Source organism: Vairimorpha necatrix, chromosome 3 (assembly GCF_036630325.1).
Source record: "Vairimorpha necatrix chromosome 3, complete sequence".
In the NCBI taxonomy this organism is placed as follows: domain Eukaryota; kingdom Fungi; phylum Microsporidia; family Nosematidae; genus Vairimorpha; species Vairimorpha necatrix.
The window spans coordinates 1,040,596-1,250,027 of NC_088818.1; the positions used below are offsets into that span (position 1 = coordinate 1,040,596).

Genomic DNA, 209,432 nt, shown 5'->3' on the forward strand with positions numbered 1-209,432 from the left:
CACAAGAAAATTTAGAACACTTTCTGCTGGAGTGCGTCTGTTTAACTGACATTAGATCATCTTTTGAAAATAAACTGCCTCTACTGACTTGTTCAAAAACAAATATCCGAGATAAAACCAAGCAACTCCTTGGTAATAAAATCGGACTAAAAAATAACCCAGATAAGATAAAAGAACTTTGTTGCACTATAGAGTTCTTAGATAGAATGGTTGTCTCTAGAAGAATTATGATTAATAACAAACTGAAGGAGATAACGAAACAAAATAATTAATATAGCTTAATTAAAAAAAATGAAGATCTAGAATTAGAAGAAAGAAGTGTTATATTATTAACAAAAAGACTTATATTTATTTATATTTGACCTGGGAGAGGTCGGGCATGATACTGATGCTGTATTGTTCCGCTGAACTGAGTCGTGTTCTTAAATGGTGTATTGAGCCAGGCGTTTTCGTTTTTCATCAGACCCATGAAAGTGGGTCTCTAGTCATATTATGACTAAGGATGTATCCTATGGGAACAAACTTTTCTCCTACAAGCGAGGCCGTTAAGGTATGCTGGCGTGTAAACGCAATTATTGATGATTTTCTGGTTGGTGGAGTTTTTGGTGGCTTGGTGGCTTTTCTTCGTTTTGCTGATTCTGTCTTTTTACAATAAACATTTTTATTTTATTTTAAGCTCAGTAGAGCAAAAAGTGACCACTTTGGTGGTCCAAACAACAATTTAGATACAGAAATGTATTTAAAACAACAAACTAAGCATGTATATGCTAATAAAAGTTTCATAAGTGTTACTTTCAAAAATGATGGAGAAATGAAATATGAAGGGTAAAGCGCAACAAACCAGGAGCAAGCTCAGTAGAGCAAAAAGTGACCACTTTGGTGGTCCAAACAACAATTTAGATACAGAACTGTATTTAAAACAACAAACTAAGCATGTATATGCTAATAAAAGTTTCCCAAGTGTTACTTTCAAAAATGATGGAGAAATGAAATATTTTCTCAAGAAAATCAAAATTCTCTCAGAAAGAATTAATAAAAACGATATTTTTGACACGTCAAAAAAAAGAAAATAACAAAGATCTTCTTGATATTAAAAGATACATATCTAGCACTACTGAATTAGTATTGATTCAGCAGACATATTTGGAGCTCTTCCATGATAAGCTAGAAAAACAAAATATCAAATTAAAAAATTTGAAAAAAAATAATCTGATGGATGACAGTAATCAAATTACAGAATCAACAAAAAATAAAATTGAGATGATGATAGAGAATCACTCAAAAGAATGTGTAGAACAAAAGGATAATAACTCCGATGTTCCAAATGATACCAGTAGCGAAACCCTTCAGTTAGCTACTGGAAACAATGATATTTCTAAATTAGAAATCATCAATGAAGATGTTTTAATTAATGTCAAAAATCTCCCATCTGCTGTCATAAATCTCGACACTGCTGTCAAAGTAGAGGAACAAGATAAATTGTCAGAAGATGGCAAAAGAAAATGTATAGATGTTTCAAAGGCATCTACAGATATTATAATTAATAAAAATATTAAACCAAAAGATGGTAAGCTAGATATAGCTTCCATTAACAAAAAAGCAGTAGTTAGACATCTGTCAACTATCTCTGCTATTATAGCTGGTAAAAGAAAAGCTCCTAAGAATGGAGTCAAGCTTTTCCATATAAACGAAGACGGATGGACATCTGTCAAACACACATTCAAGCCTAAAGTCCAGATAGACTTGAAGAAAAACAGAAGTGGTAAAACCACAGATAAAACCAACTTTAATAGATTTAAATCACTTAAAGTAGAAACTGGTGGCAATGTAAAAGTGCCTAAAAAGATTAATCATGAAGCTGTAAAGAGAAAAGATATCATTCCTAAAAGAGATCATGAAAAAAGAAGATTACTAAATCAGAAAATAAATTTTACAAAAAAAACGAAGGACAGAAAAAATGAGAAATGTCAACAAAAAAGAAGGCCAGTTTTACCAAAGAAAAACTGGGCCAAAGAGCTAACTGAAGAAGCTCTTATGAAAATTATAAAGGATGGTAGAATTATTTCCAAATGTAAGTTTAGGCTAGCTCTTGCTTCTGGACTCGGATTGAAAGGGAAACCTCAATCTAGAGACGCTTGGGCAGCCTTAGCTGATGTGGAAAATAAAGATATACCACTTATAAAACAATTTAAAGACTCGGAAGTAGTACTTCTGATGATTAGAGAACACGTGTGCCAAAAGGTACTAAGCAAAATTAAAGAAAAGTTCGTAGGTTCTAATATCTGTGAGGAAGTTAATTTCTTCATCGACTTTTTGTCTTTAACAAAAACAACTGTTCTAGGAGAACTACAAAGACTCTCTCGAACGCATAAAAACTTTGTACCACTTGTTAAAGCATGTAGGTACATAACTAAAGAATTAAATAAAGAAAAGCAAAACCATGGATATTTCATTTATTTAGAAAATATGATGGGTGAGCCTGCCCGAGAATCTAAGGACTTTAACAATGAATAAAGTATCTTTGTTAAAGTCCTGTTATTATAGGAAATTATTTTCCTATAACAAGAGTGATATTTTCAAATCTCTAAATAAAAAACGCATAATCCAATTGGATTTACTCAGATTAAAAATACTTTCCAAACGACAACGAGATTGAATAGTCTCAAGTATTTTTTCATTAGAAAGAATATGTGGTGGAAGAAAGTACAAGAACAATATTGTATTGTCAAGATACAAAGAATTCCTTATGGAGTGAAAGATCTCCTCAAAGACTTATGTAAGAAGAACTCTCTTTTGGAGAATTCCATTATTACAGCAAGAAAGTATAGACGAAGAGACACGTCTTTTACAAAAATAATAGTTGAAAAACTATACGCAAATTTATTGATTAAGACAGTTAAAGCTAAAGGCTTTAAAGTTTTAAATGATAATAGAAAATTTGACCTGGGAGAGGTCGGGCATGATACTGATGCTGTATTGTTCCGCTGAACTGAGTCGTGTTCTTAAATGGTGTATTGAGCCAGGCGTTTTTGTTTTTCATCAGACCCATGAAAGTGGGTCTCTAGTCATATTATGACTAAGGATGTATCCTATGGGAACAAACTTTACTCCTACAAGCGAGGCTGTTAAGGTATGCTGGCTGTAAGCGCACTTATTGATGATTTTTTCTTTATTAGTGGAGTTTTTGGTGGCTTGGAGGCTTTTCTTCGTTTTGCTGATTCTGTCTTTTTTACAATAAACAATTTTATTTTAATTTTATTTTTTTTTTAAATATTTTATCCTTAGAAGGGTACGATAATGAGGACAAGAGAAACAACAAATAATCTAAATCCAATAAACAATAATATTTTAGACACGTTTCTCAGTGGTGGATACCACAAGTTAAATTTAACGAAGATGTATCCTAAGCTAAACAAAGGGATAAAGACTGAAAAAGACAAAGAAATGATCAGCTTTAAAATTAAAGTCAAAGGCCTAAAAGAGCCAATTATTAAGCAATTAGAAATAGTAAAAAGTATGGAAAAAACCAACATGTTAGAGTGGTTTAGAAAATTTGACGAGCTTAGCAGTAAACTAGAATGGAACGAGGAAGAGAGCCTTTTAGTATTGCAGAATGTAGTTCAAGTCAAGGAGTGCGAAGGAAGAAACGGGGACCAAACTTACGCGAAACTTAGAGACGGGATACTGAATAAAGCGTACCCACATCATCTATTCTCAAATGTAAGCATTAGATTACTGGAAATTAAACAATACAAGTATGATTTGATAGAAGAAATGTTCGTGGAGATTCATGCCAAACTAGAAGTGGCTTCGTATTTAGAAAAGTACACCAAGAATGAATATGAAAGAAGATTTAACGAAGTTTGCTTAAATGCACTATCAGAGTCCACAAAAGATTATGTCATGAAATCAGGAGTTAAAAATGTTAAGGAAATCATTAACTTACTAATAAATCTCGAGAAAGAACTAGTAGTTAGAATAAAGAATGATTTGGATCTAGCCAGGTGTAATCAAAACGAACCCAGAGAACCCATGCAGAGAAAAGAAATGAACCGATGGTGTAGTGTGCATAAATCTAAAACGCATAACACCAGAGATTGCTTCAGTAAGAACACTAGGAGTCAAAATAATACCCCTAGTGCCGATACAGAAGAATCTAAATTAAACAAAGATATTAAGTTTTCGCATTGTAAGGTAATTTTAAAAGAAAAATCGGAGTATTTAATAGTACAACTCCCCATTTCTATCAATGACCAGATGGTAATCGCTATATTAGATACAGGATGCACTAAAAGCCTAATAAGTGCAAAAAGGTGAATCAATTAGGAATTATTACAAGAAAAGATAGAGAAATATGCTTCATATTCGGAAACGGCCATCAAAAGAAGTCGGCAGATATAATAGAAGAGAAAATTAAAGTGAACATGTTAGATCTTGAACACCCAACAAGACTACATGTAATAAAAGAACTATCAGCAGATATAATTTTAGGAGTGGAATTTTTATGCGAGAATCAAATACTTCTCAATTTTGCTACACAAACAATATATTGTAATCAAAAGATTATCAACATGGTAAATGGACTACCTCAACCGTACGAGGAGAATAGAGATTTACTACTTCAGAAATGCTTTTGGATAAACAAAGAGACTGTCAGTTCCGGAAACACTTCCAGATTAATGAAATACATGGAAAATAATGATTTATATAAAGAAATGAAGATTAATAAAATTTCATTCGAAATCAACAACAAAGAGGATTTGAGAATAACTAATAAAAAATACTCAATCCCGCACAAGTATCTGGATGCAACGAAACGAGAGATACAGAGACTCTTGAATGAGAAAATAATCCAATACAGTGAATGTAAGTACAGCAGCCCAGCTTTTGTCATTGCCAGGAAGAACCACGAAATAAGATTAGTGGTAGATTATAGGGAACTTAACAGACATATAGTTGATGAAATAGACCTATTGCCGAAAATAGAAGATATGATCAATGAGGTCAAAGGGGCGAAGTATTTTTCTAAAATCGATCTAAAAAACGGGTTTAACCAAGTACCTATATAAGAGAACTCAATGAATGTGACAAGCTTTAGAATTCTAGGGAACGCATACAGATATACAAGAATCCCATTCGGCATTGAATCGGGTCCAAAATTATTCCAAAGGACTAAAATAAAATACTGGCTGAAATACCCCAAGTAGTAGTATATATAGATGACATCTTAATATACACATCAACCAAGGAGGAACATAATAAGATCCTAAACCAAGTACTAGATAGGCTGTCTAGTTACGAAATAAAAATTAACTTTGAAAAGAGTATATTTGGCGTTAAAGAAGTCGAAATGTTGGGACTTATAATAAATGTTAACCATTTATTTATTAAGGGTTCTAAACCCTACATCCCCCCTCCAGACGGGTAGTCTCTCCATCTTCTAAACAACTCTTCCTTATCTCTTTCAAATCATAATGCCTCTTTTTAACAATTTTACCATCCAGTAGTCTCACAATATATGAATCATTTTCACTTATAGCTACGATCCTTCCGCGACCCGTGAATCTTCCCTTGTCTGTTTTCGCACGTGTACCTAAATTTTCTCTCCTAGCGATTCTTACCTCTTGGCCTACTGTAAATGTCTCTCTGTGTCTTCTCTTGAACCGACCAGCATATTTTCCATTTTCATCATTTTCAATTATAACTTCAGCAGTTTGATCTCTCCACGCTTCCATCGGCGTACATTTTATTGCTGTATGTAGTGTATTATTATATCCTTTGATTGCTCTTTCTATCTTTTCAGAAATATTCCCATCATTTTGCTTTATCAATGTCTCTCTTATAGTTCTGATGCATCTCTCGATTCTACCATTACTCCTATGAGCTTCTAAGCCCACTTTCCTATGTTTAATATCATTAATACTACACCATTCTTTAAATCTATTACTTACAAACTCTTTTCCGTTGTCTGTCACATATTCCTCTGGAAATCCATCTTCCCTTATCCACTTTTTTAATACCTCTATAACTTCACTACTCTCTTTACATCTCAAATTCGAACCCCACAACCTTCTAGTAAAGTAATCAATACCCAGTAACACATACCTATTCTCTCCACCTATGTCCATTAAATCCAACGCCACTTTCTCCAATTTCTTTCTAGTTACTACGAAATCACATCCTCCTGGGTTTTTCCTATTGTTAATCCCACATATTTCACAATTCTTAATTACCTTATTAATATGATCTTTCATACCAGGCCAATACCATCTTTGTTTAATGTTATAATAAGTGCCTTTGACACCTCTATGGTTTAACTCCTCATGTACTCTTGTTATTTCATGTTCTCTACTATCTAGGCTCAATATCTCTTTCACCTCACCTGTGGAAAATTCCCAATACTGTTTACCGTCCTTTTCTTTAATATGTTTCTGCTTTTTTCCCAAAATTTGTTTTTCGATCACTTCTTTTCTCTTGTTGTCCTTTTCTTTTTGTTCATCCGAAACTTCTACCTGATCATACTGCCTACTTAACGCATCTGCATCTGTCATCAACTCCCTTTTCACATACTCTATTGTAAAGTCAAACTCTTGAATCTGTTCTACCCATCTGTTTATTCTGTTATTATTGAAGTATGGCTTATTTCTGATCTCTGCTAATGCTTTATGATCCGTCATCAAATGAAATTTCCTTCCTCTCAAATCACTTTCAAACTTCTTTATTCCAAAAAACACCGCCAACATCTCCTTCTCACTTATCGTATATCTTCGCTCGGTAGGAGTCAACATTTTCGATGCCCATTGTATCGGAATCCACTCACCCTCTTTATTTTCTTGTAATAGAATTGCTCCGATCCCCGTATCACACGCATCAGTTCTTACTCTAAATAGCTTTTTTCCGTCCGGAATCTTCAACTTTTTCATATCTCTCAAGCCTTGCTTCATATCCTCAAAGGCTCTTTCCATATCCTCCGTCCAATTCCACTTAACATCTTTCTTTAAAGCCTCAGTAAGCCTTACTGTTCTATACGCATAGTTGGGAATAAAGTCTCTAAACCAACCAGTTAGTCCTAAAAATCTTCTTAACTCTCTAACATTCTCAGGTTTTCTATATTCCAATGTCTCCTGCTTTTTAATCTCATTCGGTCCCATGACCTCCCCATTAATTGTTACTCCCAGCAACATCACCTCATCTTTTTTGTATTGTATCTTTGTTTGGTTTATTCTCAACCAACACTCTTTAAACTTTTTAATTACCCTCTCTAGTAACTCGTCATGCACTCTTACGTCTTTTCCATGAATAACTATATCATCCATATATACTTCCACGCCTTTACCTCTGAATTCATCTAAAACTCTGTTCATTACTCTCTGCATTATATGAAGCGAATTCTTAAACCCCATAACCATACTATTCCATTCGTATACTCGACCATTCACTTCAAATGCTGTTTTGTGCTTATGGTGCTTCTCAATCTCAATATGATAAAACCCTTCTTTTAAGTCGATAACCGTAAATACTTTTGACCCCTGTGTGGCTCTCATAATATCCTTAATTAACGGTAGTGAGTACGGGTCCTTGTCAACCAAATCGTTTAACGCCATCAAATTGCTTACCAATCTTACGTCCCCATTTGGGTTTTCAAGTGCTCTTATTGGACTCCTCCACTCACTTTTGGAACGTCTTATAACCCCTCTATTTTCCAACTTATTCAAGTACTCCTCAAATTTCACCCTAAGGTAGTATGGCACATTCTGCCCTCTTTTCACAACCTTTTCACCTTGCTTAGTATTTATTGGACACTTCTCTCCTGTGAGATATTTTATCTTTTCTTCTGATTCTTTAAAAACTTCCGGATACTTTTCAATTAAATTTTCTAACTTATTTTCTGTTTTACATCTTTTCTCTTCATTGTTGATAATTGGTTCTTTCTGTAAAACTTGTTCCTTTTTAATTTTATATTTTTCCCTACCAGCTACACTTTCATAACATTCTCTAGCGTAATGCCCTTCTTTCTTACATATAAAACATTTTGTAGTTTCTCTGATTTCTCTTCTTTTCCTATACATCCTAAGATTTTCTTTTCTTTCTTCCCTAAACTCTTTCAACACTTTATCCATAATCTCTTTAATCATTTCTTGTCTTTCTTCTGACTCTCTCTCAAATTCTGCTCCTTTTTGTAAGCCTTTATAAATTTCCTCCCAACTGCTCCTTCCGTCACAAAAATTTTCAAAAATATAATCCTGCAAGTTCGCAGATGCCAAATCCATAACATCTTTCCACTCAACTTTCAATATTAACTTTAGTCTCTTATCTATCCTAATTGCCTCTTTCTCTAATGTTCTAGCCTCTTGACTACGGGACTCTCTTGTTTCCCTGTTCATCCTTGTGTTCGCCATGTTAACCATTTATTTATTAAGGGTTCTAAACCCTACAATAAATGAAAAAGAAATCCGGCCTAACATAACCAGTATTGATAAAATAATGACAAAATTGGACATTTCAAAACGTAGAGAGCTACAGAAAATCTTAGGTGTCTTAAACTGGTACAGAGAATTTGCGCCAAATTTTAGTGCCAAAGTTATGGCTTTAACCGATAAACTGAAAGGAGGCGACCAAAAAGTAGAACTAACTGACAAAGAAAAGGGAATTATAAAGAATTTGGTCAGCGAAATTAAGTAAAATGGGAGATCGGTAGCCCCGAATTACGCAGAAGAATTCTGCTTACAGACTGATGCTTCCGAGAAAGCCATGGGAGCTGTATTATTTCAACAGCGCGGATGCATTGGATATTATAGCAAAAAATTTACCGTTACGGAAGGAAATTACACAATTGTCGAAAAAGAAATGTTCGCAATTTTACAAAGTTTAACATTTTTTAAAGGGATTATCATGGGCTATCCGGTAAAAGTTATGTGCGATAATAGAAATTGTCTATTTGATACCCAGAATAATAACAACAGAATGATAAGATGGAAGATGATGCTTAATGAATATAATTTTACACTAAAAGGCATAGAGGGGAAGAAAAATGTAATCGCAGACCAGCTGTCACGAATAGCAGAGGAAGTACTACAAGTAAAAATAAATAACGGAGATAAAGCGAGTAAAGCTTTTAAAAGGGAAGTAACGGTTTCGGAAACAATGAAGAGCAGTAAGATACGCATACGCCCGAATGAGAGCGAAAGATTTATTAAAAATATGCACTTAAAAAGCAAGCATGCAGGAATGTTTGTTTTATACCATGATCTGAAAGATTATTATATTATGTATAAAATGAAGGAGTATCAAAAGGGTAGTTACCAGCTGTCAGAACTGCAAAGTCAACAAAAAATTCAGCTACCACAGATTTGAAGAGAAAGCAGAAATCACAGCTAATACACCTTTTGAAAAAATATGTTCAGATATATACGGCCCATCAAAAATAAACAAAAAGAAATGGTATATACTGACGATCGTCGATGTTTACACCAGATACACCAAAGTGTATAAATTAAGAGAAATTTCAGATAAGAGAGTTGTAGAGTGTTTTGAAAAATGGTGCAAGGAGTTCCAATATCCAGAAAAGGTAATTACAGATAACGGAACTCAGTATACGAGTAACCGAGTTTAGAACTTTATGAATAAACATAACATAAAAATTATACATGTACCCAAATACCTCCCTCAAAGCAATGGGATCAGTGAGAGAACGAATAGTACCATATCAGAAATAATTAGATTATATAAAACGGAACCTCTGGAAAATATAATAGAAAATATCGAGGTGAGACTGAATAAAAACTTTAGAAGATCGATAGGCTGTGCACCGGAAGAATTAGTCACAGGAAAAAATAATTTGATCCCAATGGTAGAATTCGGGTTAAGAAATTAGTAAGAATAAGGAAAAAGAATCCGTCTAAGAAAAGGATCAAAGAAGTGAAAATCGGAGATAAGGTGTATGTCAAGAACTTTCAAGCTAAGAAATGGGAAAAGGTATTTACAGGGCCACACATAGTAGAATCAGTGGGAAAAAATAACCGATGGATCAAGGTAAAAGGAATCTATGAATGGATTCACATTGCAGACACCAAAATATAAAGTGAAAGGAGAGGCAGATTATGATATCCCAAATATCATAAAATTATATTTTATAAATATTTCCCTCCAAATTTCTCAGTTTTCCCTCCTAAAAGTATTTAAATATTTTATTTTTAGAAGGGTACGATAATGAGGACAAGAGAAACAACAAATAATCTAAATCCAATAAACAATAATATTTTAGACACGTTTCTCAGTGGTGGATACCACAGGTGTATTGAGCCAGGCGTTTTCGTTTTTCATCAGACCCATGAAAGTGGATCTCTAGTTATATTATGACTAAGGATGTATCCTATGGGAATAAACTTTTCGGCGCTACTTCATTTTCTTGCCCCCCCCCCTAAAAAAAACATCAATAAAAAGATACAAAATCGTGTTATTTTTCAAATCTAAACATTTTTTCGAGGGGGCAAGAAAATGAAGTTAAGGTATTTTTTGTCGATTTGAGAATTTTTAAATGCCTCCTGCAGATTCCTCATTAAGGGGTTAAAAAATTTTAATTTTTTAAACCCTTAATGAGGAATCTGCAGGAGGCTATCGCGAGCTAAATATCTGCGAAGATGCGTGCTTTAGGAACAAAGAAGCAGCAATTGATTTTTTTAGATAATGGTCTTCTAAAAAGATCGATTGCTTGCAGACATTGTTCGACATCAGAACGAACTGTTCTTATGAACATTAGTGGATGTTCCGGCTACATTGACGGTAAAGCTTATCGTTGTGTTAATAAAAAGTATGGTTCGAAGAGCTTACTTAAAAATGGTACGATGTTTAAAGGGATAAGCTTTCCATTTCACAAAATTCTTAGAGCATTCTATTGCTGGGTATTTAATTATACTACTTACCAAGCAATAGATCTTTGCAAGATATGTGAAAATTCATATCTTAAAATCAAGGATACAGTGATGGAAATCATTGCTTCTAAAAGCGATGATAGCTACCAAATTGGAGGAACTTCTGTTCGTGTACAATTTGATGAAACCGCCATATGCAACGGGTTAATTGTATCTAATCCTTCTTCAACTTTGGATTTCATGCCTGGAATTCAATGGATTATAGGCGGCGTAGTAGAAGGTAATTGTGGAGAATTTGTTGTTGATTTGCTACCTAATCGACAATCTAGTACTATTGAAGACTTTTTTAGACGCAGACTAAAACGTGGGTCTATTACAATTACTGATTGTTACTGTTCATAACCATCAGCCTCTACAAATTTTGGGAGTGAACATTACATAGTAAATCATTCGCTTGGATTTATAATGCAGAAGGAGACCACACAAATAATATAGAAAATTTGTGGTCCCATTTGAAGAATGAATATAGATCGAGAAGTCGTGTTAAAAGGCATAGGATAAATTTATTTCTAAAAGAATTTGCTTGGAAAAAAAGAAAAATCAATCATTCTAAAAATGATCATAGGTGTGCTTATATAAAAATTCTAGAACTTAGTAGGTTGGAATAAATAAAATTTCTTTTTATTGATGTTTTTTTAAGGGGGGGGGGCAAGAAAATGAAGTAGCGCCAAATTATTGAACCCAAACAAAAAAACAAAAGCAGAGGTTGTAAGTTCCGTCGAGGCATGAGACGTAAAAAAAATGCAATTTCGGTTAGAATGGAGATGTTTGGTTGTCTAACAGAAGAGAAGATGATGGCTTACATCAGTTGAGGGACCCGGATACCGGATAGGTGAAGACGTGGAGGTGCAACGAAGAGCTATTGAGAAAAAGTATTAACTGTAATAAGATCTAACATAGGATATGTGCAGATCGAATGTGGTGGTAATCCCACTATTCGCACTTAAAGTTATAGTGGATAGATAGCTAAATTATTAGTGTTCAAAAATCCAGAGAGATTTATAAACAAAAGAAATCATAAAGAAACTATGTTGTCGATGAAAAATGAGATGGCAAATAAAATCCGGATTCATTGTTGGAGAGACATGCGTAAAGGAAACCCACATGCCCATAGACTTTGAGTATTTAAACAGGGAAAGAAGTACCGTAAAGACCAATACAAGAAGAATTAGTAAGACGCGAAAGAATATAGCGCAGCAAATGGTCGATAAACTTAAAAATGCACTTTTATTTCGAGAGCCAAGTAGTATGTGTAGGAAGTAGTAAAGATAATTTTATCACCCAGTACTAAATTTGGCGCGGGGATGTTGAGAATATATATTTAATAATTTTACTCTTAACTTACTGTTGGATGGCTATAAATAGCAATATTATTATTAAATACCCCTTATGTCTACTATTCTCAACATGGCACCCGATACGGAAAACTCGTATAGAAGGATGGAAGCACCCAACTTCAGTTTAAAAAGTGCAGTTGTAGATTGCATGAAGTTTGAGATATATTTTAAAGACAAAAATATAATTGTAGATGAGGAAAAAATAAACACCGTCTTATTATTTTCAGACGATGAAGCCGCTTATTTCTTGTACACAAACAAAGAAAAATTTACAAAAATTACATGGCGAACATTTAAGGGAAGAATTTAAAATACATGGAAAGTAAGCTTTAGAGAAAATTTTAAAATCAAAACAAAAATATAATGAAGCAACAGCAACTTGGATAAAAAGAGTTCTTCCCCTGGCAAGTGCAGCCAAATTGCCTCAAGAATATAGTAAAATGCTCATTAAGAATACATGTGTTAACTTAGATTCAATGTTGATTATCCAAGAATGTTTGATGGAACGTAATATTTACAAAGAGAAAGAAATGATACTAAAAGATAAAGATGAAGTGGAATATATTAAGAAAACTGTAAAAAAAGATAAGAGCTAATAGAGAGACAGTAATGAGAAGAAAAAGGGTTTCAGAGCCAAGACATAAAGAACTTATTAAACAAACTGACAAAACTGAAATGAAAAAATTTAATCAATTAGTAAAAGAGCCTATAGATTATAACAAAAGTGATAATGTAACTGAGATAAAACTAAACAGTGTAAATATCTCCGCTTTTATGGATGAGGGATCAGATGTGAACATTATCAATGAAAAGAAAGTAGAAGAAAGAGGACTTATTGCATTACCCTGTGAACATACAACAATAAAAAACGTATTTGGGGTAGTAACAGAACTGACTAAAAAGGTAGAGGTAACATTAAAAATCAATGATATTATACTTACTCAGGAATGTTATGTAGGAGCTTTTAAGAATTCCAATGAAGACATAGTTATCGGCAGGCCAACGTTAAATAAAGTAAAAAACTTAAAAAAAACTTTTGAGCTTGTATGAAAATTTCCAAGGGTTTTTGATGGAAAGACAAGTAAAGGATACACGGATATAATGTGTGAGATAAACACGCCGATAGGTAAGAAAGTGAATATAAAATACAGAAATATACCACAGGCCCCAATGAAAGGAGCACAAGAAACAATCAACAAATTATTAGAACAAGGATATATAAAATGTTCGACATCAGCTTGGTGTAATCCCATAAGACCAGTATTGAAACCAGATGGCACTGTTAGAATTACAAAAAATATGCAATTTCTGAATAACCTAGTTGAAGATAACAACTATACAACACCTGTAATGCAAAACATAGTAGATGCCACGCGAGGCAAAAGATTTTTTACAGTTATAGATCTGACAGATGCCTACTATTAAATATACCTGAAACCTGAACATAAATATAAAACCGCATTGTATTTTAAAAATAAACTACACCAATACACACGGATGCCACAAGGCTTTAAGAATTCACCTGGCATGTTTCAAATGATAATGGATAGACTACTAGAAAACCACCTTGAAACTGCTCGTTGCGTCTATTTAGACGACATAATAATTTTTGGAACAACAGAAGAAGAACATGACAATAACCTAGCTAATGTTTTGACAATACTTGAAAAAAACAACTTCGAGGTTAACCCAACTAAATTATAATTTAAACAAGAAACTATTAAATTATTAGGAATGATGATCGATGGAAAGAAACAATATCCAATAGAACAAAATCAAAAAAGGTATTAGATTTTAAAGTACCAACCACAGTTAATGAGGTACAACGATTTCTAGGATTAGCCAATTATTACAGAAGGTTTATCTCAAACCTATCTACAATTTTTGCTCCGCCTTATGAATTACTTAAAAAGAAGAATGAGTTTATATGGAAGAAGGAGCAACAAAAAGCATTTGATATTATTAAAGAAAGAATCAACAGTAAGATTGCTAGACATAAACCTGAACACGACAAACTCTTTATACTATCCACCGACGCATCAAATACAGGAATCGGTGCATGCCTAGAACAAGAGCACAATAACGAAATTGCAGTAGTAGATTGGGCATCAAAGAAGCTGACAGATGCTGAGAAAAAATATGGAATTACAGAAAAGGAATTTCTAGCGATGGCTTGGTGTATTACACACTTTGATTATTATCTACGAGGAAGAAAGTTTAAAGTAATAACAGATCATTCTGCAATTTTATTATGAAAGACAAACACATTTTTGGAAACCTACGACTAGAACGAATGAGAGAAAAATTACAGGATTATGATTTCGAAATTGAATATCGAAAAGGCAAAGAACTAATAGACGCCGATGCAATTAGCAGGATTTATGAGGATCCAAAAGGAGTTGAAGAACTTAGAATTAAAAATTAAAACGTATTAATCGCTTCTGATGGGAAGTGGTACTATAAAGTAAATGAAAATGAAATTAGATATTTCCCCGAAGTTCTTGAAAGAAAAGATATTTTATATAAAGCACACGAAGTACACACCGCGCATGGTGGAATAAGTGCCATGACTTACGAATTGAAAAAGAACTATTATTGGCCAAAAATGACAGAATCAATAACAAATTATATAAAAAACTGTGAATCATGTGTCCGAAACGATCAAAAAAGCTTAGGAGGTGAAGAATTTGTAGAAACACAGAGACCGTTAGAAATATTTGGAATAGACCTAATGTTTATTGACCAGAAGACGACACTTATGACTTGTATAGATTACTTTACACGTAGATGTATGATGAAACCCTTTCAATCAAAGAAAGCTAGCGTTTGTAGAAATGCAATAACAGAAATGTTTCAAGAGATTGGAGTTCCAGAGATAATTATTACACAATGGAAAAGAATTTACAGCTACAACTATTAAAGAAATCATGTCTAATATGTTAATAAACCACCATAAAATTTCTATAGACATGCATCAGTCTAATGGTAGGATAGAAAGATTACATAGGAAAATTTGGCAAGCAAAAAAAAAAATAGAATGTAATCAAAAGGAAACATTAGAAGAAATTTTATATGATGTAGAAAATAAAATTAATAATACATTTAATAGAGCAATAGGTTGTACCCCGAACGAAGCATGGGATGATCCTGATAATAAAACATTGAAAGAATTGAATAAAAAAGATTCAAAATACGGAAAATAATTTAAAAAACTTCCAAGTGAAAAATTTGATATTGGAGAACAAGTGTTTATTCAACAAAATCCAATGCAGGCACAGGACAAGCTCAACGATAAATACATTGAAGAGGGAATGATACATACTGTGTTAGAAAATGACTCTTACTTAGTAAAAGTAAACGATGAACTGATCAAAAAGAGCCACTCTCATCTCAAATCAGTACCAACTATATGATTGCTTGTTATAAAAGCCAAGTTATAAAAAATACTAGCAGACCGTAAATGTATTTTTAAGCAGGAAGTTGGATGGCTATAAATAGCAATATTATTTTTAAATACCCCTTATGTCTACTATTCTCAACACTTACAATTATCTTTAACAAATATAATCCAAAAAAGAATAAAAAATTTGTTTTTGTGACGGCCCAAGAAGTGGGGGGAAAAGTAGCCATAGATATAATCGGCTCAGTAGAAAATCGTTTTTTTTTTCTTGCAAGTAAGAGGTAGGGAGAAACCTTACATAGGGACCAGAGGGATTTGGGTGTGATCCTCATCCAACTGGTACTGTGAGATTCTTACTCACTAAAACTCCCTCCAGACAACTTTCCGGTGCAGCAAGCTCCGCCGTATCCATTGAACTTTGGCTCCAGGAGACACTTATCATTTATACCTCAAATCGCGTCCAGAGTGACCTCACAGCGGATATACTTTACAGGCATTGTTATCTATAACCCGAGGAGAGACATCATCGTACTGACTCAAAGGTCCCTACAATCATCCGTATTGCACACACGGCTCCTTACACGACCACATCCCCAGCCCGGCGTTTTATTGGGCTGCGTTGACCACCAGTCTCCCACTAGTTTCGGCCACCGTGTCACAGAATCATGTAGGATAGGGTCCACGAGACCTTCTATTGCCCTACTTCGTTTAGTCTCTTAGTTAGCTCTAGGATCCCACTCTAGAGTGCACCAGCCATGGGCTCTAACTAGGCCGTACCCATTAAATACTTTTATGTGTCATTAAGTCACCAAAGGGCGATACTGCTTTTTGGCCTTGAGGTGCGTTTCTACACTAGATGCTAATCCCCTTGTTGCTGGACAAACACAAGTTTCATTGAATCAACTTGAATATTATCGTGGACATTTTCATCATTTGAGTTGTTCAAACTGCATCATAGAAAGTAGAAACAATTTTGGTGCCCCTGGGAATCGAACCCAGCCATTGCTCAATGGAAGCATTGCATTCTACCACTGTGCTAAGGGCACCTAGTAGAAAATCGTATATAATATCTGAAATCGATTACTTTACAAGAAAAGGATTTGCCAAGATAATAGGTAGTAGGCAAAATCGTAATGTGCTCAATTTTGAGAAAAAACTACATAAAGATTTAAAAATCCAGATGCTAATTATAAATTTGTCTGAGAAAATCTGAGCAACAAAATCCAAGACTTTGCCAGAGAACAGAAATTTGACTGCATTATACCTCCTTGTTTCATCATTAATCAAATGGAAGGTTAAAAGATTTAACAGAACAATGCAAGACTTGATATATAAAAATAAAAACGACAGCCTTCTTACAAATAAAGCAACTTAAGCTGTAAGGGTATATAATGAGTCATATCACACTGGGATAGAGATGGCCTAAGAAGAAGCGGCGAAATAAGAAAAAGATCGAAAATTAAGAGAAATACAATTCAAAAAAAGAATCAAATTAATGAAGAAAACTATGATATACCAAATATCATAAGATATATTTCTAAATTCTTTCCCTCCAGATTCGCCCAGTTTTCCCTCTAACATTTCTTTAAGTATTTTACCCGGAGGGGGGTACGGAGGAATAGAAAGAAGAGATAAAATTAATAATAAAAATATTTTACATACTTTCCTCAGTGGCGGATACCACAAAAACCCAACAAAAGGGGGAGGGAATACAAAAAAAATGGTGATATTGTTTTAATTAAAATGGGAGTAGGCTTAAATAGAGACAAGCCCAGATTTAAAGCTAGAGGAATAATTGTATATAATGCAGGTGAAAATCAATACAACATTAAGGCGAGAAAACGGGTTATCAAAAGACACGCCTCACAACTTAAGTACATTATAGACGAGCTTTCCTCTTGACCAGTGGGATGTTGTTATTATTTAAAAATTTATATTTTTTTTTTCTTTGATTTTATGAACAGTGATCTTGAAAACAAAAATTTTAATATAGAGATATGTTGACAATATTAACAATTATGAGGGGTTACTGATGTTATATAAAAATAATATTAAAATTCGTCTTTCAAATTTAATAAATTTTCTTTTAAATATCAATAAACATATACATATAAAGGCTAAAGGTGCTTTAGATCCCCCTCTGAGGGTGTCCACTTTATTTTTTCGAACCCCAAAAACGAAGTGCAAAATAAAGGAGGAGCAGGTTTGGGGCCCAAATTACTAAGCACTTATGACATTAAAAACAAGAAATAAGCATACATTTATGCCCAAATTATATTTTAATATTAGTTTTTACAATCATATAAATTAACAAGCATTTTTTACCGTTCTGATTTTTTAGAATTGGGGACCAAAACGCCCCCTCTTAGGGTGTGCACTTTATTTTATTGAACTCAAAAAAACAAAGTTGAAGCAATCATTAGCACTCAAATTACTTGCATCTTTAAACATAAAAAATACCAAAAAAATAAATATTCGAAGACGAAATTTAATTTAAAAAAAGAATATAACCATAAAATTATATAATTCTAAATAATTTCTCATATTTAAAATTAATTTTTTGATTAAACAATTTTTATAGATCTTTGAACATTTATTTAGTTTTTCTTATATAAATGTTATTTATATTTTAAATTTTTGGTTAATTATTAAGGTAGTTTTGGAAGAAAATCTCTTTTTATAATAAACCAAAAATTGAAAAAATAAGAAGGGCAAAAAAGAAACAATACCTTAAAAGATTATTATAATTATAACTAAAATTATTTTCCGTTGTGTAAGCATATATTTATTTGTTATATTTAATGTCATAAGTGCTTAGTAATTTTTGTCCCCTTCCTGCTCCTCCTTTAATTTGCACTTCGTTTTTGAGGTTTAAAAATAAAGTGAAACAACTTTGGGCGGGGTCTTTCGGATCCCAGCTCCCATATAAATTGTACTGTAAACTTGAAATTGATTTACTCGGGTAAATGTTGCAGTGTTAATCACATATCATCAACTATAATGAAAAATTTATATAAAAATAACTTTATGGATGTTTAATCTGTACTTAATGCTTGTTTAGAATAAACATCAGAGACTAGTAGATTTGATATTATACCCTTTACGTTAAAAGTTATCGACACCTGCATTATTCTGTGTATTATTTCACTAATATCTCCTATGTATTTTTAGATTGTATGTGTATAGGATTCAAATTAGCTAATATGCTACTTTTAATCAGTTTTTTTTAATGTTGATTCAAATAACGCCAACCCATGACTTTTAATATGGAAGTATATTGTTTCTGAGCCAAAGGTTTGGATAAATTCATTTAATGCAATTTCATATTTTCAAACTAAAGTGTTTTGGTTTTTTAAGTTATCAGTTGATGTAATGTCGTAGTTATTGATTAAAAATATTTGATACCATATATATTAAAAACAAAATCTGAACAATATTGAATGGAAAAAAAAATTTAGCCAAATTTTGCACTCAACTGAATAGATGTTTTAAACATTTTGCACTTAAAGATTTCTTTTTTTTATTACAAAAAACGCGAATCTGTATGTCGAACATATAGATAAAAATAGTTTGCATATAATTGTTCAATGAAAAAAACATCACACGACATACTTTAAAACAATACCGACTTTTTGCACCAAAACATATTGATTATTCACAATGGAAGATTTATTGTTTTGAAAAATATAATTATTGTATAAGAACATAAAAATACGTTATATAAAATTTATTTCCGTATAAAAAAATATATCTTATAAAAAATGTAAAATATTAAAAACCTATACAATTAGAGAAAATCCTGTGTAAAGATTTATTTATAACGCGATTATTACTAGAATAAATCCAATAACAGTAATATACACTAATGATTTGCTTGAATTATTACTTACCGAATCTTCATCCACTTCTTTATCGTAGTTCTCTACTTTATTTTTCCTTTTTTTCGTTTGCGGTCTATAAGCTGCATTGTTTTGTTGAGAGGCTGGATTGTACTCATAAAAAGTAGGTCTAATGTAGGGTTGTATTCTGTGGTGCGAGCTGCCTCCCCGGCCGACCGGCTTGTTTGAATAGTTGGTATTCTTAAAATCTTTATCGGTTTTTATATTCCCCATGCCAACCTTAAGGGCTAGAAGTTCATTCTTTAATGTTTTATGTTTAATTAGTGTCAAACATTATAATTTATTGGGGGGATGGCCATTCTCTTGTACAGTTTCTTATATTGTGACAATATAACAAATATAGACATTTTATTATTCGTCTTTTTTTGTTGACAATGACGCAAGTGTTTACGTCCATACTCGGCCGTGATTTGAGATATGACAGACGTGGGTTTAAGCTAAGAGACCTATTGAACTGTATAAGGGCCAGAAGGATGTCGTATGGCACGTTCATTCAGAAAACTTAAGATTTTACATTATAAACAGCGTCGATTGTTTTAAAGACATTAGCTATTTCGTTCTATTCTTGTTTATAATAATTAGATTTTACTGGTTTTAAATGATAATCGTTCGGGTTGGAGCACATAAATGCATGTTTTTGTTACCTTCGATCTTGATAATAAGAGCGCCAATTTTAAGTAATTTTCCGACATTCTCATGTTATTCAATCTTCTTAGACATACTCCATTATTATCATTTGGCCCTTTTGATTTTATTTCTATTCCTTCACTGCCTCAGGTCTTTATAGAATAGGCCACTTTGTCTTTTGGATCGCCTAAATTTAACTTATATGTCCTTTCTCTCTTTAAGACTAACATTTTTGAATACTGCAAGTTGCAATTTAATTTTTATTAGCCCCCATAAAAATTTTATTTATATTTTACAAGTTTATAACATTACTAAAAAAGACTTTGAATTGACATTCTTAAACAATTAAATAACGAATTCTCTAAAACAAACATACTAGTATTATAAAATTTTTATGATGACTTTGATCACTTTTTATTATAAGCGATAATTTGAATGTCCAAAGTCGATTTTATATGTCATGCATATTCTTATAAAAATCAAATTTTCTTGACTATCAAAGTTATATTTATTGTATTTAGTCCTAACAACAAAGATGAATATGTAAATCTAATTAAAATTTGTAGAAAATATATATGTTGTAGAATGTTAAAAAATTGATTATTTATTTTCATGATTAGCAAGGTCGGGCCTAAATAATTAGAATCAAAAAAACATAGGACAGAGTATCGAAAAAACTTTTATTCAAGTATTAATTGCCTCATAATTTGTAAATAGCTATTCAATCATCTATACCATTTGTATTTGCTATTAAAATGCAGAATAAATTATAATAACAAAAACTCGTGTGATGACATAAATGCACGTTTTTGTGGAACACGGTGGAGCAAATTTATCTAAATATAAATAGAACTCTCCGATTTGCATCTACAGACCTTTACATGGTCAAATACTCAATGTGTGTTCAGAGAGTACACAGCCACAAAATCAGGTTCATAATATTTTTTAATCAATATATTATATAGCGATTTTCAAATAAATCAAAAAAATTAAATTATTCAACGACTAAATTTTACGACATCAGGTAATGAATATATTACTTCTATCTATTGGTTGCAAACCAATAATCAATGGGATCACTAACAGAGGATGCTATTTATACTTAAAGGAACAAAAAAAAGTATATTGTCAAATATGATCGGATTGCTTTTATAAAAAACATGCTAATACCTAAATTTGATTCTTACATTTGTTTCTATCAATTACTAAATTTCTAAATTGTCGGAAACGAATTCTTTAGCGTTAAATTATATACACATAAAATTAATGAATCCCCTGTGTAAAAATACTGTAATAAAAGAAATTCGCACATGTAATAATGTGAAAGAATTCTATTATTATAACTAATAAGCAGCTTATTTGGATTTACAGTACTGTGAAATACACACTAAGAAGAAACTTTTTTAGTGATGTTTAATGTTGTCGTAATAATGAATATAATCCAATTTAAATATACGAATAAACTTTCAAAAGACTCATTAACAACAAAATTAACGGAAGTTAAAATGTACAAAAATCTGTAAATAGCAAAAATGGCGAGTAATATAAACATATGGAAAATAAAAATCATTGAAGATTCACATTTTAAATAAAATTACTTTATAAAGAAATAAACTTCTATATAAGAAATTAATAAAAAATTTTATGAAGTATTAATAAATTTTATTAAAAAAAAGTATGTTTTTTTGTTTTTAAATAAAAAATTTAACTTTTGATCTCTTAAAGATGCTGTAGATAATTATCCAACAAGTGTGGTCTAATATTGGAGTTTGATCATATAAAAAGACACAAGATATTAAGATTTGTAACTCTTAATATGTTAAAATATAGTTCCCAGAAGTTAAAAATACACATGGCCCCAAGTACCAAAAATTTTATTCTAATTGATCGGAAATAAAAATCAAGACGAAAGATCTACATATTTTAAAATATCCACGAACTTCCGATATTTTTATTTTGACAAGAAGAAAAGATAAAGATCAGTAGTTGAATATGAAATAATAACTATGATCGAATTACTATAGTTGAGAATGTTAAGTTAAAGAAATATTTAGTCTTACTTTAGAAATTTAATACCATCTAATAATAGTTTTATAGAGATGACATGTGATGGAGAAATTTCAATTTTTACTAATGTACAGGATAAAGATAAAAATCAAAACTTTCGAAGCGTACATACAATATTTTATGCCGAAGAAGGCTCTGGTTCTAACTATTTGGATCAAAGACTAGAAATACGATCATTAAAGATACATAAGAAGAATAAGTGGAATAGTGGGCAGAATTGTATGTGCACTAGCTACAAGATAACTGCTACAGAAATGGCATGCGAAGAGAATAGTAAGTAGTATAATATTAGATTCAAATAGCATTTATTACTTTGTTATTTGAAATCTGCAATTCGAAATTTTAAAGCGCTTTTAAATATAAGTACAATTTACATCTATCATCTGTTAAAAAAATATTCAATAAAATATAATATTTTATGGTATCTTTGCAAAAATAAAAAATTTTTACATTCCAAAAAATTAACAAAATTGGAACATTGTATGTATAAAATTCATTTAATGTAAAAACGCCATAATTTTTTTTTCAATTTTACTACACAGCATCAAAAAAAGAAACTATTGTTGTATATAATACTTTATATGGACTGCAAAAAAAGAAAAATAATTTAGAAAGGCCACTTTATGTGAGCATCATGCACATACAGATTATATAGCGCATATTTAACATTACAATCCTTTTCGAGATTCATATATTTCGATTATTATTTTTTGCTTGTTGCAAATCATTACATAATAAAAAAGAATAAGCTTTATTAAGTGTTTTCTAATTTTAAATATGTAAGAAAATATCTATGACCAAAAATATAATTGTTTTGGGCCAACAGTGAGCTTAGAGAGACTCACAAGTTACAATTATTAAAAGAAACAAGCATCTAACTTATATGAATAAAAGAATTAATAAAAATATAAATGATTACATTGTAATTAATTTTAGCATAAACAAGCCATGCAGGTAGCCCAATTTATTTTCTCTAATATTAGAGACTTTTAAAATTCAACCCATCTTTATTTTTTTTAATTTACAAAAAAGTTTGCAAGATATTTTTGAAAAGATCACTATATACCCAAATTATTTAAAACAGAACCAAGCCACAGAAACGTACTGTAAAAAAAAACATGAATTTTTTGCTATTACAAATATAAAATAAAAATCTCTTCGTTTATATTTCAAAACTAAAATACGAAAGTAATATTATGTGTTACAAAATGATAATATAATTGCTGTGATTAGTTTGTGAAATATTTACATGAAAATTAATAAATATTTTAACGATCAAAAAAAAATATTATGAAACAGAAAAAACTAGAATATTTTTGGATAGTCAAACCAAATTAATTTAAATAAGCTACCATAATTTTTTTGATTTCTATAACATGTTGCTAATTACATAATTTTCAAAATGCTTTAGCGAAGAATAACATTTAAAAAATGATTTATCAATTTTTAGCATAATTACTTTGAGTACAGATAAACTTTTTTATATAATTTGTTAGTTTACAATTTTATTTATCTCAAAGCACAGTAGAAAATATCATTTTTTATTTTTCTAGCTTTAAATGCCGATTTAGATGCAATTTAATTAAGTTGTCGAGCAATAGTGAATTTTAAAAGAATTCCCGCCGTGTACAGAACCCAATGTTATATGAATAGGAATTTACAGAAAGATTTGAATACTTTATGTTTATTTTCAATTTCTTAGATTGGAGATAAAAAAACATATATGAAGGGTTGCCCGTCTTTAAGTCTTACAGTGTCTAAAAACAAACTAAAACGAAAGGACTACTTAGCAAATAAAGCGAAAAAAAATTGCGATATAGTCATGTAGCTTTTTTTCATCATAAAGCTCTTGGACAAGATGGTCTAGCGAGAGCTTCTAGATTTAAGTCTAGACCTAAAATGATTTAGAAAAAACAAAGATCTGAATAAGAATTTAATGAAAAATCAAATACATAGTGTCATGAATATATTAGGCAATTGACAAAAAAAGATAGGATAAAAAAGCATATATTAGAAATTTGATGTCAAGAAAAGTGTAATTGTAATAAGGGATAAAATTGTAGAAATTCACCTAATATGAGCCGATTGAACCCCATTACATAATTTGACTATTTTATTGCGCGAAAGACAATCATTAAAACAAGTTGATAATGAGTGTTAATCATAAAGATTATAAAATAAAATAACGAACAGTAATTTCCAATATTCTAGTAAATAAAAAAAAAATTGTTCAATAAAGAACTATTTTGAAGAAAAGAAACTGTTTCTAACGAAAAATTATAAAAATTTGAATATAAACTAGAGAATTAGACATGATACTAAGCTGTGTTTTCCCTATTGACTTTGTGTATCCCATTATGTTCTTAAAAAAAAGATTATGACACTTATTGAACAATTCATGGATAAAGTTTTGGAATCAGTTATATTATATCTTCTTAGGATTTTTTCTACCAGGCAAAGTAAAAATCATATTGACCGAATGCTCTTTGTTGGTAAGAATTTTTTGTCTATCTGAATAATTTTTTATATTGTCTTCTAAATTTTTTTATTTTATAAAAATATAATTTTATTCAATGATATTCCAAATTTCCAAATAATTTATCTTAAATTTTTTATCGTTTTTAACAAAAACATTCTGTTCACCTTCTCTGATTGTTTTTTTAATAAAAATACTATAAACGCCCTCACTACATCCAAAAGCTAAAAATTCTTCATTACAGATTATTTTGACTTCATTAAGTTTTAATGAAATTACTTCATGTTCATTAAATAATTTAACTTTTCGTGCACCATATGGGTTTAATGCCAATTCTAAATGTTCTTCAAAATATATTCCTATTACTGTATTATTTGTTTTAATTAATAAAATAAATGGCTTCTTTTTACCTAAAAAAGATGAGATTAAAGATTTATATGAAAATCCATGTTCATAGGTTGAAAACATCAGATTCCAATTGCGGCTATATTTATATCTTAGATCTATAAGTTCTCTAATTTTATTAATTATTTTTTTATTTAAAAAAGAGTTTTTGTATGGAATTGTATTTAATACAAGATTTATAGGAATTTTGTCTAATTCAGGAAGGTCCATAAATTAACCACATTTTATTTTTTATAATTTTTTGTGCACCAATAGAATTACATAATAAAACATTACATTTATCTAAAAATAATGTAAATAATTTTGACACTTTCTCTAAAAATTTGTTTCAATAAAGTTTTTGTTTACAAGATGTTAGAATGATTTTAGATGTAATTTTTTTTATTACTTTTTGTATAAATGTTACTCATATTTAAGATGTTACTATATTTAAATTTTATAAAAAATTTTAAAGTAAAATAGTGCTTTATAGCCCTCAAATTGCTTTTCTCACGATCTACAAATTTATTTTAAAAAACATAATAAATTTTTAATAACCTTTTTTAGTTGTAATAAACCAGGACTTTCCCAAGCTTAGAGTTGGTGGTGGTATTTACATATTTTAATTGTAAAAAGATTATAATGTTTTATAAATACCCATTCCAAATTCCAACTCAAAAACTTGATAAATTTTATAAACTACTTAAATTTAACATTTATAAAATTTTCATATTCTAATGTAATAAGAAAACTAATAAACAATTTCAGGTTTACTTTCAGCAAAAGATATTATTTAATTGCAAAATATGCTTTTATATCATAGATAGATAAAACTTTTATTTGTTTTCAAGTTGTTTCAAAAAATTTCAATGTATAATTTTTCAGATTACCGTTAGCTAATAAGAAGCTCCTAGATTTTATAGAATCTATAAATGAAATTACTGTGCAATATTGCCTCCGAAATGTCATTTTTATTTTTAATATTGTATGTAGCTTGTTCGGGCGTCTGCTCTAAACTTTTTCTTGCACTTCTTTTTTTAAATTGCAATTATCTATATATTTTTTAAGATAAGAAAGAAAATAAATTGTACAATACGCTTAGTGCAACACATACAAATTTTCTGTGCAAGATTCTTGTATTTTTTCAATTGCGTAAGAGGCCAATTTTTTTTCTTGGGCCTATTCTGCAGATCAAAAAAGAACTAAGAATAGTTTTTTTAATAAACTTGAATATTGTCCAGTAATTAAGTCTATTTTATGTTTATAGTACAACCACAAAGCTAAACGCCTTATTTTGTTTAAACTTAAACTATTGCATTGTTTTATGTCTGAATTATAAGGTTTAGCAATTATATAGACTTTATTGAACTTTTAGAGATATAATTAGACTAGATGATTTTATTTCTTAAGTTTTTTTTGATTTACAACGTAAATATTTAAATTTTTTTTTATATATCTGTTGAAGATATATATCAATAAATTTAACTCTTAACTTACAATTATCTTAAACATGGTATTGTATAAAATTATTGAACCCAAACAAAAAAAAAGAAGAGGTTGTAAGTTTCGTCGAGGCATTTGACGTACAAAAAATGCAGTATAGGTTAGAATGGGGATGGTTGGTTGTCTAACAGAAAAAAAGGCGATGGCTTGGACTAGTCGCCGGACCCGGACAGGTGAAGATGTGGAGGTGCAAAGAAGAGCTATTAAGAAACAGTATTGACTGTAATAAGATCTAGCATAAGAGACGTGCAGATGTATGGAGTGGTACATTATACCATTAACATTTAAGCTATCGTAGCTAGTAGCCGAATCCCTAGTGTTCAAAAAATTTAAAAGAAACTTTGTGTCGTTGAAAAATGAGATAGGCGGATAAAATCCGGTTTCATTGTTGGGGAGACATGTGCAAAGATAGTCCACATGCCCATAGACTATTAGTGTTTTAACAGGGAAAGAAGTGCCGTAAAGACTAATACAAGAAGGGATAGTAAGACGCGAAAGAGTAAAGCGCAGCCCATGGTCAATTAACTAAAAAAAATGCATTTTTATTTTGAAAGCCATGTAGTAGGCGTAGGAAGTGTAAGTAATTGCATCACTCAGTTCTAAATTTATCGCGGGGATGCTGAAGATATATATATATATATATCAATAAATGTATCCTTTAACTTACAATTATCTTTAACAATATCTATATCAAATGTTTCTTATAATCAAAATAACTTAACTATCTACACAGAGCGGCTACTTTGTCGTGGTGTAGATTTTTTTACCAATAAAAATATTATAAAAACGGGTATTTCTGTAAAAAAATTTGAATGCTGAATAAATTTTTCTTGAATGATAGCTTGAATAACGATTTTCAAACTATGTTTCTAAAATCAATATAAGTGTTTGAGAGGCTTTTATGCTTGTTGGTGCACATCAGATATAATTTTTAATAAAGCGTCACTTACAATAGCAATAAAATTTTTATGTAGTGTTTTGTTTTTAATGCCAAAAAATAGAGCATGCAGAGAAAGAATGAAAACCACAAAGATGTATGTTTTTATAGAGAAATTTTATAAATTTAGTGAAGTTTGTAGAAAAAAGTAAATGCAATTTTTTTATGTCGATATAACAACTGAAAATTAAATATGCTTCAGTATTGAGCTAAATTTAGAAAGCTTTAATTCCTGAGGAAGAATTATACTCACCACAAAGACAGCTTTATATTTTTTTTGTGCAAATCCTTTTTGCCATCGTTTTATATAACATATTTATAAATATTACTTACAATGCACAAATTACTAAAATATAATCAACGTAAAGATCTATAAAAATTATCAAGTAGTGCCACAAATAAGTTATATAGTATTTTATTCATCATACTAGTGATAATATTCTTGAAGATGTATAACTACAAATGCCTTAAAATTAAAAAAATAGAAGTAAGAATGCAAAGATTTTAAAATTAACATTTGTATAGTCTTTTTATTAAATCAATAACGTCTTTTACAAATTAAAATTGGCAAAAGTTTTATTTTATAAGTCAACTCATAAATAAATTAGTTTAATTTCTGGCAGTAAGATGTTTAAATTTTAATTTTGCATATGTTTATTCTATAAATTGTAAATTTATAAAATTGGCAAAAAAAAAATTTTCCACAATGATTCTCAATGGGAGAAAAATTTTTTTTACAAATTTATAGTTATATTAAAATTTGCAGTTAGAAAGAAAATCTATAAACCATAATTAAATTTTTTTTGAAAAAAGTGAAAATAGTTCATTGGCATAGAATAAAATATAAAAGATATCTAATTAATAAATATATTATAAATTGTAGGTTTTTGTTTTCTTGATGAATATAAATTATAGCTTTTACAATGAATTAATTAACCTAGTTTATAGACAGATAAGAAAATTAATCTTTCTTTAACGAGTAAAGTAAGGGAGAATTATATGGAAAAAAAAAATTAAAAACTAAGCAACTAGATTCAAAGGAAGTTACTATTAAATCGTTTACATTTGTATGAGTGCATTGTAAAATGCTTTCTAAAAATTGGAATAAAATAATTGGCTCTAATTGCAACAATCAATGGAACTACTAGAATAAAAAATTTAATAAACTATTGTTTTTGAAGTAGTTGCGTTAATAAAAACGTACAAAAAGATGCATTATCTTCAACTTATAATTTATTTATTTATATGAGAGATATCTTTAATTGTTTATAGCCCTAAACAATACCAATAACCCTTTATGTACAAAAAATGTATAAACAAGATTCTTTCTTTAACTCTTTTAACTACTAATGAAATTCAAGAAATTTGTGAAAAGGCGATAGAAGTTCTTATTAAAGAATCAAATTTGCCAAATGTACAAAGTCCAGTTCTTGTTTGTGGTGACATACATGGTCAAATTTACGATCTAGTAGAAGTATTTAAAATGGAAGGAGATCCGAGTAAACAAAAGTTCATTTTCCTTGGTAATTACGTAGACAGAGGAGAAAACTCAACTGAATGCATTTTTCTTCTATTAATTTATAAAATTTTATATCCAGAAAATATTTATCTTATTAGAGGAAATCACGAACAGAAAACTGTCTCAAAAAGTTATGGGTTGTATGACGAAATATTAAAAAAGTACGATGTTTATATTTGGAGACTTCTCTGTGAAGTATTTAGTTTTTTTAATGTTGGTTGTATTGTTGATGGTAGAATATTCTGCGTCCACGGAGGAATTAGTCCTAAGACGATGTCAGTTAATAAATTAAAACGAATTGACAGGTTTGTGCTTGACACTTCAGATATTTACGAAGATATTCTTTGCAGTGATCCACACGACGAAGAAGGCTTTAAAAGTAACAAACAAGGTATAGGCAGTTTATATGGGGCAGATGTAGCAAATAGTTTTTTAGAATGTAATGATTTGACGAATATTATAAGAAGTCATCAATTTGCTTTTGAAGGTTATAAATTTCATTTTCCCAATAGAAATGCAGTGACTGTCTGGGGAGCTCCAGATTTTTTAGGGAAATTTGGAAATCCGGGGAGTTTTATGAGAGTCAAAGAAGATTTGGTCATTTCAACTCGAAGATTGTGCATTTACAATTACGCAACTCGGAGTGTAGCAAGCCTTGAAGCGCTTTATGATGAGAAATATTAAAGATTTTACAAAAAAATCCACTTTTTCTAAATTTATAAAAAAAATTAAAATTTTTTTTATAGTTCGTTTACTTTACAAATTTTATTTCTTTGCTTTTTTATTTTTCCCAAGGCTTTTTCTTTCATTCGTCTCCATGTAAGCCATTCCGTCAATACCAGTAGAGCCTTTTAATAACCCAGAATACACACCTACATCTTCTTTGTCTTCTTCGTTCTCTTCACTCTCTAATTCTTTATCTGATGATAAAAGAACTGATACTAATAATTCTTTTTGTTGCGATCTCGTCTTGTAGACTCTTTTTTCATTTTTTTGTATGTCGTTTATTTCAGTCAAGATATTGAAGGAATAGCCTTGGTCTACTAGAAATTGCTGCCTTTTTGAGGAATAGAACATTTCATCTGTGTCTTTGCTAACCAAAGAATAGAAAAACACTTTAAAATCCGGATCATTTCTCCTTTTTGCACGGAGAATACGCCCAAGTCTTTGCGCTTCTTGTCTTCTTGATCCAAAATGAGAAGATATTTGGATAAGACAAGTGGCTTCTGGTAAATCAATTGACGTATCTCCGACTTTACTAAGGAATATTGTGTTTATTAAAGGATTTGTTTGAAATTGTTTTAGAATTCTCATTCTTTCTGTTTGTCCAGTAGGCCCGTAAATGTACGGCTTACCAAGTTTCAGGGCGTATGATTTCAAAGCTGCGACGCTGTCAGAAAAGACGATAATTTTGTCGCCTTTGGCTTCGTGCATATTAATTAAATATTCACAGACTTGGAATTTAGTAGGATTCATAATCGACAAAAGTCTTTTCTTTCGACTATTTTGTATAAGATATTCTCTATAAAAATCTCCTGTCATTCCACACCAAACTTCGAAACATTCTACTTTTGCTATATGGCCTCTTGCGCTTAAATCTTGCCAATCCGCCTCGTAGAGTTTTGGGCCGATGAGGAAATTTAAGTCTTCGATTTTGTCGTCTTCCCTGACCAAAGTGGCAGTTAGGCCCAATTTACAATGATGAGTCACGAGTGATATAACTTTTCTAAACATCATAGCAGGGACTACATGTACTTCGTCCAGGAGAAGAAGGCCCCATTCAGTATTTTGAATATTGTCCATGATCTTTTGCGCCTCTGCTGATCTTTTCCCGTTATATGCCAACATGGTGTAAGTAGTAATTAATATTCCACTTTTTTTTGTAAACCATTCCTTGTGGTCTGACGTGAATCTACAAATACTCTCGCCGTTTATATTAGTAAAAAACATATTCTGCTGCTTCCACTGTTCTACAGAGACAGCAGATGTACACAAAATTAGACATGATTTTTTTATAGTAGTCAGCGCAGTTATTCCTACGAGTGTTTTACCAGAGCCACAGGGCAAAACAATAATTCCTGATCTAGCTCTTCCATTACAAAACATTTTATTTAGACATGTTTCCTGGTAAGATCTAATAATAGTAGAAGGCTTCAAATCTATTTCTAAATTTTCTAAAGTGTCATCATTTCTAAAATCGTATTCTTCAATTAATGGATAGTCAATTTCTATACATCTCTTTTTTATTAATTCTACGTTTGTAACTTCCACATTATCTTCACTAATAGTCAAATTATTTCTAATAACTTGGTCATTTAAAAGTTTATTCAAGATTTCTTTATTAGAAGCTTCTATAAAATATTTACTAAATCGTATTAATAGTTTAATTTTCCCGTAACTTAACGTACATTCAATAATAAAATTTTTTACAGATCTGGGCATAAAATTTTTTGAAAAATGTGATAAAGTTGTCAAAATATCGTCAGTAGATAAACCGACACTTACAGCGGCATATAAAGAATATGAAGTTAATTGATATTCATGAATATATTTCGGCCTGCTTACTGGCTCCGCGATCGCGATTAAAAAATGACTAGCCTGAGTTGAATTGTTTTTAAAAGTTTCTAAGATTATCAATGCATCATAATTTATCCAAAGAGTGTGGTCTTGGTGATTTTCCTTTAAAATCAATTCTTCTGTAGGGAATTGATGCTTCTGAGCTTTTTTTGGCAGCAAGACATTATTCATTTTGGGTATAAAAAAAAAGAGATTAAATTTACCCAAACAAAATAAGCAATTTATTTAAATTTATGGTTTCTTAATAGGCAGTTTACAAAGATATTATGACTTTGTCCTGTTCTGAAAACACATCTTATAAATTTATGCCAAGTTTATGCGGAAAATTTTACTCTCCCCCGAAAAAAACACAAAAAGAAAAAATCTTCATTATTTTATGATACATCAACAGGCAATAAAGTGTCATTTTATTCTGTTTTGTCTATAAAGAAAGTACTTATCTTTATCTTGTTTATAAATAACTCATAGGACTAAATAATATTTTCTTTTTGAGTATCTTTGAAGCCCCTAAATCAAATTATTTCTTTTTGATTTTTTTGTTTTTTTTTTATCCCCAAAATGATAGACGGAATTTCAATTTATTCAGGAAGAGCAATCCCAAAAGGATCATCCACTGTAAGAATTACCAATGATGGTAAACAACAACTCACTGCCAATAAAAAAGAGAGATCTCTCATTTCTAGAAAAATCAATCCTAAATTAGTAAAATGGACAATACCAAGTAGAGTAGTGAGAAAGAAACACGAATTATTTACTTCATCACAGAAGAATATTCCCAGACCAGCTAGAATTGAAAGAGGATTTAGGAATATTAGTGCGGATTTACTTAAATAAATTTTAATTTTATTATAAAAAACAAATGTCTTGTAAATTCAAAGACAAACAAACACTAATTTAGTTTATAAATTTTTAATAGAATTTCTTGTGTCACATCTTATTTCATTTTATTCTTACTAAAGAAAAAATTCACATTTTTCTGCTTATTTTATATTTAATTAGACTTTTAATTGTCTTTTTTTATTGCTTAACATGATCTTTCTAAATGTGAAAGTTTTGCGGAAGCTTTTTTATAGTTAAAAATTTTTAACTCTTTATATTCCCATTTACCATATGAAAAATATAAAAACATCTTGCTACAAAATGAAAAAGAGTATAATTATACTTACGAAAATGATAATATATCATACTCATAATACTTTATTATATTCCTTCTAAAAATTTCTTTGTCTATATATAAGCTTCTTTTGAATGGTATAAGAATTTGAGATGCACTTATACAGGATGCCTTAATTTTTGAATTACAGTCTATACATTTTAATACATTTCCCCTGTGATATTATAGATCCTTAAATTAAATAGTTACAATTAGTTTAATGAAAATTCCATCCATATCGTGTGTTTTTGACAATGTTTTTTTAATAATTTTATTACATTAACAGATTTATACTATCGATTTACTAAGTTACAATATTAGAACTAACATATATACAAGTTAAAATTTCTTATTCTTTAATGATATAACAATTGGATTGATATTACATTTGTCCGTTGTGCTGTTTTTAGCCTTTTCTTTGAATATAAATCTTAATCTAAAGTTATAAATGATACATTTTAACATATTTATTACCAATATAAATCAAATAGCAACATAATTTTGATTAAAAAATTTTACTTTTTTCATTTTTTAAATAAAACGTTCTGAAATTTCGCAGAGACTTAAAAGCCTAGTTTTCCTGACAAATTTTTAAAAGAAACAATTAATTTGTATGTGCAGTCCCCATCTACATTGGCTCTTAAATTTTATTGTATGAGATACCTATAATATTAAGTTTTAAATGATATATTTTATATTTTTATTAGACTAATATGTGCATTTGCTTTGTTTTTATACATGAATCACAAGTAAAATTTGATCAGTAAAAAAAATAATTTAAGTAAAATTTTTATATTGTAAGTTAATTGCATTGTAAAAAACATATTAAAACAACATTAAGTTAATGATATACACAGTAAATAAATAAACAGTCTTTTTTAAATTATTGGACTTTATCACTATACCAATATATTTTAGATTCTAAGTAGCTAACGCCCAAAATAAAATACCCAGATGGCATACGCCTCGTAAGATACATTTATTTTTAGAAATAGATGTTTATCTATTTATATTAAGCGCAAATTTATAAGAATCATTGAAAGCCAGCTCATAAAACGTGAAATTATAATTTTTAATTACATGTCAACAAATTAATAATGCAAAAATGTAATGGGATGGCACAATAACAAATAAGACGGCAAATAAAAATGTAAAATTTTTATTGAATAAATTTAATTACTAGCAAGGTTAGCAATACTGTGAACAGGAAATCTAGCGCCATTTTTAAATTTTCTCAATACCGCACTGTATACAGGTTGTACTTTCATGGTACTAGTATTTAAAGCTACAATATAGTCTCTTTCTGTATTATTTCGTACATCCATATAAGTATTCATTGTATTCTTCGATTCATTTTCTGATTTATTGAAATTACTCAACTTAACAAATTTTTTATTAAGTAACGTTTTAGTATTGTCAGATAAGGCATTTATAGTACCGCCCATTATTATTACCTTATTTTTAATAGCTTCAGTATTATTTATATCATACAAAATTGATGAAAGCTCAAGAGAGTCAACCAAAGATTTAGTGCTGTAAAGATTTATATTAATAACTATAAATTCAATATCTTTCTTAATCATTTTAAACAACGCCCACGAAGCAAAAGCATTTTTAACTAACGTATCATTTGTTTTAAAAACTCCGGAATTGAGAACTCGTAATTCTTCAGTGTCGTATAAAATCGGGTCGAATGTCGTGTTTCCATTGGTAGGACTAATAACTTTAGATGTTTCACCTTCAACAATGCCATAATGAGGCAGTATCCTACTCCTCAAATCTTTAAGTTGGTCTTCATCAACTTCCTGAAGGCACAATATTGGCACATGTGTGTTATCAATTAGCTTTATTAAATCATTAGTTTGTTCATTAGAATTAAAATGCGTTTTCTTTTCCATATTGTAAGTTATAATAGATATATCTCCAAAAGATTTAACATCCACAGTCTTGCTATGATCTTTTAAGAATCCTGAGATCTCTTTTTGTCCACTAAGTAGATTTGGATCATATTTCGAGATTATAAACGAGAAAGCATTGCCTATTAATAGTACTAATATCATTGTGAAACAATAATGCAAAAATTTATATATAAAATGTGAAACGTAATGTAACAAACCAAAACAAGTTTCATAACTGACTAATATAATTACAAACTCATTTATTAAGTAATATGGATAATATAGAAAAAATATATTTTTTATTAAACGAATTATATGATAGAAGTATAGATAATAAAAATGATGCAAGTAATTTTTCCAATAGCAAAAACGAAAAGTCTCAGGATGAAGTGTTCGTCGACGAAAAAATAAATGAAATGAACAAGAATATTAACAAAGAGGTCGAAGCTAGTGATGATGAGATGAGTATTAACGAAAGTATTAATAATTTATTAATTAACGAGAAGGTTGAACCTGAAAAGAAAGAGAGGTATTGGAATAAAAAATATCTTCCGTATTCATATTACATTTCTAAAATAAGTTCTAATCCTAGACTCTATTTATATAAAGCAGCCAAGGCAGAGTCATTAGAAATTTATAAAATATCACCAAAAAAACTTAGTACATTAATAACACAATTAGATATATTTCTATTGCAAAATATCAAACCAGCAGATCTTTTGACTTCTGAAATCACATACCTAAAAAACAAGAACACTGGATTAATCAATTACATTTATGAACTACTTAAAGATAAAAAATTTCACTCATATTTTCTTAAAGTATTAAAATATTTACTAAAGAAAGAGAATTACAATTCAGCTGATTGTATAAAGAAAGCTTTTTTACGGCATAAACTTGAAAAGAAAATTTTAGACAAATTAGTTTTTTATAATATTAAAAATTATGAAAAAAATGTACATACAGACAGTAAAAAAGAGATACCGCTTTTTGATGTATTAATAAAAGATTTAGAAGATGCGAAAAATAATAAAAACCACGATGAAGCTTCTATTCGTTTTTGTAATATAGTAGAAATGTTATTGGTACTTCAAAATAAGAAGATTAAAATCAATAAGAAGAGAGAACATTTTTTACTGTATAAAATTTTTATCAATATGGATAATAAAGAAGTCAAACAAACAAAAGTTTGCGATGATTACTTGTTTATATTTTTGTAATATCAAATAAAAATATTAAAGGTTGATTTTTTATTTTTTTTGTCATAATTTTTTTAAAAAAAACTAGAATCCAAAAAATAGATCTTTCCTCTAGTTTCTTAAGAAGAATAAAAGTTATTAGTTTTTCATTAGTCTAAAAAACTTAAAAAATTGCAAAATCAAAGATCTTTTTACATTACATTTTAAAATGAAAGACATAATATATCTAATAAGTAAAACAAAGCCACAATTATATTTTGATACATTAAAAAACAGGGTCTTTTCTTTTGATTATATTCTATAATATAACATCTCATTTTTATATAAATTAAATTCAGTATTATGTAAAATATTAAAATTTTTATTTAACATGCATTTTTTTCAGAATCCTTTTGAAATTTAAATTAGGGGCAATCCCATTAAATACTTTGTTTGGGTAGAATAGTTTTTTTTCCATTAGTTCATATTACAACCTTTTTTTTCGTAATACCTTTTAAATAGTCTAAGTTGTCATAATATTTAAAAACTGAACAAAAAAATTAAGAAGTAATAAAAGACACATTAATTCAAAACCTTTGTATTAAGTTCTATAAAATGTTCGAATAATCGGTTATAATAATCATTAGGCAAATATTATAAAATTATGTTTTATTACTTGTCTAATTTTACATATAACAACAGTAAATACAGTAAGACATTCATAGTTTGTTTTTAATGTGTCAATTTTGAAATGTTTGTTATAAAAATTATAATGTCGAAAAAAACATTTTAAAAATAAATTAGAGATAAACTACACGTATAAGAAGCAATAAAAGCATAAAATATGGCTTTAAAGCTTAACATTGCCACAGTAATAAAAAATTGTAGAAGCAAATTCCATAAGTGACCCCGTTTTACGTATGTAAACATCTAAAGTCAAGATAAATATAATTAAAAAAATTACACAGGAGCGTTACAAATTCTATTCAATTTATTTAAACACAAACCAAATCTAAATAATATTTTTCACCCCAATGCCAGTTTTAATTTTTTTAAATGATACCAAACATTTGCTTCCTCAATTAACTTCTTCTCTTTCCTCTTTTGATATAGAAATTCATAAAGATAATTTCCTTTCTACTAGAAGTTTATTGTCTAACATGTCTTCCACTAAGCTTTACATTCTTCTCAATTGTGATCTGAAACCCCACAGATATGAAATTTATTGTCTTGCTAAAAAGCAGGAGTCTGCCTATTGTATTTTGTCCACTGAGCCGCTTAGCGGAGCCAAACATGACAATCCTCATATTCTCATAAATAGTGAAATTTTAAATGAGCCGTTATTAAATGAAATAATGACATGTCTCAATAGAAAGTTGGTACCGACCACGGCACACAAAAAGAAAATTGTCAATGACAATAATTATCTCTCTTCTGTCAAAGTTCTTATTAATAAAGTTAATGACGAATGTACTGGGACATTAAAAACAGTAAAGAAAGACTGCGAGCACAAATTATTGAAAATGTTAAATATCAATCCAATTGATATTAAAGAAATAGAGGAATTATATAAAAAGATGCTTGAAGAAGCGTCTTGTTAAATTAAAATAAATATTTTAAAATACGACTGTTTTATAAATTTTAAAAATATAGCCTCTATTTTTAAGGGGACTTCCCCTTTCCCCATTATTTAAAGTTATCAAATGTTAATTAAAATTAATTGTAAAAAGGGACAGGCTCTCCTTAAAAAATGAACAGTAGCAAAAAACAACAAAATCTCGTTATTAATAAAATTAACTTAATTTAAAAATGATATCTGACAATATATCTAAATTAACCAAATCAAAAAATAATAAAATTTAATTCATTAAAAATGTTATGCATTTAAATATTGAAAAAGTCAAGTGAATTAAAATCTTTGGCTTAATTTAATCAAATTTAAAATTTTTATTTTATCACCCTTTAAAATGATATACATTTTACGGAATAATGTTTTACAGCTGATGAATGTCAACAGACTCGGTCTATTAATTTTATACATGATTTATTATTTGCTAAAAACTGGTAAAAGGCATTTTCTACAATACCATAAAAGTAAAGAAAATTATATTAAAAAAATGAAATGTTTACATCAACAATACAAGACAAATTTTATTACAAGTTTTGGGGTTTTACAATCTTATTTACAACTTTATAGGATAGTTCAGCCTATAAAAAGGAAAAGTTATCGGCTTAAAGTTCCGTATGATGGAGAAATTGTACTTGATGTGTGCGAAAACACGAATGATTTAAAAAAGAATGTTTTACTAATTCATGGGTTTAATGGGTCAAGTAATTCTAAATATATCATTGGCCTATCTCATCATTTTGAAAATGAAGGCTATAAAATATTCTGTTTCAATGCCAGAGGTACTAAGGAAATTTTAAACAATTCGATATTTTTTCATATTGGCTGGACTTTGGATTTGACCGTGGCTATAGAATTTATTTTACATAATTTTAGTGGTTCCTTGGAAATCTACGGATTTAGTATGGGAGCCAATTGGGTCACGAAATATTTAGGCAAAGAAAACCTAAATCCACGAATTATCAAAGGCGGAGCAATTTGTCTTCCTTTCGATTTTTACGAAATCGAAAAATGGATGAAAAATGAAAAATGGGTATATAAAAAAAGACTTTTTAACAGGCTCTTGGCCTACAATTTTTGTAAATATATCAGGCGCAACAAAGAGACATTTAAAAATGCAGCGAATTTAGATTTAATTTTTAAGTGTAAATCATTAAGAGAAATTGATAAATTATTAACAAAAAAAATTTTCAATATAAAAAATTTATCAAAATATTATAAAAAAGAGTCAGCAGTGAAACATTTAAAAAATATTAAAGTACCATTTTTAATATTAAATTCTAGTGATGATCCTATAATTCCAGAGTTTATTATTAATAAAAAAGAATGTCAAAAAAATAAAAATATTTTATTGATTATAAATCCATGGGGAGGACATTTAGGATTTCTTAAGAATAATTTGAGACAATCACTGGCTGATGAAATAATTTTAGAATTTAGTAAATATTTTAATTAATGTACTAAAAAAATAATAAAAGCAATAATTACGTATGTTTTAAGTAAGTAAAATAAAATTTATTACATTATTCTATTGTAGCTTTTACAAGAGTATATAGCAGGGCATATACATCGCGCGATGACTTAAGGCAACACTTAGGCGATATTGCAATGGCATCAAATTGTATCGCATGGCTTAAATATAATTGATTAACAAAGTATAATGATACAAAACACACATGATAAAATGATATTTATATTATTACATTTGTTCAAATTTCACATTTAAATATAAAAAACAGTTAGCACGCAAAACAGTATTTTAAATATGGTAATTGATTGTAACTTTATATGATTGTAAAATGTGGTTTATGGTATTTTGGCGCATATCTTTCTACATTGAATTATTTGTAGCTCTATTGACAACAATAAAAAAATCTATACGATTGTAAATTTTTTATATCTTTTTAATATATTTAACTCGCGAAAAATTAAAAATTTTAAGGATTCCAATAAAACGCAGGGAAATTACGAGAAACACATGCGAAATAACTCAATAACTACATAAAAAAGTAACAAAAGAATTTAATTACAATACCTTTGATTTAACCTAACATTCTGCTATGTATTCAATATAATGAAGCATAAGAATAAAGATTATAACCGTGTTATATAGAAAATAATATATATTTTGCAATCAAAATCATTTATAAGGCTTTTATCGATGCCTTAACAAATATCTTAGATCATTTGTCGACTCAAAATGCAGCATATTAGTACAAGTGATAAAATATTGAGATAAAGACTTACTCGTATATATAGTAATGTAAGACATATGTATGGCACACGCCAAGAGAATATGAACCTGTAGTATTGGCTACGTAACAACCTTGTAATGTAAAGACAGCTGCCGAAGGCGAATATAAACAAAAATAAGAGCAAAAGTAAAGCGCTTTATAACTTAAATGAATAAAAATATAGCAAAAATCAATACCTCGTAAACTTTACAACTCGCATGCAGCAAATACAATATGAATTTAGTTATGCGGCCTGATCTGGGAGGCTGTATGATATAATCTAAAAATTTTCTATAATTCATAAAAGACAAAATTGTAACATATAAATTCTAAAACAGTAACATTTATTAAATTTCGACTTGCACTATTGTTAATTTTCCAAATATAAAATAAATTTAAAATTTTTTACACTTACGTGCATGGGGGCAATAAAAAAGTCTATTGGTAGCAAAACTGTGAAAATCTATGAATGAATTCAAAGCAGCGATTGTCTGTGGTATCAAGAATATTGCGTGTCAAAACTTAAAAATAATTTCAAATGTAGGGTATTTATTTTAACTTATAATTTATTTGTTATGTATTTAGAAAAGAAGTCCCTGTTTATCACTGTCTTCTTCTTAAGCAACTCCTTAATTTCTGAAATATCAAAATCTATTTTACTGAATAAATCATAGTCAAATATCTTGTGATTAATGGCATATTTAAAAATATCTGCTACTTCGAAATTATTAATATTTGTACAGACAATGTAGTATGACAAATTTGTTAGTTTACAAACAAAATCTATATCTTTAATATTTACTGATAATTTATCAACAAGATAATAAAATTTATCTTTTCTATCAGTAGGAATTTTATCAAAAATCTTGTCTATTTCTACTAGCCATAAATACTCGTCTTTTATATTTAAATTATCAACATATTCTTTCTGAACTTTCCACTTGGCTAAATTGTACAGTTCATTTAAAATATTAGTTATAGTCATGAGGGTAAGAAAATTATTTATTTTTTTATTTTTTCTTGTATTTTGTTACGTAGATCAGTGTTTTCTATTTCTAAGATTTCTAGTCTTTTTTCATAATAAATTATTGATTTCTCTAGTGACTGAATATCGTCTTGTAGATTTTTAATAGATTCGTGTAAATCAACATCTTCAATATTTGCAGACTTGTCTCTGTTAATTTTATAAGACATGTTACAGGGGGGAAATATCATAACTGAGAAATGTATTAAACAAATGAAGATTATTAGCCTATTTTATTGATGACCAAAATATATACAAAAGTTTGTTTGTTCCTAAAAATATAATTAAATTTGTAAAATATTAGCATAAATAAATGAGGACAAAAATAGAAAAATAATTTTCGAAAAAAAGAAAACATATAAAGAGGTCTTTGTATTTTTCATACAACTGATACTTTGAGATTCTTACTCACTAAAACTCCCTCCAATAATCCTAGCAATGTTATTCTGTCTTAGAGACTATTAGAACATGCTAATCACGTCTAGCAAGATTCACAGCAGATACAAATATCTGGCAAGATTTGAATATTCCGAGGAAATGTATCATCGTACTAACATAAAGGTCCCCACAATCATCTGTATCGCACATGTGGCTCCTTATACCGCCAATTTAACAGTCCGGCATTTTTATTGGACTGCATTGATCACCAGTCTCCCATTGGTTTCGGCCAGCAGGTAAGAATCTTGTAGGATAGGGTCCACTGGACCTTCTATTGCTTTACTTCGTCTAGTCTCATAGTTAGCTCTAGGAAACCACATTAAAGTGCACCAGCTATGGGTTCCAACTTGGCCGTACCCATTAGATACTTTTGTGTATAATTAAGTTACCAGTGGAGTATTACTGTTTTTCGGCACTGAAGTGCGTTTCCATATAAGATGTATTGAATCAACATAATATTATCATGGGCATTTTCATCATCTTGTTTGTTTTAACTGCATCATGGAAAGTACATACAATATCGGTGCAACTAGATTCGAACACAGCCATTGCTCAATGAAAGCATCGCCTTTGACCACTGGACTGGGGCACCTTATTTTGGGTTTAGATTACATTTGTCAGTCATTTTAATATCATTTATCGCATCATGCAAATCGAGCTTATATTTGTCTTTACCAAGTTGACTTATAACTAACCAAAAACAACTCTGTTTTTAAACGCTAAATTTCGCGATCTACCAAACATTAATACGGAAGCATCTCTTAAATGAAATAAGAGAACACCTCTGAGTAATTCAAATATATATATATATAGAAAATTATCGATGTTTATATGTATCAAAACAAGGTTGGTTTGTGATGTGGAGGTGCGTGTGAGATATAGATGATAGTGAAGACCTTTATGCTAGTACGACGATGTCTCTTCTTGAGTTACTAGTCAAATATCCTCTGTATGGTCACCCTGGACACGATTTGAGATATGGACGAAAAACATCTTCAGGTGCAAAAATTCGATTTGATTCTGTAGAGCTTATTTGCCGGCAAGTCATATGGGGAGTTATAGAGAGAAAAAATCGTACAGTTTTAGTGGATAAGGATCAATCACAGCTCCACCTGGTTCCCATGCAATGTTTCTCCCTTGTTGTTACTTGTAAAGAAAAAATCGAATAAAAATAAATTTGCAACTTGTCCATTGCACAAAAATCAATTTTTGTTTGCCAGTTAGTTTTTAAGATTGCGAATAAACTGATAAAAAGACATAAATGGTTATGTGTTGTTTTTAATTTGAATCAAAGGCTATTATTTAGAACATGATGTTGACATAAAAGAAAATATTGTAATTGTATACATTTATTGTATATTAGTTATGGAATATATTTTAAGGTACCTTCACATTTTTCTATAATTCCTTTTTCTATTAGAATTTTCACGCTACTGCTAAAATTGTCATTCGAGAAGATAAATTTGTCTGTGTGCATTTCTTTTATTGTTTTTAAAGTGTCAGACTCAGACATATTTTTATATTTTTTCATTGTATTAGATATTTTACAGAGGTAATACATTTCTTTATCAATCTCATGTTCTTTATTTAGATCTTCTTTAATAAAATAATCCACTACATTTGTAGTCTCTGATTTGCAATTTAAAATAAATTTATCATTTTCAGCGATTAATAATTTGGAAGTTATTAAAGATTTTACTGTAATTTCTAAAAGAGATTGAGTCATGCCTGTCTCATTTTTAATTATTAATTTTGTTATAAATTTATAGTTATTAAATAAATTAATAATTATGTATTGTAGAAAATTAAGTCTAAACTCTTTATCTCCTAATTCTATAACAACTACGCTGTATTCCCAAGCCCAATTTACTCTACTTTTTTCTACATTCTTCATTTTATCTGTAAAAATAGCAGGAATTTTAATATTAATATTTTCAATATCCAAGGCCCAGGCAGATTCTGTTAATAAAATTATACCTGATTTTGTACTAGTAAAATCTTTCATTTCACTAAACATGATTTCTCCTTTAAGTTTTAAATCTCGATCTTCACATGTCAATAATGTAAAAATCTCTAATTCTTTGTAATAATTCACCTCATACAAAAGAACTCGACGACTTACTTCGCGAAGATATTTTTTAAAAAAATCTATTTTATCATCTACCAAATCGTAAAGATAAACGAACACTCTAAGAAGCGCACTGTCTTTATACGAAACATTTGGTGCCTTTGATAAATCAGGTAGACTTACATTTCGTTTATGTGTGTAAACTTGATTTTTCATTGGAGGTTCTTCTTTAGATTTTAATTTCTCTGGATTATCAAATGGTATTATTTCTTCATAATTAACTTCTAAAATTTCTTCATTATTAGAACTTGACGATGACTCATTGTCTCCCCAATAATCAATGCCTTCTTCTTCATTAAAATTACAAATTTCACTTCTAGCGTAAAAATCAATAAATCCTTTTCTTAAAGTTACGTATTTTTTTTCTAATACACAATCTCCAGAAATAATTAAATTACTAAACTTGATAAGTCTAGTACTTAATGAAGGATTAAGAGAATTATAAACTTCTTTTAACTTTTTCTTAAGAATTAAATTGTACATCTTAGAATTATGAAATCCTACCTTGACTACATGATTGAACAATGTATAAAAAATGTACAAAGTCTCAATATTTTTATCAAGTAAATGATTAAAACTTAATATTTGATTAGTTAAAAATTTTAGTAATACACTTTCTAAAATATCAGAAGAAAATTTTACAATTGATAAATGTTTCGTGATAATTTTCATTTGTTTTAAAGCAGGCGTAGTGTAAGTGTATAAATTCTGAATATTACTAGAAAATAAAGCATAAAAATCATTTAAGGGGAAATGAGTCATTTCGTTCTTTGTAAAATTAGAAATTGTTTTACAATTTGATTGTAAATTTGTTTCTTTTTTAAAATCATTAATTCTATTACTCTTAACTTGGGGAGCATTCCCATTTCTAGTACCTGGAATAAAATCATCTGAACTAAAAGATTTTTTATTATCAGTCATGCTATTTCTAATTGTATTTAATATTTCTACTGGTAAATTATGTTCAATTAATATTTTATAAATCTCGTTTTTTATCCATTTCTTTTTTTGTACAATTAAAATATCTTCAATTATTAAATCTAACTTGTTCCAAGATTCTTCTAAAAAAATATTTTTTCTTCTAACTCTTTCATTTTTTATAAAAATATTTACACTTTCTAAATATTCAAAGATATCATCTTTTTTAGATTTTTTAACAAAATCTGTGCATTTATCAATTATATTAGAAAAAGCATATTTTTCATATCTTTCTGAATAATATAAAAGTGGCATTTTCGGATCTACAATTATATTTTTTAAACTTTCTATACATATTTTTATTTCTTCTGGATTATCATGAAAAATTATATGTTCTCCTAAATTAATTTTTTTATATTTGAAACATTTTTGTAAAATACATCTCTCCCAAAGTAAAAAGGCAAAGTTGTATATAGATTTTGTTGTTATATATTGATTTAAATAATCAGCAAGTTCATTTATACTTTTAACAAAGGCTAAATATTTTTTATAAAATATTGTATATTCACTAATCCATCTATCTGACTCAAAAATTTTATGCTTATTGGCTTTTAAAATTTCATAGAGAAAATCTCCTATTTTCCAATACAAATCTTCTACAAATTTGTGAGAAGTTGATGTACAAATAATGTATACATTGTTGTAGATAATTAATGCACTACATTTCTTGTTATTGTATAACAAGTCCAATTCATAATGTATTAAACTCCACATTTTCTCAAATTGTATTTCTGTCAAATAAATTTTTCCAATGTTCATATTTTTTGTTTATGCAATATTTTGAATTAAAAGTTTATAAATCAATTATTTTTATTTTGTTTATAAAAACAAACAAATTCATAAAAATTAATTATTTTTAAAAAAATAACAACGCTACGGTTAAAAATTTTATTACTAATTCTGATACCATCATTTTATATTTGACATCGACTCCTATTTTAAACCCCTTTTAATGATTGAGTAGTCTTGATCTTCGTGCCCATCATGAAAAGAAAGTTTAATATTCCTCTTAAAGAAAAAGAAGATAAAATTATATTTCAAATTGTAGTTGATAAACATATTTATGAAATGGCAAAACAGAATAATAATGAATTTAATGTCACAATTACAGTTCAAACAGACGACCCCAAGTTAAATTTCGATATATTAAAACGGAATTAAAAATTATTTACTTTTTACACAACAGTCTTATAAATATAAAATTATTTAACATTTATTTATTTTTTGTGCTCGTTTGTACCTTTTAAATTAAAAAATATTTTTCGATTAATTTATTAATTATGTAAATTTTAATTATATTTCTACATAATTTCATTATTCTTTCCCAGTCATGTATCTTATTATGATTATTACAAGAAACTAATTTTTTTTATAATTCGTGTTAATCATCTCTGAATATGAGTTAGATCAAACATGTAAATAAATGGGGAAAAAAACTACCGGACTAAAATTAGTGATATATGTCTGTTTAATTACTTACGAATGCACAGAATTACGAAATTAACAACAGTGATAAATTTCTTCAAGGCGCCATATTCTACAACAAAATCTCAAAACAACAACAATTTACAATACTTGACGAGATAATTATGAATTTTTACCAAAAATACACGAATCCACAGAGACACGATATTTTAATTTATACTCGTAGGGATTTTATATATTACAGAACGAAAAAAATTATAGATCACTCTTGCACATAGCCACATAACTTAGCCAGATTTATAGAGTAATTTCAATTTTTAAAAATTTTCCCCAAAAATTGAATTTTAAAATGAGAAAAAAATTAAAAACAATAATTCCTAATCGTCATAGCTTTGGTGTAATAAAAATCCATTAAAGCTTGATATTTAAGCCTAATATAATTTTACATATGCATATGCCTATCCCAATAAGACTATTAACTATAATTTTCTACATCTGTCAAAAACACATACTTTTAAGCAAAACATGTACCTTCTACTGCATTCGTATGCAATCCTGGTTCGGGATCTATTATGTTTGTTATAGTTTATCGTATATTAACAATAATCATGTTTTTGAAGATTTCAAAAACTTTCAAACAATTATGAGTATAGTACCATTATTTAGGAGGTTTCGTGTTTAGAATTATGTCTAGGCCTTGTCATATCATCTACTTGATAATAAATATCCTTTATATATTCGCTTATAAACATGACAAAAAATTCTGCTCTTCTGCTGCAAGACCTTTATTTTTTATGCTCACCTATTTTAAATACAACAATGCCAACGATGTCGTTACTACTACTTATAATATTATCGATACTAAAATTTTTTATAAATGTTTGATTTTAGATTCTTAAATTTTATAAATTATTAAATGGATTTTATGCATGCTTAGCACTCAATTGGATTATAGCCCCTGCATTTCATTGCGTGCAATCATGCAATTTTTTTTTGAAAAGTAAAGGTCCCCGTTTATACATCACACAAATTTAATTTTTTCCGTCAATGGGTTGTAAATCTATATTACGTGTCATATAAGCAGTTTATTAAATTCTCACAGGAGATTATAAAAGTGTCCTTCATATTTAATTAAATTCTTATCATAAATTTTATACTTATAAATGGTTTTGAAATCGAATAACCACAATAACTAGGATAGATTTATATTTAAACCTCTTAAGAATTTTTATCCGATGTTACTTTAATTTTGTTTATGATTAGTGCTATGTCAACTAAAAATATTTTTATAACGTAAAGATTTGCCCCGGCCATAAATGACAGTCGTTCTCGGGAAAATTTCTTAAAAATAAATAATTTAACTAGCGATGGCGTGTTTATTATTTGAGTTATAGCAGACAATCCAAAATTTGGTTCAATTAAACTAAAGTTTATTTTTTTGTGTGTGTTATTATTTAATAAATTTTTTTACGTCAAAATCATAAATTTAATTTTAATATGAATAATTTAATAAATAAAGCAAAATATCTTTTATAAAATGGAGGATTTATTAATGTTCACCTGCCACCTTTAAGTCCCGATTTATTTTTTTTAAAATATCTACAAGATTCGTATTTCTTTCAATTTTATAACAATTCCAATAATACTCTTTAGCTTTTTCAATATTGCAATCGCTATCATCAAAAAAATAAACATTCTGGTTATCTTTAAGATTTAAAAGTTCGATTATAAATTCGTAAGCGTAATTAAATGGTTTACCTTTTGTACCCATTTCAGTATCATCGATACAGATGATACCATCAAAACAGTCTTCTATTCCTAAACATTGTAAAATTGATTGAGATCTTAATTTTGTGTTATTGGTAAAACAATACTTTTTATATTTAATGTTCGATAGAGCTTCTCTTAAAATAAAGTCTTTATTGATAAAATTTTTATATTCGAAATGTCCTCGCATATCTTCAGCTTCTTTGGCCGTTTTGTTAAACATTTGTAAAATTCCAGCACCTGTCATCGGACTACTTTTCAAAACCTCCCAGAAGCCCTTTTCAGTGATTCTCGGGCTATTAAGTTTATTAAAAACATTTTTCCACGAGTTAAATTCGGCTTTATGTAATTCGGAGCTCATCTTGTACAAAGTATCATCAATATCAAATAAAAATACTGGTTCGTTTTTATCTGCTCTTAAAGATTCTTTGTATTTTGCTAAACTGTCATGATGAATTGTAATATATTTTTGAATTTTACATGGTATGGTCATTTTCTTGGGGGTACAAACTTAATTAATGTCGCGCGCCCAACGAGCGACCGCGCCCAGTGCGCGACCGGATTTTTTCCTAATTTTTTAAACTAACAGAATTTTTAACATTGGAAATTTGTAATTATACAAGCTATGTATTTCTGTATGTTAACTGTTTGGATTATTCAACTACCTTTTTTATGACCCCTAAATAAATTTTCAACACGTTGGGATTCGAACCTACGACCTTCAAAGTTACGGATGACCATAACAACCCCTGTGCCAAGCTTGTTCAGGAAATAATTTTGCAATTAATTATAGTAAAGATTCATCATTTTAAAAAATTTTTTTTTTTACTTTTATGAAAGAAGTAAAAGACCAAGTTGAGTATGATCGGCTTGTCCAAATACTCAAAGGGGACGAGGTTGGCCTAGAATGTGACAAACATTTAAAATATAGGCTAAAGAAGAAATCCCAAAGTTTTATTCTTGTGGATAACATTCTTTTCTTGAAGGATGTGGGGGGCTGGCACAAAAGAGTATTTGTAAGTACTATGGTCCAAGCTATGAAAATAGAGGTCCAAGGACTTCATCGGCAGCATCATTATGGCGCGAACCGTCTCTATTATAAGTGTAAGGAACAATACTTCAGTATACCTAGGTGTATTGTAAGGGAGGTTTGCAGTGAATGCAATATATGCATGACAGCACAACCTCTTAAAACAAAAGAAAAGTTCAAGCACATCTTCGGTAAAAGACCCTTTGAAAGATTTATTATTGATCTTGTTGATATGAGGACTTATAGTGATGAAAATGATGGTTTTAGTTGGACCCAACAACAATAGATGTATTTTCTAAATATGCTTTTATCTCTGCTTTGAAAACTAAAACCGCCGCTGAAGTCGTATCACGGTTAGAATACAAATTTCAAACGTTAGGCTTTCCTGCTATACTTCAATGCGACAACGGCAAAGAGTTTAAAAATGAAACATTAGTTGAATTTTGCAAACAAAATGAAATAATGCTTATTCATGGCAGACCTCGTCATCCCCAGAGTCAAGGACAAGTCGAGAGGTTTAATCAAACCCTTACTCGCTACCTGCAAAAACATCTTTGCGAAAAAGGTTTTAACAATAAGAACTGGCTAGCGGTCATTAATAAAGTTGTTTATGACTATAATGCCGCAGTACATTCTGCTACAAAGAAGTCTCCCTATAAGTTATGGTACGGAAGCCTTGGATACAATACATGTCTAAGGGAGAATGATGATGATTGCACTGATGAGAATGAAACAACTGTAAACACGATTACAGGAAGTGATGCAGTGAGTAATGAAAAATATTTGGCTCGAATGGACAGAAAATGTGTTCATAATTCCATCAACGATTTTTCTATTGGAGATTTAGTGGTTGTAAAAAAAGATTTCGACACTAATACGAAAACAAAAAAACTAAAATTGAGTTCTTTTTATAGTGAACCACGGGAAGTAATAGAAATTTTATCGAATAGCCGATTAAGGTTAAAATACGAAGGGAAGGAGGAAATTATATCAATGAATCTGGTTAAAAAATTAAATAAATGAGCCTTGAGATAAATTTTACTATTTGTTTTACTATAAATTTTAGTTGTTTACGATCTTTTTATATAATTTATACATTGAAAACTACATTTAATGTTTTATTCATGAAAATTGTATGTTTTTGAATTAAGAAAGTTATCTGTTTAAAAAGATATCACTAAGCCCGTTTTTTTTAATATAATTTATTTTATAATATATATATATATATATATATGATGTGCGTTATTTTAAAGAATAAAGTGTAAAAATGCAAATACCAACGTACTAGAAATATAATATTCAAATGACCTTCGTAGACTATTTATTGAACGGGCGTCTAAATGTAATCTTTACACAGCTATGGGTACCTAATTAACTAAAATGAATTTTTGTGAACTCAAATTTAGGTATTTTTTCTAAAACTTTATATTTGAGCACAGCATCATAATTTTATTTTTTTAATTTATTTTTCCAAGATAATCAATACTTGAGTTAAGAGTTTTTAATGTAATAAAAAAATTACTCTAGTTTCTATATAAATGTCCCTTTTAATTTATTTTTATTGTTTATAAAAATTCTTATAAATTGAAGTTTAATTAAATTCTAAGAATCTTCTAAGCTGATCTATAAAAATCAAACCATAAAAATAGAGCTAATTAAGCATTATGAAAAGAAATAATGGAATACAATGTACCCTTAAATTTGTAATTTTTTTTATGTATATGCATATAAATAAATAGCTTAATGAGTTATCCGTTAGAGCTCTTTGTTATAATCTTAATGCGCTTATAAAATTAAAAAAATCTTAACCCAATTTGACAAAAATCTACCTTTAATTAAAAAAATCTTGTATTTTGTTTATGTTCATGATGTAAGTGGGCGTTAGTAAAGTGTTACTACAAAAATAAGAACTTTTTGTATATAACCTTGTTAATAATACACTTTTAATCTTCAAATCTATAGTTAGATTGAACATACAATATGTTTATGTAAAATTTCTTCACGAATTCTTCCGGTCGCGCGCCGGGCGCGCGACAATTAATACCCAAAAATTAATTTATTTCGATTATTAATATAGATATATCATGGGTTTATCAAAAATTTTGTTAAAGTAAATTTTACTATTTAAACAAGTTTTTCGTCTATTAATAGATTTCATCTGCGTATATTCGATAATTCTCTGATGATGGTACATATACCATATAACATCAAATTGTATTTGTCATAAATCATCTGGCCCCGTCATAATTAAAAATAAACACAACAAAATTCTTGTAAAAAATTTTACTGAAAAAAATTATAATGAATCATTACAAATAATTCTGAACCACATATAACATAATGAGTTTTTCTAATAAAGTTAGCGATTTGAAATTAAGTTCTGATAAACACAAGTATTACAACTCTTTAATATACATTTTTAGTGTTAAACAACAATTTTTAATATGCGCATGAAAGACAAAAAAATGGAATCATGATGTTATAAAACTTCATTAATTATTTTCACAGCTTATTCTGATACTTTTTAAGCATAAAAATGTATGTTTAATACAAAAATACATATTTTTTTAGTTGAAACATGTTTAAGGTAATTTTTTTCTCAATTTAGTCCATTTTTATATTTAATTATTTGTTACCATATTTAAAAATAGTATTATTTTTGAGTTATAAATTTTATTGTTAGGTAGGGGCATCAACCTATAAGTACAAAGTAGTCTTATTTTTTGTTGTATAAAGTTTAATTGTATATCATTTTAATGTACTTTTTACATGTGTAATATCATATCACTTGAATTCAAATGTTTATATTTAACTGTAAATAAACATAAAGCCCATTCACAAAAATTTTATTCAATTTTCTTCGTATGTTTAAATTTTTTTTTGCATTCATATTTTTTACGGAAAATGTTTGTTCAAGCGATCAATATTAAAATTCTTCGGATCTTTATTTGAAAGACATGTAAGATTAAGGCTTTTATATCTAACTTCGATAAATTCAATTGTAAATTTTTGATAGATCTGACTTTAAATTTAAATTTTTGAACTTTGACATAAAATTGCATATAAATTTGTTCTAATATATTTGTTTTTTCACGAAAGTTTAGATTTTATTGTTTTACTGCCTTAAAAAATGATTTTTTTAACTTCATAACAAAAAAATTAAACTTCACAAATAAAACGATTAAAATGCAGAAATACTGCTCAATTAGTTTTTGTTACAAGAATATGTTATTTTTTTTAACATATGACACATATAATTTTTATTCTAATTGTTATTTATTTATTTTTTTCTTTCAAGGGTTCGCTAAAAAATAAAACTAAACAAAAAACTACACAATGTTATATTGATTTCCCGTTCTCAAATTATTTTATAAATTTTATTGTGTATTAAAGTTCTTGAGAAACAATTTGTGCTTCTATAAAAATTAAGACTTTAATTTCTTTTAGAGTTTCTATTCAATAAGAGATGACTTAACAACATTTTGATGGATATTTGTAGATTTTAAAACTTTTCACTTAATTTTATTTGATCAACATGATATTAAATATTTTTTATATATGAGCTTACACACTTAGTTTTATACATTAATCTGTTTTTTTGCCTTGGATAGAAATTGATATAGAATATTATAAAAGAAACACATGGTTTCTTGGAGACTGTATAAAATTTAACCTATGCAATTTCCTCAAGAAATTTCCCTGGAAAAAATAAAAAATTATTATTCTTTATTGAAATTGGGATGTTACAATAAATCAGATGAAATTTTATTCAGTGTTCTTTGATTTTATAAATTGAACGAGGTTTATAAAAAATGCAAAATTTTTATTATTTTTTAAAAAAATATAGCAAAAATAAAAAAACAGTACAAATGATTAGCAAACACTTTCACATCCGTAAAATGAAAATCATCTTATAGTAGAAACCCCTTAGATAATAAACTAAATGTTCATTTAAACTTGTATTTCTTATTGACGATGTTTTTTTTGAGACAAAACCAAAAATATACATTTTCCCTTAAAAATTAGTAAAATGATTATGGCAAGTAAAGCCCTTTAAAGATAAAAATTAACAATTTGCTGCTTTTTTCTAGTATACTCTCTTATATGGGACTTTCTTGTTAAATTATCAAAATTTGAGTTTATTTATTTGACATATGAATGAAACAATAAACATTTTTTTTTACTAATGAAATTGTAAAATATTAATATTTTACAGACTCATAAAAAGCTAATGATTAAATCGGCAATTTATTTCTTTAAATTAAGTTTTTTTGCATATTTAAAAAATTATACATGTCATCTCAAATTTTTTACAAAAAAAAATTCTACTTGCCCCAAAATGACAACTCAAAACATAAAAAAAATACAGAAAGAAAACTTTATGAACAAAGAATTTTCTAAAAAAACTAGCAATGAGAATATGACTACAAAACATACAATTGTAGAGTATTCACAGCCCAATTACTCTGATAATGGGTTTGCGATTCCACCAAAAAAACTTATTGAATCCCTTTGTTGTTGTAAAAAATGCGGATGTGGTCCAGACGTTGATTTAATCAGAATATTTCTATTATCAGCGTATTCAAATAATTATTTGATGTTTGAGAATTATAAGAAATCACAACTAGAGCTTAAAAGAAATTTAAAATTAGAAGAGAATAAATTAAAAAAAGAAAACGAAAAGACTAACGAGATAGTAGAAGATTTAAAAAACATACAAATCGAGGAGACGAAAGAAATAATAGAAGAAGTGAATCTAATAATAAAGGAGGCGAAAGAGAGGGGAAATACAATTAAAAATGAAAAAAAAGAAGTAAAAATCGAAAATGAAATAACCTATGAAATAGAAATGAAAGTAGAAGATAAAATAGAAATAAAAATGGAAAATAAGGTTGAAGAAACGATAGAAGAAAAGAAAAATGAAGAAACAGAAATAAAAGAAATCGAAAATGCATTTGAAGAGACGAAACCAGTCTATTTAGAGGATTTTGGAACTGAAAAAGAGGAATTAGATGAAATTTTAGAGAAAGAAACATTGAAAGGAGAAATTGCTGTTGAAAAATTAGTAAAAGGAGAAAGTGCAGATGAAAAGCTAGTAAAAGGAGAAATTGCAGATGAAAAAATCTTGAAAGAACAAGTTGTAGATGAAAAAATCTTGAAAGAACAAATTGTAGAGGAAAAAATAATGAAAGAAGAAATTGTAGATGAAAAAATGGTAAAAGGGGAAATTATAGATGAAAAAACAATGAAAGAAGAAATTGTAGAGCAAGAATTGGCGCAAGAAGTATTTGTAGAGCAAGAATCAGAAGACGACGAAACGATTCCGTCTAGGCAAATCATAAGGAAAAGTGCTTATAATAGCCTCGTCAGTCAAAATCTAATAAACATGATTCCATTGATAAATAAAAATCAAAGGAATAGAAAAAATTTAAAACAAAATGTTGATTTCATATATGACGAGAGTAAAAAGAGGAGGAAAAGTTCTTTCAGATATTATGACGCGTCTTTTAATAATAGCTCTTCTATGTATCCATCGACCAATGAATTCGAACTCAACAGTAGTGCAAGAAAAAATTCAAAATTTCACAAATGCAATTTTTGTGAAACAGAATTTTTTAGTAAGGTTAAACACAATCAACACGTAAAAACACAACATCCCGATGAGCTTCCTTCGATTATTAAGCCTTTTTGTTGTCCCTTTGAAAATTGTCAAAATAGCTATAAAAATAAAAATGGGATTGAATACCATTTGATTCATAAGCATTCTATTGTAGGTAAAAATCTACAAAAGATGGTTGCTAAGATCACCAACGAAGAGTAATTAAATTTGTTATACATGTATCTTAAATTAGTCTATTCTAATTTTTAATATAAAATACTTAGTTTTTTTTTCTACAAGTAAGAAGCTTTCATGTGTTCTAATTTTTAATTTTGTTGACATTATCACTGTACCATTTCTGAGTATATCTCAATAATAAAAATTTTAAATACTATAAACTTGGGGTTGTTTCTGATTTTGTTTACATATAAACAAATTATGTATTCATATTGGGTTGCATTTTGAGTTACTGTCAAAAATTTATCAATTTTTATCACAACTATGAAATCCAAAAATTATTTACTGAATGGAAATAATTAAAATCTTAAATAAGTTTTGATATAAAAATTATTACTGTAGTGGTATCATCAAATGAAGTGATCAAAAAATCACGTATTAAAAATTATCAAAATATATTGTGAGTCAGAAATGGCGTTGGAATAGAAATTGTCGCGAAATATTTGATGGTTTGTTTAACAAAAGGTCCTAAAGCTGCGGGGAGATGTTGTAAAAATACTAGAGCTGTTTTGGTGCGAACCCCTCTAGAGCCGCAGATCCCTGTACATTATATTTCGAATTTTACTAAAATTATATCAGAAATCTTCCCTTAAAGACGTGAATCAATTGGTATATTTTTTTTTCAGAAGAAAAAACGAGATCACTTATGCAATCAATGGGCACAATTTTAAATGAACTCATGGCCTAATTCAAAATACCTACAAAGATAAATGCTGTGAAACCTTTGCATAAAAAAGACGTTGCTAGTTGGTTCATGTCCTTATAATTTACAGCTTTGGATATCAAACAATATAAGTTTTTTTTGAAAGCTGATTTATAATGGCTATACAAATCTAGATTGACTGTAGTGGCAAAGAAGATTTAAATGTAATGTGTCTCAATATTTGGTGACTACAAGTCGTAATTCATTTAATATGAACTGATCAAAGTCAAATATTTTTTTTTACATTTTGAATTTTATAAAACTTTGCAAATTGTGTAAAACTCATATTAAACTTTTTTTAAATTAAAGCAACTAAGAAAAATCATACTACTGATACTTATCTCATTAATTAAATTTTATATTTATTTTAAGACAAAATGTTGATTTATGTTTTTTTAAAAATAAATAAACCGTTTTTATGTGTCGAAACTTATTTAAACACATGTTTGTCTTAGATATTCTTTACACGGTTTATTTTTCAGTATCTGGGGGATTTCTAAAAAAAATAAATACAAGTCGATTTTTATAAGAAACATATTAAATTTTATCTATCGAATAAATTTGATTATAAAATTAAATCCTATCCCATACTTTTTCCTTAAATATATTATTGTAAAAAAATATATTTGGAAGACTACATAAAAATATTGGAAAGGTTTTTTTACAATATTAAACCTAAACATTTTTCATATACCTTATAGAGAGTTGGCTGTCTGGTCTATATATCTTTCCTTGTTGTTTATATCGTTTTTTAGATTTTCTGCATGGCTTATGTCTAAACAGAACCAATTGACATTGACTATTTGTAGTTTTAATGACTATTCCTTCGTGCTTTTTGAACCCTTTAACGATTTCAATTTTTTTTAAATGTTTTTTCCTTAGGTTATATTTTAATTAAAATTATATATAAAGCATGAAAAGCAATTAAACGTACAGTTGATATATTTTTGTTAATTATAATAAAAATAATTAAATTTTAGCTTTCTCCTTCATGATTTTGTATGATTAAAATTTTTTATAAAAATAAAATTTTAATTGCAATATAATGCTAAAATCATCATTAAAAATTCTAAAGAACATTATTTACAGTTCGTTTTACTTTTTTTTATTAAAAAAATATTAATAAAAATGAAACTACCAATTAAAACATATAAAAGTGACAAAAAAAAAATTATTTTTAATGTTGATCAAATAAAGGAAAAGAATGTGAAAGATTAACTGTCTGAGAGCCAAAAAAACGTATAATTTATTTTTTTTTGCTATCAATACGTCTCTTAAAATAAAAAATAAACATAGAATGAAAAAAACATTTAGTTTTTTTGAGAAAATTAAGTTAGTTACAATAGTCAATGCAAGTATGCATTATGCGGATCCTATCGCTGTTTATACAAGTTCAGCTACTATTTTATAAAATTTTGACAAAGAAGTTTTTTGCTTATATTTACATTTCTTATTGTATTTGCTTATAAACTTTATTTTTTTTGTAAAAAATTGTAAGCGTAATATTTTTAATATTGAAAAAAAAACACACTTTTTTTATTTTTATTTTGATAATTTTTTCCCCTATGAAAACCAACTCAAAAGAAATCAATGTCATTCAACAAATACACAACCACGTTCATAACTTAAAAATCGATTTACCGTCAATTACTGTTGTAGGTCCACAATCATCTGGTAAATCTTCAGTTTTAGAATCTCTCATAAACAAAGATATTTTACCAAGAGGAACTAATTTAGTAACGAGATGTCCACTAATAATTCATTTGAAAAAATGTCCTGATGAGGAATATGTCGAAATAAAAAATGAAAAAATTATTTTGAAAAACTCTAATAAAAATATTAGAAAAAAAATATTAAAATTAATGGATGAGATTTGTGGAACTGATAAAGAAATAACAAGTGATCCTATTATAATTAATATGTGGTTAAAAGATACTTTAGAATTTACTATTATTGACCTCCCTGGAATCACAAAAGTCGCTATTGGTAAACAATCAGCAGATATAGAAATTAAAATTCTTGATATGGTTCGGGAATACATTACTCCTAAAAATACAATTTTATTGGCAATTGTTAATTCAAATGTGGACATTTCTAATAGCGAAGCATTAAAAATATGCAAAGAAGTTGATCCAGAACTTAAAAGGACTATTGGTGTCCTTACAAAAATAGATCTAATGGACAAAGGTACTAATTGTATTGATATTTTAGAAAATAAAGTATTGCCTTTGCGTTTAGGATATGTTGGAGTAATTAACAGGTCTCAGGAAGACATAGCAAATGGTATAAATTTTTTATCTTGGAAAAAAAAGGAAAAAGATTTTTTTGATAAAAGCGCGTATGCCAATTTAAAGAACATTGGATCACAATTTTTACTAGATGAAATATTTTCGCTGTACCAAACAAAAGTGAAAGAAATTTTCCCAAATTTAATAGAAGAATTAAAAATTAAACTTAGATCAATACAAGGCGAATCTTTTATAGATACATATATACTTAGATATAAATATCATACAGTTCTTAGTAAACTAATTACTAATAATGATATTAATAATGATCTTTTTGCTTATAATGATTCTAATATAATATTAGATTTAAAAAATTTTAAAAATTTTAAATTGACTTATGATTTTTCATTAGTAAAAACTATGGTGTCTAAAGATCTCAGTATTTTTATTAATGATAATTTATTAATATCAATTATTAAACATAATATGAATATAGCAAAAAAAAGAATTTTAGAATTACAAAATCAATATAAAAAAATTTTAAACCATAAAATCCAGCAAATTGTCAGTAATAAATTCCCTGATGTCTGTAAAGCTTTTAATGATAGTATTATGAAAGAAATAGACAGTTGGGATGTAGAAAAGAAGATATTAGAATACATTGATGTGATGAGTAATGTGATAGGCGACACAGATATAATTTTTAAAAATGCTATTACTACTAATTTTCTTGGCACACATCTTTGTATTCCTGGAGGAAGTAAAGAAGATATTTTAAAAAATTTTAGTACAATTTATCTCGATAAACAAATTTGTAACATCATTGAATATGTTATAAAACTTAATTTTTTTAATATTTCTGAGTTGATTGAAAAAAGAGCTATGATTTGTATTAGTAAAGCGAATATTGAAGAATGTAAAGATCTTATAAATTATATGAGGAATATTGCAAATCGTACTAAAGATTCTAATGATATTTTAAAAGCTTTAAATGTCTTGAAAGAATACGAAAAAAATAATTTTAAATAAAAATGCTTACTTTTTCATTGTTAAATGCCTCTCTAAATATAATGTTGAGTATTTAAGCGTTTTTTGTTTAAAAAATACTATGATTTTTTTTTAAATAGCTAATTACTGATATGTAAAAGAGTAAGTATTTTTAACCTTATAATTCGTTTGCAATTTTTTAAAAATTTTACCGAGTAAAATTAAATTTCGTTTTACATCTTTTACATACAGGTATAAATTTACAATAAACTCCCAAACACACTGGACACGTAAGCCCCACTAATACATCTTGATTATGACACACACATTTTATATTAAATGACATTACACTCTGACTTTGTTTATTTCCCAACAAATTTATCAATCCTTTAAGCGTATTAGTAATATACAATCCTTTTGTTATTATACTACATTGTCTTAATATAGGATTATTAGTAGTACTAAGACAATCAATTCGTATATCGTATCTTTTTGCTGTAAAAGCGCAATTTAATAATTTAAAATAGTCTTGTTCATGTATTTTATTTTCAGTACATATTAGAATTCTAGATTTGACTTTGCTTTTACATAAGACATAACCAATATTAATTACTATGTTGTCAGAATAATCTACTTCAGTTATTTTATTTTCTATATTTGAAAGATTAAAAATGTTTTTGAATGTTGAAATGTTTTTTGTGTCTTTTTTTATATCTGAGACGATAAATAAATCCATGGGGTTATAAAAAAAAACCAAAAAATCTATTTTTTTAAAAAATAGGAAACAGAGTTAGATTTATTCCTATTAATTTATCTATAGTTTTTACAATTAACTCTCTACATAATAATTACCATTTTAATATTGTATTAAATGATTTTCTTTAATGTACACGCAGCAATGAATAGAATTTTAAGTAATATCCAACTATTTAAGACATTATATTTCAATATATGCTAGAAAGAGGCTTATATTATGTTGAAGGAGTTAACGAGCATAAGGGGTTTATTTAATAATTATTATAAGGACACCAACATATTATTTTTACATATTTTAAAATTAGAATTTTATTCTAAAAATTTTAGCATTTCAAATTTATTGAAAAAAACTAATTGGAAAAAAGATACAAATTTGATAAGAGTTATAATAGTACAATTACATGTGTAAAAATGTCACTGATGCATCGATATCATTCTTCGGCTGATAACTAAAAATTAAAGGCCTTAAATGTGTCAGCACCGCATTCAAATCTTATTTAGAATTGACATAAAATGTGACAGTAGACTTCTATTGTAAATGACCTTTTACAAGTAAAAAGATCCTCCACACACCAAGCTAACTATTTAGAAATGTGATCACAATCCAGGTTATTGAAGATGCAACATCAAACTTTTTAAAATGAACTTGCCAGAAATTGCAACCTTAGTATCCATCAGACCTCTGCCCAGAAAAATAAATGATCCACAGCAGATATGTCGACTAATAATAGTTTTAACACGAAATGTTTTTACTATCTTGTGTATTTCACACACAGCTCCTTACATCACCACCCGGCACTTTATTACTCTGCGTTGACCACCAGTTTCGGCCAAAGTGTCTAAGAATCCATTCATAGGGCAAACAGGCCTTCTTGCTCTACGCAATCTCTTAAATTAACATGATGAAAGAGCAAAGTGCACACTCATAAGGCCTTTCGATATGTGCATAGGCCTTTTTATACATTAAGATGCTCTGGCTATACTATTTTCTGCCTTGGGGTCGTTATTTTACTAGACATAAATCCCCGTGGCTGGACACACACAAGTTTCATTGAATCAAATTAAAAATAACATAGACAGATTATACCATTCATAGAGTGCGATACCTTTTTAGTGTTTATCAAAATTAAGCCTGCCTTTTATGTGTCAGTACAATGCTTTCGATTTCTAAGCTACGTGCCTTATACATTTTTTAGACTTTATAATGCCATAAAAGCTTAGGCCTATACAATAATTATAGTAAACATGTAAGTAATGCTTAAGAATATCCTAAGGGAATAAAGGAATTTCTCCTATTATTTTTTTTTCGACCACATATAAATCAACTATAGCTTACTGCATTTATTGTCAAATTTTACAGTTAAGTTTAAACAAGTTAGATCTTTTTAATGTACTGCATCATTGCCTTAAGATTAAAAAAAATATAAATCTTTTCAATAGTAACAAAAGTGTTTGCATTGATACTTAATTAGATTTGTAACAAGAACTAAGTTAGTTGCAATCGAATGTATTTCAAAAAGACACTTAACTACACAACCCTAGTTGTTTTAATATGCTAAAATGCTCCATCTATAAGTTTATATTTGTAATATGCTTTTAAACCCCATACAAGTTTAAAGTTAATCCAAGGTATTTTATAGATATTAAATCCGTAAAAATATTATTACATCTTTTTTCCATATTTTAAAATATGGAAAAAAGATGCAATTTTTTAATAAATAATTTTCTCGCCCCATTTTCTTATGTCTTGTAAACATTCCTTAAGAATTGGCCTTTTGTGCTGCGACTGCGGCGAGGAGATCTCTGATGACACTAAATTGTACAATGTCTTACACAACAACCCAGACATCAAATTGTCAGAAGAAGAAGCATTCATTAGAAACAAAAAGACTATAGAAGATCTTCATCAATCTAAGAAATTAATCTTAGTACTAGACTTAGACCAGACAATATTGCACACTACCATTACTAAGGAATATATGGAAGGATACTATAATTTTATTATTAATGACATTTCTTATTGTGTAAAACTTCGTCCTTATTTAAATTACATGTTAGAATGTTTGTATAAAAAATATGAAATCCACGTCTACACGATGGGCAGCAAAGTTTATGCGAAAAAAATCGTGAAAATTATTGACCCCTCTAAAAAATATATAGGAAATAGAATTTTGAGTAGAGATGAAAATGGACTGGGATTTAAGAAAGATCTAAATAGACTGTTTAGTATACATAGTAATGTAGTTATATTGGATGATAGAGATGATATATGGGATTATAGTAGTAATTTGATACTAGTCAAGCCTTTTTTCTATTGGGATATTGGAGATATAAACAGTAACTGACTAAAAAACAGTTAAGAAAGAAAAAACAAATTAATAAGTCATTTCTTATTATATAATCTATACATACAAATTTTCAAGTAATCTTAAAACATGATAAAAAATCAATAAAATTTTGATACCCCAAAATGAATATAAAAAAATCAAAACAAAATAATGAAGATGAAGAACTTCTTCATCTTACAAAAATACTCTCACAAATCCATAAGGAATATTTCAGTATTCCAGAAAATAACATCATCGACATACTAAAAAACAAAAAGAAAATTTTTACTGGTCTAAATTTCTACATTTACAATTCTAAACTAAAAAAAAAAATAGAAGATTTTGATGGGGTAGTAGTCGAGACACTGGCAGAAGCTAATTATGTCATTATATCTAAAAATTTAGAACTAGATTTAACAAGTCTTAAAGCTGACCATTGTGTCGTAGTAGACGAGAATTATATCTTCGACTCTGTGTACAAATTAAGGAAAGTAAATGTAGAAAAATATGTTTTATACGATTTTAGTGGAGACGATCAACTCATCAATGAAATATTTGATGATTTATAAAAAAAAATAAATAAAAAAATTTTACCCTGTTTTTATTTTTTGGTTAATATGGAAATTACAAATATTAAACATCCGAAATTGAAATTAAAAGGATATCGTATTAAATATCATTTTAAAAGTAAACCGAAATTTAGAATTCTTAATGCATTGGAACAATGCGTAGAGAAATATAATGAAGATTATATATATCTGGTTTTTAGATGTAAAAATGAAGAAAATGTAGGAATAAGAATAAGAAAATGCATCATTTTGGAAGAATTTAGTGTAGAAAAATATGAGGAACAAATATACCAACTAGACTTATTTTATATGTGATATTACAAGAAAATATTATGATATTTTAAGAGGGCAATATAAGAATAAAAGAATTTTTTTTTTAGTGTATTATTTTATTATATTACTTTTAAGAAAGGGGCACAATTTGCATTGGTCGTGTTTTTAGACTAAACATATTTTTTAAGAAAAAAGGCCTAGTTTTTGCACGCTCACGGCGCGTATATTCGTTTCTAGGACTATTAAGATTTTATAAAAAAATGGCATAGTTTTTGTATGCTCATGGCGCTACTTATAATATACCTAATATTACACGGTAAAATATACTTATATTTGCTATTATTTCATCTAAGGTGTAGAAATGTAGGAGATTTTTTTACATCTAATCTTGTCGCTTTTAACTATTATTATGATCAATATTTCCTAACAACGTCATTTCTCTATTTATCTTTAACCCAATTTATGTGGAGATATTCCTGATGAATGTTTATATTGAAGGACCTAAGAGAAAAATCCTTTTTGTTCTTCTTTAACATCAGAGCTCAAGTATGTCTTACAAAATTCAATATTAATATTGGAAAATTATAAAATTATCGAACAATGGTAAATATTCGTAAAATTTCAACTAATTTGCCTTAATCGAGATACCTTTTAGGTTTATTCACCAAACGACTGTTGAACTCTACATGATTATGAGTTCTCAATAATATCATTTTAGTAACCTTTATTACGAAGTTGGGCAATTTTAAAGTCACAATTTAAAAAAAAGTTTTTCTTCGGCGAATATTCTTTAATGTGTTAAATCAAAATTACTTCGTAATTTTGATTCAGTGCATGTTTTTACATCATAAAAACTTCATCTAATAGCAATTAAGAGATCTTTATTATTTTTCCGGTTGTAGTGTATTACTTCCAGTCTAATATGATGATCTCTATCAAACATACAGGAAGTTTTTGCTGTTTTTATTTTATAATATAATTTCAGCAATATTTATGATTGCCAAACTTCCTAACATGTTTTAAATGTATCTTAAGACAGGCAAATGCTAGATTATTGGCAGAATCTAGCCGTTACAACGTTTTCTTTTATTTTATTAGTAATCTTGATGAAAATATCGTGGTTGACAAAATTAGTAAATAAACACTGGTTATATTGAAATTAGTTGTATTTTTGCAGATAATTTTTTTTACAAGCTTGGTAGTACTTGATGGAAATGTCATATACATATTAAACTAAGCATTCGAATGATTCTTCCTACATTTTTAATGATTAAATTGAAGAGCTTAAGTTATTCGCGCTGACTTGTAGATTCTTAACTACATTGTATTGGATGTGGAGGATTCACCCTACCTTTTTTATAAAAATTTGTACTGCTTTGAAAAAAGGCAAATATTTTCAGTGCTTCGCCTATGCAGAAATATATCTTGATTTTTTAATTTTTTGCACCTATGGCGATAAAATATAATATCGCTAGTAGGTCTAATACAAATTTAAGATTTGGAATGGTTATATTAAACTCCTTATCATTGTGTATAACATGGGCTTAAAAGAAATTGAACGAGTAAGCTTGCATATTATCGGCAGAGGAGGCGTATTTGATTTAAAGTCTCAAGGCTCGTTTAATTATTCGGTCTTGCTAGATAATGTTTTTAAAACTTTTTTTAAACTTATGACCCGACAAAACATCATCTAAATAGTAGAGAGCATGGGGTTAGATCATTATTGACAAGCTTGAATTTTTTAAGTTTTTTTTTCTTGCAAGTAAGAGGTAGGGAGAAACCTTACATAGGGACCAGAGGGATTGGGGCGTAATCCTCATCTAACTGATACTGTAAGATTCTTACTCACTAAAACTCCCTCCATATAACTTGCCGGGTAGCAAGCGCGCCGGGGCCATTAGACTTTGGCTCCAGAGAACGCTTTCAATTTATACCTCAAATCGGGTCCAGAGTGATCTCACAGCGGATATACTTAACGGGCATGGTTATCTATAACCCGAGGAGAGACATCATAGTACTGACTCAAAGGTCCCTACAATCATCTGTATTGCACACACGGCTCCTTACACGATCACATCTTCAGCCCGGCATTATTATTAGGCTGCGTTGACCACCAGTCACGCACTAGTTTCGGCCACCGCGTTACAGAATCTTGTATGATGGGGTCCACGAGACCTTCTCTTGCCCTACTTCGTCTAGTCTCTTAGTATGCTCTAGGATACCACACTTTTGTGCACTATCTATGGGCTCCAACTATGCTGTACTCAATAGATACTTTTATGTATCATTAAGTCACCAAAGGGCGATACTATTTTTGGGGGCTTTGAGGTGCATTTCTACACTAGATGCTAATCCCCTTGTGGCTGGACACCAACAAGTTTCATTGAATCAACTTAATGATTATCGTGTACATTTACATCTTCTGAGTTGTTCCAACGGCATCATAGAAAGTAGGAAAATTTTTGGTGCTCCTGAGAATCGAATTCAGTCTTTGCTCAATATGCAACGCCTTCAACCACTGAGCTTAGGGCACCTTCAAATTTTTTAAGTGGCATGTTTGAATTTCTTTAGTGTCATATCTCTTTGAATTTTATGAGCTCTAATATGGAGAGAAATGAAAGAATAACAGTGCTAGTCATTATAACTTAGCGAGAGATCAAAACGATCTTTTGTTGAAATATCGAATAAAGTTTTTTTTACATTCGATATCGTAGTATTAATTATTAAAAACACATAATCAACCTACGGAGAATACTGCGCAGTGAAAAATAATATTTTTGCCGAGATAGACCTTTTATTTAACAACATATTTGCTTGTCATTTGACTTTTAAAAACGTCTCCGATGAATAAAATTCACGGGTTACTGCAATCATGGCTATATCTGTGTTAACCAAAAAATCATAAAAAACTTGGCATTACAAGAAAAATGCTCTCGTTAATTCTAGTAAATCGTGATATCCTTGATAAAATTAATAAAAGGAGTATCTTAATACGAAATTAATAGGCACTCTAAAACCTACTTTTTTTTAAAAAAAGAAGGGAATAATGCTCAAATGGTACCAAGTTATGTATATTCGTAATCCCTTAGCAAAGCACATAAGAAATCGTTAACAAATAGTGGTCAAACTGTTTGGTGCATGTGTATAATTAAATTAAAAGATTGACTGCATTTGAGTTAAAACTTGGCGCCTAGAACTCAGAAAATTGTATAAATTTATTGATATTAATTTATCTATATTTTAGAATAATATAAAAACATGTCATAATTTTGTGCCAATTTTATACGATCGCGTTATAATTTAAAATTATATGAGTTAGGCAGTATAATAAATTTCTGCCATCTTATTATTCACACTATTGACCTTTTATATAATTTTTTTTGTGCTAAGACGAGATTATATATTTAATCTCTACAGTTTGGGAATTAAAACAAGTCTTAAATGTTTTATGTTTAGATTATAGGCATAATTTCACAAATTTTACAGTTATTTGATGGCTGGCTAGAAAAAAACAATAGATGACTTTTTGTAAGTAACTTTCAGATTTTAGAGAAGTTAGATATCATATATTATAGAAATTCAAACATGGCGCTATCTACTCAAATCTCGTAAAACAAAAGAGGGAAACATTTTTAAAACTACACTATTTTTTTTTACAAAAAAACAAAGAAGCTATAGGTATGGTACAAAGAGCACTTACAAGTATTTCAAAGATTCACGCAATGACAATTTTAGCAGAAAAAAAATTTTGCCAACAAATCGATTTTAAAGGGGACAGTCCATTTTTATATCATATTTAGGCTAAAGTCAGCTTTAACAGAAAAATTTCGATATAGGGTTTTTTTTGCCCCTTTTTTTAAAAAATGGAGGAGAGAATTCAAACAAGAGAAGAACTAGAAAATATATATTATGAATTGAAAATAGAAAAAGCGAAACGCAAATGTGGATCTTGTGGATCAGAGATGAAAATAAAGGACAAAAAAAGCATGAATTCGAGATGTAAATGGACTAAATGCAAATTTAATGTTTCTGTATGGAAAGATACTTTCTTTCAGCATTCTAGACTAGACCATATTACAGTATTGCAGATACTTAATATGTGGATTCTTGGATATTCTCGTAAGTCTATCTGTCAAATCCTAGGTTGTTCTCGGCAATCAATATCTAATATACTAAAAAAGTTAAAAGAAATTGATATTTATCAGACATATCTGGCTAGTATCGGAATTATAGGTGGTAATAATACTATTGTAGAGATTGATGAATCTAAGATTGGTAAAAATAAATATAATAGAGGCCAACCAGTAAAAGGTTTCTGGTGTTTTGGTATAGTCGAACGTACCATACAACGTCGAATTATATTTATATATATTGAGAAAAGAGACCAAATAACGTTAACTAATCTTTTGTTAAAGTATGTAGACAGAAATAGTACAATTTATAGCGATATGTGGAGAGCCTACTAAAAATTGTGCTTAATATTTAACCAACATCTGGTAATAAATTTTTCTCTACACTTCAGAGACCCAATAACCGGAGTTCATACAAATACCATAGAAGGTAATTGGCGCTCTTTAAAAAATTCTATTCCAAATAGAAACAGATCTGTTCGTAGTGCGAAACTTTATTTATCCAGGTATATGCTACAAAGGAACTCTTCTACCATGGGTTTTCACGCATTATTAAATTATTTATTTTATTTGTTATTTTTGTTTCTTCCTCAACATTTTTTCTCCTCCATTTTTTAAAAAAAGGGGCAAAAAACCCCTATATCGAAATTTTTCTGTTAAAGCTGACTTTAGCCCATATTTGTAAAAATATTCTATGGATCTTTATACTTAGATTATTCTTAATCGATGTCTGGTGTCTGTTCATTTGATCAAATGAAACGAGTTTTATAAAGTATAGCTTTATAATAATCTTAGAAATACAATTTATTGATCTTTTTTCGTGTTCATGAACATATCCCTTGTTTTCTATTTTAGTCTAGAATATCGGCCCAGGATTTAGTCTTCATGCAAATTTTTCTTTTGATACTCATTAAAATTTTAAAAATAAATTTTCTGTAAATTTATTCCTGGTGATGAACTAATGTTTTCTAATATTGTTTGCTCATACATTAAATATTTATTAATAGGACATTAACACATTTTACTGGAATATAAATTCGTAAAAGTAAAATATATTTTTTTTAAAAAAACAAATGTAAAAACCTACAGGTTTTTTTTTCAATAATTTTGTAATTGATTCAATATAGTTTATTTTCTAAATATAAATAAAATCTAAACTTTATCTTGTCATTCAGAATTAAATTTTGACATATTTCAAATTCAATCAAAAATCATTGATGCGTCATGGACGTCGTGATATTAAAAAATTATATCCCTTAAAATGACTACAATCAGTGAGATTCTCAAGTATATTACAATCCATCCTGATAGTCTAGCAACTTACAAAGATTCTTTGGCTGTAAAGAAAAACGAGCCCGTGTTTATTTTCGATATTGATGATACATTGTACAAGATGAGTTCGGATATGCAAAAAGCTGAATATAAATCGTGGATGACTGTGTTTGATCATCTAAATAACCCGAAAATTACAGATAAAACTTTCCATGAGATTTTAAACAGTAGTCCGATGCAAGGAGGCGGATTTTATAAACTTTTTGAAAAAACAGTCAAAGAAGCTGAGACACTGCGAGGAAACTTTAAATATGAAGTTTATCTCTCTAAAGATGCTTCTTTAAGAGAAGTTTTACTTGATCTGAAATATAAAAAGTATTGTTTTACTAATGGCTCGAAATCAAGATCCCAATCTATTTTACGATGTTTAGGCTTAGAAGACTGTTTTGACGGGGTCGTATGTATTGACGATACTGAAATGGGCACAAGAGGCAAACCTTTTGCCTTTTCGTACGAATTTATAATTGAGCTTTTAAAGATTGAAGATAACCCGAATATATACTTTTTTGATGATAGTAAATTTAATATCGAAAAAGCTAAAGAATATAATTGGAGGTGTTATAAAATTGAAAAAGATACGAATCTAGTGGAGATTATTAAAAAAATTAATGAAGACTTGAAGGTAGCAGGAGAACGTTAATAAACTTTTAATCTTTTATACAGAATTTAATTGGTATTTATATATTAGCTAACACTATTTAAAAAAAATTTCACAATTATACTGCATTTTAAATAACTGTTACGTGTTAATTTAGATAAAAAAAACTCATTTTTTAACAGATTCTTGCTTAAATGACTTTTTTTTACAGACAAGAAATTTCTTTGCCTTTTAAAAAAACTCCGAAGTTTACATGGCAATAATCATAAAAAAAACAAATTTCATATTCTTAAAGCAATATTATATTACAAATTAATTTAAGGGTTTCCACAGTGAACATTTAAATTGTCTTGACATAGAGGCAACGAATTTAATTTTATCAAATGAAATGAAATCGCCAGAATATGCTTAAATTAATCTGGGTTTAATTGGTGAAAAAGAGTCTATACGAGTAATTGTATAATTATAAGCTCAGATAAATTAGTTTTACGAATTTTATACCTATTTATTTACATGTTTGATCTAACTCATATTCAGAGATGATTAACACGAATTATAAAAAAAAATTAGTTTCTTGTAATAATCATAACAAGATACATGACTGGGAAAGAATAATGAAATTATATAGAAATATAATTCAAATTGGGCATTTAACATATTTATTTGTGCAACTATGAAATAATAAATTAATCGAAAAATATTTTTTAATTTAAAAGGTACAAACGAACACAAAAAATAAATAAATGTTAAACAATTTTATTTTTATAAAACTGTTGTGTAAAAAGTAAATAATTTTTAATTCCGTTTTAATATATCGAAATTTAACTTGGGGTCGTCTGTTTGAACTGTAATTGTGACATTAAATTCATTATTATTTTGTTTTGCCATTTCATAAATATGTTTATCAACTACAATTTGAAATATAATTTTATCTTCTTTTTCTTTAAGAGGAATATTAAACTTTCTTTTCATGATGGGCACGAAGATCAAGACTACTCAATCATTAAAAGGGGTTTAAAATAGGAGTCGATGTCAAATATAAAATGATGGTATCAAAATTAGTAATAAAATTTTTAACCGTAGCGTTGTTATTTTTTTAAAAATAATTAATTTTTATGAATTTGTTTGTTTTTATAAACAAAATAAAAATAAATGATTTATAAACTTTTAATTCAAAATATTGCATAAACAAAAAATATGAACATTGGAAAAATTTATTTGACAGAAATACAATTTGAGAAAATGTGGAGTTTAATACATTATGAATTGGACTTGTTATACAATAACAAGAAATGTAGTGCATTAATTATCTACAACAATGTATACATTATTTGTACATCAACTTCTCACAAATTTGTAGAAGATTTGTATTGGAAAATAGGAGATTTTCTTTATGAAATTTTGAAAGCCAATAAGCATAAAATTTTTGAGTCTGATAGATGGATTAGTGAATATACAATATTTTATAAAAAATATTTAGCCTTTGTTAAAAGTATAAATGAACTTGCTGATTATTTAAATCAATATATAACAACAAAATCTATATACAACTTTGCCTTTTTACTTTGGGAGAGATGTATTTTACAAAAATGTTTCAAATATAAAAAAATTAATTTAGGAGAACATATAATTTTTCATGATAATCCAGAAGAAATAAAAATATGTATAGAAAGTTTAAAAAATATAATTGTAGATCCGAAAATGCCACTTTTATATTATTCAGAAAGATATGAAAAATATGCTTTTTCTAATATAATTGATAAATGCACAGATTTTGTTAATAAATTTAAAAAAGATGATATCTTTGAATATTTAGAAAGTGTAAATATTTTTATAAAAAATGAAAGAGTTAGAAGAAAAAATATTTTTTTAAAAGAATCTTGGAATAAGTTAGATTTAATAATTGAAGATATTTTAATTGTACAAAAAAAGAAATGGATAAAAAACGAGATTTATAAAATATTAATTGAACATAATTTACCAGTAGAAATATTAAATACAATTAGAAATAGCATGACTGATAATAAAAAATCTTTTAGTTTAGATGATTTTATTCCAGGTACTAGAAATGGGAATGCTCCCCAAGTTAAGAGTAATAGAATTAATGATTTTAAAAAAGAAACAAATTTACAATCAAATTGTAAAACAATTTCTAATTTTACAAAGAACGAAATGACTCATTTCCCCTTAAATGATTTTTATGCTTTATTTTCTAGTAATATTCAGAATTTATACACTTACACTACGCCTGCTTTAAATCAAATGAAAATTATCACGAAACATTTATCAATTGTAAAATTTTCTTCTGATATTTTAGAAAGTGTATTACTAAAGTTTTTAACTAATCAAATATTAAGTTTTAATCATTTACTTGATAAAAATATTGAGACTTTGTATATTTTTTATACATTGTTCGAACATGTAGTCAAGGTAGGATTTCATAATTCTAAAATGTATTATTTAATTCTTAAGAAAAAGTTAAAAGAAGTTTATAATTCTCTTAATCCTTCATTAAGTACTAGACTTATCAAGTTTAGCAATTTAATTATTTCTGGAGATTGTGTATTAGAAAAAAAATACGTAACTTTAAGAAAAGGATTTATTGATTTTTACGCTAGAAGTGAAATTTGTAATTTTAATGAAGAAGAAGGCATTGATTATTGGGGAGACAATGAGTCATCGTCAAGTTCTAATAATGAAGAAATTTTAGAAGTTAATTATGAAGAAATTATACCATTTGATAATCCAGAGAAATTAAAATCTAAAGAAGAACCTCCAATGAAAAATCAAGTTTACACGCATAAGCGAAATGTAAGTCTACCTGATTTATCAAAGGCACCAAATGTTTCGTATAAAGACAGTGCGCTTCTTAGAGTGTTCGTTTATCTTTACGATTTGGTAGATGATAAAATAGATTTTTTTAAAAAATATCTTCGCGAAGTAAGTCGTCGAGTTCTTTTGTATGAGGTGAATTATTATAAAGAATTAGAGATTTTTACATTATTGACATGTGAAGATCGAGATTTAAAACTTAAAGGAGAAATCATGTTTAGTGAAATGAAAGATTTTACTAGTACAAAATCAGGTATAATTTTATTAACAGAATCTGCCTGGGCCTTGGATATTGAAAATATAAATATAAAAATTCCTGATATTTTTACAGATAAAATGAAGAATGTAGAAAAAAGTAGAGTAAATTGGGCTTGGGAATACAGCGTAGTTGTTATAGAATTAGGAGATAAAGAATTTCGGCTTAATTTTCTACAATACATAATTATTAATTTATTTAATAACTATAAATTTATAACAAAATTAATAATTAAAAATGAGACAGGCATGACTCAATCTCTTTTAGAAATTACAGTAAAATCTTTAATAACTTCCAAATTATTAATCTCTGAAAATGATAAATTTATTTTAAATTGCAAGGCAGAGACTACAAATGTAGTGGATTATTTTATTAAAGAAGATCTAAATAAAGAACATGAGATTGATAAAGAAATGTATTACCTCTGTAAAATATCTAATACAATGAAAAAATATAAAAATATGTCTGAGTCTGACACTTTAAAAACAATAAAAGAAATGCACACAGACAAATTTATCTTCTCGAATGACGATTTTAGCAATAGCGTGAAAATTCTAATAGAAAAAGGAATTATAGAAAAATGTGAAGGGTCCTTAAAATACATTCCATAACTAAGATACAATAAATGTATACAATTAAAATATTTTGCTTTAATGTCAACGTCATGTTCTAAATAATAGTCTTTGATTCAAATTAAAAACAACACATAACCATTTATGTCGTTTTATCAGTTTATTCGCAATCTTAAAAACTAACTGGCAAACAAAAATTAATTTTTTTGTGCAATGGACAAGTTGCAAATTTATTTTTATTCGATTTTTTTTTGCAAGTAACAACAAGGGAGAAACATTACATGGGAACCAGATGGAGCTGTGATTGATCCTTATCCACTAAAACTGTACGATTTTTTCTCGCTATACTCCCTCTTATAACTTGCCGGCAAATAAGCTCTACAGAATCAAATCGAATTTTTGCACCTGAAGATGTTTTTCGTCCATATCTCAAATCGTGTCCAGGGTGACCATACAGAGGATATTTGACTAGTAACTCAAGAAGAGACATCGTCGTACTAGCATAAAGGTCTTCACTATCATCTATATCTCACACGCACCTCCACATCACAAACCAACCTTGTTTTGATACATATAAACATCGATAATTTTCTATATATATATATATTTGAATTACTCAGAGGTGTTCTCTTATTTCATTTAAGAGATGCTTCCGTATTAATGTTTGGTAGATCGCGAAATTTAGCGTTTAAAAACAGAGTTGTTTTTGGTTAGTTATAAGTCAACTTGGTAAAGACAAATATAAGCTCGATTTGCATGATGCGATAAATGATATTAAAATGACTGACAAATGTAATCTAAACCCAAAATAAGGTGCCCCAGTTCAGTGGTCAAAGGCGATGCTTTCATTGAGCAATGGTAGGGTTCGAATCTAGTTGCACCGATATTGTATGTACTTTCCATGATGCAGTTAAAACAAACAAGATGATGAAAATGCCCATGATAATATTATGTTGATTCAATACATCTTATATGGAAACGCACTTCAGTGCCGAAAAACAGTAATACTCCACTGGTAACTTAATTATACACAAAAGTATCTAATGGGTACGGCCAAGTTGGAACCCATAGCTGGTGCACTTTAATGTCGTTTCCTAGAGCTAACTATGAGACTAGACGAAGTAAAGCAATAGAAGGTCTCGTGGACCCTATCCTACAAGATTCTTACCTGCTGGCCGAAACCGGTGGGAGACTGGTGGTTAATGCAGTCCAATAAAAATGCCGGACTCTTGAATTGGCGGTATAAGGAGCCACATGTGCGATACAGATGATTGTGGGGACCTTTATGTTAGTACGTTGATACATTTCCTCGGGCTATTCAAATCTTGCCCGATATTTGCATCTGCTGTGAATCTTGCTAGACGTGATCAGCATGTTCTAATAGTCTCTAAGACAGAATAACATTACTAGGATTATTGGAGGGAGTTTTAGTGAGTAAGAATCTCAAAGTATCAGTTGTATGAAAAATACAAAGACCTCTTTATATGTTTTCTTTTTTTTCAAAAATTATTTTTCTATTTTTGTTCCTCATTTATTTATGCTAATATTTTACAAATTTTATTATATTTTTAGGAACAAACAAACTTTTGTATATATTTTGGTCATTGATAAAATAAACTAATAATCTCCATTTGTTTAATACATTTCTCAGTTATGATATATCCCCCCTGTAAAATGTCTTTTAAAATTAACAGAGACAAGTCTGCAAATATTGAAGATGTTGATTTACACGAATCTATTAAAAATCTACAAGACGATATTCAGTCACTAGAGAAATCAATAATTTATTATGAAAAAAGACTAGAAATCTTAGAAATAGAAAACACTGATCTACGTGACAAAATACAAGAAAAAATCAAAAAATAAATAATTTTCTTACCCTCATGACTATAACTAATATTTTAAATGAACTGTACAATTTAGCCAAGTGGAAAGTTCAGAAAGAATTTGTTGATAATTTAAATATAAAAGACGAACATTTATGGCTAGTAGAAATAGACAAGATTTTTGATAAAATTCCTACTGATAGAAAAGATAAATTTTATTATCTTGTTGATAAATTATCGGTAAAAATTAAAGATATAGATTTTGTTTGTAAACTAACAAATTTGTCATACTACATTGTCTGTACAAATATTAATAATTTCGAAGTAGCAGATATTTTTAAATATGCCATTAATCACAAGATATTTGACTATGATTTATTCAGTAAAATAGATTTTGATATTTTAGAAATTAAGGAGTTGCTTAAGAAGAAGACAGTGATAAACAGGGACTTCTTTTCTAAATACATAACAAATAAATATACACATTTATATATTCTTCTTTTATTTATGTGCTCTTTTCTTTTATTTTTTTTTTGCCCCCTATGCTTGTCATTAATAAAAAATATAAAGTCGACGCCATAGACAAAGATGGCAAATTATACCAGAATGTCTCAAGAGCTTATCTTAAATCTTCTAATAATGATGAATGTGTTATTGATTATCATTCCATACTCATGAAATTGAATAATGAAGATGTGCTCAATATTCAGATTTATGATGACTACGAGCAAGAAGTCAAATGCGATTATCAAATGAACGGGGTAGTTTACAAAATAGAAGATTTTAAAGATAAAATAAAAATTCATGCTAGTTTTGGAGGTCTCTTGATGATTCAGACAGTAGATAAAGATGAGATACAAGGAATAAGTGACAGAAGTAAAATATCATGTTTATTAACTAAAATATAACAAAATAAAAGATTTATATATATTTATAAAAGATATATATATATTTATTAGATTTATATATATTTATTAGATTTATATATATTTATTAGATTTATATAATATTTATAAGTCTTATAATATTAATAAGTCTTGTTTATTTCGCCCTTGTTTTTTTTATGCCATTAAAAAGAGTCAATTTTACAAAAGAAGATGCGACAAATTTGTATTTAGAAAATTACAGATATAAAATATTTAATGAGTTGAAGATACAAGAAATACAGAAAAGAATAAAGAACAAGTTATTAAATCAAAATGATAAAGAAGAAAATATAGATTTGATATTTTATAAAAATAATATTTCTGGATTTAATTTGAGCGAGATGAGTGGATTTTTAAGCAATGAAGATTTAAATCAAGAAAGTCAAAATGAAGATTTAAATCAAGAACATCAAAATGAAGAACGTCAAATTGATCATTCTATTGATAATAATAATATAAATTTAAATAATGACGTAAGTAAAAATATTAAGAAAGATGTCTTAAAGAATAAATACATAGATCTATCTGCAGAATGCAGTGAAGATGAATCAGAAGATTCATCTGAAGAAAACAGTGTAAACAGATCTTTCATAGACGAAGAAGATCAAATCCAAGAAGAAAATGACTTGTACTACGAGGAGAAACAAGAAACAGACTTGAAAATATTAAAAAACTTAAAATCAAAATTCATAAAAAGGAAATCTCAGAATTTCAAAGAGACAAATATTGAGAAAGAAGAATCTGAAGAATATGAACAAGAATTCAGTGAAATGGATTTTGAAGTAGAGAAAATTAAATTTAAGAAAATGGATTATGAAATAGTAAAAGAAGAAAATGAAGAGATAGAAGATTTTAATATAGAATTTACTAATTTGCAATGAACTAAATATTGTACAACAAATAAATTTATACAGTATTGATACTATTACAAGTATAAGATATTATAATAAACAAATCTAGTACTATATTAAACAAATATAATATTATATTTGACAAATCTAATATTATATTAAACAAATCTAGTACTATTTTTTAAATATAATAGTATATTAAACATATTTTTTATTTCTTAAGACTCTTTATATTGGTATATTTATCTTCAAGTCTTTTTATTAATTCTTCTTGTCTATTATCTTCTCGATTTAAAAGTTCTTCAAGTGATAAATCCAAATTGATCCCCATTTTCTTAGCAATTTCTTCTGCTTTTTTACTCTCATTTCGTCTTTTTTTGATTTTTTTTTCAAATTTTTTATATTTTTTAATATTATTTTTTTTTATTTCATTTTTTAATATCTCCCGGATTTTCTCTTCTTCAGAATCTTCTACAAGTATAAGACTGTCTAAAATTTTTTGCATGTCTCCTTTATATTTATTATAAGCTTCAATAATGTCTCTGAGTTCTTCCTCTGATCCTTTATAATTTTTTATAAATTCATTTACATTTACATAAGATTGAGGATTATTTTGGATTGAAGCGTAGGCTTCTATTACTTGGTCGTAGAGAAGACGATTTCCTTTGGGGCGGTCTGGGTGGTATTTGTATCTTAGTTTTTTGAAAGAAGAAATTATTTCTTGGGGAGTGGATTTACGAGTAACATTGAGAATCTTGTAAGGATCATTTTTGGGCATATGGGGTTGAGAAAAATTCAAAATGATAAGAAAAAGAAAAGATTTCTCGTATAAAAAGAGATATTATTCAATAAATATTTTGAGATAAGATGTAAACAAATATACTAAGATAACTAAGATCAATTAACATGTAATAAAACACACACTTAATAAACAAAATTAAAAAACTTTATAAACAAAAAAAACTTTTTACTCATTGTCTTGAAATATATCAACATCATCATAATATTGTAAATTATTATCAACCCAATATAACAAATCATTGATACTATCCTCATCACTATAATCAATCATCTTAAAATCAACCTGAGCCAAATCTAATATCTTCTTATACATTTTATTACCTTCAGAAAGATTTTCTAAATTTTCTAAAAAATTTTCAATTTTTTCTTTACCTACTAAATCAACTTTAGAAAAAACAAAAAACATAAAATAATCAAACCTAGACATCGAAATAAACCCACACAACAAATTCCCCATAAATTTATTCACATCATAAACACATTGTCCTTCTAAAAAATACAAAATTGATATTTTAAAAAATTTCGAAAAATAATTAATAATATTATTCATACTACTAGTATGCATAAATAGTTCTATTTGTCCAGGAAAATCAAATATTAAATATTCATTACTATATTCTTCAATTTCTATTTCATCAATATTTTTATATAACTCGTCGAATGCTACCATTAAACTTCCATTTGGACCGAAATCGCATTCTTCCATGATTTCTGTAGTTGTAATGTATTTCCTAATGTCTATTAAATAATCAGTTTTGGTGTTAGTTTGTGCTGGGTCGAAATTTATAAGATTAAATTGTCTGTGGATAATTTTGCCATGTTCTACTAATTTAGAACAGAATGTTGATTTTCCTGTACCAGCTGGACCAAAAATAAATAAAGCGTAGCCCATTTTTAAAAAAGCCCTTTAAAAAAAAAAATTTTAATATGAAAAAAATACAATTAGAACGGTTGGAAAAAAATATTGACAGGATTAAAAATAAAAAGAAAAATGTAATAAATGGGAAAATATTGAATAGGAATGTGGAGAAAGAATGGAGAATTATTAAGAAGACGAGTAGAAGAAAAAAGAAATGTGCAAATTGGGAAGATGTAGAAGTAAAAAGAGCAATAAATAAGCCATTGGTAGTTAAAATAAAGAAATGAACTAAAAAATAAAAAATAAATCTACTTTATATATCTTTGCTTTATAAATTTAACATTTAAAATAGATTTTAAATGCTAGAGTACATTGTGTCAAAGCATATTTACAAATATACTTATTATTTTAGAAAATAACGCTACTGTATTAAAAAAAGAAACTTTTTATTTATAACCTCCTTATTTTTCATATTTTCAAAAAATCGACTCGAAAATATTTCAAAATGCCTTCATTGTATTTTATGGCAAATTTTGACTTGATTTCACTAGTCAAATGCATATAGAAAAGTACTGATTTAACAATAAAAAATTCTCTCTTTTAAAACCAGTAATCAAACTCATATAAAACAAACTTAGTAAATCCATTTAAAACAGAAGATCTATAGCTAGTTTAATACACAAAAATAATGTATTAAATCTTTTCTTTATAAATTTTTTATATTAAAATAATAATATTACATAATCAATCAATTTATTATTCATATATAAAATCTTTCCATACATCGACTTTTTCATTTACCATTCTCGGCTTAAATTTCAATGAACTAAAAATAAGTCCCAAAAAAATTATTAATAAAATATAAATTATAAAAATACTTAAAGCTAGAAACGGAGCATTTTCACTTTATCCCCCCCCTTAGAAATATAAATTAAGAATTTTTAAAAAATATCCCTTTTTTTCGAAATTCGAAGCGGAAAAAATGTGAAGGAGCAAAAGTCAAAAAAATAAAGTTGTAATAAAATAGCATATTTACCAAAAATAAAACAATTATTTTTTCGTTTTTTTTTTTTCAATTTTTTAAAAATTTCCTTCTTCCAATTATTGATCAAGATTTATCTTTATTGTACATTGCAATGTATAACAACGAAAATCTCTATATAAACAATATTTATAAGGTTCATTTGCTGTTATAAATGAATTTTTTTCGTGAATTAAAGAATTTTCCAAACATGTAATATTTTACTTTTGGAGCTAAAATATAACATATATTAATAAATTGACATTCTATACGATTCAATAATTCTTAAAAGAGCATAAATATAACATTATTTTTACTTTGTTTGTCTAGAAAAACCAATAAAAACCTAAAAAACAAGACTAATAAATATACTACCAAACTAAGAATAACCTAACCTAGATTCTGTTTTAAACAACATAAACTAAGTATAAACATGTTTATCTTTAGCAAAAATTAAATGTAATGACAAAAGAAAGCAATAGGTTAAAACATATTTTTACAAATTTAGACTTCTATTTAACTCATAGTTTATTAGAAAACATTATTAAATTGGTTTAAATAATATATTTTTCATAAACTATGATCAAATTAGATATTTCTAAGACCATTTTTTTACTTATGTAAATTTTTCTCTGTTCCTTTCCGCTCTGGACGCTTCGACTTTTAAAAAACAGGGCTAAAAATAAAAAATTCTGTATTTATATTGGTAAGGGGGGGGATAAAGTGAAAATTAGCCCTAGAAACTTATTAATTCTATTCATTCCCATTTCTTCTAATACTTGATATCCATACCTAAAACACGACTCTTTATCTCACACAAATTTAAGATTACTTAATGAAACTTGTAGACTAAATTCTAATGCGTAATACAAAGGCGAAAACCACGTAATCCATCTCGAGAAGCTTGGTATTGTACTGACATTTACGAAAATACCACTAAAAGCTGAAAATATAAGTAGACCCACTGATCCGTACATATGAGCTTCTTTATGTGAATGCGTCACTATACCTATTAACAACGAATAAGCTACAGTAAAATGTACCAAACAGAAATGATTTATAAGAAATAATACAAATCTGTACAAATTGTCATTGACTTGCGCTATCCAATAAACTGGGACTACATACAAAACAGTAGACAAATAAAGCAAAACGAAATCGAAAATATATTCAGAAATGTACATTTCTGTACTTGTGTACATTCCCGCGACTATCTCCCGTTTCGCTATTAATTTCGACTGCGAAAATGACGACAAAGCAATGCTCATGGATCTATCAATAGAATTCAATACAAAAAATCCACATAGTCCTACTCTTGTTTGTATATCTTTCTGATAATACCCTATAAATGGATAAACAATACAAGTTATAATTAAAAATGTCGCCTTTTGTATAATTACCATCCTGTAAGTTTCTTTAGACCTTTTAAAAATTTTTAAATGTCTTTTTAATATCAAACTTATTTTTTTTAAATTATTTTTTCTATCAGAATATTTTATACTTTGATACATTGTAGTATCAATATCTTGACTATGATTTCTATACCATCTTTCTTTTAGTTCTCTAATTTTCTGTCTTTTATTTATTTCGATTATTTCTGATGTGTAATCTACTGTCAACAAATCTGATAAAAAATCTTCAATTTTTTCATTTTTTTTTTGAAAAAATTTTTCAAATTCTTCATATCTCCCATCAAAAATGAAACTAGAGTTTGCCAATACAAATATTTTATCACATTTCTTTAATATCTCGATATCCGGACTATTAATTGACACCAAGACAGTTTTATGATGGTCAGTCAATTTTTTCAAAATTTTCATTATTCTTTTAGTATGCCATTTATCGATCATTACAAATGGTTCGTCTAATAAAATAATATCAGGATCTTCTGCTAATATAGCGCCAATACTCACAAGTTTTTTTTCGCCTTGTGATAAATTAAATAACATGTTATTTTTTATATTTTCTAAATCTAGTATATTAATTATTTCTTGAGTTTTATTTAGTAAAAATGTAGTGTTTTTATCAAGATGATAAGATTTTACAGAGAAATAAAATGTTTCCCAGATAGTTTGTTTTTGAAAAAAATAAAATGTTTCGTCTACTAGAGATATGACACTACCTATTTTTAGGTAGGAATTGTTAATATTATTGAAGTTTATTAATATTTCGCCAGTAATTTGTAGAGTATTGTTTTGTCTACCTGCTAATATGTTGAATAATAAAGATTTCCCCGCTCCTGTACCACCAAGGAGTATTGAGATTTGTGAGTGGTTTATTTTACCATTACAAGTGTCTAGTACGATTCCTTGATTTGTAGAGACTTTTAGGTTTCTCCAGCTTAAATTTACCTTTGGGTTCATTAATAGGGTGAATTTATAAGCTCAATTGATCAATTTAAATTAATGTTTTAGATAACATGTAAATTAATATTAAACAAGACTCAAAATTTAATTTTATATCTTTCTACGCAAGTAGAAAATAAATTAAAAATTAAATTAAAAACGGTATTACAAATATGCTGTAAATATTTACAATTTATAATTAAAAAAAAAGTATATATAGACATAGACATTTAAAATTATAAAATATATTTAAAATTTATAGTGTAAAAATATATTTACATTACTACAATATATTTACAATTTTAAATTATAATATATCTTTACAACATACACATTTTAAATTATAATATATCTTTACAACATTTATTTACATATATTTACTTATACTATAGTTTTCTTTACATTGTTTTAATTTATTTTTTTTATTTTATAAATTTTACTCTACTTTCCGTCTCTTTTAATTTCCTGTATTTTGTATTTTCTTATAAAGTTCTTCTACTTTCTTCGCTATTTGTTTCATTTCTTCGATCATTTTGTTTTCTTTACATATTTCCACTGTATCTAAATATATATTATAAGCTATGCTTAATATCTCATCAGATTGTTCTTCTTCTATTCCAAACTTGATATTTGTCTCCATTACTCTCAATATATGTAATACTTCCATTCTAAAGAATTCTACTCTTAATTTATGGTATTCGGGATTGAGTCTTATTCCCTTAAAAAACATAGCCCGTGACGAGTCCACGTCGTCTATCTCGTACAATTTCACCGCGCAATAAATCCACAATTCCGCGTCTCCCGTATTTTTCAGACAATATGACGCGTAAACATCTTTCAGATCTGCGTGCATCTCTTTTTTTATGGCGTATTCAGTGAACTTGACAATTATTTTTTTATCAGTAAATCTGAATAATGCTTCTTTATAAAGTTTTATTATTTTCTCTGTTATTTTCTTGTCATAATAACTTATATTAAGATTCTTCTTTTTGATTCTCTTGTCTCTGATTGTTTCAAGAAGAGTCTCGCTTTCTATGTAGCGTAAAATGTCAAGTAATTTTTTATCAAATCTTTGTAGTCTAAATTCGTGCTTTTTTCTGGTGTGGATTATTTTTTGACATTCTACAGTAGAAAAGACGCCTCTGTTTTTGTATTCTTCTAGTTCGGGGATCATACGCTCTAGATTTAATTGGACTCTTTCCGTCATGGGCATAAAAAAGAAAGAAAATATAAAAAGAAAAAAAAATGAGAAAATAAAAATTAAGTTAAGAGAAGAAATAAGATTATTTTTAAATTTTAATTAGCACTGTAAATTAAAAAAAGCAATAAAATATTTCTAGTCATGATGACTGAGAAGACACGCATAAATAAAAATAAGCACTTTCTTAAGCTTAATCTTATAGAAGAAATTGACACTTAAATTATAAAGAAAACTTAAAGATAATCTTAAGCCTGAGGAAGGGCACAAGAGAGAAATCTCTTAATACTGTAAGAAGATTACAGTAGGCAGAATTTTATTAAATGAGATTTATTCAAATATGTCGGGCATAATGGACTTTAACCAATTTGTCAAATTTGATTCTGCATAAAGAAATGTAAGAGAGCTTGATCAATGAATTTATTCAATCATAAAACTTCTTTATAGAATTTAATGATCAATCATATGCTTCTTTATATTATATATTTGATTTCTTAATATATAATCTATTATACTTTGAGCTAGATGATTCATTTTTTCTAGTAAATAATTCTACTGCAAATTTATCTAAATCTTTTTTTCTTATTTTTTCTTGCCCATGAACAGAGACACAAATCTGATAAAAAATAAAATAAATAAAATCTCTTTCGGCTTGTTGTCAAGTCAAGAAATTGAAAAATTATCAGTCCATTCTCTAACCTCTAAAGATTTATACGACGTAATAACAAAATCGCCTATGTCTGACGGGCCTCTGGACAGAAGACTGGGTGTCAGTAACAAAAAAGACAAATGTCTAACATGTAACGAAAATATCGTAAATTGTCTAGGTCACTTCGGAAACATTAAACTTATTCTTCCTGTTTACCATATTGGTCTAATAAAACAAACTCTTTTTATTTTATCTTGTGTCTGTAAAAATTGCGGAAAAATTTTATTATCAGAAAAAAAGAAAAATTTTTATAAAAATTTATTACGGGAAATAAAAAATAAAAATGATCAGATTTTATTATTACGGAAAATTAATGTTGAATGTAAAAAAACAACACTGTGTTTAGAATGTCAAACAGTGAACGGTACTATAAAAAAAGGAACAGGATTTAAAATATTACATGAGATAGAAAAAAATAACGGAAGGAAAGATAAAAAAAATTTTAGTAAGAAAATCGAAGATATAAACCCGCTTGTTGCTTTAAATATTTTTTCTATGATAAAACCAGAAGATTATGAATATCTCGGCCTTGAAGACAACCCAGAGAAATTTATAATTCAAAATGTCATTGTGCCGCCCGCTTGTATTAGGCCGAGCGTGGGGATGGCGGAACGGGACAGCACAAATGAAGACGATTTGACTATAAAAATATCAGAAATTATACATACGAATTTTGTACTAAAAGAAAGTATTGAAAAAGGAAATCCTGTGAATATCATCAATGATGACTGGGATTTGCTTCAATTACAATGTGCTCTAATGATCAATTCTGATCTACCACAAGTTAATGTCCAGTCCCAACCTATTAAAGGGTTGGTCCAAAGATTGAAAGGGAAAAGTGGGCGGTTTAGATGCAATTTAAGTGGAAAAAGAGTGGATTTTAGTGGTAGAACAGTCATTTCTCCAAATCCAAATCTCACTATCGACCAAGTTGATGTCCCAGAATACATGGCGAAAATTTTGACTATACCAGAAAAAGTAACCAAATTCAATAAAGAAAAATTACAAAAATTAATAAAAAATGGTCCATTAATTTATCCTGGTGCCAATTATATAATTAATAACAAATGTAAAAAATTTTTACTTTACGGTGGTAAAGAAGATGAATTATTAGAAGGCGACATTGTAGAAAGACATCTCACCAATAATGACGTAGTGCTTTTTAATAGACAACCTTCTTTACATAGAATGAGCATCATGGCGCATTATGTCAACATTCATAAAAATAAAACTTTGAGGTTTAACGAGTGCGTCTGCTCGCCGTATAACGCGGATTTTGACGGGGACGAAATGAACATCCATGTGCCGCAAACATTAGAAGCTATCGCTGAGTGTATTGAATTAATGGGTGTTAAAGAAAATATTGTGACGGCTAGACATGGAGAACCATTGATAGCTGCTACACAAGATTTTATTACAGCTTTGTATTTGATAACTTCGAAAGACACTTTTTTTGATCGTAAAAAATTTGGCCAACTTCTTGCTCATTTTTGTAGGTCAAGAATTGAAATTTCGCCTGTTATTGTCAAGCCTGTGGAATTGTTCACTGGTAAACAACTCGTAGAAGCTATGATTCATGATTCTTTAGAAGATAAAAGATTAATTAAAGAAATTACACTAAATGCTAAGAATAGATCTTTTAGTAAGTGGGACCACACTGATTCCTTCTTTGTAGTACGAGAAGGCAAGTATTTATTCGGTCGTATTGATAAAAACATCATAGGAGGCGAATCTAAAAAAAATAGCATTTTATATTTATTAATGACCATAGAAAAACATTCATCGGCACAGATGATGTACAACATAACGAGAGTGGCCTCTCGTTATCTAGGCGAAGTGGGGTTTAGCATCGGCCTCGTCGATGTTTTACCGGGAAAAAATTTACAAATTAAAAAAACTGAAGTAGTAGACGAAGGCTATAAAAAATGTAAAGAAATTATTAAAAATATAAGCGAAATAAATAAAGAAGAATCAGAAATGGAGATTTCTAGTACATTAAATCAAATTAGAGAAGAATGCGGGTCGATTTGTATTAAAGAACTAAGTACCTACAATTCGCCGATTATAATGCAAGCTTGTGGAAGTAAAGGCAGTAAAATCAATGTGTCACAAATGATAGCTTGTGTAGGTCAGCAAATTATAAGTGGGAAACGAATTCCCAATGGAATGTTGGACAGAACTCTGCCACATTTTGATAAATTTAGTATGACGCCAGAATCCAAAGGATTCGTGGAAAACTCTTTTTACACGGGGATGAAACCAGCCGAATTCTTTTTCCACGCTGTAAGCGGGCGGGAAGGTTTGGTCGACACGGCCGTCAAGACGGCAGAGACTGGGTACACACAGAGGAGACTTATGAAAGCTCTGGAAGATTTAAATGTTAAATATGATTACAGTGTAAGATCTTCTTTTAATGAGATTATACAGTACAAATATGGCGAAGATGGTATTGATCCACTAGTAATGGAATGTGATGATTTTATAGATTTAGAAAAGGTTTTTATTTCCGTAGAGACGAAATTGACGGCCTTTTCGCCGAATCTTCTAAATGATAAATCAATAGACAATGAATATAATGATAAATTAACAGAACAAGATTCTTATAAGAAAATCTTAATTTGCAATAAAAACAAGACCCTGGAATTTGATCATAAAAATAATTTAACAGAAGATAAAATTGTCAAAATTATTTATGAAAAATTTGACTCGATGAAAAAAGACCCTTTTATTAGAAATTATTGTCTAAATATTTTAAATGATGATTTTTATAAAAAAATCTCGGATTTTTTATTATCAAAAATTAATTCTGTAATTTTCAATGGTTACAAATTTATAAAAATTTTGTCTACTTGTCAGTTTTTTAATTTATTTTTTAATAAATTAAAAAATAAAATTAAGAATAGTGTAATAGAACCAGGTACAGCAGTAGGCGCCATAGCAGGACAAAGTATCGGTGAACCGGGGACACAAATGACTCTTAAAACTTTTCATTTCGCTGGTGTTGCCAGTATGAATATTACACTAGGAGTACCTCGTCTTATAGAAATTATTAATGCTGTGTCTAATATTAATACGCCAATTATAAATGTATCATTAAGTAAGAATGACTTATTGAATGCGCAATTAGTTAAAGGCAGACTTCTCAAAGTTTTAGTACGAGATATTTGTAGTAAAGTAACAGAGTCTGTTAGTAAAAACGATATATTTGTGGATTTTGAATTTGATATTAATTTAATTAATAAATTAAGGTTACAAGTAGATACTAAATCAATAAAACAGAGTTTAAATATTAATGAGCAAATATCAATAATAGACGATAATAAATTAAGAATAATATTTAAAAATGGTATAAACCAGGCCTTGTATAATATTCAGAAGATTAAGAAGAAGATCATGAATACGAAAATAAATGGATTGTCATCAGTGAATAAAGTTTTATTGCACAATGACAAGGGAATATACAAGTGTATTGTCGAAGGCCATGGTTTACAGACCATTTTAGGGACCAAAGGGGTAGATTACAAGAACACCACCAGTAATGCCATTTTAGAAATACAAGAAGTTTTGGGAATCGAGGCGGCTAGAGCTCATATTATTAGTGAAATAGAGTATGTGGTAGGGAAACATGGAATAAAAATCGACCCGAGGCATGTCATGCTCTTGGCCGACACAATGACTTACAAAGGGGAAGTGCTAGGAATTACTAGATTTGGTATATCGAAAATGTCTTGTAGCACTTTGATGCTGGCCTCATTTGAGCAGACCAGTGATCATCTGTTCGACGCTGCCATACGAAATAAATCTGAAGATGTGCGAGGAGTAAGCGAGTCGATTATACTTGGGAAACCTATAGGATTAGGCACAGGAGGAGTAGAATTATATTGGGATGGAGAAAATAAACTACCATAAAGTTATATTAAAAAAAATTTACATTAATTGTTAAAAAATTTTATCAATTTTAATAGATGAATATGCCTTGTAATATTTAACAAATCTAAGTTTTAAAAACCTGGATTCTAAAACAAAATTATAGCTCATTTTAGAATATAAACATGTCAAATCTCTTCTATTTCTAGGTTCAATCCAGATTGTAGGAATTTGTAAATTGAATATAGAAACGTTTACTTTTTCATCTAAGGATTTTTTATATGGTTGTATAAAAAATGTAACACATAATTTGATTTAATTTTATACACAATTATATTTTTTATAACTCTGCCAAAATTGACATGTGACGTCATTGTTTATATTCGGAATAAAAACAAATCTAAAAAAATTCATACTATATAAGGACTAAAACATAAAAAATCATTAGTGAACTTTTTTTCAAGCACAAATCACATTAAAATATCATTTTCCCTCCAATTAATTTATATTGATTTTTCGGGTAAAGGGGTATGAACTCATTTTTAATATTTTTTATATCAAAAATTAAAATGACTCTGTCTTCTGAACCAGACTATACTATCGCAGAATATTCTAGAGAAGATCTAGAAAGTGTATTTAACCAATATAAAAATACTCTAAGTCATAACATTTCTAATATGTCAAATTTGCCCAATATTAAAAATACACTCGTGGAAGATATTCATTTGAATGATCAAATAATATCAAGAGAGCATTCAGTGGCAGTCTTAGACGTGGGCGGAAGTTATTTTAAAATAGCTATGGTAAAAATTAAAAAAAATGAAGAAAAATTTGATCTGGAAATTTCTTCAGTAATGAGTTTCCCTTTCCCGCCTATGAAAAAAGGTATAGTCATGGGTTGGTACAATTGGGTAGCAGAACAATACCTCAATTACATGTCAAAAGAAGAAATTGTGCCTGATTTCGCGAGCTTGATTTTTTCTTATCCTATCGAATACAAAGATGATAAAATCGCCAGACCGAGCATATTATCAAAACACTGGTGTTTTGAAAATAAAGAAATATTAAAATCAGATCTACAAACAAGTCTGAATAATGCGATAACTAATAAAATAACGAAAAATCAAAATTTTAAAAATATTTTCGATAAAAAAGAAAAATTTTTAGTCTTGAGCGTTTTAAATGACTCGGTCGCAACATTTTTATCTTCAAAAGTCATCGTAGAAGGCGAAGCAGTGGGAGTTATTTTGGGAACAGGGACTAATGGCGCATTTACAATTAAAAACAATAATAAAAAATATGTTTATAATACAGAATGGGGAGCTTTTAAACCAGAGAATATTAAATTGATAGTGGAAGAAGAAGAATTCATAAAAGGTATTAAGACTAATTATAACTACCTTGATGTCTTGATAGGGAATGGGTATAAATGTGGAATACTTAATAAAATTATAAGTACTAGAAAACTGGATTTATTTTGTGTACAAGGAAATAGTATAGCAAATATAATGTCAAGAGATGATGAAGATGTTTATAAAAAAATAGTAAAAGGTCTAATTAATAGATCTAGGCAACTTATAATCGCATTAGTATGTGCGGTAGCGGCTAATATTGAATCTGATCAGATAACAATACTTTTAAATGGATCGGGATACAGTGAGACTAGCGAAAGAGAGACATTTATTGAAATGTTAAATCAATATGCTAAAGAAATCTTTAATATTGACGCTGATATTAAAGTAGTGTATAAAGAAGGACTGACATTTTATGGAGCAGCTTATTATTCATTGGTGAAATATTCAAATATGAAAAATTTATTAAATGAATTGTAAAAAAATTATTATAAATTTTAAAAAATCTAGTTTTTTTATTTTACTTCTATGTAATAATGACCAAAATTCATTTTCATAATTAGAGAAAAACTGTACATAATTATAATGTATATAAGCTCTTTGTGGCGCTTTAAACTCTATTTGTTTTCTATTTAAGTTAGATAAATTAATTATATAACAATCTAGGATAGCATACAATATAACGAAAAAAAAACTGGATCACTTTTTTACAAAATTGAACCATATCCAACATTATTTATTAAGATTCGCATATATTTAGCTCCATTAATTCAAAAATTAATAAGTTTATATTTTTAGGGATTAATATATATCGAAAAATACTTAATTGCGGTTGACTTGAGATATATTATTATAACACACATATTTTTCGTATTTTTCTTTAGATTTTGAGCAGTCTCTAGAATTTTAATTAAAAAACACCCTTTATGAAATTTATTTATGCATATTATATAAGCTTCGTTTGTCATGGTTTTAGTTCAAATTATGTAGTATAAGTCAATAATGGGTGTCGATTGTAAAAAGTTTGCAGACTAGATTTTGATTAACTTATAGTCGCAATATACACTGTGTAAAATGTGCTTTGTTGACTATAAACATTTGGCCTATAAAGCTAGGATACAACTGATAAATACATTAGATAGTACAGTCTTATTGTAATGTCTTATAAAGCTCTCCAAATAAAAATTACAAATGCAGTCAAACACCCAAACGCACGTCATTCTATAATTTCTAGCCTTGTTCATAACTCGAGACACAACTAATAATATAAGCGTCATTGAACTTAACATATAACTTTACTAAAAAATTTTTGTTGAATAAGTAATTTAATCTAATATATTTCATTCTTGTATTGGTGCTTTCTTGATAGAACTTAGCTTTTTCACAACATCTATAAGCATTGAATCATATCGCCAGCAGTTTCATTTTTTATTTTCTTTAGAAAATATTAACTAAAAATGAATAACTTCTCGCCTTATAATTTATTGTCTTTGCTACAATTTAATATTGATTTTTTTTTTCGTGAGCGACAAGGTATATTGATTTAAGGTAGATTAGAGCACTTATTTATGAGAATTACAATCAATAAACAACTGTCTTTATTATATAAAAATCTCAAAGTACTTATCTTGTATAAAACTAAAATGAATTTGTTTGATTTCACTATAATTTCAAGATCTAGACATTTATAATACCAGGCATGTATCATGAATTGTATCGTGCCAATCCAAACAAAAGGATAAATTTTATCGCACAATATCTGTATATTTTTGCTAAGTGCAATTAGTTTTAAAAGTTTGGTAATTAAAGTTTTCTATTTCAGAATTGCAATGAGGTTTCTCAATCTTATTGTTAAAAAAGACACATAAGCATTACAGATAGAAATAATATATAATATAAATATAAAAAAAAGTATAAGAATTTGTGCAAAGATAATATTTAAAGTTAAAAAAATTAAAAAAAAATGCGCAAAGTTCTGCCATCCCACTATCGACTATATCCTCTCCATTTGTATATGCATACGCGATATTCAACTAAGACGAGCCAAATTTTGTACTTACAATATGATTATCTTATATGTCTATCTGTTAAAATACATAGTTAGCATATTTATGTACACAATATCTTTTTTTATTAATAAAATTCAATATACTTTAGATCAAAAAGCTTATAAATATTAAAAATTGCACAGAAAGCTAACTGTTTCGCGTTATAGATAATTAACCCCTGTAAATTAAGTTTTTAAACTTTAATAAGACACGATACATTTTGATAAAAAAGATTTTTTATCAAACGAATTCGTTATGAATAAAAACGTAACGAAAAGTTTTAGCACGCTCAATTATAATTTTTTTTTGTTTATGTTATTTCAATATCAAAAATAGATAATAAATAATAATTATTTAAAAAACATTAAGCAACCGAAACAAATCTATATTAAACAAAAAATACTTAAAAATGCTCCTTGAGAATTTAATCATGTCAAGCCACAGGTTATATTAAGCTTTTGTCAAAACATTGAAAAAGTTATTTACAAAGAGATTGTCTAGAACAGCGAGTTGAAACACGATCGATTTTGACCATTGAAATCATAACCTAAACGCGTCGCCTACAAGATCAAACGAAATATTAATTTTTAAATCAATATTTAGCATATTTATACAATAAAATATTGCATAAAGCCAAGAAAAAAAAAACAAAGGAAACTGTATTTTTACATTAATTCTTGTTCATATCTATATGCTCTTTGTTGAAATCAAATGTAGAAAGTTGAAAATATCTAAGAATATTGTTTAAGAAATTGCTATTCTACTAAATCGCGATTAGACCTTCTTTCTATGGAAATCGTAAGTTTTAACAACCTATAAACGCATAAGTCGGAGGTTACATAGTTTTTCAACCCACGTAAGTCGCAAGTTGCGATTTCAACATAGTAAATTAGTATTTTAGAATAACATTAAACATAAATCTTCAAATGAATTTAGCTCGTAAAACTTATTGTAAGCGTATTCAAAAAGCCTATAAGTAAAATTTTTATTTTCGGTGCAAGGAACAATATAATCGCTGTAAATAGAACTTCATTCTAAGAATACGAAAATATTTTTAGTTTCTACAGACGACTATACGAAGTGTATATTTTTTAACTACTAAGAAGTATGATTTATATTTTACAAAAAAATAGGTAGCAAATTTTTCAATATGAAAAATTAACATTTCACACAGCATTCAAACATAATTTTATTCTGTTGTCACACGAAAAGCTCTAGAATCTGAAAAGTAAAACTAGTAATCTTGAAAAATAAACACAGTTACGGTACAAGAATTTTTAGCGCGTTCAAACATTTCAATTCAATGTAGCAATTAATTAAATAATACACTTAAATAAAAATGATTGACGCAATTCATTAAGATTTTTTTATTTGATGTGATGTAACGAAATGAAACATTGAATTAAGACATAAGTGAAAATATTCTCGCCTTTTTCATTAGAAAAGATCATCAGATTTGGCATATTTTTTTGTTTATTGTTTTGATATGGAAAATTTTTAACCCATTTTAAATATCAACCATTTTTTTGAAATAGTTTATTAGTTCAAGGAATTATCGCGCGTACAATAACATTAAAGATAAGAAAATGAAAACTACAGAAACTAAAGATATACATTATTTGATCTAATTAAAAAATACACTTTTGGTACATATAATAAATTATAAACACCATGAGAGAAAAGGAATGATTAAAATTAGGCCATCGATGTGGGATCGAAATGGATATAAGCGCCTTAAATTTTTTTATTGATTGCAAAGATTAATCAATTAATGGCATAGTAGACGAAATCGAAGACATTGTAAAAATTTCACTAAATCTTCCACCTCCCAATCCAATAATATTTATGTATGACGAAAGTGAACTACATATATTTATTAATTGGAAGGAGTTTATTACTTTGAGAAACGTTAATGACAATGTAAGTAAATTAATATCGATCTACGATATGGATGTGGATTATATTATGATAATTCATGCTTAACTAAATTTTTCAAAAAGAAAATTTTTTAAAAAATCAGGTCTTTAATATTTGTCTGATAGAACTGAATCTTTCATCGAGATAGATGTTAAATACATAGAAATACCTTGAATTTCTATTTGATTTTCAATTAAACAGAAAATAATTATAATTTATCTAATTCGTGTATTGAGGATCTTCTTAATATTGCCGAAATAGAAATTCTCACCGATGATCTAGTGGATGCTGAAATTCTAAATAAGATTGTCGTGTTGAGTAAATTATCAAAAGATAACTTTACAATCTTTACATTTAAGAATATACATTTTATTTCTTTATCTACTAATTTTGCTGAAATAATATATGAAGATCTGCACTAAAAATTGTAAATACATTCAGACAAAATAAGATTTAAGTTATATAGTGGATAATGTTTTCATTATTTACGAAACAAAACAAGCGACAATACTACAGACATAGAAAGTATTTAGTATTTTTTAAAAATCTTAAAAGTCTTCTCTGCACATGAATAATGCAAAAAACATAAGAGGAGTTAGGTTTTTTTAATATTTGTTGCAGTATAAAAACAAACTAGATTTTCTTATAGCGAGAATTGTAAATAAACCAGAATCGGCCTTAAACATAATATCTAGATTTTTGTATCTTATAGATGATTCAATAAAGAAGACAGGCCAAAATTTTTGGGAGCAACAGGCGGAGTAGGGGGAAGTATTGATTTTGATTAAACAATCTTTTCTTAAACATTTATTATCTATGCATGGTTCAAAACTTTACTAAATTTAAATTTGTATATTAATTGAAACAGAAATATATATTAATAGAAGATGTGCGAAGATACTATATTTAAAAATTTTAAAGACATAATTAGTTTATGGAAAATATAGCGAATTGAGCTATGATTTATTTAAAATGATTAAAATTTTAATGCTACATTATTTTGATTATTTTAAAATTTACAAAAATAAGTTCTTAGATAAAATTTGTGGAACAACATCTTTATTCGTAGGATTGGATGAAAGCATTACTTTAAAACATGAAAATGGTCTACTTACGGAAAATTGTATAATCGAAGATTTAAAGCTTGATAAAAATTAATAATGAAATTTTTTGATCTAAATTGTTGAAAAATAACAAGGAAGATAAAAAACATGATTACATCAGAGATATAAAGAAAAAAGAGATGGGAATGGCGAAAAAAATATTAGAAGATTGCCTTTCGATGAAAGATTTGCTAGAAATACTAGAAACAGCCTTGTATACTAATATGGAATGTTTTTTGAATAATGTTCTAATTATAAGCCCGAAAAAAAATTAATTGACAAGTCAACAGATGTGATTGATCAAATATCAAAAAATCCTGTAATTTTAGAAAAAGAAACGAAGAAATAAGAAGTTATTTATTAGTTTGAACAAAAAAAGAATATAACACATCAATAAAATGTTATATTAAGGAGAACCTAAAGAATAATAAAACAAAATATACTCAAGAAGTGTTAATAAATTGTTAGAAAATTAATTTGATGATGATAAAGATCTAAAATATGTGGAAAATTTTAAACTATATTCAATCAATTTTGGGGTTAAAATGCTTATAAGAGTCATGGATTTTGAATCAAAAAAATTACACGAAGAATTGCTTTTAAGATTGGAAAATAAGGAGAAGCAAAAATGAACTCTATAAAATAAATATATTAGCTTAGTTTAATTTTGTAGTTTATTGACTTTTATAAATATAAAGCAGGATTTTTACAAAATAATTAGTATATACATCGATAAATTTTATTTTCAAATTACTGGGTAGTTGAATCATGCAAAATTATTAGTATAAGATAAATATAGCAATGCAATTCTCATGTCTATATTTTTTTAGTAAGTTTTATTGTAAATTTTGACTGTTTATATTGCATATACATTAAAGCTACAGTTGAAAACCAATGTATAATGGATTGAAAGTCATTACACGCGAAAACTTCTACAAATCTATAAGTAGATCTTAACATTAAGGCATTTATCAGACAATAATCAAAATTGATTGTATTTTAAACAATTTACTGGCGATTTATGTTAGTATACAGCTATACTTCATAGTAATCATAAAACATTTGATATGGTTCTTAATATTACGAAATTTTGTTTCTGTGATAATAAAAGTAACAATCAAACGAAGCCCCAGTGATATATGTGAATATAATAGTAGCGAAATTTTTTTTACACATGTTGTTTTCTGTAAGCTTTTTGCCGAGATTTTACTGTCATCTGAGTTAAATTTAATAAAAGAACGCAATTCACCTAAATATATATAAAATTCCTGTAAAGTCATAAGTATTGAAATTTTATTTTTAATTAGGTTCGAATTTTTAATTTTATCGTAGCGTCTAAAAAAAGTAACTTAATTATTGTTTTGTTGTGTAAATTTTTTAGCCCAATATGAATATCAGTAATTTTTTTTGGGGGATTTTAGCAGTACAAGGTAATAAACTTGCCTATAATAAAATCAAAGATAAACTTTTGGAAGTTATAGAAAATAAAGATTATATATCTACTGATCCTACTTTAAATTACAATTTTGTACATATCTTTAATTATAAACACGAAGAGAAAAAATGTATGATAAAAGTTAGATTGTCGATATGGAATAAAGATGAATATACTTATCACGATCTACATATTGACTGTAAAAATAAACTAATAAATGACATTATAGATGAAATTGAAGATATATGTATTTTTTTACTTAATTATCCATCGAATAATCCAATAATATTAAGTTACGAAGAAAGTGAATTGAACACACTAATTAATTTGGACAATTCTTTTACTATTAAAAATGTTATTGACTACATTAAACAAAGAAATGATTTGAGAAAAGATGGGTATGAAATATATTATGAAAATATTTGTATGATAAATTCCATGCTAGAAAAAGTTATTCATAGATATGAGATCTTTAATTTGACTTTATTTAAGCCCGAATCATCTATCGATGTGATTTTAAAGTATGTAACATTACTCGAACACACAATTAGATTTTATTTGAAAATAGACAATAAGCACGTTTTATTTGAATTTTGTATTGAAGATCTTTTTGATCTTGCAGCAATAAAAATAAAATCAAAAAATTATGTTGACATTCTAATTCTTAAAAAGATTATTGAATTGAGTAAATTGTCTTGCGATAATTTCAACAGTTTTTATATAAAAGAATATACATTACCAATAACTTGTACAGCTAATTCTATTGAAATTCTAGGTGAAGGTCATGCCTTAAATTTGGAGATATATTCAGACAAAATAATTTTTAAAGAAGATGATAAAAAATATGTTTATTATGTACGAAATAAAGCAAGTTATAATTGCATAGAAAGGGAATGTCAATTAGAATTAATCGAAATCCTAAAGGTTTTCGATGCAATGAATAATTCGAAAAACATTAAAGGAGTTATATTGATTTTTAATTTGTTGAAAGACAATAATAAGATATTATTCCTAATAGAAAAAATTATTAATCAAAAAGGATCAGGTTTAAATATATTATTTAAATTTTTATTTTTTATTAATGATTCGATATGTAAAGATTTGCTAAATTTTATGCCAACAACAGATGGGTTATGTGAAAGTCATTATGTTGATTTAAGTAAATTTTTTTATGAACATTTATCTGCTATTCCTGGACCGAAACTTTACTTAATTCAAATTTGTATATTAATTGAAACAGAAAGATATATTAATGAAAATGATGTTAGCGAAGATATTATATTTAGAACTTTCAAAGACATAATAAGCTTATTGAAAATAGAAAATAATAGTGAATCGAGCCATGATTAATTTAAAATGATCGAAATTTTAGTGTTACATTATTTTGATCATTTTAAAATTTACAAAAATAAGTTCTTAGATCAAATTTGTGGAATAACATCTTTATTCGTAGGATTAGATGAAAATATTCATCTAAAACATGATTCTGGTTTACTTACGGAAAATTGTATAATTGAAGATTTAAAGCTTGATAAAAATGAGATAAGAATTAATAACGAAATTATTCGATCTAAATTGTTGATAAATAACAAGGAAGATAAAAAACATGAAAACATCAGAAATATAAAGAAAAAAGAAATGGAAATTGCTATAAAAATACTAGAAGATTGCCTAACGACAAAAGATTTACCAGAAATACTTGAAAGCGCCTTGTATACTAATATGGAATGTTTTTTTAATGATGTTGCAATTTCAAGCTTTGAAAAAGAATTAATTGACAAGTCAAAAGATGTGATTGATAAAATATTTAATAATTCCCTACTTTTAAAAAATACAAATGAAGAAATAAGAAGATATCTATTAGTACGAACAAAAAAAGAATATAACACATCTATAAAATGTTATATAAAGGAGAACATAAAGAAAAATAAAACAAAATATTTACATGAAGTACTAATAAAATTGCTAGAAAATGAATTTGAAGATGTTACAAATAAAAAAACAATATGTGAAAAAAATTATAACCATATTCGATCAACTTTGCAAGAAAAATGTATTATCAGAATATTTAATGAAGAGTCCGAAAAATTACATGATGATTTGATAAAAATACTAAAAAATCAAGACACTGCATTTAAATAAATGAACTTGATTATTTTATATCGTCTAACTATTTTATAAATTTGTAGGTTAGAGTTTAAAGTTTTACTTTTTAATATAAACAGTGGTAAAAAATATTTTTTGTTTTTAGCAATCAATTGTGCTATAATTCTATTTTATTATTAGTACAATGCAATTTCCATAAAAATGGCAGGTGTTTGCACTGTAATTTTGACAGGTGATTAGTTTCTGCAAGAAAGCTCAGAATATGACAGCTGTAGTTAGTATATATAATAAGTACTTGTTATAGGCTGCAAATGTTCCATAGGTAGGCATTGCTATGAAATATATTTTAGACATAAAGGATAACATATGTATTTTCTAAGTTTTTGATAACTTGTAATGACAACAAACCACAAATAATACATTTGTAAAATACAATTGATATTTTTCTAATTTAACACTACAGAGATTAGATCCTGTGATGTATAACTAACTGTCAAAATAAAAATCTCAGTTGTAGTGTTATAAAGTTTTTATATTGCCAATATAATCTATGAGTCAAGTAATTTGAACACTAAAAATTAAAACACATTGCATTACCTTTTAAAGCTTAGTTTGATAACGATTTCAATTTAAAATATGAGCATGAAAAGTCTTAATTGTTGTTTTATTTGCAGAATTACAGTATAATTGACGTTTGTATCATTAGGCTTAAATAAGTTTTTTTGTTTACATTCTTAATGTGTAAATTTTTTAATTCATTGTGAATATAAATGTTTATTTTTATCATAATTTTAGAGGCACAAGGATGCAACCTTATTTATGATGAGATTAAAGATAAGATTGTCAGACAATAGAGGATAAAAGGTATTTACCAATTTATCGTGATAAAAAATTTTTTTTTGTAAATATTCCTTTCCATGAACACGGTGAGAATAAGTATATGATAAAAGTTAAATTATCAATTCGCAATAGACGTGATAAGACATATTGTATTTTTTGCATACGTTATAAATATAAATCGATAAAAAACACAAGGTGAAATTGAATGTAACGTTAATAATGTATTAAAACCACCAAACAATAAGTATGTGATTTAAAGTACGAAGAAAGCTAATCTAATTATTTTTTAATTTAGACAACTCTGTTAAATTGGGGATGTTGATGACTGCATTAAACAAAACAATAAAGATAGAAAGATTTGATATATTCTTAATTATGATCATATCTGTGTGTTAAATTCCGTATTAAAAAATATTTAAAAAAATGATATTTTTAATATTAGTTCAAATAAAGTTGTAGCGTTTATTATAGTGACTTTAAAATGTTTACACATTCCTAGACATTTTATTATATTTTATATTGTCAGAAAGTAATAAATATTTATTTAAACTATGTATCAAATACCTTTTTTTTCAATTTGACGACATAAAAGTAATTTCGGATAACTCAACTGAAATTAAAATACTAAAAATTTATAGAATTTTAAGGTTATCTAATGATAATTTTTAATAGTCTTTATATAAGAGAATATACACTACCAATAACTTTACACCTGATTCAATCGAAATAAGAGACGTAGATATGTGCTTAAATATATTGATGGAATCTAATAAAATATGTTTTATTAAAGGGACCAAATCTTTCTTTTTATATTTGCAAGATCTATTTGAATGAATTGTGCAGAAAATAATTGTTTTAACGAATTTCAAAAATTTTTTAATGCAATGAATACTTTAAAAAATATTAGAGGTGTAAGGTTGATATATTATTTGTTAAGAGATAACGACAAACTAGAATTGTTTATATCAAAAAATTATTAATAGACCTGGTTCGGCCTTATATAAAATATTTAATCTTATGATTGCACTCTATGATCCAATAGATGAATAATTTTTGTATATTTTTGCTTCTAATAAAAAACTAAGTAAAAGTGGTAAGAATCTGCTCAAAAAATTAGTTTACGAAACTTTAATGATAATTAGTGGTTGGCGATTTTTTTTGTTTAAAATTGTTTTTTAATTAAAGCAGAAAAACATATTAATGAAAATGATATGAGTGATGATATCATATTTAAAAATTAAAAGACATGATTAACCTAGTTGATCTAAAAAATTAAAACAATTCAGGCTTTTATATGTTCAAAACAATAAAGGTGCTAGCGAATTTTTATTTTAAAGCCTTTAAAATACATATGAAAAAAATTTTAGATGAAATCTGTGCAATAATATCACTATTTGTAGGACTAAGTAAAAAAGTTCAAATAAACTCGAGGAAGATCTATTATCAGAAAATTACATCATTCAACTTTGGGACTTGATAAAAAAGAAATTTAAAATAGTAACAACATGTTCTGTCAAAATTACACAAAAATACTAAGGAAGATAAAAAAATATAAAATGTCAAAAATTATAAGAAGAAAAGGATGCAAATGGCAGTTAAAAGCTCGAAAAATATTTTTTGACGGCCGACTTAGACAATTTTTTGTCTTTTGCCTTAAAATCTAATATGGAATGTTTTCTGGATTAGTTATCAATTATTGACTTTGAAAATGATTTATTTGATGCGTCAGTAGATGTTATCGATAGAATATATGATAATACCGCACGTATAAAAAAAAATGCTGAATTACGAAGATATTTAAAGGCTCAAACAAAAAAAGAATATTTCATATCATAAATAACAGACCTAAATATATAAATTAATGTTCAATAAAATTATTAGAAAAAGAATTTAATGATGATAAAAAAGTAAAATAATATGCGATAAAAATATAAATTATATTCGATCGATTCTGGGTAGAAATTGTTTTTTATATGTTTTTAAAGAAGCGTCTGAAAATTTACATGATGATTTAGTAGAATGTAGAAGATAAAAATGATAATAAAAGTTTTAGTATGTACGTAATTATCTAGACAAGAGATATTTATATTGCTCATTACATCTAATAATTATAAAGGGTTGGTTATAATTTTTTATATATAACGTTGACGATTATAAATAAGATCTAATTTGCTTACAACGTGTTCATGATTTAACGTCGACATGGCAATTTTTATTATGTTTTGACTGTATATCAAAGTACAAGTGATGATAAAAAGTTATCATATATAGTGCGTTAAAAGGGACCAACGCCGTATACGTGTATGACAATCTTAAAACTTAGAAATAATTCCTAGATATAAGATATAGACCTAGTGAGAAATTTATTCACGGACAAACTAAGAAATGGAAGTGATTATCGACATAATAGAGATGAAGTTAGTACATAAAAGAATCAGACTTTTTCAAATCTCAACATATAAACTGTAGCATAGCTTTGACCTAAGAAAATTATATTGTATAAGCTTTTCTAAAAAATAAGTTTTTTTCTATAATAACACCCAATAAACAATAACAAATGATTTAAATGTATAAAAATTTTAATGGTGTTTAATTCTTGGCGGTGATACATAATTTTTGTGCTTAACTTTGCTAAAAATAATTCATTTCAGAAAATAACTAGAGATTAAAGTTATTTTTCTTATCATTTCTGTAATTACATAATAATTTAAAAGTTTATAAATTTGGACAATGTTTAACGGGGATTGAGGAGCTTAAAGATTAGTGGTTCATTGAATGAATTTGTAAATGAATACCCGCGGCCTTTGGCCCACATCGTTTGTAATATATAAATTTTATGTGTTGGACTTTTCCGAATGATGCAATTCGTTCAAATAATTTAAAGCGCTTACTTAGCCTTTTAATGCAGTATAACCACATTTGAATATAATATTGACCTAATCTTGCTTTAATGCTACTATATATATGTAAAAATGTACTAAACTATATATGGTCATATAAAACCTTCGCCGTTTGGCATTAAAATATATTTCGAGCTAACTTTAGCCAGGCTGTTGCAGAATACCATAAGCACTATTTTGCAGATTCTGTAACAGTCTGGCTAAAAGCGCGCGAGACAGTTAGTCGCCGCAACCTATAATGCTGGGTCGTTGATTATATGTGCAAAATATACAGATGAAAGACATATCCTTCTATTTTTTGCAATGATGTAAATTTTTGACTAATTAATTCGATTATATGAAATATACTCAAGGTTTAGTCAGAATGTAGCATATACGTAAATGTAAAATATTATCAAGCCAGTTTGTTAAAAGCGACTATTCTTACACTCTGCAAGTTTTATGAGTTATTTTTTCTATAAAATAATCAAATAAATTTATTAATGAAGTTAATTTAGAAGTCGTGCAAAACCTTTTTAGATTTATAACTTTTACTTATAGTAAAGATTATGCAGTTCGAATGCTTTTGAAAACGTTTAAAATTAGTAGAGCATGTTATAAACATACCAATTTCCAAATTCTTTATGTTATTAAGATTTTAATTGTCAAGTTCAGAATTATTGTGTTGGCATTGGTCGCGATCTCTTGTCATTAGGGAAGATATCGATTTATTATAATCATTTATGTTTTTTTATGTGTTTTTTTTCGATTTAAAAAGCACCAACCATAGGAAACTTTTTAGTTTGAATTTACTTTAAAATGTCAAATGAAAGCCTCTACATTTTTTTTCTTTGTATGTTGAATATAGAAAATCTTACATATTGACAATGAAGATTAAAGTATGATCCTTATCCAAATGATGCTATAGGTTTATACCCATTACAACCTTCTTTATGTAACTTACCATTCAGCAAGCCACGCCATCTCCAATGGTACTTTGGCTTCAGAGCAAATATTATTAACCATACTATAAATTGCATCTAGAGCAATTAACGGCGGATTTACTTTACGGAAATGATTTTCTATACTCCGAGGAGGAAAATCAAAATACTTACACAGAAGGTCGCTACAATCATCTGAATTTTACACATTGCTCCTCACGCCGTCTTGTCATTAAACCTGCATTTTATTGCCTATCTTAACCATTTGTCTAAATACACTGTCAAGCACGTTGAAAGTATAAAATCTATGATCCATAGGATCTTTCGATTTTACTTCAAATAACTATAAAAAGGCCTCTAATATAGCTTAGAACAAAGCCTACATAGTCCTTATATGAGATCCTATCTATTTAGATATATGGTCTATTTTTTAAAATCATATGATCTTTTTAAATTATGTTAATTATAAATTACTTGGTGCCTGCAAGTTGATGGATAAAAACATTGAGAATAGTGATTTAATTTCCTATTTCTGTCGTAATATTTGGATAATAAATTTTTTAAAGCCTTCAGGTTCTTGACACCATGTCTCCAAATTATTCTACGAGAATTTCAATAGAATGTATTTCAAGTTCGTTATTTTTTCTTTGTATTACATTCTGATTCTTTGAATATGACTTCACAATAAATTTACTAATTATAGATTTCATATTGTAAATCGAAAAGTAACTACGTCGACGAATGAAAAAAAGTCTATCCAAAATTGTTCAGTCTATTTTTTTTATATGTTTACCATTAAATGCCTAAAAATGCAATTTTTATAAATTGTGATATATTTGTATAATTTCTATCCCCCATTATGATAATTAAAGACATGGGGGCGATACCGAATCGTCAGTTTACAAGTGTGGACTGTGGTCTAGAGGCCAAAAAGTTATTAAAAGAAGTTAGAAGAATAATGTATAGGTTGGAGATGGAGGAAATAGAAATCAGTTTGTGGAAGCAGAGAATATTTATGGAAGGAAGTGAAGAAATAAAAAATTTCATGGTAGAAAGAATTAGTAAAGAGGACGAATATTATAAAATAATTGAGAAATTAGAGGAGGAAATATGTAGAGAAGAAAGAACTAAAAAAGAAGAAGAAAATAGGAGAGAACTTATGGAGGTCATAGCTGAGAATGTTAGAGAAACTGTGAGAAAAGAAATTCAAGAGAAAGATTTAGTTTTAAGGAATACAGTACAAGAAATAAGAAATAATAGGAATTGTTTTAATTGTGGTAAATTTGGCCATATGGCTAGAAACTGCTATGTAGGAAGGAACAATAATCAGGAAAATAATAAAAAGTTTAATAAGTACTTAAATTTAGACGAAAACCAAAGTTGTAGTAGCAGTAATGATAATAAAGAATATAAACCAAGTGGAAAGGCAAAACGAGTTAAGTTAAAGGAATGTAATAATAGTGATAGAAGACATAAAGAAAGAATATATGCGAGCAATAAAGAGACGAAAAGAAGATTACTGAAGAGGGCATTTACGTTGGAAGATCTCAAAGCGGAATATGAAGAAGTTTTTAAACAAGGAGATGAGGTTATAAGTTATTGTACATTAGAGAAGTGTAAGATAGATACTCCTGAGGGTAAGAAGATAGTCAGAAAGGGACAGACGATCCCACAGGCTTTGATCAAACAGACTGAGGAATATATTAATGATTTAGAAAATAGAAAAATTATAGGAAGATCGTCTTCGGAATGGCGAACCCAATAAGAGCGATGCTTAAACCAAGTGGTGAAGTAAGAGTAGTTAGTAATTTTATAGGGTTGAATGATTTAGTCGAGAAAGACTCGTATGAGCTAACAAATATCAGGAAAATAATAAGAGCTACCCAAAAGTCGATAATATTTACTGTGGCTGATTGCAAAGAAGCATTTTGCCATTTTGAAATCGAAGAAAAAGATAAACATAATATGGCGTTTGAATTTAATAAAAAAGTTTACGAATGGAATAGTATGGTGATGGGATACAAAAATTCACCACAGATACTACAGCGAAAGATGAAAACGATTTTTGAGGATTGCACAGAAAAAGGCGTTGAGGTATACATGGACGATATAGTTATACATGCCAACAAATTACGTATACACGATGAACTAGTAATAGAGGTTTTAGAAAGAATTCAGAGAAATAAAATATCAAAATACGGGTTAGACAAGCGGAAGTAAAACTATTAGGTGTGACGCCGAATGGAACAGACATGAAGGCCGACGAAATAAAGAAAAATGGAGCCTTGGAGTATCCAGATCCATAAACTTTGACGGAATTGAGGAGATTTCTAGGATTGACTGGGTGGTTCAGACCATTATAAAAGATTATGACGGGTTGACGTTGAAAATGACAGATAGTTTGAAGAAAAATGGCAATTCATGGAAATTAACGGAAGAGATGAAAAAGGAATTTACTGGAATACAAAAATGTGTTAAGAAATATGGGAAGACTAAGATTGTCGGACTATAATAAGGAGTTCATACTAAGAACAGACGCTAGCAATTTGAGATTGGATGCGGTGTTACTTCAGAAGAATGAGAATGGAGAATGGTTGCTATACAATGGGTATCTAAAAAGCTAAGACCGACCGAAGTAAGCTATGGTATATCAGAAAAAGAAATGCTTGCAATATATTGGGGCATTGATAAATTTAAATACGAGTTAAGAGGTAGGAAATTCAAGATAGAAACGGATCACAAAGCACTGGTGGAGATAAGAAATAAACCGTTTTTTAATAATAACAGAATAAATCGCTTAATCGAGAAGATACAGGAATATGATTTTATCGTTGAATATAAAAAACCTGATGAGATGGTGATAGCAGATGCGTTGAGTCAAATAAATATGGAAGAGGATATTAAAGAAATTGAAAATAAAGAGCGAACAGAAGGCAAATGGAAAGCACATGTTTCTATCGAGAATGGAAAGCAATATTGGCAATTTGACTCAGGACGTAAAGTTGAAATACCACCTGAGAATATAAGGAGACAATTAATCCAAGAATATCATGAAAAAGTAGGCCACAGATGCATGACAAGTGTTTATTATGCAATGAGAGAAGAATACTATTGGCCAGGAGTAAAGAAAGAAATAAACGAGGTTATAAAACAGTGTCAGAAATGTCAGATATATAACAGGAAAAATATGGGTGGTTGTGAATTTGTAGATACGTCGAGATACTTAGAAAAGGTTGCATTAGATTTGATGGACTTTAGAAATGAGAAGAAATATGTTTTAGTTGCTATCGATTATTTTACACGTAGAGTATGGGGAGTAGTTATAAATAACAAGTCAAGTAATAATGTTGTTGGATTTTTGAAAAGATTATGTGAGCAAGGGAAGAAACCAGAAGAAATTATTACAGATAACGGGAAAGAGTTTATTAACGTGGAATTTAGAAAATTTTGTAGAGATCTCGATATAATACGCCGACAAGTAAGTATAGAAGCGCATAGAAGTAACGGAAGAGTAGAGCGTGTTATAGGAACTTTGAGAGAAAGTATTTTAAAGTCGGATGCGAAAACTTTTAAAGGTAAAGTGTATAAAAGTATCGATATATATAATCAGAGCTATCATACGGGAATAAAATGTACACCATTAGAAGCGACTGAAGATAAAACTGGAGACGTAATGCTTGAAAATAGCCCTATAGGGAAATATTGTAATAGGTTTGGAAAGGGAAAGATCGAAAAATTTAGTAAATGTCAATTGGTAAGAATAGCTAAACGAGAAAATTTGGCAGGCGTTAATAAGTATGAAAAAGGAAGATTTTTGGATACAGGAAAAATTGTTGAAAAGTGTGGAAAGGATTCTTATATTGTAAAACTTAGTAATGGTAGGCTTGTGAAGAAGAGACATTATGATCTGAAGGGTATGCTTGGGGTAGATGTGAAAATTAGATGAGACTAACCGTCTTGAGGGGGGGATGTGATATATTTGTATAATTTCTATCCCCCATTATGATAAATAAGGACATAAATTGTATTTCTAAATTAATAATTTTTTCGTTTTTTTTACCCCACATTATAAATTGAATTATGTATGTTCAAGCTCATTTGATTTTACTTAACTATATAAATTTGATTTTTCAAGCGAGTATGGCGTAGCGGTAGCGTATCAGTCTCATAATCTGGTGGTGCGGGTTCGACTCCCGCTACTCGCAATATTTTTTCTAAAATTTTTCATAGAAGAGCACTTTGATAAAATCTAGTACATTTTTACATTATTCTTTTTACATTTTTTTTTACATTATTCTAGTCAAATTGAATAGTTTTAAATTTTTCTGCCCATATTATGGAACATTCAAATATCTTCACTAAATCAGTATACTCAGATCCCTTTTTCCATATCCAAATTGACAACTTTCTCTCTCCCGAAAATTTATCTATTTTACAATCTTTTTACAATTCTTCCAAGTTTAATTTGCAATACACAGATTTATTTAAATTCCTCCAAACAGACGAATTAGCTGACAATTCTTCTCTTGACTTTTTCAAAAATGAATTATCACAAATTTTCAAAGAATTTATTAATTATGATTTCTCTGATTTATATTATACGATTTTCGCTTCTTATTACAGAAAAGGCGATTTTTTATCATGTCACGATGATATGGTCGATGACAGACTTTACGCTTTTACATTTTATCTCGATGATTTTGACTCGGGAGATTTGGTCTTATTTGATAATAATTGTGAGAATGAATATAAAAGAATAGGAATTAAAAAGAATAGACTTGTTATTTTTGAAGTGTCTTCTTTATCATTTCACGAAGTAGAAATGTGTAAGGAATCTGGTAGGAAAGCCATCACTGGATGGATTAATAAATACAATAATAGATTTAATGTAAAAAGTGAGCCTGTTTTTTATTCCTTGCCTGATGTCGAGTTAGTTCCCTTTGATTTAAGTTATATTGAAAATGACGTCATCGAGTACGAAGGCCTGGAATACAATTTCGAGTCTGTTGATACTAAGTTAGTCGGTAAATTTATACAAAGACGTGTTTCTAAGTTGTTTTTAGACACATACGTGGCTTTAGATATACCAGGGTGTACTCTGGTTTATATTGATGCTTTTTTAGTAGATATAAATTCGTATATTCTCCTGAATGATTTTACTAATCAGATAGAAGGAAGTTTACTTGATGTTTTCATAATTGAGAATCATGGACTAGACATGACAGGGAATATTAAGTTTGTAAATGAAGAAGGTGTTCTTGTTTATACACTTGATATTAAAAAGAATGTTATGTATGTAATAAGACGAGGAAAGATGAGATATTTTATAGAGAGAGGATATTCAGTGAATTATAAAGTAGTACACATGATTTACAGACAATAAACCACATAATATAATAAATTATTTAATATACAAATATATTTTGAATATAATATTTTGAATAAATTATTTAATATTTTAAGTAGCTAAATTAAAAATTAAATTAACTTTATTTTAATATAGGCTCAAGTTTGATTTTCTCAGTGATGTTTTGGTACATACCCGTCTACTGACATATTCCTTGTAAATTTAGGCAGTTCTATAATTTTATCTTTAAATTTTTCGTCTACTTTGATTTGACACCCTAGCCTGCTTGTGCTAGTCAGGCCATATGCCTGGTCTAGTAGATCGTATTCCTTGTCTGACGGAGTAGAGAGTTTTTTATATAAATCCTTGTCTAAGATGACATGACAAGTAGAACAAGCACAGGATCCTTCACATGCACCTTCTAGGTCTATTTTATTATCATGTGCTACTTCTAAGATTGTCTTGCCTTTTAGAGCCTCTACAGGGAAAATTTGAGACAAAGATTTAAAAAAGAACTTTACAGGATTATTCATAAAAAAAATCAAGGGCAAAAAGAAGATTAAATATTAAATATGTAATAAATATAATATATTTGCAACTAAATATAATACATTTGCAACTAAATATTAAATATTTATTTATTAATCCACCCTTATTTTCCCATGAATGAAGAATCTGTAAAATTAGAAATGTTAAATGCTGTCTTACAAGATAATAGAAATAATCAGAACAAGTTACCAGCCACCAATAAACTTGACAAACTTGATTTATTTATAAAACATCTTCTTAATAAAGATAGTCAAGAGAGACTTCTAAATGATAATATTCTAGAAGTGGTCAGGAAGTGGCTCGAGCCACTTCCTGACTTCTCCTTGCCTAATATTAAAATCAAGAAGGGTATATTAGAAGCCTTAAGGAATATTTACATAAATAAAGATTTAGTCCTTGACAGTAAAATTGGGGTGATTTTACATTTTTACATGATCAACCCTAAAGAAAATAAAGAGATCAGAAATATGGCCAAAGAAATTGTGTATAATTGGTTAAACAAAATAATGAAAGAAGATGAATATTAAAATATAATATTTAAATAAAATAAAGATGTAAGTTAAGAATAAAATAAATATTTACATTTATTAAACATTTATTAGAATTTTATTTCTCATTTCTTCTACATTGATCATTAGGAATTTTGATACATTGTTCACTTTATAAACTCCCAAGACTGTCTTACTAATCTCAAACATATCATTCCTCAAACTTATAACCACAAACTGACTAGACTTAGACATCTCTTTAATATACTGGGAAATTATAGAAACATTCCTGAAATCTAAAGCAGCGTCAATCTCATCCATCACATAAAAAGGAGAAGGCTTGAACTTGTGAAGAGCGAAAATCAAACTCAAACTGCTTAGGGTCTTCTCGCCCCCACTCAAATTACTCACACTTTTCCAACATTTCTTAGGAGGCATGACTGCCAATCTTATCCCATCAGAAAAAGGGTCTAAATAATCAATCAACTCTAACTCAGCATTCCCGCCATAAGTCAATTTCTTATAAATTTCTTTTAAGAAGAAATTTATCTTATTTAAACCAGACATAAATTCATCAAATCTAGTCTTCTTAATTTCATCTACTTGTTTCTTTTTAGTCTCATACTTCGACATCTGAAGATTAAACTCTGAGGCGACTTTGTCGTACGAAGACTTCGTCTTCTTAAACTCATCGAAGATGAGGAAATCAACTTCTTTATTATTTCTTTCTTCATTTAATCTTTTTAATTTCTTTTTTATTTTTCGTAAAAAATCTTCAATGTCTTCCATCTTTAAAGAATCAAATCTGCAATGATCATCTGAATTTTCAATCTTATTTGTTTCATTGGATTTATTTTCAATCTTATTTGTTTCATTTGTCATATTATTTTCAATCTTATTTATTTCATTTGTCATATTATTTTCAATCTTATTTATTTCATTGGATTTTGTTTCTTCATTGGATTTATTAATTTCATTAGATTTTGTTTCTTCATTAGCATCAATTTCAACTTTATCTTCGAAATTGACATATTTTTCATCTTTATGTAAATATTTCGTATGATGACATATTTCTTCTTTTATTATTCTTAATTGTTCTTTCTCTTCATTCATCTCTTTCTTTATCTTATTCATTTCTTCTTCTATATCTTCATACTGATTCTTTAAATCTATTTCTATATGATACTCATCTCCCATTTGTATCTTCAACTTATTTAAATTCTCTTGAATATTCTTAAAATCTTCATTAATTTCTTGAAAACTCTTTTCTTCTACTATCATCTTATTTTTTAACTCACTAATATCTAAAATTCTAATTTCATTAAATTCATAAATTTTATCTTCTAACTCTTTTTCTTTATTAGAAATTGATTCTATTTCTTCTGATAAAAAAATCTTAATTTCTTGATTTCTATTTTCTAAAAGTTCTATTTTTTCATTACAAATTTGTAAATTTCCTTGTAAACTTGTATCATAATTTTTATTAATTATCTTTTTAAAATTGGAAATTTCATTTTTTATATTTTGGATTTCTTCATCATAATTAAATTCTTTAAAATTATCTGATAAATTTTTCAAATTAAAAATTAGATTTTTTAATTCTTCATTTTTATCTTTTAACTTAATTTTTAAAATCTTGATATTTTCATAATCTTCAATTTTCTTTAAATTTGATAATTTCGTGTTTTTTATATTTAACATTTTTTCTAAGGCTTTTTCTACATCTTTAAAATTCTTAATTTTTTCATGATATTTTCCTCCTGTCATTATACCACTTTTTTCTATAAGTTTACCATCTAAAGTTACAACACGCTTTCTTGATTTATTAAAAGCATAAGATTGTGCTTTATTTAAATCTTCTGCTAAAAGTGTGTCTGTTAAACTAAAATAAAAACATTTCTTATATTTTTTATCACATTTGACTAAATCAAACATGTAAGGTAAATCAAATTTCTCTAATTTGGGGATTTCTTGGATTTTCTCTAAAATTATAAATGTTGATCTTTGTAAATTTTCTTTTTTTATAATTTCTATACATTTTTCGGCGGTCTGGGTCGTGTCTACCACAATATTATTCAATCTTGAACATGAAATTTTAAGGGCTAAATTATATTTTTCATCTACTTCTCCTATGTCACTTAATCTTCCAATTACTCCTTTTATATTTTTGAAATTATTTAAAAGTTCTTTTTCTTTTTTATTATTTTCTTCTCTTTGGTAAACTTCATTGTATCTCGTTTTTCTCTTTTGAATTTCTTGTTGAGTTTTTTGTATATCTTTTTCTAATTCTCTTAATTCTTCTTTTAATTTATCTTTACTTATATATTCTTTATCATAATTATTTTCATTAATAAAATTTTGTAATGTGGTTTCAATATTCTTAATGTCGTCTTTCAAAATCTTTTCTTCTTCTTTATATTTATTAATTTCTAATTTATATTTTAAATTTTTCTGATTTTCTTTAGATTTTGTTTGTATTAATTCTGTCAATTTGTCTTCTTGATTTTTTAATTTTTCAAAATCTTTAAAATATTTCTTATTAATTTTCTCATGTTCTTCATTCTGTTTACTTTTTAATTCTTCTCTATTTTTTATTAATATTTTCAATTCATTTTCATTATCTTTTAATTCCTTATTAAATATTTCATTTTCTTTATTTTTCATTTCTATTTTGGCTTTTATGCTATTAAAATCATTTTTCAAATTTTTAATTTGTTTCTCCAATTTATTTTTTAAATCTTTTTGCATAATATTATTTCTTTCTTTAATTTTATATTCTCTTTTAAAATTTAAATAAATTTCTTCTTTATTTTTTAATAATTTCTCGATTTTTTTATGTTCATTTTCTAATGTTTTTAATAATTCATTATTTTCAATATTTAAATCTTTTAATTTTTCTATTTGATTTTTTACTTCTTTTTCTTTTTCTTCTTGTTTATGCAAATTTCTTTTTAATTTTTCTAAATTTAAATTTTTTAATTCTTTTAAATATTCATTTGTTTTTAATTTATGAATTAAAATTTCTTCATTTTGTTTTTTTAATTCGTTTATGTGGTCAAATTCAGTTTTTATAAATTTTAAATTGTTTTGAATTGTTAAATTGTTTTCTTCCATATTTTTTGTTTCTTCAATTAATTTATCAATTTCAATTTTGTATTTACTTGTTTCTATAATATCTTCTAAGAATTCTAATAAACCTTCTTTAGGTTTTAACATGGCAATACTTTCAATTTCTCCTTGTAAGATAAGAAATCTATTGTGTTCCATGTCAATTCCTTCTTTCATCATTTTTTTTATTAAATCGTTGTTTGAAATTTCTTTGTCATTTAGAAAATATTTTGAAGTTTTGTTTATGTTGATTTCTCTTTTTATAGTAAATTTATTAAAAGTTAGTTTTACGAAACAAGAAGATTCTTTTTTTCCGTCATTGTAAATTAAATCTGTTAATTGTGTATGTCTCATTTTTTTAGCTCTAAATCCCAGTACAAATAAGATGCTATCAATGATATTACTTTTACCACTACCATTTGGGCCTACGATAGCAGTGAATGATTTGTCAATATTATTTATAAAATGTTCACCTTTGTAACTCTTGAAATTTTTTATTGTCAGCGACTCCAAGACGAGCTTCATTTTGGGGGAAAGAAAAAATTAAAAAATGAATTAAGACAGTTTTTAAAATAAATCTATAATTGTAAACATAAAACTACACAGTCTTTAATATTTTATAGACACGAGTACCACATAATCTTTAAGAGGCAACAGAATTAATTTTATAAATGGTAGCATGTGTGGAATAAACTTAACTTTTAAAGCTAATTATGATTTATAGCAGGCATATTTTTTGGCTCAATATTGAAAATAATAGCATTTTATATTTTCATTGCCTAATTAAATATCTCATTTAAGCTTAAATGTTTGCTACCTTTGAAAACTACGTCTTTTTTTAACTTAAAATAAACCTATTTAATTTTAAAATTTTTAATTTTTAATTAGGTAAAAAACATTAGAAAAATAGTATATAAGCAATTTGGTCTAAGCAAAATGGTTAAGAAAACGTTATAAACTTTATCATGTAAAAAACACAATGTACAAGTCTGTGGGCTGGTTACAAAATTTTATATTATCATATGGGTTCGGGTATAAATAGACCGGGATTGAATATTTGTCTAAAATATATGTAAAAAGCTTTACATTTCTATGGAATATCTAGATGCACTTGGGAAAAAAAACAAAAAAATCCAAACGAGGCAACAATTGGCTATAAAAAAATAATTCTAGACAATAGCACAGTGAAAAGTGTGAATTATAGAACAATGATATCAAAATAGATAAATTTTATATTAATTAGTACAGGTATAAACCCAGTGGGAGGTAGAATAGTGAAATTAGTATTCAGCTGTCCGATTTCCTTTTATGTATATAGTCCTGCACATAATTAATTATGTCTATTGTATTTTAATTAAAAGAGAGATTTACATACAACAAAATTAGAATTACATTATTAATTCATTATTTATAATCTAATTGATATGATTTCCGACAGACCATACTTTATACGCGAAATCGATGAGCATTTATTAATGATTATGACGAGGAAATACTGATTGTTAAGTGACGCGAATGCCTAATCGAAATATACTCCTTAAAAAAACCACACCGGTTTGTAAATATACCATAAAGAACCAAAACAGTATCAAACATGGCGCAATTTTATAATTAGATTTTTAACCATCTGCAGAATGGGGAGTTAAAATTTATGTCCCAAAATAATATATATAACAATATTAAACATTATTTGAGATCTGTGTAAAGATTTACACACACTAAGCCAATAAAATTACTAAATTTTCAAAGTTTGGGTCTATTCTTACATTAATTAATATTACAGCAAAAAAAAATCAATAAAGAACAACAAACTATAGCGTGAAAAAGTACAGATGGGAATAAAATCTGCTATTAAAAAAATCAAAAAGGTGCGCAAATTTTTTTTTGAAACATTTTCCACGAAAAAAATGATCGCAATATTAGTAATCTGTTATGAAAATATAAAAATTTTACATGATTCCTTTCGACTTTTTATATAAAAAAAAATAAATGAACTTAAATAGAAGAAACCCACAGGAGATAGTTAATTGTGCCTAGGTATGCACGTATATATAATAATAAAAAAATTAATAAGACTTATATAATAACGCCTTAAAAGCACACAAATATATTTCTTTGCGAAAAATAGTGTTTAAATTTTTTAATTATTCCTTAGTTTCAACATTAGAACTATCTTCTTCTTCAAGCTCAAAATCAAAATCACTATGATCAAATTTCTCAGATTTTTCTTTAGTTTGATAATATTGCCTAAAGCTTTCAGAACTTTTTGGCGTAGACATATTATTTATATTGGCTTGTCGCTTTTCATCCGCTGCCAATACAATAATCCTAAATCTCCCAATAGCACCTGGTTTCTTATGTGCATCTTTCCATGTCATTCTTTTGCAAAGCTCTGATATAAAAGATTGAGAACAACTTCTCTTCGATAATATTTCCGCTATATGTCTAAGATAATCATCTCTATTCTGCTCCTGGGTCCAATCCCGAGTTATACTCTTTAACATTTCGTAGGTTTCATTTCCATTTGGTAATTTAAATTCTATTTTTTGTCCAAATCTTCTTAAAAACGCGTCATCTATTACACTCATAAAATTTGATGCTCCTACAAAGAAAACATTCTTCATTATGTCTTCTTTTATACCGCTTAATAAATTTAAAAATTCTGTTTTTGATTTGCTACTGTGGTCTTGATGACTAAATTCTCTATTAGCGAAAAAAGAGTCAATTTCATCAATAAAAATGAATGTAGCTTTCCATTTTGTATCATCTCTAGCTTCCTCGAACAATTTGTTAATTTTCTTTTCTGTTTCTCCTTTATATTTATCTTCTAACATACTCGGTGTTATAAAATATGCTCTAACGTATTCACCATCTTCATGTTTTGTTTTGTCTTTATATCCTTTAGTCTTCTCTTGAATTTTAGTGACTTTTTTGCCAGACTGTTCGGTTTTTTTCTTTATTTTTTCATTTAACAAAAAAATTAATTTTTTTATGAAATGTGTTTTACCTGTACCAGCTGGACCCCATAACAATAAATTTCTATCAATTACTGTTATTTTATCCGAAACCTCTGCTGCCGATTTATGTTCAGTCAATTGAATTATTTCAAAAATATTATTTGTAATTTTTTCAAATAATTTTTCTCTTCCATGATACTTAACATTAGCAAAATCTTTAGCAGTGAAAAAATCGAACTCGTTATTTTTATTATTTTTATCTCCGGCATTACGCAATGCGTTAAATATAATTGGAACTATAAATAAAAAAAGACAAGTAAGAAAAATATTTAAGATTGATGAGATGATACCAACAATTAAGCTTATACTTTCCATTGCTGATTTTTTTGGAATATTGTTTGATACATAAATTATCTTTTCTGAATCTTTTTGACCACAATCTTCTATTTCCATTGTTATACCCATATAACAAAAATTTATATTTATATAAAAAAATTAAATGTTTATTTTTTAATTTAATAAACAATAAATGAAAAACAAATTGAAATGAAGCTAAAATGTCAAAATTTCGAGATTTTGAATGTAGATAATCAAATTTTTTAATTTATCAAAAATAAACTTAGAAGTTTTTAATATTCGATAGTAAACAAAACTAGTACTTTTTAGTGATGTTTTTATTTTGACACGAGTCATGAAAGTTTGTCAAATATTCAAAATTTAGAAAATGAGATTTTTGACGTGTAAAAATAATTTATTTAGAAATTTGAAATTTTAACTTTTTTATGTTCCGAAATAAGTTGTAGAAGAGGAGTAAAATTCGAATGAAATGTTTTATGTTTAACTTCTTTTAGGCTATTAAGTCATCGATGAAAGCATGAAAAATGCAAGTTCTATGTATAAAGAATGCAATGTTATTTTATTGTCTTAACGTTCAATGCTTCTTGTAAATCGCTCAAGTGTATAATTCTAAATTATAAAATGTTAAATTTGAGAATAAAAGATGGGCAATGGGCATTAAAGACCACCTTAGAGCCTGCCGTTTATAATATAACTCTAGAGAGAAGACGAAATTATAGGCCAACTTAATGTATAAATAACAAAATTTGGAACATATTTTTAGTACTATTCTATATATTAAGTTGATATTAGACCTTTTGGTTTTAATTATTACTTGATTTAATTTCTATTTGTGAGGGATTTATTATCAAAGTCTCTTCTTAATAAAAAGATACGTTAACGAAAAATTATATTTTATAAAGCTCTATGAAGTTAATACCGACAAGATATAGAATAATTAGATACATGTTTACATTTTAAATTTTTTTTATATTTATAAGAAAATTTTTGAAATACGGTGGTGTATGACCGTTTGGAACCCGAATCAAAAAATTAAAAACATGGAAAAATATTAAAAATTATGTGGTGCAGGTTTAAATCCTGGCTGCTCGGCTTGTTATAATAGTTGATGTTCTTAGAATGTTTATTGGGTTTTATGTCTCTCATGCCAACGTGAAGAGCTAAAAATTCATCCCTCTATGTTTTATTTTTAATAAGTGTCAGAATCACCATTTATTTGAGGGAAAGTTGGTCTCTTATACTGCTTTATTATATATGACATTATATACTAGAATGGACATTTTATTTTTCGGCATTTGTTTGTTGACGACGACGTATTTATTTACATCATGACTCAACCGTGATTGAGATATGGCGGGCGACGAGTTTAAGCCCAAGATTTCTACTTGGCAGTACGAGGTCCTAAAAGGATATCGCAAGACAAATTATAAAATGAAACTTAACGATTTATTTTGAATTAAAAAAGATGATTTATACGTTGATTTTTCAGTGTTTGATAAGCCCAGATAAGCAGTAAAAGGTATTCATAATGTTCGTCTTAGTTTATATTATGTCTAGATCACATGTCCCTCTTGAAAAAAATTAAAACCAACCAAATTGTTTGGTATTGTGTCCCAGGATCTTGGAGTCTACAGCATAGATAAAGTGTTATACAGTCCTGTGCTCAATCTTCGTGATTTTTCTAAATGCTGCATTATATGCTCTCAATTGATCACAATAGAAAAAGATAATACATTATCTTGCATTACCTCAAGGAGAGTGGCAGTATTTAGCTCAAAACGGGACAAAAAAGACACACTTCAATTCAGCATCATATAATGTTTTCAAAAAAAGAGGTTCAGTTATTTGAACTTTAAAAACATTATATCATTAAAAAGCACATCTGTTTCGACAAATTTTGTTTTTGTCAATCTTGCCATTTTTTGTAGAGGTCTCATTTTTTAATTTTCATGTGGGGTTATTTTACCAATGTAGCTTTCAAACGGCCATCCAACTAACATTCTGAGAACTTTGTAAATCTTAGATATTGCTCTTTATAAATTCAAACGCTCTTGGTCTTTTAATATGTTATTCTTCTGTTGTTTACGGGTGTTTATATTTATTAAATACGTTCAAAATGTATTTTCTTATTTTGTGACTTGTCAATAAGTTTATGCTTAGACACTATTTCTTTACATTTTCTGTTTGGGGTGGTTGGTTTTGTGTCTCCGTGTTTTTGGCTACTAATAATTAAATGCCCTTAGCTTTTCATATATTTTACTCTTATATTATAATGTATTATCTTCATTTTATAGATATATAAAACACCTTATAAATACGGCATCGTTGGTCTCCCCTTTATTAAACCTTATTATAAGTCTTTTCTATAAGTTAAAAAGACTCAAAATCTAGTCTGTTTTTTCATTTATTATATTTCTGTAAGCTTAGCTTATTACCTTTCGATCGTTTGTCCATTTGCTAAGCCTATATGCTTCACTATATTTTTTCTTGTTTTCTACTACTAATTGAAGGTTAAAATTATTAGTGACTACCCTAAAGGTTTATTGTAATATAAAGATAGGCAAATTTACATTTGTTCAATATTTTAACTTAAATTCATGATTACTATTGTTATTTTTTGTATTTAATTATTGTGTTTTCTGGTAAATTCCAGAAGTCTTTTAATTTCTTTATAGGTCCGTTTAGCCTAGTAGTCAAAGACGATGTTTCTATTGAGCAATAGCTAGATTCGATTTCCAGGGGCAATAAAATTATTTCTACTTTCTATGATGCAGTTGGAACAACTCAGATGATGAAAATCTCCACGATAATCATTAAGTAGATTTAATAGAACTTGTGTGTGTCCAGCCACAGGGGAATTAGAACTTAGTGTAGAAACAGACCGTAAGGCCGATAAACAGTATCGCCCCTGTGGTTACTTATCGAAACATAAAAGTATCTGATGGATACGGCCTAGTTGGAGCCCATGGCTGTTGCACTCTAAAGTGGGATCTTAGAGTTAACTACGAGACTAGACAAAATAGGGCAGGAGAAGGTAATGTGGACCCTATCCCACAAGATTTTGTAACATGGTGTCCGAAACTAGTGGGAAACTGGTGGTCAATACAGCCCAATAAAAACGCCAGGCTAGTTATGTGGTCGTGTATGGACCTGTGTGTGCAATACATATGATTGTAGGGACCTTTGAGTTAATACAATGATGTCTCTTTTAAATATAAAGAAAACCATGCCAGTTAAGTATAGACGTTGTGAGGTCATTCTGCACGCGATTTGAGGTATAAATGGAAAGTGTTCTCCCGAAGCCAAAGTCCAATGGATAGATCGGAGCTTGCTGCGCCATCAAGTTGTATGAAAGGAGTTTTAGTGAGATAGAATTTCAAGCACTTTTTGTTTAAAAATCATCCCAAATCCCTCTGCCCCATGTAAGGTTTACCCTACTACTTATTTGCAAAAAAAAAAATCTATTTCTAAATGTGTATGTTTGTGATCCATTGAGGGTTAAATGTGGAATATTTTGCCATTCTAAAAATATGAAGTCTCATCTGACTTCATATTTATCTTTTCTTATAAATTATATTTTAATAAAATTTACTTTATTTAATTAATGATAGAATAAGGTCTGTCATATTTTTTTATCTATTATGTTGTTCCTACTGGACTCCCTAAGATACTAGAACACTCTTCTTTATTATTCTCAATATCTTCTACTTTATATTTCCCCGTATAAAATTCTTCTCCATTTATTTTAGCATAAATTATCCCAAACGAGACACCATCTTCAGATTCCAAAATATCCCCAATCTTAAAGCAAAGTAAATCAAACTCCACAATACTCTTAAGAAAGACATATTCATTATCATTTATAATATGCCCTACTGGGAATACGCCTACAATCTTGTAGCATAAGGGGATTCCTGACAACTTGTAAGTATATTTGAACAAATATGAAGACAGTCTTTTATTAATTTCTGTGTCTGGATCATTAAAAAAGATAGGAGAGATTTTTATAATAATCTGTACTTTAATTTTACGAATCTTCATGGGGGAAGAAAAAGAGAAATCATTGTAATGATACATAAAGTAAGAGCAAATTTAAAAATGATTATAACTTGATAAACTTGTTAGACATTTACCGTCTAGTTTAGAAACGCACCTCAAACACAAGATACAAGCAGATGATATCTATATGTAAAAAAGCCAAATAAGCACGAAAATGGGCCTATATCAGCATTAGTGTAAAAAAATCAGGGGATTAAAATATAAATAGTTGATACTTATACTGCAAAAAAACAAAACAAACACGAAACGCTCTTAGTTACGCTAATGTAAGAAAGCCAAGTGCCCTTGTATAAAATTAAGACAAGAAATTGTTAAATATTTATAAATTTGGGCACCAAACTAGCACGACGATGTATTTTTTAATATTCTCTGCTATGCGACTTTCTACATTTGAACAATTATAATTTATTCCTTTAATCACAGATGAAAAAAATGACGACGTATGTACAATACTTTCTTCAAGAGACATTTCTTTGTATTACAAGGCCCTAAGATCTATGTAAGGTCATCATGGTTAAAATTTTATACTTTTAAAATGCTACTCAACAAGTTCAACATAAAATAATTTATTAACATTCTATTAATCTAGAATTCTTAAATTTCAAGCCTCTATAGCTCAGTGGTAGAGCGCTAGTTTAGTAAACTAGAGGTCTCGAGTTCGATCCTCGGTGGAGGCAATTTTTTTCGAAAAAGAATCTCATAATATTGTTAATGGCTTAATTTATCTACAAATGCAAAAATTTTGCCAATATAGTTGCTAAAAATAAAATAATAATCTAGAAACATAATTTACTGCAAATGTAATAATTTTTTATTGTTCAATCATTTCAATGGCTTGTCTAATTTTCTCTTTCCATTCTCCAAACTTATTCTTCATTTTATTCAACTCCGCCTCTTGTAAACATCTCGGTATTATCGTATTAAAATACAATACTTTATTTTTATCATCAATCCATCCTTTTATTAATCCAAACCCAAGAGCCTTCAATAAAAATCCATTTATTTCTTCTTCTCTGATCTCTAATTCTTCTTGGATCTTCTCAAATCCTAAAATTCTTTTATTTTCTTTAAAACATAAGTTTATTAATCCTATAAAATACGCCTTTTCTCTTACTATTTGGTATTTATCGCCGAATATATTGTGTATTATCTTGATATATTTGTCTACTAACTTAGTATTCCCTTCTTGTACGGCTATATAAATCTTATAAATGTCTTCATTGATTTTATCAAAATTTTTTAAAGAAAAAATTTCTATAAAATTAAAAAATTTTCTGGAAACCAGTGAATATTTAGCAAGTAATTCTAAATTATTGATTTCTTCATTATTTTTTTTTACATATTCTAGCAAATATTTTACACAATTCTCATGATTACCAGATTTCTCGTAATATAAAAAAGCAAGGAAGTTAAACAATTTGTAAACTTCTGGTGTCATTTCAAATTCCTTGAATTTAAATATTTGACTTTCGATATCATTTAATTGATCAGTTTGTACTTGTAAAATACATTTTTGTATTTCTAAATTGACTATTTCCATTTTGAAATTGCCAGAATACATATTTGATTCTTTTATTGAAGAAATCGAGTTAGAAATAATTTCTATAGATTTTTCGGGACTAAAATGTTTTGATAAAGAAAGTGTAGCATGAACAAGGGAAGCAGGATGATATTGGGAAATGTTTTGTAAGAAAATGGATAAGATTTCTTCGGAGTTGTGGTCATTTATTATTTCTGGGATTAGGTCGCAGAGATGAAACCATTTTCGGTTGTCTTTTAAAGAAATCAAGTCTTCTATTGAGAAAGAAGAAATATTTGAGGACATTTTAAGGGGCAAAAAAATGAGAGAAAAACAATTAGACGGCATTTATATTTTGTAAAAACAAATATCAAGAGAGATGAATGAAGAATAAGATATAAATAACTGAAGTGGCCTAAGTTTTGTATTGACAAATAAGATTGTAGCCAGTATCTTATAAAATTAGACTTATCACCTTGTAATTGTGGACTAAAAGCTTCCACAACAACAAAAAAAATTTTAGAGTAAAAATTTAACATAAGCAAAGAAAGATAAAATTGAAGATCTTTAGCGGTAAGTACTACTGGATATCATAAAGGAAGAATCTATAGAATAAAACTGTGATAAGTATTTATGACCTCTCACATCAAACATTCATAAATGTTGATCAGTGGATATTTAGGTGTATTATTTAACAAAGGATGTCCTACGTCTACGGTCAAGGCAGAATCTTTTAGTGGGCATTGCTGAGATAAGCTACCAAAAGTCTTTTTATTTTTGTGATGCAGTTAGAACAACTCAGAAAATAAAACTGTCCCCGGTAAATATTAAGTTAATTCGATAGACTTTTTTATCGGGCATAAGAGGATGTAGCATCTAGTGTAGAAACACGAGTAGAGGTCGAAAACAACATCATCTTTAACTTGAGCTACAGATACATAAAAGTAATCGCGGCATACGTCTTAGTTGGAGTCCATGACTAGTGCACTACAAAAGACCCTGGGGCTAACGTGGGACTGGAAAGTAGAGCAATGAAGGGTCTTTTGGATTCTGGCCTGGGCGGTGTGTAACATGGTCACTCTAACTGGTGGTCAACATCGTCTAATGAAATGCCGGCTTGGTGGTGTGACGGTGTTTGAAGCCGCGTCTAAAATGCAGATGATTATAATGACCTTGAAGCTAGTACGATGATGTCTATCTTCAGGTTATCGAAATCATGTCCATAATAATATTGTTGTGAGATTCCTCTGGGCGCGATTTGAGGTATAAATGAAAAATATTATCTGGAACGAAATTCTAATGATTACGGCGGAGCCTGCTTCTACAGAAATTTTGTTGAGTATGTTTTATCGAGTAAAAGTATCACAAGATTCGTTGGATAAAAAACACCCAAATCCTCGGAGATTTTTTGTTGGGGTTCTCTTTGCCCTCAATGCACAGGAAAAAAAAATATATGCTTTAACTTGAAATATAAATAACTAGTTTACAAAGCAATTTTATCTTAATAGATGAATTTTACCAAGGCTGATCAGTGTTAAGATCTATTTATTTGCTTAGAACTATCACATAATATCATACATGATGCTTAATTACAAGGGTTTGCATTTTGATAGGCCTTTTTTGAACCCCTTTTTAAAGCCTAGAAAAGCTAGAGCAACAATCACATCGGGTTGCAAATTTTTATCATCCAAGAAAAGTTTGAGATAACCAAGAGAATTGGGCTTTTTTTGCCTTCTACTCGCCACAGCTTGATGTTATTGAAGATTTTTATTCTATGATAAAATCGAGGTTTTGTGCTATACGAAATTTTAAAAATGCAGTAGAAACAGATTTAGAACAAGTTTTTAAAAGGATTTTGGCTTTTTGTGCAATCGATACTACACTATTCTGGTATGATTCTGTAAATGGCAAGCGAAACACGAATTTATCTAATTAAGTGAGATTGTTATTATTTTACACATATTTCTATTAGTGGCTCGTTTTGTATGTAATTTTCAAATTTTCTATAATTTTTTAAAAAAAATAAACCATAAAAATACAAAAGTTAGACTATAAAAATGCAAACCCTGTAAAATGTTTTTTTTTTGTAATGTTTTTATTTTTTTTAGTATATATCTAATTGTTGTACTAATCAGACCGAATAACGCCGCTCCCATTCACGTATAATCCAAACCTACCTAGGTCCGAAATGGAAAGAGGATACATAAACTTGAAGATAGTGGTAAAAATATGGGTTTATTTAGCTTTAATGATATAAAAATTCAAAAATTTTTTTAGAGCGCCTCACGATATTAAAAAATCTAGTGAACTCCCTACTTGCTATAACGGTTATCTTGGAATTAGGTATGATTCGTAGGGTAGACAATGCCAATATGCTAGTATAATCTCGTAAATATGCTCTTACAACAAGATTAATCAGTAATATACTAGATCTCTGACTTAAGAACAATGAATCATCAAGCATCGGGTACTTTTTGACTGGTTGGTTAAACGTAATAATTAGACTAAAATGAAGCGACTTATTTTTTTTTGTGATATATAAAATTTGACAAAAAATCTACAGATCATATCGTAAAACCAAATAAAGATTATGTATTCATTATATAATGAGAATGGTATCATGTTGAGTTCTTACTATACGAAAAGACACAACGAGATAACACAAAATAACCATCTATTACTATGTATTATATAACACTACAAAAGACAAAAAATAGACGTGGATACTAAGTACAGAAAAAAAATGAAATACTCAGCAAAAATTAAAGTAGGTATATATACGCATACTATAAAAAAAAGTTGATAATCTTGATAATATTATGTTTGATAGGAAGATCAACCCTTATTAGTAGCAATTGGTACACTCGATTAGGATCAACATACCTGTAGATGCTGAAAGCTAAAAAAAGATAAAATTTTGTAATTTAACTAAAACTAATTGATAATTTTGGATAAAAATATTTTAATTTGATTATGGGAAGAAGATGCAAACGAATGCTACCGTTAATATATTGTTCTATATGTAAATCCTCTATGCATACATCAAATCTATTGTGCAGAAAAGATATTTAGAGCCTAGATGGTCAAGTAGAAGACAAAGATGCAATCAGAACGACGCCAGAAGAAGAATTATATGTACCTGTAACTACACAGCTAGAAAGGAATGTCTTAAAAACAAGCCTCATAAGCATCCCTTTTGATTTAAGAAGCCAGAGCATCATTATAACGCAGTAAATAAAAAATATAAGGTTAAATTTTAAACAACCAGGAATTATGTGTTTAATGGTATCTAAAACGTACAAATTAATTAAGTAAAATAAATTAATCAAAAGAAAAACACAAATAACCCAGATATAAATCACTAGCAAAAACATTAAAATACTTTTAGATAATTTATAAAAATCTTAGTTAAAATTATTTTTTATTATTCTCTTTAAATATTAGGTATAGTTTTTTCAGTGACTATTGTTTCTGCGGTACAAATGTCATCACCAAAATCAAAGTCACTATTATCGAATTTCTCGTTTTTTGCTCTCATTTGCCAATATTGCTTGTCTTCAAATGCTCTGCCTGATGGAATTCTATTAATGATTTCATTTCGCTTTTCTTCTGCGGCCAATACAATATCCCTAAATTTTTTTATTGCGCCCGGCCTCTTGTGTGCATCAGCCCATCTCATTCTCTTACAAAGTTCTGATATGAAAGACTGCGAACAATTTTTATTTGATAATATTTCCGCTATCTCTCTTAAATAATCTTCTCGATTCTCTTCCTGAGTCCAATCTCGACTTATACTCTTTAACATTTCATAAGCTTCATCACAATTCGGCAAAGAAAATTCAATTTTTTCTCCGAATCTTCTTAAAAATGCGTCATCTATCACACTCATATAATTAGATGCACCTACGAAGAAGACATTCTTCATTATGCTTTCTTTTATACCACTCAATAAATTTAAAAATTCTGTTTTTGATTTGCTACTATTGTCTTGATGACTTATCTCTCTATCGGAAAAGAAAGCGTCAATTTCATCAACAAAAATGAATGTGGCTTTCCATTGCTCATTATCTCTGGCTTCTTCAAATAATTTACTAATTTTTCTTTCTGTTTCCCCTTTATATTTATCTTCCAACATACTTGGAGTTATGAAATATGCTCGGACGTATTCTTTCTCTTTAATACCATCTTCATCAAGACTTTTAACTTTAGCATTCGTTTTTTTGGAGGCTATAATTTTATTACCATTTGCCGTTTCTATTTTACCCTTTTCTCCTTTATCCTTTCTATTTTTCTCCTCTTCGTTTTTCTTTATCTTTTCGTTTAACAAGTATATTAATTTTTTTATAAAAAACGTTTTTCCTGTTCCTGGAGGTCCCCATAACAAAAAATTTCTAAAATTTGACTCAATTTTTTTTGTAACTTCTGCTTCAGATTTAGTTTCGGTCAATTCTATAATTTCAATCATTTTTTTAATGGTTTTTTCGAATATTTCATCTTTTCCATGATATTCTATATGAGCGAAATCTTTAGCAGTGTAAAATGTGAACTCGGTAGTTTTTTGTTCATTGACCCCTAAGCTGTGCAAGATTATTGGGATTATGAATAATACCATAAGAGCTAAAAAAATATTTAAAATTGTCGAAATTATTTTTAGTATTAGTTTTATTTGTTCTGCGGTTGATTTTTTTCGATTATCATTTAGATAAAATATTTTTTGTGTATCATTTTGATCATAATTTTGTACACTCATTGTGATACCCCCAAAATCTAAAATTTTTTTAAAGAATCTTCCCCTGAATTTTAAATATAGGGTCATTTTGTGAAAAAAAGATCAATTAAAATGAATAAAAAACACCTGCCAAAATGATCGCGTAGAAAAAAAAATAAAATTCTCCTTTTATTTTTTTTTTAAAAAAACATTTTAGATTGCAAAAGAAATAAGAAACAAAATAATCAATTTTTATATAAAAAAACAAATTGACTTAGATGTAAAAACTTTTTTCACAATTTTTAACCATATCAAAATCAGATTTTTGGTTTGGTTTTCTGCTCTTATTTGTAGAATGTCTTTCGTCATATTTGTCATTTTCGACAAAATTCTTATTAGACTTTAAAAAATAGGAGTCACTCTAGTCCAAATGAATTCCTTCTTTTTTGAAGTTTTGATTCTTATTGGACCAACAAGAATGTAAATATTTTTTTATTTCTCAAAACAAACATCAAAATATTAATTATATATATCTGTTAAAGACAATTGTAAGTTAAGGGTTAAATTTATTAAATCTATATTCTCAACATCCCCGCGCTAAATTCAGAATTGGGCGATGAAATTATCTTTACTACTTCCTACGCCTACTACAGGGCTCTCAAAATAAAAGTGCATTTTTATGTTAACTGACCATGGGCTGCGCTTTACTCTACCGCGTCTTACAATCCCTTCTAGTATTGGTCTTCGAGGTACTTTTTTCTCTGTTTTAACACATGTAGTCTATGGGCATGTGATAATCTTTACACATGTCTTCCCAACAATGAAATCGAATTTTTTCCGTCTATCTCATTCTTCGACTATAACACAGTTTCTTTTTGATTTTCTTATATTTTTAAATCTCTCTGGATTTTTGAACACTATTGGTTCAACTATCTTGCCACGATAGCTTTAATGTAAATAGTGGGATTACCACTGCACTCAATCTCGACAACTCTTATGCCGGATCTTATTAAAGCCAATACTGTTTCTCCATAGCTCTTTATAGCTACTTTACGTCTTCACTTATCCGGGTCCCTCGACTGATGCAAGCCATCACCTTCTCTTCTGTTAGACAACCAACCATCCCAATTCTAACCTAGACTGCATTTTTTTTACGTCTCATGCTTCGACGGAACTTACGACCTCTTCTTTTGTTTTTGTTTGGGTTCAATAATTTTATTCTCCACCATGTTAAAGACAATTGTAAGTTAAGGGTTAAATTTATTAAATCTATATTCTCAACAATATCGATTTGGATATATTAAATTAAAAAACAAATTTATGTGTCATACCTCTTTTCTCTCCAATCTGGATCCTTTTAAGCTATTACATTTTATTGGACTGTTCTTTAATATAATGACAATTTACATCTATTTATGCGGAAATCATTTCATTATATAATAGATACTTTTTGAAGATTTTAATAGTGTCGTATGGAATATATAGAAGTAGATACTAGCCAATCAAGACAATGAGTGAAGATTCTATAGAAAAGCATAGAAAATAAGAAAAATCATAATTTTAATAGATTTTTATGTAATAAAATTCAATTTTAAGCTTAAATAAGTTAAACGTCGATATCAAAAATCGTAACATACATTTGGTCGTAATTTACTTTTTTTATTACGATATGAGAGAAAATAAGTTGCATAAAATTCTATACGTGGTTTACATAGTTACCGAAAATCTATAGCTCAGATCGATAGTGCATCTCGTGAAAAACATCACTTAAACAATAAAAACTTGTCTAATTTACAGTTCCGAATTTTTATTTTGATTAATTTTTTGCTATCTTTCAATTTTTTCGATTCCTTAAAATGAATAATTGTCCCACTGCGAAGTATGGTTTTACAGCGCCGTGTTGTTCTCGGGGTTCAATAAAGCTATAGTCAATATATCCGACGGCGTCATGGATTCAGTGGGCATATTGAGGTACTTTAATGTCGTCACCGATCCTGCACTTTGACGTGTTAGTTTTAAGAAAATTCATCTATGCAAAATCATCTATCTATACTATTTTTAATGCCTTTTGTTGTATTTTACTATTTTTAGTATTTTTTTAATGGTCAAACATTTTTTTACTTTGGCCGGAGTTATTAAATATGAAATTCATAAATGTAATGTGTTACCAGAAGGAGAGCTGGTTATTGAAGAAGGCTTTTTATTAGAAGAAGAACTATATTTATTTGGCATATTTAGTCTATTTAAGATTTCTTAAATAGTTTTAGTTTCGGATCTGAAACCTAGATGGTTTCAGATCATTATCAACTGTTTCATCTTTCAGTTTTAGTCTGATTATTGGCGTGTGCAACACAGCCGGTAACAGTATGATTTATAATTGCGCATACTATATATAAAAAGTAATTCTTTTATTTTTTATGTCTTAAATTCTATCTAAATGTAATTTATACTTTTTTAAATATTTTTATAACCAGACACATAAAAATACAAAAACATTAAACCATCTATAATTAAAATACTCAAAAAATTTTAAAACCATACTTCTGATGTTTTTTTATTCTCATTGAGTTTCATTAATGCCAATAAAACAATTTTTATATTTTATATTAGTTAATGTTGTTTTTAAAAATCAGATCTTTAAAAATTGAAACCCCTCTCGGCCGCCCAAAATATTATTAAAAATGCTGTTTGTAAATAATAGTTTGCTTTTAGAAAAGGAGAAAGCCGCAGCTAAAAGTTTATGTTGTATATAATAATCTCAAAACAAAAAAAATTAGACTAAAAATTTTATTCGTCTACTGCGGCTTTTCTTCGTCCTCAAAAAACCAGAGGTTTTTATAACCTCTCACCGTCTTACGATTTCCCAACTCTTTATGCACACCGTCGTAAACTCTTTGTGTATGATTTATTACCCCTTCTAATTTTGTATTAATTTCTTCAATGTGTGAGTTAATTATCTTTACCTTTTCTTTTTGCTCTCGGGTTAAGTATAATCTACTAGAAAAAACGCATTCATAACGGTTAAACAGTTCACGTTTGGTTAAAATCTTTCCATGTTTATACACAATATTTTTTTTAAGCCATAATCTAAAATCATCTTCGACAATTTTAACTGTTTCCAGCGCCAGCACGCACGCTTCGGGTGGATCTATAGTAAGATTTTTAAAATCTCGTAGTGAATGTATCAATAGAGCAAATAAAGAAGTTTTTAATGTTATATCTGTTTCTATCGCATGGCCCAGATCTCTATCCATCTTTTTTTCATGTTTGTTCTTTGGTTTATCTACAAATTTAGATTGGAAAGGTAAGATTTTCACTCTTCTCCACAAAGCATCATCAACTGTTGAAAATGAGGGTATATCATTCATTGTTACTACGAATTTGGTTCTCAGTTTAAATCTAGATATTTTGTTTGAAAACAAATTTCTTGAAGAAATTTCATCAGAATTACACAACCTTTTAATAAAATTAGTTTTCATTTTACCAGCTTCCGGCTCCGACAAAAACGCCACCTTCACTTTTTCTAATGCTTTAATTTCTGGGTTCGCTGTGCCGGCATTGTTGACTTCAACAGAGAAAAAATGAGATGGAAAGTTGCCGAAAATTCGCCAAAAACTATAGACAGAAGACGCATTAGTATGCTCTTCCCATTACTTCCTACTCCTTTAAAAAATAGAAGTGTGTCGTTTGGATTACGGCTATCCATCCAGCTTGAAAACTGATACAAAGCATAATTAAGGACAGCGGTGTCCGGGAATATCGATTTAAGCAATTTAAATGCAGGCGTCACATCAGTTTTCTCATTAAAATCAAAGGCAAAACTTTTGCTAAAGTAATCGGTATCTGTGTAAGGCCTTATTTTATGAGTATTAAGACAATAAACTTTTGATTTCAGCGGAATAATGCTGTAATCATTGTCTAAGAGATCTACAAAATCTCTATCATTTATCGTAGCACGTAACAACAGTAATGTTCTATGCAAAATACTTGATCTGTCCATGTTCACTAAAAATCTGCTCCCAGCAACTTTCAACCTCTTAGGGAGGTCACTTTCCATCTTTAAAAAGTCACAAAATGGCTTGCAGAAATCACGTAAACATACGGCTAAAGTTGAATATAAATCCTTTTCGCTCGATATTATCCATAAATTGCCGGTCTTTGCATATAGTACCGAATTAGACCATTTAAACATTTTGCCGTATTTTGAGTTTACGAAAATTTTTTCCACTGAATCTGCAATGGGATATTCCACAAGTTCTTGGAATAAACGAAAACTTTTACTATCAAATCTATATTTTAGATTGTTGATATCAAACAACCATTCAAGAGAAGCATATTCTCCAACTGTTTCTTTTTCTCCGTCTATACAATGCTTTACCGAATCATTGTAAAGGTTCTGATTTTGGTCATAAGGATTAACATTCACATTAATATAATCTTTTACCTGATTTGTTTTCTGATATTTATCGCCTTTTATGGGAGCCAAAAAATTTTGTTCTCTCTCTTGTTTCATATTAATTAAAATGGGTAAAAATTTTATTTTTAATTTATACTAAATACTAGCGTATGTTTCGCATTTTTAAAAGTTATTTGCTTTGTTTTTTTTCTGAATTTATAAACATACTGGTTTTTTTAAAGGTTTCTTTATTTGTATTTTAAACCTGATATATTAAAAATATTTTAAAATGATCTGATCTAACAATTTGATTAATTAACATATTCTATACTTTAAATAGATTTTTTAAATTATGCTTTTAGAATATTGGCGAACATAAGCTATTTTTTACTCTAAATAAAAAACATTGCATTGGCCTCGATCACGAGGCGTAAAATATCAATATTTCGTATATTGACAAAACTAACGCACAATCTTTGAGTCTACAGTTACCGTCTAAAAATGTGATAAGAATTTACTGTTCAGATGTGGAAAGTATTCTAAGACACTAATTTATTTCCAACTAATGAGCATCATGACTTTTATTAGAAATAAATTATAAAAAAAGAAAATTTAAAAATCAAAGTTTGGGCATGGTAGATAAAACTTTTAAACGTTGTTCAATACAAAATATCGAAACACGTTAACACTTAAGAATTTTTTCGCATCACAAAATTTGAATGGATGAAGCATGGTTTTATTTATTCAATAAAAGCGTTTATAAATACATATAATTTGAAGGATTCAAAACAACTTATAGTTCTTGTCGTAGCCGATCAAATGCTGACCAATCATATTCTTACAAATGGACAGATTTGATTGGCTACAAAAAGTATTTAAAAACATTTCCGAAAGAGGGGATGGAAAATCCAAATAAAACATTTGACATGGCGACAACGACAAACAATGTCGGATGCTTCACAGGAGAAGCAGGTGAGGATGTAAATGTCTGGCTGAGAGACATAATGTTGGTAGGGGAAGTTTCGAAATGGACCAATGATCAATTCAAAACGGCATTGGTGAGCAAGCTCAGGGGGAAAGCATTATCATGGGCTTCCCAGACATTAGGCGGGAAAATGGAGACAGTCAGCTTAGAGGAAATACTTCATTTAATAAAGAAAAGATTTGGATCGTATAAGAACAACGATATAACACTAAGCAGGTTCCTCTCAATAATGGTCCCGGAAACGAGAGAAGATTACTCGCAGATGCTACAGGAAGCTACTGTAATATATGAGAGATCTCTTATAAATTTGGACGCTTTGTGCCAAATGGTAATTAATAAATCACCAATGGAGATAAAAGCTCTGTTATACCAGACCGCAACTACAGTCCAGACGTGGCAAGGATTTATACAAAAGGCGGAGGAGATATCGTGGATTCCATATCCCGATAAGATGTTAGCTAGGACTAAGCTACACGGCAACGCGGGCAGAGGGCCCCACACTAATTTTTACAAAGAAAAAGGATTTAAAAGAAACATAACCCATGAAAAACTACCGCGGCATACTAATAAACGGTGCACACTCCACGGGGAATGTAACCATTCCACAAGAGACTGCAAAGCACTTACCATAATACTCAATAGAGAAAGAAACAACTTGAAGAGAAAAAATATAAATGCCGTTGAAGAATACGAAAGTGACGAGAAAGATCATGACAATAAAGAAATTGAATTCTATTTACATCATATACAAAATAGTTTTAACCCATTTTTTGTGGAAAGCCGTCTCTTTAATAAAAATACGAAAGTACTACTAGACACTGGGGCCGATGTTTCGGTCATAAATTACAATGATATTCCACAAGAAGAACGTAATAAGATTATTAGATATAATGGCGTAGTAAAAGGTATAGGAAATGAAATATTAAAAATAGAAGGCTATTTAAAAGACTGTATAATCGAAATCAATGGAAAAGGTGTGATCTTCTCACCCTTAATAATCAAAGACATAAAATATGTTATAATAGGAGCAAATGTAATATGCGACAATAAAAAACTGATTTTAGATATTCTAAATGCACCAAAATATAGAATCAACCAAATGTCGAATTCCGCATGTGATTTAGAAGAGAACAAAATTTTGAAAGAGTACGAGGACGTCTTCAAAACAGAAATAAGCGACTATAACCTCTGCACTGCAGGTAGTCATCGTATACAGACGAACAGTACGAAGATAATTTGCCAAAGGAACGGAAGAATACCAGTATCACAAGAAGAAGCCGTAAATGAAGAAATCAACAAACTCCTAGAACTTGGAATTTTAAGGGAAAGCAGAAGTCCCTGGTGTAGCAGAATACTGATGGTACCGAAGCCTGACAAAACATGGAGAATGTGCGTAGACTATAGAGGTCTGAATAGCATAACAGTAAAGGACGCATACATGACACCTAGAATCGACGAGATTTTTGACAGTCTATCAACTGCAACTATTTTTACAATACTGGACGCGACTAGTGGATTCCATCAAATTCCTTTACAAGAAGAAGACAAGGAAAAGACAGCATTTTCGTATAGGGGGAAATTATACGAATTTAATCGTATGCCGTTCGGACTATGTAACGCCCCAGCAACATTTCAAAGGGCAATGGACAATATATTCAGGAAAGAAAACCATAATTTTGTGATCCCATACTTAGACGATATTATAATATATTCAAGGAACAAGGAAGAACATAAGAAACATGTGAGAATAGTATTGGGAAAAATAAGAGCGGCAAATCTATCGCTTAATAAGAAAAAGTGTAAATTCTTTAGATCGGAAATAAAGATCTTGGGGAACGTCATTGGAAACGGAATCATAAAGGTAGACGAAACGCGCATTAAGGATATACAAGCGTACCCAATTCCTACCACCATAAAGGAATTAAGGAGTTTTCTAGGAATGGCCAACTATTGCAGGGATTTTGTGACAAAGATGGCAGAAATTACGGGACCCTTGTATGATGTACTTAAGGGCGAAAAACAGACATCTGGTAAAAAAATTAAACTTACTGACAAACAGCTGGATACGTTTAAAACCGTTAAAAAAGTACTAAGCCAAAATACAATACGTACACAGCCGAATTTTAAAGCTCCATTCATTCTGGTTACTGACGCATCTGAAACGGGAATAGGAGCAGTGCTGCTGCAAAAGAACAAAACTGGAGCTGAAAAAATGATAGCCGCCTTTAGCAAAAGACTAGATAATTGTCAGAAGAATTATTCAGTTACCGATAAAGAACTTCTTGGCTTGGTTAAAGGAATAGAACATTTTAGACATTACCTTTTGGGAAGCAAATTTACGCTCAGAACAGACCACAAAGCCTTAATCTATCTATGGACAGTGAAGGATCCAACTAGTAGGATTCTCAGATGGGCACTCAAATTGGCGGAATACGACTTCGAATTGGAGTATATAAAAGGAGAGCATAACATTGCTGATGGCTTTAGTAGATTTCACCAAGAGTGTGAAACATGTAACATTGATTTACATCAGTTATCGAATAATAACATCAACGACATACTAGAGGAGTACCATAAAATATCAGGGCATGGGACATCAAATACCATGAAATTTATGATTTCACAGGCACATAAGTGGAAAACAATGCACCAAGACATTTCGAAATTCGTAAGCAATTGCAAAACATGTCTTCGTTCGGGATATCAACGCGTGAAGACAAAGAACAAAGTAATACTTTCAGAAAGACCCAATCAGCTGTGGGAATTTGATCTGCTTGGAAAACTTTCGGATAACAGCGGAAGCGGATACATATTTGTAGCGATCGATCACTACTCTAAATGGATAGAAACCAAGATCTTACGAAGCAAAAAGAGCTGTGAAATATATAAGGCGATCGAAGAATTAATCATTAGTAAGCATGGGATACCCGAAAGAATCTTGACAGACAACGGCTTAGAGTTTGACAACAGCGTGGTACAAGCATTAGGTTCAAAGTATAATATATCATGGGACTTTTGTTCGCCATACCATCACCAGACTACAGGCGCGGTTGAGAGGGTCATACAAACATTGACGAACAAAATTAGAAAATTAGCAAACTATGGCGAAATTGGCTGGAGGAAAGTTGTCAAAGAAGCTACATTGGCAGTAAATCTATCGTTTAACCGATCAATAGGAACATCGCCGTACATTCTAAAATACGGTCAGCAAATAACAACAGCCATAGATGAGAGAATAGGAGTTACCCCTAAGACCTATACGAAGCAAGAACTTTTACGGAAGAGGGACTTAAACTTTAAAAAATACAGCAAATACATCGTTAAAGGGAAAAAAGATATAAAGCAAAAGTTTAAAATAGGAGAAGATGTTTTAGTTTACAGAGATTACCCAGGAAGTGGAAAGTTAGAAGCTAAATGGTCACCTGGTTATATTATTGTCAAAATTTTAAGTGAAGACGCATTTCTGGTAAAAAGGAAAAATTCAGCAGGCGTATTGAGAGTTAACATAAGTCATATTAAGAAGGACACGTCGAAGACTGATTGAGGGGGTGTCGTAGCCGATCAAATGCTGACCAATCATATTCTTACAAATGGACAGATTTGATTGGCTACAAAAAGTATTTAAAAACATTTCCGAAAGAGGGGATGGAAAATCCAAATAAAACATTTGACAGTTCTATAATCTATTTTATAAACATTTGGGGTCGATTCATTACAATATATTATCTATATTTGTACCTTATAATGGCAATCTAAATTTTAAGAAATGGGGTTAAGGCCAAAACCATGGTTATGACACCATTTTATACTCACTTTTAATAAAAAATTTATGATTTTTTAGCAAATAGTATATGCCAATTTTTATTATCAAAAGGTTTCATTATGTTCATAGTTATGGTTTTTATGATTATAAGCAAATAAACAAGATTAGTTAGTGAACACAAAAATAGAAAAACGACAACAAGACATGGCCTAAATATATTTTACCAAAGTAGATAAAATATATTGATTTTACTATAATTGATTTGAGGAATTATATTTTTTATGTAATTTAAAGATAATTTATGTATCTAGTAAATCATCCAGTAACAGAATCAATTTTATTTCCTATGAAGAAATGTCTATTACCTAACACCATCCGACGCAAAGTCCTGGGTCTGGGATGAGGCGCCCCTGGTAGTGGTTGATGGGAGTCTTTTTATGGGCATAGCTGGTCCAATCACTGGGGCATCAAAAGGTTATATTTGGTAAAGATTTTGTTAGAACAACTCAAAAAATGAAGATCGCTGTAATTATTAATTTGGGTTAGTGCTATTGTATGCCTTGAACCATAAGAAAATTAAGAAAACAATGTAGAATTGCAATTTGAGGCCCTAGATTAGCATATTTTTGGCGTGTCGTCGATACATAAAGTATTGCTGCGTAAAACCTAGTCGTCCTAAATTCTGGTGCACTCTGAAGGATCCCAGTGCCATTAAAATACTAAACAATGTAGAGTAATGAAAGATCTCATGTCCCTTTCTTGAAGAATTCGGCGCCACGGCAACCGAAACCGTGTAACCTAGTAATCAACGTAGTTCATAATGTCGCGCGCTGCCGATGTTGTGGTGTTTTAAATCGCCTTTTGATTCGGATGATAGTGAAAAACTTTGTACTGGTGCAAGATGTTTTTAGTCAGTTAATTGTGACGATTTTCTAATAGTAGTTGTTTTCGGGCCACTCGAGACGCGATTCTAAGTATGGATAGAAAACTATTCTTCTGATGCTAAAGTTCAATGAATACGTCCGAACTTCTGCAAAGGCAAGTTATACGGATGAAGAATTAGTGAGTAAGAATTTGCACCTAACAGTTGGATTTTGACCAGGTAAGATCTCCTGGTTCCTATCTTTTACCTAAAAGAAAATTAATAAAATTAGGTCTTAGGTTGCAACCACTTTATGTGCACAAGCAATCGGAACAAACCCCTATAAAAATATTTTTTTTGATTTTTGTAACATAAAATAAAACCTCAAGTATTAAAGATTCTTTCTATAAGATCTGCGTCAAACATATTTAAATAATATTGCGTAACATTCCTTAAATTCATCATCATCCCATTAATAATTGTTTTTATCCGCAAAAACAAAATTATGTAAAACAATTAACATTATTGATACAGTAATTACAAGTTTTAATAACCTGGGGCCTATTGAGATGCATATAAATATAAATATGACTTTCCGGAAACTTATTTGACTTATCTTTCTAACACGAACCAAAATTTTTTCTCATGTGGTGACTTGATTAAATTGAACTAATCTTCACCCGCCATACACCAAAAAGACCGATAAAACCCCCAAATATAAACATAATATGGACAAGAGTTTTTTCGTCAAGTAAAGATCAACTATGTCGATAAGACATGGGCTTGATAGTAAACAATTGAGTTTTTTTTGGTAATTAAATAGGAAAAAGTCTACAAGAAAACCATCGGGAACCACGAGTAGCGAATTCCGAGAAAGTAAAATAACGAATATAAAGGTATTGTGTAAAAGTGAACTAAGTTTATTGTAAAAACCACCTTGTTCATTGTTTTTTTTCGCATGGCTTGCCTTACGTTTACAGATTCCTCTTCGTAATAATTATACATAGAGGTGTGTGCGAGAATTTATTTTTGTATATTTTAACTTATTATACTTCAATAACAATTCATTGGAAAATGCCTTCGGGCGTTTATCGCATTGTATGTCCTTGATTTACTATTTAAGGTACATATTCTAGCTAATGTAGTAATTTTTAACCTTTGCGGGCAATAAAACAACAAGATTTGCTCATCAATAGTATCAAAGATAATGTTATAAAGCAACAAGTGCTTCATATATTATGAATTAATGGTAGTTTTATAATAAAGCATAATTTTTAATTCTAGTATTCGTCAATCCACATCTTTTTTCGGTGGAGTATTTGGCCTCTAGCTCACAGGCAATTATATACTTTGATGTATTATAAATCACTATTTTTAGATCAGATTTCTAAGAAATTTGATAAAAGTTTTTAAACAGCTAATTTATTGTTAATAAGCATAGTGTCTTTATTTCAATAGTTGCTAATATTCATTTGACTTTTTCTGCAAACTTCCTTTTATATTTATATTTCATTTGTGAATATTGTTTGCAAGAATAACGGCAATTGCCGCTCTAGCTTGTAAGTATAATTCTAAAATATTCTTTTGTACGTTTAGTGACGTCTTCCACGCCATCGACGAAGACTTTAAATAGTTACTTTTAGCCAATAACAACACAAGTACCTTGGAATGTACCACATTAAATCATCTAAAAGTGCTGTCTTTTGCTAAATCTCTTCGAAAATTCTTAGTCTTTGAATGACCACAAGATAATCGCTGTGATACACTTTTAAAAAAATATTTTTGACAAAATAGCTTCAATATTCGGAATTAATAACCCGAATATTATTTATATTATATTTAATCAAAATAATATTTTTATAACTCAACAGGATGGTGGTCTTCGCTTAAATATGATATATACCCACCTTTTGCTTCCGTGGTAAATCAATATTCAAAAAATGGAAAGAGGCTTGCCATAAGGCATATATTCAAAATTTGCAATTTGGTTTATTTTCGGTTAAATTGCGATGTTGCCCCCACCCCTAAAAAAATAAAAAAAAGGGGGAAAAATAAAAAAAAGACAAAACTAAAATTTATTCAATTAATTCAAAATCAAATTCCGGGGCTAACTCGTAAAATAAAACCCATATATTTTGAACTTCAAAAAAGCATAACATTCTTTCAAGTAGTGATTCTCTATAAATTAACTTAAAACGAGTTAAAAAAGTCTTCGAATTAGATTCATTAAAGAACCGTGGCTTGTTCCTTCTTTGCGCAATTCCCTTTTAATTACACACCACATTCCCTCAATTGTTTGGGGTGTGGGCGCCTGTTGTTGGATTTACAAAATTTTGGCTACGATTTACAGTTAAATGTAAATAGTTATTATCCGGACATAGTTCCGAAAACCCTTCATAACCCCGCCAACAATCAGTAATAATTGTAGATCCAGGTGCGATTTTTCGTTTTATTAAATCGACAAGAGTAGTTCTTAATCGATTTTCAACAATTTCGAAAAAAAAAGAATTGCCGTCTCCTCTTACAACACCACCAACAGCCCAAACTTGGTATTGAAGGATTCTACCGTTATGGTTTTTACTTTTAACAAGCAATGTCTCGTCTATTTTAACTACGCAATTTAAACTCCTATGGTTTTGTTTTGAAGGTAGTGAAATAGGAAAAGAATACAGCGTTATTTAAACGCGTAAACCAGCGAGATATGGTACTACTATCTATATCCAATTCGATAGTAGATGAAATATTGCTTACACCTTTAACCATTCACACAGCAAAATTAAAAGATCTTCGATATCTAATCTAGAACTTTTAAAAATGCTTTCTTTGTAAATGTTACCTTTGTTTGAGCATTTTCTTCCATTTCGTCGTAAGTAACAACGATATTTGTCCAAATTATTTCTAATTTTGGTCATGAGTGTCATGCACTTATTGCACATTGGTACCTTTAATATATTTTTTTCAAGAAGAAAAAAAAATAATTCCTCTTTTTTATATATTAATTTTCTAAAATTCTTTATGTTCATTTTAGGGGTATAATTTTATTCCTTTTTTTCTTTTTCCCCTTTTTTTTTATTTTCCCCCTTTTTTTTATTTTTTTAGGGGGGAACAACATCGCAATTTAACCTTATTTTCTTTATAATAGCTTTATGTAGCGTAAACTTATGTAATAAAATGTTGAAAGAATACGTCAACACGTAGTATACATCGATTGAGCTTTTCTGCCTTATTAATTGTTTAAGCAACCTTGTTATGTTGTCGTATATAAAAAATTTCAAAAAGATATCTACCATGAAAGTGGAGATAGCGATTTTAGTTAACTGATAATATACTAGTATTGAGTTGTTTTTATGAGATATATCTGTTTTTAAAACTAGGTGAATTCGTCGTAATTGTAAACTCTGAAGATGCTTAGTAGTTGACTGGAAAAGGCGTATATAAGTGTTTATGTAATTAAAAATTTTAACTGCGAAGAAAATGTCTCGGCAGTAATGTCAAGCATATCTAGCCAAATTAAATGTCTTGATATGAGCACTTCGTCGTGAAAGTTTTTTATTAAATTTTCATTTTTCACAAATTTTTTTTTGTCTTAAAAATATAGAGGTCGACTCGGCTTAATTAAATTTCCACTATTTTTTTCCAACTATCAACAAGAAAATTGGTTGTTTTAACTAATTTACCAATATAGCTATGAATAAAAAATTTGATTATAAATAAATTTAATTGATCACATTTCCATTCATATCCTGATCTGTACTTCTTAAAATTTTTATACATTGTATTAGATTGATTTTAATATCATGTTTATTTATAAAAAAGCATACGCCAGTCAACTATATAATAAACACATAGAAGTAGGCATTAGAGAGGCAAGACGTGAGATACGGATGATCATAAAATCGACAATATAGCTATAATAAGTAATCACAATATAAACGAGCTCTTACAATTACTTCGATTTTGGGCTTTATAAAAATAAATTTAGCCTTGCAAGAAAATAATATGCGTTTTTTGATTATATAATAAAAGTAAAGCAAATTCAAGAAGGTCTGAATAAATATGTTCATATAAAAAGATTTTTCGAGTGCAGGAGATGCTTCATTAATAAAGATATGTACTAAAGAAGAGGCTTATGTAGAATGGACGTTATTAAACATTACCAGGTAGTTAAAAGCTCGAATTTTAGACCCAATAATTAAAATAAATGTGTATATATATATATATATATATATTTTCTAGCAAATATAATCGTATAAAATGCTGTTGTTGATTGATTATTAAAAGTACTGTAAAAATATACGTAGACAATACAAGTCATTTAATGTATATGGAATTTATATGTTCAATGTTTTTATTAGAAAAGTTTATAAAGTATCAATGATTGTAGAGATCCGCCCAGTATTCCTCCTGCAAATTGAGCTAATAGATAAATATACCAATTATCCCATATTCCTGATAATATCATAGGACTTAAAACAATCCCAGGATTAAAAGCTCCACCAGAACTACCAAGGCCAATTAAAGCACAGAATCCTAATGTAAATCCAATGGCCAAGGGGGCTGTAGTCTTCCTCCCTTCTGTTAATTGTTCGTCAGGGTCTAATTGATCCCCTTGTTCATCTTTGGGAGGGCTATAAGGATTTACTCCTACAGCAAAAGCCACATACACTAGAATGGCAGTAAGAAATATTTCGGTAGCGAAAATATTCCCTCTATCAACATCATCTGATACTCTCTTGGGTCTAGCTATATCTAACTTATTTCTATATTTCCCTGGTAAACATGCTACAGAGCAAAGGCCTGCTATAATAAATCCGATTATTTGGAAAATTATAAAACAAATGCCTTTTAGAATTCCCAATTTTCCTAAACAAATAGCAGCAAATGTTATGGCCGGGTTAAAATGTGCTAAACAAATATCGCAGAAAGAATAAATGACGGCCAAGCCACTAAAGGCAACAGTAAGGGCGACTATGACAGGAGCAGCAGCTTGACCAGTTTGTGTAGAGGCGATTATAGAAGTAAAGACAGCAAATCCAAAAATGAAAGATGCGAACATTTCTCCAATATTTGCTTGGAGTTGTTTTATGACCCTTCTTACCATATTGTTTATGCAGTAATTTTCTTTTTATAAATCCATCAGTGAATTTGTTTACTAAGACAAACAAACTGTAAAAAGAAAGATCTAAATTTATTACATGTTATAAAGTAAAACTATAATAAACATACTAATTATATCAAAAATTACTGAATTCCAATCTTATGCATTTAAATTAAAAATAGAAGAATTAATCTTATAGATTATATAAATATATGTATGATCAAATAAAAAAATAAAATTTTGTTTATTGATATGCTAGTCTATATATTTTTAGAAGCTTGTTTACTATTGTGGCTTCAATCAGTTTAATTGTTTCCTTTTTCCGACCCCTTTAAAATGCGTTTTACTTAGTTATTTTTTCTCCTTTTTTGATGTCTTTTTCTTCTGAAATTCCCCCTCTAAAATGAGACCCTTTTTTTCTTTTATAAATCCACTAAGCTTTTATTTACTTCTTTTATTGCAAAATTATCTTGTGAAAACTTCACAATCTTTTTTCTTTTGTACTGTTGGTGTCATTCCTCTATTGATCTACCTACTACTTGTAAAAAGCGCCTTTAATAGAAAATCAGTCACATTCAAAATATTATTTTTCAGTTTGATTCTTCCTCTTCTGGATTTTATATCTCTATATTTTTTATTTAATTGTATGTTAAATTATTCTTCTTATATTGTCATTTCTCTTACAGGTCTACTTTTTATTTTTATTCTAACTAGTACACTTGCATTTGATATCGCTATTAATTTATTAAGTTCACTTGTAGTTCTTTTTACATTTGTAAAGGTCTTAGAATATGAAGTATTTGGAAATATGGATGACTACACATTATACAGTACAATAACAAGTCAAACTAGTGAAAATTACTGGGCGGCTTTCATTATTTGTATTTTTAGGATCGGGTTACAAAGAAACGCTTTCTATAATGAAAATTCCCAAATTGTCAATCAGATGAGCATCTTCTTTTTTATGATTTATACTGCTTTTTATCTTTTTATAGACATGAAAAGTACAATCAGAGAAGGATATTTTGGGAATCAATATAATTATTTGACATTTATAAGCATTTTTTTAAGTATATTGTGGCTATTTTCGCTTGATAAATTATCAGGTAAAATGTGTCATAAATATATTATCACATGTATAGGTATCTTGTGTATTTATTTTATATTTCCGAATTTAGAGCTTTTTGGTGTAAGCAGAATTGAGTCGTCATTGTATTTTATCTATTTGACACTTTTTATCATACTCATTTCATTATATTGTTTTTTACAGGTAAATAAATATTACAATATTGAAATCTTAAGACAGAGAAGAGAGAACAATAATGAAACATCAGAAGGTAGAATATTTACAAATGATGTTTTTTTAGCATTCTAATAAAAATATAAACATAAAAAAATTTAAAATACAATAAAAATTTTATCGTGTTTTTGTAAGCATATAAAAAGTTTATACAGGGAAAACCTCCAATATTTTGTAAATTTAATAGAATCAAATAATTAGATTTCATTTTTTCAGTTGAAAAAATTTATAAATTAATATTGTAAAAATTTTTATTTTTTTATAAATGATTTTTTAATAAGTTAACACATTTATCATGAAATGATAAAACTTCCTCTTCACTTAAAAACTTATTCTTTGGTATTTCAAATCCCAATTTCCCACAGAAATCACAAACAGTCGTCTCAAAATTGAAAAATTTTACACTTTCTTCTAATAAATCATTATGTCTTTTTTTTATTAGAAATTCATTTAGCTCTGTATTTCCCGTATTCACAGAAATAAATCCATGTTTTTCATGTTTAATTAGTTCAATATTCCCTATTGTATATTTTATAAAATCTCCGTCTTTATCTTCTTTGACTTTAACAATTTCATTTTTATTTCTGAAAACATTCTTAAGTTTTATAAAATTTTTATGGATGTTTAGAAGATTATTTTTAAAATGATCAGATGAATTATAAACAGTTTTGAAAGTATTAAGAGATTTTAAGAAGTCTGATATGTGACAATTAAGAATATCTTTTCTATTAAAATTGGCGTCCATGGAAATGAGGATAATACAAAAAACAAATGTAACAGCATCCTTATTGATCTATATTTGAATTTTGTATTTTATATGCTCTGGTAGCTCAGTCGGTTAGAGCGTCGTGCTAATAACGCGAAGGCCCTGGGTTCGAATCCCAGTCGGAGCAATTTTTTGTCTAATGAACATGGATGGTGTAGGTTTTTTATTTTTTAAAACTAAAAACATTTAAACTAATCATATTATGATGACATTTTTGTATAAAACTAGAAGTTTTATTCTAAATTTAAATCAGCCAAAAAAACTATGAAATCTAGGTTAAAAACATTAGTATAGATTTTTTAAATAATTTTTTTTAATATGAATTATATGAAGTGTAACTTGAAAATATTAAATATAAATATCTAAACCATAGTAATTGACTTCTATGGTAGGTCATCATCTTCATGACGCTAAAATAATCCTTAAAGCCTAATATAAACTCTCTTTCACCTAACAAATAATTACAAAAATATTTCTGGAAGATATTTTGACTTTTTAAATACATCGTCTCAATTGGAAATTCCTGACTAAACTTTTTTGCTGCTTCGTAACACGACTTGTGATTTTTATGACCTGAGACGCCACATTGATCAAATGTTATTAAAATATAAAATGGGTTTATAAGGCAATTATAAGTTAATACATTTGTAATAACTTGTATATCCCAATCTTCATTATCAAATAAGTTATACATAGTCAAGTCCCAATTATAATCTAGACAGAGAGATTTTAGTTCGTTTTCTCTTGTATAATCCCATTTAAATAATGTGTCACCTTTTGATAGACACAAGATGTGGATTTTGGATTTGAGGTTTAACAAAGTAGGAGCGAAAAACATTGATTCGTCGTCTGGGTGAGCAATCAATAAACAGTAGTTTTTATTAGCAGGTACATGAGAAAAAAGGAACCTTTTATAGTTTCTAAGAGTAAAAAACACGAAAAAAACAGACAAAAATATTATCATAAACAAAAGAAGGGGAGAAGCATAAAATTCATATATATATATATGTTGTTTTCTTTTTAATATTAAAATTGAATTTGATTTTATGAAATATATATGATAGTTATAATGTAAAAATTAAATTTAGCAAGCAATGATGGCAATGTATATGGAGGCATATGTCTACTACTCTTTACACGGCATTGCTGCATATGACTTAAATATAACGACGAAAACCCAAATTATTTAGTTTGAAATGGCCATTTGAATTGTAAAAAGATAAAGATATATATATATATATATATATATATATATATTAAGATTTATATATTTTTGTATCCCTCTATACAATCAGTATTTGCTTTCATGCCTCCTTACTTTTTGCTTGTAAGTAAGAGGATGGAAGAACCCTTATATAGAAATCTGAAGGACTTGGACCTTGATCGTCATCTGACTGATACTGTAAAATTATTACTAAAAAAAAACAACCCCATAAAATTTGATGACAGCAAGCTCTGTTATATTCATTAGACCTTGGCTAGAAAAACATTTTTTATTTATACCTCAATTCGTGTCAAGTGACCTCACAGCGGAAATATTTGACATAAGGGTCTCTCAATCAAGAAAGATAGAGAGACATTATCTGTATATCGCACACGACTCCTTACACCGCCACATTATCAGCCCGGCATAATAAATCATACAAATTGCGTTTATAAATCTAAATAACAGCTTATGAAAGTATTATAATTCGTGTAACATTATTTATGATAACTGCCCAATATAACAGAATACAAAGAATTAAATTGAGATGTTATATTTTGCTTGTATATTCATATTTGACAACTTAACAATTTATTCTATGAAGTATTATGCAATACATATATATATATGATTTATAAAAAAATATCTAAACAAAAGCATTTTTACTTTCGTTTTTTATATGATAATATATTCTTTAAAAACAAACAATTTCATTTTAATGGAAATATTAAAATTGATTTTTAAAAAATAAACTATATTAGAAAACTCATACAATAATAAATATAAATGGTACCGGAGTTTCCAGGCTATAAGATCCTTATAAAAGAGACCATGGATCTCTTTTATGGGTGTATGTCTTCTATTGATATAAAAATTTGAAATTTTTTTTATTTTTTTTGAAAATTTACCCCCATAAAAAAAATCTTACACTCTAAAATAAAAATTAAAAGGATTACAAAAATTGCGTGAAAATAATGGCAACATAAGTATGACTGCTCTCGAGTTGCAGATTACTGTCAAGTTTTCAGGTTAAGAGATCCACTTATAGAAGAGACCATGGATCTCTTCTACTAGTATAAAAAATCCATTTCAAAAAGTCGTAAAATTCGACTTTGGGGTGGATCTCTTACCCGTAAACCCCCGTGATAATAATAAGGAACTTATCTGAAGACTTGCTTTTTAATTTTTGACCAAATTCACCGATATTATTTCTTTTTTTACTACCGTATTTTTTATCTTAATCGATTATTTGACGCACTCTCTACTACTTATAAAGGCCACTACAAAAAGAACTCAATTTAAGTATTTTTGTTTTTAATTTTGTTAACATCCTTTTTACGACCACCTTATCTACAATAAAGAAAATATTGATAGAATTATGAATAAATTTTTTTTTAATTCTGTAGGGAATTTCTATCATTTGATCCATCTTTGGCAGGCATTGTATTTGAAATTGTTTCATTCTTATCAGTAAAATCGTTATCATATTTCCTCATACACGTTTGTATCTGGGGCTTTCGTCCCATAACTTGAAAGAAAACTTATTTGTAGCGGGGGGGGGGGGTTCTTGCAAGTAAGAGGCAGGGAGAACCCTTACATAGGGACCAGGGGGATTTGGGTGTGATCCTCATCCAACTGGTACTGTGGAATTTTACTCACTAAAACTCCCTTCATACAACTTGCCGGCGCGCAACCTCCGCCGTATCCATTGGACTTTGGCTCCAGGAGAACACTTTCCATTTATACCTCAAATCGCGCCCAGAGAGACCTCACAGCGGATATACTTAATGGCATGGTTATCTATAACCCCGAGGAGAGACATAATCGTACTGATTCAAAGGTCCCTACAATCATCTGTATTTCACACACGGCTCCTTACACGACCACATCCCCAGCCCGGCGTTTTTTTTTTATTGGGCTGCGTTGACCACCAGTCTCCCACTAGTTTCGGCCACCGTGTTACAGAATCATGTAGTATAGGGTCCACGAGACCTTCTATTGCCCTACTTCGTCTAGTCTCTTAGTTCGCTCTAGGATCCCATCTAGAGTGCACCAGCCATGGGCGCCAACTAGGCTGTACCCATTAGATACCTTTATGTATCATTAAGTCACCAAAGGGCGATACTGCTTTTTGGCTTTGAGGTGCGTTTCTACACTAGATGCTAATCCCCTTGTGGCTGGGCACACACAAGTTTCATTGAATCTACTTAATGATTATCGTGAACATTTTCATCATCTGAGTTGTTCCGACTGCATCATAGAAAGTATAAACAATTTTGGTGCCCCCGGGAATCGAACCTAGCCATTGCTCAATAGAAGCATTGCATTCTGCCACTGTGCTAAGGGCACCTTTTGTAGCGGGGGTATGGCGGTGTTATAATCATATACAACTTTATTAATAACTACTAACCATTTGTTATTATTATAATGCTTTTTTTAAGATTTTTCTGTGTGTAACGAGTAAGGGGTATTAGATCTCTCGACTTGTCCTGACACTGAGGATGGCGGGGTCTGCCATGAATAAACAAATATTATTTAGAAAAGAAAATTTAACTAATAATTTTTTTTTTTACTGTCTACCGATGTCACATTTAACTATAGCTAAAACTTAACGTTTGAGATTTATATTCTTACTTTGATGCGACTTCAACGGTGTTTATTCACGAAGCAGAGATAAAAGTAGATTTAACCCATATTTCACTACTCTAAATGCCCAATAGAAGCCGTAAATTTCACCGACATACGCACTCATATAGACACCATCAATGAATAATCTTTCGAAAGACTAATAGCGGCGACGTGCGAATTTTTTTTATTTAAGAGTTGTGTTTGAATATATATGATTTATTAACTGCAAAACTCCCTTAAACACACCCAGGTACACTAGAGTATAGTTATTTACATTTCGCGAAGTTTCGGTCTTGGATATTATGTACTGTAGATAGTTTACTTTGATCTTTATTTCATAGATTGAACCATGTTATCACAAGTCTTGTTTTCCAACTATTACATATTTTGTAAAGAGAATTTTTATACAACGAAAAAATTTAGGATTTCTTCCTTAGAGTATATTGTGAATGTTTGTCGCGTCCAAACTAACCACCTCACCTTTGATTATTTAAACAAGTTGATAATACTGATCTGGTTCAAACTCTTTTATTAGTTTAAAAGTGGATATTTCTTAAAATATTATAAGTATACTTTTTAATTTCTTTATAAGGATGTTGCCATAGCCTGGCGCAGTGGTTACGACTCTCTTGACTTTTTGGACATAGATTTAAATTCTAAAGGTATAAAAATTACTTAGCCGTTGACAACTTAAATTTTAGCCAATTTTTTCTATAATAAGCCCAAAAATATTAATGTATTTGTAGGTTTATTTACATCATTTGGATCTGAAAACGTTTAAATTTAGCAGTGAGTTTAAAAAAATACCAAAAGTCCTCGATAGGGACGCAGTAGCATTCTAAATATATATTGAAAATTGTTTTTTGAGTTAATTTATCATAAAGCTCAAATATTAATAGCACAGCTTTCCCCGGTATCGCTCATGGGATTCAGTTCTTCACAAACTTTGGGTTTTGTGGAATTATTTATTTTTTTCAACTTCAAACTTTAAGCTTTATTTCACTTTGTAGACACCATTTTTTAACAGTCGACATATTCGCTAACGCGCTTACAGCTCTGGCCTTTATCTCCTCTACTGCATCCTCTTGATCGTATCCTCGTCGTCGTTCCAAGATATGGACTCTAGAGTCTTCTTCATCACAATAGACTGGATATATGCTTCAAGATAGAGTTATATTTTCAGCTCCCTGATGTATTTTCTGTGATATTTGGACACAACTCCTATCCATGTCATTACATAAGGAACTATTCTTTTCCGGGATTTATGAATTAGTCCCAGTTCATTTGCAAAGAGGTCAGATTTTCTTTGTTTTCCATTCTCAACTATAGTAAGTCGATCCTGGTTGATTATACCTACTTCAACTATTAAAATTTCTTTCTTCTTCTCAAACACAAGAATATCAGGATTGCTATGGGTCACCTTTATATTAGTGGATATTCTCGTATCTACTCTTATTTTGCAAGATCATTTTCCATGATCTCTTGTACTGTTTGTCCACGTATTTTCTTTGTCTTCTTAACCCATATTTAATACATAGTAAGAGATGAATGCATCTAACTACCTCGTTGTATCTTTTCATATAATTAAAACCTAGCATTCGTTCACTTTGGGTAACTAAATGATCTATGCTCTTCCTATGAGATCCACAACGGGAGATTGTCCCGCTTGTCCACAAAAAATATTCCTATCCTGTAGGAAGTAGTAAATTTCTTCGGATCTAGCCTGATTGTTTCTTTCGACTAGCTAAGAAGAAGAGTCCCTAATGCTTACTAAATCATTGATCCTAGCTTTTAACAACTTTCCATACTTTTTCTATATACCAATTTTGTTGTGAAGTGCTTCTTTTTGAGATTCTATTTGCATCTTCTCGGTTATTTCTCCTACAAAGCTATACTCGATCCTTAGATACTCGTATATTGTAAACAAGTTGGATTTGTTCTCTGCTTCTACTTTAAGTATCACTGCCCGTCTTAGTGAGCTATTACTAGATCCATCTAATGAGTTATATACATATATTCAGAAGCATATTTTCGCTTTTATCTTCGATACTTATGAAACTTCTTCCCATTTCGGATCTAGGTTATACATATATATATTTCATACAAAAACTATGATATTATTTTTTTACTTTTTAGAATTATAAATCTATTTTTTCTTTTATCTTTTTTCACTTTTTAGGAGCATACAATTAATTTATGGAGATTTCTGCTTGAGTTGCCTCAATATTAAAATTTAAACATTTATTAGAAGGTTTAATTTTTTATCCATTAAAATCTATTTTTGTATTCTAATACACTTTGTGCTGATTTAAGATTGTTATCTATTTTGAATTTTTCGTATTAAATTAATGATTTAATGGTGTCCTATATGAATAAACTCATTTTTTTATGGTTTAAAATTGTAAAACTAAGTTCCAAAAAGGCGTCCGCACTATTTTTATATTTACCAGAAAAAAATTTAAAGAGATTCATCATCTAAAAATGGTAAATGTAAAAAAATATAGTGTTTTTTATTAATTTAAAATGTAAAAATTCATTTCGTTAATTATTTATCTATTTATAAACAAATTTTATCAAATCAAGAAACACAAAAGTGTTTTTTTGATTAATTTATATTTTGTCCTAGTCAATTTTCAATCAAAATAAAAAATAAAAATGCAAAAAACTAGTATATTCGTTTATCAAAGTGAAACAAGACATCTACATCTGCAATTTAAACAAAATAAAAAAAATCGATTGTATAAAAAAGTAGACAATGTTTAGTAATGTCAAAATGCTAAAAAATACGCCAAGATTTAACTGAAAGCACTTCGAAATCTGAAATCTACAGCATTTAATACTTTATCTATTCCACATTTTTCTGACACACATTTCAATACTTTAATTTTAAAACGAAAAGAAAAAAAATTTGCATTTCATATTCCATATATGGCTAATTACAAAATTATCTTTTTTTGTATAAAAATAAAAACTTGTGTTACACCCCATGAATATGTTAAAGGTGTTATCATTTATCGTGTTTACTACACAAACTAATAAATTGATACTAAACAATGCATTTGAATATACCATAAAAAAATTTGAAAGTGGCGATTTTTCAAAATGTGATAGCACTAAAAAGTATGCAAGTGTATTTATAGAGTATTTTACAAATGAAATTAAATCGCACATTGCATATTACGATGAAAAAGGTATATCAAGAGATAAAAGTTTTTTGCTAAATTGCAAGGACAAAGCTTTAGACGTGATGCTTGAAGAATATTATACACTATTGAAGGACAATTTAGATTTTGAGAGTTTTGAATCAATCGTTTTGGTTTATAATGAAAGGGATTTAGAATATTGTATTAATACAGAAACACAAATTTATTTGACGGATTTTATAAGCGAAATCAGAAGAATAAATAAGCAACGAGAAAAAGGAACTTTGTTTTTTCAAAATATTTGTATTGACGAATATTGTGTGGAAACTAAAATTTGGGAAATGGTCTTTAATAAATATGTTTCAGGAGGCAATACAGTTATTTGCGGATACAATAAAAATGATGAATGTGACGGAGACGATATTTTTATGAGTATTTTGTTTGGAATAAACATAGGAAATGTTAAATATTTCTTTGAGATAAATGATAACGAATTATCAGATATTATAAGTACTAAAAATATATTTATTGATAAAATGTTGGAATTGAGTTGTGGTTTAATTGGCGTATCCAAGGAGTCTTTTCCTATGTTAATGGGAAATAATTTAGAAAGCTTTATCTTTAGACATTTAAAAGATAACAAAGGTCACTATCCATTTTATTTTAGTTTATTAAAAAATAATCAGTTTATGCTTTCAATGAAAAAAAAATTAATTGAGTTAAACAGGTCAGTAATGGCCATTGAAAACGGAAATCTTGTAGAAGAAGAAAAAGTTGAAAGGAATAAAATACAAAAAAGGATATCCGATATGTGTAATATACCCAATGATAAAAATTGTGAGGAAATTGTATTGCTATATTTTTTACTTAAAAAATACAATGGAATAGAACTTATCCTTCAACGAATTTTTGAAGAACCAAGTTCGGCGGATAATAGCATATTTATAAATTTATTGTATAAATTAAATTTTATCGAAAATGATGATACAAATATGAAAACGTACCAAGAAGAAATTAATAGGTTTAAAAAGCCAGAAATAATAGATTCCATTCTTAAAAAATTGTATGAGTGTAGTGATGAGGATTTTTATATTTTTAATATTTATTTGTTTGTTTTTGCAGAAGTATTTATTAATAAATATGAACCAACCGATGAAGTATTTATTAATAAATATAATACAACCGATGAATTATTTATTACTTTGAAAAAAATTAGTAATTGCATTAAAGATAAAAGTAATAGAAACAAGATCAATTCAATCACAACGAAAGATACATTTAATTTGGTCGAAATAATGAAAGAAATAAGAATAAATTTTGACGAAAATTCACAAGCCTTTAGCTATGAAAACATTAGTATGATAATATCTTCATTTACAGAACCAAGTTCAAACAAAATTTATGTCTACAAAACAGAATCTTTAACAAAATTAAGAGAACTTTGTGTTTTTGAAAATGCCAAATTTGAAGGAGTAATAGTAGAAAAATTATGTGAAAAGGTTAAAGCCACAATTATAAAAAAAGAAGAAAAAGAAGACGAACCTAACAAGGATGAACTAGGCAAGGGTACACAAGAAACGAACGAGAACTAGGGAAAATAAATATTATTCTATGAATTTTACTAATATGACTAGAAGTTAGTTAAAAGTCAAATTTATATTTATAACTTATAGTAATTTTTTCTTTTTATCATACATTTAATTCAATAATTACAGGGTAAAATTTTTATATAATATAAAAAATTTTTAAAGCCCCTTAATAATAGGAAAAGAAAAAACGATCTTTACCGATTTACGACTTTGTTTTAGTATTGGTTAAGATGAAAACAACCTATTGTTATAATATTGGATATGGTTGATTCATATTGTAAACCCCCTACATTCAATATGAAAAAAAAGGTACAGCTGACATACTAAGCTGCTTAGGTGATAGGTCAAAGCAAAATACTTTTAAATAGAGATCGTTTTTTTAAAAATTTAGTTGGCAGTGCAGACCATTTGACGTTTCAAGAAATTTTTAACGAGTTAAATACACGAACAAATGTAAATTTGACCATATTAATAATATTAAAGGTGTTTAGCCAAGTGATCTAAGGCTCTGGAATCAGGCTCCAATCCGCAACAGGGCGTGAGTTTAAATCCTACTTTCACTTTTTTTTTAATACGAAAATTAGATAACTGAGCTTAGAATACAACTCAAACAAAAGAAGAGCTAGTTAAGATGATTGTTGGTAGCATCAATGACATCAAAACTTGTTTTGATAAGAGGAAGCCTCTACTTGTAAGAATAGAGTTCTTAGACAAGATGATTGTACAACGATATATCGTAGTACAGAAAAGGAAAGGCTTGTAAGCCAGAACAGATCTAGAGAAATCTAGAAGGAAAAAAACACACTTTTACCTGGGGGAGGTATGGCATGCTGCTGATGCCGTAGCATTTACACTGAACTAGTTAGATTCTTAACTGACGAGGGGTCAGGCGTGGAATTCTCTTAGAACCCTGTTGAACGCAGGTCGCAGACAGGAATGTTTGTGGTTCTAATCCTAAAAAATACTCTTTTCCTACAAGCAAGGCCTTTATGGTATGCTGGTGTGGATCACAAGTTATTGGCTGTTGAAGTTTTTATTTGCTAAGTGGCTTTTCTTTAATAACAGCAAAGTTTTTTAGTTTTTTTTTTTTTATGCAAAGTAATCCTTGAACGTCCTCATTGTAGTGTTAACAACAACTATAAGAAAAATCCACATTCATTTAAAAACATAAATGTAAGCTCAAGAAGTGTCATCACAATAAATTCTCTAAGTCCTGACTCAACTCCTCCGTGTAATGCTACATAAGGTAGTGAAAATTTACATAAGCAACACAATATCTTGAAGCTATGAGTCTCATCCGGCTTATACTGTGAGATTCTTACTTGCTGTGATTTTTTCAGTAAGACTTGTCCGATATTAAGCTCCATTGTATCTAATGGACTTTGGCACTAGAAAATATCTTCCCATCTGTGCCTTAAATCGCGTCTAGAAATATCTACAACCAAAAAAATTATCACAAATGAATAGGAGGATCGAGAAGAGATATCCATTTGCTTACACCAAACGTCCCTTTAGTCATCTACACAGTGCACAGTTCTCTTAGAACTCTAGTTTATCAATTTCGCTTTTTAGGCTCTTTTATCGATGTCTCCCACAAGTTTTAAGCTGTGTTACATAATTTATTGAATAGGGTCTACGAGACCTTCTTGTCATACATCCTCTGTTTCTTTAATTATGCTTTTAGGAGTTGCGCCAAAATGCACGAGCCAAGATCTTTTTCTTAATTCAATACTCTTTTGTATGATAAAGCGAAGTAAATCTCTAGTAATTCCGAATCGTAGTCGACGTTTAAACTAGACGTAGTTCTTACGTGGCAAGAGACAGCTAAGTTTTGACAACCAATGTACTGGTAGGTGTTGGAATAAAAACATGAGATTATTAAAAAACAACGACACGATGTATTTGACATATTTGGAACTTTACAGTTACCGTAGATAAACTACGTAATTTAAAATGATTCGACCTTTATTCAGAGTAAAAACCTTTTACATGCTTTTCGAGAATCGAACTCTGTTCTTCATGTATCATCATAATGCATCTGAACACTAAGCCACAAGCTTTTAGTTTGATATTTATTCTAGCATCTATAAAAGCAATAAATAAAAAATTTCCCCGAAAAATTAATTTAAGAAAAAATATTTCTCATTCAGAAAAGCATTTATTGGAGGCTTCTTATCAATATTGGCCAGTTATTAGGATTTTAAGCTTAGGTTGAATTAAATTGAAAATTATTCAATATGATAATGGTTTTTAGTTTTTAAACAAGCAGGAATTAAGACATATTTAAATATTCTTTATTATCAATAAAAGACAATATAGTTAATGAAAGCTTATAAATTAATTCAAAATAAAAGACCGATTTTAAAATACAAAATGATAAATTTTCACGTTTCATTTATGTTGACAAAATTAATTTTAATCTTTTTTAAATTTTTGTATAGTTTTATAAATAAACTCATAAATTGCACATACAAGTATCAAAATGTATAAAACACACCACCAGTAACTATAAAATATCAATAATTTAACTATCATGCAAATAACAAGACTATCAAATAAAAGTGAAGGGACTCCTTTACCAGATAGAGATGTGCCAGGGTCTACAAGTTCTTCTATCTTACCAGATTTTATTATTTTTGGTGTGCTAATTTTAAATATGCAGAAAATGACAAGTAGTTCTGGAATGCTTGACATTACAAATTTGTATAAATCGAGCCTGTTATTAAAGTAGTAAAGAATTAATACGAGGACATTAAAAAAAGATGTACTCATTACAAGTGTCTTTTTGATAAAATAATTTGATTTGTGTATTGCTTTGTTCAAATCACTGCCTCTCATTGGGGATGTAAAAAAACAAAGCATAAAATTATGAAAGTAAAACTTTTTGATATGGAAAACGAGTCTAGCATAAATTCATGCAAAAAACTATAAATACAGAATTCTCGCATAAATTTATGAGTGGAAAATCATAGCATAAATTCAAAAACATACACAAAATTAATTTGAAGTGTTGTGCCCGATCAAATACTGACCAATCATATTTTTACAAATAGACAAATTTTCAAGCCTGCTACAAGATTTTGAAGATAAAATATGTGGAAATTAAGAATTTAAACTTATTATTTTTTATTTTTTAACATCCTCCGACTTGCATAGCAGAAACTTCTAATTCGTCCCCTTCCTCCATATTTCTCATGTCAGGGGTCTCTTCTAGTCCCAGCACTTTGCCATTAAATGTCAATCTAAGTTCCTCTGGATTTTTATGAACATTATCAGCAAATGTTTTCAATATTTTTTTAAAAGGGATGTTTTTCTTTACTTTTATCTCCAGAGTCACTCCTTCTTGGTCTTGAATTTTAAGAGTAATTTTTTCCTGGTCCTTATTTTCTTGTTCATCCATAACAAGGGGGTAAAAAAATTTCTTTTAAGTTTAATAGACAAATTAATATAAAAATACATTCAATGAGTTGTTTTGGATGTTATTAATATAGACAAAATATAACAGTCTTTTATATATATTTAGAAAAGAGAATTGTAAGTTAAGGGTATAAAAATTAAAATTTGACATAAGAGATTTTTTGGTGTCAAAATCACGAGTGTACAGAATAAACTAGTGTGTTTTATTCCCAATGAAACCGTCAATCTCTGTAATTTGATTTTATTTAGACACATCTAATTTCTAAAATAAATTACGAGACATTAAACAAATCTCTGTGGACTTTCAAAGAATAAGATCAAAATTATATTTTTTCTTAATTTTCTATAAAAAATGTCATTCCCGCACCCTTACAAATAAGAAATGATAATTTTTATCAAAGGACCAACAGAACGAAAAAGATTAGAAATAAACTCCCATGACAAATTATATAAAAAAGTCCAAGAAGCTTTCAATATAGAATCATTTAATTTATCATACGACGAAGATAATCAAAACAAGATCGATGAGAAATCTACAATTCCAGAACTAAACCTAAAGCAAGGTATGACTTTATATTTACACTATGAAATAATTAAAAAAGATATAAAACGAGAAAAAGATGATTTTATGTGCGACCACGCGTCAAATGCAATGTGCGCGCACTGTGCCCCTTTGGATCCCTGGGATGCCAAATATTTAGAAGATAAAAAGATCAAATATTTAAGTTACAATTCGTATAAAGAAATGTGTAAATATAAAAACCAGGATTTTATAATGGAAGATTATTCAGTGAAGAAATGTACTGATCATAATAGAAATATTAGATGTGTAAATTGTCAAGAGAAAGATATCTTATTAAATCCTCAGAGATACAGAATGGTAGACCATGTGGAATTTGATGACTCAAATATGGTCCAGAATTTCATAAGAAATTGGAGAGATACAAGAAGACAATATTTCGGAATATTAATTGGGAAATATAAAAATTATGATTTGGTCCCTTTGGGAAGGAAAGCACTTGTCTCTGGAATTTGGATACCAGAACAAGAAAATTATCCAGACGGGTTTGTAATAAATGACAAATTTGAAGATGACTTTTTATTGGACACAGGTCTGGAAATCTTAGGCATGATTTATACAGATTTAATATTTGATGGACAAATGACAAGTTCAAAAATGAAAGACGATTTATTTTTGTCTTCACTTGAAGTCGATTTTATTTCAAAAATGCAATTTATGTTTCCTAATTTTGAAAATAATCAACTTTTAAATTCTAAATTTGTCACAATCGTAGCAACTTCAAATCAGAATAATGAGATAGAATTAATGGAATACCAAGTCAGTTCTCAATGCATGGCTTTAACAAGAAATAATTTGATTTTGCCAACTTCTAATCCGAAATTATTTTACACAGAAAAAAATATTTTTTATAAAATTTTACAAGAAGACGGAACATTGAAAAATGTCAAGGCTGAGCCTTTTTTACCTGTTGAATATTTTATTGTAAGATTGACACATGGAAATAAACAAAATCCTCTATTTTTAAATAGTGATTTTATAAATAATACGATTTCTAATAAGAAATTGGCAGAATATTTTAATGAAGAATATTCTATTGAGAAGTTTTCTAATTTCAATTTGTTAATGAAACTTAAAAATAGATTTCGAAATTTCAATAAATTCTTAAAATGCATAATTGAGAAAAATCAAGAAGATTTTGATAAATTTCTACAAGAAGAAGAATTTCAAAATTTTATTTTGGAATTGAAAAAATATTTCAAAAAAGCTTGGGTTTGTAAAGCGTGCACTTTTATAAATGAGCAGAATTTAGAAAGATGTGAAGTATGTGAAACAGCAAATATATGAAATAAATTAAAAAAATTCATAAAGAAGTTTATTTAATTTATTGTTTTATATATAATAAACTTAATTCTGAACATTCCTTGTCTTAAACACATTTTAAAAATAATTTTATTTTTTTTGGAATTTTCTTGAATTTTTTTTTCTATAAATTTTTTACCCCCGAAACAAAATAAAAATGGCACATGATCCAGAAGGTTTATACGCAGTCTTGGGACTTCAAGCAGGAGCGAGTATTGAAGAAGTAAAAAAAGCTTTTACTAAAAAACAAAGAGAATGTCACCCCGATGGGCCACAATTCAAAGCAGCTTTAAGGAAATGCAAAACAGACGAGGAGAAAGCCAAAGTAGAAAAAGAATTTAAAGAGAAATCTTCAAAATGCAATCAAGCAAAAGCAGTGCTTTTTGATGAGAAAAAGAAGCAACAGTACGACATGGGCATTACTGGCGACTTTAGCTTTGGGGAAGGCGCCAGTGACATTTTCGATATTTTCTCTCAATTTACAGGCGGCTCTCGTAGGAATCAAGTGCATAAAGTTCAAGACATTGAGTACGAGTTTAATGTTTCTTTCCAGGAGTCTTTTATGGGGAAAGTGTCTTCTTTTAATGTGAAAGTACAAAGAGAATGTGGTAAATGTCATGGGAAAGGAGGAGACAATGTAGAGACTTGTAATACTTGTAAAGGAAAAGGGAAAGTAGAGCATCATAGAAGATTAGGCCCACTTATTACAGTACAAGAGAGCGAATGCCACACTTGCCGGGGGACTGGTCAAGTGATAAAAGGCAAAGTGTGCCAAGAATGTGCAGGCTCGCAATACGCGCAAACTAACGAAAACATTAGCGTGAAAGTCGAGCCAGGAGTGAAAAATGGAAGGAAATATGTTTTCACTGGTAGAGGAAATCATAAAAAAGGATGTGTACCAGGGGATATTGTGTTAATAGCCAGTATTACTAAAGATCCAAAATTCAAGAGAGTTGGAAATCATGTCTATTGTAAAATTGACATCCCTTTGTACACCGCCCTCACTGGCGGCCAAATTTTATTTGACCACGTAAACGGGAAAAAACTGCAAATTTCTGTAAACCCTTTCAAAGATCTAAAAAAATGTATTATTGTAAAAGGAGAAGGCTTTAAGATTGAGAATAGTAACTCATATGGTGATCTAATTTTAGATCCAAATATAGTTATAGATCGACATATTAATAAAGATAAATTAGCAGATGCACTTAATTTTATACCAGCGCAAATTAACAATCCTGCTTCAATAAAAAAACAGTCAGAATTTGGAACTATGCCAAGTGAACAAGAACAAAGAGAAAATTACGAATCTGAAGATTTCATGGGTGGGGGTGCAAGAGACTTCTTTGGTAAATTTAGTGGATTTTTCTAAATATAAAAATAAATTTAACTTTTTAAAAAAAAATTATTTTTTTTTAAATTTTGACACTTTTCAATATTTTTGTTGACTAATAAATTTTTACTTTTTTATTTAAAAATTTTTAAATTTTTTGAAGAAATTATAAATTTGATAAATTGATAAAATTTATATAAAAAAAAGAAACTAAATTTGCATTTTGAATTTATATTTAAAATCTATATTAAAATTTTAAGAGATACATTTATAGACAAATAAAATTTAAAAATCATTTGAAATTTTATTTTTTAAAATAAATATTTTTTTACTATAAAGGCATTCTGAATTAATTTGTAAATAATTTTATTTATTTAAAAATAAAATTTACATTTATTGAAAAAATAGAATGTTTTATTCAAAAATATCTTTCAGAACAAAATTCTATCTTAATTGTAAACAATAAAAATTTATTCTTTATTTGTTTACAAAATTCAATTTTTTTTTATTTTAAAATAAAACTCATATTATAAAGCAAAATGTACAATTATAATCTTAATAATGATAGAATGTCTTTTTTTATCTTCAATAACCTTTTCTCAAATAAAATTACTAGTAAAAATTTTTATACTCCCTTTAAAATGATTGACCAAAATTGTGACGAAATAGAAATTTTAGAAGAATACAATATTTGGAGGAAAAACGTGCCATATTTATATGATTTAATGTTCTCACATGCTTTACAATGGCCATCTCTTTCAATACAATATTTTCCAGAAAGTAAACGTGATGAAAAAAAAGAAAAAACATCTCAGAGACTGTTGATCACTACAAATTCAGAAATGACCGAACAAGAATATATTCATATTGCTTCTGTAGAATTTCCCGATAAATATGACGAAGTTCTTAGTGATGACTGTGGTGGAGATTTAAGTTTTAAATTTGATCAATCTATACCAGTTTCGGCTCCAGCTAATATTGTGCGATACAATCCCCTGGCTTTTCATTTATTGGCTGCACGATTTGATAAAAGCGAAGTTCATATTTACGACTACACTAAACATTTAGCATCAAGTACTACCGCCGAACCAGATATCATTTTAAAAGGACACAATGAAGGCGGATTTGGTTTGTGTTGGAATCCAAATATCGTCAATGAATTGTCTACGGCGGGAGATGATAAAATGATCTGCGTTTTTGATGTGCCCGAGTCGTCAAATGAAGCCACTTGTAAAATTAAACTCAAGAAACATACAAAGACAATTAATGAAATATCTTATAATTATTATAATGACTCCATTCTGTGCTCGGTAAGTGATGATAAATCTATTATTATTTGGGACACAAAGACTAAAAATCCTTGTTCTATAGTAAAAGAGGCTCATGACTCTGATATTTACTCAATACATTGCTCGCCGTTAAATTCATTTTTTCTTTGTACCGGGTCAGAAGACAATTCAGTCAAAATTTGGGACATGAGAAATTTAAATAGACCAGTGCAGAAATTATTGTCACATTCTAAAGGAGTGGGCAAAGTTCAATGGTCCCCGCATTCAGAAAGTGTATTGGCTTCTGCTAGTAAAGATAGGAGAGTTTGTCTTTGGGACTTGTCCCTTAGTGGGAACATTTTATCAAAAGAAGACGCCAAAGATGGGCCACCTGAGCTAATATTTTTACATGGTGGGCACACTTACAATGTCTTTGACATATCTTGGAATCCTGCTGAACCTTTTGAAATAGCCAGTGTCTCTGAAGATAATATTTTACAAATTTGGCAAGTACCAGAAAGAGAATAAAAATATGTTTTGATTTAAATTTAATTTAACTACTAGTTTTAAGATTTACTTTATTTTATTAGTCGTTATATAACGGAATTAATAAAAATTTTATCATGTATAAGGACAAAATAACTATTAATATAAATATATATATATATATATATATATATATATATATATGTAAATTTTCACTTATAATAGCATTTATCAAAATTGTAATATATGATAGCTTACACATTAGTGTTGCGTATTTATATCTACACATCTTTAAAATAATCTCTTTGTTTATAGATTTATCTTAATTTGTTTTTACCCTAAAAATGGATCTAAAATTTTTTTTTACAATAGACGATTTCGAATTGGGCAAACCTCTTGGCCGTGGTAAATTTGGTGAAGTTTGGATGGCCAAAGAAAAGGAAAAAGGCTACATCGTTGCACTAAAAATAATAAAAAGAAATTCAATATTAACAAAAGAAACTGCAAAACAAATTAGAAGAGAAATAGACATCCATAGAAATCTAAAACATGAAAATATTCTTAGAATGTACGGATATTTTTATGATTCCGAAAGATTATATTTAATTTTAGAATATGCCGGTAAAGGTGAATTTTTTAAGATTTTAAACGACAATAACGGTAAATTTTCTGAAAAATCTACATCGATTTATATTAAACAATTAATCAAAGCATTGATTTATATGCACAAAAACGACGTAATTCATCGTGATATAAAACCAGAAAACTTACTTCTTGGATCTGACGATAGATTAAAATTGGCTGATTTCGGGTGGGCGGTAAAAAATAAAGACAAAAAACGAATGACTTTTTGTGGAACTCTAGAATATTTATCACCAGAAATGTTAAATAATGAAATACATGATCATAATATAGATATTTGGTGTCTAGGAATATTAACTTATGAATTTTTAGTAGGTAAACCACCATTTGAAATTAAACCGCGATCTTTACGCGAAGCAAGACGTAAAATTGCAGCAGGTGACATTGCTAGACCGAATACGATGAGTGCTATTGCTTTTGATTTTATAGAACAATTATTAGTAAATGATAAAAATCAAAGAATGACACTTAATGGAGCACTTAATCATGTGTTTATTACTAAACACAATAAAAAATAAATGTAAAATTATAGAAATTTTTTTTGGTTTCCCCTATGAATGATTTTGAAACAGTAAAAAAATATTTTATAAATATCGATTTTGATATTGTAGATAATTCTGAAGTATTAGATAACGTGTATAAAGAAATAAAAGGATATGAAGAGAAATTAATTTTAAATCTTGAATCAGTTCCAAATTTTGAATTATTAGTTCAGAAAAGCAATATTCAACAAATAGAAAAATTTTGTAAAAATATCAATATTCATTTTTTATCATTAAAAAAAACTGGTTCCAAATTTTTAGAAGTTCTTTATACGAAAATTCATGAAACAAAAGATGTTAAAAATGATTTAATTTATAAAAGTGCTTTTTCTCCTATAGTTGACAATTTTAAAGAGATTTTCGTTGATAAAAATGGAACACATGTGATCAGAAAATTTTTTATATGTTTTCATAGCGAAAATTTACAAGTTATGAATAATTTTAAAAATGACATTATTGAAATATTAGAAAATAGCATTTCTATTGATGTTTTAATTACGATAATCCACTATTTAAAAATTGTTCCTTCTAAAAAGGTACTAAGAGTTCTTATTAGAAAATTTTTTAAGCCAGAATACATTTTTAACAAACTTTACACTTATATTTTTGAAGATATAATAAATTTAATAGATGAAAAAAGTTTAAAATTGATTTTTGAGACTATCAAACCACATTTTAAAGAATATATGAATGACAAATTCGGGGTATTTTTAATTCTAGCTTTAATAAAGAATTTTCCGAATGAAACAGAGTTTTATTTTTCTCAATGTGAAATTGGTATGAAAAATTCTAATGTACTGCTAAAAGTAACTGAAAATTTTTGTAAACTTAAAAAAATCGAAAAAGTCCAAGAAATTTTGACTAATTTTTATGGATTTAAAAATGATATTTTTAAAAATTTTTTATTGAACCACACAGAATCACCAGATACTAAGTATATAAATTTAGTTATTTTATTTATGGAAATGGATTTGTTTTATGTCAACGAAGATTTTACAAAATATTTTAAGGCTGAATGGGCACACAAGAAATTCGGGCTCAGTTTACTTTTAGGATTTTTTGAAGGTGGTGCTGACGATAAATTAAAATCTACTTTTGCTAAGGAACTGAATTTAAGTAGTGGATTAAATAAAAAGAAAGAAGGCAAAAAAATTTTCAGTCTCGTTAAATCGTACAAGAAATATATAAAATAAATTTAATTTGAAGAAAATATTATATAATACGTATTTACTTCTTTAAAACATTAGCAATAATTGTAAAATTACAATTAATATTTGTATATAATTGAACAACACAGTCTGAAAGTATTAAATAATGCATTTTAAGGAAATGTTTTTAAGTCTAAGATTTAGTATTCGGTGTAGATATTTAAAAATAGTTCAATAATAGCAAGTTTATTAGTAGCTAAATTTCGTTTAGTTTTGTTTTAGTATGATCTCGTTGAACGCACAATGTATTTAATTATACAGTAAATAGATTAGATTTATAGATATTTTTATAAACATACACAGAAAAAAAATTTAGAGGCACTTGTAAGTTTCTATTAGATTTATTAGCACAAAGACATTTTTATAACAAGTTTAAATTGAAATATTCGTTCGATTTTTAACACCAATTAAAAAAAAAATTCTTTAAAATTAAACTTGGGTTATATTGTGATTTTACTTGTATATGAAGATTATAAATATTATATTCTAGAGAAATATCGAATGAACAATGAAAAGATAATATATTTTTAATTTTTGATATTTTATAAGATAAAGGAAATGATAACACTATGGAACTTTACTTAAAGATTTGGGGTTGTCCATAAAAATTAATGGCATATAGTACCATAATGTGTAAAGGAATTTGCTACCATTTGTATTTTAAACCTAAGAAGATTACTCAAGTTTGTAAAACGAGCAAATATATATAGTAAATGCAATTTTTAAAGTCGCGAAGCATTCCGAGAAAACTTCATAAATGTATCTACAAAACCATTTTTTTTTTGCGAAGTGTCTTGGCATAGATTCTCATAAAAAGTAAATGTGCCAAATAGAGAAAAGTATCAACTATTGTAAATATATTGTGTTTTTTGCTACAACTTGGGCAGTCCGTTTATATCCGATTACAGTTTGAGTCAAAATGTACAATTTGATACGTAATGAATTATTTTTGCAAGTAAAAGGCAAGGAGAAACCTGACAAAATGACCAAAAAATATACGTATGATTCAAGTTTAACTAGTATTTTGAGTTTCTTACGCACTATAATTTCATCCATATAACTTTTTGAATTAGTATATCTCCTATCGTTCGGCTTTGCTTAGATTAATCGGTTACCATCTATATCACTATCTATAAGATTCACCTGAAAGTATCTTATCATATACGGGATTAATAACACAGGAGAGATAGTACCGTACTGGCACAACCCCCCCCCTTTCAACTGAATCTCAGAAACCCATTTTTAATGGACTGCGTTGACCACTTTTTTTTTGCAGTAAGAGGTAGGAAGAAACCAGAGAATTTTAGCTGTGATCCTCATCCAATTAGTACTGTGAGATTCATACTCATTAAAACTCCCTCCATACAACTTGCCGGTGCAGCAAGCTCCGCCGTATACATTAGACTTTGCTCCAGGAGAACACTTATTATTTATACCTCAAATCGCGTCCAGAGTGACCTCCCAGCGAATATACTTAACGGGCATGGTTATCTATAACCTGAGGAGAGACATCATCGTACTGACTCAAAGGTCCCTACAATCATCTGTATCGCACACACGGCTCCTTACACGACCACATCCCCAGCCCGGCATTTTTATTGGACTGTGTTGACCACCAGTCTCCCACTAGTTTCGGCCACCATGTTACAGAATCTTGTAGGATAGGGTCCACGAGATTTTCTATTGCCCTGCTTCGTCTAGTCTCTTAGTAGGCTTTAGGATTCACTCTAGAGTCCTCAGCCATGGGCTCCAACTAGCCCGTACCCATTAGATACTTTTATGTATCATTAAGTCCCCACAAGGGTGATACTGTTTGGCTAAGGGGTGCGTTTCTACACTATATGATAATCCCCTCGTGGCTGGACACACACAAGTTTCATTGAATCAACTTAAAAATCATCGTGGACATTTTCATCATCTGAGTTGTTCCGACTGCATCATGAAAAGTAGAAACAATTTTGGTGCCCTTGGGAATCGAACCCAGCCATTGCTCAATGGAAGCATCGCCTTCTACCACTGTGCTAAGGGCACTTTGCGTTGACCATTTACCTTCTGTCAATTTCGACCACTGTGTTACAGAATCCTGTAAGATATTGTCCACGACACCTTTTATTTCTTTATTTCGTTCAGTCTCTTAATTAACCTTATAAAATTTATGCATGATAAATTTAAATAAAAACATAATAAATTTTTAGAAATAAAATTCGTTTCTTAATTTTTTATTCAAATAAGTTTTTTGGTCTTAAAGAAATTTCTCAGTTGTTGTAACAAGTACACTTCCACAAATACGTAAATACACAGCACAAAAGAAGACAATACCATAGCCAAAAAGAACATTTTCTTATTCTCTTGTTCCACTAGTGACATTTTCCTTATTAATCTGTCAATGTGATCATTCATTTCTTGCATAACATTCCCAATTTTAGTCAGGGAATATGTGGCGGGTTCAACTCTGACTTGTTTGGCCACATCTTTCCTGAAAGTATCAAATTGTGTCTCAAAATGCACTTCTAGTTCAGAAGTATGTTTCTTTGATTTCTCTGGCCAAGATGGTATAATTGTACAAATTAGATCTTTGTTGTCAGTTACATTAAATGAGAAATCTTTTCTCTCATTTTTATAAATTTCTGTCTCGAAATATTTGTGGCCGTCTTTTGTTATTATTGAGATTTTGAAGTCTCCATAAGAAGAAAGTGTTGGTTGGAAATATCCTTTACAAATTTGGTCGCCAGTAACGTCAAAGACTATTTCTCGCTTTTTGGTTGTTTCATTAAACATGAGGATTTCACAAGATAAATTTGTAAGAAAAAGCAGAAAGAACATTTTAGGGGTAGAAAAAAAAACAGAAGAAAAATAAAAGCAAAGTCGAGATTTATTTATTCCTACATGGATTTTTAATCTTACAATCCAATGTCTAATATACATGCTTATGAATTATATAAATAAATTATTTTAAGAATTTTTTGGTTTTGTTGTTTATTAAAATATCTTCCTGTAAATATTTCACATATTCCTCCTCTTCAAATATGAGGACTTTTTTCCTATTTGATATTTGTAAAATATCAAATAAAGAATAAAATTCATTCTCATTGTTTCTACAAGTCAAAAATATAATGAAAATATTTTTATCTGTCATTTTCGCATCTTCTAACGTGACAATACAAATACTATTTTCTTCTATCTTTTTAATATCATGATGAATCTTCTTATTCATATTCTTTCCTTTCTCTAAATTTATAAGAGCATGTCTTGTTTTTAATTCTTGGTTTAATAATTTGTAGTCCGATTTTGATCTGCAAATTAACAAAACTGGTCTGTCAACTTGACAATATTCTAAAGAAATATTGATAAATTGTCTTATAAATTCCTTATAAGAAGAAATATGTGACACATAGAACTCGATATTCAGTAAATATTTCCCACTAAGAATCATCTGCCCAGAACTAGAAGATTGTCTTCTTATGACGTCATCTACTAATTTCAAGTGGGCGCATTCTGAGTTCAAATTTAATAGCGAAATTTCTTGATTCTTTTCTGTACAGAAATGGTATCCAGTAAGTAAGAAAAAATCCAAAGAATTGTTTATTTCTACGGGAACATGTGCTTGATGAAATTTATTATTTTCTATGTCATAAATTTCTACTTTGATTATTTCGTCTTTTGTCTTGTTTACGTAGGTAGTTAAATTTCTGTAGCCTTTTTTTATAAAAAATGGCTCATTTTGATCAAATAAAATTATCCAAAAAGATTTAAAATTTTCTGATCTAAAAGTTAATTTGTAAAAATTTTTACATTTTTCAATTTTAATAATAAAATTTTTTCTACTACTACTAATAGAAGAAATAAAGTTATTTCTACTATAATTATAAGTATTACTACTATAATTATGAGTATTACTACCATTATTTATATTTTTCTTGTATTTAAATTTACTTGAAATTTTAAGTGAAATTAATAATAAATTCCATCTTTTTAAATGTTCTAAAAATTCTAAAAATCCATCAAAAATTCTTTCTATATTTTTCCCTATAAAACTTAAATCACATTTTAAGGCAAAATTACTCACAGGATATTTTTTCATATGAGCATGTGTCAAAATAAATAATTTAAAATCTACATCTTTCTGAAAATTATTAAAACTTTGTTCATTTACATTAGTACTTAAATTTACAAGTAAATTCATATTTGATCCCATTTCTATTAAATGAAAATCCTCTTCTTCTCTATATTGTATATTCCGAAAATCTTTATTTTTTAATGTTAATTTTATGACGTCATCTTTTGAAATTAAAAAATCCAAATTTTCTAGCCATGAAATTATCGTCTCATGATCTAAATAATAAAAAGAAGAAATTCTACCAAACACAGTGGAATTAAAATTCCACTGTGTAAAATTATTTGTATCATTTTTATTAATGTTAATCAATTTACATTCTTCTAATCTTTTTATAGAAAGATAAATATATTCAGAAAGAACAGTGTCTTCATTATTTTTATCTTCTTCTTTTAATCCATAAAAACTTGGATTTTTTAACATTCTCAAATACATGAAAGTGTTTTTAAACCAAATTAAACCATCAGAAATATTATTAATATTTCTTAAATAAATTTCTGAATTCATGAAATTTACTACATGTTTTAAAAGACGACTTTCAATTTCTTGATTATTTTTTATCATTTTTAAATAATTTCCTACTTTTTTATATTCTGTCATTAAAATTGCTTCACCTTTGATTTTAAATTGTGGTCTGCCTGCTCTACCAAAAATCTGGAAAATGTCTAAAATTCCTAAATCTTTAAATTTGCCTAAATTTGAATCATAAAAAAGTGTGTTTTTTATTATTACAGTTTGAGCTGGTAAATTTACACCCCAAGCTAAAGTACTCGTACATACTAAAATATCAATTTCGCCTTTTTTGAATTTATTTTCCATATAAAGTCTTATATTTCTTGGTAAACCTGCGTGATGAACTCCCAATTTGTAAGTTAACAAATATTCTAAAATGTCATTTAATTTGCATTTATGATCTAAATTTGTTATAAAATCAGGATTTATTAATAATTTGGCTGTATTTATAGTTTCATACCTGGAATTTACAAATACTAGAATTTGTTTGTTATTCCTTCTAAATTTGTTTATTAATTCTAAAAAAATTTCATCAATTTGTTTTTTCTTTAAATTTTGATAAAAACCAATTATCGATGTTTTAAGTGGAACTGGTCGATATTTTTGATCAAAATTAAAAATTTTATCTGTTTTTAAAAATTTTCCAACATCTTCATAATTTGGTAAAGTAGCTGACAATCCTAAAATTCTAATATGTTTTTGTTTTAATTCTATAAATCTAAAAATTCTACTTATTATGGCTTCTAAAACACTACCTCTGTCGTCTTGTAACATGTGAATTTCATCAATAATTACTAAATTTAAAAAATTTTGAAAAATATTATCAAGTTTACGAGTGTAAGCGTCAAATTTTTCTGGTGTACAAATTATGACGTCACTGCTTATTAATTCTTTATTTGGTATTTCTGTGTCACCTGTAAATTCTATAATTTTATGATTTTTCAATTTATTTTTATATTTTTGAGTTATTTCACTTGCTAAAGCTTTCATTGGCACTATGTAGACGATTTTAGATTTGTCTTTTTTTAGAGCTCTCAAAATGCTTAAAAATGCCACATCTGTTTTCCCAGACCCTGTCGGAGCAGAAACTAGGAAATTTGAATCTGTTTTATAAGCACAATGAAATATTTCTGATTGTACAGGATTGAATTTAGAATATTCGAAATATTTTGAATCTTCTCCTGTACATTCTACAGATATGAGATTTTTTTCATTTATTTCTATTGTTTTAAATTCTGGTAGACAAAATTCTACATAATTTTTATGATTTTGACCATTTTCATCTTGAAAATTGAAAAAATCTCTGTGTTGACAGATTTTTTCAATTTCTTCAATATTTTCATAACCAAATAGTTCTAATAATTCTTCTTGATAAGTTTCCTTTTTTAAAGCGTGTTTTATCATTCTGGTTAATTCGAAAGTTGTAATGTTTAATTTTTCAGAAAGTGATTTTATGATTTCCTCCATTTAGCCCTGCATAAACAATATTTTTTAAAAATGCAAAGACAAAGCTAAAAAAGCAGAGCCTATAAATAGAATACGGAACAAGACCGAAATATAAAGTGAGAACGAGGCTGACGAACTGTGCGTATCTCTTAAGAGAATGCGAAGAGGAGAATTTATTCTATATAAACAAAGCATTACAAATAATTTTGAAATTGGTTGTACATATAAGTACAAGCATTATAACTAAAAAAATCAACTGTACAAAAAAAACAAAGATTAGGTATAAAGCTTTTTATTATTTTTTCAAGAAATAGATATAGATAAATTTAGATATTAAGTTATCTTGAATATTTTTATAATAGAAGAAAAGACACAACGAGGTAAATTGTTGTATATCTCTCTTTTTATATTATTGTCACACGACATCCTTCCTGTATCTCCTACGATAAATATAGGTTTCACGGCCGTGATTCATCGACTGTAATATATCTAGTCGGCCGAGCCGCCATTAACTTATACGGGACGAATCCTAAAGAATCTGTTCAAAGCTTCAATATCCAAGTCTGGAAATGCGCATAGAGGATAACTGCACCTTTGATGGATGACAAGTTTGATACATATTAAAAATAAAACAAAAAGGATAAATCTTCAACATTCCCTCGGGACCTGAGAAAAGCAAGAGTCAATAGACATTTGCAAATACAAATTATTTTAACACGCAGAGCACCTAAGATGTTTCAACTACAAGAACATATAAAAATTAGAAGATTAGTGGACACTCAGTACAAGAGATCATGGAAAATGAAACTAGAATGAGCAGATAGAAATAGATGTTCTATGCTATATAAGCTAGATATTACATCTATAAATAATTGAAAATATAATATCAAATATAACAATGTAAAGCTTAAAAAATTCAGTTATGAGCAATACATAAATTAAGACAAAAATAGACTATATTAAATTGGCATGGATAGTGAAAATAACACAGAAAACAATAAACGAATTAGATTGAGATACAATTTTTAAGGCAGCAAAGAAAAAACAGTTATTTTACCTGTAGTAAATGTAAGTATTAAAATACAGAACGAAAAAAATATAAAGGAACTATAATCAACTGAGGCTTTAAATCATGTGTACCTTTTGCTTGAAAATTGTAAAAAAATATTAAAATTATCTTCTGGTAGTTGCTGCATGATGTTGACCAAGCAACTAAATTGTCCTAAAGATGCTCATCAATTTTGTTGCGGCGAAGCATTTGTAAGCTAAACTTAGAGTTGTTCAGCAAATAAAATATCTTGAAAACATACAGTATAATTTCAAACCACTAGAAAACTTTTAATTTCAATTGTAAAAATTTTCCATTGAGGTAATTAGCCTCAATACACATACATTTTATGTCTTAACCACAAGTTCCGCCAGTTTTTGGTATGGTCTATGTGTCAAATATGCTATAAAATGTGCTTATATTGCTCTATTTAAGGCTGAGAATAAGTTAAATACAAATAGAAACGAATTTAGTTGATTTCATGTCATGTTAAAAACACAATGCATGTTTTAGTACTGTAAGCATTAGATGAATATTCTACATTTTAGGAACTGTTAAACTTATAAATAACTATCTGAAATGTTTAATAGAAGATATGGATAAACTAGCTTCTGTTGCAGCCTACACAATTAATAAAATATTTTTTACAAATATGACGCAAATGCGATATTTGAAATACATAAAAAATTTTATTTTTTTTTACTTTTTAATTAATATTTTAGATATTCCTAAAAGATACAAATATATAAAACATATAAGCCCGTATCTAAAATGTATGAGGTACAAAGCCAGTGCCAGAAATATTCTCTCATTCTTAAACATTAATATTACAGGACATAAAACAGGTATAAAATAAACCAAACACAAGCTGAAAAATGTTATAAAAATATTCCCTGTTTTGCTCTGGTCTACCCAGTCAAGTAAATGGCACAAAAAGGTCAAAATAGTAAAAATCAAGAAATCATTAATATCGAGATTAGTCTCCAAAAAAGGAATATAAAAATATTTCCCTGAACTAAAAGACTCAATATTATTAATATTCCTTAAAAATGTAAAAAACTGCTTAATATTCTTCCTAGAATATTCTAATTGGATATTAAGACTAAATCCAAAATTGAGATCTGGTTGATAAACTAAATCGTCAATTTTAAATCTATACTTATTAGGAAAATAGAATCTGGAAATACTAGCCAAATCTGAATTTGGCTGCGTATTTCTTAATAAATTAATACTAGTAAAATTCTCATCTCCAAATGAGAGATAAATTACGGTAAAATATTTGGAATATAATTTACGAGCAAATGTCAAGACTATCTCCCTGTAAGAACATTTAAAATCTTTTATTGATCCATAAATTAAGTCGAAATAAATTAGATCTTTCGGGTCGCAGAGGATTAAAATGGTATTGGCTGGGGATTTTATAGAAGAAAATTCGTCTATAAATTTCTTAGGTAGAATTTTGTAAGGATATTCTAACTTTTTAAATAATAAATCATTAGAAGAGACATTTGTGTCTGAAGGTTTCTTGAAAATGAAGAGTGTGGCAAGAAATAATAAAATGAATTGTATACAATGTTTTTGTTTGTAAACAACATGTTTATATTTTAGCAAATATTTGACAAGCATGTCTTTTTAGAAAAGGGCAAGATAAAAAAATCTTTGGCCACTTAGTTCTAGCCAAAATGGATCAAGGCTTCAAATAACGTCAATATATAAAATTAAAACAAATGATCTGTAAACTGTAAAAAACAGAATTACAATTTTACACATCATTATAAAAACAAATAAATAGACAAATTATAAGAAAAATAAAAAAAATCAACAAATAATTTAATTTAAAAATACAAATAAATAACCTTAAATTCAATTTATGTTTATATAGTCATGTAAACAAATAAAAAGCCTAATTAAATAAGGAACTTAACAAATATCTAATTTAATTTAACCTTGAAATAACTAAAATTAAGACGTTATTTTGAGAGATTTAAAAACAAATAGATTTTATATTTTTTAAAACCTGAAACATAGCGCACCAATTAAATCGATTCTTTGTCTATAAAAAAGATTTTTTTTCTAGAAATTATGGGTTACAAGGTCGGTATAAATGGATTCGGACGAATTGGTAAATTAGTCTTTAAAATTCTAAGAGATCGAGGAATAGAAGTTCCTCTTGTAAATGATCCTTTCTTGGACATTTCTTACATGTATTATCTTCTAAAATACGACACTGTCTATGGAAATGATTCGAAAGTCGAAATAAAAAAAGATAAAATTTTTTACAACAACAAAGAGACAACTTTATCTACTTGTAAAAGTCCTTCGGAGATAGAATGGAAGAAATATAATGTGGATTACGTCATAGAATGCACTGGCGTATTTAAAAATATCGAAGATTGTGAATTACACAAAGATGTAAAAAATATAATAATTTCTGCGCCAAGTGAAGATGCGCCAATGTTTGTTTATGGAGTAAATCATGATAAATACAACGGCGAGCGTGTTATAAGTAATGCCAGTTGTACTACTAATTGTCTAGCACCTTTGGCTAATATAATTAATAAACATTTTGGTATTGAAGAAGGACTGATGACAACAGTACACGCCGCGACAGCGACTCAGAAGATAGTTGATGGAATAACTAAGAAAAATAAAAGAGACGGGCGAAGTGGAATGCAGAATATTATACCTGCTTCTACTGGGGCAGCAAAGGCAGTAGGGAAAGTTATACCAGAATTGAATGGAAAACTTAATGGAATGGCCATGAGAATACCAATACTTGATGTAAGTGTAGTTGATTTGACAGTGAGATTGAAAAAGAAGACGAGTCTTGAAGATATAAAAAATGTTTTTTATGAGGAAAGCGAAAAGATACCAAATGTTTTAGGAGTTACTGAAGAAGATGTGGTAAGTTCTGACTTCATAAAAGATGAGAGAAGTTGTATTTTCGATTTTAAAGCCAGTATGCAAATGGGCGACAAATTTTTCAAATTGATTGCGTGGTACGACAATGAATTTGGATATGCGACACGGATAGCAGATTTAGTTGACTATGTTTCTAAGAAATAAAAGGTATGTTTTTGTAAAAAAAAATTTAACAAATATTTTTTAATAATTTAAAAGTTTAATAAAACAATATGGCAAATGTTTACTACAATATTACATTGAAACAAAATTTATCATTTTCAATGCTAATAATAATCATAGTATTAAAATTTTGTTTAATTTTAAAATATTGAATTTTTTGTTTGTAATACAAAAAAACATTGTTTGGTGCCAAATTCCCCTTCTTTAAACCCCCATGGAACAAGAAATTGATGATCTCTTCATTTCTGACAAATCTGTAGACTATACAGACAAATCAATAGAAGATCTAAACAAAAACATAGAAAATTTTAAAACTATAATTCCTTATATAGATCTTATAAAAAATAAAATATCATCTGTAGATACAAATTTTGAATTGTATAATGTAAAATTAGAAAAATTAGCTACTGAAATGAAAAATATTGAAGAAGAAAATACAAAATTAGAAAATGAAATTTTTTATCAAACATCAATATATGAAAATTTGAAAGATTTATTATTAAAATTACAACTAAAAGAAGAACATTTCATTACTTTAGAAACAGAAACATTTACAAATCAAGGATTAGTAAAAATTGAAGAAGCTATTGAAAATTTGGAAAACTTTTCAGCTGAAAACTATACGATAAGAGTAGTCAAGGAGAAAAAAAATCGGATAAATGAAACTTTGGAAAAGTTTTATAAAAAATTTGTTGGTTATATAGCAAATTTGTTGGAAAACGAACAAATTGGTACAAATTTCCAGGTTCATACAGAATTATATAAAAAATTAGAAAAATATAAATTTTTATATAAAATGTCAGAAAAATATGAAAAAAATTATACAAATCTTTGCGATTTGTATATTAATTATTCTAAAGTAAGATATAATGCAGAATTAACAGAATATCTAAAGCGCTTACTTGATCTTAACAAAGAATCAAAAAAACCAGAAAATATCGAACAGACAATTAATACGATATTTGAAACTTATAAATTATTGATACACGTAGAATCAAATTTCTTAAAGAGTATGTCTATAAAAAGAGATATAAAAGAAATTTTTAATAATTCAAATCAGAAAATTGTAAATTTTCTAAAAGATTTATACTTCATTTTACCTTTAGAAACTGTTTGTTACACAAATAAAAACTTAGAAGAAAATACTGAAAACGAAGAAATTTTTTATAAAAATTTTATAGAAGATCTAAAAATCTCTGTGTTAGGAAAATTAAAAAAACAATTTTTACAAAAAGAGGCGGAATTACGAGATAAAGAAAAAGGAATTGCAAGGTTTAAAAATTTTATAAAGCTGAGTAAGATGGAAGATTTTAATAATATTTTGTATAGAATTAATATTTCGAGAATACTTAGGTTAGATAATGAATCTAATATTTGGGATATAATTGATAGTAAAAGGGGACTATTCGAAATAAATTATAAAACCAATGATGATATTTATAAAGAAGCTGATAAAGAAATAAATAAAAGATTAGAGAAATCTGTGATAGATTTCGTATTTGAACATGGGGAATTAAAAAGACAAATTAATTATTTGAAAAATGGAATAAAAGGATCTGCTATTTTTGTAAAGAATATGAAAGAACAAGTGTATGAAATAATAGAAAATAATCTGAATGATAAAGAAAAAGAAGAAGTAAAGAGTATACTTCTAGAATGAATAAATTATTATTGTATAATATTTGGCAATTAAAAACACTATTATTAACATTAAAACCTAGTCTATATGGTTTTAGTATTCAAAAAAACTTCTTGTCAAAGATGTAAATGTTTTTTTTTATTTTAAACCAATTAGATAATTTTTTTAAGGATAAAAATATTTTTACAATATTTGATTTTATTGAAAAAAAACTTTACCTAATTTAAAAATCATTTACTCATTACACAATAGATTTATTTTATAAAAAATTGTTATATGTTTACTTTTATTTTGATTTGAAATTTTTTTTGTTTTAAAACAAACAAATTGCTGATTTGTTTCAACTATCAATAGACCACATTTCTGTAAATTCCAATTATAGATTAGTTCCTATATTTTAGTTTGTTATGTTACGTGTAAAAAAACAAATAATAAATATTTTTAAAAAAAACTCTCTTTTTAATGTGCAACTTTGATCATCTCTTAAAAAAACTTCATGAAGCTCTGCCTAAAGTAACTGGACTAGAAAAAGAAAGTATACAATACAAAATCAATAAAATTGAAGAACAAAAAAATGATTTCGACAATAATTTTAATATTTCCACATGTAAACTTGTCACAAGTGATCAATTACAGAACAAAATTTTAATTGAAAAAAACTTAATAAAAGGTTATCGTAAATTAATAGAAGAAGACAGTCTTTTATATCAAGTAGCTAAAGACAGATTAGATATAAGCAAATATAAAGTACTTACATATGAAAAGATGCTTAATAAAATTACGCCATTTTTTAATAGTAAATTTGAAAAGGTTTACGGATGTGTAGAATTCGAATTTAATAAATTCGAGTTCGATCCAATTTTCGAAATCGAGAAAGTTCATTTCTACGTTGATTCGGTCTTAAGAGTTATTTACGATATTGATAAATCAACAAATAAAATCTTAGAATTGACATTTGAATGTGGTACTGAAGTCGAAATATTTTTAATAAGTGATTTTTCTATAATACTAGGATCAATATTAATACCTTGCGATTTCTTTATTGACAAAGAGAATACATTTATAAATATAGATTTCGGGAATTTTAATTACATTTACACTAAGGTAACATTTAAAAAAGAGATAAAATTAATAAGAAAAAATGCTGGTGTTGTTTGTGCATATAAAAATGGTCATGGTCTTGAAACACAAGGCGTATATTCTCCAAAATTATGTGGTGTATGTCATACATTTTTACCAATGTTTATTAGTTGTTACAAATGTTTTAGATGTAAATTTGTTTGCCATAAAAAATGCTCAGACGTCATACTTTTTGCGTGCAAAATGGGCAACGTAGAGTCAAAAACACTTTGGCACAATAATTATGGAATATCGCATACATTAGAAAAAAAAGATTTAAGTGGGTTTAGATACTGTTACCATTGTGGGGAAAGAATACATGACCAATTTGTATTAAATTGTACTAGATGTGATCATTCTTTTCATTTATCGTGTGAAGATTTTTTATTTGATTCGTGTCAACTTGATCTGAATTTGCGAACTATAATGTCGAAATTCATACCAAAAAGATCTAAAATTAATTATAACGAACAGAACTATAAAATACAAGACTTTCAATTATTAAGAACTTTGGGTAAAGGCAATTTTGGTCGTGTCATAATCGCCAGATATAAAGGCGAAGAAATTGTTGCTCTAAAAATTATTAGGAAAGATCAAATGGTTTGTACCAATGAAGCCAAATATGTAGATATAGAACGAAAAGTTTTAAAAATTGGTACACAATGTCATCATCCTTTTCTAACACACATGTATTATTGTTTTCAAGATAAAAAAAATATTTATTTTGCTCTTGAATATTTGTCAGGAGGTGATTTGTTCCACCACGTGTCAAAAAAAAAATTTTCATTGAAAAATATAAAACTTTTCGCGTGCGAAATTCTAATGGGATTAGAGTTTTTACATAAAAATGAAGTTATTTACAGAGATTTGAAACTTAATAATATTTTGTTGACTAGAGATGGACACATAAAACTTTGCGATTTCGGTCTCTGTAAAGAAAATATGAAGCCTCAGAATATTACATACACATTCTGCGGGACACTTGACACTATTGCACCTGAAATAATAAAAAATGAAGGATACACGAATTTAGTAGATTTGTGGTCTTATGGGGTGATTTTATATGAGTTGTACACTAAAACTCCACCTTTTTCAGGTATTACACATAGAGAGATTTGTAAATCTATTACTGAATCAGAGCCCGATTATAAAGAAGGTATTCCCGAAGATGCAGTAGATTTGATTAAAAAATTATTAGTTAAAGATCCCAGTAAAAGAATAACATTAAATGAAATGAAGACTCATAAGTATTTTGATGGAACTAATTGGAATGATGTTTTTAATATGAAGATTACTCCTGATTTTATACCAGGTAGTTGTATATCTAATTTTGATAGTGAGTTTATATCAGATTTGATTTTATTACCTAAGAGTAATGAAGCTGAACAATTTGACGAATTTTTCGAAAATATTAAATGATCTTTACTTATTTAGAATTGAATTGTAAAAAAATCTTTTATTTTGTCATTTAAATAATTTGTTGTATTTTTTTTAAATTGTAAAATTTTTTTTTTATGATTCGTTATTTTTTATCATAAAAAACATATAATGAATTTAAACTATAGTATTAATAGGATTTTTTTTAATGTATAGTTCAATTTATATAGACATATGTAAAAACAAATTTTTTTTATTGTATAATAATTATAATGGACATATATAGGTTCTCTAAAATTTCAATTGTAAAATTATCAAATAATTTTTAATTGTATAATAATTATAAATAGACATATTTAAATGTCATTAAAATTTTTATTGTATAATAATTATACATGGACATATATAGGTTCTCTAAAATTTCAATTGTAATATTGTCAAATTTTTTTTATTATATGTAAAATTTTTGTTGACATATATAAATGTTAATAAAAATTTTAATAATAGTGTCTAAAATTTTTATTTAGTTAATTATATATAGACGTTTAACATGTATTTTAGTAGAAATGTTGTTTAAATTTTTTTTTACATATATAATCACGATGTGGTTTATTTTTTGGAGTATTTTTTATTGATCTATTATAAAGCGGGTTTTTTTTGTTTTATTTACACCTCTTCATAGTTTTTATTAGAATACCTACAATAAGGACATCTAGAAGATTGTTCACACAACCATTTATCTACACATGTCTTATGAAAATAATGATTACAAAACAATATTCTCAATTCTTCATCATCATCATATACCTCAAAGCATATCAAGCACGAATCTTCTTTTTGTTCTTTTATATCTTTAAATTTTATAACTTTAAATCTTTCTAGTTCTATTTCTGTTACTATTGGGTTTACTGTCGAATAAGCCCCACATATTATAAATAATATACTAGTCATACATATAAATATTACTAGTAGACATGTATAAATCCCAAATCCATTTACATATGACACTACTTCTTTTTTATTATATTCCATTACTATTTTAGATCTATTAAATATCATTATTAATATTTCTTCACTTATTTCTTCGTCTAGTAAGAAATAGTTTTCTTCGCTTGCGTATAACGCAAGTTTAAGATACCATCTTTCTAATATAACTTCTTTTCTTATCTTTTTATTAGTTAGATAGAATATTGTATTACATTTCGGGATTAAAATGTTTATATTGTCTAGTGTTATATTTGGACCAATGAAGAGACAAGTCTCTTCTGGAGATGAAGGCAAATCTTGTGAAGATCTAGTGACTATCTCGTTGTCTATTTTGTCTATATAAAAATAATTTAGAATTTTGAAGTCTCCATTTTTATTGTGGAGACTTAAGAGAGATTTGTAGTGGAGACTTTGTACAGTGGACTCGAAGAATGAAGAGGAATTTAGTGATATGTACCATGATAAATAATTTAACAGGGACATACTTTGTTTATCAACAAACAAAATTTAAATAAACTTGAAAATAAACAATATAATAAGATTTTATAAATTAAAATTAAATTGATTTTAAAATACATTTTAGTCTGTATTATGTAAAATATTTTGCATAAATTAGATTTTATTATAAATATTTTAAATTTGCATAAATTATATTTTAAGTTAGTATAATTTTATTATTAATTTTATTATATTAAAGATGTAGTATCTTAAATGTAATAATTTATTAAACTACATCGTGCTAATTAATTCAATTGATATTTTAATAGCATAAATAAAATACAATTTGCATAAATAAAATATAAAATTTACATAAATAAATATAAAATGCATAAATAAATATAATATGTATAATTATAAAATGCATAAATAAATATAATTTCAAATTGTGTTTTTCTCATACCCCCCTTTTTATTATGAGTTCTTCTTATAAATGCCAATATTGTAAATCTCAAGTTCTTGATAATTATTGTTCATCATGCAGATCACATTTCATTTTACTAAACAACAATCAGAAATATGTTTCTGTAGACATGGACGATCTTGATTATCTTTCTCTTTCTGATAAACTCTGCCCTTCTTGTACTATTTATTACAATACTCAAAATTATATTATATGTTCATCATTTATTGATTATTTTAAGAAGTTGAAGTTTTGTCACAAATGTAAAAATGATAATTCCAAATTTATAAGAAATATGTTTTATAAGAATTTCTTATTTTATAGAAGATTGAGTTGTTTTAGTAAGAAGTTTATAATTTTTTATTTATTTTTGTTTTCTTTTTTTAATGAGTTTTTGGTTTTTTATATTTTTAGTTTTTTTATTAATTTTAAGTCTTTTGGTTTTTTTGAAAATTGTTTTTTAAATATTTTGGGCTTGTTTAGGAAGTACAAGTTTTTTAGATTTTTTTATTTATTTTTTGTGTGTTTTTTTATGAAGAGAAAGAAGAGGTTTCTTTTTCATATGCCTATAAATTTAGAAAAGTCTGTTATTTTAGACAAGCACATTAAAGATCTAAGAATATAAAACTTTTAATATATCAATATCTTATACGTATATATTATTTATAAATATATTTTAAGTATAGTCTTATATCTTAAACGTATAGTCTTAGATCTTATTTATAATATCTTATACAATGTATCTTATACGTATAGTCTTATATCGTTTTTAAAATATCTTATAGATCTTTTCTTATACAATACATATAATCTTAGAACTTATACAATACATCTTAATTATAATATCCTATACAATACATCATATTTATAAATATCTTATATAATGTATCTTCCCTTTTACATTATGTTATTTATGATCATATTAATTATCTCCAATTTGACTTCTCCTCCTTTATTTATTTTATATTCTAATAGTGCCTTTTTGACTATACTCCTGTTCTCATATATTAAATAATTATATATTAAATAATTCACTACTCTTTCTTTATCTTCTTCTTTTATAAATTCATAAATCTCATTTATTCTTTCTATACTCTTTATATTATTCTGACTCATTAGTACACTAAGAAGTCTGTCATATTTCTTTATATTTTTATAAGTTACTTCTACTATATTTTTATAATTCTTCTTCTCTATTAATACTTGTAATTCATCATCTTCTAATTTACTAAATACTTTCTTGTATAAATTTATATCAGTTTTGTTTGTATTGACTAAATATAAATATATTATATTTATATTAAATGTACTCAGATCTAAATTCGGAATATTCTGGAGGAGATAAATTATTCCTTCTTTGTATTCTGAGATATTATTTATGAGATGGAGGAGAAGAGTCCTCTTCTCCTCCTCACTTAATATTTCCAGTATAGTGAGATTATTAGATAATTCTTTCTTGTACATGAGGAGATTGTAGACATGATTGGGATTATCTTTTAATATTTGGATATTCAAATTATGACTCAAATATTCATAAACGAAATCTCTATCTTTTTCAATTAGTAAACCCACTAAAACTTCACTAGATTTATTATCAAAACTAGATATACTAGATATATTAGATATATTATCTAAGACTATATTAGTTGTATCTAAATCTATAAAAGATGTATTAGTTGTATTAGACTTATCTAAGACTATATTAGTTGTACTAATATTAGATATATTGTTTTGGGTTAGATATTCCTTCGTTTCTTGTATTAATTTATTCTTCTTTATTCCTTCTACTAATAGTAAAGGGTATATCTTCTTATATCTCTTACTATATTCATAATCTATTATTCCTGAATATTTACTAATTAATTCACTTATCACATTACTCGCTATATCTTGAATATCTTCATAATATAAATCAAGATATCTTAAGATATCTTGATATATTCTCTTAAGGAGTATATTATAATTCTCTACTTTGTTCTTTAATACTTCTGTGACTCTTTTCCTTATTAAAGCATTTGTATCATATTTATAAATATAAAGAACTGTAAGAACATTATCATCAAGTGTATGATGTAATATTTCTATACATGATAATCTTGTACTTATATTTATAAATGATTCTCTTATAATAAATTCTTCTACTTGTTTCGTCTTTATTAATTTCTTAAATGCTTCTACTGCTATCTTGTTCTCTCTGGAAATATAAATCTTCTTTAGTACGGGGAGGAATTCCTCTAAATATTTGTAGAAGATTTCTAAGTCAAAAGCATAAGCCAAGAAATTCGGCCTATTTATCAGGGGCTCATTTTCCTTAGTCTTTTTCCTGAATATTTTCTCATTTAAAATATCGTCATTTATGATTTTTAATATTTCCACTAAGAAATATCCAACTCTTAAATCTTTATCAATATTTTCAACCAATAAATCTAATTCATCATCTATTATAAATTTATTATCTTCTATAAATTCGTCTTTTAATTGTTTAATATTTGTTTCTATTAAGTCTCTACATTCTTTTATATAATAATTATTCTGTATTACAAATATACTCAAAATATTAATTATCTCTTTCTTATAATATTCCTTATTTATCACTAACTTCTCTATCTTACTCAATATTATAAATATATATTCTTTATAATCTTTAATATATCTCCTTACTAATTCTAATATAAAATATAAACTTGTATCATCAATCATATAATTAAATTGTAGACTCAGAATACTCAGTAGAGTATTCTGAGTATTCATTTTATTAATAAATGACTCAATAATCTGACTCTTAAGATTATTTATCTCTGTATTGATACATTTCATATTATTCAGGAGTCTCTTACTTTCTTGGACACAAGATAAATTTGTATCATTAAGTAAACTAATTAGAAGTTTTATGTATGAGAAATCTAAAGAAGAAATAAACTTGAGAATGTATCTGAAATATTTGGGATCTAGATCTAAGACATAAACTAAGTACTTATTATTGAGATAGTACATGTAGTCAGAGTCTGCCTTATCATTTATATAATGACGTATTAACACGTCACTATATTTATAAAATAAATATAAGCCGTCATTATAGCGAATGTGATAGACGAGATTTAAAAGATAAACTTTGTCCTCCGTCAAATTATCTAAGTCAGCGAATAAAGCCGTGGCTACCTTATAAATAAGATTATTATCTATATTGTCTTTTATATTTATAATATCTATATTGTCTTTTATATTTATAATATCTAAATTGTCTTTTATATTTATAATATCTAAATTGTCTTTATCCTTTATAATATCTATATTGTCTTTTATATCATCTTGATTTTCTCTGTTGTATTTGTTGATTATTGTGTGGATATTCTTCCCTTCTTCAAGGGTACAAGTACTCGGATTTATACTCTGGAAATATCTCCTTGTAAATTTAGAGTGACTAATACAATACTTAAAGAACAAAGGAGTGTCCTTGACTTTATTATAAATTTCATCTGACTCAAAATTCTCTAAAATAAATATTTTATATTCTTGAAAATCCAAATTTGAAGTTTCTATATCAAATATTCTAATATCTACACTATTACTAGTATTTATATCTAATCTAGCACTATTAATAGTATTAGTGTTATGTATTTGGTCTCTAAGGATCTTATAATATATTCCGCGCTCATCTTCATATTTATTTAGTAAGTTTGTTACAAGTTTGTTTGTAGACAAACAAAGTGCTCTCTGTATCATCTCATCTCTCAAATATGTATCCTTATATCTTTCTATATCTTCTATCTCTATGTCTCGTATTAAGAAATCATCTGGTATATTCTTAATGTTCTTTATATTTCTCTTTAGATATTCTATCATATTAGTATTTACCAGTGTATAATACAAGGACTGGTCTAATACTCCATATGATTCATCAAGAGATATTAATTTATCAAGATATTCTGTGTCTTTATAAGTGCAGAGGATTATAATAATTAAATCTAGTAGAAGAATATCGCAGTCTCTATAAAATAAGGACTCTAAATTTATATTCTTAATTATGTCTCTAATAGAATTATTTGTATCTATCTTATAGACATTTATATTATAAATATATTCCTTGTTAAGGTTTATGTTAATTTTGTTTCTTAAACAGAAATTATATATTTGTAAATGTGGATAATATTTATAATCTCTTACAACTCCATTCTCAAAATACTCTTCTAGTCTCATTTTATTAATTCTCAAATAAAACTCAAAATCATCTCTTTTCACATATTTAATCAAAAACATATTCTTTTTAAATCCTTGTCTAATCGCATAATCTCTAAAAACTTCATATTTCATTAATTCTTCTTTAACATTACAAATATCAAATCTTAAAGATTTAATCATCTTTATAAAATATGATATATCCATATCTACTTCTATAATATTTGAGACTATATCTTCGGGTAAGAACTCTTTATAATAATCAAGAAATCTTGATACTATTTTTGGTACATACAAATTATTTTGTAAATATTTTTTCATTTCTTTGAATTTTGAAAATTTATGCTGTTTAGAATTTTCCAAAAATTTATGCTGTTTTAAAATTCGGCGAAAAATAAATACGAAATATTTATTTGTAGAAAACTTTTCAAGAAAAGTTAAAAGCTTCAAATTATTATTAGAAATAATGTAAGATAATAATTCGGAAATAAGCTTGTCTTGGAAAGGCAAATTGAAATGTAATTTTAAGGAGTAAAATTTTATGTCATCTTGTTGTAAGAGAGAGGAAATTATGATGGGTGGTAAATATTTAAGGAATCTGAGTTTGTTGTGTTCTAAGATTTTATACAAACAAACTTGGATTTTAGTACTTTCGGGGAGTGAGTGGAGATTTTTGGAATATTTTTTTATGAGCAGGGGATTTAATTTTGATGGTTCAAAAAGAAGATTCATTTTGGGGGTAAAAAATCAAGTAATTATAAAGACAATTTATAGGAATTGATAGATAACATTTTTAGAAGTGTTTTAAGCTTCTGATTTTTTATCTTGTGTAAATATTTAAGTCAATCAGTCTACTAAATATTTCTAATTCAAGACAGTACGTTTTTTAAAATTATATTTAAAAAAATCAGTCTAAAAAATATTTCAATTCAAGACAGTACGTTTTTAAAATTATATTTGAGTATCTTTGTCTATTAATATATTTGATTTGAAGTTTTATTTGTACTATTATATCATGTTGGTGTCTTTATAAAATTTAATAAATAAACCCCTTATGCTTGTTAACTCCTTCAACATATTATTAGATTTAAGACAATTTTGTAAAATTTTTTGCACCAACCGGGAATCGAACCCAGGCTAACAGCTTGGAAGGCTGTTGTCATACCACTTGACCATTGGAGCTTGATTTTAAAGCTATAAAATTATATAATAAGCACAATGTTTATTAGTGGTATAAAAAATAGAGTAATATTGTTAATTTAAAATATTTTTTTTAAACTAAATATTGTTTATTATTCTCTTTTGATTTTTTTAGCATTCTTCTCTTCAATTTCACATTCCTCAATATTTTCTTCACTTTCGCTTACTGAATCTTCTCTCCATTTTATAAGGAAATTATGAACACTAGGAGGGACCATAACATTCATTTCAATATAATTGTAATTAATCTTATAACCTCTGAATTCGAAAACATCTTCAGGATTTTCGTCTTCGGAGATGGGCTTTTCTAACTCGGCATTGATTTTAGAAAATTCTTCAGGTTGAACTTTGTCTTCAGGATTGTCTTCAGTTTCGGCGAGTTTCTCGACCAAAGCTTCAGAAAAAGAGTTTGGTGCATTTTCATCTTTAACTTCTTCTTCTGCTTCTTCGCTTGTTTCACTGGTTTCTTCAGTTTCTTCCTCAGTTTCGCCTTCGACTGTTTCTTCTTCCTCAATTTCGCCTTCGACTGTTTCTTCTTCTCCTTCTTCACTTTCTTCTGAATCTTCATCAGTGGCTATTATGTCATCAAAGTTCTCATTGTCATCTTCTTCTTCATTCTCCTCATCTTCCTCAATCTCTTCTTCACTATCATCATTATAAAGAAGGTGCTCATTAGCTATTCCCGGATAATAAACATCAACTATATAACCTATTCTTATAAACTGTTCATCTTTATATTTCCCTACAATAATAATAGAAGTAAGTCCAAATAACTTATCATGAGGAATAAGTTTAATTTCAGGCGCATCAGCGTCAAGCGAAAACTTGATATTTCCTTTGGGAACAGGGAAAATCTCCGTCTCACTTAAAATTTGATCTCTAAATTCATTTTTAACATCAGCAGTATAAATAATCGTAAAAACAACACCTTCTTCTAATTCTTCTTTACAATGCATTTCTAAGTCAAATTCTAAAGGATCTGTGGCTTTGCGAATTGTCTCTTTTAGTTCAATTTTTTTTAGTGTAAGAAGTTCCATATGGTTAAAAAATATTAATTTTTTTTAATAGAAAAATTAACGGGGCAACGGAAAAAAATAACAAATGAATATTTAAGATTAATATGAAACAAAAAAAGATTTGTGGAGTGTATGAAACATATTGAGGATAAATAAAGTTTTTTTTTAATTTGATAATTGATTTTTTAAATGTCATGAAGTGTCATTAATTGTTTATTTTGGGCCTTTTAAAAAGGCGGGAAAAGATCAGGAAACTGATCTTTAAGAAAAATCTAAAAATTCATTTAATGAATTTTTTAGAAAAAATTAACAAGTAAGTATTAAACTTGAGAATAAATTTGGCTTTGAAGATTTACATGTAATTATTTGCCTGATATCTTTTATTCTAATAGAACTAGCGTATGCTTTCCCGTTTTGAAAACGGGATTTATTTATTTTGTTTGTGGCATTTACTTCCTCCTTTGTTTTTTTAATCTTCCATTTTTGGTTTGAATAAGAAAAGAAATTGTACGTTTTGAAAAATACTTTTTAGTAGCATATAAGGAGTAAAGTTGAGTTAAAAACATTTATGAGTCTCATTGAAATGATTCTGGGAATTTCTAAGCTCAAATTTTGACACCTATATTCAACTTTTTCTTTGGTTAATGTTTTTGTGAATTTTTTCTAGAAGGGTTAAATAAATTCTAAAAAACAATTCTGACGATATTTTGGAACTGAGTTGTACAGAAATAATAATTAAAACGAAAAAGTATTAACATATAGTATACGCATTTTTAATTATCAAATTGAAACATTAAATCTAAAAACACTATTATAGTAACATAATAAGTGCAGAACATATCGTTTAGAAATTTCAAATTGGCAAAAAAGAGGGGTAAAAAATTAAATAAAATTCTTTTATATATATGATTTTGACGGGGTTGTGAAGTTTCTGTTAAAAATCAAAATTAACCTATCAATTTTGTTTAAAAAACAATGATGTGGAAACAAACTTCTTGTCAAAGTTTTAACAATTTTTCCTAATTTTTCTTACATGTCAACAGTCAGAAAATCCATACCTGTAGATCATGAAAACATTTCGATTTTTTCATTGTCTGGAGCTTCTTTATTATGAACAAATTTCACTTTTTCATGTTTTGTAATAGTAATTTCACTATAGTAACCAGTATAAAAATCCAATTATTTTCACACCTTTTAAATTATAGAATTGAAAAATTTACATCGTATTTATTAGAATTTGTTTAATAAAATGGATCTACTTCGCCATTTTGTTTGTTCTTTAATTCATTTTATTGAAAGAAAAGCTTGACAAAATATTTTTTGATAAATTTTTATCTTTCGCTGAGGAAAGCAAAGAAATAAATAATAAGAAAAACAAACCGCTCTTAATCTTAGCCGGATGTCTTTTGTTGGAACAATGCGAATATCTAGTCCATGGATATAATCGTGAAATTATATTTAATAATGTTCAGGAAGCTACCGCAGCAGAGTATTTTGTGAGGAGAATAGCGCATATTATTTATATGAATAGTTTTTAATGTTTTTACACGTACATAACTAGTAAGTACATGAAAACAAAATCTAAACGACGAATAAAATATAAGCAAATTTGCCCGATTTATATTTTTTAAGTACAAAATAGACTTGTCGTAGATAAATAATGGCTATACTTTTACAATTTTATCTCTTCTAATACCAGATAATCTACACCATAATATGCTTACTACATGAAGGTTTCAGCGGAATCTCATCTTTTATCAATCTCTACATTTTCGTTCATGTTATACATTGCGTAACAGTCTTTGTAAAAGTTGAATAATTTTTATTCATTTTATTGATTAATAAGACTACAATTGTATGTTTACATTAAGCTTACACCAGTGAGACAGATAAAATATTTTTTTTTGTGTACTCTAATAAGCATGTAAATAAAATAGAAATTTTATCAACAAGCTATAATTTTTTTTTAATTTCTTATATAGCAAATACATTGTGTTTACAACACCTTGAATTATATGTTAAAAACGTCATGACTCATACATAAGTTTTTGGAGAAACGAAAAGAATTTGATTTATTAAAGCACAAATTGTTGTAAAATAATGTAAAATAATGTAAAATAATTGCGATAGTAAATTTATATTTATAAATCGTATTCCGATATTTGAACATGCGTATATGGCAAATGTATTATCACAACATACATGTGATGTTTTTCCACAAATCTATCATATTGTCAATAAATTTAATATAAGAACTATAATGATACTACATCACTTTCAATGTATTAATTTATTAATAGAAACACTTGTCTTTTGACTAATGATTTTTATCTGTCAGTATTTAGAATATTATGAGAAAAGCTATACATAGACGTTTTCTGTTTTTGTTTATAAACGAAAAAAATTATTTAAGATCACATTTCTATTAAAATCGATTTGCAAAAGTTATACCTAAACATATTCTCGTTTTGTTTATAAACAAAAAATCAATTCGCGAAAATTCTATTCCTATTAGAAATTAATTATCGAGTTCTTTTAATTTTTAATATAACAAACAATATTAGAAATGTAATGTCGTTATAAACAAAGTTAAAAGATCTATTTGATTCGAGATCCTTTTTAGACAACTATTAAGTCGAAAAAATGCTCTATTATTGCGTATGGATGGTAATTAATATGAAATAAAAAATTAATTTTTACCCAATTAATGTATTTCCACATTCTAACAGCTTTCTGCTCCGATGTGTTCAATAGTAAAAGCGAGGCGACAGTTTCAACAAACGAAAACCATGACGAGATTGTAGAAAATAAAACCACATCAATTTGTCATAGACTATTGATTAAAGAAAATATGATTAACAATGCAAAAGAAAACGTCCCTAACTCTGAGAATTTGAGATTTCAAACTTATAAAACGATTGAATCGTTTTTAGAATGCGCCTCTAGTTTTGACCTGAACCAAGCACACGTGTTATCCGTTGTATTAGATAAAACGGAGGAAAATTATTTAAAAAATAATATTCAATTGAACATAGATCAGGATATTGCTAAATATCTTTATCTTTTAACTAATCTGGGATTTTCAACTTGTTGCTGGAATTCGATAGATTTTTATATTGAAAAATCGTCTGTTAGACTCAAAATTTCAAATGAAGACGACCATAATTCATATAGAAACTTACAAAAAAGCATTTATTACTGGACGAAAAATCCATCTATCATTATAAATGAATTTTTAGAAGAGTTATCAAAACTAATTTTCAATTCTAAAATAAATGAAAAGGCAAAAATTTTATTATTCTACCAATTGCAATATTGTTATGAAGCTATGGATTACATTCATAAGCTATTGCCTTTTAGAGAAAATCGTAAAACTTTAAGCACCGAATTACTATTTAATTATATTCATCTAACTCAAAGATTACCATTATTACTTTATAATATGAACTTACAAGAAGTCTTTCAGGATTTTTTTAAACTAGTTAATGAGCATTTCAATGAACAAGATCCTGTTTGTGTGGAGATTATTGGGTTGGTGAAAGAATTATCTGATAGACTTAATATTACGTATAATGGAGTTAGTAGGTTTATTGAAACAATATCTGCAATGTCGAAAATACTTGAAAAGGCAGAACATAAAAGTTATATATAAACATTTTTATATACAAGATATTTTAAAAGTGTGCATTTTGACATCGATGTTCACTACATTTAGAATTGCAAAATTATGCCTATTTTCTAAAGTGTACGGAATAAATTTAATGTTACATTAATTTATTGTAAATTACATACATGACATCTTAAGAACCTTTATAATTTTTATTAAAAAAGAATTAATAATTGCATATTGATATAATAAATTGTTGTTTATGTTAAATAATCGCAATAATAATTTTATTGTTTTGCATTCTTATTCGAGAAATCAAAGTAGTTTTTTACACCTGTAATATTTTTAGAATGCACATTTATGTGATTATATTGGTTTTATAATGCAGTTAACATCAAGTTCTTCTGTCAATTCAACATTTTAGCAAACAACTAATCTCGATATGTACATATTATAAGCGGGTGCTCAACATATGAATCTAATTTTATAAGAACTTAAAACTAACTTTTTGCCCGATATTTAACTATAGGACGACAATCAGTAGTAGATATAGACCGTTGTGTTGACTTTACCTCAGTGGCAGATTATGAAATCGGGTTAAATATCCGCGCGCGCCCTTGCGACTTTCGCCAAATGCTTACACCGACAACCTTCTTTACATCTTCTATGTGCGTATTCGGATGCAACTTTCCTAGACAAAATTATTAATAAGATATTATAAATGCATAAGCTACAGTAATTCACTGTGCTGCTCTACAACCGTTATGCATAGTACGACATTAAGTTTATAAAGAGATTGTTTGACATTATTTAGGTCTATTATCCAATTAGAGAGCCAAAATTTATGAAATTACTGTTAACATTCAAATTTTTTTTTAATGACGTGATCGTGATCCCAAGAGCATAGGCTCAACAATGAGTTTATTAATATTATAATATATTTTTACGAGCTAAAAAGAGAAAAGGTCAATTCATTTCTCTGCTAAAAAAAATATATATACTAATTCTTAGAATCCAATAAAAAAGTTTAATTACGGAAGCAGTCAAATGCAAAGCATATAAAGAATAATTTATATTGTGTATCAAGTTCGAATAAAGTCGACAAGTGCAACATTGCCGATGCACAAAAAAATTTAAAGAATATATTTTTATAGCCTTAACACATAAACTCATTTAGATAATATGTACCTGGTAGGTATTAGTTTGACATATTAAGAGGGTAGCAACAGATTTTAATAAGCTATTAAATAAATTTAGTAACAAAACGTTTTAACTAAACAAGTCTTCTTAGGGCATAGCCCCAAAGCTTAATACTTAATTATAAATCATCATTCAATCCAAAATACACAAAATAACCCATATAAGTCGGCTGAACGAGGAAATAATATAAGGATAAAGTTACTCATGTTACCGTTTTGCCGCCAGTTCCAATTAACTTGTGGTTGAATTAAACAGAGAGTCCATTATGTTAGATTATATGTTATAAATAGTAAATGTAAACGAAAACGATTATGATTAGCAGTCAAGACATTGTATATAAGTCGATAAAAAAGTTTAAAGCGTAAGTATGATGTTGGACATAAAGTAGAGAGAGTTAGATGCGGCTGAGTATAAAAAATTATGACTACATTTTTTGATTAAATGGAATCGGCCTCATTAATGCACTGTTTTTTCCGTTAGGAGATAATTAAGTGTCTTTTCTACATAAAAAGGACACAACAATAAAATGAATAAATTTGAATGCTGTACAGTGGATTACAACAAGTATTTAATGAATTATTTACAGGTGGTCATACAAACAAAATTGAAGGAAATGTTTATTTGTGAAATATTGAACTCGTAAGAAGAAAAACAATTGTTTTCTAATGTTAATTGCGAACCATGTTGTTAAGAAACTATAAGCAATATTTCCTACCAGAGGGCAAGTCCAGATGTATACTAAGACTTGCATTCCTAAGGAATAAGTTTTATATTGATAGATCTAATGTAAGACCATAAAGCAATTAAAAGTTGATGGCCAAAGCCACGCCCTATTATGTAATAGAATCCCCAAAAACGCTTATTTGACAAGTGTTTCTGATTAATAAATATCTTTAACATATCATTAGCAATTATATAAACTATATCATGCCCGAGAAGATGCAAAACGACAGCTCAAAAGTCGCAATAAGAATAAAAAACAATATTACGTAGACAAACAAAAGTCGCCCTCACATTTTCAATGAAGGGCATTGTTAAGTAATTTATTTATTATATTTTCTAGAAATACCATGTTCACCCTCACGAAATCTTTTAGATATTTTCCAATTTTTAAACTCACAATCATCGCCTTTTCAGCGGACAAATGATCCAACATATGCACGAAAAACTCTCGACAATCAATAATGTTTTTTAAAATGGATTTCCTCTTTATATTTAAAAAATCAAGGGTAAAAAAAACTTAAAGTGATAAGAAATGCTTCAAAAATCATTTTTTGTTTAATCCATGTTTTTTTATTATTTAGCAGCTATGTGTACAAAAATTCCGGCAAATGTTTCAGAACTTCCTAAAACATCAGAAAACAACTTTAATGTCGAAGAACAGCGCAGTACCAAACGTACCATCGCTTTACTACGTCAGAAACTTCTTAGTAAGAAAAATATAACTGCAGAAGAAGAAGTTTCCACTTATACTGACACCTACAACTGGAAATTCCATCCTTATAAGAAATTGGTTTTAACATCAAAACGAGTCGACAATAATGAGCCACTTAATTTATCTGTTCAAAAAGAAAAAATAGCGAATAAAAAAATTTTAGAGAATAATATACAACCAAATAAAGATCAGACAAATGAAAATATATTCATTCTACGTAAAAAGTTAAGGGAACAAATATATTTATGGGGAAGCAGCGATTCATATCTGAATGTCTCAAGAACTTTTTTGCATTTTGAAGATGAAAAAGACCAAGTTCCATATTCGAAATTGAGAACTAAAACGTCGCCTTGGATTTGCACCACGTCCAGTATATTCACCGACTTACTAGACCCATTGCATAAGTCAATATCTAAATATAAAATAGACGAAAAAACAAAAACCCGCTTATTGTGCCAATTACAATTTTGCAATGAAATTATGGCTTACATTCATAGTCTTTTGCCCGTCAAAGAAAAATGGTTACATCTAAATACGAAATTGCTGTATAGCTATTTACGCATAGTCGACAGATTCCCAACTCTATTTCATGAGATGAACTTATTTGAAGTCTTCGATGATTTTATTAGATTATTTAGTAAATGTTCTAAAACTAAAGATCCTGTCTATTTAGAAATAGATGACCTTATGAGGAAACTGGATGAACGACTTAATATCATTAATAACGGTCTTAATGACTTTATTGAGACAATTAATAGTTTAATCGAAATATGTAAAAACACCTCGTAAAAATTTTAAATAAAAATTAAAAGTTTTGACATTTTCTTTCATGTATGCATATTTCATATAAAATTATAAAAAGTATATCTTTTACGATACATCATGGAACTTCAATTATTATATAATGTCCAAATGCCCTCATTATATTTCTTACTCTTTAGTTTTTAATTTCTAAATATTATCATATAGAACATTTTTTAAATGTAAAATTTTCTAATCAACTTTTATACGCAATAAAAGTTAGTTTCGGTTGGCGGGTTTTTTTCAAAATGCATGCTCATAGCTTTTCGTAAACAGCACTGTGATGATAAAAAAAGGTTCAATTTTTAAATTAAAGGTTTAGTAGATAATTCTTAAATGAAAAAAGTGTCTATGATAGAAGTACGGTGATTTATAAAACGAACCACGTTTTGTGCAAAAAGATTTACATTCAAAGCAGAAAACATCATAATCATAAAATTAATTTCAATGTATATTTTTTTTTATGATTTTATAGTATAGTATAAAAATCGATAACTGTTGTGAAAAATAAATGACAGTAAGCTTTCAGATAGCCCGGAATATCCTACAGATCATGTAACACACTGGCCGGAACACGTGTCGGCTAATGGTAATCATTGTCAATAGATTGCGCCCATTTGATTAGTAAAGAGGAGATATGTATTTAATACAAATTACATAAAAAAATATTATGTTTTTTACGAAACATTTTTTCAAGGCCATTGAGTTCGTTACTCATAATTTGCATCACTGTGATTTTTTTAGCCAAGGTGAGTATAAACAGCGACATATGCTCTAGATCGAGTAATATGGACAAAAACAATTGTATTATGAGCAGTTTTTTTGTGCGTAGAATTTTACAATATCTATCAAATAGTGCATATAATGACGTACCTCAAATCGCATATTAGGATTGTCCCGTCATTAGATGCAAAGGAAGTTTAATGAAGCTCGTTTTTTGGTACATCTATTTAAAGACCGAAGATAGTTAAAAGAAAAATATTAGAATTAATAAATCAATATAAAAGTAGATTATCTTTTTCAGTACGAAAAAAACGTATGGCAGATGGGCTGCACAATGAAAAACATATTGATGTGACGTAATCAAAACAAAGTCATGAATTATAGCCCGTAAAATGCCTTGTTTATTTATATAAAGTAGTTAATCAAATTATTAATATTGTTAAGAACAGATTTTTTTTTTGTGACACAAAGGAACCTAGATTGTTGCTATATATAGACAACAAATATAAATTATGTTCATTAATAATTTCGCACATTCAATATACGATAGTCACGCCTTTAAAACGGTTAATAAACTTAATATTCAAAAATCAAGACAAACTCTCGACATGTAAATTTTTTACTTCAATATTGGGTCTCATGTGGTATTATTTAGTATTTTTTAAAACAATAGAAAAAACGAAAGTAAATATAATTATTCATATGTATTTGTCATTTCGCAGTTTGGCTATTCTGAGCATCATAATACAATATTTATTTTTTATATACAACAATATAGATAAATTTATTTATACTTAATAAAAACTTTGCTTGAAATATATGAAAAATCTTAGGTGTTTACTTGAAAAGATTTCCTTTATTAAAATAATAGGTTGGCAATTTTTTTAGATCAAAATTCATCTTTCTGTGGGTATAAAGTTTTTGCTACTGAGGAATGATTATTTTTAAAGAACATCCAAACATTATCATTGTTCAAGTTTTGCACAAAAACACAACAAAACAGAAAATTAGGAATAATAAAGCTAAAATTCGTAAGGAATTATTTTCATTAAAATGTGTAGTAATAGATTTTTAAGTCAAGAGGATGCAAGCATTATTTCGTTAAAATTTAATTAATTATTAATAAAATCATTTTTTACACCCAAACCATGTTTTTTTATTTTGTAACAGCTATATGTTCTGAAATCACTGAAAAAAATACTAATGGTTTATCAACAAATGAAATATCAGCGGAGAAAGATCTTAATGTGTATAAAAACATTAATACACTATTATGTCATGGAAAAAAGAATAGGAAAGACATAAAAAACTATAAGAATAAAAACTCCTCAGATTCTGGAACAAGTATAAATACTAGCTTTAATCTGTACAAAAAACGGAATTTAACAACAGAATACGGTTTTAAATGTGAAAAAAATGAATCAAAAGACTTCTTAGCTAAAAAAACGAAAATAGAAAACGCGAATATTATAAGTGACAATAGACAATTTAATATTGATCAAACCATTTTTGAATATCGAATTCATATTATAAAAATAAAAGAACTTATTGTTAAATGGGATTTAGAAGATATCAATATGAAAGTCTCACGAACCAAAATTAAATTTGTAGATAAAACTGACTACGAGATGTATAGACATCTAAAGCAAAGAATAAATAAATGGATAATCCCCACATCTACTATGGTTGATGATTTATTATTACCGCTGGATCATTTAATAGTTTATTCGGATATAGATATAAAAACAAAACAATTACTATTCTGCAAATTAGAATTTTGTTACGAGGCCATGATTTATGTTCATAAAATATTGCCTACTAAAGAAAATAACAAACAGGTGGGTTATAAGCAATTATCTAATTATAAGGACATAACTAAAAGATTCCCTGTTTTATTTTTTGAAATGGGCTTAAAAGAAGTATTTCATGATTTCATCAAAACATTTCGTGAAAATTATAATCCCAAAGATTTAGTCTGTATTAAAATAGTCTATTTATTGAACGATCTAGAAGATAGACTAAATATGGTTTTTAATGGCTTTGATAAGTTTATTAAAAATATTATAAGTATGTCGAAATTACTTTATAAACTAGATTAAAATCTATTATTGAATTTTTATTCAAATGTCCTTTTTTATTAGTCTAGTCCAAATTTTTACATTAATTTTTAGATTTTATATCAACATTTACTAAGTACTTCAAATTTTTTTAAAAAGGTATATAAAAATTTAACATTATTTAAATTTGAAAAAATATTCTACAAAGTATATGTTTAATTAATTTGTATTGAGGATTTAAGTAATAAATTTGTTAAAACTATTGAAAATGTTTACAGAATACTCTAACTTTCTAGTCAACTTATTTTTATTTATCTTTGCTATATGTATGCTTTTAAGAGAAATTTCTTAATAAGTTTGTGGACTGATGGTTTCCCATCAGTCCGAGAAGAATGTTTTAGACTAATATTTTTATTATTCTTCATACCCTTCTGGGCATGATTTTCTTTTATAATTTTAGGCGGGAAAATATCACCAATTTCCCTCCAAAAATTATACATGTAAAGAGGGAGAATACTTACAGCATGGTATTCTCAGATCTCCAGGGTAATCTTAGTATCACCGGAGATCTGTCCCCTGACACTCCCCCTTTCTTTATCGGCTCCCAGGTTTCTAGTTCAAAGTCCATCTTCTTTAGGTCTTTCCAATTCACCGAGAACACTTCATTATTAGGGCTTATTATTTCATATGCCCCTTTCTTACCCACCTTAGTTATCGTGTATGGGCCCTCGAACTTACTATCCAATTTATTTTTAATCTTGATGAGTGGTTTTCTTCTTAGCACCACGTCTCCTATCTGAAGTGTCTGTTCTTTAACATCCTTTATTTCACCTTCTCTGGCCTCTCTCTCGGCTTGTAACATAATATCCCGAGTATGCTTTAATCTTTCAAATATTAAAAAATTATCTTCCAAATATAAGGTTTCTTCTTCGGGATGTTCCCATGTCATAGGTTTTCGTCCATATAATAGCTCAAAGGGAGAGAGTCCTGTTATTTTTCTGGGAGAAATTCTGTACGCGTATAGAGCCAGTTCGACGTATTCGTCCCAGTCTTTCCACCTTCCATTTATGATCTTTGCCAATTTGGCCACTAGTGATTGATTGGTTCTTTCTACCGTGCCATTACATTGTGGGTGGTAGGCTGATGTAAAAGATTTTCTTATTTTAAATATTCTACATAGTTCTTTGACCGTACTGTTTAAAAATTCAAGTCCCCTATCTGAAAGAATTTCATTGGGTGGGCCATGTCTACATATAATCTCCTCGAATATAAATTTAGCCACTGTTTTAGAAGTCTTATTTCTTACGGCTTTCGCTTCGCACCATCTTGTCAAGTAATCGGTGGCGACTATTAGATATATTTTACCATTCTCGGACTTAGGTAGAGGTCCTACCATATCAATTCCTACCAGTGAGAATGGATCTTTTAGGCGAATCCTGTGGTGTTCTCTTGGTATTCTTTTTGAATTGAATTTTAAACATACCTGACACTTTCCAATCACTTGTTTTATTTCCTCATACATGCCTTTCCATTTGGCTTGGTCAAGAGTTAGAGTGTATGTTGGGAGAGTGCTTCCATGTCCACATTCTTCGTGGCATTTCAGTATAAGTTCTTTACGACTCTCGGGCGATAGTTCTCGTTCATTTTTATATTTTACTGTGTGAACAAATCTTGTCAATCCGTCAGCTACAACGTTATCTTTTCCTTTTATGTATTCGATGTCATAGGAGTAATTTTCCAATGTGAGAATCCATCTCATTAGTCTTCCTGTACTTTCTTTATAACTTAGCAGCCATTTGAGTGCTTGATGATCAGTTTTAATGGTAAAAGTATTTGTAAGATAAATACGGAATTGAGATATGCTCCATATTATCGCCAGGCATTCTTTTTCGGTTACTGTGTAATTGATTTCAGCTGGATTTAGTTTTCTTGAAATGAAGTATACAGGCATTTCTGTCTCATCGTATACTTGCATTAGCGTTGCTCCTATATAAAGGTTTGATGCATCAGTGTACAAGATAAATTTCTTAGTGAAGTCGGGTAGCTTTAAAACGGGAGAGCTCGTAATGATCTCTTTTATTTTCTTAACACTTTGTATGGCTTCTTCCGAGAATTCAAATTTTCCTTTCTTAAGGCAATCGTAAATAGGAGCCATTATATCTGTGTAGCTCCTTATAAATTTTCTAAAGTAATTTATAAATCCAATAAAGGCTCTGGTTTCTTTAAGTGTTGTGGGAATTCTCAAATTTAGACATTTAGTCTGTTGTTCTAACGGTATACTAATACCAGTTTTATTTATCGTGTATCCCAAGAACTTCACTGTATTCTTTCCGATTTTACATTTTCCGCAGTTGACCCTCAGTTTCAGTTTGTTTAGTATTTTAAAAACCGCTTCTACGTGTATTAGGTGCTCTTCAATTGACTTCGAATATATCATTATATCGTCCAGGTAAACTTGTACAAATCTATGTAAGTAAGGAGATAATATCGAGTTCATTATTTTCTGGAATGTAAAAGGTGCATTTACCAGCCCAAATGGCATTCTAACCCATTGGAAAGTTCCTGATCTACTTCTGAAAGCTGTTAGATGCCTATCTTTTTTTCGAATTCGTATTTGATGGTATCCTGATTCCAAGTCCAAAACTGTAAATACGGACGCTCCTTGAAGTTCTTCTATGGTTTCTTCTACGAGTGGAATTGGGTAAATCATCTTCTTTGTAATTTTATTGAGTCTCCTATAGTCTATACAAAATCGTGTATCTCCATTCGGTTTTTTTACAAGCACTACCGGAGAAGTATAGTCTGACTCACTACCCTCAATGAATCCTTTACTTAGGAATTCTTTTACTTTATTTTCGATTATTTCATTTTGTTCCGGCGATCTTCTAAATTGAATATTCTTTACCTCTGAAAAGTCATTAGTTATTTCAATCGCATGCTCAATGTCTAAGCACGATTGTTGATTATTATCAGAAAATACATCGGGATATTTTGAAATAACTTTAATGAATTTTCCCTTTTCATTCTCTGTCATATCTTCTTCTCCAACATCTGCTATTTGAATTTCGGATGCTTTCGCCGTTGTAGTGCAGATAGACTTAGTTATTTGGGTACTCTTAATTTTATCCAGTATTTTATGTAAGTTTAAGTTCAAGATATCTACTAGGCCAATTATAAGGTCTTCTGGCAGATTCTTGACTACATGGGCCTTCAAGACTTTTGTTTTTTTGGTCTTAGGATTTTTTACTAGAAATTCTACTATCCCTTCTGACTTCACTATACCTCCTATTCCTGCTATGGTCATCGCCTCTTTTTTTGGTTTTAACCCTAATGCTTGGGCTTTATTCCTATTTATGCAGTTAATCTCGGCTCCGGTGTCAATTAGCGCAGCAATTTTTTCTTTATCTGAAAAAAGATTTATCCTGGCTCGGATATCTGTTGAATTTTTTTTTGTTTCCACTTTACCTATTTTCAGGAGTAATGATGAATTCGAATTTATCTGAACTGATTTCTTGTTTATAGTTCTATATTCTTTTTTTTCCTGTAATTGTGTTTCCTGTTGTGGCTTCCTAAATAAGTTTTTTCTTTTCTTTATGTAATTATTTATAAAAGTTTCTTTTTCTTCTAGTAGTTCTAATAACTCTATCCAGTCTTGAGTATCGTTGACTGGCTCCTTTAAAGCATCCGGAGAGTTTCTTAGTATGGCAATCTTTGATCTTTCAAAGTACTCTGTGTTTCTCTTAGCATACCTCTTTAGGTCATAAGCGTAACTTATAATATCGCTTTCTTTTGGACCTTGAACATATAGGTGCATAAACATATCAGTGTTGTCCTCCACTAGTTTCTCCTTTATATATTTTTTTTGGAATTGGGATTTGAACGTCTCGAAGTCTGTTATCTCTTCGCCCTCGAAAGCCTTATACCATCTTAACGCTTTGCCTTTCAGTTTGGTTTTGGCAATATCTAGCGTCTTGGCTTGTGAATAAACGTCTTCAATTTCTCTGAACTGAGATAGAAAGTCTTCGGCTTTACTTAGATCTTCGCCGGTAAATTCTGTCCATCTGTTTTGGAGACATAGTTTTTTCATGTAAGAGCAGATGTCCTCGATCTCATTCATCTTATCCTCTTCACCGTTACCACCAATGTGGACTGATGGTTTCCCATCAGTCCGAGAAGAATGTTTTAGACTAATATTTTTATTATTCTTCATACCCTTCTGGGCATGATTTTCTTTTATAATTTTAGGCGGGAAAATATCACCAATTTCCCTCCAAAAATTATACATGTAAAGAGGGAGAATACTTACAGCATGGTATTCTCAGATCTCCAGGGTAATCTTAGTATCACCGGAGATCTGTCCCCTGACAAAGTTATTTTAAGATATTTTTTTTAGTTATTTATAAAAATTTAATGATGGGTTATTAGTTTTTTTTTTCATGTATTAAAGATACAATAATGAATTGTTTTAAATAATGTTCTCATTTTTTTCAAAATGTAAAAATTTTAAATTCGGCGAAAACGAATACAAAATTCAAACATTGAATGCTCTTGTAATTTCTGAAAAAACACTCAAAAATTAAGATTTAAAAGTAGAAAATATATAAAAGCTACTAAACATGTATAAATATACATCATATAATAGTAAACAGAACAAAAAAAAGCAATGATCACGAAGATACTGAAGTGATTTTGGCCATGTTATCCATTAAAAAAAATTTATTTTTTTACCCATTCTATGTTTTTTTTATTTTTTATCAACTATGTGCTCTTACGTCTTTAAGAAAATCTGTAATGTTCTAGATTCAACATATAATCAGACTTATGGAACTTTGGGGCATTAAAAATACAGTTACACCAATAAATTATAAGCTCATGATTAAAAAACCATTTGCAACGCAGAAAAAACTTTCACCGCGAATATTCATACATGTGAAAAAAATCGAAATGACATCAGAGTGTACCTCGGATTTCGACTTGAGAAATTGCCCGACTTATTCTATCTACCCGAGAGAACCAACGACGAGAAAATATTAAATAGTAACGTACAATTTATTAATGATCGAAAATTTAGATTTATAATTGTCTTTACAATAATTTGAAAAATTTGATTAGTGAATGGGAAGAAAAAGATTCTAATTTAGAGCGCAATATATATAATATTATTATTGAGGATCAAAGCGATAAATGAAGTATAGACTTCTAAAGAATAGAATGAATGATTGGATAAGCAATTCTATTATTATAAAAGACGTTTTATTTTGCAAATACTACATTTAATATATAATTCTTAAATAGATAAAGATAAGAAATTAAATTTATCTTACCAATTAAGATTTTGCAACGAGTTTATGGATTACGTCTGCAATCTACTGCCTTCTAAGGAAAATATTTACTATGAAAATTCCGAGTTACTATTTAATTTTGTCGCATAATTCAAAGATTCACAATTTTATGTTATATAATAAACTTACAAGAAATATTAAACGATTTTTAGGTATTAATTACTGAAAATCATGATGTCCAAGATTCTGTTTGTATAAAAATGAAAAATAAAATGGAAGATTTTAATTATAGACTTCATGTTACTTATTATGGTCACGATAATTTTATCAAAACAATTAGAAGTTTGTATGAAATGCTTAAAAAGTATTAATAAAGCAATTTTAATGATATTTTATTTGCTATAATGATATTATAATCCGTTTTTATGCAAAAAAACATTTTAAAAGCAAGATAATGAAAAACCATCGTATCTTACAATTTGTCTGAAACCATAGTAAATTAATTGCATAATGGAAGAATTAAATTTTAAAAAAAGAACCTTTGCAATTTGTAAGTAATGGAAATTATATAAATGTTTTTATGTTTTTTATTTAAGTTAAAAGCAGCTTATGAAAATAAATCTTGCACTCTATTCAAATATGCATTGATGGTAGAAATTCATTATTTTAAATTGAAATAAATTGATTAACAATATTTGTAAAGGCTAGCAAAAATTATTAGATAAAAAATTCAGTCAAAGTGGTCTAACAGGTATCTACATTGGGATAGTAACACATAAAAAAATATTTTGGTTTGTATCTATTTTTTTGTAATTCGGACATTGTAAAATTTTCATATAGAACGTACTAGATATTTATAACTTAAAAAAATTGATACTTTTCTAATTTATGATTACCTCAAAAAAAATTTGTTTATTGCTTTTGATATTTATGTAAAGATATATTTTTTAGGGAAATCACTCTCTCGTAATATCAATTTAAATGATAAAATTCCAATCAGAGTATAGTTTTTATGTCTTTATATTTTCTTGCAGGGCTGTTTTAACAACCTCTACAGCCGCGTTTTTTACTCTTACATTTTTTTCCGTTCCTCTCTCCTCTTCAAGTTCCGATTCAACTTCGTTTCTTCGGCACTGCGCATTGTCAAGCATTCCAAAGTCATTTTGGAATCCTTGTCTGACTGTGATATAGTAAGGGCTTCTAGGCTTGGTCCATTGCAAAAATGATGGTAGTTTGATTGAAATCATCCCATGTAATTAAAATTATCATTCCTGACTAAAATTTAAAGATTTACAATAATGTGTTTTATATATTCACCGTTAAATACAAAAAAAATTCTAGCCCCTATACATATAAATATTTTAATGAAAACATATTTTAAACATATTAATTACTAAGAATTATCATCAATACAAAAATCTAAATCATATAATTTTAGACTAGATTGTTGATAATCTAATTCAATTTTTAGATAGTTTTTTAGGTGAAAAATACAAGTAAAATAAAAATCAGAAATATATAACAGTCGTAATGACATCAAGCCGAAAACCTCTTTATGATTCAGGTAAAGGCCGACATTTATTGATAAAAAGCATTCAAACACATTTCCATTTTTTTGTCTATTTAGAAAACACTTGTGAATTTCGTTAAAGCGTTGTATTTCATACCTGTAAAAATTATATGGAAATTATAAATTAACACGTTGTTTATAAGAACAAGTTAGCTCCATATGGCGCTTACCAGAGCAAAAGGTTGTGGTCAAGCAAACATTTTTTATCTTTAAAAACATGAGGGTTAAAGATACAAAGGATAAACTCGGGCATTGTATAAGTTTTAGGTAAAATCATGTTGCTAGTCGCTATAACTCAAATTTTGAGATTAAATAAAAAACAAAGTATTAGAAGATAGTATAACTATAGATTAGAAAACCTTATATATAACTAAGACGATTGCATATCTTATGGGAGGATATTGGTATAAAAAATACTTGGCGAAGTAGTAAATAGGTATTTTTTATTTTTACTAAAAAAATATAATCATTTATTATTTATAGCTATTTTCATTGTCGCATGTCTAAGTAAATTTTTATTTTGTTGGAATATAATATTTTTCGTGCATTAAGCTTAAAATTTTTGTACAGTATCATCTTTATATAAAAAAGCACGAAATTTTCGTTATATCAACCCGATAATGTGTAAAATTGGCAGCTAGCAAAAAAACATTCTAGAAATCTTGTAAGGAATGAATGATACTAATGTTTTTGATTAACTTAGATTTTGATTGTGGCACACTTATGTGTATATGGTCAACTAATTAATCAAAAGATCAAGATCTTTGTACTGTAATGCTTTACCATGAAGGTATCAGCATACTTAGTTGAGATATTTCATACTAATCGGCAAAGTGTATGTATGGAAAGAGAAATATTAAGATTTAAATAATTTATGACCTAAACAATGTTTCGAAATACATATTTTATTTATGCTGAATGTTTCTAAATGCAATAAAGATATTTCTTTTAGAATTACAAAATTTACAACAAAAGCGATGTTTTTAGTATCGTTTGCATTGCTTATTTTTGAAAAATATTGAAGAAGTTGTTGATAAAAAGATGAGTTTTTAAAATTGATTTTGGAATTATAATAGTTGTATTTTTAACCATTTTAATAGTGTTAATGATACAATTTAGTTTATTTATATACATAATTTTTACTGTGTCTGAATGTAATATCGTCGAAAAATAATTATGCTATTACATTTAGGGACTTATGTTTATAAATGAATATATAAAATAATCTATTTTAATCCATTATTTTATTTTTCATACAAAAAAATTATAATTTTTTTAAGTATTTTTTCTATTTGTACTTATATTTTATCTTTTAATTTTGTGCACTAAATAAAAATTTTACGCCCTAAACGATCTTTGATCTTTTTAGATCTGTAAATTTTATCATATCTTCGACGGGAAAAAAATCGAATAAAAAATATTAAGACATTGGCGTAAAGCATGTTTATCTGTTTATAAAAAAGCCTTATAAAACATTGATAAGCTGTAAACGTTAGTATCATATTTTAGGGATTCTTCTTTTTAAAATAATTTTTTTTACCCCTTAATGTTTTTTTATTTTTTGTTAGCCGTGTGTTCTGACATCTTTATTAATAGTAACAAAGTAGTAGTTCCGGCACGTGAAAAACCGAAAGATAAAGATTTTTGTAGTGTAGATGATATTATCACACCAAGACACAGTAGTATTACGAAAGAAAACAATGATACCATGAAAATAAGATCTTATGATTCTTTAATCGCTTCTAATTCAAGATTTAATCCTTATAAAAAAATTTTTGCAACTTCTGAAAAAGCTTTTAATTATGACTCAACCGAACCACTTGACTTGTCGAATAAAAAAACAATAGAAAACGATGGTTTTGTTGCAAATCACAACGTAAAAATTGATCAAGATCGAAAAATTGATAAATATACTTGTCTTTTTAAAAATTATGAAAAATACATCCGCGAATGTGATGAAAGGGACACTTCAATGCAAAATTTCCTATTTAAGTTAAAATTTGAGGATGAAGATATACGTTTAGAGTATAACAAGTACCGAAGAAACACAAATGATTGGATAAAAAAAAGTTTTTTTCCAATATTTGACATTGTATCTAATTTATCTCACGCAATAAATAATTTGAAAATTGATAAAAGATCAAAGGAAATTTTATTGATACAAACCCGATATTTTCACAGTGTTATTGAGTATGCTTATGCGCTATTACCTCATCAAGAAAAAAGAAAACAAGCAAACTCCCATTTACTATCTTGTTATAAACGTGTAGCAGAAAGATTTACAGTTTTATTTAGACAAATGAAATTACGAGAAGTATATAATGATTTGAGAAAGTTGTTTTTCGAATGTCTTGATGTAGAAGATCCTGTTTTGTCAGAAATAAAAAAATTGATGGTCGGTTTAGACGTATATCTTAATATTATATATAATGATCTTGATCAATTTATTGCGAGGATAAATAGGATGCTAATGATACTTTCAACTCTTAATAAAAAATAATATTGTATAACTTTATATATTCGACATGTTTCGCAACTTATATATAGATATAAGATCAGCTGAAATTATAATTAGTATTTTACAATGTTTTAGATAATAACCTCATGTTTTATAAAAAACAATACAAGAGTACACTTTTTAAAAATATTTTTAAAACTTTTTTTTTTACATTAAAAAGTAATAAGAGCAAATAAAATGTTACTATCGGAACCAACAGACAAAATGGCACCTAATTTATATGAATGAACAATTAGAATGATATTACAGAAAACGAGGAATTTATAAATTTTTTTACAAATAATCAATGATAATGTGGTTGATATAAAGCTATATGAAGAAATAATTAGGAACTTTGGAAGAAACTATGAATAATAACGTTGCTATCTTACACAACATACAACCTAAGAAAAATTACTACAGGCAAACCAAATAACAAAAATATTGTGTGACTTTATATTTAGAAATTTATTGTCTATAGTCAATATCAAAAATAAAACCCGATACCAATACGCTTGTAATTAGGTATACATTTACATATATGTTAGTAAACTATATTTTACAAACATTTTTAACAGTGTTCTTATGCATTATTCGTATTAGATAATATTTTCTATTTGCAATAGTTTTTAGATATTGATTTTAATATTGAAGTTTTCTCATTTTAAAAATGAACATAAAAAATGCTAAGACGTTATTTAGAACCAAACATATAGAATTTTCCGAATTTTATGCAGAAAACATTCAGATAAATTTCAAAAAAAACAAAAAAGCTATACTACAACAAAATAAATGTTCAAAGGCGGCAAAAGGTATTTTAAAAACAACTTATAAGACACGAAGAAGCTTTTTCTATGCGTTAGGATTTATCAATTTTAACGATCAATATTTTTCAATCCATGTTTTTTTATTTTTTAACAGCATCGTGTTCTAGTATTTTAAATAACGACAATAAGCTTATATCTCCTAGAAATGAATTATCAATGGATAAAAAACTTTATGTTATTAAAAACACCATCACACCAATATGTCATAAGCTCATGATAAAGAAAAATATGATATACAAAGGAAAAGTCTCTAGAATTGCGAGCACTAGCAATCTGAGATGCAATTCTGATATTAAAAACAAATTTACACAAGAAAAAACTCCCAATTATGATTTAATTAAATCGCACAGCTCGTCGGCTGAATGTACTAAAAAAAAGAATGAAACATTATTAGGCAACAATGATAAGTATAATGAAGAGCAGCCAATTAACGAATATGTTAATTTACTTGAAAATTTAGAAAGTTTTATTTGTGAATGTAATGAAGAAGACATGCATACGAAAATCTCTCCATGTAAGTTAAAATTTGCCGATAAAAATGAATTGAAGTTGTATAGAAAACTAAAACAAAGATCATTTCTTTGGATAAACAATTCAATTATTACAAAATCAGAATCTTTATCAAAATTAGATCATTTGATAAAAAAATCTAAAATAGATGAAAAAACAAAAAAAATATTATTATATCAATTGGATTTTTGCTATAATGTTATAATTTATATTAATAGTACTCTTCCTTTGAAAGAAAAACATAAACATGTAAGTTTGAAGTTACTATCAAGTTATGGGCGTATTACAAAAAGATTTCCGATTTTGTTTTATAAAATGAATTTACAGGAAGTTTTTAGTGATTTTCATTCATTGCTTTGTCGATGTTTATATGCTCAAGATTCGATCTGTCTTGAAATGGAAAATTTGGAAAAGGAATTGGATCATAGATTTTATATTACTTATAGGGGTCTTGATAAGTTTATCGGAAGAATCAATAATATGTCAAAAATACTTACAAATCTTACCGATAATAATTGCAAAAAATATGAAAGAATGTAATTTTTTCTCTCTAGTGATATTTACATTGGATTAAAAAAATCTTTTCTATGTTGTGTTAGTAAAATTTAATTTTAACCGAAACAATGAAGCTCATTGGGTTCTTATTAATTGTTATAAATATTTTAATATTCGCAAAAATTTATATTAAATCTAATGCAACTAAATAGTTCTTGGTTTGTTGGGGAAAAAAAATATCATAAGATATGTCATATTAATACCATTATATTGGATATTTTGTCCGTATATGTTTTCCTTGTTTAGATCTTGCTCTTTTAATAGTAATTTGATTTAATTATATGTATTTTTCAATTACTCATCGCCCTCGAGATCGCTGGATTTTCTATGCTTTATAACATCTTTTTAAACCTTCTAAGTATTATTGAACCTGGTTTATTTTTTTATTTTGTTACTATAAATAGAGTATTCCGTGCATGTAGTTTTTTATCGTAAAAAGTGTAATAAATAAAAAATTAATCATACAACTTTTTTATTCTATTCTTTAAAATGATTAGAAATCTATAGGCGATAAAAATATTTTGGAATTAATATTCTGAAAAAATTTTATTGAAGAAAATACAACGGTCTAAACATAATCTAAAAATCAATAGCACATTGACATATTTATAATTAATCAAAGCTTTTCATTTGTTTATAATGATAAAAGTTGTAAATAAAAAAGTATTGAACCTCCTTAAAATTAGTTAAATGTACTTCATTTCAAATTTTTGTCTTAAACTAAAAAATCTTATTTTAAAACTAATTAAACAAAAAATTGGTCGCAAAATAATCCTTACATGGACGGCACAGAAATCAAATATTATATTAGCACAATTCGCCTAAAACCTGACAAATCGATTATTATATTCAACTCTGCTCTCAAAACAACTTCGAAGCTTTTTGAGTAATAAAATGATAGAATTATAAAATAACAAAAGCGACGAAGGAAGGTAAAATTACGTTTTCGCGGAAAATTCAGTAGGAGAAATTAACAATCTTGACTTACAAATATAAATAAAGTTAAAATGCACTTAAATTCCAAAGCCGAATACAAGGTTAGAAAAAGGATATATAAGATGCCAGAGGAAGAACACTGAAGCGTTAGGAAAAAAAGATTTAAGCTGCAAGAATTCATAGATTCTAAATCTTTGAAAATAAAAACTCATAAATTTATTAGAGACTAAATTAATCCACCAAAGAAAATTTTATAAATATTTAAATACATATTTGTTAGCCTAAATATATGATGAAAAGATTTTGTATCGCACTTAATAAGCCGTTTATAGTAAAATATTTTGTGCCAAAGTTAACCGTTGATTGATACCGGGGTTTCTAAGTTTAAGGATTTACCCATAGAAAAGATTATGGATCCTTAATATGGGCGAATCTTATCTATTGATATCAAATATTTGAAATTTCTTTTAAATTTTTTTGAAAATTTTCCCCAATAAAAAAATCTTGACTTTAAAAGAAAAATTAAAAGGCTTAGAAAAAATGCGTAAAACAATGGAAACATAAGTATGACTGATCTCCAGCTGCAGATTACCAGGAAAAATTACAGGTTTTTAAGGGTTCATTTTTTAAATATTAAATTTTTTACCATTTGGCTGCGGGGTGGGTCTCTTGTACTTATATAAAAATTTCTTTTTCAAAAGTCGTAAAATTCGACTTTTAGGGAGGATCTCTTACCCAGGTTACCTCGGAAATATTTTTAAAGTAAAGGAGTTTAGGGTAATGTACTTACTATGTGTAGTACAGCCCACCCTTTGTTGCATATGAAATGAAGTTCATACATATTTTATTCAAAGATTCGAACTCTTAAGCTTGAAAACTTTTTCATTTCCGTCATATATTCGGTTTCTTCTTCATTAATGTCTTTCAATGTGGAAAGTTTGTAGTAGAGCAATTTGTTGGCCGTACCCTCGTTTTGATTCTATAGATAATCCAAGTCTGTTTATCAAGAAAAATAGAATGCGCAATCAAAAAAGCTTTGATTTCAGCTAACTGATATACTTTTAAAGAATGAAGCATTATCACCTTTCCGAATATTTAAATATGTTACTATTTTTGTATCGTTTTATGCTTAACCTGTTAATATAAAAAATTTCATATTTACTCTTACATTTGCACTATCGACTATAGTAGGTTTCTCTTAGGAATATTACATCTTCCATTTGAAAAATTAATCTTTCATGTTGTCGAACTGAAGAATATTAGACTTATTAGGTATATTTCTATATATGTAGAAATTATAGATAATTTTTGTCTTTCCCTTATTAAAAATAAGAGTATATTGTCTAATATTCTTTAAAACATTTACTTACATAATAATTAGCAAATTTAACTTTCTCGTTGTCCTTTAAACTAATCAAAACCTGAATTTTGAATACATCTACTGATATAGCATATATTGTATCATTATAAATTTACAAATGACACATTGTATCTCATTATAAATATAAAAAAAAGTTTATGTAAGCCTTAAATTGTAGAGGTTCATGACTTATCGCTTGAACTACAATAAAAAGAATTTATGATGCTGTAAACTCGGTATCTTGACTATAAACAAATTCGAAATAGTACCAGGGTTTTCAAGTTAAGAGATCCATCCATAATAGAGACCATGGATCTTTTATATGGGTGGATCTCTTCTATTGATGTAAAAATATTTGAAATTTCCTTTAAATTTTTTTTTTGAAAATTTACCCCCATGAAAAAAAGCGTACACTCTGATTGAAAAATTAAAAAGATTACAAAGATTGCGTGAAAACTTTTGGAATTGAAGTATGACTGCTGTAGAGTTGCAGATTACTAGGAAAATGCTTTGTGATTGAAAAAGGCCGAAGTTGAAATGTTAGGCCAAAACAACTTTAAAAATACTGAAAGAATGCGTGCCGGTACTCTGCCAAATGGCCTCCTCTTGAAAAAATATTGGAGGATTGGGGGAAGGTAGAACGAAGGGAAAAAAACTTATCATCTCAACTTATAATATTAGAGATAAGGCTTTTGAAATGACAGAGAAGTTGTTCATTACGGATTTCAAGGCAAGTATGAGTTGGTTGATGGGGTTCAAAAGAAGAAATCATTTTTCATTTAGAAAAATAACATCTTTTGGACAGGAAGATAACAGAAGGCATCAGGAGATTAAAGAAACCGTGTTGAATTATTTTAAAGCCTTTAATGATAAATTTAACTGTATAGGCAGCCAAACAGTGGTGTATAATATGGATGAAACTCCGTTTTACTTTAATATGATGCAATCGCGGACATTATCATTTACCGGTAAAAAAACACTGAGGTATATACAACTGGAAATATGAAGACTAAATTTTCCGTCGTTATTACTATTTCCTCAGAAGGTACTGTTTTAAGGGGAATAATCATTTTAAAAGGCCTTAAAAACCGCCAAAATGCTTTCCACCAAATAATTTTTTTGTAGCACATCTGAATCAGGGAACATGTATTAAATTCTGATGTTATTATGGATTCGAGCATGTTTAAACAAATATGGGCCACTTGAAAATAGAAAAAAAACTTCTTATTCTTAACACCTATAAATCTCATTATACTGAAGAGTAAGACATTTTTGCTAAAAATAACATTGAACCCGTTTTAATTCTTCCAAAAACTTGTCTTATTTATAACCAATAGAAGTTTTGATAAATTCTTCATTTTAGGCCGAATTCAAAAGAAAATGGCAGGAATGGCTTGCAAACAGGCCAAAGGAATATATAAATAAAGGTTATAGGCGTAGACCGAGATGGACTTATATTTTGAATATAATAGCGGATGCATTGAAAAAAACTCTTGAAATGGCTCCTAAGGCTTTTGGATTGTGTGGAACAGATTCAATCTTTCTTGAAAACAATACTTTTAATTAAAAAATAAACTTCAAGATAGTCTTAATTGTGCTGAAATTGAAGACGAAGGCCTAGACTGTGAAAATTTATTTGAAGATTTTAAAGAAATTTAAAAGTTTATTATAATAAAGGGTTCATTTTTTTAAATTAAACTTTTTACCGTTTGGCCGAGAGGTAAATCTCTATTACTAGTATTGTAATATTTTTAAAAAGCCGTAAAATTCGACTTTTTTTGGGGGGGGGGGATATCTCTAACCCGGAAACCCTGGTAGTTTTATTATTTTTGCTGTTAAAAAATACTTTTTATAATTTAAATGAAAATTTTAGATATCCCTTCTACAAAGCGTTATCTTACTCTAAGGTACTTATTCCTACCAAATGAGTATGTAATGCTAAACGCAATACCAAAACAATTTTTCCCGTGTGTCTTAGTTCTTCTTAAAACAATACAAGGTTGCATTTTAGAGAAACGTATCTTCACATCTCTTCCCAAGACAATTAGTTCTTCTAAAATCGCCGGCTGAATCGTATAGTCTTTTTATAGGTCCCTTATATTTGCATTGGTGCTTAGTCAAGTGTTGCCGGACCTTGTAATTATATGAGATCAATAGAATGTAATTTTTTCAGTCCTGCAAAATGTTTGAAAAAAACCATGTAACATTTTTGTCTTGGTTCGCAATTAGTTATCTCCTTCAGTCTTGCACGGCTTTTATAACCACGAGTACACGCTTCTTATAAGTCTTTATTTTGATATAAATAAGGCATCTTCGGCATTAAAGTACATTTCTTTCATAATGCTTCCTTATTTCAAAGTATCTTCACCATAGTTATTGCAGTTAGGCGACAGCTTACTTTAGTTCATAAATAACTCTATAACCAAACAGCTCTTTCAATTTGGTTTGTTTAGAATGCAATATAATTTTAGTCTTGCATGCTGTTGGGATTAAAAAACGAAAGATTGTTTTATATAAATTTTTTCGAGTCCGAATAGAATTTTTATATAAATAATTCGTTATAAAACATTATAATTATGTTTATGTATTTTAAAGTCTATGCACTTCAAGAAATAAAGATATACATTAGCTTAAGCATTGATTGTAAAGCATAATCGTATGTATAGTATCGCGACATACATTTGTTTTTTATTACAAAAACTTTTAGCTTAAGGTCTAAGTTATAGTGCAAAAGATTTAATGTTAAAAAAATATTTATGTTATAATATTTGAGCTTATTTTATTTTATTATATCAATTGTTGATAGACATTATAGAATTAGCCTACATTAATTTAAATATTAATACCATCCATAGTCTTCAAAAAATCCAATAAAAAATAATAATTCTGTG

The 209,432-nt window shown here is 28.0% G+C and overlaps 66 protein-coding genes and 4 non-coding genes across 71 annotated transcripts; 40 read left to right on the forward strand and 30 right to left on the reverse strand.

Annotated features, from left to right (window-relative positions):
* Positions 1 to 24,827: 24,827 nt before the first annotated feature.
* On the reverse strand, positions 24,828 to 25,352 carry VNE69_03260 (oxidation resistance protein; the record flags this gene model as incomplete). The annotated part of the gene is made up of 1 exon (XM_065473122.1): positions 24,828 to 25,352. One exon carries the CDS (start codon positions 25,350 to 25,352, stop codon positions 24,828 to 24,830), a length of 525 nt encoding a protein of 174 aa, XP_065329194.1.
* Positions 25,353 to 28,858: 3,506 nt separating this feature from the next.
* On the forward strand, positions 28,859 to 29,764 carry VNE69_03261 (serine/threonine-protein phosphatase 4 catalytic subunit (PP4C); the record flags this gene model as incomplete). Its single annotated transcript, XM_065473123.1, has 1 exon — positions 28,859 to 29,764. The coding sequence occupies one exon, from the start codon at positions 28,859 to 28,861 to the stop codon at positions 29,762 to 29,764; it is 906 nt and encodes a 301-aa protein (XP_065329195.1).
* An 81-nt stretch (positions 29,765 to 29,845) lies between these two features.
* Positions 29,846 to 31,828, reverse strand: VNE69_03262 (DNA repair helicase RAD25; the record flags this gene model as incomplete). Its single annotated transcript, XM_065473124.1, has 1 exon — positions 29,846 to 31,828. The coding sequence occupies one exon, from the start codon at positions 31,826 to 31,828 to the stop codon at positions 29,846 to 29,848; it is 1,983 nt and encodes a 660-aa protein (XP_065329196.1).
* Positions 31,829 to 32,215: 387 nt separating this feature from the next.
* Positions 32,216 to 32,491, forward strand: VNE69_03263 (ribosomal protein eL24; the record flags this gene model as incomplete). The annotated part of the gene is made up of 1 exon (XM_065473125.1): positions 32,216 to 32,491. One exon carries the CDS (start codon positions 32,216 to 32,218, stop codon positions 32,489 to 32,491), a length of 276 nt encoding a protein of 91 aa, XP_065329197.1.
* A 1,491-nt stretch (positions 32,492 to 33,982) lies between these two features.
* On the reverse strand, positions 33,983 to 34,870 carry VNE69_03264 (putative endonuclease/exonuclease/phosphatase family protein; the record flags this gene model as incomplete). Its single annotated transcript, XM_065473126.1, has 1 exon — positions 33,983 to 34,870. One exon carries the CDS (start codon positions 34,868 to 34,870, stop codon positions 33,983 to 33,985), a length of 888 nt encoding a protein of 295 aa, XP_065329198.1.
* A 110-nt stretch (positions 34,871 to 34,980) lies between these two features.
* On the forward strand, positions 34,981 to 35,928 carry VNE69_03265 (uncharacterized protein; the record flags this gene model as incomplete). Its single annotated transcript, XM_065473127.1, has 1 exon — positions 34,981 to 35,928. One exon carries the CDS (start codon positions 34,981 to 34,983, stop codon positions 35,926 to 35,928), a length of 948 nt encoding a protein of 315 aa, XP_065329199.1.
* A 992-nt stretch (positions 35,929 to 36,920) lies between these two features.
* On the forward strand, positions 36,921 to 37,487 carry VNE69_03266 (KTI12-like protein; the record flags this gene model as incomplete). Its single annotated transcript, XM_065473128.1, has 1 exon — positions 36,921 to 37,487. One exon carries the CDS (start codon positions 36,921 to 36,923, stop codon positions 37,485 to 37,487), a length of 567 nt encoding a protein of 188 aa, XP_065329200.1.
* Positions 37,488 to 37,853: 366 nt separating this feature from the next.
* VNE69_03267 (alpha/beta-hydrolases superfamily protein) lies at positions 37,854 to 38,969 on the forward strand (the record flags this gene model as incomplete). Its single annotated transcript, XM_065473129.1, has 1 exon — positions 37,854 to 38,969. The coding sequence occupies one exon, from the start codon at positions 37,854 to 37,856 to the stop codon at positions 38,967 to 38,969; it is 1,116 nt and encodes a 371-aa protein (XP_065329201.1).
* A 1,337-nt stretch (positions 38,970 to 40,306) lies between these two features.
* VNE69_03268 (uncharacterized protein) lies at positions 40,307 to 40,941 on the reverse strand (the record flags this gene model as incomplete). The annotated part of the gene is made up of 2 exons (XM_065473130.1): positions 40,307 to 40,680; positions 40,782 to 40,941. 2 exons carry the CDS (start codon positions 40,939 to 40,941, stop codon positions 40,307 to 40,309), a joined length of 534 nt encoding a protein of 177 aa, XP_065329202.1.
* Positions 40,942 to 42,572: 1,631 nt separating this feature from the next.
* On the reverse strand, positions 42,573 to 45,074 carry VNE69_03269 (cullin-like protein; the record flags this gene model as incomplete). The annotated part of the gene is made up of 1 exon (XM_065473131.1): positions 42,573 to 45,074. The coding sequence occupies one exon, from the start codon at positions 45,072 to 45,074 to the stop codon at positions 42,573 to 42,575; it is 2,502 nt and encodes an 833-aa protein (XP_065329203.1).
* Positions 45,075 to 47,289: 2,215 nt separating this feature from the next.
* On the reverse strand, positions 47,290 to 48,000 carry VNE69_03270 (haloacid dehalogenase-like hydrolase (had) superfamily protein; the record flags this gene model as incomplete). Its single annotated transcript, XM_065473132.1, has 1 exon — positions 47,290 to 48,000. The coding sequence occupies one exon, from the start codon at positions 47,998 to 48,000 to the stop codon at positions 47,290 to 47,292; it is 711 nt and encodes a 236-aa protein (XP_065329204.1).
* A 4,876-nt stretch (positions 48,001 to 52,876) lies between these two features.
* VNE69_03271 (zinc finger C2H2 domain-containing protein) lies at positions 52,877 to 54,358 on the forward strand (the record flags this gene model as incomplete). The annotated part of the gene is made up of 1 exon (XM_065473133.1): positions 52,877 to 54,358. One exon carries the CDS (start codon positions 52,877 to 52,879, stop codon positions 54,356 to 54,358), a length of 1,482 nt encoding a protein of 493 aa, XP_065329205.1.
* A 2,283-nt stretch (positions 54,359 to 56,641) lies between these two features.
* VNE69_03272 (dynamin) lies at positions 56,642 to 58,333 on the forward strand (the record flags this gene model as incomplete). The annotated part of the gene is made up of 1 exon (XM_065473134.1): positions 56,642 to 58,333. One exon carries the CDS (start codon positions 56,642 to 56,644, stop codon positions 58,331 to 58,333), a length of 1,692 nt encoding a protein of 563 aa, XP_065329206.1.
* A 166-nt stretch (positions 58,334 to 58,499) lies between these two features.
* On the reverse strand, positions 58,500 to 59,027 carry VNE69_03273 (general transcription factor IIH subunit 3 (TF2H3); the record flags this gene model as incomplete). Its single annotated transcript, XM_065473135.1, has 1 exon — positions 58,500 to 59,027. The coding sequence occupies one exon, from the start codon at positions 59,025 to 59,027 to the stop codon at positions 58,500 to 58,502; it is 528 nt and encodes a 175-aa protein (XP_065329207.1).
* Positions 59,028 to 60,789: 1,762 nt separating this feature from the next.
* On the forward strand, positions 60,790 to 61,392 carry VNE69_03274 (RNA polymerase II subunit A C-terminal domain phosphatase (FCP1); the record flags this gene model as incomplete). The annotated part of the gene is made up of 1 exon (XM_065473136.1): positions 60,790 to 61,392. The coding sequence occupies one exon, from the start codon at positions 60,790 to 60,792 to the stop codon at positions 61,390 to 61,392; it is 603 nt and encodes a 200-aa protein (XP_065329208.1).
* Positions 61,393 to 61,517: 125 nt separating this feature from the next.
* On the forward strand, positions 61,518 to 61,943 carry VNE69_03275 (RNA polymerase II subunit A C-terminal domain phosphatase; the record flags this gene model as incomplete). Its single annotated transcript, XM_065473137.1, has 1 exon — positions 61,518 to 61,943. The coding sequence occupies one exon, from the start codon at positions 61,518 to 61,520 to the stop codon at positions 61,941 to 61,943; it is 426 nt and encodes a 141-aa protein (XP_065329209.1).
* A 48-nt stretch (positions 61,944 to 61,991) lies between these two features.
* VNE69_03276 (subunit 2 of splicing factor 3A-like) lies at positions 61,992 to 62,258 on the forward strand (the record flags this gene model as incomplete). The annotated part of the gene is made up of 1 exon (XM_065473138.1): positions 61,992 to 62,258. The coding sequence occupies one exon, from the start codon at positions 61,992 to 61,994 to the stop codon at positions 62,256 to 62,258; it is 267 nt and encodes an 88-aa protein (XP_065329210.1).
* A 3,821-nt stretch (positions 62,259 to 66,079) lies between these two features.
* Positions 66,080 to 66,682, forward strand: VNE69_03277 (DDE-TNP-IS1595 domain-containing protein; the record flags this gene model as incomplete). The annotated part of the gene is made up of 1 exon (XM_065473139.1): positions 66,080 to 66,682. One exon carries the CDS (start codon positions 66,080 to 66,082, stop codon positions 66,680 to 66,682), a length of 603 nt encoding a protein of 200 aa, XP_065329211.1.
* A 925-nt stretch (positions 66,683 to 67,607) lies between these two features.
* VNE69_03278 (putative nucleotide phosphatase) lies at positions 67,608 to 68,318 on the forward strand (the record flags this gene model as incomplete). Its single annotated transcript, XM_065473140.1, has 1 exon — positions 67,608 to 68,318. One exon carries the CDS (start codon positions 67,608 to 67,610, stop codon positions 68,316 to 68,318), a length of 711 nt encoding a protein of 236 aa, XP_065329212.1.
* A 1,155-nt stretch (positions 68,319 to 69,473) lies between these two features.
* Positions 69,474 to 71,975, forward strand: VNE69_03279 (cullin-like; the record flags this gene model as incomplete). The annotated part of the gene is made up of 1 exon (XM_065473141.1): positions 69,474 to 71,975. One exon carries the CDS (start codon positions 69,474 to 69,476, stop codon positions 71,973 to 71,975), a length of 2,502 nt encoding a protein of 833 aa, XP_065329213.1.
* Positions 71,976 to 73,589: 1,614 nt separating this feature from the next.
* On the forward strand, positions 73,590 to 73,802 carry VNE69_03280 (uncharacterized protein; the record flags this gene model as incomplete). Its single annotated transcript, XM_065473142.1, has 1 exon — positions 73,590 to 73,802. The coding sequence occupies one exon, from the start codon at positions 73,590 to 73,592 to the stop codon at positions 73,800 to 73,802; it is 213 nt and encodes a 70-aa protein (XP_065329214.1).
* Positions 73,803 to 73,819: 17 nt separating this feature from the next.
* Positions 73,820 to 74,223, forward strand: VNE69_03281 (uncharacterized protein; the record flags this gene model as incomplete). The annotated part of the gene is made up of 2 exons (XM_065473143.1): positions 73,820 to 74,144; positions 74,189 to 74,223. 2 exons carry the CDS (start codon positions 73,820 to 73,822, stop codon positions 74,221 to 74,223), a joined length of 360 nt encoding a protein of 119 aa, XP_065329215.1.
* Positions 74,224 to 74,304: 81 nt separating this feature from the next.
* On the forward strand, positions 74,305 to 74,670 carry VNE69_03282 (DNA-directed RNA polymerases I, II, and III subunit RPABC3; the record flags this gene model as incomplete). Its single annotated transcript, XM_065473144.1, has 1 exon — positions 74,305 to 74,670. One exon carries the CDS (start codon positions 74,305 to 74,307, stop codon positions 74,668 to 74,670), a length of 366 nt encoding a protein of 121 aa, XP_065329216.1.
* Positions 74,671 to 74,825: 155 nt separating this feature from the next.
* On the forward strand, positions 74,826 to 75,569 carry VNE69_03283 (uncharacterized protein; the record flags this gene model as incomplete). The annotated part of the gene is made up of 1 exon (XM_065473145.1): positions 74,826 to 75,569. One exon carries the CDS (start codon positions 74,826 to 74,828, stop codon positions 75,567 to 75,569), a length of 744 nt encoding a protein of 247 aa, XP_065329217.1.
* Positions 75,570 to 75,750: 181 nt separating this feature from the next.
* VNE69_03284 (DnaJ subfamily C member 9 (DNJC9)) lies at positions 75,751 to 76,317 on the reverse strand (the record flags this gene model as incomplete). Its single annotated transcript, XM_065473146.1, has 1 exon — positions 75,751 to 76,317. One exon carries the CDS (start codon positions 76,315 to 76,317, stop codon positions 75,751 to 75,753), a length of 567 nt encoding a protein of 188 aa, XP_065329218.1.
* Positions 76,318 to 76,506: 189 nt separating this feature from the next.
* VNE69_03285 (GPN-loop gtpase 3) lies at positions 76,507 to 77,232 on the reverse strand (the record flags this gene model as incomplete). The annotated part of the gene is made up of 1 exon (XM_065473147.1): positions 76,507 to 77,232. One exon carries the CDS (start codon positions 77,230 to 77,232, stop codon positions 76,507 to 76,509), a length of 726 nt encoding a protein of 241 aa, XP_065329219.1.
* A 35-nt stretch (positions 77,233 to 77,267) lies between these two features.
* Positions 77,268 to 77,486, forward strand: VNE69_03286 (uncharacterized protein; the record flags this gene model as incomplete). Its single annotated transcript, XM_065473148.1, has 1 exon — positions 77,268 to 77,486. The coding sequence occupies one exon, from the start codon at positions 77,268 to 77,270 to the stop codon at positions 77,484 to 77,486; it is 219 nt and encodes a 72-aa protein (XP_065329220.1).
* Positions 77,487 to 77,955: 469 nt separating this feature from the next.
* On the reverse strand, positions 77,956 to 80,583 carry VNE69_03287 (ABC transporter; the record flags this gene model as incomplete). Its single annotated transcript, XM_065473149.1, has 2 exons — positions 77,956 to 78,083; positions 79,053 to 80,583. The coding sequence occupies 2 exons, from the start codon at positions 80,581 to 80,583 to the stop codon at positions 77,956 to 77,958; spliced, it is 1,659 nt and encodes a 552-aa protein (XP_065329221.1).
* Positions 80,584 to 81,022: 439 nt separating this feature from the next.
* VNE69_03288 (U3 small nucleolar RNA-associated protein 6 (UTP6)) lies at positions 81,023 to 81,772 on the reverse strand (the record flags this gene model as incomplete). Its single annotated transcript, XM_065473150.1, has 1 exon — positions 81,023 to 81,772. The coding sequence occupies one exon, from the start codon at positions 81,770 to 81,772 to the stop codon at positions 81,023 to 81,025; it is 750 nt and encodes a 249-aa protein (XP_065329222.1).
* A 589-nt stretch (positions 81,773 to 82,361) lies between these two features.
* On the forward strand, positions 82,362 to 86,381 carry VNE69_03289 (DNA-directed RNA polymerase III subunit RPC1; the record flags this gene model as incomplete). The annotated part of the gene is made up of 1 exon (XM_065473151.1): positions 82,362 to 86,381. One exon carries the CDS (start codon positions 82,362 to 82,364, stop codon positions 86,379 to 86,381), a length of 4,020 nt encoding a protein of 1,339 aa, XP_065329223.1.
* A 488-nt stretch (positions 86,382 to 86,869) lies between these two features.
* Positions 86,870 to 88,171, forward strand: VNE69_03290 (hexokinase; the record flags this gene model as incomplete). The annotated part of the gene is made up of 1 exon (XM_065473152.1): positions 86,870 to 88,171. The coding sequence occupies one exon, from the start codon at positions 86,870 to 86,872 to the stop codon at positions 88,169 to 88,171; it is 1,302 nt and encodes a 433-aa protein (XP_065329224.1).
* Positions 88,172 to 94,146: 5,975 nt separating this feature from the next.
* VNE69_03291 (putative ribosome hibernation promotion factor) lies at positions 94,147 to 96,336 on the forward strand (the record flags this gene model as incomplete). Its single annotated transcript, XM_065473153.1, has 2 exons — positions 94,147 to 95,524; positions 95,615 to 96,336. The coding sequence occupies 2 exons, from the start codon at positions 94,147 to 94,149 to the stop codon at positions 96,334 to 96,336; spliced, it is 2,100 nt and encodes a 699-aa protein (XP_065329225.1).
* An 8,758-nt stretch (positions 96,337 to 105,094) lies between these two features.
* VNE69_03904 lies at positions 105,095 to 105,165 on the forward strand. The gene has a single exon. It is a non-coding gene; the product is annotated as a tRNA-Met (tRNA).
* A 131-nt stretch (positions 105,166 to 105,296) lies between these two features.
* Positions 105,297 to 106,343, forward strand: VNE69_03292 (2-oxoglutarate and iron-dependent oxygenase domain-containing protein 1 (OGFD1); the record flags this gene model as incomplete). The annotated part of the gene is made up of 1 exon (XM_065473154.1): positions 105,297 to 106,343. The coding sequence occupies one exon, from the start codon at positions 105,297 to 105,299 to the stop codon at positions 106,341 to 106,343; it is 1,047 nt and encodes a 348-aa protein (XP_065329226.1).
* Positions 106,344 to 106,480: 137 nt separating this feature from the next.
* VNE69_03293 (adrenodoxin-type ferredoxin) lies at positions 106,481 to 106,840 on the reverse strand (the record flags this gene model as incomplete). The annotated part of the gene is made up of 1 exon (XM_065473155.1): positions 106,481 to 106,840. One exon carries the CDS (start codon positions 106,838 to 106,840, stop codon positions 106,481 to 106,483), a length of 360 nt encoding a protein of 119 aa, XP_065329227.1.
* Positions 106,841 to 106,969: 129 nt separating this feature from the next.
* On the forward strand, positions 106,970 to 107,383 carry VNE69_03294 (transcription factor IWS1; the record flags this gene model as incomplete). The annotated part of the gene is made up of 1 exon (XM_065473156.1): positions 106,970 to 107,383. The coding sequence occupies one exon, from the start codon at positions 106,970 to 106,972 to the stop codon at positions 107,381 to 107,383; it is 414 nt and encodes a 137-aa protein (XP_065329228.1).
* Positions 107,384 to 107,443: 60 nt separating this feature from the next.
* On the reverse strand, positions 107,444 to 110,977 carry VNE69_03295 (structural maintenance of chromosomes protein 4 (SMC4); the record flags this gene model as incomplete). Its single annotated transcript, XM_065473157.1, has 1 exon — positions 107,444 to 110,977. One exon carries the CDS (start codon positions 110,975 to 110,977, stop codon positions 107,444 to 107,446), a length of 3,534 nt encoding a protein of 1,177 aa, XP_065329229.1.
* Positions 110,978 to 112,596: 1,619 nt separating this feature from the next.
* Positions 112,597 to 113,862, reverse strand: VNE69_03296 (AAA family ATPase; the record flags this gene model as incomplete). The annotated part of the gene is made up of 1 exon (XM_065473158.1): positions 112,597 to 113,862. The coding sequence occupies one exon, from the start codon at positions 113,860 to 113,862 to the stop codon at positions 112,597 to 112,599; it is 1,266 nt and encodes a 421-aa protein (XP_065329230.1).
* A 3,543-nt stretch (positions 113,863 to 117,405) lies between these two features.
* On the reverse strand, positions 117,406 to 117,807 carry VNE69_03297 (DNA-directed RNA polymerase I subunit RPA43 (RPA4); the record flags this gene model as incomplete). The annotated part of the gene is made up of 1 exon (XM_065473159.1): positions 117,406 to 117,807. One exon carries the CDS (start codon positions 117,805 to 117,807, stop codon positions 117,406 to 117,408), a length of 402 nt encoding a protein of 133 aa, XP_065329231.1.
* A 623-nt stretch (positions 117,808 to 118,430) lies between these two features.
* Positions 118,431 to 118,502, forward strand: VNE69_03905. Its single transcript has one exon. It is a non-coding gene; the product is annotated as a tRNA-Thr (tRNA).
* Positions 118,503 to 118,636: 134 nt separating this feature from the next.
* VNE69_03298 (proteasome subunit RPN9 (RPN9)) lies at positions 118,637 to 119,650 on the reverse strand (the record flags this gene model as incomplete). Its single annotated transcript, XM_065473160.1, has 1 exon — positions 118,637 to 119,650. The coding sequence occupies one exon, from the start codon at positions 119,648 to 119,650 to the stop codon at positions 118,637 to 118,639; it is 1,014 nt and encodes a 337-aa protein (XP_065329232.1).
* Positions 119,651 to 122,777: 3,127 nt separating this feature from the next.
* Positions 122,778 to 124,094, reverse strand: VNE69_03299 (AAA family ATPase (membrane bound); the record flags this gene model as incomplete). The annotated part of the gene is made up of 1 exon (XM_065473161.1): positions 122,778 to 124,094. One exon carries the CDS (start codon positions 124,092 to 124,094, stop codon positions 122,778 to 122,780), a length of 1,317 nt encoding a protein of 438 aa, XP_065329233.1.
* Positions 124,095 to 126,847: 2,753 nt separating this feature from the next.
* Positions 126,848 to 128,565, reverse strand: VNE69_03300 (putative DNA primase/helicase; the record flags this gene model as incomplete). The annotated part of the gene is made up of 2 exons (XM_065473162.1): positions 126,848 to 127,599; positions 127,707 to 128,565. 2 exons carry the CDS (start codon positions 128,563 to 128,565, stop codon positions 126,848 to 126,850), a joined length of 1,611 nt encoding a protein of 536 aa, XP_065329234.1.
* A 9,844-nt stretch (positions 128,566 to 138,409) lies between these two features.
* Positions 138,410 to 139,159, reverse strand: VNE69_03301 (aquaporin; the record flags this gene model as incomplete). The annotated part of the gene is made up of 1 exon (XM_065473163.1): positions 138,410 to 139,159. One exon carries the CDS (start codon positions 139,157 to 139,159, stop codon positions 138,410 to 138,412), a length of 750 nt encoding a protein of 249 aa, XP_065329235.1.
* A 1,556-nt stretch (positions 139,160 to 140,715) lies between these two features.
* VNE69_03302 (uncharacterized protein) lies at positions 140,716 to 141,201 on the reverse strand (the record flags this gene model as incomplete). Its single annotated transcript, XM_065473164.1, has 1 exon — positions 140,716 to 141,201. One exon carries the CDS (start codon positions 141,199 to 141,201, stop codon positions 140,716 to 140,718), a length of 486 nt encoding a protein of 161 aa, XP_065329236.1.
* A 74-nt stretch (positions 141,202 to 141,275) lies between these two features.
* Positions 141,276 to 141,349, forward strand: VNE69_03906. Its single transcript has one exon. It is a non-coding gene; the product is annotated as a tRNA-Ile (tRNA).
* A 186-nt stretch (positions 141,350 to 141,535) lies between these two features.
* VNE69_03303 (N-acetlyglucosaminylphosphatidylinositol deacetlyase (PIGL)) lies at positions 141,536 to 142,186 on the reverse strand (the record flags this gene model as incomplete). The annotated part of the gene is made up of 1 exon (XM_065473165.1): positions 141,536 to 142,186. The coding sequence occupies one exon, from the start codon at positions 142,184 to 142,186 to the stop codon at positions 141,536 to 141,538; it is 651 nt and encodes a 216-aa protein (XP_065329237.1).
* A 5,860-nt stretch (positions 142,187 to 148,046) lies between these two features.
* On the forward strand, positions 148,047 to 149,789 carry VNE69_03304 (uncharacterized protein; the record flags this gene model as incomplete). Its single annotated transcript, XM_065473166.1, has 1 exon — positions 148,047 to 149,789. One exon carries the CDS (start codon positions 148,047 to 148,049, stop codon positions 149,787 to 149,789), a length of 1,743 nt encoding a protein of 580 aa, XP_065329238.1.
* A 2,412-nt stretch (positions 149,790 to 152,201) lies between these two features.
* On the reverse strand, positions 152,202 to 152,624 carry VNE69_03305 (uncharacterized protein; the record flags this gene model as incomplete). The annotated part of the gene is made up of 1 exon (XM_065473167.1): positions 152,202 to 152,624. One exon carries the CDS (start codon positions 152,622 to 152,624, stop codon positions 152,202 to 152,204), a length of 423 nt encoding a protein of 140 aa, XP_065329239.1.
* Positions 152,625 to 152,919: 295 nt separating this feature from the next.
* On the reverse strand, positions 152,920 to 153,186 carry VNE69_03306 (small ubiquitin-related modifier; the record flags this gene model as incomplete). Its single annotated transcript, XM_065473168.1, has 1 exon — positions 152,920 to 153,186. The coding sequence occupies one exon, from the start codon at positions 153,184 to 153,186 to the stop codon at positions 152,920 to 152,922; it is 267 nt and encodes an 88-aa protein (XP_065329240.1).
* A 399-nt stretch (positions 153,187 to 153,585) lies between these two features.
* On the forward strand, positions 153,586 to 155,070 carry VNE69_03307 (nuclear protein localization protein 4 (NPL4); the record flags this gene model as incomplete). Its single annotated transcript, XM_065473169.1, has 1 exon — positions 153,586 to 155,070. One exon carries the CDS (start codon positions 153,586 to 153,588, stop codon positions 155,068 to 155,070), a length of 1,485 nt encoding a protein of 494 aa, XP_065329241.1.
* Positions 155,071 to 155,242: 172 nt separating this feature from the next.
* On the forward strand, positions 155,243 to 156,454 carry VNE69_03308 (mitochondrial protein import protein MAS5 (MAS5); the record flags this gene model as incomplete). The annotated part of the gene is made up of 1 exon (XM_065473170.1): positions 155,243 to 156,454. The coding sequence occupies one exon, from the start codon at positions 155,243 to 155,245 to the stop codon at positions 156,452 to 156,454; it is 1,212 nt and encodes a 403-aa protein (XP_065329242.1).
* A 602-nt stretch (positions 156,455 to 157,056) lies between these two features.
* Positions 157,057 to 158,211, forward strand: VNE69_03309 (histone-binding protein RBBP7; the record flags this gene model as incomplete). The annotated part of the gene is made up of 1 exon (XM_065473171.1): positions 157,057 to 158,211. One exon carries the CDS (start codon positions 157,057 to 157,059, stop codon positions 158,209 to 158,211), a length of 1,155 nt encoding a protein of 384 aa, XP_065329243.1.
* A 302-nt stretch (positions 158,212 to 158,513) lies between these two features.
* On the forward strand, positions 158,514 to 159,329 carry VNE69_03310 (serine/threonine-protein kinase aurora; the record flags this gene model as incomplete). The annotated part of the gene is made up of 1 exon (XM_065473172.1): positions 158,514 to 159,329. The coding sequence occupies one exon, from the start codon at positions 158,514 to 158,516 to the stop codon at positions 159,327 to 159,329; it is 816 nt and encodes a 271-aa protein (XP_065329244.1).
* A 35-nt stretch (positions 159,330 to 159,364) lies between these two features.
* VNE69_03311 (pumilio 23-like protein) lies at positions 159,365 to 160,546 on the forward strand (the record flags this gene model as incomplete). The annotated part of the gene is made up of 1 exon (XM_065473173.1): positions 159,365 to 160,546. One exon carries the CDS (start codon positions 159,365 to 159,367, stop codon positions 160,544 to 160,546), a length of 1,182 nt encoding a protein of 393 aa, XP_065329245.1.
* Positions 160,547 to 162,784: 2,238 nt separating this feature from the next.
* VNE69_03312 (transmembrane EMP24 domain-containing protein) lies at positions 162,785 to 163,384 on the reverse strand (the record flags this gene model as incomplete). The annotated part of the gene is made up of 1 exon (XM_065473174.1): positions 162,785 to 163,384. One exon carries the CDS (start codon positions 163,382 to 163,384, stop codon positions 162,785 to 162,787), a length of 600 nt encoding a protein of 199 aa, XP_065329246.1.
* Positions 163,385 to 163,508: 124 nt separating this feature from the next.
* Positions 163,509 to 166,655, reverse strand: VNE69_03313 (DEAD/DEAH box helicase; the record flags this gene model as incomplete). Of its 2 annotated transcripts, XM_065473175.1 has the most annotated exons (2): positions 166,403 to 166,408; positions 166,443 to 166,655. In XM_065473175.1, 2 exons carry the CDS (start codon positions 166,653 to 166,655, stop codon positions 166,403 to 166,405), a joined length of 219 nt encoding a protein of 72 aa, XP_065329248.1. The 2 variants fall into 2 exon arrangements, with proteins under 2 accessions (XP_065329247.1, XP_065329248.1); XM_065473176.1 differs by having other exon boundaries at positions 163,509 to 166,655.
* Positions 166,656 to 168,381: 1,726 nt separating this feature from the next.
* On the reverse strand, positions 168,382 to 169,308 carry VNE69_03314 (GPI transamidase component GAA1; the record flags this gene model as incomplete). Its single annotated transcript, XM_065473177.1, has 1 exon — positions 168,382 to 169,308. One exon carries the CDS (start codon positions 169,306 to 169,308, stop codon positions 168,382 to 168,384), a length of 927 nt encoding a protein of 308 aa, XP_065329249.1.
* Positions 169,309 to 169,764: 456 nt separating this feature from the next.
* On the forward strand, positions 169,765 to 170,748 carry VNE69_03315 (glyceraldehyde-3-phosphate dehydrogenase; the record flags this gene model as incomplete). The annotated part of the gene is made up of 1 exon (XM_065473178.1): positions 169,765 to 170,748. One exon carries the CDS (start codon positions 169,765 to 169,767, stop codon positions 170,746 to 170,748), a length of 984 nt encoding a protein of 327 aa, XP_065329250.1.
* Positions 170,749 to 170,980: 232 nt separating this feature from the next.
* Positions 170,981 to 172,426, forward strand: VNE69_03316 (exocyst complex component 1 (EXOC1); the record flags this gene model as incomplete). Its single annotated transcript, XM_065473179.1, has 1 exon — positions 170,981 to 172,426. One exon carries the CDS (start codon positions 170,981 to 170,983, stop codon positions 172,424 to 172,426), a length of 1,446 nt encoding a protein of 481 aa, XP_065329251.1.
* A 441-nt stretch (positions 172,427 to 172,867) lies between these two features.
* VNE69_03317 (protein kinase C-like) lies at positions 172,868 to 174,943 on the forward strand (the record flags this gene model as incomplete). The annotated part of the gene is made up of 1 exon (XM_065473180.1): positions 172,868 to 174,943. The coding sequence occupies one exon, from the start codon at positions 172,868 to 172,870 to the stop codon at positions 174,941 to 174,943; it is 2,076 nt and encodes a 691-aa protein (XP_065329252.1).
* Positions 174,944 to 175,567: 624 nt separating this feature from the next.
* VNE69_03318 (E3 ubiquitin-protein ligase RNF13) lies at positions 175,568 to 176,371 on the reverse strand (the record flags this gene model as incomplete). Its single annotated transcript, XM_065473181.1, has 1 exon — positions 175,568 to 176,371. One exon carries the CDS (start codon positions 176,369 to 176,371, stop codon positions 175,568 to 175,570), a length of 804 nt encoding a protein of 267 aa, XP_065329253.1.
* Positions 176,372 to 177,686: 1,315 nt separating this feature from the next.
* VNE69_03319 (uncharacterized protein) lies at positions 177,687 to 181,697 on the reverse strand (the record flags this gene model as incomplete). Its single annotated transcript, XM_065473182.1, has 1 exon — positions 177,687 to 181,697. One exon carries the CDS (start codon positions 181,695 to 181,697, stop codon positions 177,687 to 177,689), a length of 4,011 nt encoding a protein of 1,336 aa, XP_065329254.1.
* A 379-nt stretch (positions 181,698 to 182,076) lies between these two features.
* Positions 182,077 to 182,147, reverse strand: VNE69_03907. Its single transcript has one exon. It is a non-coding gene; the product is annotated as a tRNA-Gly (tRNA).
* Positions 182,148 to 182,257: 110 nt separating this feature from the next.
* VNE69_03320 (histone chaperone ASF1) lies at positions 182,258 to 183,202 on the reverse strand (the record flags this gene model as incomplete). Its single annotated transcript, XM_065473183.1, has 1 exon — positions 182,258 to 183,202. One exon carries the CDS (start codon positions 183,200 to 183,202, stop codon positions 182,258 to 182,260), a length of 945 nt encoding a protein of 314 aa, XP_065329255.1.
* Positions 183,203 to 185,888: 2,686 nt separating this feature from the next.
* Positions 185,889 to 186,833, forward strand: VNE69_03321 (uncharacterized protein; the record flags this gene model as incomplete). Its single annotated transcript, XM_065473184.1, has 1 exon — positions 185,889 to 186,833. One exon carries the CDS (start codon positions 185,889 to 185,891, stop codon positions 186,831 to 186,833), a length of 945 nt encoding a protein of 314 aa, XP_065329256.1.
* Positions 186,834 to 189,297: 2,464 nt separating this feature from the next.
* On the forward strand, positions 189,298 to 190,212 carry VNE69_03322 (uncharacterized protein; the record flags this gene model as incomplete). Its single annotated transcript, XM_065473185.1, has 1 exon — positions 189,298 to 190,212. The coding sequence occupies one exon, from the start codon at positions 189,298 to 189,300 to the stop codon at positions 190,210 to 190,212; it is 915 nt and encodes a 304-aa protein (XP_065329257.1).
* Positions 190,213 to 192,095: 1,883 nt separating this feature from the next.
* On the forward strand, positions 192,096 to 193,046 carry VNE69_03323 (uncharacterized protein; the record flags this gene model as incomplete). The annotated part of the gene is made up of 1 exon (XM_065473186.1): positions 192,096 to 193,046. One exon carries the CDS (start codon positions 192,096 to 192,098, stop codon positions 193,044 to 193,046), a length of 951 nt encoding a protein of 316 aa, XP_065329258.1.
* An 8,356-nt stretch (positions 193,047 to 201,402) lies between these two features.
* VNE69_03324 (uncharacterized protein) lies at positions 201,403 to 202,356 on the forward strand (the record flags this gene model as incomplete). Its single annotated transcript, XM_065473187.1, has 1 exon — positions 201,403 to 202,356. The coding sequence occupies one exon, from the start codon at positions 201,403 to 201,405 to the stop codon at positions 202,354 to 202,356; it is 954 nt and encodes a 317-aa protein (XP_065329259.1).
* Positions 202,357 to 203,393: 1,037 nt separating this feature from the next.
* Positions 203,394 to 204,230, forward strand: VNE69_03325 (uncharacterized protein; the record flags this gene model as incomplete). The annotated part of the gene is made up of 1 exon (XM_065473188.1): positions 203,394 to 204,230. The coding sequence occupies one exon, from the start codon at positions 203,394 to 203,396 to the stop codon at positions 204,228 to 204,230; it is 837 nt and encodes a 278-aa protein (XP_065329260.1).
* Between the last annotated feature and the right edge of the window lie 5,202 nt (positions 204,231 to 209,432).